Source organism: Gouania willdenowi, chromosome 18 (genome assembly GCF_900634775.1).
Source record: "Gouania willdenowi chromosome 18, fGouWil2.1, whole genome shotgun sequence".
NCBI classification, from domain to species: Eukaryota; Metazoa; Chordata; class Actinopteri; order Blenniiformes; family Gobiesocidae; genus Gouania; species Gouania willdenowi.
In genome coordinates, this window is record NC_041061.1 from 10,071,095 (window position 1) to 10,359,452 (window position 288,358).

General features: G+C 37.4%; 9 protein-coding genes across 13 annotated transcripts; 3 read left to right on the top strand and 6 right to left on the bottom strand.

Moving 5' to 3' along the window:
- Positions 1 to 4,620: 4,620 nt before the first annotated feature.
- ntn5 (netrin 5) lies at positions 4,621 to 29,728 on the bottom strand. The gene is made up of 7 exons (XM_028475121.1): positions 29,546 to 29,728; positions 21,601 to 23,060; positions 17,939 to 18,127; positions 13,893 to 14,042; positions 8,327 to 8,377; positions 6,568 to 6,648; positions 4,621 to 5,401 (listed from the first exon to the last, which is right to left on the bottom strand). Exons 2-7 carry the CDS (start codon positions 23,048 to 23,050, stop codon positions 4,905 to 4,907), a joined length of 2,418 nt encoding a protein of 805 aa, XP_028330922.1. The 5' UTR covers positions 23,051 to 23,060; positions 29,546 to 29,728; the 3' UTR covers positions 4,621 to 4,904.
- Positions 29,729 to 41,370: 11,642 nt separating this feature from the next.
- On the bottom strand, positions 41,371 to 46,596 carry cnpy4 (canopy FGF signaling regulator 4). Its single transcript, XM_028474910.1, has 6 exons — positions 46,437 to 46,596; positions 44,502 to 44,628; positions 44,295 to 44,391; positions 42,772 to 42,894; positions 42,506 to 42,623; positions 41,371 to 41,579 (listed from the first exon to the last, which is right to left on the bottom strand). Exons 1-6 carry the CDS (start codon positions 46,522 to 46,524, stop codon positions 41,491 to 41,493), a joined length of 642 nt encoding a protein of 213 aa, XP_028330711.1. The 5' UTR covers positions 46,525 to 46,596; the 3' UTR covers positions 41,371 to 41,490.
- Positions 46,597 to 49,023: 2,427 nt separating this feature from the next.
- Positions 49,024 to 85,395, top strand: LOC114480438 (calpain-5). Of its 2 annotated transcripts, XM_028474566.1 has the most exons (15): positions 49,024 to 49,126; positions 50,620 to 50,884; positions 51,242 to 51,428; positions 54,407 to 54,594; positions 75,834 to 75,965; positions 76,398 to 76,609; positions 79,139 to 79,331; positions 79,408 to 79,586; positions 80,307 to 80,384; positions 81,089 to 81,518; positions 81,596 to 81,718; positions 82,284 to 82,480; positions 83,193 to 83,311; positions 83,385 to 83,521; positions 85,140 to 85,395. In XM_028474566.1, exons 4-15 carry the CDS (start codon positions 54,427 to 54,429, stop codon positions 85,314 to 85,316), a joined length of 2,145 nt encoding a protein of 714 aa, XP_028330367.1. In that variant the 5' UTR covers positions 49,024 to 49,126; positions 50,620 to 50,884; positions 51,242 to 51,428; positions 54,407 to 54,426; the 3' UTR covers positions 85,317 to 85,395. The 2 variants fall into 2 exon arrangements, with proteins under 2 accessions (XP_028330367.1, XP_028330368.1); XM_028474567.1 differs by lacking the exons at positions 83,193 to 83,311; positions 83,385 to 83,521 and having other exon boundaries at positions 85,140 to 85,358.
- Positions 85,396 to 86,972: 1,577 nt separating this feature from the next.
- Positions 86,973 to 94,868, top strand: LOC114480824 (uncharacterized). The gene is made up of 5 exons (XM_028475245.1): positions 86,973 to 87,110; positions 90,186 to 90,271; positions 92,358 to 92,408; positions 92,485 to 92,691; positions 94,076 to 94,868. Exons 2-5 carry the CDS (start codon positions 90,208 to 90,210, stop codon positions 94,279 to 94,281), a joined length of 528 nt encoding a protein of 175 aa, XP_028331046.1. The 5' UTR covers positions 86,973 to 87,110; positions 90,186 to 90,207; the 3' UTR covers positions 94,282 to 94,868.
- A 1,160-nt stretch (positions 94,869 to 96,028) lies between these two features.
- On the bottom strand, positions 96,029 to 108,344 carry pcolceb (procollagen C-endopeptidase enhancer b). The gene is made up of 9 exons (XM_028475244.1): positions 108,196 to 108,344; positions 106,019 to 106,127; positions 100,581 to 100,839; positions 99,559 to 99,683; positions 98,633 to 98,769; positions 97,818 to 98,539; positions 97,633 to 97,713; positions 97,375 to 97,545; positions 96,029 to 96,377 (listed from the first exon to the last, which is right to left on the bottom strand). Exons 1-9 carry the CDS (start codon positions 108,279 to 108,281, stop codon positions 96,247 to 96,249), a joined length of 1,821 nt encoding a protein of 606 aa, XP_028331045.1. The 5' UTR covers positions 108,282 to 108,344; the 3' UTR covers positions 96,029 to 96,246.
- A 2,052-nt stretch (positions 108,345 to 110,396) lies between these two features.
- Positions 110,397 to 131,520, bottom strand: per1b (period circadian clock 1b). Its single transcript, XM_028473851.1, is given in 27 exon segments — positions 110,397 to 111,754; positions 113,196 to 113,346; positions 114,310 to 114,523; positions 115,254 to 115,440; positions 115,526 to 116,032; positions 116,034 to 116,302; positions 117,215 to 117,518; positions 117,521 to 117,570; positions 119,271 to 119,408; positions 119,580 to 119,689; positions 119,782 to 119,941; positions 120,030 to 120,138; positions 120,616 to 120,886; positions 120,977 to 121,130; positions 121,214 to 121,320; positions 121,878 to 121,958; positions 122,395 to 122,477; positions 122,480 to 122,500; positions 122,503 to 122,736; positions 122,738 to 122,776; positions 122,778 to 122,792; positions 123,397 to 123,498; positions 123,500 to 123,519; positions 123,602 to 123,623; positions 123,625 to 123,856; positions 125,009 to 125,893; positions 131,323 to 131,520. Coding segments are annotated over 26 exon segments (4,239 nt in total). The 5' UTR covers positions 125,431 to 125,893; positions 131,323 to 131,520; the 3' UTR covers positions 110,397 to 111,517.
- Positions 131,521 to 136,271: 4,751 nt separating this feature from the next.
- On the top strand, positions 136,272 to 172,352 carry LOC114480867 (RELT-like protein 1). Its single transcript, XM_028475297.1, has 8 exons — positions 136,272 to 136,501; positions 146,526 to 146,753; positions 157,361 to 157,432; positions 162,416 to 162,470; positions 169,192 to 169,431; positions 170,544 to 170,670; positions 171,538 to 171,582; positions 171,644 to 172,352. Exons 1-7 carry the CDS (start codon positions 136,477 to 136,479, stop codon positions 171,571 to 171,573), a joined length of 783 nt encoding a protein of 260 aa, XP_028331098.1. The 5' UTR covers positions 136,272 to 136,476; the 3' UTR covers positions 171,574 to 171,582; positions 171,644 to 172,352.
- Positions 172,353 to 183,441: 11,089 nt separating this feature from the next.
- LOC114480436 (uncharacterized) lies at positions 183,442 to 207,897 on the bottom strand. Its single transcript, XM_028474562.1, has 3 exons — positions 207,637 to 207,897; positions 192,229 to 192,280; positions 183,442 to 184,441 (listed from the first exon to the last, which is right to left on the bottom strand). The coding sequence occupies exons 2-3, from the start codon at positions 192,258 to 192,260 to the stop codon at positions 183,706 to 183,708; spliced, it is 768 nt and encodes a 255-aa protein (XP_028330363.1). The 5' UTR covers positions 192,261 to 192,280; positions 207,637 to 207,897; the 3' UTR covers positions 183,442 to 183,705.
- A 7,398-nt stretch (positions 207,898 to 215,295) lies between these two features.
- nwd2 (NACHT and WD repeat domain containing 2) lies at positions 215,296 to 283,896 on the bottom strand. 4 transcript variants are annotated; one of them, XM_028474660.1, is made up of 8 exons: positions 283,771 to 283,896; positions 280,049 to 280,220; positions 261,133 to 261,221; positions 249,290 to 249,406; positions 226,894 to 227,097; positions 225,527 to 225,677; positions 223,408 to 223,997; positions 215,296 to 219,843 (listed from the first exon to the last, which is right to left on the bottom strand). In XM_028474660.1, exons 2-8 carry the CDS (start codon positions 280,197 to 280,199, stop codon positions 215,944 to 215,946), a joined length of 5,202 nt encoding a protein of 1,733 aa, XP_028330461.1. In that variant the 5' UTR covers positions 280,200 to 280,220; positions 283,771 to 283,896; the 3' UTR covers positions 215,296 to 215,943. The 4 variants fall into 4 exon arrangements, with proteins under 4 accessions (XP_028330461.1, XP_028330459.1, XP_028330462.1 ...); XM_028474658.1 differs by lacking the exon at positions 283,771 to 283,896 and adding an exon at positions 283,386 to 283,557; XM_028474661.1 differs by lacking the exon at positions 283,771 to 283,896 and adding an exon at positions 283,372 to 283,557.
- Positions 283,897 to 288,358: the final 4,462 nt, after the last annotated feature.

Sequence of the window (288,358 nt, forward strand, 5' to 3'; positions counted from 1 at the left end):
ACACACACACACACACACACACACACACACACACATGGAGTGTAAAAAAGTTCCCGCTCTTTTTATACATGCCCCCATCACAGGAGGCCATGGTTCTTTGTAAATAGTGTTGTCGGATTTAGCCGCAGATGATGGCGAGCTCTCAGTGTAGCATGGAGAACTAACGGCTTAAGTTGTCTGTTAGTGTCTGTGTAAGTGTGTGTGTGTGTGTGTGTAAGTGTGTGTGTGTGTGTGGGGTGGGTTTTGGGGGATCAAACCTTCATGTCGACAGAGGAGACGACCACTGACAGGTGCTTCCTGCAGCCATAGCAGCAGGTGCTTCACATTTGAACACACACACACACACACACACACACACACACACACACACACACACACACACTTAGCTGGCGGGACATGATTGTTCTTGTTCTGACACACAGTTAGGCAGACATTGTCGTACTCTCTCTGACACACACACACACACTGACCTCGTAAAGCTGCTAGGTTTTTATTTCTATGACGCAGCTGTTTTCAGCAAGTTTTCTTCATTTACTTGTAGTTCTTTGGAGAAATGTATCTATATTTATCTTTTTGTAGAAACAATTTGGAAACGCTAAATTATAAACCATTGTTGTTCCTGGAATCGTCCTTCTTCGGAATTGCTACCATTGCTACTTCCTCTGTGAAAGCAGGAGTAGCTAAGCTAACAAGTGACGAATCAGTAATGGTGGAGATTCTTTTAAGGCAGTGGCTATTCGTACGGTTGTCGTATCAATATACCGATATTCTATCCGTACGCACCGCCCCTATTTGGCCAGTTTATGTCACGTGACTAAGACTAAACCTAAGTCTAAAAATGGTTGATACTGGGTTCTAACCTAACACTAACCCTAAGACACTACGTACTTGTACTTTGGTAACCGTACCAATAGACACTTTCTTCTTTAAAAAACTAAGTTATTGGTAAGTCAATGTTTAAGTTGTTGTAACATTTTTTTTTTTGTGCTAATGTCTTACTGTTACGACCATGCTAACAGCTAAGAGAAATGTAGCCATTAGCATGGTAAACACTAAACACCATCTCTGGTTCATTAACAAAATACAACAGTAGTTATGTGAATAAGATGATGGTGATATTTTCATGCCACGTTCTGCTTTGTTTATTTTCAGAAAGTGTCTATTTGTACGGTTGCCGTACGGACAATCCCTGGTGCTATTGGTACGGTTACCAAGTACACGTACATGGCGTCTTAAGGTTTAGGGTTAGGTTATAACTCGATATCGCACCAATTTTTAGGGTTAGGTTTAGTCGTAGTCACACGACTTAAACTGACCAAAAGGGGCGCTGCATATAGAATGTCGGTATATTGATACGGCAAACGTACGGATAGCAACTGCCTTATTTTTTATCACCTCTTAAGGGAAATCAATACAGGAACACTGTAAATGTGCAGGTTAGCTTAAATTTGAGCATAGCTCGCTTCCCTCCGAAAATGGCGAGTAAGATTTTTCTTAGTGTTGATTATAGCGACTAAACATTTTTGTCAACTCCATTTTTAACTAGACAATGTGAAAGCAGGAGTAGCTAAGCTAACAGTAAGCTAACAAGTGACTAATCAACAATAGCGGCGATTCTTTAAAAAACAATGAAGTTATTGGTAAGTCGGTGTTATTTCAACATTTTATTCTAAGGCCAAGAACAAATTGTTGCCTGAAAACATTTAAAGGTTCTTTATTGAGCTTATACAAACTGCGAAATAAAATAATTTTAGGTCTGTTCGTGTGTAGACAACAAGGAAAAGCTTTTTTTATATCAGTGTGTGGAATAAGATTCTGGAAAGGAAATATCTTTACATTGTGTGACAGTTTTTAAAGGGTGTAACATGTTTTTTTGTGTGTGTATTTAATCAAAACTATGGGTTTGCAGTAATATATGTAATTGTTTTGTTTTTGTTTAGGTTTTTATCTGGAGGAAAACCATCTGCATCAAATCTTTTGTTTATTGTCATATTGTTTGTTTGAAATAAAAACAGTATAAAATAATAAAATAATATACTAATGTCCCACTTTTACAACCATGGAAGCACCATTTCTGGTTCATTAACACAATACAAAGTCATGCTAGAGATTAGAGTTAATGAAAGATGGTGTTATTTTGTTCCCACGTTCTGCTTTGGTTTTTTTTTTTTTTTTTTTTTTTTTATAGAGAAATAAGTACAGGAATAATGTAAATGTGCTTTATTTTTATTAGCTTAATTTTGAGCAATGCTCTTTTTCATTCCAAAAAAGGCAAGTGGGATTTTTCTTAGTGTTTGATAGAAACAGTGTTTTTGTCGACTACATTTTTTTTTCTAGGTGAAAATAACTAGACTAGAAATAATACTTAAAAAAAAAAATTCTATCTCTTACGCATTGATTACGTCAAATCTGACTATGTATTTAAAAGCATCCAATATCAGGTTGATCAACTATAATTTCATCCTTAAAAAAACAAAAAAAACATAAACTCTTGTGCTTTATATTTTACTGTAACAGATCTATAGTTGACTAAAACCTTAATGTCATTCACTTGGACTAAAAATAAACTACAACTAAAATAGTCCCGATGACAAAATTTTGACTAAAGCTAAGTTGCATTTTAATCTAAAACTAAACAAAATGAACACTGGCTAGAAAGCAGATGTGTGTTTTTTTTTTTTACGTTGACATAGCATCTATAATTTTTTACGGTTACGAACATTTCACTAAAAAGCCAAGGTTCAAGCAGGATATTTTAGCTGCTTGAAAAGCAACATGAGAAACTATTAGAATCACAAAAGGCTTCTTTGGATGTGCAGAGGTCGGCGATGCGGCCTCGAAGCTAATTGACTGGTGTTGGGTTTCCAGTGTGTGTCGCTGTGGCTTTTCTGTGTGCGCGCTCTGGTTTCATGGTGAACTTCAAATACATGTGAGTGGAAGGTGGGAGAGTTCTACCCACAACATTGTTACATAGTCTTTGTTCCCTCCTAATAAACCCCAATAGTGGATACTTTTGAAGATATTTTGGGGGAATTATTTCCTGATTTATTTGTAGTTTTATGCCGACAACTTTAACCAAAAAGATGTTTATTCATAAAGGCACCAAATATAAGACTTTGTCGTCCAGTTTGGACCTCTTAAACGTGGGGAACCGAAACACTTCCAACCACGTTCCCGTTCAGTCCCAGTGCGAGGCCATCAGTCAACGAGGCTATTTTTCTCTCTTTATTTTCAATCACAGGCTTCAACGCAGCGTTTTCAGCCAATCGCGCGCAAGCACGGCCAAAACAACAGGGGCCCGCTCAACGAATAGGAGCCGGCCCATCTGTCTTTGCACGGCAGCACGTTCTCACCAAGGGCCGGGGCCAATGACGCCATGTCTCCCAAAAGGCAACGGGAACCATGACGACAGGTCTGACAGGAGCTTTGTAGATCTGTATCAAAGACTGTGGGACGGTTTAGAAATAAGAAGAATTTAGTTTGGTCTATGTGTCAGCTGTCGGACTGTACATGATGAAGATTCTCAATATTGGTACACTGTTTAACAAAAAAAAAAAAAAAAAAAAATAGAGCCTGGTCCAATTCTACTAAATAAGTTAAAAAAAAAAAAAAAAAAAAAAAAAAAAAAAAAGGTGGGGGGGGGAAGAAAATGCATTATAGTGACTAAAAATATCCAGAAGTTTTAGATTTACATAAAACAAAAAGTGTAAAATGAACATTAAATTAGCGTAGTATATTCTGGATTTTTTAACATAATACAATATAGAGTTGTCATTATTTTTCTAAAATGTACACACAAAATTAACACATTATTGGCTAATTTAATTTAATTTCAACAAATTTTCAGGACATCCCACGCACTTTGGTTTAAAAAAAAAATAATTCTGAATGTTCAACCAATTAATAATTCAATAGGCACACTGTTAATTTTTAGTTTGATTGGATGAATACTTTTGAAAATAAAATATATAGATTTTTTATGAGGTTAATTTGTTGAAATGACATGGAATGACCCTGTTGTATTATCAAAAATAATATTAGATGTATAAATAATATGGGAAAAAAGGTGCTTTTTTTACATTATTATTATGCTGGTTAATTTAATTTCTAAATAAAACTCCAAATATTAAAATGTCATGATTAATTGTTTTCAAGACAACATATTTATTCTACATCAGTGTTTCCCAAACTTTATTACCCCTTGATTTCTTATTGCAAATACCCCTTAGCTCATGTTATACATTATTTATTTGTGTCTGCAGGCTCGTCTAAACTCTTTCCTGTATCAAAACAATAACTAAAATTAAATTATCTTAATAATTAAAATGTTTGTCGTCTTAATTCATTTATTTCTGACGTTTTGCTAGTTTTAGAATATGAACTTAACCTTTTAAAGAGTTGTGCCACAAATTATTATTGATAGATGAGAAAAAAAAAAGTCTGTGTGTCTTTAAAAAAATAAATGACAGTGTTTCTGTGGTTTTCAAGTACCACTAAGGGTACACGTACCCCAGTTTGGAAACCACTGCTTTACATTGAGCGAAAGATGGAAGTTTTTAATCTATAAAAAGATTAAATTGTAAAGACAAAAATAGTGAGTAATATCAGTTAAGTCGAGGCTTTCATTTTGAAAATCACCTTTAATAGAAATTAATAAATTTGTGTTGCTTGAATTTTTGCAATTTCAGTGGACTTTTACATTCTCTTCCTTTTTGTTGTGTAACAACACTCAAAGAACAACACACACACGCACAACGTGTGTGTGTGTGTGTGCAGGAGTTTTTCTGAGCTTCCTTTTGACCGATCAGGAAAATCCAAAGTTTTTAAAGAACATGGTTCCTACTTTTCGGCCCATTGTGGGAAAACAAAGAGTCTTTCCTTGTAGTTCTTTTGGTGTGTAGCTTTTATTTGGAGCTTAGTGTGGAGCACAGCAGAGCGGGGGTGGCTTCAGTGTTGGTGGCGTGTGCACCGTGAGGCTCGGTGTGCGTCTCCGTCACCAGGTGTGGTGGGATGTACCCGCCCTGGGGCCGTGAGGTCTCCCTGTGGGGCTGCTGGGGGTCCTTTGGGGGGCAGCGGCCCCTCTTGTCCTGCCCCCTGAAACCCCTGAGTTTGGGGCTCCAGTGTTCCCGCCACTGGAGGGCCAGGGTGGAGCGGTCCGCCACCAGCCGTCTCTCCTCGGGACCCAACCCCCTCTCCCCTTCCTCTGCACCAATCAGAAGGAACGTCCGGCCCACGTTGAGGGCGGGGCAGCCGCAGCCCAGGTCCCGGTCGGGAACCCAGAGGGACTGGGGGCCCCTGCGAATGTGGGCGGTGGACCCTGTGCGGTAGACCGTCTGTATAGAGATGGAGAACTGCCACCAGGGACCAGAGCGCTCCATTCCTCGCACCTGCACCTTCAGCACTGATGAGGGGACGCACGTTTCAGTCACACTCTGACGTCATCACATAAATCCTATGTGACAAACTAATGCATTTTATTTTGCAAATAAGAAGTGTACCAATAAATGCACTTATAAAACGTAGTGTTTGTTTGATTGGTAGGTTTCTTTGCAATATTTCTTTACACTTATAAATCTTGAAGTATATGATTGGTATGTTTCTTATTTGCAATGTTTCTTTGCACATATGAATAATGTAGGATTTGTTTGATTGGTAGGTTTATTTGCAATGTTTATTTACACTTCATGTAGGATTGCAAAGAAATATTGCAAATAAGAAACATACCAATCAAATACTTCAAGATTTAGAAATGTAAAGAAACATTGCAAAAAACCTACCAGTCTAACAAATACAGGACATAAAAGTGCAAAGAAACATTGCAAATAAGAAATGTACCAAACAAATCCTACATGATTCATAAGTGAAAAGAAAAATTGCAAATAAACCTATTAATCAAACAAATCCTACATGATTCACAAGTGCAAAAAAACATTGCAAATAAGAAACATACCAATCAAATACTTCAAGATTTCTAAGTACAAAAAAACATTGCAATTAAGAAACGTACCAAACAAATCCTACAAGATTTATGCTGAGGTGGTGAATCGTCAAAGTTGTGGAAAGAGTGACCTTGTGCAAAATAATTATTTTCACCCTGATGTGCGTTACATAAATAATAAAATATAAGTATAGTATAAAATTATCAAATAAATCAGGCTTTTGTATATGTCGCCTAAATTGTCTCATAATTGTTTAAAATGAATGAATTAAAAAATAGATATTTTTTAAGTTTTTTATTTTTTTTCTCCAAATTAAGTAAAATATATTATACTGAAAATAACAAAATAAAATGACAAATTTATATACATTTTATGAAGAGAAAAAAAATGTCTCTGGGTTTGCCCGAAATTTTGTGATATCAAAATGGGGTCACGACCCAAAAAAGGTTGGGAACCACTGGGTTAAATAATCACGTGTTGAATAATTTTAGCTTTAAAATCACAGTTTACTGTATTTTCAACCTGCCTTTGATTTTTAAACTGAATAGCCATAAATGTTTTATCCTGTGTGTGTATGTTTTGTTTTTATTGGTTTTTTTTTTTTTGCATATTGAGTGCAAATACTCACCGTAGTCCTTGAGACAATATGTCTCTAAGTTCATCCTGACTTTAACTTGAGAAGGTTGGCAGTAGGACACACACTCCTCGGCTGCAGAGAGAGAGAGAGAGAGAGTTAGTGTGTGTGTGTGTGTGTGTGTGTCATATGTGAGGGTATATTTCATAGCAAGCATATCAGCACATGTCTTTCCCCCTAATTACAATATGGCTTCTCCTATTTGTCATCACAGTATCCACTGACTAACAGATGAGCCCAGCTGCACCATCGGGATGTTCCTCCATCCACCGCTAGGGGGCAGTGATCAGCTTTATCCATTCAGTAGAGCATCATTTAAACTGAGGTGAGATTATTTACTCACATCATCACACAATAAAATACACAGTCTGAGAATGTATTTAACATAGTGTAGCATCAACATGTAACATGTAACAAGAAGTGATTATTATTAAAAAAAACTATTAAAACATTTTTTATTTGACTAAATCAGGGGAAACTGCCATGATATAATATTAAATTCTCTCACAATAAATTAAACGCACACTCATATTTGTAGTAAATGACATATTGTGTGTGTGTGTGACTGCATCAACCTACAATATAAAAAAACAAGAAGTCCTCAAATTTTCTTTCTTATTATGAATATTATATTTTGTTAAGCGCATTGAGTTGACTTTGTTGTAATTTGCGCTATACAAATAAAGTTGAATTGAATTTGGGCAAAACCTAAAATTGGGTCGATGGCTTTAATGTGTTAAAATTGATTTATTAATTATTAATTTGTTGACAGTTGGAAGGAGTTATCTATGTCAGTGTTTTTCAACCTTGGGGTCGTGTTCCCGTGTGGGGTGGCCTGGAAATAAAATGGGGTTGCTCATAATAAAATTGAAAAAAAAAAAAATACTAATTAAAATTATGTAATTTTTAAAAAAACTGTTGTAATTTTCAATTTTTAGTCATTTATTTTTCACAATTAAAAAAAAAAAAAAAAAAACATGTCACAGATGCATTAAATACGTAATGTAGTATTCAAAGTTTGTACATTTGATTATAACATTTTTTGAAAAAAATAATTAGTTTTTTTTCTTAAACCTGCAGAATATTTTTTTTACACAATGTTATCAATGGTTACTTTTTTGTACATTGTTTCTCAAATGGGGGTACGTGACAGCACTACTTGAGAGAGAGAGAGAGAGAGAGAGAGAGAGAGGGAAATGAACAGATTAAAAATATGAGGCTTTATAATGTTTACTTTTAGTTAAAAATAATAATCATACTGAATATTATCAGCAACTCACAAAATTACACCAAAAACACACAAAAACGACAAAAAAAACACACACAAAATAAGAGAAAAAATATACTGAATAATAATAAATAAAATTAAAAAAAACACAAAATAATGAATGAAATTATCTTTATTAGAAATATATATATATAAGTCATCATTAGGAGAAGGATGACTGTAAATTATAAAAACTATTGAAATAAATCTATTCAGGAGGCACTAAATACTGTTTAATTCCACTTATTTACAAAATGATATTCTTTAAAATGTGTGTTTTCATGCAGTCATTCCATCGTTATATTCTATAGTTGTTTTTTCACTGAATTCTGAGCAAAATGCAGTAGTTGGTCATTTATTTGCATTGAAAAGGAATAGAAATGGGGCTAGAACCACTGATCTAAGAGACTTTCTGGGGACGTTGGTTTTATACCAGTTCAGCTTGTGGGGGTGAAAGCTCGTGGAGTGTGAGATGTAAAGTCTCACCTATGCTGTACTGTGGTTGATACCCTGGTGTCGGAGCGACCTCTTGGATTCCTGCAAACATAAACACATTATCATACACAACAGGTGAGGGGGAAACACAGCTGACTCTCCTGCGACGAGTTGACACTGTGTTGCACTTGTGTGTTTAATATGTGTTGTGTTAAAAAAAAAAAAAAAGGCCTCTCGGTGCGCGAGGCATTCCCCCGTACGGAAGATAAGCAAGTGTCAAAAACCACAGAGTGTGTGGTCCTTTTATGGCGAAAGGAAGACGCTAGCGCACACGCACACAAACTTTACTTTGGGTAATTTAATAAGGTCAGGCCTTTGCTGCTGCAATGTTAAACAGAGTGGAAAGTGAGCAACATTACATACATTACACAGGCCTCTTGTAAAACGCTGCCATATATTACTGCGCTCGTGCTGCCGTGTTCTCCTGTGAGCTGGGACCGTGACACCCTACACCCATAGCGACCCGCGTTTGAAGGTCCCGTGTGTTTAAAAGTACAGAAAGCAGTGCATGTTTGTACACGTCTCCACAACTATTTACTTTATCTGCTGGTTGTTCTTGTTTCTAAACATCGTTTTGTTTAAACGTGCCGTTTTACAGCCTGCACGTGGCATGAGAAACTCAATAAACCTAATCTGATAATAGTTTTTTTTTTTAAATGCATGTTAACAGTTTAGCTTTGTACTTGTAAATCATGTAGTCTTTGTTTGATTGGTATGTTTCTTATTTGCAAAACAAAATGCATTACTTTATGAATGATAAAACACACCAATCAAACACATACTGTGATTTATGTGTACAAAAAAACATTGCAAATAATCATACCAATAAACAAATACGTGATTTATAAGTTCAAAGAAATATTGCAAATAAGAAACATACCAATCAAGCAAATACTACATGATTTATAAGTGCAAAGAAACATTTTTTCAATTACCAAAAAAATAAATTATGTACAAAACAGGATATTTCTTAGAAAGTTTACAGGCATTCGTTTGTGACTCTGCAAGGATACACATTAACAGGTTATCTTTATCAGAAAGCTAACCTGTTAGCTTCAAACAAAACCTGTTTGAATCAAACAAAACCTGTTTTACTCACGCCCAGTGATTCACAAGTCAGTGTGGTTTGCAAATACAAAACATCATTCATGAACTAATGCATTTTGCTTTGCAAATAAGAACTAAACCAATCAAACAAATACTAAATGCTTAATAGGTGCAAACAAACATTGCAAATAAGAAACAAATCAATCTTGATTTACAAGTACAAAGAAATATTTCTACAATTTTAAAAAGTAATCATCACAAAACCTGTTTTACTCACGCCCAACGATTCACAAACTCAGTGTGGTTTGCAAATACAAAAGAAAATTCATAAACTAATGCATTTTGTTTTGCAAATAATAAAAATAATAAATGTCCAAATCAAACAAATACTACATCATTTATATGTACAAAAAAACCCCACTATAAATAAGAAACTTATCAATCAAACGTACAACACAATTTATAAGTGCAAAGAAACATTGGCAATAGCAAATGTACCAATCAAACAAATACTACGTGATTTAGAAGCGCAAATAAGTAATGTACCAATCAAACAAAGACTATGTGATTTATAAGTACAAAGAAACATTGCAACTAAGAAAGGTACCAATCAAACAAAAACTAAATCTGACATTTGAATAAATGTATATAATGTACATATAAATACAAACAAATATACACAAAAACAAGCATTTATAGTTATACCTACTTATATAACATCAATATGCCCCACCTACCCATAAGATTTTAGTCTTTGTATTATGTGATTCTCGTGTTTTTGCTGATATTGGATCGATTTCCGATGGTGTGGAAACACACTGACTGTGATATTGTGATATTAAGAAAACATGAATTGCATTAATAAATAATCATTATAATTATAAATTAAATCACTAAAAATGACTTTACGATGATGAATAGGAATCCATTGGGAGACATTTGCAGGAGAAAATTATTTTACATTCTTTTAACGTTGCTGAGTATGGGATGGATTTGGTATTCATCGCCAAATTGGCAATTTTCTGCCTTTTGGAAAAACTATTTCATTGGCAGGAAGAACTATTTTCAAAGCTTTGAGGCAGGAATAATCAGTTTTATTTGGAAACACAAGCCAGGAATTATGTGTGCTTGAAGCGTCTATTATGTCTACTGAGACAACTGAAATGCACTGGTGTGGATAAAAAGTTGGCTTTGGCAGGACCTTCACCTGTGTGACTTCTGTTTCTGTAAAGTCCTTTGACGCTGCGTAAATCCAGCTATTATGAAAGGATTCTGTGGGTTCATATCGGGGGACTGGCTCAGCTCGTAGCTTCTCTGATCCAGATCATCTGTGACAGATCTTTGTCTTTACGGCTGTGTGTGTGAAATCTTCCATTGGGAAATGTCATCTTTTCCACTTGACTTGATGCACATAGTGAGGAAAAGTACTCAAAGGAGGACGAATAAGTTAGTTTATGGCATCATAAATCCTGACAGATATTTGGGATTTATCTGTTTTCCTTTTAACTTCCCTATTATCCTCAAATATCGCACATTTTACCCTTTGGGGTCAATCTGACCCCCGGGACATTTTCCTCCAGAAAAGAATTTTCACAAAATTGTTGACCAAGTTTTTGTGTCAGGCACTTTATTTATTTGTTTAATACATAAATAACCCCTCGATAATGAAACCTTGACCTGTTCTCTAGCGCCACCATCAGGACAAACTTTTAAATTAGAATTAATTCATTTGTTTTCATCCAAATCTTCTCAAATTCACTGACAGCATGAACACAAGAGTATGAATTGGCAAATACACAACATTGTTAATACATTTTTGCATTTTGTTTTGCAAATAAGAAATCTACCAATCAAGCAAATACTACGTGATCTATAAGTGCAAAGAAACACTGCAAATAAGAAACGTATCAATCAAGCAAATACTACGCGATTTATAAATGCAAAGAAAAATTGCTAATAAGAAAGGTACCAATCAAACAAATACTACACGATTTATAAATGCAAAAAAAAACCACTGCCAATAAGAAACGTACCAATCAAACAAATACTTCATGATTTCTAAGTGCAAAGAATCAATGCAAATAAAAATATACCAATCAAACAAATACTACATGATTTATAAGTGCAAAGAAACATTGCCAATAAGAAACTTACCAATCAAAAAAATACTACGCAATTTATAAAAAAAAACATTGCAAATAAGGAATGTACCAATCAAAAAGAGTATGAACCCTATTGGTTGTGGTGAGGATATGACCTTTCATGCAGTGCCACCATCAGGTCAAACTTCCAGTTTTACAGTTGAAAATCCTGCATTTATCTATTATTTTTGAATGATAAACATTGAATGGGGTCAATTTGACCCCAAGGATAATAGGAAGATTACATTTAAGATAAAAAGGTTCAGAAGACATGAACTTTGACTTTAGTTGGCTGACTATGGGGAGAGTTGTCTCAAAAATATTCAAAAATATATCCACAATTTATACGTACAGTGTGTATATATATATATATATATATCTTTTTTCAGATTTTCACGTGTTTTTTTAGATTTTCATGTATTTTAAAATTTTTACGTGTTTTTCAGATTTTCACGTGTTTCAGATTTTGATGCATTTTTCTGAGATTTTCACGTAATTTTTTTTTTTCATGTTTTTTTCTAGATTTTTATGTTTTTGAGGGATTTTCACAATGTTTTTCAGATTTTCACAGTTTCTTCAGATTTTTTTTCAAATTTTCACATTTTTTTCCCAGATTTTCACATGTTTTTCAGAAACGTTGACACATTGCACATGTGAAAAATACATGTGAAAGTTGTGTATATATTTGTTAGATAAATCTCTACCCATCGTTGGGGGGGGGGGTGTCGGTGAGTTGCAGTGACAGAAACGGGTCGAGGCGGGTGGTAGAGAGAGATGCTAAACATAGCCTGAGATGGACTGGCAGTAAAAACAAACAAGGTTTTCTTTCACCCGCTCCTTTCACTGGGAGAGTTATGGGTCTGCGGCGCGCTCCGTGTGAGGGGGGCATTTTGAGCTCATAGCGACAGGTGTGAAGCTCTTCCCCCCCCCCATGGCTTCCTATGTCACCTGATTTGGACTTGCACGGTGCTCCGTTGTTGTCAGCTCTAGCGTTATTAAGCCTGGGAAGCAAAGCGGGATTAACACCGGAGGCTGAGCTTTGGATCACAGATATGTAACGCTGTGGATCCACTTAAAGTGAGGCTGATCCCTGAAGCACTGGGAGATGAAGTTTCTCTGTTTGTGGTCAGGACACAGTGGATGATCTGATGCATTAATAAGGACAACAGTCCCCTCTTTTAGATTAGACAGCTTTATACATTTCAGTCATTTTCACCTAAACTTTATGAAGTTAAAGGAGAACGAGTACAACTGATAACAAACTATTTAAAAACATCAAGGTAAAAATCTTAGGTAAAAAGGCCTTCTTCATTACATTTATTAAATTAAATTTTAAGCTATTAAAGCTATTCTATAAGTAATAATAAATCTTTTATGTTGTTTTTAAATACTATAAACCCATGTAAATAAAATAAAGTAACACAAAAGGTATTAAATAAAACAATAAATAGACAATAAATATTTTTTTTTAATGACAATGATGTTTATCTACAGCGTATTAGAGTACTGGAGTTTAAATGGGGGTATTTCTGAAAAATTCAAATGGATTTTCAACATTTTTTTTAATTATTTTTTAAATTAAAAAAAAAAAAAAAACACAATCTTAAACAACCGTATTTTATACTTTCACTTTCTCAAATATAAATGTAGCTCAATAAAAATCCAGTAAAAAAAAAAGAAAAGAAAATAATAATCTGAGCTGCCACAACTTGTCTCTAATCCTGGCTACTATATATTTGTAATACAGTACAACAAACATGATTAAAAACTAATTCTACTCAACAAAAAATGTCTTTGGGGTCACCAGAAATTCTTGTTATCAAAATGGAACCAACTACAAAGCGTTTGCAGACCGCACAGATACGCGTCACGCTTGTCGCACTTTTAAACAACATGGAAAAATGTTAATTTATGGAAAATTACCTGTCCAGAAAATGGTTTCCGCTTTTTACATGTGTGACGTATCTTACCTCTCTAACTAACGATGCTGCAGTTCTTATCACGCTCCATAATTGTTGGCTAGTTTTGTAGTCATCTTGTGTGTTTTTAAAGTGATTTTGATTATTTTAGTCTTTAGTTTTTGTGTATTTTACTGTCATTGTGTGTGTTTACTGTACACCAGTCGTACGTCTGCACTAGACACTGGGAAAAATGAACCCTAACCCTACGTAATTGATGAGGCGTTTTTTTTTCCCCCAGTTGCGTTTACTGTGAAGTTGGTCTTACATTTAATTTTAAATGGCAATAAAAAGTCTCAAAAAGTATTGAATTAAATTTGACTGAAGCTGTAGGAACCCTGAAAAAAAAATAAAAATAGCTACAATTCACCAGATATTAAAGCGTGTACAGTAAGTCATATTTAAACTTACGTATGCAGGGCCTCAGAGGAGACTTCCCCTGCTGGTAACCTGCTGCACAGCGGTTGCACCTGAGACCAGTCACTCCTTCCCTACACAGACACTGGCCTGAGGTCTGGTTACACCAGCGACCCACTGCTCCCAGAGGATGGCACTGACAGGCTGTGGAACAGATTCAACCAGGACATGAGTATTTATATCACCGCGATGTTTCATTCAAGCTGTATTTAGTTTGTTTGCTCCTACAAAACCAACTCACACGTGATGAGTTTTTAGAAATAATGGGATCAATGGGATATGTCATACACAACTGTGAAAGTTGCTCACTTAAATACCCAATATCAGTCTATACAGCTATAGTTTTCTTGGTCTTGTATCTCCAGTACTTTATACGTTCTAAACCTACATTATTGGACTTGGAAGTTGACCTTTTTAGTCCAAAATTGTCTTTCCCTTCATACAAAATATCTTCTTAGTTTAGGGTTAACAAAGCCACTAATATAACATTATCTGCCTATTAACAGAGCCAAATGCTAGGTGTCAAACTGGTCTCTCGGAGAGTTATTAGTTTAAAATTGCAACTGAAAGGGATTTTACTGCGTTATTAAAAGAAGCAAACATCTTACAAAACTGAATTTATGTGTGACTAAGAAGTGTATGATTCAGTGTAGAATTGGTTTATCCTAATCAAGTTAAACCCCACAGCTCAGTTTGTCTCTACCTACATATTAATGCTGGTTTGCTAACACCTACGTATAAGTCTGACTTTCTTGAATCAGACATAGGCAACTATCCACAAACGTCCACAAATCAAATACACAGAATGACTTCAAACACAAATAAAATGCCAAAAAAATTGACAGAAGTAGAGAAAATCTCACGAAAACACACAAAAAAGAACAAGTATACACAAAATAATAGAAAAATAGACCAAACCCTTTGTTCTTTCCTGTATTAGCGCTCTGATTGGTCATTATTCTAAATTCTGACACAAATGTTGATAATGTGAATCAGACAATCACATTTTTGTGGCCCTCGCTGTGATAAAAGGATTACAGGATGGTTTGAAAAAAGTTGATTCATCAATTTAAATCATTTTTTTTAAATATACACGTTGGGCACACTAGTCAATATTCAACTGCCCCATGATGCATTGCGAGCGGAAGTTTTTCTCGTTGTAGGTACGAAATGCATCTTGGGAAACTTGGAAGTACGCTTCAGTGGGAACGCTCATCATCCCAATCATCCTAACCATATTAATAGTATATAGTAGACAGTAGGGATGTAACGATTCACTCAACTCCCGATACGATTCGATTCACGATACTGGGTTCACGATACGATTCGATTCACGATACTGGGTTCACGATACAATTCTCTCACGATTTATTTTACAAAATGGGACTGTATAGAAATTACTGAAAAATATTCCTTTATTTTTTTTGGGGAAAATACTACACTATTTTTCATTGTCAAAAGAATCCCTTGATAAACTATTTAAAACAATGCAATTTAACTAAAAATAAATCTTGAATGAAATAAATAAAGGAATAATACAAATGAAGAAGAAGCTTATTATTTAAATTCTGGTTCTATAGTAAACAATACAAAACTGCATAATAGTTATTTTTCTTTTTAAAAGTGCAAATGAAAATGTATTTTGTGCCTTAACAATTGGACTAAAAAAACAAAACAAAAAAAAACAGTAATTTTACTGTATTTAGGTCAGATATTTGTTTAAACCAGCAGAGGGCGCTGGTAACCCAGTGGTCGGTTGGCATGCAGATATTTTGCAGTGAAGAAGAGATGCTATGCTAGCAGACAGAGCTAATAGAAAAACGTGACTTTTACAGATATTCACGTAATATTACAGATATTCTTTCGGTGCTAAAGGGGTAAGGAATCATTTATGAATATGTTTAAGAGTAGAAGGCGGCCAGAAAGAAAGTATTAGCAGATTTCGCTCGCCGCCAACACTTCTGTGTAGCACCCTCTGCTGGTTACAAAAAAGTACTGCGATTCAATTTTCACAGCATCGATGTGAATCGTTATACATATGAATCGATTTTTAACTGCCTTACGATTAATCGTTACATCCCTAGTAGACAGTATATACTCATTGAGTATGCCATTTCAAACACTTAAGTTTCAATCCTAAATGACAGTAGGCATCCGTTCTTGTGCAGGACAAAGGATTTTCACACACACAGTGATTTTAAGGCTGAACAAAAACTCATTAATAAGGGTTAAACAGGAAGTTACATCGTGGCAGTGAAACAGAGTTTCTAAGAGTTAAAAGTAAGTTTTTATCCAGATGGAGAACAATCCAGAACACTGATTTTCCCTCTGCATTCCCTCTACATTCCTTTGATAAAAGCTGGGCTTGAAGTGAGTGTTTGCATTCTGGCTTTGCCCTCACAAAGCTTTTTTTATTTGAAGCTTCTGTCACTGGATGAAACCCAGTGTGAGTGGACTTGGATAGATAGAGGAAGCTGCACTTTGGCTGCTCTGTTCGCGCTCGAATACTGTTTAGACAAATCCTCACAACGACTCTAAACAACCTGACAAGAGATACTGACTGATGGTATCACTTTTGGCCTCCGAATGGAGGCTTAAGGAGAAATATGGCTCCAATAAATTCAAACCAATACTGTGTGTGCACTAGAATTTGCATGTTACGGATGTTAATGTTGAGTGCTCTTTTTCTTTCTTTTTCTCCTCGTCCTGCACATGTGTCAAACTCAGCCCCATTAACTTTGGATATATTGGGCCAGTGGTCGAGGTTCCACTCAAGCATGCCAGAGTGTCACAGTCACTTAGGACATGTGACCAGTCAAAGGTCAGAGGTCGCAGCAGATGCCAGCCTGTGGTAACGATGGGGGGAATATACAGGTGGCTCGGCAGGAGTTTGGTCAGGGTTTTTTTTTTTTTTGTTTATCGATAACAGCAGAGATGGGCTGTTAAGTTGAGGTTTTGTTTATTCAAACAAGGTTTTTCAGGAGATTTTTATCTCCTGACATGTTTTGAAAACAAATTCCTGAAAAACCTCGTTCTGTTCAAAAAGAAGACGGAATTAATCTGGTTGGAGCTATTACATGGAAGTCAAGTGAAACTTCAAAGGAAACATCAAAGGCGATCCTCTGATGAAGACTGGCAGTTGACAGTGGAAACATGTCAGGAGATAAAACATTTCCTGAAAAACCGAGTCTGAATAAATGAAACCTCAACCAGTCTGAGCATTACTACAAGAAAGAACAATGGGTTTTGTCTTTGTCGTCCTTTTGTGTGGGTTTTCTTGGCATTTTTAGACATTTTATGTGCTTTTGATTTCATTTTGTCTATTTTCTTGTCAATTTGGTGAATATTTGTTGCCTCTTTGTGTGCTTTTGTCCTATTTTTTGTGTTATTGTTGTCATTTTGTGTTTAAATGGTTGTGTAGTGCAGCAATTCTCAACTGGTGGGTCGGAACCCAAATGTGGGTTGCAGACCTGTACTGGGTGGCTCGTGTACAGCTGGTGAAAAATATATACTTAATGTCTCTCATGTTAGATTTTTGAAATATGTTTTTCTTTACAGGAAAATGTATTGATTTATTTAAAAAAAAAAAAAAGATTGTGTTTTCAACAGCTTTTTCTGAAAAACTAAATTTTGTTTGCAATTTAAAGACCGTGGCAAAATGTGGGACCCAGGGTGAGACCAGTTAAGAACCCCTGGTGTAATGTGTCTGTGATCATTTTGTGCACTTTTTGTTGACATTTTGATGTTTTCTGTCTTCCTGGGGCTTTGTGTGTTATAATGGACTTCAAATAACTTCCAACTTCATGAATTACAATTTTTGATTTGGGTCGCCATTTGCCTATGTCTGAATAACAGGAATACCTTTCTCCTCTCACAATGTCACCACCTTGTAAACACGGCCCGGTCACACACAGACCAACACACAGGCAATCAGAGATAAACACCGTTATATGCTATAATTTCATCCTCTAAGAATCCACACACACACACACACACACACACACACACACACACACACACACACACACACAGTGACTGACGTTGACAGGCCTTGCGGTGGTCTAGCGTCTTGCTGTGGTCCCGGGTATATCCGTTCTGGCAATACTGGCAGTGACGCCCCGCTGTGTTATGGCGACACTTTTGGCACACCCCTCCGCTGCGCCGACCCGACTGCTGGAACACCTCCATGCTGAAGCGGCATTTATTGGTGTGGCTGTTACACTCACATTCTGGAGAGGGGGAAAGAAGAATAGTGGGCCCCCGTGTTTGATACCCAGATAATACAAACCTTGGTACATCTTGACAATGTTAACATAGTGTCAAAAAAGACTGAACAAGCTGTGGTTTGCACACTAAAGTCAGCTTTAGAACTGCAACACTACATAAATTGAAATCATTAATATCAACACATATAGGACATTCTAGCTTTTATTTTAATTTAGTTCTTTTGTTGTTGTTGTTTTTACCTTTTCTGCACATGTGGTCAAAGGTCAACACTGTGGCCCTGTACTACAAAGCTGGAAAAGTATATCCTGGATTTATCTCCGTTATCGGGCTTCGCCTAACCAAACATGCTCCATCAGCGAGCCCCTGTCCTACGAAGCAGGATATGAACACGTTCACTTAAGACAGGTGATTTCAGATGGGCTACGTGCGAGCTCCTGTGACAGGGGTGGAGACTGCAGCGTCAGACCAACCACAATTACGGAGTGTAGAGCAATTTATGTCACAATTAAGGAATAATTCTTTAAAAATAAGTAAACGCAGCTTTCAGATCTGCACCAACCAGGATCTTCTAACAATGGGCAGGTTATTTTCCAAGAGAACTGATTGGTCAGGAGGCGGGACTTTGGTACTCGCTCAGATCTTTTCCAAAACAAAACATAACCTCGACCATGTTAGGGGTTCAGCCTAAGTTACCACGGTGATTTAGCTCCGTAAGACGTTAGCCAGTGTCGTAGTATAGCAGACACCAAATAAATCCTGGAAGTTAGCGCGATAAGAGGAAATCCAGCCTTGTAGTACAGGCCCCTAGATGTAGTGCAATCTTTTTACTACAGCGATGCTCACATTTTCCTTTAGTACAGGGTTTTTCAACCTTGGTGTCATGACCTCATGTGGGCTCGCCTAAAATTTAAATGGGGTCGCCTGTAATGTATCAAAAAAAAAGAAAGTGTCTGTTTGTACGGTTGCCGTACAAACAACCCCCGGTGCTATTGGTATGGTTACCAAAACACAAGTACGTAGCGTCTTAGGGTTAGGTTATAACCCAATATCGCAACAATTTTTAGGGTTAGGATTAAGGTTAGGGTAAGGTTTAGTCTTCGTCACGCAACCTAAACTGATCAATGACTGACCTATCACGTGACCTAAACTGGCCAAATAGGGGCGCTGCGTATGGATAAAATGTCGGTATTTTGTTACTACAACCGTACGGCCACTGCCAAAAAAAAGTTCGGATTAAAAATATATATCAAAATGTTTTAATCATTATTCTTTTTCAAATTAAAACCCAACACAATCTTAAACAGCTGTATTCTATATGTTCTCCTTAAATATAAATGTAGTTGAAATAAAATGCAATATATACTGTATATTTGTATCAAAGTTCCATTAGTTCAGCTAATAGTCTCTGAATAAACTGTGTTCTACATCAAGATAACCTTTACTCATGTATTGTTTGCTAGCAGAAAGAGGCAAGCTAACCTGGTGTATCACTCCCGCTCTCAAACAAAACTAATAAACTGCACTTGTAATAAAAAGAAAAGAGTTGCAGTATCATATTACACAGGAGGAAATGAAAGTAGTGGTAGAGAAAGTTAAGTAGATGTGGGCTTTATAAACTTTGGCAGACAGAACTGGAGTTAAGCTAGCTCGACTGTGTAGCTAGCATGTCATGGTCACTCTGTTGCTCCTTTAAACGAACAAATTAGGGAGGAAAACTAACAAAGAATTTTTTTGAAAAAGTCTGCATGCAATATAAGTTAGAAAGCTTTTATTGCTCACTTTGGGAGTTAGCTAGCTCTAAAAACAAAAAAACAAATAGGAATCAGACCAGAAACCAGGTCCATTATCAGGGTCACAAAGTCCTGGATGCTTCTTTAATTCATTGCCAGTGTATAAATGCTAACAAAGATTTTCAAGTTTTATGGGTTTATCGTTAAGCACAGCAATCATCTTTTTATTTGCAGTTGGTGAACAAAATATAAAAGGTTTACACCTTAAATGGGTTAGAGTAATTATTAATGTAGCCAATAATTAAAATATGACTAAACTGCTGAAAACAAATGTATTTGAGTACTAAGTATTTCAATTTGACAAATTTCGTTGTAAAATGTAAGAGTGACCACTCTCTATAAATTCTGTGACGTCATTGGACCAAGCACTGTTAGCCCCGCCCCCCCTATAAAAACTTGCACCTGTGGAATCTGCAACCTGCGGTGAGTGGGTTGGATTGAGATAATTGTAAATAGAGAGGTGTAGTTAGTATTAAGTAGCTAGTTAGCATAGCAATGATTGTTCTTGGATTTGCCCCCTAGTGGCAGGTCAGCCAAAACCAGGGGTTTCGTTACTCTTTAATTAGGTTATGTAAATCTTATAGTTTCTTCTACCATTGCAGAAGTTGTGATTCGTCTGTGATCTGTAGTAACAGAAATTACATACCATGCATGTTTGTTGAAAGACTTCCAAGTAGCCAAGTTAAATTTGTTGGTTTTTTTTAGATCGTAGGCTTCCAAAGTGGGTTACATGATTAAAAATTCAGAACAGCCTGACAACATTGGAAACTAGAATATAAAAAGAGCAGCAGTCAGGAGCCTCCATGCATTGCCACAAATTACACATTGGCCTCTGTAAGACTAGCCTTTTGTGGTAAGCAAATTCATTACATTAAAGCTGTAGCAAGTTGTATTTTGCAGTTTCAGGCTAATGAGTATTTTGTATTACTGCTATATGTTCAATCAGCAAATGTTTGGTAGATTTCCTTTTTGTAAAAAAAACAAAAAAAATCAAGAGATTATAGTTTCTCACTGAAAATGCCAGTAGACTAATTAATTAAATACATCAAAAAAGTGATAATTTTGAACAAAGACGTTTTCTTGTGTGCTTACAGCATATTATTACTTTTTTATTATATATTATTCCTCAACAGGATTGGTAAAATTCAGAGACACATTTTACCGTATGGCTACATTGTATCTGACATTACATTATTGTGTTTTTTAAGTGTGCAGGAGTAGGGGGTACATGGCTTCTGGTTAAATGTCTGCAGGCGTATGGATCTGTGAAAAGTTTGGGAACCACTGTTTTAGACTAAATTTAGACTGTTTTTGTAAAGCAAATATACTGTAAGAGTGTAAGTTAAGCCTGACTGAAATTCTGTTGTTACAATCTCTCTCAGATATGGCCGTCCGAAGTTACCCCAAATATCAACTTTTAGACCGTGTTGTGTCTGATATGGAAAAATATCAATGTGTATGTAGAAAACAGATGTTCATCCATGAATGTATGGATGACTTTTTAGCATAATGGATTTAAGTTACAGTCAACATGTTCTTATGGCCAAGACTTTAGTGAGATTTAACTTAACTCTAAGGTTTTTATCACTAAAAGGGAAGAAAACAAAGGAACTGCATTGCACCCTAACATTTCCTTAGATTCTTAATATCACATAATTTGTTGAAACACGTTCATGTTAACTCACCAACACAGGGGTTTGGGTTTGTGGGTGTGGCCCTATGCCAAGGCCTGTCGAAATAGAAATCCTCACAAACGTCACAGTCCGGACCCGCTGTGTGGTGCTCGCACACGCACACCGCGCGGCCCGACTCGTCGCGTCGACACCTGGACGCGTGTCCGTTACATTTGCACCTGCCTCCGACTTGCAGGTCAGAGAGAGCCAGAGGAGGTCTGACAGGAGCTGGAACTGTAAGCGACGAAGCCACTTGCAGATCCCTGACTCCGTGTCTAGTGTTGACGTGGTTGTTCCTCCTCTTCCTCAGCTCTCGTGCCATGTTACTCCTGCTCCGCCCTTCGACTGTCCAGCTACAACCTCCATCAGCGCAAGACAACCATTGATTATTTTCCCTTTTACGTCCTCGTCCTTTACTTTTCTCGCCTTTTTTTGGAGGAGCAAGTCTGTTGATGTTGAACGTATCCACGGTTTCCTTGCTGGTCACATTGTGCCCATCCTCAACTTGATCTGAGCCTTTATGACCCTTTCGGCCATGCTTGTTTCCCCTCTCACCTTTGTCATTGGTCTCCCTATTAAAATATGCGAGTGTATTATCTGTGTGTAACTTGTCCATCTGTCCTCCAATGTGTCCCTTGTATTCTGGTCTCCACCTCACATCCCCAGTGCCTCTGCCATTATGTACTTTATCAAACAACAAAGTCTCTTCCCCTGCATCTAAGGGAACCACTTTCATGTCTTTGGACACTTGGTGGAAAACTACTTTGATGTCGGTGGCTGTCACCCAGTCTTGGAGGGTGTGGCTGTAGTCAAAGTCAGGGGACGATGGCCGTCCATCCAGGGTAGAGAAGGCCAGCACCATGCCGCCTCTCTGCTTTTGCAGCGGGCGAGGGTCTGAACACAGAGGCTCTGTCTCTTGGTGCCTTGTTTGGGCCATAGTCTGTGAGGGAAGCCTGAAGTTCCGGAGGCAGTCACTGGAGTAGTGCTGCATCGGCCTCCAGGTGCGCCCATGGTCCATGGACTTTAGGATGGAAATGGAGATGGGATCCGATGGCTGCCCTTGGTGGCAGAACTGCAAACTAATGTAGGTAATCTCAAAGCGGCGACCCAAGGCTAGCGTGAGGACCACCTCGCCAGTGTCAGGACCCGCGTGGGCCATCCAGCACGTGAGGTTGTGGGGGTTATGGAGGTCCGTCAAGGTGGTGACGTTGTCGTCATTATCGGCTACGTGTAACGAGTGGCTTGCGTTGACTGAGATCCCGTATGCAGCGTTGATGAACTCTGACAGGCAGTGTCGGGGACGGCCATCTGGGTGGTAGCAAGGGTCATGGGGTGAAGTCCAGCTCAATGGGGTGTGGGAAAAGGGAGAGGAGAAAAGGGAGGAAGGGAAGACGAGGATGAGTAGAAGGAAAACAGGAAAGGGAGAGGTGGATGGGGGAGGGGAAAAGGGTAGGAACATCATGTCATCGAGCCTGTGGGAGAAAAAAAACATAATTTTTAAAAAATCAACTGACGATGAAGCTGAATGCAGAGATCTAAGAAGGACCATCTGTTTCTGCATTGAAAACACATGAAAAGCAGCTAACCACAGCACTCACAGGCTTTCTGCACATGCCAAAATCCCTCACCCTGTAAGAATCTAATTTCCAATCTTAATAAGCCTGTCAGCCAATCTGAACTGGTGACCTTGAAAAGTTTTGGTAATATTTTAATCTAACTCTTTAAGGAGATCAGGAAGAAATGAGTCAGTTTAAATTTACAAAAAAACTAAAAAGAAACTCCCGACAGCTGGGACCAAACATTGAGCTGGACCACATTCATCACATTTATTGCTCTCCTTGCAAACAATTTGTCCGTTGGTTATTGCTGCGGTTTGGAGTGTCGGTATTCTGAAGAGGCCAACGTGTAGAAAGGAATAGGGGTGGAGATTAGAGTTTAAGATGGTAGCGAATGATTTATAGACAGAAATGTGTTGAGCTGCCGCTTGAGAACTTCCGTGGTAAAAACGGAGGATTGTGTTGGTCTAGAGCAAGAACAAATCCCTTCCAGTCTCTTCCAACTGGTGATGGTGGATATTTATTCTACTGTCAAGCCTTCATACTGTTGTCTTTTCATTTTACTAGGTGGACTATGCATCTGTTTTCTCTGAAACCACTAATTTATTAAGTTTTACTGCTCATACAATGCTCAAAGGCCCAAATCTCTTGGAACACTTAGTTTGCTTACAACAAAAGCAGAACATGATCTGGTTTTACTTTTCCAGAAAGTAGGTTGGGCTTCTTGTACAGTCCTCTAGCCCTCTTTCTGTCCATCTGTCACCTGCACCCTTCATTCTGTTCTGGGAATATTCCTAACTGCTGTGAGATTGATGATGCCCTAACAAGCGTTTGACACTGACAGCGAAGTCAGCAGGGCTGCACAAACCGAACCCGTCGGAAAGGACATGACCGAGATCCTCTCCGGCAGCGTCATCCCGCTCAATTAGTCAAAGACTGAAACATGAGGCAGTCCCAGGCGAGCGTAAAGAGTCTGCCTGTTAGTCCTGCTACTACTGCAGTAACTCCATCATAAAAAAACACGCAAAAATATGAACATTAACAAATAAAACAAGCCAGCAGGGATGGATTAGTGATAGTGTCTGCAATATTAGTCCTGTAGTGAAGCAGCTATAGCATTAATGATGCTACAAGATGATGGTTGGTTCTACTGAGACACATTCTTCAAGTCCAGAATGCCTCCGATGGTCATTCCTTACATGTTGAGACATGCCCCAAAGGAAGGTCTAATGATAGAAAGCAAATCTGGATCCGTGATTAATTAGTTGACTTATTTCACAGAGGGTAGATGGTAGCAAATTCCTCGATATTCCACTGAGGTGTTTCTGCATCATCTGTTTGCTTTTTAAACTTTATTCTAAATCATTCAACTAAATGTAGATGTGGGGTTCTTTATAGTTTCTACCTTAAACATATTTTCTTTGAGGTAAATAAAGCACAATGTGTTTGTCTGTTAGCAGGATTACGCCAAAAGTACTTAACAGATTTTGACAAAATCTTAACCAAAGATGGACCTTACGCCATTGGAAGATTCCTTTAAATTTTAGAGGGGATCCGGGAAAATATACTGATTCCAGATTAGTTTGAAAAATCAAAAAAATACCGATATTGCATCATTGGAGAAATGTAAAACATGTATATCTTGGTTTGTGATTGACTGGTCTTTATGAAATTTCAGTCATTTATGACGGGTTGGCTTCTCAAAAATTCCACTGGGTTTCATCCGGATTCGATCTTGACTGCACATTTAATCACAATTTTTTTACAAATATAAGGGGGTTCCAATACATTTGGATCTACTGTATTGTTATTAATGGCGAAATAAATTTCTTCCAAGCCTTTAAAGAGTGAATGATCACGATTCCAGCAAGTTCATTTTGTCTTCTTTTTTAATATTATGTTATATTTTCATTTATTCAGACAACTTTTTTTCAGGAAATGTACTTCAATCTCCTGACATGTTTCGACTGTCAACAGCCAGTCTTCTTCAGAGGTGTGCTGAGCTTCTGCTGATCGCTATGAACTTTTCTTTGACTTCCAGATAAGAAAAGAAGAATGTAGACAAAATGAACTTGCCGTAATTATTACGCTGAAGTTGAGAAGACATCAAAGCAATCAGCAGACGCCTCTAAAGAAGACTGGCAGTTGACAGTCGAAAAATGTCAGATTAAAGTAAATTTCCTGAAAAAAGTTGTCTGAATAAATGAAACTTTAATATTTCAAGAAAGAAAATGTGTGATGGAAGTTTATCCTAACACGTCTTTATAATAAAATACATTAAAATACCTGAACGAATTAGGGCTGCACCAATTAAATTTCGCGATGGAAGTAACCACTGAGTATTTACAAGAAACATTCTGTGATGTTGACAGAAAAATATACAAAAGTTTGGAAAAACACACAGACAACGATAAAAATACATAAAAAAAAGAGAAAAACATCCAAAACAAAAACACAGAGTGCCAACTATCCTCTGTAAAGGTTTGTCCTCTTGTTTTATCTTATAATTCCTTTAACCACCCATGCTTTTAAACAAATAAAAGCTTCAGTAACTTGTTGCAGATGAACGGACCAAAAAAATTCAATAAGGCATGAGGAGCACAAACAACAGGGCAACATTTTTCATTTGTTAAAAATAAAAGATGAAAAAATCCCCGTTGCCATATGCCAACAGCTTCGTTCATGTGAAGGATTGCGGCGGGTGGAAACACGAGGCTGACAGAGAACGGAGGTGGGGGTGGGGGGGAAAGGGGGTTTGGGGTTGTTTAACATTCCCATGACATGCTCTTGCTCTTGTCTTTGTCACATTACATGACTAATTAAACATTGGCCCATTACAAGCTCTTGGATAAATGGATGCTCATCTAAGAGAGACCCTTGAGGTTTGTAATGCCCTCCAGGACAAATCCTGACTGCGTCCTCTTCCGAAACCAGATCATCTGTCTAGCACCACCGGAGTAACCCACCGGATACGGTTTCAACAGTTTTTCTCTGACACTTTCCATAAATTCCCAGGGCCGGCGTGTCACAGGAAAATGTTGACGATGAGAGGAATTTACCACCTATGCATACTGACGAGCGTAACAAGCAACAGTGGTTTTAGATGTGGAAGAAAAGGCTTTACCTACAAGAAACCCATTTTTTTAATGTACTATATGGAGACGAAAGACATTAGCAACTTATTGCACAACTAACTACACAATCATTTTTGGACCCGACATGCAATCAAGACAGTTGAAGGAAGAAAAAAAAAAAGCAAGGCTGTAATTCATCTTCCTCAAAGCTCGCGCTGCCAAATAGAGGTATGATGAGATCGACTTCTTTTGCCGGCTGATCTTTAGAAGCAGCTATGCTCGGCTGGCAAGAGCCTAGAAAAATACTTGCTGACAACCTAAGGGCATGTTTGCACCATATTCCAACAGAGAGGGAGGAAAGCGAAGCTAGTGTTGTTGGCGCTCGGAAGAACAAGGTTGGTTTTCTGATGCAGGCGTCCTTTGATTAGATGAAACATTTGGAAATAACTTAAGTGGAACCGCAATAAGTTCCATAGATACGTTCAAGCTTATTATTGATCAAAGAAGGAAGAAAGATTGTCAGGTTCTTGACTTTTGTCTCTTTCTGCCAACCACAAGCATCTGCAAGTCTTCTCTTGTATTTATTGTCTGATAAAAACAAGAAGACTCAAAAGAAGCTCACCTCACAACTATTCAGTGATTAAGCATCACTTACATGCTTTCTTTTATTGCAAAATAACCCTTTATCGTGTCACAACGCATCAAATTAGGGCTCCGCCTTATTTATATTAGGGGTCACCAACTTTTCTGAAACAGCTACTTCACAGTAAGTGAATAATCTGAAGGCCTACCGGTTTGATACACACAGAAATACCACAGGAACTTCCCAGTTTCACTTTATAGTGAAGGAAGACGCAGCGTTAACTTATAAAAGGTAGGATATATTTAGGTTTCAACATGCAACACTTTATTTCTCTTAATTTATGCCATTGTTTCATTTTCAAATGACCACTTCTGAAACCTTTCATAGCGAATCATCATGTTCTTAATTTACTAGCCACTAACTACTCTTTATCTAATATAGAAACGTTCTAACAATTAGGTAAGATTTTATCGCCAAATCTGCAGCATCTTTATTAAAATCCTATTTGTGATACTTGAACGCATTTGTCTCATTGTTTTTAGGTAAAAAACATTTAAAGATGATTCATAGAAGTATTTGTTTTTATTGAGAAATAAAGGATGAAACAGTTATGGTTTCGCTATAGCTAATGCCTGTCGTTGTACACCTTGCAAAACTTTGAACACTGAACTAATTCTTCCCACTTTAACCTAAAAATAAACCTCAGAGAAGAACACATTTCTGAGTTTGCTCCCAGTTAAATCAATCAGTCGTGTTGCCAGTTCAGGGAGGTGAGATTGTCTGTGCTTCTGTCTGTTTTTCCTTGTGTGTGGGGCTTGTTCTGGTGAACAGATGAGCAGGATTTGAGCCTGTCTCACACATTTTAACATTCCTCGTCATGGGCATATAGCGAGAGCGGAAAGAAGGCAGTTCAAACTCCTCGACTTCTCTTTTTCCCTTGTTTTTGCGTGAAAATAAATTTTGGCTCGATAAATGTGTTCGTATCGGGCTTGATCAAGACTTCTTACTCGTGTTTGCACTCCAAGACGACCTTTAAATAAAGGCTGATCAATTATATAAGCTCTCTTATGAGTCAAAGTCAAACCAAAACACCTGTTGGGGTATGTTACCAAACTGACACCTTTGTTAATTTGCAATTGTCCTCAGCCGTCAGAAATACAAGCCTGGCGAGAAGAGAATGCCGTCTGTATTCCCAAACAACATTCCTGCCTGCACAGATGAAGCTCCGTATATATGTGTGTGTGTGTGTTATTCCACACGGTGCGGATTCCAGAAGTTCTGTTTTAAGTGTAATAATCTAATTTTAGTGGAGCAGCCTCGGTAGCTTAGAAGCAGCAGACAGCACAAAATGGATTATCGCTGCTTGTATCTTTAGCCGAGAGCCTCCGTTCTCCGCGTGAGATCCTCCTCCTCCTCGCCATGTTGGTGCACCACCACCACCCGCAAAAACACCTAGAAGGTGCTGCCGAACCGGAAGCTCGGCCCTTTCACCTCATTTCTGAATTCAAAAACACATGTCGGTGGTTTTTAAAAGGCCCGTTTCCGCTTTTAAAGCCTCACATGAGTTGGCTTCAGCTTCACATGACGATATTAAAAAACAGATGGAATTGAAATCAACTGAAAGTACAACAGAACGGGCCGGCCAAAGACAACTCCAGGCATGATGTGGTGGTGGGGGGTGGAACAATATAATAGTGACATAACTGTGGGGGGCAATGCCCAGGTTTTAATGAGAATCAGGCAACAGGAAAACCCCTGCATGGCAGCAAATAAAAAAACAGTCGAGATATGTTAGAAAAATGGTTTTAAAGCTCATTTAAAAAAATAAAATAAAAAAAAAAAGCTCCACAGCTTGATGTAATTACACAATGTTGGATTAAGGGGCTTTGACTGTGAAGTTCACATGCCTGTTTTCTGTTAGACAAAAAAAAAAAAAATGACGCACCAAGTTTAGACAAATATGGAGATTTTTTTCACTTGGGATCAAAGCGCTGCAGAAGGGATTTAAAGAAGAATTAATGAACTACTTTTAAGTACAAACATCATTCCTTCCTATGATATTCCTGCTGCCACGCTTCATTACACAGAAATGTTCATCTGGCTTTTGGCAAAGGTTTGCAGAGTGAACCAAAAAAAAAAAAGCCTGAAGACTAACTGCGTCAATTACGCACAGCTAATTGCTCTTGTTAGCCACAAATTTGCTGGAGCCAATTGGAGGAAACGATAATATTTACACAGTTTGCTCAGACAATTTAAATCAGGTGGTGAAACACGTGCTTCAAAATGAGCAGAAAGTCAAGGTAATTCGATTTTTTTTCATTTATTTATTAACACCATGTGAAATAATTTCCAACAAATATTTTTTTTTCTAAAAACAACAATAATGCAGCCTTAATAAAACGTTTTATGTGTACATTTTGCTTAATTTAGGCAAAAAAAAACAAAAAAAAACCCAACTAAATGTACTGTTTTTCAAAAATCATATTGTTTTTAAATCAACGCACTGTTTTGTCTCTTAATAGAAAATGCGGACACAATTTTGAGGAAATATATCCCAAACACGTGTTTAAAAGCCATGTTTTGTAATTAACGTTAGCTAAATTACACGCGCACTTTTTGCGCTTTTTAAGAAAACAAGACAAACCGGACTATTTCCAAAGAATTCTCCCCAAAACAAACCACAGACTCAAACACTTTATATTCAGCTCACTTAGTTAAAGATGTGGAATTTTAAAAAAACTCACCATGTGCCTCGCAGTTCTCCTCCGCGCCTCAGACCGTCTCCTGCATGTGATACCGAGCGGAGCGCAACAAGTGTCCGCACATCCAGTGCCGCCGCCTGACGGGGGTGCGCAGAGTGTGTGTGTGTGTGTGTGTGTGCGTGTGTGTGTGTGTGTGTTTCGGTCGTGCTGAGTTTGACTGGGGCAGAAAGTGAACAGGATCAGCTGGGAGGTGTCACACAGCTTTACGCACGACGCAGCGAAGTGTGTCCAACTCGGATCTGAGATCAACAGACGCGCAAAACTCTGAAGAAGTTTAAAAGTTTTAAACATCATGAAAAGGGAAAGATCAGGGCCGTGCATAGGCATTTAGGGGGACATGCAGAGTACACGTACCCCCTTTAATAAAGATATTTTATTATTCTCTGTTGATGCGTAAAACCTTCAGTTTTGGCTAAAATAGTTGTTCAATATTAAAACTTTCTTTCTTTCTTTCTTTCTTTCTTTCTTTCTTTCTTTCTTTCTTAATACATTCAGAATTGAATGGTCGGTTCGGTTTATTCTAGTGATCAGTGTCAATTTTAGGCAACTAATAATGTTGAAGCAAAACAATGAAAATACAATTTTGAAAAAAATCAATTGTTTACCTGTTGTTAATGAATATGAAGAAATCAAACTCTTGTTAAATGTATTTGTTAGATTTATTTTTTTTTTAAAAATGGACTGAATGGATTATTTACTGGAGAGTAATTTCCTTTAATAAATGGCTATTCTAATGTGAAATTTACTATGACAATTGTTTGTTATTGTTTTACAAAAAAAATAATTTGTACATTTATTTATATCATTTTTTTTAAAAAAACAGAAAACTTTTCAAGCATTTGAAACTAAACAATAACAAAACTGCATAAACAGTGTAATCATTAAAACATGCAGGTCCTGTAATCCAGTATTCTAAACTATTAGGTCTAGTTTGTTTGTTTTATTTACTAAAAAAAAAAGACCATCCATCCACATTGTGTAATCAATAATAAAGTCAAAATGTTGAGATTAAAGTTAAAATTTCGTGGATAAAGTTGAGATATAATTTTGAGATTAAAGTCCAAAAGACGAGATTGAAATTGAAAATTTGAAAATATACTCAAAATACAATATCGTGACAAAAGTATACGACAACAGTCTCCATTAAAACTGGCCCTAATCTGTTTCCGTAGCTCCTCAATAGTCACAGACGGACAGCTCCACCTCTTGGTTTTCCCTTCTGAACAGATTCAGTTTTTGGCAAATATCTCTTCAGAGAATCTCTTTGTTATTAAACCCAACTTTGAAGTGTAGTTTAACGCATACATGGCATTTTGTAGACGACTTGTCATATGGTGAATTGTCCCTCGTCAGTTTCCATAGATTTGATTTTATTCGCAAACCTTCGACTTTTATCACGATATTGTATTTTGAGTTAATTTTTCAAATTTCGACTTTAATCTTGTCTTTTCGTTTTTAATCTTGACATTTTGGCTTTGATCTCAACATTTCGACTTTGATCTCGACACTTCGACTTTGATCTCGACACTTCAACTTTGATCTCGACATTTCGACTTTATTCTTGATTTGCCCAAAATGATTTTCTCCATCAAAATTGGCCCTAATCCGCCTCCGTATGTATCACTTCATACTAAAGGTGGGGCACACCATTGGCAGTTCTCCAGTCCTTTATTGTGGCAGTGCAAACTCACTCTATACTTCCCATGAGCTAAAGCTCTCTCTCAGGTTATCTGGGACAGGTCTGCTTTCTGTTCTCCGACCTATCAGACCAAACACGGCAAAGCAGCTTCAGTTTTATGTTCATAACTGGAACTAAGTGCCAGACAGCTGGAGCTCTGCTGAGTCTCTGCATGCTTTGGATTCTATAGGAAAGATTCACCTTTTCACTGCGGCTTTTTAATGAGATTACAAATCACTCTAATGCTGAGTTAATGTCAGTGCCTATTAACCATGAATGGTAAATGTAGAACTGCTTTAAATTTCATGTATTTTCCTGCTTGTTTTGAAACCTCATCCACCACAATAGGTCAGATTTTGCTCCCTGTGTCCAAAGATTGTTTTTCCTTCATCTTTAACTGGACCAACTTTGATAGAAATGGATTGTTTTGCAATATTTCTGGTTCTTCACTTCATGGATGAAATAGATGATTGGACTGATGTCCCTCTGCTGATGAATTTTTGAATTATGTAGGATTAATGGATGCTTGGAAGAAGTACAGTGGAAGATACCACAGTTGAAAAACCTTTGTGTTAGGAGCGATTACAGTGAGTTGTTTTTATATTGTCTTGCATTTCTTTTGGGCATTTTTGTTATTATCTTCGCCAGTAAGGTTATTTTCCACTGTTTGTGTATTTGTTTGTTAGCAGGATTCTGTCAGAAGTACTTAACAGTTTTTGATTAAAAAAAAGACACATACATTTGGAAGATTCCAATAAATTTTGGGGTTTTTTTTCGGATCAATTTACTGATTTCTGGATCAGTTTCAAAAATGGAAAACTCCCTATATCTCGTCATTTTCAAAGTTTTCATTGTTCATAATTGACCAATCTTTATTAAAATTGGCTGAGTTATGTTTGGTTGTTCCAAAGTTTCATCTGGATTGGATCCGAATCGTGCATTTCATCATGATTTATCTAAAAAAAAAAAAAAAATGGGGTTACCCATACATTTGGACCATTTGTTATTAACGGGTATATAAGTTTCTTCTAAGCCTTTAAAGTGTGAATGATTACGGTACCATGATCAGGATCATTGATCCAGATAACTGCTGCCGCTCACATTTCTCTTGTTTTGTATAATTTTCTCTAATTTTTCTGTATTTTTGCAGTTGTCTGTGTGTTTTTGGCTGTAATTTAGTGTATTTTTGTAGTCATTTTATATATTTTTCTGCCATTTTGAGTTTTTTTTTGGAGCCACTTTGTGCGTTTACTTTTGGGGCCGTACAAAATTAGCATCACACATTTATCGATACACAGCATTATGTAGATGACTACGATCTGTTGTTTGTCGTCATATGGTGAATTGGCCCTCGTCAGCTTTCGTAGATGTGACTTTATTAGCAAACGGACAAAATTTCGACTTTAATCTTGTCTTTTTGACTCTAATCTTGACATTATATTAAAACGTTATCCTCAAAATTTCAACTTTATTCTTGAAATTTCAACCTTAATCTTGACATTTTGACATTATTCTCAAAAGTTCAACTTTAATCTTGACATTTCAACTTAATTCTTGAAATTTTAAACTTTAAGATTTACATTTCAACTTTATTCTCAAAATTTAAACTTTAATCTTGACATTTCAACTTTATTCTCAAAATTTCAACTTTATTATCGATATTTCAACTTTATTCTCAAAATTTTGACTTTATTCTCAAAATTTCAACCTTATTTTAAAAAAATCTCTACTTTAATCTCGACATTTCTACTTTATTTTCGAAATTTCAACATTAATCTCGACGTTTCTACTTTATTCTCGAAATTTAAATTTTAATCTTGACCTTTCAACTTTGTTCTCAAAATTTTAACTATATTCTTAAAATTTTGACTTTATTCTTGAAATTTCAACTTTATTCTCAAAATTTCTACTTAATTTGTGAAATTTCAACCTTCATCTCAACATTTCAACTTTATTCTTGATTGATTTGGCCCAAATTATTTTTTCCATCAAATGTGTCGCTAATCTTCTTCCGTAGATCCACAGGTTTGAAGATGATATCAGTATATATATATATATATATATATATGTGTGTTTTTATATTTTTGATTATTTTTTACATCTTCTTCTAGTTCGTCGTTGAAAACTTTCAGTCAACTCCTTCTCACAGAAACTCAAAGTTTTGTGGCTCACGTCATGGTTTCACGGTTAGTTTGACATGTTTAAGCACAGTTTATCTTTATGAGCGCCGCAGGGCAAACCGGGCTCTGCAGCTTATCTCATAATGCTCCGACTAAGTTCTCACTCGCCAAGTTTGCTTCAGTCATGCCTCGCTGGAATATAAAGGGGGAAAGAGGGTGGCTGAAGGTAATTGTCCACAGTGGATGGCTCTCAGATGTGAGACAAAACTGATGCAGATGGAAATATTAGTAAGAGATGCGATGGAGGGATGGAGGGAGGGAGGGAAGAGGCTTGATTGGAGAAGAGGAAGTGTTCCCAGAGAAAGGCATAAAACTGATTGATGACTTCCCTCGAGGAATGTTTCCCCAGGTGTGCTTGGTGTGTGTGTGTTTGTGTGTGTGTGTGTGTGTGTGTGTGCACGGTTACAGCACACTTAAGAAATGCTATCCTTGGAACCGAGACAAGTGCAATAAAGCAAATTGAGGGGTGAAATGTCACGTTTAAGCCTCGATATTGCCTTTCGGCTGCGTAAACACTGCAGCTTTTCTGTGGCTCGGGGTGCAGGTGGAGGTAAATTAGTTCATATCTTGTGAAATAATCAAACATAAACAATGGCTGATGACATAGGTGGCCATAAATTTGCGTTAATATGTTGAAAACTCCCACGGTGGTCCATGTGGCAGGTGTTGTGTGTAGGCCAGAGACAAACCAAATATCACTAATGTGTGATTATAGAACACAACACCATAAACGCTGCATCGATACACACAAATATTGCCATAATAATACTGTAAGTGTGAAGATGATTTTCTTTTATAGCTCTAAGTACAAAGCTTTAGAGATATAAAGCAATAGCTGATTACTAAAAATTACAATATGTTATTCTCCAAATGCGTCGCCTTGTTTTCTTTACATTTCTTTACAATCTTGAGCTGAGAATAGTTTGCAAATGAAACCAAACAAAGTATAAAATCAAACAATAACTTTATCAATTTGTGGCACAAAAACAAATCATGAATTAAACCAGAGTAAACGATGACAATAAGTAACAAAGAGGAAGAACTAAGGCAACTTTTACAAGACTTCAGGTCTCATGTTGAACATGTTGATCTTTCTCTTACTTATTGCAACCTTTAATGACATTTATTAAATAGATGTGTCTATCTGGAATTAACATGGAGACAGATTTTGTAAACATCATTTCCCTGAGTCAATATACCGACAATAAACAATATAAATATAGCCACATGCAGCCCTTGTTCTAATTTTGTGTGTGTCCCCCAGGTCAGAACAAATACAAAATTGCAAATGAAACAAACAAAATGACACATAACTTCTAGAAAAGCCCAAAATGACAATAAAAAAACAAAACTACAACGACATTACGAAAATTCTTCCAAAAATTCACAAAAAGACAGTTTAAGACATAAAGAACTTCCAGGAACACACAAAATGACAATAAAAAAAACCCTAAAACTACAAAAAAATGCACAAAACAACGATAGAAACACACAAAATTACAGAAAAATTTACAAAACAATACCCAAACTATAACGAAATGACCCAAATTCCCCCATAAACACACACATTTAAAACAAAAACACCAAAAAGACATGAAAATGCTCAAATCAACATAAAAAATATGCAAAATGACTCCAAAAACACACAAAATGACAATTTTGTGTGTTGGAAGTAAACACAGTGAACTTCCAGAATAACACAAAATGACGAAAACACCCAAACTACACTGAAAACACCCAAATTAAAAAAAAAAGCACCAAAAAGTCATGAAAATGTACAAACCAACATCCTGAAAATGTTCTTTACTTCCTCGTACAACATCACACCAACTATTAATTTCATGAACTTCACTATTATTTTCTTAGATATGAATTAATAAAGCTTTAGAAAATTATCTCCACACCATTAAACAACGGTGGATTTAAAAAAAAAAAAAAAACAATGAAAAGGGACAATGGGAGTTCCTCAAGGATTAGTCATGGGTCCCCTACAGATAATTACACATTGGGAACACACTTTCTACTGTAAAGAAAAGTAAAAACAAAACAAAAAAAACAACATTTTAAAACATACAAGTGATTTTAACAAGAATACAAGACAGTAGGTTTCATAGTCCAGTTTCATCACATTATGTGGGACTTTATAAAAATAAATCAGAGGACTTTATTAGCAGGTAAGTGCATCTGTAGAGCAGGGATTCTCAACCTTGTTGTTAGGACCCCATTTGGGGTCACAAGACACTGGGAGGGGGTTTCCAGATGCCTTCAAGAAACTAAGAATATATATTTTTTAACATTTTGAGCCCATTTTTGCTTTTACCCTTATTCTGCAATAATGCAAAAATTGCCATATTTGAACCTTTTTTCACCAGTTTTTCTTGCCATATTTTTGCTGTTTTAAATGCATTTTTGCTACATAACTCACATTTGTGCCACTTCTCCATCAAATTTCAATGCCCCTTTGCACATTTCTTTCTACTTTTAATACGATTTTGGCACTTTACAGCACTTTCAAACCTTTTTTCAACCACTTTTCCCACCTAATGTTGCATATGTTGACCCATTATTGTCACTTTTAACCTCTTTTCAACATATTTAACGCTTATTTTTCAAAATTTAACCACATCCATGATTTGTCCTGCCCATTATTTGCCAGTTTAAACTAATTGTTCCTACTTTTAAGCCAATAATGACACTTTGAACCCATCTTACGACTATTTCTGCCCATTTGTGGCCACTCTAATTTGCAACTTTTAACCAATTTATGTGGTTTTTTTAACAACCCATTTCACCACCTTTACCACCATTTTTGGTGACTTTTAAAACATTGTATTTCTGATTATAACAAGGAGTAGCATCTTTAAGATAACTGTGGACAAAATAATATTATTTCTGGATACCAGTGGATATTATTCAGATCAATAAATAAATGTGTTTATCACAGATTCATAGAACAATAGACCATCATTTTACTGACTTTATTGATGAGCCCCAAAAATCTCTCCCCTTTATTCCCCCTTATAGATGACCCTGTCTCCATATGACTATTCTTCAGTGTTCAGCTACAGTGGGGGTCTCCGGTCTCTAGAACCTTTATTTTGGGGGTTGCGGGCTGAAAAAGTTTGAGAACCACTGAATTAGAGTACTGTATCCATGTCTCCAGTAGTCACTGTAACATGTTAGAATGCTTTGGAGTGAAAGAGAAGAAAATAAACAATAAATCAGTGTAATTTACTGTCTTTTTTATGTAGAAACTAATGTTCGGAGCAGGAAACATGATCCTCTGATGGATCCTCCATCTTTCCTCTAAACCAAGTAGGATTTGGGACCAAATCGACATCCTGTTTCCTCCGACCCCCCACCTGATGCAGACCTGACAAAACCTCATAACTGCTCAGAGCACACATGAAAAATGGTTTAAATTCCACAGCTTTCCATCAATTTGTAATTGAATAATGGGTTTTTTTTTTTAATTATGAAAGATGTCTCGTAAAGAAAACCTGAGTTTTGACAGAAAGCTTTGGCTTCAGGAAGTCTCTGGCACGGAAAAGCAGAAAAGCAGAGCTGGAAAGTTACTGTTTTTTGCCAAAAACAACAACAAAGTCATGTTTTTCCCCAAGAGTTTTCCCTTCAACATGTTGCTGGCACACATGCCGACAGGTGCTGAACGATGACGGTGATGAGGAGCAGATTATTCAGGAAGGTCTGAGCCAACGCAGAAGAAGAGACATGAAGATCTTCTTCAGATGATGATGGGGATGATGATGTAATGGTGAGGGATCGGCTGCTAATCACTGCAGGACATCTTTATCAGGGTGAAGACGCTGAGCAGGAACAGCCCATGTTGTCCTCCTCCTGTTTCAAGTCAAAATAGCTTTGAGCTAATCAAGACTAAACACTGAAAAAACAAACATATGTCATTGCGGGTGTTTTAGGGAATACACAAGTCACTTAAAAAGCATCTGCTTGTCTTGATCTTCAGGGGAAGAAACTGAAAACATTTGTCGGGAAAGAGAAATATTACATTTCTTCAGGATCACATTAAGCAAAACATTTGTTGTTACAAAAACAACAAATATTCTAGAATAATGACTCATTGATGTTGATTTATAGACAGAGAAACACACAAAATGTCAATGAAAACAAACTACGGACAAATACACAGAACAATTGACACAAAATGACTCCAAAAATGCACAAAACCACAACAAAAACACACATGCTACAGGAAAATACCATAAACAATGACAAGAATTCCTCCAAAAACACACAAATTCACAACAAAATGACAGGAAAATGCTCAAAACTCACATTATTATTATGTTATTGTGGGTGTTTAGGAATACACAAGTGGGTTAAAAAGCATCTTCTTGTCTTGATATTCAGGGGAAGAAACTGAAAACATTTGCCAGGAAAGAAAACTATTAAATTTCTTTAGAAAATCATGTTATTAAAAAAAAAATAATAAATTCTAAACTAACAATTGGAGGAAAATATCTGAACTACATAATCATGATCATAAATTGAAGAATTGCATCACGCAATGTTTGGTAATGATGATGAATGGGGATTTATAGAAACAGAAAAACACAAAATGACAAAAAACTACAGAAAAATGCACAAAACAACAATTGAAAGTACACAGAATTACAAAAAAAATGACAAAACAAAAACAAAGACACAATATGACTCCAAAAATGCTCAAATCAACAATAGAAACACACAAACTTACAGAAAAATGCACAAGACAACAATTAAAAACACACATGCTACAGGAAAATACCACAAACAATGACAAAAAACACCAAAATTCCTCCAAAAACACACAAATTTACAACAAAAACACCAAAATGACAGGAAAATGGCCAAACTCACATTATTATTATGTCATTGCGGGTATTTTAGGGAATACACAAGTCAGTAAAAAAGCATCTGCTTGTCTTGATTTTCAGGGGAAGAAACTGAAAACATTTGCCAGGAAAGAAAACTATTAGATTTCATTTGGATCACATAAAGAAAATCATATTAAAAACAAATATTCTAAAATAACAATTGGAGGAAAATATCTGAACCAACTATATCGGTGGTTCCCAACATTCTTTGGATCGTGACCTCATTTTAATATCAAAATTCTTTTGGCGTCCCTAAAGACATTTCTTTCTAAAATGACTTTTTGGTTTAGTGTCAAGTTGTGTCAGCTCAGATATTTTTGAACTGCATTTTAATAAATTGATTTATATTTGACAAAGTGAAATTATAGTTATTTAAGATTGTCTGTTTTAATTTAAAAAGAAAAAAAAATAATAAAATAAATTGTTTACCAGGCGACCCCATTTAAACTTTAGGTGACCCCACATAGGGTCCCGACCCCAAGGCTGAAAAACATTGAACATCAACACACATTTTACCTTAACAAACATAAATTTAAGAATTGTGTCATGCAATGTTTGGTAATTATAATAAATCTTAAGTTTATAATATATAAAATAACGACAGCGTCTCAACCGTCTGACTCTTTGTGTTTTATTGTGAAAGTCATCCATGGAAACCAAAGGACATTTATAACAAGTCGTTTCTACCCTCTTGTGGCCAAACGTGGAACTGCTTTCAACAACGTTCTGCAGAAAGTTTTAGGTGAGATGTTCCTCTTTGAGGTGAAGATGGATGTTCAGTGGACTCCAGTCACCGCCTGCATAAAAACACATCATTTAAAACAGATTGTTTGTAAAGAAGTGACTAAAAACAGAAAATAATGGATCCAAGTCCTGCTTTTGTTTGGCCATTTTTATCATTGAATGTCTGCCTTTCATCGTGTTATAAACAGGCTGACTATAGGCACACCTGTGGATATGTACTGTATATATATATACATATATATGACCACTTGTATATACTTGATACCTTGTACGGCTACTTCCTGAAAATGGGTGCAACTTCCTGTGTGATAAACACGTGAAGTTAAAGAAAATGATTTGTAAGTTGTGAAATTGGCTCAAATTTCTTAAATGCTGTAGACAATAAAGTGCTGCAGACACTAAATAGGAACTTCTATCCTTTCACAATAAAACCCCTAGATTTTGTCTGTACACTAATATATACCTTAGGATTTTCTGCTTTGTTAATAAATAGCTTGGACTAAAAAAAAAAAAAAAAAAAAAATGAAGTATGATCATTAATAGTAAAATATTTAAGAAAAAGCTTTCCATCACATAAATTACATTTTTAAAGCTGTTGGTTACAAAAAATGTTAAGATAAAGACAATCATATAGACAATCATTGATGATTATGTGCTTGAAAAAAATTGCCACTCGAAAGTTTGTTTTGATCTTTACTGCAAACACCGTTATTGACATTGTTGAAAAAGTTTTGCACATTGCATTGTGGGATATGGAGTCCCGTAGATGAGCGTTTCTCAAATGGGGGTACCTGTACCAATAGGAGCACACAATGGCACTAGAGGGGTACTAGAGAGAGAGAGAGTGGAAAATTAACAAACGAAAGTTAAAATATAGGGTTTTTTAAAAGTTTATTTTTAATTACAAATATAGTAATAATGATGATGATAAAATTCCTGTGTTATCGCCTCAATCGAGACATTTAATTTCGTCCGGATTCGGATGTTTCCGTGCAAACCCCAGAATAAACACCCACCATTGTTTTTCCACAACTGTCAGTCTGAAAACACCAGAAATGTGTAGGGAAGTCACTTTGACAGAGTTTTTAGGGGCAAACACAAGAAATCTCAATGCATCCGTCTACAGGACTCCACATCCCACAATGCAATGCGCAAACATTTTCTGAGTGTGTTGACAGTGGAGATAAAAACAAACTTCTGAGTGGTAATTTAAACCATTTTACATCTTTTTTCCAGCAAATGCTTTTTGAATTAATGTACACGGAGGCCTACACTCTGAGATCTATGGACACAGGTCAGATAGTGGAGCCCAGAGCTCGCAGTGAACATGGTGATGCTGCTTTTAGTTGTTATGCTGCAAAGACGTGGAACAAACTGCCAGCAGAGCTGAAATCAGCATCTAACGTGAACATTTTTAAATCCAAGTTAAAGGCTCTTTTTCTCTACTGCCTATGACTGAGAGGGAGATTTTTAATCATATTATTGTTGATTTAATGTTTTTACTGCTGATTTTAAATGTTCTTGATTTTTAAACTGTTAAATGATTTCTTTTTCCACTTTATAATCATGTATAATCACGCTATACAAATAAATTAGCCTTGCGTATGGATTTGTCTGCTATATCATCATCTGAATGGAAGCATGTGTGCCTGCCAACCTTTAGATGCATCTTCTGTATTCACAGAAAACAGTAAAAGCATCTCCGTACGACTGAAAGCTTTCCCCGGGTGACGATGGAGGAGAAACCAGCAGCAGGTTGCTGAAAATCACCGAGCTTTGGGTCAACTAGAGCAGGCGGAGACAGAGAAACTTTACCAAACGGAACCACCAGGTGGCAGCAGCAGAGTGTAGAAATGTTGCATTTAACCATTAACCAACCATTGCTCTGGTTCCACACTCATACAGACCAGCTCTGATGACGTAGTCCCCGTTTGAGGACATCCGGCCGCTACAATCCGATCCCAGCGTCAGTCTGCGTCGATCCCCGGGACAGTCGCCATCAAATCTAACCCCCACCTCCATGCTGTCCTTAAAACACGTGACAACAATGGAGCTCACTGGACCCTCAGGGATGTGGTTGTGGTCCTGGTGTTGAGCTTCCAGTGCTTCCAGTTCAGCGTAAGACAGGAACAGAGGTTTGGTTTGGTACGTGTATGTGTGAACCATCAGCAGGTCACACACTAACCACAGACACATGAACACGTGCACAGGAGACATTCTGTGTAGCGTGGTGAGAGCTCAGAGGAAGGGTCTCATCAGGACTGAGTGGAAACACCTGCACCAGGTTGGTGTGAGAAACCAAACAACCCGACGTGTATTAAAAATATTTATTAGAATGAAAAACTGTGCATACTGCATAATATGAGGTAAAGATAGCAGGTAAACATGTTGTTTAAGAAGAGTTTTAACTTTTAAACTGTCATTCCTGTCATTTTAAAGTTCTCCAGCGTCATGAGTCTTTTCTTCCTGCTCTGCTCCTCCTTTGGTTCCCATGTCTCCTTTCCACACTTCCTTCAGGCATTCTGCAGAGACACCAAAGTAAAAACAAGCAAGTAAATAAAGTTTAGTGTGAAAGGTTGCATAGTGCATTGGTTCTCCACCTTTTAAAAATAAAAAAGTGCCAGAGACCGGGGATCCTCACTGTACTCGAAGGTGGTTGAATATTTTATTATTCATCGGAATATTATCCACTGTTATCCAGGAAGTTTATTATCATTTGTGCCATTGTATACAGTCAATTTAAAGATGTAAATCCTTGTTTTAATCAGAAATAAAATGGGTCAAAACTGACCTAAACTGGTGGAAATGTGGTGAAATGGGATTTTAAAAACCACAGAAATGGGTTAGAGTGGCCAAAACGGACAGAAAAAGTGGTAAAAAGGATTCAAAGTGTCACTATTTGAACAATTGGTTTAAACTGGCAAATAATGGGCGTAAAAGTTACAATAATGGTTCAACATATGCGACATTAAGTGGGGAAGTGGTGGAAAGGGTTTATAGGTGCCGGAAATGTCTTGAAAGTGGAAAAAATGTGCAGAAAAGGTATTGAAATGTGATGAAGAAGTGGCAGAAATGGGAGTAATGTAGCAAAAATTCACTAAAAGGAGACGGAGCATGGTTGGTGTAGTTGAGAAGTTTGGTGTAGCTGCAGAAAAAGGGTATAAATAAGCAAAAATAGGATCAAATTGTTCAGAAAATGTTCTGGTGTCCCCCTCCCAGTGTCTTGCAACCGCAAATGGGGTCCTGACCCCAAGGTTGAGAACCCCTGACATCGTGAGCCTTGTTTCTGAGCTCGTGTTTTTTTTTTTTAAGTTGGTGCTTTTAGCACCTCCTGTGGTTCTAATCAGGAACTGCTGCACTAAGGAGACTTGGTAAGTTTAACCCTCAAATACTGGTGCTTTTTTTTAATTCCAGTCTGCATTGTCTGCTCTTTCTTTATATTTATCACCTTGCTCTGACGTCTTCAGGATGTGCTTCTCACACAGGAAGTTCTCCAGCCTCTGGTCTTGGTGATGGAAGTACCAGTCCTCCACCACGTCCTCGTACTGCTCCAGCATGGTCTCACACTGAACACACACACACACACACACACATAACTGCATTAGTAAACACATATTATTTAAAACACAAAACTATGAATTACTCTCGTGTTGTTTCAACTTTTAGCAAAAAACAAATGAATGTCGTCTAAAAGTTTTAAATGATCAGGTGCACCTGTTTCTTCATGTCGGTGACTTCAGCGGACGGTTCGTCCCACAGCTCGTACGGCATTCCCAGGTCCACTTTCACTCCTTTACCCACCAGGTTCTTCAGCGTGGTCATGGTCTGACTGGTTCCCTGTTGTCACACCAACAAAACGTTGACTTCCTGCTCGGGTCACGTGATCAGCTTTAAAGAGATCCTCCACTTTTTTTTTTACATGTTCGGCCTAAAATCACTGAAATGTACTTATTGAGAAGATCTATGCCAAACAAAACGCATTATTATGCACCATATTCATTTTATTGACTTTTAAAAATGGGACTATTTTACCGTTTACCGCCATCTTGGAATCAGGTGATTGATGACGTAAATGTCCTCTTGGAGTGAAGCATTCAGCCTGCTTTTTAGATCATTTAGAAGCTTTTTTTTTTTTTTTTTTTAACTTTACACAAACCCACAGAGATAAATACAGGTAACAAACGTAGTTGGAGCTTTAATACATGCTGCACTTGATACGTTTTTGTATTAAATCATCCATCTTTAAATGTGTATTTTCACTGAGACATTGAGGTAAATTAGTTTTTAGGTGTTGCAGATGGGATTTTGTTAAAGACGCAGGAGATGTTTTAAAATGCAAAGTGGATTTTTCTAAAATATGAAGAAAAAAAATGTTAAGTTTGACATGTTTTGAAATGAGTTAAAAAGTTGTTGGTTAGTGGCTAGTTAATAGGAACATGAAGATTTCCCATAAAATGTAATGAAAATTAAACGAGTGTTGCATGTTGAAACATTTCTTGCCTTTTTTAAGTTACTGCTAGTTTTCCTTCTTATCTTACCCTTTATTTAAAATGAAACCGTGAAAATGTGCATCAGCGACGTAGCAACGTGGCGGCCATCTTACCTCAGACAGCTGGCCTCGCTCATTACGTCAATGTCAATGATACATGTACTATTTAAATAACCCTAACTTGCTCCATTTTCAACACGTACAAGCATCCTACGTCATACCTACAGTACATATAATAAGGTTTGTAAATCTGTCAGTATTTAATCGAGTTGAGGGTATTTTTGTTTAAGCTGATCACACACCTTCCAACACCTTGTAGAGCATCAGAATGTCAGAACGTCAGTTGTCTGAGGTAAGATGGCCGCCTTTGGGCTACGCTGGCGAATCCCGCTAGCGCCATCTAGTGTTTATATATATCTATGCTTTAGCCAGCGGCGTTTCCTGTTTTTGCCTCCAGCCGCCATTAAGTGGTCTATCAGGTTTGGTTTACAAGTAAGGATAAAGGTAAAGCTTTTTTTTGTACAACCCTATTTCAATACATTAATACAGACATATATATATATATATATTTATAAAAACAAATCCAACTATCAGTTTGTGCGTTCTAAACCTGCTGCCAAGATTTCCCAAATCATTGGAAATGTATGTACAATGGTTTGGTTAGGCATAGAACTTCTAATAATTCCATTTTAAAGATTTTAGGCCAAACTTGTAAAACCAGTGGAGGATCGTTTAAAGGTGGACTGACCTTGGCGTAGCGTAGACTTCCAGGCCTCTCTGCGTGAACGCTGTACTGCAGGATGCCTTCACAGATGTTGTCCACGGCCTCAGTCAAACGGGTCTCCCTACACATCAACACACAGATCGTCAACTACCCACGATGCAATGCTTTAAAACCCTAAGAATTCTAAAGCTATTTAAGGATACTTATGGTTGACGAGTGTGTTCTCCTTACGACGTGTTGTATTTGATCTTGCGTCTCCTCTTGCCCGTGTCCAGCACCTCCCCCACCTCCAGCACCTCCTTGGACCGACCCGTCCTCTCTAGCGCCTCCTGCAGCTCCACCGTCAGGAACTTACACACTAGAGGATGAAGAAGATCCATTAACAGCTGCTCTTCATTTAATACATTCTAACCACAGCACCAGCGACCTCTTTAAACACGGAATAATACACACAAACGTTGACACTTTTATTCCCAATCCCGTTAGATCTCGGAAGCTAAACAGGTCTGGGTCTGGTTAGTATGTGGATGGGAGACCACTGAGAATTCCAGGTGCCACAGTGGGATGTCAGTCACCCCGGTGGTATCTGTCATTGTGTCGTTGGGCAAGGCACTCCACCCACATTGCCTAGTATGAATGTGTTGTGTGTATGCACTGCAGCATTTCACTGTCTACCCCCCGTCATCACGCACAGACTAGAATGGCCAGGCTGAACCTTAAGCATGAAAAATAGTGTTTATTAATAAATAGCTTTATCATTACTGTTCTAAAATAACATTTGTGATGAGATTTTAAAAAAAGGTCAACATTTTTATTTTTCTTTAAAAAAGTTCACACTTTTTTTTTATTTCTATTTGTACCTACAACAATGGGGGCATTTTTTTCTTCATTATTTAAAGGGGGTTGTAGCAGAAATAGTTTGGGAACCAGTGGTCAAACAGAAATTAGGAGAGAGTAATTTATTCATCTTAATATAACTTCTTTTTAAATTTACAAGTCATCTGTTTATCACAGAAGAAGGCGTTACCATATGTTGGGAAGTTGCACTACCAGGAATAAGAGGAGTATACTTATATAAGTGTCATAATAACAAGAAATGACACACATGAAAAAAAGAGTAAAATATTAAGACTGTAATTTTTTTAAAAAAAGCATTATTTCTAAACAACAGTTTGCTAACTGCTAACTTCTCTCATAGTTTTCTAGAATAGTCTTCTCAACCTTGAGGTCAGGACCACATTTGGGGTCACGAGATGAAACTAAGAATATTTTTTTTAACAATTTATGTCAATTTTTTGCTTATTTTTACCCTTTTTCTGCAACTACACCTAACTTGCCATATTTTAACCTATTCTCGTCACTATTTCTTGCCATATTTTTTCTCCATTTAATGGATTTTTGCTACATTACTCCCATTTCTGCACATTTTTCCCCACTTTCAAGGCATTTTCAGCACTTATAAACCTTTTCCACCACTTTTCCAACCTAATGTCATATAAGTGGACCCATTATTGTCACCTTTAACCTCTTTTCACCATATTTCAAGCTTATTTTGACATTTTAACCACATTTGTCATGCCCATTATTTGCCAGTTTAAACTAAGTGTTCCAATATTGACAATTTTAACCCTTTTTCCATCCATTTTTGGCCACTCAATTTGCAACTCTTTTTCCCCAAATTTTTAATTTTCTTTTTTTTTTCTAATTTACAACTTTTAACCAATTTCTGTGTGTGTGTTTTTTTTTTTTTTTTAAAAAAAATCCCATTTCACCACCTTTTCTAACATTTTTATTTTTTTTTTGTGGTCAATTTTTAACTTATATTTCTGACTAAAACAAGGATTTACATTTTTAAGATGACTATATACTACGGTGCAAATAATAATACACTTCCTGGATAACAGTGGATATTATTTTGATAAATAAATAAATGTGATTATCACAAATTCATTAATTTTACAATTAACAAGAAAAAAAAAAAGTATATTTCCTATCAACATCTTGGTGGCAGATACCATAGCACACCTTCAGAGGTGTTGCTTGAGCAGTATAAATGGATTATGATCATTACGTTTGGATAAATATACACACTTTTTAAGCACGTAGTTACTCATTACTCTCTGGTTGATAAACAGTCGTAATAACGCCTGTTTAAAATAGTCCTACCTTCACATTTGTTGGGAAGTCTATCACCTTCCTCCGCACTGACTCCACTATAAAGACCAAAAAGCAGTAAAACGATAAAAAGCTTCATTATTTACACTAACTATTTAATCCTAAACTCTGGGTGACATCAGCCACGTCTGGAAGACAACGGCCACATCGGCGTGAACGGCGCATGCACAGTGAGTCGTTACAGGCATGGCTAGTCGAGGGCCGATCAGACTGAAGATGAAAGACAAATTAACAGGCAGCGAGAGAGGATAAACAACAGGTTTTAACTTAAACTTACACATTTAAAACATACATTTCGGTACGTATCTACGCTTATACAATTTTTATGTTGTTTAATATTCCCCGTTTTACTTTTTTGTTGTTGTCCTTTTAGCTTTTGACGGTGTATTGTTTTTTTTCCCGTCTCATTTTGTTGTTTTTTGTGTTTTTTTTTTTTTTTTTTTTTTTGGTGGTTAACATTATTTTTTTTGTCTTGTTCTGTAAATGTTTTTTTTGGCCTTGTTGGCGTTGTTTTTTGGATATGTATTTTTATATTTTTAATTATTTCTAATTTATTTCACATGTGGTGCTGCTTAATCACCTGAGTTTTCTCTTCATAATTAGCATAATTCATGTTTTCAAGAAGAAAAAAAAAACATAACAAAGCCTTGTTTGATTTTATATTTTCAACAATAATATTAATTAATTATAAATATATGATAAGATAATATTATTGCTGTCATCTCATTTGTTTTTAATTTACTCCGTTTTTCATCAGGAATTGAGGCCGTATTTTGTCCTCACATAATTCTAATAGTCTTTTAGTGTTTATTTTAATGTTTGTGTTTTTAGTTTTCTATATTTTACTTTAATTTATAAAGTTGATTTTTTTTTTTAAAGTGAAAATTCCAGCATATTAATTAAAAATCTATCATTATCAACTATCTATGCTTTTACTATTCCAGGCCACACGATGGCGCCAGAGCCCATTGCATTATTTTGATGATTTTAAAATGTTTTAAAGGTACACCACACATAGGTCGCCAGTCACTGCAGCACTGCAGCATTTCACTGTCTACCACAGTGGTTTCCAAACTGGGGGGCACGCCCCCCCGTCATCACGCACAGACTAGAATGGCCAGGCTGAACCTTAAGCATGAAAAATAGTGTTTATTAATAAATAGCTTTATCATTACTGTTCTAAAATAACATTTGTGATGAGATTTGAAAAAAAGGTCAACATTTTTATTTTTCTTTAAAAAAGTTTACACTTTTTTTTTATTTCTATTTGTACCTACAACAATAGGGGCATTTTTTTCTTCATTATTTAAAGGGGGTTGTAGCAGAAATAGTTTGGGAACCAGTGGTCAAACAGAAATTAGGAGTGAGTAATTTATTAATCTTAATATAACTTCTTTTTAAATTTACAATTCATCTGTTTATCACAGAAGAAGGCGTTACCATATGTTGGGAAGTTGCACTACCAGGAATAAGAGGAGACTACTTATATAAGTGTCATAATAACAAGAAATGACACACATGAAAAAAAGAGTAAAATATTAAGACTAATTTTTTTAAAAAAAACATTATTTCTAAACAACAGCTTGATAACTGCGAACTTCTCTCATAGTTTTCTAGAATAGTCTTCTCAACCTTGAGGTCAGGACCACATTTGGGGTCACGAGATGAAACTTAGAATATTTTTTTAACAATTTATGTAAATTTTTTGCTTATTTTTACCCTTTTTCTGCAACTACACCTAACTTGCCATATTTTAACCTATTCTCGTCACTATTTCTTGCCATATTTTTGCTCCATTTAATGGATTTTTGCTACATTACTCCCATTTCTGCCACTTCTCCATAGAATTTCAATGGCTTTTCTGCACATTTTTCCCCACTTTCAAGGCATTTTCAGCACTTATAAACCCTTTCCACCACTTTTCCAACCTAATGTCATATAAGTGGACCCATTATTGTCACCTTTAACCTCTTTTCACCATATTTCAAGCTTATTTTGACATTTTAACCACATTTATCATTTGTCATGCTCATTATTTGCCAGTTTAAACTAAGTGTTCCAATATTGATAATTTTAACCCTTTTTCCATCCATTTTTGGCCACTCAATTTGCAACTCTTTTTCCCCAACTTTTTAATTTTCTTTTTTTTTTTTTTTTTTTTTCTAATTTACAACTTTTAACCAATTTCTGTGTTTTTTTTTTTTTTTTTTTTTTTTAATCCCATTTCACCACCTTTTCTAACAGTTTTTTTTTTTAATGTGGTCAATTTTTAACTTATATTTCTGACTAAAACAAGGATTTACATTTTTAAAATGACTATATACTACGGTGCAAATAATAATACACTTCCTGGATAACAGTGGGTATTATTTTGATAAATAAATAAATGTGGTTATCACAAATTCATTAATTTTACAATTAACAAGAAAAAAAGAAAGTATATTTCCTATCAACATCTTGGTGGCAGATACCATAGCACACCTTCAGAGGTGAGAGCAGTCCCTGTTGCTTTAGCAGTATAAATGACACATCGGCGTGAACGGCGCATGCGCAGTGAGACGTTACAGACATGGCTAGTCGAGGGCCGATCAGACTGAAGATGAAAGACGAATTAACAGGCAGCGAGAGAGGATAAACAACAGGTTTTAACTTAAACTTACACATTTAAAACATACATTTCGGTACGTATCTACGCTTATACAATTTTTATGTTGTTTAATATTCCCCGTTTTACTTTTTTTTGTCGTCCTTTTAGCTTTTGACGGTGTATTTTTTTTTTTCCGTCTCATTTTGTTGTTTTTTGTGTTGATTGTTTTTTTTTTTGTTTTTTTTTTTTTTTTTTGTAGTTAACATTACTTTTATTGTCTTGTTCTGTAAATGTTTTTTTTGGCCTTGTTGGCGTTGTTTTTTGGATATGTATTTTTATATTTTTAATTATTTCTAATTTATTTCACATGTGGTGCTGCTTAATCACCTAAGTTTTCTCTTCATAATTAGCATAATTCATGTTTTCAAGAAGAAAAAAAAACATAACAAAGCCTGGTTTGATTTTATATTTTCAACAATAATATTAATTAATTATAAATATATGATAAGATAATATTATTGCTGTCATCTCATTTGTTTTTAATTTACTTACTAATTTACTGTTTTTAGTTTTCTATATTTTACTTTAATTTATAAAGTTGATTTTTCAAAAGTGAAAATTCCAGCATATTAATTAAAAATCTGTCATTATCAACTATCTATGCTTTTACTATTCCAGGCCACACGATGGCGCCAGAGCCCATTGCATTATTTTGATGATTTTAAAATGTTTTAAAGGTACACCACACATAGGTCGCCAGTCCACCTCAGGATTAATAACACACAGGGGAAATGTAGTTTTCCATACATGAACAAAAAGGAACAGAGGGAAGATAAATCTTGTATTATCTGTTCCTAATAACAACTTTAAAAATTTAATCAATTAGATTCCACAACATTCCACCCCAGCTCCTCACCTGGTCACAAATCACAACGAAAACAGCGTAATTTTCTCTTACAGTTCTGCATTTACTCAGAATTTTGTCTTTACAAAATTAAGAAAACGTACAAACACTTGTACATTTAAATTCCACAGTTTAACTCCATAAAGAGATTTCTGTTTCAATGATGTCCAATTAAATATTCCGGAAGTTATATTTTCTTCAAAATTACATTGAACATTATCTGGCAATTTGTTTAGCGTTCCACATAATAATCAGAATTCTTAATTCAACATGATCCTTGAATTTAAATGGTTTATTTTTTAATAAATATATGATTAGTGTGCTCTCTGTAACCTTTCTTACTGATAATTTTAATTGCTCTTTTTTGCAGCAGGAACAAGGGCTTAGTGGTACTGATATATGTTACACCAGACTTCAGTACACTAACTGAAATATGAGAGAATCATCAAGGAAGAAAGCATACTCAACAAGCTGCAATCAAACAAATCTCTAACTTTATATAAAATGCCAATACTTTTGCTGACCTTTTTTTTTTTACATAATCAATATGAGCTTTCCAATTTAATTTTTCGTCTAAAACAACACCGAGAAACTTAACTTCCTTAACTCTTAATGGAAAAATGTAATTGACCCCAACCCTGGAATGATTATATGTCATATATTGATTTTTACACCTTATACAGCAACGCCCAACAAACCATGGAAGGAGGTCGCCTTCTGTCGGGCACAAGCAGTATCACACACACACACACACACACACACACACACACACACACACACACACGCACACACACACACACACACACACACGCACACACACACACACACACACACACACCCTGAGTCCCATAGAGGAGAAGAGGAGACACATATAGAGCAGAGCAACGCTGAGACCATGACAGGATGAGGACGGAGAGAGAAGATGAACCACACAGACCCACAGCAGAGGTAAGTGATACACACACACACACACACACACACACAAGCACACACACACACTGGTGTCCCCCTGCTGCAGGTCAAACAGGTCACACTGAGTTTTGAAAGCACTACGTGTGAAGATATGAGCGTTGTGAGTCCTTCCAACACCATGATTTTGTGTTTATGTCGCAGTTTGGTGAGTGTCTACCTGTTGTCTGAGCTTGGGGAGATAGAGTTACACACACACACACACACACACACACACACACACACACACACACACACACACACAGAGTTGTACACTAACTACAACAGACAGTATAGTCAGTCGATATATCAAGCATTAGGCAGTGTAACAGTGTAACTCGTATTGTTTTCCTGCAGGTTTAGGACCACATGAGATGATCCAAACACAGGAATAACGGAGTGAACCTCAGATGCTTTGTGATAAAGAGGAAATGTACTGAGGAGTATGAACGATAAGAAGACTCCAAAATCCTGAATCGGCCGTCCTAGCTCTGTTATAGAAGCTCAGACCGAGGGAAGCCAGTGGATCTCGAGTGACTGAAAGGTAAAACCACGTCAGCCATGGCTGGGTAAACATCATCAGTAGGAGAGTGCTGGATTATTATTTCATAGCATGGATAGTGAATATAATGCAGATCAGATGTTATCGTATTTTACATTATTTATAGCATTTCCAGCAATGTTATTTTTGTCTTTGTTTTTAAATAGTATGTTAAGGTTTCATTAATTCAGACAACTGTTACTTAGGAAATCCACTTTGATCTCCTGACATGTTTTGACTGACAACTGCCAGTCAGAGGCATCTGCTGATCGCTTAGATTTTTTTTTTTTCCAAAGTTTCCTTGACTTTTGCGTCGTAATTCCATCAAGATTATTTTTGTCTTCTTTTTGAATATATGTTATGGTTTTGTTTAATCAGACAAATGTTCCTTAGGAAATCCACTTTGATCTCCTGACATGTTTCGACTGACAACTGCCAGTCTTCGTCAGTGGCGTCTGTTAAGGTTTCATTTATACAGACACAAGTGTTCCTTATAGGAAGTTGTCTGAATAAATAAAACCTTAACATATTATTGAAAAAGAAGACAAAAATAATCTTGCTGGAATTACTACACAGAAGTCAAGGAAACTTCAAAGAAATGATCAAAGCAATCAGACTCGTTCCAAACATGTCAGGAGATCAAAGCGGATTTCCTGAGGAACATTTGTCTGAATAAAAGAAACCTTAACATATGTATAGTATCTATCTATAAAGCAAGGAATCTCTGTCTTTGTGTGTTTGTTCCTCAAATATCTCTGCAAATCAGGCTCAAATTGACCTGAGACTTTCAACATGGATGCTGCTTGGTTCAAGGGTGTGCAACGTCAGATTTGTTTGGATCGCAATGATACCGTTCATAAATTATTTCATATAATTGTCTTAAATGTAGCTTTGCAGAACAGCTCAATGTTGACAGGTAGTCATGGTAACTCAGGATAAGTTGAAAGCTGCGTAGAATCTACATGAGTGACTGCACAAAGGGCTTTTACAAATTACTGAAGTAGGTCTAATATCGTAAAAATACACCTTGTAAATATTGACCAGCAGGCGTCCTCAGTGCGTAACGTTTGTAACTAAGGCGAGCAATAATAATAATAAAAGTGTGTGTGTGTGCGTGTATGTGTGTGTGTGTGTGTGTGTGTAAAATGATGCTGACTTGAATAGACTGACCATACGTTATTGGTTATTTCATGATGAAACACTATTTATTTGTGTGTGTGCGCAATGTATTCATTCTGAGCACTTCTTATTAAAATGGTGAATTCGACGCATCGTTAAAACGTATAGTTTAATTTGTCAAAGTTACACGACAACATGTCACATGCACGCAAAGTGATTATTGTCTTTTCTGCTTTAATGAAATATTAGCCCCCAAAATAACTTTTTAATAATAAAAGCAACAATAAACCCCCCGGTATAATACAATTAATAATACAATACAATTTATGCACCATGGAAAAGATTACAGCAAGACTGTGATCGAAGTTAGGAAAATCTGGGAGCCAATTTTGCAAAGAGTTACTAGAACTCCAAAAAATTAAGCAATCGATTACCTCAATTTAAAAAAAAAAAAAATTTTCCAGAGCTTAAAAGGTTGGATGACTGACTACTGGTACTTTTTGATAATAGTTAAATTAAAGTGCTGTATGGATGAAGTTGAACTTTCGGGCTTACAGTGTAGACTCTTCTATTTAGATATGTGTTATTTATTTATTCATTTATTTATTGTTTTTGCTTGATGTACTGTATGATTTTTTTTTTTAGTGTGTATGCTTTGATTAATTCAATTTATTTATATCTGTCCTTGTCTTTATGTAGGGTGAAATGATGAAGCAACAATTAAATGTGAAAAACAAACCCCTATTTTATGAAATTAAACATTTTTAAAAAGTTGCCACACACACACACACACACACGGAGTGCACCCTCTGTCCTCTCGCTGACCTGGGGTCACGATGCTTCTCATACTCACACACGCTGCTGAGTCAGTGACCCCCTGCAGTTCATATCACTGATGATTTAAACAGTGCCATTAACTTGGTGTACTATCACTATCACTCACACATACACACACACGCACACACACACACCAAACACGCTGAAATGCCGCCAACTTACCAAAGGACATACTCTCCTGCTGCAGGTTTTCTAAGACACTGATACAAATGTGGGTTTAGAACGTGTGAAACTCCAGGCCTGGGAGCCAAATCCAGCCCTTGAGAGCTTCCAATTCGACTCACAGGAGAAAGTAAAATGAATTGTGTAAATTACTAATTATTTCAGCTGTAAATGGTTCAACGAGTCTCTTGAAATATTCTGTTCAACTGCATTTCTTTTAGTAAAAAAAAAGGATTTAAATGCATAAAAATATACCAAATATGTAGTATCTTAGTACATATGCACTCACTTTAATTTTTTATTTTTTTCTTAATTTGTTCTGGAATTTCTTGTTATTCAAAGTGTCAAAATATCATGTGGTGCGACTGTCCGGTCATGATAAATCTTTAAATTGACTCTAAAACTATTCAAATTAATTTTCTGCCCTATTTTGGTTTTATTGTAGTCCTGTATAAAATTTCACACTATTTCTATTTTTATTTTCATCATAATATTCATGCAGACCTTGCCTGATGATGCCCATTTTATGAAATATCATGCGGTGAAAATCCTTAATATACGTCTCTACAAACTCATTGACACTCACACTATTTCCAGAAGCTTGCAATTTTCTCATGCTTTTATCACATGATTACAGTATTTTTTTTATCAATTAATTCCCAGAAAAAATTACATAAAAATTGGTCAGAAATTAGATATTGTATTGATATTGTATTTATACATGGAAGTGCAAATTAGGGCACATGAACGTTGAAATAGCTTTTTTCCCGCCAAAAATATGTTGCCCACTTGAGATCAAACTGGTATTTGACCCCTGAGCAAAAATTAGTTCATTTCTATTTTCTCACTCCGTGTTTCTCCAGCTTCTTACTGGTGCGATTACATGATGCCGGAGCAAGTGACGGCCTTTCAGGCTCAGAGTTTTCACAAGCTGAGGCGAGCATGCCTGCGTCGTGGGGCGCTCTTTAAGGACCCCCTGTTTCTTGCCACCGAGCAGTCACTGTTCTACAAAAGGAAACCTCCACCAGGGCTGATCTGGAAGAGGCCAAAGGTGAGCGGAAAACATAAAACTCTTTTTCCAGATATGTTTAGGTAGGTTTCAAACTTTTTTTAAGGAAATTTACTTGACTTAAATATCACCTTTTTACAGAAACTTATTTGAACAGTTAATATCTCTTTTTAGCCCTGTCTTTAAATATATGTTGTGTTATGTTGTTTTGAAAATGTATAGTTCATGATATATTTCATGAATTGTTCCAGGAAGTCCTGAAGTGATCCATAGATCACATTTTGATCACTTTTACGGTATTTGGAGGGAATTTTGGGGAAAAAAATGGCAAAATATTACATTTTTGGAAAATGCTCCCATTTGCAAATACAAACACCGATTTGCGTCACAATGTGAAATGGGAAAAACGGAAATTGGAGCGTTACCGCCTCCTACAGAGTGAAGACAATTTAATATGTGGAAAAAAAGAAACAAAAAATGTTTGAAATTTTTAATGAACTTCTGTTTTGGCCTCTCAATCAAAAAAGTCAATGAGACGCATGCTTTATTTTTTATCGGTTTTTTTGTTTGTGTTATTATGAAATTGGTCAAATCTTAAAAGTAGTGGAGCTACTACTACTACTACTACGACAACTCCAGCATTGTTTTTGAATGTGTTTATAGTAAAAAAAAACATATTTATGGTTTTTGTTGTTGTACTAAGTTTATATCTCAACAGTACATTTCTGTCTAAACAAATAAAAAATAATGCATCAATAGTATAAAATTCACTGTTATATTATGTCTTTATATGAACTTGAGGCGGCACAGCGAAGGCGGTGCAGCAAAGGCGGCACGGCAAACGCAAGGCAGATTGCCAAAGGCGGTGCAATTTGGTAAAGGCGGCGCGGCAAAGGCGGCACAGGAAGAGGTGGCGCGGCAAGGGTGGCGCGGCGAAGGCGAGGGCCATTTATTGCCTCTTGCGGCTATATTTATTATTACTTTGAGATTTACTTTGATCTCCTGACATGTTTTGACTGGCAATTGTTAGTCTTCCTCAGAGGCATCTACTGATTACTTTGATGTGTCCTGCAATTGTCTCTGGTCTTCGGAGAGAAAGGACTTGTGTTCACTCGCTCCGATAACACGACCTTGGGAGATTAACGCGCAGAGGAGCTGCTTGGAGTTTTTCTTCATGAGGAACCTTCCGGAGGAGCTGGATGGAATTTTACTTCACCGAGAAGTTGCATGGAGTTTTTATTCACGAGGATGGAGTTTTTCCTTCATGAGTACGCACGTAGGAGCTGCATGGTGTTTTACTTCACGCAAGAGTGCGCGGATTAGTTGCATGGAGTTTTTCTTCACGGAGGTGCGCGCGGAGGAGCTGCAATAAGTTTTTTTCCTTGGAAGAGCTGCACAGAGTTTTTCTTCATGAGGAACACGCGTAGGAGTTTCAAGGAGTTACTCTTCACGGAGGAGCTGCTTGTAGTTTTTCTTAACGGAGGAGTTGCGCAGAGTTTTTCTTCACGGAAGAGCTGAATGAAGTTTTTCTTCATGAAGAATGCGCGGAGCAGCTGCATTGAGTTATTTTTTACCGGCGGAGCACGCAGAGGAGCTGCATGGAGTTGTTCTTCACAGAGGAGCATGCGTAGGAGCTGCATGGAGTTTTTCTTCACTGAGGAGCTGCTTGGAGTTTTTCTTCATGAGGAATGCGCGGCGGAGCTTCAAGGAGTTTCTCTTCACAGAGGAGCGCACAGAGGAGCTGCATGGAGTTATTCTTCACAGAGGAGCGCACAGAGGAGCTGTATGGAGTTTTTCTTCACGGAAGAGCACGCGGAGGAGCTGCATGAAGTTTTTCTTCACTGAGGAGCTGCTTGGAATTTTTCTTCATGAGGAATGCGCGGCAGAGCTTCAAGGAGTTACTCTTCACGGAGGAGCTGCACAAGGTTTTTTTTACACGGAGGAGCTGCATCAATTTTTTCTTCATGGAAGAGTGCGCGGAGGAGCTGCATGGAGTTTTTCTTCATGAGGAATTCGCAGAGGAGCTTCAAGGAGTTACTCTTCACGGAGGAGCTGCATGGAGTTTTTCTTAATGGAGGAGTTGCACAGAGTTTTTCTTCACTGCATGGAGTTTTTATCCATTAGGAACGCGCAGAGGAGCTGTTTGGAGTTTTTATTCATGAGGATTGCGCGCAGCAGCTGCATGGAGTTATTCTTCACGGAGGAGCGCGCAGAGGAGCTGCATGGAGTTATTCTTCACTGAGGAGCTGCTTGGAGTTTTTCTTCATGAGGAATGCGCGGTGGAGCTTTAAGGAGTTACTATTCACGGAGGAGCTGCTTGGAGTTTTTCTTCACGGAGGAGCTGCATGGAGTTTTTTTTCACAGAGGAACGCACGGAGGAGCTGCATGGAATTTTACTTCACCGAGAAGTTGCATGGAGTTTTTATTTACGAGGATTGAGTTTTTCCTTCATGAGTACACGCGTAGGAGCTGCATGGTGTTTTACTTCACAGAAAAGTGCGCGGATTAGTTGCATTGAGTTTTTTTTCACGGAGCAGCGCGCAGAGGAGCTGCATGGAGTTATTCTTCACAGAGGAGCGCACGGAGGAGCTGCATGGAGTTTTTCTTCACTGAGGAGCTGCTTGGAGTTTTTCTTCATGAGGAGCTTCAAGGAGTTTTTCTTCACTGAGAAGCTCCACAAGGTTTTTTTACATGGAGGAGCTGCATCAATTTTTACTTCATGGAAGAGTGCGCGGAGGAGCTGCATGGAGTTTTTCTTCATGAGGAATTCGCGGAGGAGCTTTAAGGAGTTTTTCTTCACGGAGGAGCTGCATGGAGTTTTTTTTCACAGAGGAACGCACGGAGGAGCTGCATGGAATTTTACTTTACTGAGAAGTTGCATGGAGTTTTTATTTACGAGGATTGAGTTTTTCCTTCATGAATACGCGCGTAGGAGCTGCATGGTGTTTTACTTCACGGAAGAGTGCACGGATTAGTTGCGCAGAGTTTTTCTTCACAGAGGAGCTGCTTGGAGTTTTTCTTCACAGAGGAGCTGAATGAAGGTTTTCTTCATGAGGAATGCGCAGAGGAGCTGCATGGAGTTTTTCTTCACAGAGGAGCTGCATGGAGTTATTCTTCACGGAGGAGCACGCGGAGGAACTGCATGGAGTTTTTCTTCATAAGGAATTCGAGGCGGGGCTTCAAGGAGTTACTCTTCACTGAGGAGCTGCATGGAGTTTTTCTTCATAAGGAATTCGAGGCGGGGCTTCAAGGAGTTACTCTTCACGGAGGAGCTGCATGGAGTTTTTCTTCATGGAGGAGTGCGCGAAGGAGCTGCATGGAGTTTTTCTTCATGAGGAATTCGCGGGGGAGCTTCAAGGAGTTACTCTTCACAGAGGAGCTGCATGGAAGTTTTCTTCACTGAGGAGCTGCGTGGGGTTTTTATCCATTAGGAACGCGCAGAGGAGCTGCTTGGAGTTTTTCTTCATGAGGATTGCGCAGAGGAGCTGCATGGAGTTACTCTTCACGGAGGAGCGCACAGAGGAGCTTCATGGAGTTTTTTTTCACGGAGGAGCTGCACAAGGTTTTTTTACACGGAGGAGCTGCATTAATTTTTTCTTCATGGAAGAGTGCGCGGAGGAGCTGCATGGAGTTTTTCTTCATGAGGAATTCGCGGAGGAGCTTTAAGGAGTTTTTCTTCACGGAGGAGCTGCATGGAGTTTTTTTTCACAGAGGAACGCACGGAGGAGCTGGATGGAATTTTACTTTACCGAGAAGTTGCATGGAGTTTTTATTGACGAGGATTGAAGGTTTTCTTCATGAGGAATGCGCGGAGGAGCTGCATGGAGTTTTTCTTCACAGAGGAGCTGCATGGAGTTATTCTTCACGGAGGAGCACGCGGAGGAACTGCATGGAGTTTTTCTTCATAAGGAATTCGAGGCGGGGCTTCAAGGAGTTACTCTTCACGGAGGAGCTGCATGGAGTTTTTGTTCAAGGAGGAGCTGCACAAGGTGTTTTTACACGGAGGAACTGCATCAATTTTTTCTTCATGAAGGAGTGCGCAGAGGAGCTGCATGGAGTTTTTCTTCGTGAGGAATTCGCGGAGGAGCTTCAAGGAGTTACTCTTCACAGAGGAGCTGCATGGAAGTTTTCTTTACTGAGGAGCTGCGTGGAGTTTTTATCCATTAGGAACGCGCAGAGGAGCTGCTTGGAATTTTTCTTCATGAGGATTGCACAGAGGAGCTGCATGGAGTTACTCTTCACGGAGGAGCGCACAGAGGAGCTTCATGGAGTTTTTTTCACGGAGGAGCTGCACAAGGTTTTTTTACACGGAGGAGCTGCATTAATTTTTTCTTCATGGAAGAGTGCGCGGAGGAGCTGCATGGAGTTTTTCTTCATGAGGAATTCGCGGAGGAGCTTTAAGGAGTTTTTCTTCACGGAGGAGCTGCATGGAGTTTTTTTTCACAGAGGAACGCACGGAAGAGCTGCATGGAATTTTACTTTACTGAGAAGTTGCATAGAGTTTTTATTGACGAGGATTGAGTTTTTCCTTCATGAGTACGCGCGGAGGAGCTGCATGGTGTTTTACTTCACGGAAGAGTGCACGGATTAGTTGCGCAGAGTTTTTCTTCACAGAGGAGCTGGATGAAGTTTTTCTTCATGAGAAATGCGCGGAGGAGCTGCATTGAGTTATTTTTCACGGAGCAGCGCGCAGAGGAGCTGCATGGAGTTATTCTTCACAGAGGAGCGCACGGAGGAGCTGCATGGAGTTTTTCTTCACTGAGGAGCTGCTTGGAGTTTTTCTTCATGAGGATTGCGCGGAGGAGCTGCATGGAGTTATTTTTCACGGAGGAGCGCGTAGAGGAGCTGCATGGAGTTATTCTTCACAGAGCAGCGCACGGAGGAGCTGTAAGGAGTTTTTTTTCACAGAGGAGCACGCGGAGGAGCTGCATGGAGTTTTTCTTCACTGTGGAGCTGCTTGGAGGTTTTCTTCACAGAGGAGGGCACGGAGGAGCTGTATGGTTTTTCGTCATGGAGGAGCACGCGGAGGAGCTGCATGGAGTTTTTCGTCGCGGAGGAGCTGCATGGAGTTTTTCTTTATTGAGGAGCTGCTTGGAGTTTTTCTTCATGAGGAATTCGCGGAGGAGCTTTAAGGAGTTTTTCTTCACGGAGGAGCTGCATGGAGTTTTTTTTCACAGAGGAACGCACGGAGGAGCTGGATGGAATTTTACTTTACCGAGAAGTTGCATGGAGTTTTTATTGACGAGGATTGAAGGTTTTCTTCATGAGGAATGCGCGGAGGAGCTGCATGGAGTTTTTCTTCACAGAGGAGCTGCATGGAGTTATTCTTCACGGAGGAGCACGCGGAGGAACTGCATGGAGTTTTTCTTCATAAGGAATTCGAGGCGGGGCTTCAAGGAGTTACTCTTCACGGAGGAGCTGCATGGAGTTTTTGTTCACGGAGGAGCTGCACAAGGTGTTTTTACACGGAGGAACTGCATCAATTTTTTCTTCATGAAGGAGTGCGCAGAGGAGCTGCATGGAGTTTTTCTTCGTGAGGAATTCGCGGAGGAGCTTCAAGGAGTTACTCTTCACAGAGGAGCTGCATGGAAGTTTTCTTTACTGAGGAGCTGCGTGGAGTTTTTATCCATTAGGAACGCGCAGAGGAGCTGCTTGCAATTTTTCTTCATGAGGATTGCACAGAGGAGCTGCATGGAGTTACTCTTCACGGAGGAGCGCACAGAGGAGCTTCATGGAGTTTTTTTCACGGAGGAGCTGCATGGAGTTTTTCTTTATTGAGGAGCTGCTTGGAGTTTTTCTTCATGAGTAATGCGCGGCGGAGCTTCAAGGAGTTACTCTTCACGGAGGAGCGCACAGAGGAGCTTCATGGAGTTTTTCTTCACTGAGGAGCTGCATTAATTTTTCTTCATGAGGAATTCGCGGAGGAGCTTCAAGGAGTTATTCTTCACAGAGGAGCGCACAGAGGAGCTGCATGGAGTTATTCTTCACAGAGGAGCGCACAGAGGAGCTGTATGGAGTTTTTCTTCACGGAGGAGCACGCGGATGAGCTGCATGGAGTTTTTCTTCACTGAGGAGCTGCTTGGAATTTTTCTTCATGAGGAATGCGCGGCGGAGCCTCAAGGAGTTGCTCTTCACGGAGGAGCTGCACAAGGTTTTTTTTACACGGAGGAGCTGCATCAATTTTTTCTTCATGGAAGAGTGCAAGGAGGAGCTGCATGGAGTTTTTCTTCATGAGGAATTCGTGGAGGAGCTTCAAGGAGTTACTCTTCACGGAGGAGCTGCATGGAGTTTTTCTTAATGGAGGAGTTGCACAGAGTTTTTCTTCACTGCATGGAGTTTTTATCCATTAGGAACGCGCGCAGCAGCTGCATGGAGTTATTCTTCACGGAGGAGCGCGCAGAGGAGCTGCATGAAGTTATTCTTCACTGAGGAGCTGCTTGGAGTTTTTCTTCATGAGGAATGCGCGGCGGAGCTTTAAGGAGTTACTATTCACGGAGGAGCTGCTTGGAGTTTTTCTTCACGGAGGAGCTGCATTGAGTTTTTTTTCACAGAGGAACGCACGGAGGAGCTGCATGGAATTTTACTTTACCGAGAAGTTGCATGGAGTTTTTATTGATGAGGATTGAGTTTTTCCTTCATGAGTACGCACGTAGGAGCTGCATGGTGTTTTACTTCACGGAAGAGTGCACGGATTAGTTGCGCAGAGTTTTTCTTCACAGAGGAGCTGCTTGGAGTTTTTCTTCACAGAGGAGCTGAATGAAGGTTTTCTTCACGGAGGAGCTGCACAAAGTTTTTTTTACACGGAGGAGCTGCATCAATTTTTTCTTCATGGAAGAGTGCAAGGAGGAGCTGCATGGAGTTTTTCTTCATGAGGAATTCGCGGAGGAGCTTCAAGGAGTTACTCTTCACGGAGGAGCTGCATGGAGTTTTTCTTAATGGAGGAGTTGCACAGAGTTTTTCTTCACTGCATGGAGTTTTTATCCATTAGGAATGCGCAGAGGAGCTGCTTGGAGTTTTTATTCATGAGGATTGCGCGCAGCAGCTGCATGGAGTTATTCTTCACAAAGGAGCGTGCAGAGGAGCTGCATGGAGTTATTCTTCACTGAGGAGCTGCTTGGAGTTTTTCTTCATGAGGAATGCGCGGCATAGCTTTAAGGAGTTACTATTCACGGAGGAGCTGCATGGAGTTTTTTTTCACAGAGGAACGCACGGAGGAGCTGCATGGAATTTTACTTTACTGAGAAGTTGCATGGACTTTTTTATTTACGAGGATTGAGTTTTTCCTTCATGAATACGCGCGTAGGAGCTGCATGGTGTTTTACTTCACGGAAGAGTGCACGGATTAGTTGCGCAGAGTTTTTCTTCACAGAGGAGCTGCTTGGAGTTTTTCTTCACAGAGGAGCTGAATGAAGGTTTTCTTCATGAGGAATGCGCGGAGGAGCTGCATGGAGTTTTTCTTCACAGAGGAGCTGCATGGAGTTATTCTTCACGGAGGAGCACGCGGAGGAACTGCATGGAGTTTTTCTTCATAAGGAATTCGAGGTGGGGCTTCAAGGAGTTACTCTTCACGGAGGAGCTGCTTGGAGTTTTTCTTCACGGAGGAGCTGCACAAGGTGTTTTTACACTGAGGAGCTGCATCAATTTTGTTTTCATGGAGGAGTGCGCGGAGGAGCTGCATGGAGTTTTTCTTCGTGAGGAATTCGCGGAGGAGCTTCAAGGAGTTACTCTTTACGGAGGAGCTGCATGGAGTTTTTCTTAATGGAGGAGTTCCACAGAGTTTTTCTTCACAGAGGAGCTGCATGGAAGTTTTCTTCACTGAGGAGCTACGTGGAGTTTTTAGGAACGCGCAGAGGAGCTGCTTGGAGTTTTTCTTCATGAGGATTGCGCAGAGGAGCTGCATGGAGTTACTCTTCACGGAGGAGCGCACAGAGGAGCTTCATGGAGTTTTTTTCACGTAGGAGCTGCACAAGGTTTTTTTACACGGAGGAGCTGCATTAATTTTTTCTTCATGGAAGAGTGCGCGGAGGAGCTGCATGGAGTTTTTCTTCATGAAGAATTCGCGGAGGAGCTTTAAGGAGTTTTTCTTCACAGAGGAGCTGCATGGAAGTTTTCTTCACTGAGGAGCTGCGTGGAGTTTTTATCCACGAGGAATGCGCAGAGGAGCTGCTTGGAGTTATTCTTCACGGAGGAGCACGCGGAGGAACTGCATGGAGTTTTTCTTCATAAGGAATTCGAGGCGGGGCTTCAAGGAGTTACTCTTCACGGAGGAGCTGCATGGAGTTTTTCTTCACGGAGGATCTGCACAAGGTGTTTTTACACGAAGGAGCTGCATCAATTTTTTCTTCATGGAGGAGTGCGCGGAGGAGCTGCATGGAGTTTTTCTTCGTGAGGAATTCGCAGAGGAGCTTCAAGGAGTTACTCTTCACGGAGGAGCTTCATCAATTTTTTCTTCATGAGTATTGCGCGGAGGAGCTGCATAGAGTTATTCTTCACGGAGGAGCGCGCAGAGGAGCTGCATGGAGTTACTCTTCACAAAGGAGCGCACGGAGGAGCTGTAAGGAGTTTTTCTTCACTGAGGAGCTGCTTGGAATTTTTCTTCATGAGGAATGCGCGGCGGAGCTTTAAGGAGTTACTATTCACGGAGGAGCTGCTTGGAGTTTTTCCTAACGGCGGAGCTGAATGAAGTTTTCCTTCATGAGGAATGCGCGGCGGAGCTTCAAGGAGCTTTTCTTCATCGAGAAGCTCCACAAGGTTTTTTTACATGGGGGAGCTGCATCAATTTTTACTTCATGGAAGAATGCGTGGAGGAGCTGCATGGAGTTTTTCTTCATGAGGAATTCACGGAGGAGCTTTAAGGAGTTTTTCTTCACGGAGGAGCTGCATGGAGTTTTTTTTCACAGAGGAACGCACGGAGGAGCTGCATGGTGTTTTACTTCACGGATGAGTGCACGGATTAGTTGCGCAGAGTTTTTCTTCACAAACGAGCTGCTTGGAGTTTTTCTTCACAGAGGAGCTGAATGAAGGTTTTCTTCATGAGGAATGCGCGGAGGAGCTGCATGGAGTTTTTCTTCACAGAGGAGCTGCATGGAGTTATTCTTCACGGAGGAGCACGTGGAGGAACTGCATGGAGTTTTTCTTCATAAGGAATTCGAGGCGGGGCTTCAAGGAGTTACTCTTCACGGAGGAGCTGCATGGAGTTTTTCTTCACGGAGGACCTGCACAAGGTGTTTTTACACGGAGGAGCTGCATCATTTTTTTCTTCATGGAGGAGTGCGCGGAGGAGCTGCATGGAGTTTTTCTTCGTGAGGAATTCGCGGAGGAGCTTCAAGGAGTTACTCTTCACGGAGGAGCTTCATCAATTTTTTCTTCATGAGTATTGCGCGGAGGAGCTGCATAGAGTTATTCTTCATGAGTATTGCGCGGAGGAGCTGCATAGAGTTATTCTTCACGGAGGAGCGCGCAGAGGAGCTGTAAGGAGTTTTTCTTCACTGAGGAGCTGCTTGGAATTTTTCTTCATGTGGAATGCGCGGCGGAGCTTTAAGGAGTTACTATTCACGGAGGAGCTGCTTGGAGTTTTTCCTAACGGCGGAGCTGAATGAAGTTTTTCTTCATGAGGAATGCGCGGCGGAGCTTCAAGGAGTTTTTCTTCATCGAGAAGCTCCACAAGGTTTTTTTACATGGAGGAGCTGCATCAATTTTTACTTCATGGAAGAGTGCGCGGAGGAGCTGCATGGAGTTTTTCTTCATGAGGAATTCGCGGAGGAGCTTTAAGGAGTTTTTTTTCACGGAGGAGCTGCATGGAGTTTTTTTTCACAGAGGAACGCACGGAGGAGCTGCATGGAATTTTACTTTACTGAGAAGTTGCATGGACTTTTTATTCATGAGGATTGAGTTTTTCCTTCATGAATACGCGCGCAGTAGCTGCATGGTGTTTTACTTCACGGAAGAGTGCACGGATTAGTTGCGCAGAGTTTTTCTTCACAGAGGAGCTGCTTGGAGTTTTTCTTCACAGAGGAGCTGAATGAAGGTTTTCTTCATGAGGAATGCGCGGAGGAGCTGCATGGAGTTTTTCTTCACAGAGGAGCTGCATGGAGTTATTCTTCACGGAGGAGCACGCGGAGGAACTGCATGGAGTTTTTCTTCATAAGGAATTCGAGGCGGGGCTTCAAGGAGTTACTCTTCACGGAGGAGCTGCATGGAGTTTTTCTTCACGGAAGAGCTGCACAAGGTGTTTTTACACGGAGGAGCTGCATCAATTTTTTCTTCATGGAGGAGTGTGCGGAGGAGCTGCATGGAGTTTTTCTTCGTGAGGAATTCGCGGAGGAGCTTCAAGGAGTTACTCTTCACGGAGGAGCTGCATGGAATTTTACTTTACCGAGAAGTTGCATGGAGTTCTTATTGACGAGGATTGAGTTTTTCCTTCATGAATACGCGCGTAGGAGCTGCATGGTGTTTAACTTCACGGAAGAGTGCACGGATTAGTTGCGCAGAGTTTTTCTTCACAGAGGAGCTGAATGAAGTTTTTCTTCATGAGGAATGCGCGGAGGAGCTGCATTGAGTTATTTTTCACGGAGCAGCGCGCAGAGGAGCTGCATGGAGTTATTCTTCACAGAGGAGCGCACGGAGGAGCTGCATGGAGTTTTTCTTCACTGAGGAGCTGCTTGGAGTTTTTATCCATGAGGAACGCGCAGAGGAGCTGCTTGGAGTTTTTCTTCATGAGGATTGCGCGGAGGAGCTGCATGGAGTTATTTTTCACGGAGGAGCGCGTAGAGGAGCTGCATGGAGTTATTCTTCACAGAGGAGCGCACGGAGGAGCTGCATGGAGTTTTTCTTCACTGAGGAGCTGCTTGGAGTTTTTATCCATGAGGAACGCGCAGAGGAGCTGCTTGGAATTTTTCTTCACGGAGGAGCACGCGGAGGAGCTGCATGGAGTTTTTCTTCACTGTGGAGCTGCTTGGAGTTTTTATCCATGAGGAACGCGCAGAGGAGCTGCTTGGAGTTTTTCTTCACAGAGGAGCTGCTTGGAGTTTTTCTTCACAGAGGAGCTGAATGAAGGTTTTCTTCATGAGGAATGCGCGGAGGAGCTGCATGGAGTTTTTCTTCACAGAGGAGCTGCATGGAGTTATTCTTCACAGAGGAGCACGCGGAGGAGCTGCATGGAGTTTTTCTTCACTGTGGAGCTGCTTGGAGGTTTTCTTCACAGAGGAGCGCACGGTGGAGCTGTATGGTTTTTCGTCATGGAGGAGCACGCGGAGGAGCTGCATGGAGTTTTTCGTCGCGGAGGAGCTGCATGGAGTTTTTCTTTATTGAGGAGCTGCTTGGAGTTTTTCTTCATGAGGAATGCGCGGCGGAGCTTCAAGGAGTTACTCTTCACGGAGGAGCGCACAGAGGAGCTTCATGGAGTTTTTCTTCACTGAGGAGCTGCATTATTTTTTCTTCATGAGGAATTCGCGGAGGAGCTTTAAGGAGTTACTCTTCACGGAGGAGCTGCATGGAGTTTTTCTTCACAGAGGAGCTGCATGGAAGTTTTCTTCACTGAGGAGCTGCGTGGAGTTTTTATCCACGAGGAATGCGCAGAGGAGCTGCTTGGAGTTTTTCTTCATGAGGATTGCGCGGAGGAGCTGCATGGATTTATTTTTCACGGAAGAGCGCGTAGAGGAGCTGCATGGAGTTATTCTTCATAGAGCATCGCACGGAGGAGCTGTAAGGAGTTTTTCTTCACGGAGGAGCACGCGGAAGAGCTGCATAGAGTTTTTCTTCACTGTGGAGCTGCTTGGAGTTTTTATCCATGAGGAACGCGCAGAGGAGCTGCTTGGAGTTTTTCTTCACAGAGGAGCTGAATGAAGGTTTTCTTCATGAGGAATGCGCGGAGGAGCTGCATGGAGTTTTTCTTCACAGAGGAGCTGCATGGAGTTATTCTTCACGGAGGAGCACGTGGAGGAACTGCATGGAGTTTTTCTTCATAAGGAATTCGAGGCGGGGCTTCAAGGAGTTACTCTTCACGGAGGAGCTGCATGGAGTTTTTCTTCACGGAGGACCTGCACAAGGTGTTTTTACACGGAGGAGCTGCATCAATTTTTTCTTCATGGAGGAGTGCGCGGAGGAGCTGCATGGAGTTTTTCTTCACTGAGGAGCTGCTTGGAGTTTTTCTTCATGAGGAACGTGCGGCGGAGCTTCAAGGAGTTTCTCTTCACAGAGGAGCTGTATGGAGTTTTTCTTCACGGAGGGGCTGCTTGGAGTTTTTCTTCAAGTGGAATGCGCGGCGGAGCTTCAAGGAGTTTCTCCTCACGGAGGAGCGCACAGAGGAGCTTCATGGAGTTTTTCTTCACGGAGGAGCTGCACAAGGTTTTTTTACACGGAGGAGCTGCATCAATTTTTACTTCATGGAAGAGTGCGCGGAGGAGCTGCATGGAGTTTTTCTTCACTGAGGAGCTGCTTGGAGTTTTTCTTCATGAGGAATGCGCGGCGGAGCTTCAAGGAGTTTCTCTTTACAGAGGAGCGCACAGAGGAGCTGCATGGAGTTATTCTTCACAGAGGAGCGCACAGAGGAGCTGTATGGAGTTTTTCTTCACGGAGGAGCACGCGGAGGAGCTGCATGGAGTTTTTCTTTCACTGAGGAGCTGCTTGGAATTTTTCTTCATGAGGAATGCGCGGCGGAGCTTCAAGGAGTTACTCTTCACGGAGGAGCTGCATGGAGTTTTTCTTAATGGAGGAGTTGCACAGAGTTTTTCTTCACTGCATGGAGTTTTTATCCATTAGGAACGCGCAGAGGAGCTGCTTGGAGTTTTTATTCATGAGGATTGCGCGGCGGAGCTTCAATGAGTTACTCTTCACGTTGGAGCTGCATGGAGTTTTTCTTCATGAGTAAATTGCGGAGGAGCTTCAAGGAGTTACTCTTCACGGAGGACCTGCATGGAGTTTTTCTTAACGGAGGAGTTACGCAGAGTTTTTCTTCACAGAGGAGCTGCATGGAAGTTTTTTTCACTGAGGAGCTGCGTGGAGTTTTTATCCATGAAGAACGCGCAGAGGAGTTTCTTGGAGTTTTTCTTCATGAGGTTTGCGCGGAGGAGCTGCATGGAGTTATTTTTCACAGAGGAGTGCGCAGAGGAGCTGCATGGAGTTTTTCTTCACGGAGGAGCTGCATGGAGTTTTTTTTCACAGAGGAACGCACGGAGAAGCTGCATGGAATTTTACTTTACCGAGAAGTTGCATGGAGTTTTTATTTACGAGGATTGAGTTTTTCCGTCATGAGTACGCGCGTAGAAGCTGCATGGTGTTTTACTTCACAGAGGTGCGCGCGGAGGAGCTGCAATAAGTTTTTTTCCACGGAAGAGCTGCACAGAGTTTCAAGGAGGAGCTTCAAGGAGTTACTCTTCACGTTGGAGCTGCATGGAGTTTTTCTTCATGAGTAAATTGCGGAGGAGCTTCAAGGAGTTACTCTTCACGGAGGACCTGCATGGAGTTTTTCTTAACGGAGGAGTTACGCAGAGTTTTTCTTCACAGAGGAGCTGCATGGAAGTTTTTTTCACTGAGGAGCTGCGTGGAGTTTTTATCCATGAAGAACGCGCAGAGGAGTTTCTTGGAGTTTTTCTTCATGAGGTTTGCGCGGAGGAGCTGCATGGAGTTATTTTTCACAGAGGAGTGCGCAGAGGAGCTGCATGGAGTTTTTCTTCACGGAGGAGCTGCATGGAGTTTTTCTTCACGGAGGAGCTGCATGGAGTTTTTCTTCACGGAGGAGCTGCATGGAGTTTTTTTTCACAGAGGAACACACGGAGAAGCTGCATGGAATTTTACTTTACCGAGAAGTTGCATGGAGTTTTTATTTACGAGGATTGAGTTTTTCCTTCATGAGTACGCGCGTAGAAGCTGCATGGTGTTTTACTTCACAGAGGTGCGCGCGGAGGAGCTGCAATAAGTTTTTTTCCACGGAAGAGCTGCACAGAGTTTCAAGGAGGAGCTTCAAGGAGTTACTCTTCATGGAGGAGCTGCTTGGAGTTTTTCTTAACGGAGGAGTTGCGCAGAGTTTTTCTTCACAGAGGAGCTGAATTAAGTTGTACTTCATGAGCAATGCGCGGAGGAGCTGCATTGAGTTATTTTTCACGGAGGAGCGCGCAGAGGAGCTGCATGGAGTTTTTCTTCACTGAGGAGCTGCGTGGAGTTTTTCTTCATAAGGAATGCGCGGCGGAGCTTCAAGGAGTTACTCTTCACGGCGGAGCTGCATAGAAGTTTTCTTAACTGAGGAGCTGCTTGGGGTTTTTATCCATGAGGAACACGCAGAGGAGCTGCTTGGAGTTTTTCTTCACGGAAGAGCACGCGGAGGAGCTGCTTGGAGTTTTTCTTCACGGAAGAGCACGCGGAGGAGCTGCATAAAGTTTTTGTTCACGGCGGATCGTACGGAGGAGCTGCAATACATTTTTTTCCACGATAGAGCTGCACGTAGTTTTTCCTCATGAGGAATGCACGGAGGAGCTTCAAGGAGTTACTCTTCACGGAGGAGCGCACAGAGGAGCTGCATGGAGTTTTTTTTCACGGAGGAGCTGCACAAGGTTTTTTTTTACAGAGGAGCTGCATCATTTTTTTCTTCATGGAGGAGTGCGCGGAACAGCTGCATGGAGTTTTTCTTTATGAGGAATTCGCGGAGGAGCTTAAAGGAGTAACTCTTCACGGCGGAGCTGCATAGAAGTTTTCTTCACTGAGGAGCTGCTTGGGGTATTTATCCATGAGGAACACGCAGAGGAGCTGCTTGGAGTTTTTCTTCACGGAAGAGCACGCGGAGGAGCTTCATAAAGTTTTTGTTCACGGCGGAGCGTACGGAGGAGCTGCAATACATTTTTTTCCACGATAGAGCTGCACGTAGTTTTTCCTCATGAGGAATGCACGGAGGAGCTTCAAGGAGTTTCTCTTCACTGAGGAGCGCACAGAGGAGCTCTATGGAGTTTTTTTTTCACGGATGAGCTGGATCAATTTTTTATTCACGGAGGAGCGCTGCATGGAGTTTTTCTCCACGGAGGAGCACGCGGCGGAGCTGCTTGGAGTTTTTATACATGAGGAACTTGCAGAGGAGCTGCTTGGAGTTTTTCTTCACGGAAGAGCATGCGGAGGAGTTGCATAAAGTTTTTCTTCAAGAGGAGCGCACAGAGGAGCTGCACTGAGTTTTTTTTTCACGGAGAAGCTGCGCAAGGTTTTTTTTCACGGAGGAGCTGCATCAATTTTTTTTTCACGGAGGACTCCGTGGAGAAGCTGCATGGAATTTTACTTCACCGTGAAGTTGCATGGGGTTTTTATTCATGAGGTTGAAGTTGTTCCTTCATGAGGTACGCGCGGAGGAGCTGCTTGGTGTTTTATTTCACGTAGGAGTGCGCGGATGAGCTCCAAGGAGTTTTTCTTCACGAAGGAGCGCACATAGGAGCTGCATGGAGGTTTTCTGCACTGTGGAGCTGCTTGGAGTTTTTATTCATAAGGAAAGCGCGGAGGAGCTGCTTGGAGTTTTTCTTCACGGAGGAGGAGCTGCATAAAGTTTTTGTTCACGGAGGAGCGCGCGTAGGAGCTTCAAGGAGTTACTCTTGACTGAGGAGCTGCTTGGAGTTTTTTTTAACGGAGGAGTTGCGCAGAGTTTTTCTTCAGGGAGGAGCTGAATGAAGTTTTTCTTCATGAGGAATGCGCGGAGGAGCTGCAATGAGTTATTTTTCACGGAGGATTGCGCAGAGGAGCTGCATGGAGTTTTTGTTCACGGAGGAGCTGCATGGAGTTATTCTTCACAGAGGAGCGTACGGAGGAGCTGTATGGAGTTTTTCTTAATGAGGAATTCGCGTAGGAGCTTCAAGGAGTTACTCTTCACGGAGGAGCTGCATGGAGGTTTTCTTTACTGAGGAGCTACTTGGAGTTTTTCTTCACGGAAGAGCACGCGGAGGAGCTGCATAAAGTTTTTGTTCATGAAGGAGCGTACGGAGGAGCTGCATGGAGTTTTTTTTTTCACGGAGGAGCTTCTTGGAGTTTTTATCATTGAGGAACGTGCACAGGAGCTGCATGTAGGTTTTCTTCATTGAGGAGCTGCTTGGAGTTTTTATACATGAGGAACTTGCAGAGGAGCTGCTTGGAGTTTTTCTTCACAGAGGAGCTGCATGGAGTTTTTATTCATAAGGAAAGCGCAGAGGAGCTGCTTGGAGTTTTTCTTCACGGAAGAGCACACGGAGGAGTTGCATAAAGTTTTTGTTCACGGAGGAACGCGCGGAGGACCTGCAATAAGTTTTTTTCCATTGAAGAGCTGCATGGAGTTTTTCTTCATGAGGAATGCGCGGAGGAGCTTCAAGGAGTTATTCTTCACGGAGGAGCTGCGTGGAATTTTACTTCACCGAGAAGTTGCATGGGGTTTTTATTCACGAGGATAGAGTTTTTCCTTCATGAGGTACGTGCGTAGGAGCTGCATGGTGTTTTATTTCACGAAGGAGTGCGCGAATTAGCTGCATGGAGTTTTTTTCACAGAGGAACGCACGGAGGCGCTGTCTGGAATTTTTCTTTGGGGAGGATTTTCCCTCAAGAAAGAACTCGTAGGAAACATTAGTAAATGCCTCTGAGGAAGACTGACAGTTGGCAGTCAAAACACATCCTCAAAATGAGATCAAAGAAATTGTAAATTCAGGCCTTAGCCTTTGTTCATTGCCATGTGAGGGTTTTATCACCTTAAGGGACAAATGTTGCTTCCTTTCTTTGTGTCCCAGAGAAGGGTCGTTAAGTAATCATGTGACATCTGAGAACTTTGTGAAAGATATAAGCTTCTCTCTCCTGTTCTTGCTTCAAAGTAAATCTGACCCCGGCTTCTCTCACAGGGCTTCTGCCTCAGCCCTGTTCTTTTGATTCTGCTTGTGTTAATAAACTTTGTATTATTATGCAAGCCAGTTTCATCTACGATCCCTTTTTTTTCCACACTACATCTTTTTCATCGTACACATCTCCACCTGGGGAATCCACGACAAAATCAAAGTACATTTCCAAGTGTATTTATTTTGAAGTACATTTCTTGAAAAAAGTTTGTTTGAATAAATGAAACCTTAACATATTATATAAACAAAACAGGACAAAATTAACTTGCCGGTATTGAATCCAGGGACTGCTTTTACATGCGACATGGCAACAGATGTGGTTAATTAAAGCCCTTTCTATTAAAGGAGATGTTTTGGCTCTCTGAATCTGAGCGATTGTGTGAGTACGGAGCTTAGACTCAAATAACCCAGATGTTATTTAGCTTGCTGTTGTTTTTAGTGCGGCTGTTGGTGGGTGCAGAGCATCAGGCAGGTGGACTTAAATAAACTGTGAGGTCACATTCACTGTTGAAGTTTACTTAAGGACAAATTTTTTCTCGTGAGCTTTGGACGGCTGATGGACTTTAACCTTGTTGGGGAGACAAGGTTTTTTAATTTTCGTCTAGTTTGCGAAGGATGTTTTTTATTAGAATGTAAAATAAGTTTTAATGGTTATATTATCCCAATTAAAATCACAAATCATCCATATAAACATGTAGAAAGTTAATAAGTGAAGTCTGGTAATCCACTCAGCCTTCAGCGCTCAACGTTTTGCTTTGGAAAACTCTGCCAGGGTTTTTCCCTAGTCTGGTTCTCCGAATTATGTAATATGTGTGCCAAGTCATCCGAGCTGTAAAAGGGAGGCCCTGCTGGCTGATCCACAGAAAGGGTTAATGCAGAGATTCTTCACCTTAGTGGAGGAACTCAACCCTGCAAACTTAATGCAGTGAATTCACCAAATTGTCCATAATTTGAAAATAAAATAGGATTTCTTTAGAACATTGGGTTATATTTTATTTGGTTTTGTTCAAATTGCTTTTAATTTAGATTTTTTTCAAATTTAGATTTTCCTTTGTTATTGTAATCTATCTTTTAATAAACTAGTTTATTAGTGTCACACATTTTTACTCATTTTCAGCCCTTGAGTTTCATGCCTCAGACCAGTCCAGGTGCTTTATAGTTACCCAGTGCGTCATAATATCAGCCCATTCACACACCAATTGGACAGACAGACTTTAGATCACAAACCATACATTATCAAAATTGTGTAATTACAAATTTACATGTTACATTTTCAATTACGCACTGTTGATTTTATTTTATTTATGTATTTATTTTTGAACATGTCACAAAACATGTCCAAAACACCAAGAATGTTTCAATAAAACCTTTACACATTCAAAAAAGGAGAAGGAAGAAGTCTGATTGATTTAATCTTACTCCTCTTATAACCAGTATAACCAATGTATCTATAAGCAGCTTAAAAATACATACACAAACACACATATGCACCGATATACAGATATTCACATGTACATACAGACCCGTAGCCAGACCTCGGTCTTTTGGGGGGTATGTAAAAAGCATGGGTGGGCACATTTATTATTAGTCTACTTTGTTTTTAGCATCACTGACACAGTTCCATACTCAGATATTTACGGAGGTATTTGATAATTGGCACCAAGTCGGTGTGCTTACACGTTTCTCTTTTTAGCAATGTGCTTTAAAAAAAAAAATGCTATACTACAATGGATCTTGCAGTTTATCCAAGATACACACACACACGTCTGTGTTCAACCACCTTCAGGTAAAGTGGGGGTCCCCGGTTTCTGGAACCTTTCATTTGGGGGTCGCGGGCTGAAAAGGTTGAGAACCACTGGGTTAGAGGTTTCCACAATCCAATGCTGCCTGGTTGAAATGAACATTACAGAACTAGAATGGCTGAACATGGAATCTTTAATGTTTGCGAAATGTAACTTTGAAAAATCATACCACAATTTTTGTTCATGCTGCTTGGAAAGAAAACATGCTTCAAATGGTATGAAGCATGTATTTTATCATAAGCATAGATGTATGCATTCATTTTTTGAACAAGATATATTTAAATCAGCTAAATTCATTTGGGATTCTTAATTTTTTTTTGAAAGTGTGATTGAGTAGGGGCTCAAGGCTGATAAATGATTATGAGAGACAGAGGCTAGCTACAAAGGATTTTCAATATCCTCGAGTAGTGAAATAACCTAAAGATGGGGTCCAAAATAAAAATGAAGAAGTTGCATAACGAAATATTGCTTTAAATCCCACGAAAGAGTTTTCATTATACTACAAATTAAAACAGTGTTTAGAATTTTTCTTATATTCTCACATGCAGTTATGGGCCAGAGAAAAAAGTTTAAAATAAAAAAAGTATTTTTTTCTGATTTCAAGAAACTTACTGAAAAACCAAGTGACTAATCATTAGCGATGTGAACAGTCTATGTACATAGCTCAAAGCTGATCACATTTCAGGGAGCTGAGGTATATACTAAGATATTTACTTACAAAAAGTAAGCTTCCCCAAAAAAACTTTTTTCCCAATTTTGAGGGGCTGACATGTCCACTAAATAAGATGTATAGCAGATATTTCTGTATATTATAACAGATTCACATATGCAGTCAGTTGAAAACAACTGACAGTTTCATTTTTGACTTCATTTGCCTATTAAACTTATCCATTTCTGCCTGTCTAATGCATTCTGCTTCCATTCATCCAGTTCTATATCTTTCCATTTCATATTTCTTTTAGGCACATCCTTAAATCTAAGCCTAGGTCTTCCTTGGTTTCTCATGCCTTCGCTCAACTGTGAGTAGAGCAGCTGTCATGACAAACGCTCATGATCCATTAGTTCTACATGGCCTAACCATCTGTAATGGAGCTGTACTACTTTACCAAGTTTCAGTTTGAAATGAAAATCTGCCTCACTAAATTGGCCATATCTCAAAAAGTGTTAATTCGATCAAACAAAAAATGTACAGTGGGCCTACTGAATAATCACAGAACAATTGGTAAAACTATGAGTTTCTAATGCTGCACCCAAACATCCTCCTGTCACACACACAAACAGATCCTCTAATTTACTACCATAACATGCACTATCCATGCTTTGTGCGACCTTATGATGAATATGATGACACTTTTAGAGAAGGGTGACATCCCGTGTACGGTTACAGCAGCTGACCGCCCTAGAGCAAAGGGTCTACAGGACCACACAGGCAGCAGGACCTGCCTGCTCAGCACAGCTCCAACACCGTCATAAAACTCTGGTGATGCCACCATCGTTCCCAGTGAGCTCAGTGACTGTAGCTGGGTTATGTAATCAAGTCGATCTTAACGCAGATGTATGTGGGACGTGAACCAGGTTTGGTGGAGGATTCTGGATGAACAGGGATCTTTGGATGTGTGGAAAAGCACCAAATTTGAAGAGAAAAACGGGAAAAAAAACAAACTTTTCATGGTATTTATTCATTTATTTAAATTAATTGTACAAATAATAGTATCATATCCAAAAATAAATTACAACATCTTTTCAAAATGATACATTGAAACATGACATTAAATTATGTTGCAAAATTTCAGGAATTTTCAAAGTTGGAAACTTTTCATGTGAATTAACGGAGAATTTTCAAAACTGAAGGTTGGTCCTGAACAGTGATGTTAAATATTGTTGGAAAAATACATTTTAGCATCATCTAAAACAGTGCTTCTCAACCATTTCACCCCGTGACCCCCAAAATACATGTGTCGGAGACCGGGGGCCCCCACTGTACCTGAAGGTGGTTGAACACATACATGAACATTCAAGAACAATCATAAATGTGGTTAAATTGGCCAAAAATAAGTATAATATAATAATATATATATAATAATAATATAAGTAATTTGAAGTATGGTGAAAAGAGGATAACAGTGACAATAATGAGATAACATATGCAACATTAGGTGGAAAAAGTGATGGAAAGAGGTAATAAGTGCCAAAATAGTCTTGAAAGTGGAAAAAATGTTCAGAAAAGGCATCAAAATTAATGTTGATGGAGAAGTGGCAGAAATGAGAATAATGTAGCCAAAATGCATTGAAATGAGCAAAAATATGGCAGGAAAAAGTGATGAAAATAAGTTAAAATAGAAAATGGTTAAAAAAAAAAAAAAGCAAAAATGGGCTCAAATGACATCTGGCAACCCCATCCTAGTGTCTTGCGACCCCAAACGGGGTCCTGACCCCAAGGTTGAGAACCTTGATCGAAAATATCGGCATCAGTTATTTAAAATTACTTACAATTTCCAGTTAAGCCCAATAAATAATTCCCATCAACAGTTGATAGTTTTGAATATTCCCAAAATTATTTAGCTTAAGTTCCTGTGGAAATTTCAGGGGAATTTTCCACCCTTTTTCAACCCTATAGTTCTGTTTAACTTTTCCTCTCATTTCTTCTGATCTATTCCAGGAGATCTGCAAGGATCCACGTCTGTTTGTGGACGGCATCAGCACACGAGACCTGCACCAAGGCAGTCTGGGTAACTGCTGGATGGTGGCGGCCATCTCCTGCCTGGCCTCTGAGCCGTCTTTGTGGAAAAAGGTTCCTTTACTTATTCTTCTTTGAACAACATCATAGTCCCGTTCTCCCAATACCTCCACATCTTCATCTCCTATTTCCAGCAAGTTCATTGTGTGTTCTTTTTTTTGAGTAATATGATATGGTTTAATTTCTTCAAACAACTTTTTTTGGGAAATTTACTTTGAAATTTAGTTTGAACTCCTGACGTGTTTCGCCTGCCAACTGTCAGTCTTCCTCAGAGGCATCTACTGATCACTTTCATGTGTCCTGATGGCTTCTTTCTGGGCGTGGCCAACTTGAGAGTTCAGCCAGCCTGAGAGAAAAGTGAAATGAAAGTGATCAGTAGATGCCTCTGAGGAAGACTGACACTTGGTAGTCGAAACATGTCACGAGATCAAAGTAAACTTCCTGGAAAAAGTTGTTTGAATAATCATCTCTCTCTTTATTCATCAGGTCATTCCTGACCACATGGATCAGGAGTGGAATCCAAAGCGTCCCGATCTGTACGCGGGAATTTTCCATTTCAGGTTTTGGCGGCTCGGTCAGTGGGTGGATGTGGTCGTGGACGATCGGCTGCCGGTCAGCAGTGATGGAGTTCTGCTGTTCTGCCGCTCGGCCACACCCAGAGAGTTTTGGAGCGCCCTGCTGGAGAAGGCTTACGCCAAGTAAGAACTTAAAGACTCCATTTATCAACTCCCTCTGCCGCCTCGCCTTTAGGTTTTTATATTTCAGTATCGGTTTATTTGTTTCAGTCTCTCATGTGTTTAATTTTTTCTTTATATTTCAATTGTGTGTGAACTATGATGTTTAAGTATTTTAGGAGGCTACCAGCCTCATATTTACATGTAAATACTGGGAAGAGAGACATACTTTGTTGCTTTCCAGGGTGTGCATTGCTATGGATCTGATGATACGATACAGTAGATCCCGATACTAAACAGTATGATATATATCGCGAAATCAATAATTACAAATTTCACCTTCACAAGTACAAAGTTGTATGAAATACAGTTTATTTTAATTTTTTCAACTTGCGAGAACAAGTAAATGGTAATTAATTGCAATTCAATTACCAATATAAAAAAAAACAAGTGGTATGTTAATTAAGTTTAACAAATTACATTTTTCAAAAAAGTTTAACTTTTGCTTCTACAACAGATTCTGATTCTGTTAACTTCTTAAAAAAAATTTTTTTTTTTTTTTATTAACCACATACATCTATAATAGTGTCCAGTGTATTTTATGAAAATAAAAGTGCAATCAACTTCCAAACTAAAATGCATTGAGTAGTGATGTAGTTTAACAAGGTCTGATGAGGTTCACTGACACCTCGTTACCAGGTGTTTACGTGCGATGCATATATTAGCTCAATGAATTGGGTTTTTTTTTTCATTAAAAATATGATAAAAAAAATCGATTTGGATATTTTTTGGATCGATACGATAACCACACAGTGAAATATTGTCATACATCGTCCAATTGATTGTTTCTTACACCCTTAGTTTCTTTGTTTATACGGGGGTTATTTTGCTTTAGCTCCATGCCTGGGTCAGCACACACACACACACACACACGCACACACACACACACACACACACACACACACACACACACTTACAATAGACACTGTTTTTAAATGACCCTTAACCTATTACGCCAAACGTATCATATTCCATACATGAGTTTTTCAGCCCTCCACATGAGCAGTGTGATATTTGTTTCCCTGAGTAACCTGATGTATACAATCATGTACATGCGGTGCACAGATAATCCAACAGGGGGTGTAATTCAGTCATTAGAGAGCCTTCCACTGGACGCTACAAGACTCAGGAGTTGGACACAGGTGTTTTTTGAAGAAGAACTAAGCCAAGTTTGAAAAGGTTAAGGTAAGAAAAAGATTTTTTTTTTTTTTACTGAAACATCAATAGGAACAGTTACTGGGTTGATGCAGTGAAAATACTTAAAATTTCATAATCTATGTTTTAGTAAAACCATGTTGAAAATGACGTATCAAATTTGATACAGCAGGTATAGAAGGTCATGTATCTCTAAATCAGTCAATTGTAATTTTATTGTATTTCATGCATTATATGTAACATCAAGCAACATACAGTCTTTTTATTTTTAAATTACATAATTTGGTACATTTAGAGTAAAAAACTAGATATGTAACTTGCTGTATCATGATGATTGATGTCTAGTTTGGTGTTGCTATGATACGATTGCTTGTAACTTCCTTTTCGATTACTGCTTTTCACTAAAAACTGACCAATTAAAAAAAAAAAAATCACAATATGTTTTTGTGTGCATGTGTGTTTTTAGATGGCAAAAAAAATACAGTGTTGAAGATGCTTTGAAAAGGATTATGGATGAGAATTCAAGTCCATGCATGGAGCAGCTAGAGGACGATGTTGATGATGATGAGGAGGAGGAGGAAGAGGAAAACCCAGATAGTAGTGATGATGATGAAAGCCCGATGTGAGAAAGGATGCCCTGGATCATTTCCCAACATGGGAAACCCGACAAAAATGCAAGCACTGCACAGGCCACTTTACCCATGTGTACAGAGTGCATCTTTGCCTGAACAAGGACAGAAACTTTTTCAAGCCTACCACCAAACTCATATATGGAAAATGATATTTTAAAATGTTTTTGTTTGTTCAGAGGGACCAATAAAGGCTCCAAGTTCAAAGAATTGGAATTTTCTGTCAATTGTTTAATGGTTTGGGCTTTACAGGGTTTTTAAAGCCACAGGGCAGCGGCTGAACTGTCTTTTGATTAAGTTGGCCAATCACGTTTGCTCACAGCGTCACTGTGTTTGGGGTCACCCAGCCCAAAAGACACATGTACTCCCCTTTCAGATTTAACACAGCAAGCCTGCTCAAAACTTTACTTGTGACTATAGCTAGATTAAACTACACTGAGGAAAAAGTCCAACTCTTGTCATCTGTCCTCAAGCTGTTCAATTAAAGATTGAAAAAAAGGCAGAGAAAAACCTCACAAATCTAGCAAAATATCTAGCATAAATCACAATTTATACACAACACATGTTACACACAATGAAGCATTCATATCAAACTCCATCCCTAAAATTGAAGCTGTGTCTCTCCTGTTGCTTCTTCCATCCAGTGTCTGGTGCTGATTTCTTCAGCTTTCAGGGATCTGAACCCTATCCTCCTGGTTCTTCCTTTCAGACTCAATGGTTGCTATGAAGCCCTAGAAGGTGGCAACACTGCAGAGGCTCTGATCGACTTCACTGGTGGAGTGTCGGAGCCTCTCAGCCTGGATCAGGAGACCCTCGCCCTAAACGCTGACCACAGGAAGGCCTTCTTTCAGACTCTAGCCAAAGACCACGAGCGTAAATCTCTGATCACCTGCTCCATCCGGGTAGGACGATCCGTTCTTTGGATCCCAACACACTTCCACTGGTGAAACAGTCTAAAGTATGTTTGACTTCTCCCAGCCTGCAGAGGGGGAGACTGTGGAGTCAGTGTTAGACTGTGGCCTTGTGCGAGGACATGCCTATGGCATTACTGCAGTGAAGAAGGTGAGGCTCGTGAAGACGGGGTCATCTCGTCACTTCATGGTCCGCATGAGGAACCCGTGGGGAACCACAGATTGGAAGGGAGCTTGGAGTCAGAGGTGGGGCTTCTTTCTCTCACCCAGTAGTTGACCAGGGAAGGTTTTGTAAGATTCAATGCTTGAGTTGAATCATTATTAGGGAACACAATCACACACACACTCAGCATCAAAAAAGGGGGTCAACAGAGAGGTGAGGACAATGATTCTTGAAACAGGAGACAGAAGAGAACAAAAGGCCTAGGTCATGCTTCTGGTTATCACTCAACAATCAAATGGTGTTGGTGATCACAAGACCAGCAACAGGTGAAGAAGTGGGGGGATTAAACCCTCGCCCCTGGACCCCCAGAAGAACAGAGAAGACAGATAAACAAGGGTGTCAGACAGAGTAACATGTCTTTACATCTGGAGCAGTCTGCTGCAAAGGAAGCTGAGAACCTCGATCGAGCTGTAACTTTGCATGTATCAGGGTGATTGATTACAACATGAATCAGGGTTATTGATTACAACATGTATCAGGGTGATTGATTACAACATGTATCAGGGTTATTGATTACAACATGTATCAGGGTTATTGATTACAACATGTATCAGGGTTATTGACTATGTTAATAAATCTAGTCATCTGTGTGAGGTGATGAAAGAAAGAAATTCACTGACGTCCAGGTCATTTGAAACATCAGCATTAAAATATCTACGCTGACGTTTCCACAAGTTGCAGCAAAACAATTTTCAATCAGTTTTTCAATCAGTGGTTTGAAAGACGTTGCTCGCCCCCTGCAGGTCAGAGCAGTGGAAGCAGATGAGTCGAGCAGAGAGAGAGAAGATGGGACTCGTCGTTCGTGACGTCGGCGAGTTCTGGTGAGTTTTTAAAACAACGTTATGACTAGGATATAGGTTATGTGTTGATGGAATGGTAACTTAGGGTGACCATACACCCAGATTTACCCAGTCATGTCCTCTTTTCACAGTACGAACCGTCTGGGCGGATTTGACAAACTCATGAAAATGTCCGTGTTTTCCCAGGAGCTCTGAACGCATCTAGGTTTTTTTTTTTTAAAAAAAAAAAAGCAACTCCAATTACATTTGCTCTATCTGAGAAATTTCAGCAGTTTCTGAAAGCTAAGAAGTTGCTCTTTACAGCCAGTGTCATGTTATTACGGTAGTTTTACCCACATGTGATGGAATCATTAAAGATGTCGCTTTGTTTTGACGAAATGGTCACACACGAGGAAAAGATTTAATTTCGAGGAGATGTTTCTCATTGTTTCAATGAATGAGAGATTTTAAGAAGGTATACATGAGATTTTTCAAGGACAGATTGTAATAAGTCATAATAAAGGAGATTGACTTCAGTCTTCATGTAGTTGTTCTAAAGAGATAAATGGAGTTTTAAACCTTATGGACAATAACAACTTATTTACCTACTATATTGTATTTTGCCGTTACAAGGTAGATTCACGAAAACGTCAAGTACTTTCAGTATGTTGACGTCAACCCAAGTGTCCTCTTTTTTAAAAGTCAAAATATGGTCACCCTAGATATCTGCTCTTGTTCTCTCTCAGGATGGACTTTCGGGACTTCTGTCACTTCTTCACGGACGTGGTGGTTTGCCGCCTGGTGGAAAAAACTCAGCTGTGGCCGCGCCGTCACTGGAAAGAATCCCAGTGCTTTGGAGAGTGGACTCCAGCTCCCAGAGACCCCGGAGCAGCTCCAGAGGCCACCCGTCACACTACCTGTGCACTCAGTGTGGATAGTAAAAGCACACCCACACCTGTGGGGTCACAGCGGCGAGGGAACAGGAAGGAAGCTCGCCTCGGAGAGAGTCAACTGGGAGGAGCTAAAAGTGGAGGATGCTATTCTAATGGGAGCACTGGGAAAGTGTCAGAGGAGGCTGGAGGAGAGAGGATGGGAGACTGGGAGGCTCAGATGGACAAAAGGAGTCGATGTGGGGGATGCATCAACCACAGGGACACTTTCCTGCACAATCCACAGGTAGTGATGATGTGGAAATCTGCCTTTGATGGAGCCGTGTACAGAATAATCTGTTTTTTTTTTTTGTTTGTTTTTAGTTCATGTTGGAGGTTCGAGGGAAAGAGGAGGAGTTGCTGATGTGTCTGCAGCAGGAAGACAGGAGGATGTGGAGGAAAACCGGAAGTGGAGAAAACCTGCCCATTGGATTTGAAGTGCTCAGGGTAAGAGAGTCGCATGTTGTTGTTCTGACTATAAGGGCAACATTTTAATTAGGGGCACATTTGGAACTTAAAGGTTGCAGGAACTCACTTAATTCTCCATGTTAGCAGTGCTGAATTCTTCCTAGTGTTTGTTTAACATGGGGTTGAATGATGAAGGTCTTTCCACTCTGGAAAGGACAACATAAAAGTGGATCACAGCTAAAGGTGTAAGAAAAGATTCAGCAATATATCACAATATATCACTGCGCGATGATGGTATTGATCATGCAACATTTTAGGGTTACATGAGCATTAATGTTGCTGCACTGCCTTAATATTCACAATTACATCATTTTGCCAGAAGCTTTTCCCAAAAAAGGGTGTTTTCTGGCCCTTGAGACCAAACGGGGCTGAGTTGGGGGTGGTCGTTATCAAATTGTGATGGACCAAGGTATAAAATAACAAGAAAAAAAGGTAGCAAAAAACATCCTGAGTAGTGGACCTGGCTCCTGGTCTTAAGGAGGAAGTAAATACAGAGTGTGTGTGTGTGTGTGTGCTGCTGCTGCTGCTGCTGCTTGTCCTTCAGGTGGAGGTGAACCGCTGCAACAGGGTGCAGTGTGTGGTGGAGCAGGCTGCTAGCTCCGTCTACATGGACTCCCGCAGTGTGACTCTGAGGTCAACCCTTCCTCCAGGACGATACGTGGTGCTGCCCACCACCTTCCTGCCTGGTTCCACCGGACACTTCCTGCTGCGTCTTTTCTCCCATTCCCATGTTAGACTCAGGTTAGTGATGAGATGCACCAAGTATAGCTAAATTTATGAACTCTAAAAAAGTGCCATGTGGGAAACAACATATTAGGTAGAAACCCCAACCTGAACCCAAGAAAGTGGCGTCGATCAGAAATGGCACGACAACGAACATATGGATTATGTTCAATGAGCCATGAAATGGTCATAAGAAAAATAAAAAATATTACAAAAAAAAAAGAATTTACTCAGTAACGATTAGGTGTAGAAATGGAACAAATTACTTTACGTCTTAAAACGTACTAAAGTATCAGTACCCATTAGTGGTGTGCATTGCCATGACACAATACAATATATATCTTGAAACTAAACAATACAATATACATTGTGATATATCGCAATATCAGTAATTACAAATTTTACCTTTACAAGTACAAAATGGTATGAAATAAATAACTTTTTTTAAAACTTGCGAGAACAAGTGAATGGCATTTACTGTAATTCAAGTTTCAATATAAATAACAAGTGGTATGTTTATCAAACGGTCAAATTACATTTTACCACAAAAAGGTAACAGAGTGGAAAGACCTTCATTATTTTACTCTAGTGTCCATAAAAGCAACTTATCTATAGTAATGTGAGTACTTGTAATCCATTACTTTCACCTCTGGATGCTTGTACTCTAAGGTTGGTTTTTTAAATATATATATACATGATGTTCATTGATGTACGTTACGTTTCCATGCAGGGAGCTGAGAGAGGACTTGCCCCCTCCCTCTGTGCTCCAGTGTCTCCTCCCTCAGCCCACAGTAGTGACCACCGTACACCTCTGCAGGGCGTCAGGACTCCACCCTCCTAAACACACAGGTGGCACCACAACCTATCTGGACGTTTAGGTTACAACCAAGTGTTTATGGTTCTTCTGTCTCGTTCCACACAGCTCCAGATGTTTACGCTGTGGTTCGCTGCGAGAGCGATAGCATCAGGACCCGAGTGTTTGAAAAGGAAGGAAACCCAGAGTTTAACCTCCGAACCATCTTCTACAGACGATACCCTGACACACACATCTCTATCAAGGTTAGACTCACTGTCTCACTCTGTACTATACACTACAAACTCAATGAGTATATACTGTCTACTATATAGTAAGAGTATGACCTGGAGCACACTGAGGATAAATATCTCTGTTGATTCTCCATCTTTGAAAGTTCTGAAAGAATTTTCAGTGAGAAAGTGACCAAGTAGAATATCAACATGTGCTCATTTGATCCATAAAACTCGTAAATACACATTTCATTGCGAGATTTCGGAGATTTTCAGAAACCTGCCATTGTGCTACTGACAAAACTTCCGGTTAACTTCAAAACAAGAGCCCTTTTTACAAAAGAGTTAAAAATGAATAGAAGACAAGAAGAAATGCTTTTGTTTTGAAAACGAGATGTTTGACTTTTAACTTGAAGCTGGTCCCATCACGATTTTACATTCCGCTCACAATGCATCATGGGACTGTTGAGTACGACTAGTGTGCCCAAAGTGCATACTTAAACAATGTCCTGATATAGTATACATCTGGGTATTTCTTGCATACTCAATCTTTTCATACCATCTAATGTAAACACACAACATACTCATTTTGATGTCAAACTTAATATGAGTAGTACGTTATGATGACATTTCGATCACAGCCACAGTCTAAGTCAAACTCAAGGCCCGGGGACCAAATCTGGCCCTTTAGGCCAGTTGTTCCCAAACTGGGGTACGTGTACCTCTAGGGGTATGTGAACACCTCTCGGGAGGTACACAGAAACATTTCTCATTTAAACGTTTTCGCATTATAGATTTTTTTTACATGCACATAGACTTTTTTTTCCATCCATCAACCATAATTTGTGGCACAATTCTTTAAAATACACCAAAAGGTGAAATTCAAATTCTAAAATGAGCAAAACATCAGAATAAATGACTAAAAAGGCCTAAATTCAAGGTTAATGTTGGACGAGACACAGAAACGAGTTTAGATGAGCCTGCAGACACACATAAATCATGTATAACATGAGCTAAGGGGTACATGTGATAAGAAATAAAGGCTAAGGGGTTCATGTGATAAGAAATAAAGGCTAAGGGGTACATGTGATAAGAAATAAAGGCTAAGGGGTACATGTGATTAGAAATAAAGGCTAAGGGGTTCATGGGGCAATACAGTTTTGGAAACACTGCTTCAGACCATCCAATTCAGCGCGCAGGAGAAAGTAAAGAAAGAAAAAACATGAATTATTGTGTAAATTACCAAATAACTCAGTTGTAGATATCTGAATACACTAATTCAATGAAACGTCACAATATTTGGAGGGTTGCGATTTTTCCACGCTTTTTTATCACATGACTGCATTCATTTTACGTCTCAACTTGTTCAAAGGACTCAATTTCCCTGAAATTATTTCTCATAATTTCTCTAAATGAAATAAAAATTTGTCACAAAATCCGTTAAAATTTAAATAAAAAATGTAATTATTGCTTGGGTATTGTTGACGCCTTACATACGTTATGTATCGTTTATACGTCGAAGTGCAAACTGGGGAAATTAGTGTTGAAATTGCTCGTCTTCCTGCCTAAAATCTGCAGCTCACCTTAGGTCAAACTACTTAATGTCCTTCCTTGTGTGTGTGTGTGTGTGTGTGTGTGTGTGTGTGTGTAGCTGTGGAGCAGAGGAATGCTGTGGGATTCTCTCCTCGGTGAGGCTCGACTCCAGACGTCCGAGTCTGAGAAGAACCAGAACCACGTGATGGACCTGAGAGGAGAACGACGTCCATCGGGATCCAGAGCGTGTGTGTACGTGGAGACGTCCTCCAGCGTCTGCCTCCAGGACCTCTGACCACAGAGGTGGAGCACACGTTTCAATGAACTAATGCACAATTTATTAGAAACAAATTGCGTTGAAGGGAAGTTAAACCATGACGAGGTCTTTAGCATTAACGTGTGTAAATCTGCAGGTCAGATTTACATGTTGTTTACTCCTTTGCTAAAACGTCACTCTTCTTCTCCATGCGTGTTTGGATGTGGTTTAATATATTCTGATTTTTTCCTATGAATACATTTTCAACGTTAGGTAAAAAATAAAAAATAAATTATCAATAACTGTCTGAATTGTGTGTTTTTGTGTCTCATTTCTTGCACAAATGAATTGTTATACTGATTTAAGAATTTTAGGTTTAGGGTAAATAAACACAAATGGAAAAAAATATTCTTAGGTTTTTCCACCTAAAACTAGCATCCAATAATATTCTTATTCAAAAACAATTTTTTCAGATTTATTTTGTGAATAATATATTTTAAAGTTATTAAATATTATTAAAAATGATTATTTCTTGCCATTTACTTCATGTCTTTCCTTTCTACTTTTACTTAGTTAATTTAGTTTATTTGGTTATTTATAAAATTGTGAAATAAAGATGTAAAATAAAAAAAAGATTTTAAATGTTCTTTATATTTCAATTTCAAAAATTTTAAATACATTTATTTATTTTATAATTAATTCGAAATTGTAATACATGAAAAAAGTAAATAAAAAAACATATTTTTGTATTAATATAAGTATTACAATAGGATAATGTATTATGTGTATTATGATGATAATGTGATCATTATTATGCTTATTTAAAAACTATTTAAAATGCTTATTTAAAAATAATCACATTTTATTTGTTTTCATGCAGCTTTGTTCTTTGGTTTTTCATTATTTTTTTTAACCATCTCTGACGTCACACCGCTTTTAAAGTGATGGTAATACTGGGTCAGTGCTGATATAGCTCCAGTTTGTTAGAACTGTGGGTCATTTTTGGGTTTTTGTGTACTTTTGTTTTCAATTTCTGTAATTTTGGATATTTTCTCGAGTCGTTTTGTGTATTTTTGTTGTCGTTTTGTGATGTTTGGTGTAATTTTGGTCGTTTTGTTAATTTTTGTCATAATTTTGTGTGTTTTTCTTGTCTTTTACTGGATTTACCTGCAATGCTGTAATTATTTGTATTTTTTTAATGTATTCTTGCTTTCCTTGTGGGTATTTTTTCTGTAAAATGTATGTTTTTTGGAGTCATATTGTGTATTTTGCTGTCATTGAGTGTTTTTTGTAGTGATTTTTGTGCATTGCTGTTGTCGTTTTTACCTGTTTGTTAGTACTGTGGGCTTGCCTAGTCATGTTTTGTGTTTTTCTTGTCTTTTTCTGTACTTTTGTTGTCATTTTCTGTCATTTAGTATATTTTTCTTGTCGTTTTGTGTTGATTGGTTTAATTTTGTGTATTATTGTTGTCGTTTTGTTGTTGTTTTTTTTTTTTTTGGTAGTAATTTTGTGTGTTTTGTGTGTTTTTCTTGTCTTTTACTGTGTTTTCCTGCTATGTTGTAATTCTTTGTGTGATCCCATGATCACAGCAGCTTTTATTCCACCTTGGAGTAAATATAACAGTGTTTGATAATTACCATGTGCAAATTTTTTTTTTTTTTTTTTTTTTTTTTAAAGTCAACAAACTTCCAAGCAGCTGACCGCGTGAACGCGCGTGCCTTTCCCCCGTGGCGGCGGCGGCGCGCCCCGCCCCAGTAGGAGCAGCAGGAGGTGCGTCAGTCACTGAGAGACAGACACACAGAGACAGACAGGAGGGAGACTGACAACATAAAGGTAAGAAGCTCACACTGAGCCCCTCGGACTGAAGGGTTTGATAAGCGGACACTCAGCAGCTGCTCTCAGCGCGTTGTTTACGCGCTGATTCCATGATCGGACAGTGGGTATCGGACGGTGTGAGCTGAAGGCGCGGCCGGAGGTTGAGAATCTTTACCTGGGCAGGTTTGACTGCATTCGTTCAACAGTCACTCAGAATAAGTTAGTCACCTCCATTCACGCTCTGCTTGCACGTACACGCATTAAAAATAACAACACACACACACACACACACACACTGTTTAACAGGTTTGCACCAAAAAGTCCAATTTAATTTCCCCAAACTTAAAAAAAAAGTAAAATAACTTAAGTTGTTGCAGCTGTTAAACATACTTGTAGACACGCCTTGTCTGATTCATCTGTTATTATTAATGTGTGCTGCTAAAACAGGTACGAAAGGTGTGCTGAGGTATCTGCTGCTGAGAGTTGGGGCTTTATTGGAAGTTCCAGAAACTGTGGCTGCATTCAAAATGTATGATACACTACAAACTCAATGAGTACATACTGTATACTATATACTATAAGTATGGTTAGGATGATGAGCGTTCCCACTGAAGCGTACTTCAAAGTTTCCCAAGATGCATTTCAAACCTACAACGACAAAAAACCTGAATCGCGCTGATGCTAAATATCTCTGTTGATTCTCCACCTTTGAAAGTTGTGAAAACATTTTAAGTGAGAAAAGAAACCACGTAGAATATCAACATGTGATCATTTGATCCATAAAACTTGCAGAAAACACATTTCACGCCGACATTTCGGAGTCTCACCATTGTTCGACTGACAAAACATCTGGTTGACTTCAAAACAAGAGCGCTATTTACAAAAGCGTTAAAAAAAAAAAAAAAACTAATGGAAGACAAGAAGAGATGGTTTTATTTTGAAAAGCGGATGTTTGACCTTTAGCTTGAAGCCGTTTCAGCCAGGACGATTTCATGTTACGCTCGCAATGCATCATGGGGCGGTTGAGTATGACTAGTGTGCCCGCCGTGCATACTTAAAAAATGTCCCCATATACTGTAATATACATCTGGTCATTTCTCGCGTACTCAGTCTTTTCATATGATCTAATGTGATTCACTACATACTACGTTAGTATCAACACAGCCTGTTTGTGTCGTTTATCAAACTTTCTCTGCTCTAAAAGACGGACGCCCATCTTTCCCACTTTTCAACCCACAATGCATCGTTGTAAATGGTTTCAAATCTACAGCTGTTGTTTTAGGCAAGGGTTCTCAACCTTGGGGTCAGCACCCCGTTTGGGGTCGCCAGATGCCTTCAAGAAAGGAAAAGAAAAGAATGTTTTAGAACAATTTGAGCTCTTTTTTGCTTATTTTTACACTTTTTATGCCACTAAACAAAACTTGCCATTTTTTTTTTGCTTCTCTTAAAGCATTTTTTTTCCTACATTACTTCCATTTCTGCCACTTCTCCATCATATTTCAATGCCTTTTCTACACATTTTTTCCACTTTCAAGATATTTTCAGCACTTTTTTCCCTCCTTATGTTGCATATGTTGACCCATTGTTTTTTTTTACCATTGTTTTGACCTTTTTTCACCATATTTTGTGTTTTTTTTTTTTGTTTTTTTTGCCATTTTAACCACATTCACGGTTTGTCATGCATTATTTGCCCATTTAAACTAATTCCTACTTTAATTGACACTTTGAACCCTTTTTTTTCTACTTTTTCTGCAATTTTCCAAACCCACTTTGTATGTTTGTGTTTGAAAAAGGCACTATTTGCTCTGCAAGGTGGAATTGACATGTTCTCCTAGTCTGTGTCCAAATAGTCCCTCCTATTTCCTTTCCTATCCACTATTCTTTAACCCCCTGAAGGGTTTAAGTGGTGGCCATGATAAAGGGGTGTTCAAATGTTCTTTAAGCTGAGGAAAGGAGACGCGGCTGTCGGATTATTACGTCACTTAGTGGAAGGGCGTCTGATCGACAAAACAAGCGTGATCACCTTTTCCTAACTCCTTTCCTTAACCCCGTGACGTCATCCACAGGGTTATGGAAAAGTGGATAGGAAAGGAGATAGGAGGGACTATTCGGACGCAGCCCTATGGAGTGTGCATGGGTAACATTAGGTTGTTAATGCAGGTCAGCTGGAGATTTGTAGAGAAATACCATTATTTTCCCGTCAACGTTTGTTAAATTTGAACCTTAGAGCTGTCTGTTTGTCATGAAGGTGGTTTGGGATGTTTTCCAAAGTAAATTGAATATTCAAACAAGCCACGTGGTTTGTGTAAGTTAGAGGGTTTAGATGTCATGGTGCATTGTGGGAAATGTAGTGTTGTCTTCTTTTGAAAATGAAAACCAACTTGCTGGAATTACTACGCGGAAATCAAAGAAACATTAAAGCGATCAGCACACGCCCATGAAGAAGACTAGCAGATTTCCAAATTTCTTGAAAAAAGTTTGTCTGTATAAATGAAACCTTAACATAGTAATGTAGTATTTTTACTGTCATTTTGTGTATTGTTGTTGTTGCTCTGTTTTTACAGTACTTTTGTGTATATTTGTTGGTGTTTTTACAGTGATTGTGTGTTTTCTTGTTTTACAGTCATATTGTTTATTTTTGTTGTCAGTTTGTGTTTTTGCTGTAATTTTGTTGTCATTTTGCAGTTTTTTCACTTGAATTTTCTGTATCTTTGCTGTATTTTTGTGTTTTTAACAGTAATTTGTTGTATTTATGTTGTCTCTGTTGTGTTTTTTACAGTCATTTGATGTCTTTTTTGATATTTTACAGTAATTTTGTGTATTTTTCTTGTTGCTCATTTTTTTTTTTTTAACAGTACTTTTGTGTGATTTTGTTGGTGTTTTGTTTGTCTTCATGGTGTCATTTTAGTGACTTTTTGAATCATTACAACCAATCAGAGGGCTGGGTTTGGTTTGCTACTTCATTTCCTTAGGTCTACTAGTTTGTTATCACTGACATCAGATTTCCAAACTGGTTCCTCGTGTTATGAATGTTCAACGTTCACATATTTTGGAGCATAGTTGGTGGAATAAACGTGCATTCTTGTGCTACAGGTTAGAGTCCTCAGCACTGATCATGTCGGGCCCTCGGCTTATGCAACACATCCGACATCCTCCTCAGCTCCCAGTGCCAGTGCTAGGTGAGACCAGCTGTTGTGGCCATGCATTGTTTTGGAGATTTTATCCTCACTATTGTTGTCCATAAACTTTATTAGTGAGGATGCTTATGCTAGGTTAATGTTAATGCTAGGTTAATGTTAATGCTAGGTTATTGCTATTCTTAGGCTCATGCTTGGTTAATGCTAATGCTAGGTTATTGCTATTCTCAGGCTAATGCTTGGTTAATGCTAGTGCTAGGTTATTGCTATTTTTAGGCTCATGCTTGGTTATTGCTAATGCTAGGTTATTGCTATTCTTAGGCTAATGCTTGGTTAATGCTAATGCTAGGTTATTGCTATTCTTAGGCTAGTGCTTGGTTAATGCTAATGCTAGGTTATTCCTATTCTTAGGCTCATGCTTGGTTAATGCTAATGCTAGGTTATTGCTATTCTTAGGCTAATGCTTGGTTAATGCTAATGCTATGTTATTGCTATTCTTAGGCTAATGCTTGGTTAATGCTAATGCTAGGTTATTGCTATTCTTAGGCTAATGCTAGGTTATTGCTATTTTTAGGCTAATGTTTGGTTAATATTAATGCTAGGTTATTGCTAATGCTAATTATTCTAATGCTAGTTGATGTTAATGTTTATGCTAATACTAGCTAATGCTAATTTATTCCAATGCTATTTCATTTTAATGCTAATGCTAGGTTATTGCTAATCTTAGGTTAATGCTAATGCTAATTATTCTAATGCTAGTTGATGTTAATGTTTATGCTAATACTAGCTAATGATAATTTTTTCCAATGCTAGTTCATTTTAATGCTAATGCTAGGTTATTGCTATTCTTAGGCTAATGCTTGGTTAATGCTATTGCTAGGTTATTGTTAATCTTAGGTTAATGCTAATGCTAATTATTCTAATACTAGTTGATGTTAAAGCTAATGTTATTGTTAATGCTAATGTTTATGCTAATACTAGCTAATGCTAATTTATTCCAATGCTAGTTCATTTTAATGCTAATGCTAGTTAATGCAAATGTTTATGTTAATATAAATTTATGCTAATGCAAACCAATCCTTGTTAATGCTAATGCTCGCTAATGTTAATGATAATGCGAAAGCTAGCTAATGCACGTTAATGCTATAGATTATTGTTATTGCGAGGTTAATGCTAATGTTCAGTTAGTGTTAATGCTAGGTTAATGTTCTTGCTAGGTTAATGTTAATGCCTGTTAATGCTAGTTAATGCTAATTTATGCTAATGTTAATGCTATTGCAATAGGTTAGCTAATGCTAGTGTCAATGCTAACTTATGTTAATGTTAATGCTATTGCAATAGGTTAGCTAATGCTAGTGTTAATGCTAACTTATGCTAATGTTCATGCTATTGCAATAGGTTAGTTAATGCTAGTGTTAATGCTAACTTATTATAATGCTAGTTAATATTAATGCAAATGCTAGCTAATGCTAATATTATTGCTAGCTAATGCTAATATTATTGCTAGCTTATTTAATGCTAGTTGATGTTAATGCTAGCTAATGCTATTGCTAGCTAGTACAATTTAATGCTAATGCTAGCTAATGCTAGTTAATGTCAATGCTAGATAATGCTAATGTTTATGTTAATGCTAGTTAATGCTAGTTAATTTTAATGCTAGTTAATTTTAATCTGCTACAAATGCTAATGCAAATGATAGCTAATTCTCATGTTCATGCTACAGGTTATTGCTATTGCTAGGCTAAGGCTAATGTTAATGCAAGATTAATGTTCTTGCTCGGTTAATGTTATTTAATGCTAGTGCTTGCTAATGCTAGTTAATGCTAACTAATGATAATGTTAATGCTAACATATTTTAATGCGTGTTATTATTAATGCCAACTAATGCTATTGTTAATGCTAACTTATTTTAATGCTAGTTAATTTTAATGCTAGGCTAATTCAGAGCTAATGTTTTGAGCGAGCGGGTCGGAAAATGGAGAGATGGATCTTCTGAATTCCCTCACGCAGCGTACTGCGACGTGGGTCAGCACCTGCATCGTTACTTGCATTTATTTAGCAGGAAATGTAAATGTTCTGATATCACTTCTTATCAGTACAAACAACCCAACTGTGTGTTTTCTTGCAGCTTCTGTGAAGGTGGTTTTCAGCGCGATTCCCATCGCTCAGATTGCAATCGGTGAGTGCTGCTGCAGTAGTGATATTAGTCAGTGTGTGGTCAGTGGTCTGAAAAAGGTCTCCTCTGTGCTCCACAGGGTCTCTGTACCTGGGAGACTGTCCCAGGAACCAGCACATCCCAATCTACCTGATCGTGGTGGGAGTGTTTGGTTTGCTGCTCAATGCTCTGTCCTGTCTGCCCTGCACACGGGAGTCCAAAGAGGCTAATCCTAGTCCTCTGAGCCGAGTGTGCAGGGTGTGGAACACGCTCACGTCCTTCTTCCTCTTCTGCTGGTTCATCACAGGTGAGGGACGTGTAGCCCAGAAACGTCTATATTTTCACCTGCATTAGAAGCACTAGTCTTATCTAAACATCCACAAAAGTACAGTTTCTGTAATGAAGTGGGATTCTTTAGGGTTCACATCAGACATGAGCAACTTTTATCACAGCGGGGGGAACATAAATGTGATTGTATGATCCAAGCACCACATTATTAACATTCATGTCAGCATTTCAAATAATGACCAATGTGAGCATTAATACAGGAAAGAACAAAGTCTGGTGTGTTTGTGTTGTTATCTTGTGTATTTTTGTTGTCCTTTTTGTGTTTGTGTCAGTATTTTAGTTTATTCTTGTTGTCCTTTTATGTTTCTACTGTAATTCAGTGTTTTTGTTGTTATTTTGTATTTTGCACACTAATTTTATGTACGTTTCCTGTCTTTTTGTGTTTTTAACAGTACATATGTGTATTTTTATTTTCTTTTTTGAGTTTTCTACAGTAGTTTGATGAATTTTTGAATATTTTAAAGTACGTTTGTGTGTTCTTGTTGTCCCTTTGTGTTTTTTCTGTGAGTTTGTTGTCATTTTGTGGGGTTTTTTCATACTAATTGTATGTATGTCTGCTGTCTTTTTGTGTTTTTAATAGTAAATTTGTGTATTTTTGTTGTCTCTTTTGTGTTTATTGTCTTTTAGAATAATTTACTGTAATTTTGTGTATTTTTGTTGTCCTTTTGTGTTTTCACTGTAAATTTTATGTATTTTTCTTGTTGCTCTGTATTTTTACAGTGTATTATTGTTGCCCTTTTGGGGTTTGATTTTTTTAAGTCTTTTTTGCATTTTTTACAGTACATTTGTGTATTTTTGTTGTCTCTGTGTGTTTTCTACAGCAATTTCATGTCTTTTGGTTTTCTTTTTGTGTTTTTCTCAGTGATTTTGTGTATTTTCATTGTCGTTCTGTGTTTTTGCGAATTGTCTTATCCTTTTGTGTTTTACTGTCAGGCTTTGTTGGTGTGTCTTTCTCTGCAATTTTGTTGTCTTCTTGTAATGTTTTTATTTTTTTGTTGTTGTTGTCCATTTGTGTGTTTTTTGGAGTCATTTGATGTATTACACCAAAAAATATTATTTGTTTTATGATCACACTATTTGATGGAAAGGAAAAAAACAAAACAAATGTATTATCCTTTTAAAAAATCTGAAGTAATGCATTACAGCCACTAGATGGCGACCTCAATCAAACTTCTTGATACTACTACTTGAGATCTTTTTCTATTTCTAGGTTGATATAAACAAAGGTAAATGCAAACTGACTGAAAACACACATTCTTAACCTTCACAAAAACTGATAAATGCATGTAAGAAATACTGTTTTGCTGTATTATCTAATAATACTGGTGTTTTTTTTCCTTTAGGTAATGTGTGGATCTACTCCATTTATCAGCCTGAATACAACAGGAACACAACGGACATCAGTCTTTACTGCAATAAGACACTGTATCTGTTTGCGTTCTGGATCACCACCCTGATCTACATTCTGCTGGCCTTGGCCATGGTCGGCGCCTGCTGCGTCGTCATCTGCAAATTCCTGCTGGGAATCGCCGACCCCGACGACGTCTAGCAGAGAGACTTGCTGACTCAGCGCGGCGAGGAAAGGATCCCATTGGGGGCTGTTGGTTCTGGCATTGCTCCAGTCCACACGTACAATGCAAGACACGTGCACAGGTTGATGTGTAATCCGACACTTGTCATGACTCGCATTTCTGATTTATGTTTGCTTATGATTTTTTTTTTTTTTTTTTTTAAACCTGCGCAAAGACTGATGCATGACATGCCGTGTCACACATTGAGGGCAAACCTGATAGATTTATAGATTCCTCAACTCACTACAAAATAAGTGTAAGCTTTGACTTTCTTAAATAAGTAAAGAAAGTGCAGATTCCTTTGTTTTTTTTCTTGCATCTCTCCATGTTTGCCTTCAATCAGGCTCAGTGTCAAATCACCATAAAACACTACATTGTTGTACTTTCAAAAAGTTAAATATAAATTAAAATATTAATTTTCTTTTCTTCTTTGGATTGAAACAAACGTCGTACTGTAATCCAATATATGGTGTACTGTATATGATCAAAATAAAGATATCCAATAAAAAAAGGTCAGAATTGCAGATATTTGTTAGTTCTTCAGTGCCCCAGCAAGTTAATTTAGTCTTTTTTTTAATTATCAGTTAAGGTTTCATTTATTCAGACAACTTTTTCAGGAAATTGACTTTGATCTCCAGGCATGTTTCGACTGTCAAATGCCAGTCATCTTCAGAGGCTTCTGCTGATCGCTTTGATGTTTTCTTGACGTCCGCGGAAGACAAAAACATGAGGAGATCAAAGTCAATTTCCCAAAAGAATTTAAAAAAAAAAGAAACCTTAGCATATTATTCAAATAAAAACTTGCTGGTATTTTTACGCGGAAGTCAAAGAAACAACAAAGCGATCAGCAGACGCAGTCGAAACATGTCAGGAGATCAACATATTAGTTCTTAAGTGCTTCGCTCATTTATACGCGACTGAGCTGTGATGAGTTTGCCAGTTTTCATCAAGTTTGTTGAATTTCTCTCGTTAAATTTGACACTGTCAGTCTATATTTTTACTTAAACGGAACCTAAAAAAAATATGTCTGGGTGTGAATTGGTTCCATTTTGAGTTGTTAGGTACGTTTTTAGAACCTTCGATTTTCCATTCCTTTTCATAGTTTACACATCAGTGTACACATTTCTTTTTCATTTTATTGGTTGTTTCTAACCCATTATACTTCCGTAAACCATGCCATATGGGCTTAATACTGCCAGTGGAATAAAGTATTGTTATTTTCATATTTTTACAAAATGGAAATGCACCGCAACAAGCTGAGATCACGTGAGATTTTTTTTGCGAGATTTGATGTCCAGCCGTTTGCTATACTTGCTAAAGCTAAACATTAGAAACACCCGTTAACATGATGAGAATGTGTGATGTCGTCTTAAAACATGTTGATAGATAGTTGAAATGGTGAAATCCGTCCTATTGCGTCAGATTTGGTTCCAGAATTGACATTTCTGTCTCTGATTGAGTGTAAATTTCTATTTTGTTTAAAAAAAACCAATATTGCCTTTCCCAATTCTGTTTCAGGATGTGAATGCCGTATTTTTCATCTGTTTTCCGTGATCAAAAAGCCCTACATATATTTTATATATCATTTTACAGTACAAACTAATGGAGCATTTGCCTGTAAACGACCTTCAGTTATAAAGCTGACTCATCCCTTTCTTTTCCAGCCTTCCTTGAGTTTTTCTTTTTCTTCGATTGTGTTCGAGTCCATTAGAGTAGATGCTGCACTTACCCACAAAACTGTTTATTATGAATCTTGTGTAAAAGAAAGAAAGAAAAAAAACATCCAATAACATATAATTTACATACAGATTGTATCATTTGACAAGATATCTTTACATCATGTTTGCTTTTCACAGGCACACTTTATGTTAATAAAAAGAAATGTGCCTATGATAGACTCACTGTTTAAAAACTCAGGGCTGGTAAATTGGTGGTGGGTGATGTTAACAGGATTTCCGGGCGATGGCAGCCAGTGCTTTGCTGTGAACAGGCTTATAGAGGAGGGTGAAGCTGGATGGGCTGAGCTGACCGTTGCCCTGAGCGTCGACCGTTCCCGTCAGCACGTAGTTCAGCCCTGGCGATGATAAACAGAAAAAAAGGAAAGAGTCAAAATAAAAAATATCAGCGTTGTCGCCGACTATGACTTCCAGTGCTTTGTTAATGGTGTTAAAAAACGTTACACGTTGATTTTTCTTTTTTTAGTCTGGTCTGTTCGAGGTAGAATTGTGCAAATTTGGCACACTTACAGTTTTTGACCTGCTGAATATAAATTCTCAATAGGGTCGCCATACTGGACAATCCAAAATGGCAGTCACCCATAAACAGCTTTTTCTGTTACTAGCCAACCAAAAGTCACATAATTAAAATAAAAAAAATAAAAATGAAAAAACATTTTTCTAAGGTTTTGGACCTCAGGGATTCTAAATACGGTGCCTGTTTGACCGTATCCTTGACTGGCATTGCCATTTTGGAAAATCCAATATGGCCACCTGTGAATATTAAACATTGAAGAATTACGACCAAAAATGTCTTTATTGTACAACATAAAAGCCTGACATCAGGAACATGTTTAATGATAAATATTGTTCCCTGACATCCCAGATCAAAGATACTATGTTGTAAAACAAAGAAATTTTCTGTCATAAATATTCGCAGGTGGCCGTATTGATCTTACAATAAAGCGATTCCAGTCAAGGCTACTGTCAAATAGGCATCATATACGTATTTAGAATTCCTAAGGTCTGAAACAATGTTTTTAATTTTAATTATGTGAGTTTCTGTTGACTAGTAAAAGACAAAAACTGTTTATTGGTGGCCACCATTTTGAATCGTCCAATATGGCAACCCCCATTGAGAATTGGCTCTGGCTTCCGACAGATTTGAATCCAGCAGGTCAAAAACTATGTGTGCCAAATGTCATGCTTGGAGACAAATTTGCACCATCCTTCCTTAAAATCCCCCCAACAGATCAGACAATTTGGCATTTTCCATTAGGCAATTGCAAACAAACTTTCATCTCAAAACAAACTTTTTAAACAGCCGTACATATACATAGAAGACCAGTGTATTACCTTTGGTTAACCCGGGACATCTCTTGCAGGAGGACATCAGTGTGACCCACTTAACGGGTCCTGATTTATTGACATTAAGGCTTCCTGTCTTGTAGGCTTTTATCAGGTGAACCTCGAATGTTGCTGAGCCTCTTGGTCCAGGGGTCACAGATGTGATCTTACCCGTAATAACTGAGAAGACAAACCAGAAGGTAAAAAAAACATCAACAGCTTGAATGAAATGGTGAGCACTTGTATTGGTTTGCACTGGTTTATTACCAAAATCACTGGGGCAGAAGCTGGTTTGTAGAGTTCCAGTCCTCTTACAGGGTTGTGTACACAGCGGGTTCAGTGGTAGAGCTGTACACACACACACAATTACAGACACACACACCAACACAACAACCACATTAGAAAACAACAAGTGCAGATAGTGTTTTCCTTAATGTCTAAACTCTACTTACGTTTGGTGCTCACGGAAGGCGTCTTTGTCACCGTCTTGCTCGGTCCTGGTTTTGGTGCTGGGCTAGGCTTTGTCTTGGGTTTGGCAGTTGGTTTTACTGGCTTCACTGGTTTAGTGATAGGTTTTTTAGTGGGTTTAGTCTTTGGTGCAGGTTTGCGTGTTGGTTTGGCCCTGATGTTTGGTTTGCGTGTTGGTTTGATCACTTTAGGTTTGGATGAAGGTCTAGTTCGGGGCTTGGGTGTTGGTTTTTTCACCAGTATCTTTGGTGCTGATTTGGACGGCTTGGGTTTAGGCGTGGCCTTGATCGTGGGTCTGACAATTGGCCTACGTATTGGAGGTTTCTTTACCAGCGATGGCCTCACAAATGGTTTTTTGGCTGGTTTTGGGGTCGGTCTAAGGCCAGGTCGAGGTTTGGGACCAGGTTTGGAGGTCGGTTTAGCCGTTGGTTTAACTGTTGGTTTAGCTGTTGGTTTAGCTGTTGGTTTAGCTGTTGGTTTAGCCGTTGGTTTTACTTTTAGTTTAGTGGTTGCTTTGGTAGGTTTGCTTGGCTTGGTTTTTTGTGGTTCCGATGTAGTCTGAGGACTGTGGATAAAGTCGCCCCCAGCAGTTGGTGTCCGAGATCCCCGAGGTACACTCGTGTAGTAGGCCATGAATCCATCGGCGGTCACGCTCAGGTCGGACACAAACTGGACAAGAAGCTCATTTCCATTCGTTACAACAGTTCTAATAGAAAGATGAAGAAAAAGAAGAAGAAGCGGAATAAAGAAGATAAGTCGTAACTTTGGTGATTTGATGGTTTCTCCGCTGGTATCTCACCCTGGTGCTCTGTCTCCACAAAACTTGCCAATCCGTCTTGAGTCATCCGTCTCCCCTCCATTAAACAACGCCACATAGTCATATCGACAGTACGTATCAGGCTCCAAATCCAGCTTCTCAAACTTCACCTCAATCACCTGCAAAAAAAAAAAAAAAAAGTTGGCAACATACTGTACACCCTTAAGGCAGCCGCTTCATGTTTATTCCTGACAAACTTTGAACCGCGTCAGCTGATGACATGAGCAGGAGGTGGTGGGAGTAAAAAAATACAGAACGACCATTTACTACCTCTCTCAGCCTCACTTACATTAGTTCAACCTTTAGGTACACACAAACACGCCTGCAGACACTCAATAACGTCTTTCATTGGAATTTTGTCACAATATTAGCGACCTGATGTAGAATATTTCCTTTTTCTGGGCCCCACTCTATGTTCCCTTATTGCATGGGTTCTCAACCTTGGGTTTGTGAGACACTGGGAGCGGGTCGCCACATGTCTTTAAGAAACTAAGAATATTTTTTTTAACAATTTAAGCCCCTTTTTGCTTATTTTTACTCTTTTTCTGCAACTAACTTGCCATATTTTTGATCCTTTTAATGCATTTTTGCTACATTTCTCCCATTTCTGCCACTCCTCCATCAAATTTCAATGCCTTTTCTGCAAATGTTTTCCACTTTCAAGATATTTTTGGCACTTATAAACCATTTCCACCACTATTCCCACCTAATGTCACCTAATATGTTGACCCATTATTGTCACTTTTAACCTCTTTTCACCATATTTCATGCTTATTTTTGCTAAAGGTGAAAGCTGAAAAGGTTGAGAACCACTTCCTTACTGGACTAGAACACACTATAGCCAACCCACCTTGATGGCAAAATCTTATCACAGCAAAAAACTATGAAATGTAATAGTATCGTCTTACGTTGCTTGGTTCTACAGAGATGTACCAGGAGCAGCTGATGCCTGCTGGGTAGTTAGAATTGGGCCAATTGGGAGTCTGGACTGAACCTTGTTCCTTGACCAACCGTCCACCACAAAACTGGTGCTCTGAGGGAAACAAAGGAAAATAGATCAAATGTGACTTTTCTTTGATGTTTTACATCAATGAAGTTATATCTGTGCCATAGACCTCTGAAAACACCTAACAAAAACCTTTATGATGTCATTGTTCAATCCTCTGGAGAAGATGCAAAAGTGTTTGTGAACTGGCACTTTTTTCAATATATGCTACAATTCTATTTTCAAAAGAAAGCAAAAAAAAAAAAAAAAACAAAAAAAATGGACTTTATTCATAAGGTATTGTGTAGGACAGACATAGGCAACAGGTGGAAGAAGTTATAAAGCCTAACATATTATACAAAATAACTCCCAAAACACACAAATTGACAGCAAAATGCACAAAGTACACAAAAATAAAACAAAAGAAGTAGTTCCAAAAATACACAAAATGACAAAAACACACAGTCACAAGAACCACTTAAACAGACAAAATGTCTCAGAAAACACAAAAAACAACAACACATTACAGAATAGCTCCAAAGACACACAAAATGTCAACAAAATTACAGAAAATGACAGGAAAATACAGAAAACAACAATAAAAATACAGAAAGTGACCCCAGAAATACAGAAAATGACAGAAAAATATGCACAATTACAACAAGAACACAACAAATAACAAAAACACACAAAATGACAGAAAACTGAGAAAACAACAAAGACAAAAATAAATCACAAAACCAATTCCCCCTGTATTAATGCTCTGATCAATCATTTTTCTAATGCTGACATAAATGTTGATAATGTGGATCAGATACAATCACATTTTTGTGGCCCGTGCTGTGATGTTGTTGCCCATCCCTGGTGTAGTACGTCCGGATAAAATGATTATATAGATGCCCAATCTGTGCAGCTGAACCCTTTTGGTGAACTGCACTTCCACACCTTCCATGTGGGGCTTTCCAGCGTTGAAAGAAGCCAGAAAGCCTCTTCCTCCTGTGGCCCCATCAGTCACCATGTCCAGCATCATGGTGTTAGTGGTGGAAATGACCGCTCCGGGCCTGAACGTCCCACAGAAGCGTCCCAGCTTCTGCACCAGGCGCGTGTGGCCGTTGTACACGTCCAGGTAGTCGTAGCGACAGGTGGGGTCGGCCTCAAGGTCGAAGAGGCGGAAGGAGAGCATGACCACATGACCCTCTGGAACCTGGAGGTCAAACAAAGCATGATGGGTTTGTGAAAGTGAATATGACAAGAAGGTGTTTGTTGATGATAGCAGTTATTAGTGAGGAGGTTGTGGGTTCAAAAGGCCTCTGGTTGTTTGTTTCGCAGTGTGCATGTTCTCTTTTATAGAGTCCTCCCACATTCTAGAAACATGTTAGATTGATGGGCTTCCCTATTTAGATAAAATAACCATGATTAATGATGATAACCATGTTTGTGAAATGACTTTTATTGCGAATTCTTGAAAAGAAAAAAAACTCAATATATCGCTAGTCGTCAAAACTACTGTGTGATCTCATAAATGCAGGGGAAAATTGTGTGTGATTAAAAAAACAGAAGAAAAATGTCAGTTATTATTATTACATATGATTGTAGAAATCAAAAACACACAGGCACTTTTTGTAGGCTATAAAATATAGATGTATGTGCCTCTGTGTATAATGTTAAAATTATAACGCAATAAAACCAAATGGTCCATTGTGATACAAATTCAATAATTTAATTAAAAGACAAAACAAAACAAAAAAAAAAACCTCGAGAAGGCTCTTAAATATATTATTACAAGTGCCGTGATATGATTGTATTGCATCTGACACTATATGAATAAATAAATGAAATTAAAATTTAAAAATGTAAGTGCAAATCTCTATATTTTCATTTATTTATTATTTCTAAAAACGTAGATGTTCAAAAAACGGTTTATTTTAGTTTGATTTTATTTTTAGGTTACTTTTGTTGTTGTTGTTTTGTTTTTTTTTGCAGTAATTGTAAATAAAACACAATAAAAAAGTCCTCATTTTTATATAATTATTTTTCTGTAGATGTTGAGTCAGGTGTAGTAATCAGACATCTTTAAATCAGGTGTGGATCATTAGATGGTAAAACGGCAGTGTGTGGACTATACCACTCTGCAAAAAAAACCCAACCCAAATTAGTCAATCACACCGTATAAATATCATTTTCAATGCCAAACATAAGCAGAACTAAAGCAATCCAAGTGAATAGCTTTTTTTTTTTGGGTTTATTTTTTTAAATGTTGCATTTTAAATATCCATTTAACGTGCAATGTAGTTTAGAGCACCCCCTGTTTACATCTGACTCAATAGTACGTTCCAGGTTAGTCAGAGAAGAAGAAATGCAACAACTTCACTTCAAACTGTGAGTAAAAACTATTTATGGGTTTTAACTTTTGTGGGTTCACAGTTTGACAAATGTATATTTTCTTGTGTAGTTTTGACCATCATTATTCTAATTATGTGCATTTTATAAATATTAAAACCTGGTATTTGCTGAACTGAACTCTCAATTGTTGTTCTATGCAGAATTGCCACGGCTGAAAGGTTGATATTGACATTGTTCTGATTAGCTAATATATATATATATATTAAAAGCCCAGCAGATATGAAGATATGAACTACTTTTAATATTCTGTGACAGGGGTGTCCAATTCATTTTAGTTCAGGGGCCAAATAAGGACCAATTTGACACACTCACAGATTTTATGGGGAAAATGAGCATTTTTAACATTATTGGGACATAGTTTTCAGTGTCAGTCCCTGCAGGATTTTCACTTCAGAACTTGTTGATTTTGTGACCAATTTTAGTGTAATTCAGAGGAATTTTGTGGAGTTGTTTGACAGAAATTGCAAGACTTATGGATAACTTTAGAGTTCTTGTCAATTAAAAATAATTGCGTTCTTGTGATATGTGCAAGGGAAAACTGCTCGTCCCGAAAAAATATTGTGAAGTTTCACTATAATTGTCATTTTGAGATATCTACTACTGAATTATTTGGTAAATTACACTATAATTTTCTACTTTTTTTTTTTTTTTTTTTTTACTGCCTCCTGCGGGCCGAATTGGATACACTAAAGAGCCAAATTTGGCCCCCGGGCCTTGAGTTTGACTCAGGTACTTTGATTACTGTACATCACAAGCCTCAAAATAGGGTTAGGGTTAAAAATACATACACAAGGGTATTAGGGTGTTTCGTGGTTTAGGGCTAAAATAAAAGGGTTAGCGAGGTAGCTAAAAATAAATATGAGCTAAAATAAAACGTACACGTAAAATGACCAATGACGGGACGCTCCGTACGGATAGAGGGAGTCAATTGATACGTTTACGTATGAAGAGCCACGGCCTTTAATTATTGATGTTCTTTGCAAAAAAATGGACTTTATGCATGTTTGACTTTTTTCGTTCCATTATTGAGTTTTGCTTCATAAAGCCTGACGCACAAGATTTTCTGAAAAGTAGTTTGAAACCATACATAACTCTTTAGCAAACTGCAGCTAAGATTAAACGCACAAACTGGGTGTAATGTGTTTCAGTGGTGGAGCCCGTTTTCACCAGGGTGGCACAGAAACTTGTAAAATACTGAGAATTATTTCCGATACAGCAAATCACAGTGATTGTTGTGAGTGGGTGAAAGATTGACCTCCTCCTTTGTGTAATTGGCACCTTTACTCGTATTGAAACCACAGCTATTGCTCTGTATTTGGTGCTACCGCCCGCCGTTCTGGTGGGAAGGAACGTGTACGTTTGGTGCAACGTTGAGTCGTTTTCCTGTGGAAACTTTCAAATACGACGACAAAGTTAGCGAGGGGGCGAAGATTGACTTGTTTGTGGTTTCGCCACCCAAGATCTGCCTTTTCAAATACATTTGTTGGACAACAGCTTGGGTTAAGACAGAAATGTAATCAATTTAATGGGATTAACCAAACTATACAGGACAACTATTTAATTTCCCCAGTGAATAAATAAATAAAACCGTGTAGGAGGTAATCCTCAGAGGAAGTAGAAGTACTGTTACTTGATTGAAATTCTACTCAAGTACAAGTAATTCATACATAAAATACTTAAGTACAAGTAAAAAGCAGCTCATTTATGTTTATTTTTGGTTCCCTTGCGTCCAGTAAACATCTCATCATGTATGAACTTAAAAAGAAAGAGACCAAATATTGCACAATTGGAACCTTATTTGTTTTCCACAAAATCATCTGTAAAAATTAAAAAGTTTGTCAAAATGTACAATATATATATAAAAAAAATGACCAATGAATTTGATTACAATTTTTTTTTAATTTTAATTCTCAGGCTGAATCATTTAATCTGATTGGTCGTCTATGATGTGTCGCATTTGATTATTGTCTGGTCATTTCATTTTTTGTAGTTTCAGAATGTCCGTCGATCATTTTAAAACAGAAATATATATAATTTACTCAGTAACTATTGGGTGTAAAAAAAAAAAAGAACCGGACTAATTCACTTCTTTTTAAAACATACCTATTGTATGTACACGTAAAATGACTGATATAGAAATATACTCAAAAAAGTACAAGTACCTGTAAAAGCAACTCAGTTACAGTAACATGAGTACTTGTAATCCTACACTTGAATTAAACCAGTGGTTCCCGACCGTTATTGGGTCGTGACCCAATTTTAATATCAAAAAGCCCCAAATTTTTCTTCTTTTGAAGAATTAAGCTTTTGAATTAAGCGTTTGTTTACTGAGTTAAAAATACTGAGTAGGTCAAACTTGGTTCAAAAAGTGAAAAATTATATAATTATAACATAAGAAAATGAAAGTCTAGAACAGTGTTTTCGAATCCTGTGTACCCCCTTTGTATTTTGTTTTTTTTTTATCGTATTATGTGTACCCTCTCTTCATATCATAAATACCCTCTTCATAATTTCATACACTGGCTCTCCTAAACTCCTAACTGTCTCTCTAACGTTGATTCCCTAAGGCTTGATCTACAAATTCAAAACAATCAGTAAAATTTAAAGTAGAATCTATTTTTTTTATTTTTTTTGTTAAATGCCATGCAACTTTTACTTCAATAGTAAATGCAGCTAATTATTGTCTCCTATTGTCAGACGTGTGGTAAAATGGCCTCTACAGCATAAAATAATCCTGTTTTAATGAATTACAAGAAAATATAATATATTATTAAGCAATCGTATTGTTAGTTTGTGGTGAATTTGTCACAAAAAATAGCCTTAAAAAGGAACTGGGAACATTTCTCAGTTATTTTTAAATGAGTTGGTAAATGTAACCCGTACCCCTGTTTGTGAACCACTGGAAATAATTGGTTTGAGAAAGAAATGTGAAAATATGATTTGATTTTATTTTACCCCTTTTGAATTCCAGAAGACCCCATATGGGGTCATGACCCCAACAAAAACACTGAATTAGGCTGTGTTCAGAATGGCACACTCTGTACTATACACTACAAATGTAATAATTATATACTGTCGAGTACTATATACTATTACTATGATTAGGATGATGAGCGTTCCCACTGTTGATTCTCCACCTTTGAAAGTTCTGAAAATATTTTGAGAGAAAATGACCAAGTAGAATATCAACATGTGCTCATTTGATCCATAAAACTCAAGGAAACGCATTTCGGAGATTTTCGGAGACCCGCCATTTAATACTGACAAAACTTCAAAACAAGAGCCTATTTACAAAAGCATTAAAAAACTAATGGAAGACACAAAGAGATGCTTTTATTTTGAAAAGGGAATGTTTGATTTTTAGCTTCAAGCTAATGGTCCCAGGATTATTTTACATTCCGCTCGCTGTCAAACTTATTTTATTTCAGGGGCCAAATACAGATTAGTTTGATCTGAAGTGGGCCACAGATTTTAGGCAAGAAAAAGAGGAATGTATTTTCAACATTAATGTGCCCGAGTTTGCACTTCCAGGTACAAATTACATACAGTATATGAGACAAAATCCAAGAATTAAGTGACCTTAAATTTAGATTAACTTACATTTCCTTGATATTATAAACAATTGTTATTTATTTTAGTAGAATAATTATGCAGGATTTTGAAAAATTAAGTTGTTTTTTCATTAATTTGACTGCCATCATGTGATATAAACGTGGGACATTTGTGATTTATTTTGTAATTTACGCAATTATTAATGTTTTTTCTGTCATTTTTTTAACTTTTTCCTGTGGGCTGAATTAGATGGTCTAAAGGGTGGGATTTGGCCCCCGGGCCTTGAGTTTGACACATATGCCATATATCTAGGTATTTTCATACGATCTAATGTGAATGCAATACTTACTCATACTTAGTATGAGTAGTAAAATAGTACGACATTTACAAGCACTTAGAGTGTAAAAATGAGCTTTTTAGTGACTCACTGTGATGAACCAGGTGCATTTACTGTTGGGTTTGTAGTAACTGGGGAATCCTTCACTGGCCACGATGCCAGAGTCAGTGACTAGATGGCCCCCACAGTTGAAAATTGGCCTGAAACAGAAAAGGAAATGCTGCAGCCCACTGCGGTTCAAGTAAACGCAGCCATACTGAAGAGTATTGAGTTAAAAAAGTGGCGCGCACACACACACGTACACACTTTTATACACACGCTGCAGTGCAAACCACTGTGGCACAGTCTGTCTCTGTTCTCCTGGCCCATGGCAGCTCCTCATGAAGAATTTTATTTGATTTTTTTTTTTTTTTTAATGGAATTTCATGAAAACAAGCCGTATAGTGATTATCCAGTAGGTTTGGACCTTACTGTACCATAAGAAAGTCCTTTCCTTTAACGGGTGGCCTCTTTGAAAACACCCTGCGTACACATGGGGTTTTTGGTGACACACGCCCACTGATTCACACTTAGATAAACACACATCAGAGCAGCAGCAGCAGCAGCTTTAACGTCTAATTTGGCTGCCCGTGCTTGGTGGTGCCTGGTTAATTTAGATGTTGACTCTCTCCCCATCTACCAGTCACCAATGAACTGGATTTAATGGGCTGAACATGATCGTTATGAGACATAATCATGCAGTCTTGAAGGTATTTAGTAAAGCATGTTTATGTTTATTTAGTACAATAGGGCCAGGTTTGGGTAAAGTATTTCAGTGGTGGAGTCCCTCCCTTCCTAAAGTCTGGAGCTAAAAAGCCCACAGGCATTTGTTTGTCCTTCTGTGCACAATCAGTGCATGAGAAAGTCCAAAAGTCTCAAGAAAATCAAATGAAAATGATCGGATTTACTGCAAAGGAATCATTTTACTTGTTTATTTACATTACTTGACAATTTAACCTTTCCTGATTTAAAAAAAATAAAAATATAAAAAAATTAATAGAATCATCCCTTTAGGTTCTACACGAGACATGGGCAACTGGTGGCCCAGGGGCTAAAAGTAAATGTACAAAATGATAGAAAAATACACAAAACAAAAAGGAAGAATACATTAGAAATACAAAGAATAACAACATTGCAGGAAAATACAGTAAAAGACCAGAATAACAAATAAAATACTTAATAAAACACAGAAAACTTCGACAAAAACAGACAAAACTTCTACAAAAACAGACAAAACTTCTACAAAAACGAACAAAAGGACAATAAAAAAAATCCAAAATTACAGAAAATGAGAACAAATGCACACAAAAAGGGCAAGAAATCCACAAAAATCACTCCAAAAAATGCAAAATGACAACAAAATACACAATAAGCCTCCAAAAAACATAATTTTTTATAGGAAAAATACAAAAAAGGAAAGCGAGAATACATTTAAAAAATTCCAAAGAATTACAACATTGCAGGAAAATCCAGTGAAAGACAAGAAAATCCCAGAAAATACTCCAAAAACACGCAAAACTACAACAAAAATGAACAAAACGATGACAGTACACAAAATGATTCAAGAAGAAATACACAATTACAGAAAACGACAACAAAAGTACACAAAAAGACAAGAAAAACACAAATGGCTAAAAATAAAAGCAAAATTATGACAAAATACACAATATGAATCTAAAAACATACATTTTATAGGAAAAATACACAATCACCCAAAAAAATATACTGTTACAGAAAAATTATGACAAAACTACACAAAAATGACTCTGCAAACCCACAGTATTAACAAACAAGCAAAATGACAGCAGAAATACACAAAAACTACTCCAAAAAATGCAAAATGTCAACAAAACACACAATATGACTCCAGAAAAGATACATTTTGTCAGGACAAATACGCAACAGCGCAACAGAAATGCAATCATAACAAGCAAGACCACAACAAACATACACAGAATGACAGAAAAACACATAAAATTACTAGAAAAACTCTTTCTTTCCTGTGTTAACGCTCAGATTGCTGATTATTCTAAATGCTGACATGACTGTTGATCATGTGACCCTTCGACAAAACAAGCTGGTCTTTTCCATACCCTTAGATTTCTGTCACACACTCAGTTCTTACAGATGTGAGCTTGAATCAGTCGTGCCACATGTTCACGTACACGCAGGAAGATGAAACCCATTCACAGAGGAAACACCACACAGCACGTGTATAAGATGTGTTACCTGAGGTTAGTGGTGTTAGTCTGAGCATCGGTCCATCCCAGTGTGAAGATGATCAGAAGGTAAAACGTCCACCCCCTGTCCTCCATCCTGTCCTGATGTTGTCCAGGATTAGGAAAGAAGGGAGAGGAGGAGGAGGAGGAGGAGAAGATTAGAAAAAGGGGAGCGGAAAGGGAAAGAGGAGGGAATTGATGGATTCAAAGTGGAGTGGAGTGAAAAAAAAGGTGGAGGTTTGAGGAGGAGGCACTTGGACACTGGAGTAGATCCGTTTTAGGCTTGTTGGAATACTGCTCAGTGTTGAAGTTAAGTAAAGGTTCAAGTTATAATAAAAAATAAATACAATTTCCTGTTGGTGATGTAAGGCTTAGGCTGTGTTGGAAATGGCACATTAACGTACTATTCATCACCAGGGGTTCTCAACCTTAGGGTCAGGACCACATTTGGGGTCACGACTCAGACACTGGGAGGGGCGTCACCAGATGCCTTCAAGAAACTAAGAATATTTTTGGAACAGTTTAAGCCTGTTTTAGCTTATTTTTTTTGCCATATTTGAACCTATTTTCATCACTTTTTCTTTTTCTTACAACTCCATTACGATTACAATGACCAGCATTTTTTTCCAATTAAAATTACAATTATAATGTTTTCCCTGAAAGCCAATTACAATTACTCTCATTTACAATTAATCACAATTCCTGAGCTTGAAATAAATAACCTTGTAAAACGTAACATTCCTCTTGTGTTAGCTTTCTGTTAGCATCTCTTATGTCAGTTTTGTCCCATGTCTTAAATCAGCTGTAAAATATACTAAACAAACATTATCTATTATCCAATTTGTTTTTCATCTCTTGGTTACCTTGTTATGCTTCCTAATCAATGAAAATATTGGTATTAATATTTTTGGTGTAGGTGTCTGAGCCTTTTTCCTGTCAGTATAATTACTAGATTTCAATTATTTTTTAAATGGTAAAATGATCCTCAGGAGACGGGTAGTGGGAGAAGTTGATATGAAACATATTTTATTGATTATTAACTACGTATGTGTAAGGTTTTGGTTAGTTTTTATAGAATTTCCATGCTAATTACAATTACAAAGTCAATTCTCTGAACTTAATTACAATTCAATTATGATTACAGCAACATATTTTTATTTTATATGTCATAATAATTGTAATTAATGATCAATTACATGATTACAATTACAATTGACCCCATCTCTGGCGCTAACTATATGCATATTCATGAGTGGGCGTGTCTGTAGACGAAGACGTCATGCCTCGATCTTGCGAGTTAGATCAGTGATCACCAAAGCGATTTTCTTTTTGCTATCCACACACTTGTTTTTGTTTTCAGCCAAAAAACTATACATTACAGTAAAACATATAGGATATTTAAGCTGCTATTGTGATTGTGAGTCCGTCTCAGCGCTTCAGGGTCTGTGTTTATCGCGGCAGCGGAGTCATTCGGCTGCTTCAAACACTCACCGGAGTGTTAAGCTGCTAAGTCACTTTCTTCTCCTTCTCATCTTACTTAACTACAGAAATAGTGCATTCAAGGTAATAATCATTTGTTTTGTGATACGAGGTGATATAACGGATACTAAAAATGGAACTGCTCCAGGTGCAACGCCGTTGCTGCCAGCTGCTCTTCTGGGAGGGGGTTAAATGCATGTAGACCTAAGCTGAAACCCCAATTGTGCTAAAAAAACAAACTGATTTAAAATTTGTGTTAAGCTCACAAGCAGGATTCTAGGTTTTTTCTTTTCTTTGAAACTTTAAAACACCAATTTAAAAAAACAAAAACAAAAAAACCAAGGATGGATGATTTGGTGTAGTTTGTAAAGCTTTCAAACCCAACCTGTGCTAAAATGAACGCTAACACTCATAATGAGGTGATTGCCATTCACACGTTGGGACTTTAAATCATCTTTTTGGTCCCCACAATGCAACCCACATGATTATAAAATAGTTGCTGTCAAGTCAAACATTTGTGTTTGTGCAAAGGAGGAGATGCCTTTATCTTTTTTTGGCTGTGGTCAGCACTATGAATAGAAACCACATTTCTCGCTGCATCCAGTTCTTTCTGGTCACTGGTTTGTCCCCAGGCCAGTTCCTCTAAAACACCCATCAACAAAAATACACTGCAAAGGGACGTAATAATAACACTGTGACATGCACAAAAATACACCGCTCAGACTGCTTGGGTTAAAGGCATTTCAAGTTGTTTTATTGACTTTTTTTGTACAAAGAGTTTCACAAAAATATTAAGAAAACTATCGCAGACACCCACTGACGCCATAAAGCATAAGATAACACATCATGAGCAGAACAGTGCCACAGAGAGGAGAGTTAAGGTTGGAAAAACGATAGTAAACACCCTCTAAACTCTCTCAAAGATCACTTTTTCACAGTCTGCCACCAGAATGTACAGTCGCTCCCCGTTTGCACTCACAGCTTTGAGCTCCTTTTATAGTAGAAGAAGAAAACATCTGATTTATTAACAGAGTGAAATCACAGAGGAGGAACTTTATGAAGTCACTGAGGCAGCTGCACTCAAATGTCATCACTTTAAAGCGCATTTCTGATTATGTTTTTTTTTTTTTATATATATTTTTGTGCAGAAAATCCATCATAAATAAATTTAAATCTAAATTATTTCGATGCCCTGTTTTTTTGTACAAATTCTATCTGTTAAATTTACTCTTTTCTCGACCTGCGGTAAAGAAACTTATTAAAAAAAAATATACACAATTAATTACAAAAATAAGCAAAATTCACAAAGTAGTGGATTTTTTTAATTTAGGGGGAAGGTGGCTTTTTATTTTTGTAAACAAAAAAATGTTTAGCCTTTTTCTTTTTCCTTTTTTTTGCGATATAGGTTTATAGTGGAATTTCATTCCTGGAAACATTCAATATGAAGTAAAAGTGACAGAATAAACTCCCGTCGTTCCTCTGGGGATAAATGGGAGAACAACTGTGGTGAAAAAGCACATGGTATCACATTCACCTCAGTCCCTCTGTTATTATTTTACACCTTCCATAAACGAGCTGATGGGTACGACAACAGCTGTAGTGAGGGAGGGAAAGATGGTAAAATGTAGTGTCTGTGTGTGCGGTGGTGGTTTCCAAGGCAACGTGCCTAACATTGTGCGTTCGTCGTCAGCTATGGAGTGCGACCCACCGGGTGTCCATCTTTTCTCAGCCCGTTTTGACGAGCATCTGTGAGGACAGACCAGGTTCAGCACCGTAAAGTTCCAGCTGAGCCCATATTAGAGCCTCCTAGAAGGGTTTTTTAGAGTTGCCACGTTGACTAAAGTCTCTGCCTTTTAAGTCACAGTTTCTGACGTGGCCCTCTCAACCTCTTGGCTCCTGTCATCTGCTTCGGTGCATTTCTCCTCGTCGTCTTCGTCCTCTGGGTGAGCCTCGTCCATGGCCGTCTCTGGGTTTTTCTCCAACTTGCCCTCAGTCTCCTTCAGCACGCTGCACAGCTCCATCTCGTGGATCTCCACGTCAAAGGGAGCAGCCGCAGGAATGGAGGTCGGAGACTTGCAGCCCATGCAGCCCTGGAAACCACAGAAGGAAGGATTTTTTTCATTCAAATGGCTTTATTGTAACATTTGGAGCTTTTTTTGTCACTCTTGTCACACCTGAAGATAATTAGTGATTCCAGCAAGATTCTTTTTTGAATAATTTATTCATACATTCACCTACAGATTAGTTAATGTGGTAAAATAATACAGTATGTTAAGGTTTCATTTATTCAGACAACAGTTCCTCAGGAAATCCACTTTGATTTTCTGACATGTTTCGGCGGACAACTGCCAGTCTTCGTCAGAGGCGTCTGTGGATCGCTTTGATGTTTCCTTTGAAGTTTCAAAGGAAACATCAAAGCGATCAGCATGTCAGGAAATCAAAGCAGATTTCCTGAGGAACGGTTGTCTGAATAAATGAAACCTTAACACAGGGATGTCAAACTCCTTTTAGGCCCAGTTGGATCTAAAGTGGGCCACAGGTTTTAGATGGGGAAAAAATATATTTTAGATCATTGTGCCCTAGTTTTCAATATCCGTTAAATTCACTTGATTTTGTTACCAATTTTTGAGGAATTTTGTGGAATTGTTTGTGAGAAATTGCAAGGTTTGTGGAAAAAAGGAAAGTTATTTCCACAATTTGCAGTTAAAAATGACTGCATTCACGATATATAAACAAAGGAAAAATGCAAGCCTCTAAAAATGTTGCAGAGTTTCATTAAATTGGTTAATTTGAGATATCTACAACTGCATTTTTTGGTAATTTACACAATAGTTCATGTTTTCTTTGTCATTTTTACTTCTGTGGGCTGAATTGGACACTTTAAAGGGCCGGGTTTGGCCCCCGTGCCTTGAGCTTGACACGTATGCCTTGACATATTAAAGATAGTCATGCTGTTTTTGTCCCTATTTTCCCACTTCCTGACCAAACACGCCAAATGCCAGATTATTTTATACTTTACAATATTATTCTAGAAGATTATCCTGTGGTCTGAGGTGTGTTGAGAGTGAATTTGTCCCAATAATCGCCTCTGAGACAAAAAATCATCTGATATGCAGGCAAAGTCGACGACTCCCAACTCATGACCCTGTGATTTGTTATGTGGAACAGAATGTAGCAAATAAAGAGGCGAGCTGACTGAGAAACACGTAACGCTGTGTTCCAGGCAACTCGAAACTTGGCATTTCCCAATTGACAACTCCAATCTAATATTAGATGTTTTTTTTTTTTTTTACCAATGACTTTAGGTGGCGTTTCAAGTCGAAGGTTCGAAAATCCCGAGTTCTGATTTGATTAAACGCAGCGTTAGGTCTGGGATGTTGCGACTAAGTCGTTATGTGTGTGGCGTGCAATCAAATCTGTTCTACACCTGATTTACCTTCACGTGTGAGGTCTGTAACAGATAACACACGTCTTCACACACAGAAAATGTGAGGTGTGTGTGCCCCACTTTAGATGATCTGCATTACTCACCGTTATGTTGATGGCACGTGGCAGGCGCCCCGTGCGGGTCCAAGGATGCACCTGGCTCAGCTCCTTCTTTTGCCCCTCGGTGAAGCGTGGCTGGTGTTTCTGCATGCCCCTCAGGGCCTCGCGGTCCTCGCGCAGCACAGTTTCCAGGTCCCTATTTATGAACACAAGGCTGGGGGGTCAGTTGCTGCCAATTGAGTCCCACAATCAATTACAGAATATCAAAGATGATCTTTATTTTGTATCGTTATAGGATGTATGGAATACTGTTTAGGTTTTGTCGTCTAACGTCAACCTTAGGATCACGAGACACTGGGAGGGGGTCGCCGGATGCCTTTAAGAAACTAAGAATATTTTTTTGAACAGATTGAGCCCATTTTTGCTTGTTTTTACTCTTTTTCTGCAACTACACCAAACTTGCCATATTGTAACCTATTTTAATAACTTTTTCTTGCCATATTTTTGCTCCTTTTCATGCATTTTTGCCACTTCTCCATCAAATTTCAATGCCTTTTCTGCACATTTTTTCAACTTTCAAGACGTTCGGCATATATAAACCCTTTCCACCACTCTCCCCACCTAATGTCGCACGTGTTGACATATTATTGTCACTTTTAACCTCTTTTCATCACATTTCATGCTTATTTTTGACAATTTAACCACATTCACGATTTGTCATGGCCATTCTTTGCCAGTTTAAACTAATTGTTGCTACTTTTAAGCCAATATTGAAACTTTGTTTTTGCCCACTCTAATTTGCAACTTTTAATCAATTTCTGTGGTTTATCAAATTCCATTTCAACACCTTTTCCACCATTTTTGGTCACTTTTAACCCATTTTATTTATGATTAAAACAAGGATTCACATCTTTAAGATGACTATATACTAGGGCATAAATAATAAACTTCCTGTATATCAGTGGATATTATTCAGATAAATAAATGAATGTGGTTATCACAGATTCATAGAATCATGGACCATCATTTTGCTGACTTAATGGATGGGTCCCAAAAAGCTCTCCCCTTTATTCCCCCTTATAGAGGGCCCTATTTTCTCCACATGACTGTTCTTCAGTGTTCATGTCTGTGTTCCCTGCTCCAGCAGATCTTTAGTTACCTGACAGGCAGCTGGTAGGTCATCATGATCTTGTCGTCTGTGTTTGCCATCAGGAGCCAGATGGGGTCCTGCAGGACACACTTGATGAACTGCTCCTCGCCCCCGTCCCCACCACCACTGCTGCTGCCCCCTGTCGGCTGCTTGCGTGAGTGGTCATTCTCCGATGAATCGATGCTGCCAAAGTATTTGCTGGTGTGGCTGCCCTGGCTGCTGCCTGAACAGAAACAGGAGAGATCGAGAAATTAGTAGTTGTGTCGACGTGGTTATTGTTGAGTTCATGTTTGATGTGTGTCTGATCGGGACACGGAGGGATGATTTTCCTACGAGAGGCAGGGTTGGGGTCAATTATAATTGTGTAATGGTAATTAATTACAATTATGATGTAATTATAATTGTAATTGGGCAAAAATTTGTTGCCATTATAGTAAATTAACTGTAATTGGCATGAAAATTCTATGAAAAAATGTAATTTACAATTTCATTAAATGCAAAACTGGGGAACCATGTTACAGTTCTATGGCTTACACATATGTAGGTAACAGTTTTAAAAATGTTTCATATGAAGTTCACCTGTCATTCTCTTGAGGATCATTTTACCATTTCTTTACAAATTGAAGTCAAAAAAGACACAAAAAAGGCTTCGACATCCACACCAGAAATATTAAAACCAATATTTGAATGGATAAGGAAGCCGAACAAGGTAACCAATAGATGAGAAACAGATTAGATGATGGATTATATTGTGTATTTTACAGCTGATTTAAAGACATGGGTCAAATCAACTTTTTATCATAAGAGATGTTAACACGAGGAAGGTTGAGTTTTACGGGGTTACTTATGAAAGGCTCAGTAATTGTGATTAATTGAACTTCAGTAATTCAGAACGTAATTGACTTTCAGGATAAAATAATAATTGTAATCATACTTCAGTTGTGGGTACTTACTGGTGCCGCTGGTCCCAGATAGGCTACAGCCATTGGAGCCGGAGCCTGAGCCAGAGGATCTGGTTCCAGAGGAGCCAGAACCAGAGGCAGCAGAGCTGGTGCCTGAGCGAGCGTCCTCCTGCAGCAGCAGGTCCAGCAGGTCGCTGGACGTGGACATGGCATCCTGGTTGGACTCGTTGTTTTCACCCTAAGGAGGAGAATATACAGCAGAATGTAAATTAAGGCTCTTTTCAATTAGTTTGACTTAATTTCTAGTGCGTCCGCGGCCTTACGTTCTCGTTCTCCTTAGAGGCGTCATCAGCGCTTCTCTGATTGGCTGAAGTCTGTCCTGTCACATCAGGCGTGGCTTGCGCTGTGGCGACCTCTAGCCGGTTACTCGGCGTTTCCTCCAGCTGCAGCAGGTTGAGGGGGGAGGAGCTGCGTGAATGGAAGAAAGGAGACTCCGCCCCCTCCCGCTCTGCAGGTAACTGATTGCAGGACTGCGGTGTGCTACTGCGAGACGCCCCTAGGGTGGCGGGGATGGGAACGGCGTTGGAAATGACTGGTGTGACATTGGCTGATGGGATGCCAGGGTAGCTGAAGTTGGGATTGTAGAAGCTTCCAGGGGTGGGCCCTGGCTGGGAGAGGGGCGCCCCCATCTGGGGGAACATGTAGTTGGGTAGCACCAGAGCCATCATAGGAGGAACCATGGGGGGAACCATGGGGGGCACCATGGGGGGCACCATGGGAGTCTGCGGCGGTGGTAGACGGGGGTTAGGGAGTGGCGGGGGTAGTGGGTTAGAGTGGAAGCATACCAGGTGCAAAGGGAGCAGAGGGAATGCTGGCCTGGGAGCCGACAGAGGGCCAGGAGGAAGAGTTGGTGGGGGGCCCGAGAGGCACGTTGAGGGGGAGTGGAAGTGGAGCCGTGCTGGTTCTGAGGTCCTGACAACTCCTGTTCAGACCCAGAGGGCTGTGTTGATCGGACAACTCCTGGTGTCGGAGTCGTTTACCGCCGCGCCTGTGACCGCTGCTACTCCCCACGGACGGGTAGTCACGGGAACATCGGACTCCTACAGAACAAAAACAGACAAAGCATGTGTGTTAGTTAAGAACCAATCTTTCAGTCGAATCCTGTTCATAGAGTAAAATTCATTATTGATGAAGCTAGATCTGCAGCCAGTTTGATGGATGCGTATCTTCCAATTATTATTAATATATTAAGGTTTCATTTATTCAGACAATTGTCCCTTAGGAAATCAACTTTGATCTCCTGACGTTTTGACTGTCAACTGCCAGTCTTCGTCAGAGGCGTCTGCTGATTGCTTTGATGTTTCCTTTGAAGTTTCCTTGACTTCCGCCAAGTAATTCCAGCAAGGTTCTTTTTGAATAAAGACTGACAGTTGGCAGTCAAAGCATGTTGTGAGATCAAAGTAAATTTCCTGAAAAAAGTTTGTCTGAAAAAATGAAACGTTAACATATTTCCAAAAAAGAAGACAAAATGAACTTGCTGGAATTATAATGTGGTATACTGTGACTGTTTTCATCACGTGTTAAACTCAAGACCCGGGGGCCAAATCTGGCCCTTTGGAGCATCAAATTCAGCCCACAAGAGAAAGTAAAAATGACAGAAAACATGAACCATTGTGTAAAAGAAACTCAACAATATTTGCAGGAGCTCACAGTTTTCCTGGGGATTGTATCGAATGATTGCGGTCATTTTTAATGTTAAACTGTTGAAAAAAAAACAGTCACTAATCAAGGAAATTTCAAGTGACGATCCTGTTGGGACTGATATGTCATTTATTGCTTGGATATTGTCAGTTTATTTCCCACATAAAATCTGTGGCCCGCTTCAGATCAAACTGCTCCGTGTTTGGCCCCTGAACTAAAATGAGTTTGACACCCCTGGTTTAAATGATGGATACACTGTGTAACTGAGTCATATTTAGATGAATACGGTGTGGTGGTGTGAGCACCTTTACCTCGGGACAGTGGGTTGGCGGTGGGTGTGTTGCAGCGAACAGTCGACGACGTCGTCTGATCGAACACCCGCAGCTTACTGAGGTCCTTGAAGCGGTCGAGGAAGGCCTGCTCCTCCTGCTGGGTGTGTGCGGACAGAACTTCTTTGGTCAGACCAAATTGGCCCCCGCTTCTACGGCTCTCCCTCTCCGTCTGATTGGCTGATTGATGGACGGGAGGCAGAGGCGGAATGACATTTGGGGGAGTGGTTAAACTGCTCAGGGAGAGAGTTTGGGTGGTCATAGTAGGAGGAGGGGATGTAGAGGAGGAGGGGGAGGGGCCAGTGTAGGAGTGGGAGGAGCCTCTTCCATGATGATATCTGGGAGAGGGAAAGAGGAGGGAAATATGTGACTTCGACACAAACATAACGCTACACACACAGTCTTTGGACAATGAGGGACATAGAAACACACAGACAAGTTAAAAACTCTTCCTTCTTACCAACATGCGACTCATTTTCCCCACCAACAGATGAAAGACCCACCATTGGTGGGGAACTTGTCTTCCTCTTCCTTTCTTCTTTTGGACAGCTTAACAGCTAAATATTGCTAGCATTACTAACATCACAGGCAGCCCATTTCAGTTACTCGTTCTAGTTGCTGTTAGAACTTTTTAGAACTTTTCCAAACCTTAGAAAAGCCTCCCCTGACCCAAAAACATTAATAGAAAATTCAAGTCTCTAAATTACCAAAAAAGAGTGAGTGAGAGCGTGAGAAGGTGAGTGAATGTTGAAGAAAAATAGAGGAACCCTGGTTAATTCTGATTTGATCTTTTTTGTCAACTTTATCATTGACTTTTGGCAGAGATGGAATTGTCTAACCACTTTGTTTATTGGTTTGTTTTGGCAAAATTTAGGGCATAGCGTACTAAAGTCAGACACTCAACACTTATCAGTAGAAAGCTTAAAGAGTAACGAGACCTTGAGGTTTCGGCTGATGTGCGTCTAGACCAGTGGTTCTCAATCTTTTCAGCCCACGACACCCCAAAAATAAAGGTGCCAGAGACCAGAAAAGGTAGTGAAAAGGGATTTTAAAAACATGTAAAAAGTTGTACATTAGAGTGTTCAAAAAACAGACAGAAAAAGTGGTAAAAAGGGTTCAAAGTATCAATATTGGCTTAAAAGTGGCAGAAATTAAATGTAATTTATGAAGTAGGAACAATTACTTTAAACTGGCAATTCATGGGCATAACAAATTGTGAATATGGTTATTTTTGACAAATATAAGCATGAAATATGGTGAAAAGAAATAAAAGTGACAATGAGTCAACATGTGCAACATTAGGTGGGAAAAGTGGTGGAAAGGGTTTAAAAGTGCCAAAAATGTCAAAAAGGAATTGAAATTTGTGATGAAAGTGATGAAAATAGGTTAAAATGTGGCAAGTGTAGTTGCAGAAAAATATGCAAAAATGGGCTCAATGTTTAGAAAATATTCTTAGTTTCTTGAAGGCATCTGGAGACCCCTTCCCACTGTCCTGAACCCGAGGTTGAGAAGCCCTGGTCTAGACGAGAAATTTAAAAATTGTCTTCATTATGGCCGTTGATTAAGACACGCCAAATCTATACTATAACATCTTCAAAGAACAATCTATGCTATGCTAACTAGCTACTCAATACTCACTATACCTCTCTATTACAAACTAAATTGTAATAGCCAGGTTTCAACCCATACAGGGCATTCACTTACATTTTTACAACAAAATATGCTAAAGAATTTGACTAAAATATCAAAAGTTGGACAAGAAACAATCAACAACACTACTTTAGAAAAAAGTGGTGTTGGGCTTTAGTTACTCTTTGAAGCTTTCTTGTGTTTCACATACAAGCAGTAATGGCAAAGAATTGAAAAATATGTCATGACGCCAAAATATAACAGCTGATCAGCTGCTATTTACAAGCTCCTTGATCACTCATTTTATTCTTTGTCCAATAATTATTGGACAAAAAACAATATTAAATCGAGTATTGTACCGAAAACAGTGTCACAAATACAGAGTGTGGCACCCTAACCCCTAACCCACCTGACTCGGGAGGCTTCTTGTCTCCAACGTGGACGATTGTGCTGCTGAAGCTACACTGAGACGTGACCGAGGCAACACTCTCGGCCTTCGTCGCCATGGTCAGAGGAGGCAGGGGAGCCGGTTCACCTACGAGGTTAACTGAAGAATCGAGATCGACGTTATAGTTGTAAATTTTACGAAAATGCTGCTGAAGATTAGAATTAACGTAATAGTAAATTTTATTAAAAAAACAAAAACTTTAGGCTGTTTGTGAAGAGTAACATCCTCTTATCTATTAAAAATCCAATCTCTAAGACAAAGTTAAAGTACCTTTATTGCTGCCGCTGGCTTCCTGTTTGTCTTCGTCAGACGTGGAGGAAGCAGTGCAGGAGCCACATTTCCGTTTCACCGTATTGGGAATGTTGCAGCTCTCCAGGTACCTAAGAAATGAGTCAGTGGGTTAAATTGGGAACTTAACTGAAATTTGAAGCCAAAAGAAATTCAAAGTAGACATTAGACCTCCTGTGCCTACCTTATGATGCTGTCCAGACAGTTGATCTGCTGGTAGGAGTAACCAGTAGACGGTTCCTTTTGCACCAGCGGAGCAGGCAGCAGAGCCTTGGGTGGTTTGGTCAAGTCAGCGATTAGACCCTGGATGGGGTCGCTGTTCACGGCTCGTATGCTGGTTATGCCTGATGAAGATGAAAGAGAACCAGACCAGGGAGTGAGATTTCAAAGAATTTCTCCTGATGTATCCAGACCAAATGTTGTCAACTTTACCTGCGTTGGTGGTTTTTCTGGCTGGAGGGCGATTGCGAGACTCAATGAAAACCTGCTGCCCATTGGTCTTTACCATGTGGACGTCTTTACAGATCTGCTGGAATGTCATCTGGAAAAAACAACAGTAGTCAGCAACAAGTGAAATATATCATCTATGGCTGCGTTCGAAATCGCATATTAACGTGCTATGCATTTTATGATGATGCATTGCGAATACAACGTAAAATGTTTCTGAGACCGGCTTCAAGCTAAAAATCAAACATCCCCTTTTCAAAACAAAAGCATCTCTTCATGTCTTCCATTGGTTTTTTAACACTTTTGTGAATAGGACTCTTGTTTTGAAGCTAACCAGAAGTTTCATAAGTAGCACAATGGCAGGTCTCCGAAAATCTCCAAGATGTCGGCATGAAAAGTGTGTCTGCGAGTTTCATGGATAAAATAAGCACATGTTGATATTCTACTTGGTCACTTTCTTGCTTAAAATGTTTTCAGAACTTTCAAAGGTGACGTTTTTAATGGATATTTATATTGAAATACCAGCACTAGCTAAACATAGCGAGAGAACCATGAACTGGCTCAGACTCACAGGTTTATGCAGTGCCACTGCGGCTTTGTCCATTGCGGGGCCGTTGCTGTCACTGGACGACGTGGCGGAGGCACTGAGGCGCTGCTGGTGGGAGTGGCGGGACCCCCGAGACCCGCTGGAGCCCAGTGAGCTGTAGCCCTGGGAGCTGCCACTGTGCACTGGCTGCACCAGGAGCCGGTGGATCTTCTCGCTCAGCTGAACGACATCCTGCGTGGTGGTCAGATTCTTGTCGTCCTGCGACGTAGTGAACACGTCCTCGTTCAGGGGGCTCCTGAAAACGAGAGAGGTTTGAAACATTTGTACGTTTCACGCAAGAACAAATGGATCCTTTTTCTGCTTCTTTGATGACTCCTCTACTTACGTTCTGACTTTGTGCCGCCCCACGATGAACGCCACTTTTCGGCTCCACGGGTTGACGAAGGAAGACCAGCTGGTGTCGATGGTCAGGTATTCGCCGCTGCGGGCGCACATTCGCAGGGGCAAGTATTCGAAAGGCTGCCCAGCAAACTGAAAGACTGAAGACACAGAAACAGTTTAACACAGAGAGTAGAGACACTTAATAAGTGTGGATGGAGTATCGATCGGTGGATGGACTCACTCTTCTCATGTATGGCCACCATGATGGGCCGGTCCTCAGGGTGGATGTTGAGCAGGATGGGAGTTCCCACCAAGTCCTGAGGCAGGTAGCCCAACAGTGGCACCGCCCTGCAATAGCACAACAAATACACACTTTTAGGAAAGAAAAGTGCACTTTGTAAAATATAGGGTTGGCCATCATTTGAATTGGAACAATTCAGATTTCAATTCCTCATTTCGATTACGAACGATTCCCGATTTCGATTTTTTTAAGAGGACCGCTGATTTATGCAGCAACGCAAACACTTCCGGTGTATTCTTCTTCATTGTAATCGGCAGCTTCTTTTTCCGGTATTGAAAGTAGAAATCAAAATTTTAACAATTCTGAGAAAATCGGAACGTTAGTCCCGGACCGATCAATGCTTGATGCCCAACCCTAGTAAAATACCAGTCAAAAAACATCTGATCTTCAAACAGTTTACAACTGATTAATTTAGTTGAATTAAATGTGCTTTTTTTATTATTCCTTGGGAACATTTCTGTGTTGTATTTAACCACTGTGTCCCTTCTTGGAGTGGTTAAGATTCAAAACAGTGCAACAATTCAGTCTGTAGATAAGCAGTTCACAGCCGAGACCACACGCTACTAAGACGCCAAAGCATGTGAAAACAGTCCCAAACACTCACCTCTCATCCACTTCCTGGAAGAGGCAGCTGGGAGTGTGTCTGGTGGTGAAGATCCTTTTGTCTGGAGGAATACGAGGAGCTGAAAACACATGATAAAACCATAAGTGCCAAAGATCTATTGAAAGTGGGAAAAAATGTGCACAAAAAGGCATTGAAATTTGAGAAGTGGCAGAAATGGGGGTAATGAAGCAAAAAACGCATTAAAAGGAGCAAAAATATGGCAAGAAAAAGTGATAAAAATAGTTTAAAATATGACAAGTTTGGTGTAGTGGCAGAAGAAATGGGCTTATAATGTTTAAAAAATATTCCTAGTTTCTTGAAGGCATCTGGAAACCCCCTCCCAGTGTTTCGCAACCCCAAGGTTGAGAACCCCTGCCCTAAACAACACATCCAGCCGTCACAAACAGGGAACAACTTACAAACTGCTGTGAACATGAACCGTGCTCGTTGTAGTTGCATGGTGAAATCTAAATGATCAAACAGATTATGAGTTATTAATATATTCTTCCTTAGTACCTCGTATCCAGAGTGGACCCTCTCTGCGATGAGCAGGCAGCATAGCTGTGGCTCTGCAGCGTCCGAGTCCTTCAGGGTGAGAGCTGGTAGGGTGTGAGGCGGAGAGGGGGTGGTAGCGAATGGCGCCGGTGTGTGTTCGATCCGCGCTGAGCCTACAGAACATGGACTTTTCCTGGGTGCATTTGACTGGAGGAGAGACTGATCCGATGCAGGAAGCCCAGGACGGCAGGCGACAGGGAGCAGTGCTGCTGTAGAAAGTGCTGACGTCTTGTGGGGCCAAAAGCTCTGAGACATGGCCCTTGGACCACTCGGGCTTACAGCGCAGCAGCGACGAACCCTGGGGGCGAGACGTACACCACCTTCCCTGACAGGAATGACACGGTCCATGGAGAATGTGTCCTGAAATCAAAAAGGACAGAAATGATTTAAAACCACAAGTTCCTTTTGTAAATGCTCAATCAGCATTTTTTCAGTTCCTCCTTTGACCATAGGCAGAGTTTTAGATTCTTGCCTGGGGGGGGGAAGAAAACATTTAATTAAATATATAGACCATCTCGAGATTCGCGCCAACCACAATGTGCGTATACATATACATAATGCAAAAATGATTAGTACATCATTGATAATGTTGACTACAAAAGTTTGCGTAGACGAATCGTTAATGTTCATGATAAAATCAAGCCACTGGTCGCTTTCTGCTGCAGTACCATACATGAACTGCTGGGAGCAGTGTAGCTTCACCATTTACATTGTGAAGAAGAATTGCACAACAAAAGAAGAACCAACCTAAAGCCTCAAAAGCTTGGGACCACTTCACTGAAAACTTATACTACACACCTGAGGTAGAACTAACATCTGTGACATGAAACTAGCAGTAAGATGTTAGAATTACTGTATATTATTATTTATTTAAATTACATTAAGAATGTGGTTTTTTCAAATTAATTTGGGAAAAGTGTAATGAAAACCTTTGACCCCCCCAAAGCATTTAATGCCGACTCACAGTGTTTTTCAGGGTGTACTCTGAGGTAATGTTATCCAGCTCCTCGATTGTGAATGCGGACAGGTCCAGACTGCAGCCATGGCACTCCTCCACATTCCACTGGGTGATAGTACTCCTTGTTAGCTGCAATAAGGAGAATTAGGATCAGTTTGGTGATATTTAAATAATTATCTGATCAGGAGAATGTTGGATCAGGGGTGCTCACCTCGGACTTGTCTCACACACTTGCAGTGCGTACTTGAGTGCGTTCAGAGTTCTGGAGTGACCCTTGGACTTGCGTTCCGCGGGCAGGCGAAGCTTTAGCTCCTTGATAGCCTTCATCAGCTCCTTCTGCGTCTGCACCCGAGCTGATTGGTCGCTGCTGCACCCGGAGGTGGAGGGCGGGTCGTGCTCGGAGCTGGTGGACAGGAGGCTGTAGGCCAGAGAGCCGCTGGGTGGCGACGGGCTGTGAGAGTTCGTGCTGAAAAAGGAGGAAATAAACACAGTTAGTGGCCATTTTCATTACCAGAAGGTGTATTGGATTATTTTATTTCAGGGGTTCCAATTTGATATTGTTATCGAATATTTGCCCAAAATCATCAGATAAGAAAGGAAAAAGTGTCGGATTACATCGGCCTGCATTTCAAATCTCCGCTGTAATATATTATTAGATTTTTTATCTTTTTTTCCCAGGGCTCTTTATTTAAAAAATTAATATTTTTTTTTTACATTTAAGGTTAAAATGTATGTAAGTATTAATAAACATAGGTCAGCATAGCTACTGTTGTTCTCTGAGTAATAAGCCTTTTCTAACATTCCACACTACAAGATAAGTCATAAAAGTATGTGTGATCCGTGGTGATATCGTATTGGATCAATATTGGTATCGGTCAATACTCAAGGCAGCGAAATCGATATTGTGTCAGGAAATAAAATTAGGCTTGTCACGATACTTTTTCACTTCTATCACTCAAAAGATTGGAAAAACCTTCTGTAGCAGAGTTTTAAAGAACATCTAAAGCAGTGTTTTTCAAAGTTGGGGTCAGGACCTTGTGTCGAGTCGCCTGAAATGTCTAGTAATTATCTAAAAAATTATTTACTAAACAACTGTATTCCATACTTTCACTTTGCCAAATATAAATCTAGTTCAAATGGTGCAACTTGTCACTAATCCTGTCTACTCTGTGTTTGTAACAAACTATAACAAACAAGAAAAAAATGTCTTTGGCATCGCCAGAATTTCTTGATATCAAAATGGGGCTTAGATCCAAAAAAGGTTAGAAATCACTGCTCTAAAGCTTATAAATGTATCAGCTCGTATCAAAGCGAGATTGACAAAGTAACAAAAAAGGTCATAGGGAGGGATTAGGAGGAAATCATGCTGAAACAAACTGAACAACAGTCCAATTCCTAACTTTACTAAAATGAATATCTATAAAGCTTTAAAAGCCAATATCTTCAACTCTTCAGAAAGCAAAAAACAACAGTCTGAAAACAAATAAAAATCAGTGAAATGTAGACCTGAGGGATTTTCTATCATTATCTAGAGTTTGCACAACAAGCCTTGATCTAAGCAAGTATGAGCATGAATGTGTGATTTCAGTTCCAGGCGTGCACTCTGTGCGTCTCCTACCTCTTGTTGCTCTCGGTGGTCTCCAGCATCATTCCAGAATCCTTCCCATTGGACGAGCTGTGGCTGTGGGAGCTGCGTGTGGACTGGTGTCCACGAGACCTGTTCTTCCTCTCCATCCCGCCCTCGCTCTCCCTCTCCCCGGAATCGTTTCCACTTGAGAGTCCGTCCATGTAGTCTAGGTTTGAACCCCTCTGATCTCCACTGGACCCAGACCCCTCCCCGGATGAGGAGCCACCATCTCCTCCTCCGGCTTGGTTTTCCAGCTCCTGTGCTGAACCGTTTGCTCCTGACGGACTGCTGCCGCCCTGCAGGGAGTCCGTCTCCGGGGACTTGGCCCGTGGCCCCTTGTTGTCCTCATCCCCTCCCATGTGCCCCCTACTGCTGCTGCTGCTGGGCGTTGATTTAGGGTTGTCATAACTCATAATAGTTTAGGATGAGGCTGACACAGCTTGATTCAAACTTCTATTTAAGTCGGACTGCTATGTATCAACAGGTGAATCATATTTCTGGCTGCCAGGTAAAAAAATCTAAAGCAAGAATGTAATTGTTTCTGCAGCAAAGTGAGCAAAAAAAAGATTTAGGGTGCAAAACCCCGACAGAGAAGTTCCAAGGTGTCGCAAAAAAGTCCCGCAAATCACACACAAAAAACAAGAGCGTTCTTGCTTTCTGCGTTCAAGGAAAAAGTGTCACTCGCGAAAACTGCAGAAATGTGATGAATTTGCGGTTATACAACAACCTTGGCATGAGTCCCTCCAACAGATGGGATGAGAGATGGAGTCGGAGAGTGAGAAAAACAGCTCTGGGGTGAGCGCAGAAAAATATTCTTTCCAATGCCGTATCGGCTCTTCTCTCCTAAGATGTGTTGCACGAGGTGCGAAAGGCCACCTGGAAGAAGAGAGGTATGAAATTAGGATTCTACAACAAACACTCACCACCAGTATCTCTCAAGGACTGCAGCTTGTGTGGCCATGAAATATTTCTGTTCAGATGGAAGGAAACACTCTTTACCTTCTCCTGCCCAGACACAGAATGACTATAATCTGCTTCTATTTGCAAGGAGAAAGTACGTCTGTGTGTATCTGATAATAGACCAGGTAGAAGTGACAAATTACATGGATGAACATAGGTCAGCCGTCACAGCTCATGCCCCTTTTAACCCAAATGACGATCAAAACAAAGCGCTTGCCGGCAGGAGGGAACGAATCCCAACATCAATGGGTTGGGATAAATCAAGGTTTCTACTCTCTGCATTTATTTACAGACGCCTCCTACGCAAGTGAAAGTCTATACCTATTTATTCCCTGTGCCAACAGTGACTTCCACTAATCCTATAAGACCTACCGACGCAACTAGAAGACAACACATGTATTACCCAGTCGTCAATCCTCTCAAATGTGTGCGCTTCTCTGGCCCAGAGCCCTCGTTACCTGCCTAGGACAGGTGTGCGCGCGAACAGGGCTCAGTGTAGAGTTTGTACGAGACGGGTTTAAAGATGTTCTCCAGTCCTGACGCAAGAGCTAGATATGGACCAACAGGTAAATGGAGTTTAGCAGTCTATGTAAAGTGTTATCATCGGTTTAAGGTGGAGCTTGACAGTGGAACGTGGGAACACACATTTTCTAAGCTTTGTTGAATTAACCAGTTTATATGAAATGTAGAATCTAGAGCTCGACCGATATGGGATTTTTGGGGCCTAAAGAGCCGATATATGAAATAAGAACATTGACATACACGGGATACAATATACTGTACATGTACACAAATAGTAATTTGTTAAGGTTTCATTTATTCAGACAACTGTTTTACAGAAAATGTACTTTTATCTCCTGACATGTTTCAACTGCTTGTCTTCTTCAGGGGCGTCTGCTGATCCCTTTGATGTTTCCTTGACTTCCGCATACTAATTCCAGCAAGTTCTTCTCGTGTTCTTTTTGGAATAATATGTAAGGAAACAAGAAGAACCTTGACGCGCCCTAATGGCGTGTTTCCTTAAGAACGTTATGGTTATGGTGCACATAAGTAATCTTTATTTATAGAGCGCTTTTCACAGGTAAAAACCACAAAGTGCTTTACAGAAATTTGTAGGGTATTATTTTCAGGCAGATTTATCGGCACATGAATGTGTCATGAATGTTGAAGTTAGCTTCTTCCTCTTCCAGGAGGCTCCATTGTGCTGCTCAATTTGAAATAATTTCATTGTCTAATTAACCTATACTTACGCTGAATTATTGCACAATACTCTGTGACTTTCTAAAAGATCATCGGTGGGTATTTTAGTTGGACAGATCCTCTGATTGTTATGCATTAAATGGTAATAATTAAGCATGATGTTTGGTCAGATGGACAAGGCACATGTCAAACTGTGTGAGAGGGCTGGACTGGTTGGGTGCAGGCACAGTTATCATGTTGTGGGAATATGTAAGCAGGATGTGAGTAGGCGTTGGGACTGGCTGGCATGCATGTATGCTGCCCCAGAAGAAGACAGAAACACAGGAATTTGGTGGCAGGTGGTGAAACAGTGAATACCTATACACACCATGCCTGTAACTGATAATAACTAGTGATGAAAACATTTTCCGCCGAAAACCAAAGACGCACTTTTGGGCTATTTTTGGCCGAAAATGTAATAAATGCAATTGTACTAATAATTGGCATAATAATTTATTTCGGTGTTTTTGGTTTTAACACACACAGACACAACTAGATGATGTTAACTCAGTTTGTCCGACCTGAGTCAATGACGGTGCGTTACTAATAATGCCAAGCACTCCACTGCCCACTCTATCAAATGATATACAGGAAATGCCCAATGTAATACCAACAGCTGATTATGCAAGGTGTTTATGATGGTGAAGGCGAGAATATGTAACATTGTTCTGGTAGGGGCTGCTTTCTGCTACAGCCAATGTGTCACCGTCTGAAATATGGACTCGCTGCCATGTGTGAAATCATATGTCCACTTTGTTGTTTTGACCTCAATGCAAACAATTCCCAACAATTGTCGAAACCTTATTGCTTAAAAATGACAGTGTCAATACTAAAGGTGTCATTGATTATGTTTATTTAACTGAAATGTCTTAGTAATAACTGGAAATAATGAAAAACATTTGTTAAAATAACAATTAAGTCTGGGTAAAAAAAAAAAAAAATCAATTAATTGATTAAAATGTATTTTACCATGTGTAATGTAGTGCTGGGGGCTCTTTTCTTAACGCAAACATTAATATTTTTAATACTGTACAAGTTAGTTTCCACTATTTACAGCATTAGTTCCCTGAGAATCTGATTTAATGTAAGTGTTGTTGAATAATATATATTTCAAGAATTAAAAAAAAAATAGATTTTCAAATAGAAAAAGGCACCCTTAACTCACAAATACTTCCAAAATGCTGTACAATGGTGTGTTGTTTAGGTTTATGTTGAGTCATTCTGCAGCGATAACTTATTAACAACATGATCTACTGTTTGGCCTTGTAAGGTGCAACAACTACATGCTATAATAATAATAATTAGAAAACATAACCCTACACAAGGCACACCATGTGTCAGAGACACAGTCACCTCCATTAAACTAAAGTAACCAGAAATGATCCAAGTATGGCACTCAAGTCTGTACAAAGGTCACGTACACACACACACCCCTTAGTGTTCTCATTACATCAAACCTAAACGGGTGGGCGTCTGTTATCTCTCATACAGAGGTGACACATACACGCACAACTGCTACATCCAGCTTACACACGTGTCCGAGCCTCTTTTCCCTCAGCCTCTCTCAGGCTGCTGATTGGCTAACCTACTGCACCAATGGCAGCACTTGCAGACTAAGCTCCACCCACAGGCTGCATGCACTCACACATGGCTGGATTAAAAAAAAGGGAGGGGGGGGATAGTGATGGTCAGAAAGACCAAAATGTGGTCCGTGTCCCCCAGTCAGGCTACAGATAAGACTTGTAAATAAAAAAAGTTTCACATTTAATCACACGTGTCATCTGCGCTGTTCTTTTTAATGAACTTTATAAGTTAACTTCACACAATGTACTCACAAGTCACGACTCAAGTGTTTGTTTAACCTACAAACCTAAAGTAGGGACAACTTTTACTGAAAAATGAACACACCTTAAATAAATATTCATTATTCTATTCTAGTTGTTTATATTTCTTCTCTTATTTTTTTTAATTATGACATGATAATAAACCTTTAACTATGATGACACTGCCAATTGTTACGCATGATTTCAATATTAATATTTATTTTTTTTCTCTCTCTTATTTTTTGGGGTTTTAATACAAACATTTGCAATTTTACAAATGGCCACCAGAGTACTGGGAATTTCTAGTGAGTAACTAAAAGTAATGTTTCCTTTGTTTTCTGTGCTGTTGTTACAACATTGGGATGTATTTAACCTGTAATGTAACTTAATATGATTTTTCAACCACTTGTGCAGCAAATGGAATTAAAAACAGTCAACACGCATGTTCAAGGGTGTAAAATGATTGAATATGCAAACGAGACACAAATGTGACTTCCCATGAGTCTTTGGTGAGTTGCTATTCAAAGTAGGGGTGTACCGATATCGGTCTGATATCAGCCTGAAAACAAATATCGGATTCAAATTTCTGATTTTTTTCAATTCATTTTTCATTTATTTTATTCAATTGTAAAATAAATGTGTAGATATTATGTTGAAGGTTAAAATTCATGTAATCAGTTAATAATACATGGGTCAGTTTTTCTCATACCTACTGTTGTTGACTATTGTTCTCTGTTTGAGTAACATCACTTGATCAAGTCTTTTCTAACATTCCACACTACAAAATATGTTGTTTTATTAAAAAAAAGGGGGAAAAGTAATAAAAGTAAGTATGATTCATGCTGATATCGGATCAATATCGGTATTGGCCGATACTCAAGGCTGCAATATCTGTATCATATCGGAAATGAAAAAGTTGTATCCTCTATTATTAAGTCTTTACCTAAATCAGTTTTGTTGAATTTGAAACATAAAATGGCTTTGGGTATTTTGGGTGGCCATAAAAAGTACATAATCTGAAGCTATTGCATTAAGTAAACGCTTTGTGGTGAAAGTTAGCAAAAATAGGAGTTTTTGTCTTTTTTTGGGTATAGATTTACTAGTTTTGCATAGATATTTGTAATGTCCTCTGTGCTCAAATTAATTTTTGTACATCCCAATAGCACAGGTGTATGAAAAATACATTCTACAAACAATAGCTAAAGAATAATTTGCTTTAATGAGTGTAGAGTTTGATCGGTTGCTACTAAGTGGCGAATGCTAAATCCCGGAGCAGAGCGCTATGTTAAATAATGACCACTTTTTTTGTTTTTGCAGTTGAGCGTGGAGTGAAATTCCACTGAAAGGATGCAAGAGAACAGCATGTCCAGAATAAAGAGTTGTGAGGTGTGTCAGTGTTAGCGCTCAGAGAAGGAACATCGCAATCCTTTAGCATCACATGACATCGTGGACAATTTCATGCTCCCAACTTTGTGCATAGATTTTTCCAGGAAAACTCCTTTCATCTTAAAGCAACAACTTGATAAAAGATTACGCATTGTTTGGTGTCCAGAAAATTATTGAATCGCAGAAATTATATTCTCAAAGAATGATTCAAGAAATGTAGAAAATCATGTGCAATAATTTCCCATAAGTCATATTTATGGTCTCAGTCAATTTAAGGTTAAAAATTAACCAATTGTAAACAATGTTTTATTGATGGTTTATTTATAAAGGTGTAAAAGGAGTGACTGAAGTTGTTTATACTGCTACAGATTAGTCTCAGTTTACAAGCTGTTAAGCGATTAAAAACCCTACACTCACAACTTGAATCTATTCCCAAATGTTAATCTAATCTAGCATGACAATAAAAATTAGAAGCCTTTTATTTATTTTTTAATTATTAAAAATCTGGATGCATGATTTTGATTTTTGAATGCAGAAACAACATGATTATTTACAGGATGAAGGTATAAAATTAAAAAAACGAGATTACATTAATCATACATATTATGGTGGGGGAAGGACATGGTGCAATAACCACAAGTGACAACACAAACAAACCTAAATGTACATGTAGTAATTAGTAATAACATTTTATGTCATTAATTACACAGCCATTTTTTTTTTCAACCAAAGGTTTAACTGTATGCATACAGTGGATAATAATAGTATAATAACAGTATTATATCAAATAAATGTGTTTGGTTCTAGGCGTTTTATTGTGGCTCTAAGCTAAGCTGCAGCACTCGAAGGTAACGGTGAATACACCCACAACACAACAAAAACCGCAACACGGCTTACCTTTAAATGTGCATTAAAGCAGAAACCTTTACTTAATCGATGCACGATGAGGTCCAAAAACAAAAATCCGAAAGAGAAAAAGGCTGTAGAAAGTCCTGCGAACAGCGAATGTACGACGTGCTGCTCAGGATTGTGATCGCTAGACAGTTCTCGTTCGCCCTACACGCAGGCACACACGTGAACCTACGTTGTCTGGCAAGTGATGTCGAATACTGCGTTCTGATTGGACAAAGCGCTGAGAAAGGTCCGCCTCTCATTTGATTAGGCTCGTCGTGATTGGTCGCGAGGGGCGTGGTCGGGATACACGGGGCTCTCGCTCACGTTGCACAGTGTATGGCCCTGTGTTCATTTCCAAACATACTGAGGCATAGGGGGCGTGGCCAGTGAGGGAACATCGTACTACACCTAAAAGCAGCGCAAAGTCACATGTTGGCCACGCACTGACAGAAAAGCATTAGATAGAAACTGTTTTCGAGAGGTGGGGGCGATACACAGGTCTCAGAAAAAAAACATGATTCTATATTTATCTGTTATGTAATTCCTGAGGTGTATGGCAGACATGGGCAACTGGCGGCTCAGGGGCCACGTGGTTCTGAGTCAAATTTTTTTGCGACCCCAAAAGCAAATCCCCCAAATTTGTAATTTAAGAAGTTGGAAGGAATAAACATACACAAAACGACTCAAAACAACAACCACTTAAACAAAATGACTACAAAAACACACAACACAACACATTAAAGAATAGCTCCAAAGACACGTACAAATTGTTGACAAAATTACAGAAAACAAAAAAAAAAAATACAGAACAATCCCAAAAACGCACAAAGTGACAACAAAAATACAGAAAATGACAGAAAAATCAAAACAATTACACCAAGAAAGAACAAAAAAAAAATTACAAAAACACACAAAATTACTCAATGACAAAAAAAAAAAAATACACAAAAGGACAACAATAACAAAAATGCACAAATTGACAACAAAAATGCCGGAAATTACAGAAAAATACACACAAAAAATAACTCCAAAAAATGACTAAAAACTGACAAAATTTAAGAACCACAAAGACAAAAGTGAGATGAAAACCCTTTTATTCACCTGTGTTAATGCTCTGATTGGTCATTATTCTAAATGCTGACATGAATATCGATAATGTGGCCCTTGGATCAGATACGATCAGATGTTTGTGGTCTCGCTGGGATAGAGTTGCTCATCCCTGGTGTAAAGAATACTGATATAACCTACTGTAAGTCATACATAAAATACTCAAGTAAAAGACAAAAGTAGCTCAGTTAAATAGTACTCAAAGTTAAAATGTTACTACTTACTTTCACCCCCCCATGTTTATTTTTGGTAATAAATCTTGCCACAGTTCCCTTGCATACAGTAAACATCACATGTATAAACTTAAAAAGGAAGAGACCAATTGGAACTTAATTCATTTTTCCACAAAAGCATCTGTATAAAATAAAAGGTTTGTCAAAATATACAAATGTTTTTTTGTTTGTTTTTTAAAATAAAAGAACACCAATGAATTCAGCTCAAAAATATAAAAGATTCTCAGGCATTAGGTGTAGCTTTTTATCGACTCTAAAATTGAGAAAATAACCAGCATTCAATGCTGTTTTGGTGCATTACGTTTAATCTGATTGGTCGGCTATGATGTGATGCATTTGATTGTTGTCTGGTCATTTCATTTTTTTGTAGTTTCACATTGTAGTTTAATCATTTTAAAACAGAAATATTAAAATAATAATTGACTCAGTAATGGTTGGGTGTAGAAATGTAACAAATTACTTTGTTTTTTTTTTTAAAGTAATTTAGAAATATATTCCAAAAAAGTACAAGTACCCATAAAAGTTTTTTTTTTTTTGTAAAGTTTAAAGTCTGCAGTGAGTCAGCTTTATTTTGCCTTCACTAAAACATGAGTCAAAAAGGAAAATAAAACAAATACAAACTGAGCAGTTACCATGATCATTTTTTAAAAATATATAAAGACACAAAATGTACAATATTTATAAAAGTATGAACAATAAATGTAGTTCATTAAAATCCAATAATAAACAGCGTGAACTTACCTACTAATACATTTCTGCAACATACCCCACCCCCTTTTCTCCCAGCACAAGCTCACAATCTGTGCTGCGCCTCAACACCGTCCTTACGGTTGCTACAAACTCCTGCATGCACATCTCAACGTGCTCTGCTGTGACGTCATGTACTCTGGATGTCCCGCTTGGAGAGGCACGAGGCAACGGAGTGGTTTTTAGAGGGCGGTAAACACAGCCAATGTAGGGCACATGCATGAGTATCAGTGACTATCTACTATTTATACACTTATCTGTCTCATCTATCACACTAATATAAACAATCACAATAATATCATGCTTTTAATAGCCGGTTTGTCTTTTTTTAAACTGTTCCTAAAAAAAAAAAAAAAAAAAAAAAAAATAGTAGCATAACATTGTCAAAATTTGCATGTACCTCAATTAAAAATAAACAAATACAATACAAATAAAATGGTTTAAACACATGTTTTGCATTGCCACAACAAAGTAATTACTTATAATAAAATAATAAATATTTATATTCCGCTTGTGTTTAAAGACTAAAAAATAGGATTAGAAATAAAAACAGTCTTAAAAAAAGATAAATCACAATCCAAGGTTCAACCTATGCTTATGGTGGAAAGAAATATGACATTTATTGATACAACTGTAGAAATGTACAACTCCTTACTGCTGTTTATATTTGTATAACATTTGTACATTTGTATAGTATTATTATTATTATTATTATTATTATTATTATTATTATTCTGTAATGTGTGCATGTGTCTTTAATCCTTAACAGTCTTTTACTTAATTATCTACGTTTTCTTTTTCTTTTTCTTCTTTTCTTGTTTAGTATTACTTCTGCTTTTCATTTATAATATTTATCAAACCTTTGTAACAGAGTAATTTCCCCCTGAGATAAATAAAGTGTTTCTGATTCTAAATCCAAGATGCATTGGAGGAATTCGGGTGATTTAATAAAAAGGAGCAACAACAACAATCATCATCATCATCATCATCATCAACAGTTCTACAAACATTTACTTTCTCATGTTGAAATTTTTAATTAAATGCAGGTATGTTTGGTATTATTATTCCTCATTGTTTGTCAAACCGAAACTTGGTTAAATATGTTTATCATTATACCTGCTGATCCGGTTAGTAGAGTGCAGACCCCACATCGCCCCCTAGTGGTGGTATTATGTAAAATATGGTGGAGAATGAAGTCGGTTTTGCAAATTTAAAGAGGAATACAGTACCCATAACATCTAAACTCTTACAAACCTTAAAGACAAAAACATTTTCACATAAATTCCAGCAAGTTTTTCTTTCTTATTTTTTTTGTCTTCTTTTTTAAATAATATGTTAAGGTTTCAGTTATTTTGTGTCAGGAGATCAAAGTACATTTCCCTGAAAAACAGTTGTCTGACTAAATGAAACCTGAACATATTATTTAAGAAGAACTTGCTGGAATTATTACGTGGAAGTCAAGGAAACATCACAGCGATCAGCAGACACCGCTGAAGAAGACTGGCAGTTGAGAGTCAAAACATGGAGATCAAAGTACAATATCTAAAAAACAGTCGCCTGAATAAATGAAACAAATTGTCTTCTATTGTCCATTTTAGACATAAACAGTTTTTGCGCACAGTGTTTAGTGTTGGTTCTATTATTAGGCGTATTTTATTTAAATTGTGATTTATTGAGACTAAATATTATAATTAAATATTTTTTAAAAAAATGAAATGCTTGTGCAATCTAAACACGCTGATAAAATTTCCCAAAGTATTGGAAATTTGTCTTTTTCATTTATTTTCGAGCAAAACATATTATCGCAATTATAAGCGTACATGGATCGTATATATTATTTTGAACATATTTGATTGTTTTCTCTGTTAAGGTTTCCTTGTACACAAAGAGTTTTTTCTCTTTTGTTTCTTTCTGTTTTTCTGTCTTGTCCCTGCTCAAAACAAACAAATAAATGAAATTAAAATTTGGGTTTTATTTTTATTTTCAGTGTATTTTTTGATGGTGAATCTTGTGTTTTGGTCAGTCTTTGTATATTTTGTTAAAGTGGTTGTAATTTTGGGTGAAAGTATGTCTAAAATACGGTACTTTTAGTTGAAACTTTTTAGAAAATTTCAACTAAAACTTTTTTAACCATTGACTCGTCTCTGCCAGTGGTTCCCAACCTTTCTTGCCTTGTGTCCCCCTTGAGCCTTTTTGTCATACCATGAGTACCCCCTCACTCATACGTGTTCATGATTCTCCAAATGTAGAACAAAACACGACTGAATATTCAACGCAAGTCATTTTATTTCATCTTTTTTAAATTGAAAATTAATATCCAGGCATTATCTTCTTATTTAACTCAAATTAAACATCAAATTATGTTGCCTTCAAGGCAATAAAAATGATAAATAAAATAAATAATATTATAGAAAACGTTTGGATTATTAATATTGTAATATTAATACTAATTTATTATGATTATATTGTTATTAAAGAAAAATAATAAAGTTTAAATTAGAAAAAAATAAGATTAAATCAAAATGATAAGTAATATAAATAAATAAATACAAAACAAATAATTAACCTGCATTTTATGACATTTACCACAAAAGGAGCTACTTTGAATATGTCCCCTTTCAACAGGCATTTACATTTTAAAAACATGTACCATTTTATGGACGGACTTTTGAAATGACTGAGAATATTTTTTATTATCTTGGAAATAAATTCTTCATTTTTCCACGTACCCCCTGTAATGTGCTCACGTACCCCTAAGGGTGCGCGTACCCCTGGTGGGGAAACCCTCGTCTACGCCATTGACTGCTGAAGGCGGAAGTAACGCGAAGGAATTCATCTCACTCCACTTCCGGTTTGCTCCTCTTTGATTTATAGGCGGTACCATTTTAAACACTGGGCGGATCCGCGCATTGACAATCAGGAAATCAGCCTAAATGATTTGGACTCGTCCCTCCTCGTAGTTTGCCACCAGCATCCACGGTGGTGTCACACGTACAACTTCTGCCCGATACCCAGCGTTTCCTCCGGCTCCAGCTCCGCATGCTGCCTGCGGCCCCCATCCGGACCCTCCATGGCCGAGTCCACCGCTGCTGCCCGTAAGTTCTCCGGGGCTTCTTTTTCTCCTTCGTGTCGAGGCGGTGCTGTCCTTTACTTTACACCACTAATGCTTTTTTCTTCTGCCTGTGGAAAACATTTAGTAGAATTACGCGTGGGAAAAGTTTTCACACATTTAGAGCCGCTAATACATAATGCATAATGCATACAGTCAACCAAAACTGAGATTGACGCAGTTAGTTCTTTACCATCCTTGAATATGTAAACATTAACATCCCTAATGGAGAAACTCACTGTTTTAGACAAAAAAAAAATGTGTTTTGTTAAGGAAAAAAACCCTAAAACATTAAACAATATTTATATTAAAGATAAAAAAAACCCTTCTATTCATACTGTTTTCCATAACGAGGATTGATGAATATAAGAAAACAGATAAATGTTTGTCACTAGTTGATATGAAAAAAGGTTGTTGGTCCGTGTGAAAAATAAAGTAAAAATAGCAAAGCTTATATAAAATGTGTTTTTAGTGCCTTTAGTGTATGTTTTTAGTTATTATATTATTGTTTTTTTGCAACATAACTCTATTAATATTCATATCTAAATAAAAAAAAAGACAATTTCGTGCAATTAAAAAAATAAAAAATAAAATAAAGTCTACAATACTTGCTTAGAATATATTAACTTTATTTAAAGGAGTATAGCTTCATGATTTTGTGTACAGCTTCCAACGTGATAAACAGAAAAAAAAAAATTAAATAGATGCTCTTCAAAGCTGCAGTATGTATGTTGATTTTTTATTTTTGCTTAATTTGGTTAAAAATCGACAATAACCGACGCGTTCACAACTAACTTGCTCAATTTTCAACCAATTTTCAAATGGAAAGCTGCAATTTCAACATGTACAAGCATCCTATGTCATACCTACGTATAATCAGGATTGTAATAAGGCAAAACGTTTGTAAATCCGTCAATATTTCATCGAGTTAAGGATGTATTTGTTGAAATACCCTTAACTGCTAGCAACCGAAGAGCGCGTCAGAACGTCAGTTGTCTGAGGTAAGATGGCTGCTGCCGTTGAGCTACGCTGGCGAATCCCGCTTGTGTCATCTAGTGTTTATATATATCTATGCTTTAGCCAGCGGCTTTTCCTGTTTTTGCCTCAAGTGACGTGGAACATTAAGGGGTCTATACAAGTCTCATGATTCTACAGACTGCAGCTTTAAGTGCGCCTACTTCCACTTCTAGGCAGTTCCAGCCTTTAACAACAAAAGCTCTATAAAATGTCAATTTGTTTCAGCAGATATCTTTAACTCCAACATTTCACAAGTCGCCTTAAATACAAAACAAGCAATAATTGAAAAAAAGGAAAAGTTTTTGGTTTGTGACTCATTAGATTAATTCTTGGTTCTAAGGGCTGTTGTTCCAGGGATGGTCTGTGTGGAAACCTTGAAAAGGAAAGAGAAAGAGTTCCTTCAGCTGGAATTGGAAGTTTACTACTAAAACTCAACGTAACAATGAACGCATTGACAAAACGTTCACACTGAGAAATTATTCAATACATTGATTTATCTGAAACATTTCTATAAACGTAGAGTTTTAAAGACGTGTCATCTACCCAGCCTTAACTTTACATTCTGGTGATACTTTCACTAACCATTGCAGTATTGGCTTTATTTCCATTTTCCATCTGTCCGTTGGAATCCGTTGCTTTCTAAAGGCGGGCTCATTTAATTAGTGCCCGTCTGTGTGCCAGTTTTAAAATAGGAGAACAGTGTGTTTGAAAGCCTTAGTGTTAGTTCCAGCTGTCTTCACAGCTCCATGTAATCCTGAAGTATGTACTGTCATTACAAGCCTGGACACTCACTTGTGGGCGGTTGCCATGTCTGTCTGTGTTTTTAAAAGTCAGAGCTTGACTTTCCTACTTTCGCTATATCTATTCTGAGAACTTCCAAAGATGCTCACATTCAACACCTATAAAGGGTGTCCATCAGGGATGTGTGTTGCCATGAATTTGACGATACGATACACAATTTGCCTAGAATACGATGTACTTCGTGACATGTCACAATGTCAACTAGAAAAACACTCTGAGAGCTCAGACCTCCGCCAAACAGCTCAAGTTCAGCTAACACGCTCCAGTCACGGTAACATGGTAAACTCAGGATTACCATGACTACCCGTCAACTAGGGGTGGGAACCTCTGGGTACCTCACGATCCGATACGCGATACAAAGCTCACGGTAACGATTATCTCACGATATAACGATACTGCAATTATCGATATATTGGTCAGAAATCAATCTACGATAATCTATGACATAAGAAAAAAAAAGATTAAGTGAAAAAATACAATTTTTATTTTACATCTGAAAGACAATAAATTGAAAAAGTGTCCTATGAACAGTGACACTATTTTTGTGCAACATTTCTGTAAATAAGTGTCAACATATCAATGTAAATGAATAAGTATCTCCAATAGTGCTTTCTGTAAACAAACAATAGGGTCTTTCCTACCAGTGACACCAGTATAGTGAAATATTACAGTAAACAATATATTGGTTCCTTCAACAAACAGTGACAACATTTCTGTGAAGACCTACCTGCACATTTTTATGAAAAAGCAGAAAAGGTTTTGAAAAAAAAATCAAAAAAATTGATACTTAGTGGGAGCATATCGATAATCGATCGTGCGGAAAAGTATTGCGATATATCGGCGTATCAAGATATTGTCACACTCCTACCGTCAACATTGAGCTGTTGACTCTGAGAGAACCTATGACATCATCATCACAAATTCCACAGTGTGGACAGGAAAATGAATGATATATACAGGTAAAAGCCAGTAAATTAGAATATTTAGAAAAACTTGATTTATTTCAGTAATTGCATTCAAAAGGTGTAACTTGTACATTATATTTATTCATTGCACACAGACTGATGCATTCAAATGTTTATTTCATTTAATTTTGATGATTTGAAGTGGCAACAAATGAAAATCCAAAATTCCGTGTGTCACAAAATTAGAATATTACTTAAGGCTGATACAAAAAAGGGATTTTTAGAAATGTTGGCCAACTGAAAAGTATGAAAATGAAAAATATGAGCATGTACAATACTCAATACTTGGTTGGAGCTCCTTTTGCCTCAATTACTGCGTTAATGCGGCGTGGCATGGAGTCCATGAGTTTCTGGCACTGCTCAGGTGTTATGAGAGCCCAGGTTGCCCTGATAGTGGCCTTCAACTCTTCTGCGTTTTTGGGTCTGGCATTCTGCATCTTCCTTTTCACAATACCCCACAGATTTTCTATGGGGCTAAGGTCAGGGGAGTTGGCTGGCCAATTTAGAACAGAAATACCATGGTCCGTAAACCAGGCACGGGTAGATTTTGTGCTGTGTGCAGGCGCCAAGTCCTGTTGGAACTTGAAATCTCCATCTCCATAGAGCAGGTCAGCAGCAGGAAGCATGAAGTGCTCTAAAACTTGCTGGTATACGGCTGCGTTGACCCTGGATCTCAGGAAACAGAGTGGACCGACACCAGCAGATGACATGGCACCCCAAACCATCACTGATGGTGGAAACTTTACACTAGACTTCAGGCAACGTGGATCCTGTGCCTCTCCTGTCCTCCTCCAGACTCTGGGATATCTATATATGTATATAAAAAATCGATTTGGACATTTTTTTGCGTTTGCGTAATCGCACGGTGAAATATTGCGATATATCACGGAATCAATTATTTCTCTGACAATTATTGTACCAAGAAAATCTGCAATGGTGACAACCATAATGCTTACAAAACACTGAATAATTGTAAAGTTCTACTTGCAAATCTGTTGAAATCTTAGGTTTTTAATTGTTTTTGTTTTTTGCATGGATGCTAACATCTATCTTTAGATATGATAGTTATTTAAAATTATTTCCAATTTGCGATTCATTCCACTAAATAAAGGTTTCAATTTACAAATATTCCCAAAATTCTTAAGCTTATCTTTCCACGAAGACATTGAGAAGTGAACATAGTTTATACTGTAATTAAAGGCAGGCCTTCAATGGTTGATGTCTGGAAAAGTTCTTTGGAGGTAAAACTGATTTTCTAAACAGCACTTTATCTGTTTTAGCAGACAAAGTTAAAAACTACAAATCAAACTCTTTATTTATGTTCTTGCACTCCAAATAAATTCATTGAGTAAATATTTATCTTTGCCTCCTTCAGAGTTTGTTTGTTTTGGTACCATTAAGCTACTTAATAGGCTTGTGCTTGGGGCTGTCAGGATGAGTCAGTGGTGGTCTGTGGGAAACGTCTCCATTTGCAGTCCTCCTTTGGTAACAGAGTTATAGAGTTGGACTACATCTGTTGAAAGGTCGGGTTACTGCCTGATCGTGTTCTGAGTGGATAAGGTCTACCAGCCCTTTCTGACTGCTTGCGTTTTCTAACAAGTTACAGAAAAAAGACTCAACGGTCGGACGGAACCTTAGTGTGACAGATGACGCGTGTCCGGCTGCCTGAGAATGTTATTTTTCATCTTGTGTGGTTTTTCTGCTGAGGTCAGCGACAAGGGGGATGAAGAACTTCCTCTTTTTTTGGCTTTTTGTTATCTGGTGGTGATCTACTTCTCTGATTGGTTGGTAAGCTTGTTTCCACAACCGAGACCGACCGTCAACCACAAACAAAACCAGTAGGCAAGGCAAGGCAAGTTCATTTGTATAGTGCATTTTATACACAAGGCAACTCAATGTGCTTTACATCATCAAAAAGTACAACAGCTTAAAATCAATAAGAACATTTTAAATTATCAATTAAAATCATCAACAAACACATTACATCAGCAACATGACCAAAAGAAAAGACTAGTGGCAGAAACAGGTTTTTGAACATGGATTATGTGCTTTACAAGATCAGGATTTTTGGGCCGATCACCAAGCAGTGAGTTTAAAAAAAAAAAAAGATCACCGATTCGATCATATCAAATTGGCAGTGGCTATTGGTACTGTTGTCGTATCAATATACTGACCTTCTAGCCGTGCGCATCGCCCCTCATTGACCAGTTTAGGTCACGTGATAGGTCAGCCATTGGCCAGTTTAGATCACATGATGACTAAGACTAAACATAACCGTAAACCTAACCCTAAAATTTGTTGCGATATAGGGTTATAACCTAACCCTTTGACACTATGTACGTGTACTTTGGTAAACGTACCAATATCACCAAGGGTTGTCCGTATGGCAACCATACGAATAGACACTTTCTATCAAATTCCTTCGGTACTCCTTGATACAGATTCACGGGAAATCAAACAGTGACATTTTTCGGGACCTAAACGCAACCTTTTGACTGTGAGGGAGTGGAAGAGTTGATTGATTTCCATAATATTTGTTGTCAGAGTGTGTGTGTGTGTGGCCCATTAATTGTGAATGAATGCACTGCTTGCTCGACCAGTGTGCGGAGTGAGGGAGCGTGTGAGACGGTAGCAGATCGATTATAAGCTGTATGCGGTTTTTGAGTGATTGGCAAAATAAACGTTGCAGCTGTTGAATTAAAGCTGAGTCCCACGTCAGACTCAATGACTGCTGTGAAACAAGGGAGTTAACCCCAAAGCTGAGGATAGCTTCAGCTACAGAGAGTTGGAGAGGAAGCTGTGGAGGCAGACCACACCGGAACTACATGACGCCTCCGTCAGCATTAGCATTAAGAAGGAAATTGGTCGCGGATTCAAGTAATTTAGAAATCAATATCCTGGAGGTATCATTATCGGTAAGTTATTGATTTATATTTAGGATGTTGGAATACATTTTCTGCATGTGGAAGTGAAATAATGTATAAACTGATGGCGAAAATTCTGGATTTTTCTGGCACTTCTCACGTGAAATCAAACGGAGTCGCATGTGGCCATCTTTTGGATATCCATCCCTCTATACACCTGCATGGAACCTTTTGTTTGGGCTTTTCCAAATGAATGATTAACTACTACAATTATTAGCACAGCATAATCTGTGAGTCATGTTAGCCACACCTGTGTTGTGTATCAGAACACAGCCGCTGTTGTCAAACGAGCTCCGGCTTAACTTCCATAATGTCTTTCAACGACTTTGTTCAGCGTGTGTTTGTAAAGTCTGATCTGTGTTCTACGGCTAGTTGTTGTGAGTCAGTTGATAGTGGAAGTGGTACGCTGCCAGGGTGGTCGTCACTCTCGTCTGCTCTTCATATAAGCACATGGTTTGTTCAGACGGCTCAGTGACCACACAATGATGAGTGTGTTCAGCCGGATGCACGGGGATAATCCTGGACAATAGACCAACACATGTGTCTCAATGCATCGACGACCACATTGTTGTTGGTTTTTTTAAGACGGCCACTTTCTGACTTTTTAAGATTTACAGTTAGACGTTGTGGAGCTGTCAACACTAAGTTGTTACTACACATGTCCATGTTCGTATTATGGACTATCAATGACACACAGATGTGTACAGGACTCAGGAGGGCGGACAAAGACTCTGTTGTGAGTCGAGCAGGAATGTCTCACGTGGTCGATCAATGGCAGAGGTCACTAGGACTGAGACTGGGATTGTAGGTCTGTCCAGTCTTACTTGAAATATCCTGATGAGTTTACAGTCGTGCACCTCCAAAAATGAATGTATGCGCAGAGTGTCATGGCGTGGATTGTTGCAGGAGATAAGGTAGATGGTTAATATGATTAATTTACTGTTATAGTTCGATAAATAGTTAATAGTTATAATTAATTATTTCATCAAATTCTGCATCCGGTTACTTCTGAAATTTGCATCATGTTCAATTAATTTGTAAAGAATAATTCATTAGCTTGTGCTTTTTAAATGTTGAACGTAGTAAATTTACTTACTACTTTAAAGAAATTTATTATTTATTTAATTTTTTTTCGTTTCCCCTTTTTTCTTTATTTATTTATTTATTTATTTTTCAAAAACGTTCTTTTTTTTTCATTTAAAAAAATTAATAAAAATTACCACTATTAGTTTACTTATAAGCAGACTATATTAATTTTAATTTAGTGGAGTAAATTGAAAACTAAATTATGTAATAACTTATTAAATACTATTTTTACATTGTTTTAGAGATTTTTTTTTAAGTTAAAAAGTACTGTACTGTTGACTTTCTGGTCATTTGATTCAAAGCAGCTAAAACACATTTGCAGCTCATAATCCACATTGTAGGTTAAGTTTGTTTATTATCACGTGAATTTGTCCTTATTACAAAAAAAACAGAATTAAAAAAACAACTAAATTAGTTTCGATTAAATGTAGTTTTCGAGATAATTTTTGACCGTTTTTTTATTGTTTAAAAATGTCGTCATGCCTTTGTTTCAGGTTAGTCTTCATTGAGTTTTTGTTTTCAAACAAGATGAAGACGAGTCATAACAAAATAATCATAATATCAAGCATTCACCAATAACAACAAAAACAATGATGAAAAAAAATGTTTAATAAACATGTTTTTGGCGTCACAATTTTTGTTTCAAAATTTCCGTATTAGGATATACCTGTTTTCTTATTATTTCTGTTTTATCAGCGTACTGTTATTTGATATTGTTACTGACATACTAAATGTTCCTAAATCCTGGCCAATAGGGATGGGCGATATTGACAAAAAAAATGTATCCCGATAATTTCTGGTATTTATCACGATAACGATAAAAATCCCGCTAAATAAAAACTATAAATAAATAAATAAAATTCACAACTTAGTGAGAACAGGTTCCTTACAAACACAAATAAATCTTAATACATCAACACTAGACACATTTAAAAAGGCTACAATAGCTGCTGACTCAGAGTTCATCAGCTGATATTTCATGGAATATATTTGTGCATGCAGATTATTATTAATAATGTTATTGTATGTAATTCATTTATTTCCTCACTTGAAATAAAATTATTTAATAAAATAAAGCACAAAGGGCATAAAGAACATTTTACATTTTATTTAACATTTATTAATTTCACACAACGTGTGACATGTTTAGCTTTTATTCTTCCATACAAGTGTTAGATCTGACAATAAACAAATTGTCAAATCTGTGGCTTTATGACAGTGAGACTTGTTTTTTTTATTTGGTCTATTCCTTTTATGGAGTGGTTAGCGTTAGCTCTTAGCCCAGTTTGTGTGTCAGTGTGTTAGCTTAGCGTAGTTAGCTTTAGTTGAGTTTCCAGTTCATAATCGTTGCTACAGGTTCATCTCTGTCCCCGTGTTTGTGGAACTTTGGGTGGATCTGACGGAGGAACTTGGATTGGTTCCCTTTGTTGGGTGGTTGTCTGGTTTTAACCTAGTAGCGGTCCATGATGTATCGCAGCACGGCAGCTTCAGGTAGCTGAGACGAGCACCTCACACGCACACAGACGGCGGTGTGTGCGGGGGCGGTGGCTTCCTTAAACAGCGTTCCGCTCCAGAGAATAATAAGTTGTTAACAACAAATGGGCAGTTTTGGTCCGTGGAACACGTTTTTTGTGGGGGCATTCTTAGCTAAATTGAGGGACAAATGGTCCGTGGATGACGTATTCTTACCAGTGAGAATGTTTTTGACGATAAATCATAAAAGATAAAATATCGCACATTCCTACTGACCAAAATGCCTCATGGGGACTAATAGTTAAACTGTATAAATAGTTGTTTGGAGTTGAAACAATGCACTCAAATTGCGACAAATCTCGCCCGACTGCGCGGTCTTGCTTCATCTCGTTGCATAAGATTTTGAACTTTATGTTAAAAGTCCATTAGTTTGTGTCTTTCAAACAATTGTTACACGTTTCGCCACCAGATTATTAGAGAAAATATTAGTCCATTTCTGCTTAAATTTGAAATGAGGACAATCCTGGTGCTAACTTCAATGGTCGACTAATAAAAACCTGACATGAATGTTGGAATAGTTTAGTTCTAATGATTAACATGTGCTGTCTGCTCCATACCTAATGCATGAGGTTTATGAGCCCGGTAAAAAAAACACAGACCTTAACTTCTACAAACATTGATGAATGTGCACAAAGACACATTAATCAATAGATGGTAAACGCCCACATGTTTTTGTTCACCTCTGACCTTCTGTGTATGAAGCCCACATGCTGGACTTTAGACCCCTTTGTGGGGCAGATAGGATGTCAAAGCTGAAGTGGTAAAACTTTGAGGCGTGAGCTTCTGTCGTTGCTCAGAAAAGCGCAACGATGTGAGTCGTTACAGGCAGACGGAAGCTGAGGTCTGGTCTGATGTGATCTGAGAGATGGAAGAGAGCGACTGCTGCCGCTTTAGTGGTTGTTAACAGTTTCCTGGGCGCTTGTCAGCACTTCATCTGTTCTTTGTCATTGTGGCCATTGTTTTGTTTTCTTTAAACTGCTTTTAAAATATCCCTATAAATCAACCCCTTACACTAAATGGATCTCCTCAAACTCATCTGTGTTCAGATAAAAAGTTCACCTTTTTTTTTTTTTTGCATTAGTTTCTACTTCTACATATAAATGATATACACATTCTGTGTTTGTTATAAATCCAAGGTCGATGTTACTGGGAGATGAATCTGTTACTAGGGGTGTCCCGATCCGTTTCCAATATCGGTCCGATATCGGATTTTATCGGACCACATCTAAAATCTACAATATCATAACCGATAAAACCATTTATTTTGTATTTATTTTATTCAGTTGTAGAATACTGTAGATATTATGTTGAAGGTTAAAATGTATGTAACCAATTGGTTAATAATAAATGGGTCAGTTTTTCTCATACCTACTGTTGCTGACTATTTACAGTGTATTTTTTCACTATATTACACATTGTTACACTTTGTGGTGAAAATACCTTCAACTGCTAGTAATCACCTTGTTTATAATGTTCATTGAGTTGTAAATGCACTGAAAATTTAAATGTATTTTACTCCAGATATATATTTGCAAGTGGCAGCACATGTACAGTATATCGTCTTGATTTTAGATGATGATATTGTCGTTAAGTATGGATCAACCTCCATCAAAGTGCAAACAAGATAGCAGTGGGGCTTCCTCTGCAGTGATTTGTTGACATTTCTCCCCTCTCCCCCCTCCAGCGTCTCACACCACACTAACCAGCACTAAAGGTGGATCCAGCACACGGAACCCAGATTTCACCGCCTTCGTCCTGGTGCCCATCTTCTTCTTCCTGGGTCTGCTCGGGGTGGTCATTTGCCACATTCTGAAGAGGAAGGGCTACCGGTGCACCACGGCCCAGGAGGACGAGGAGTGTGCGAAGGAGGAGGAGGAGGAGGAGGAGTGCAGGGATGAAGAGCTAGGTACAGGTAAGGACTGAGGGAGGATCCGATGTGGGCCGAGTCAGACGTGTCACAGTGTGGCTCCATTGTTAGATTTACCTGCTGATTACGTCAGTGTTGTAAGGTTATCCATCATCTGTTGTGTACACAGAACACACCCAGGAGGCATCATTCACTGTACTGTCGGCTGGCACACACGTAAAATCTTTAGTTTGTCATTTTTAAATGTCAGGCTGCAGGTGTGTTTATTAATGCGTACAGTATGAGATTTAATGGGATCGATTCAATTACCCTGTAAACACATTGGCCTTTTATAACATAGGTAGGGCCCTATAAAATCAATGTAATTTTTTTTTAAATGATCTTTTTTTAGATATATTTCATAAATGTTTTCAGAAAATATTAGCTTTTAACTCGATCCGCGTCTCCACGATTCCCATAACGTGGAAATTATATGGCCCTACATATGTATTTATAAAACAAAGTGTCACAGTGCCAACAATTAGTTGAACTAAAACAAAAAACTCAAATGAACTTGAATTATTTTGCACTTTAAAAGTATAATTTCTTTGATTATTTTTCTTATGTTTAAGGTTAAAATTTCCGTTACCCATTGGTTAATAATAAGACGATTGTTCTCTGTTTGAGTAACATCACTGGATTAAGCCTTTTCTAACATTCCACACTACAAAATCAGTAATGAAAGCATATATGGTTCATGTCGTTATCACATTGTATTGATATTGGCATCAACCAATACGCAAGGCTGCAATATCAGCATCGTATTAGGGCTGAACTATTAATTACATATAGATATTCTCACATATCATAAAATGCAATTTTATTTATTTATTTATTGAATTTATTTTGTCTTGTCCTGTGCTGTTAAATTCAGAGTGTTAAAGAAGTGCAGTCCACATGTTTCATGAAACGTAAAGTTAGTTAGATCTCTTGAAGAGATAAAGCCTCAAATTTGTTTGCTTTATTGTATAATCTTTGCTTTAAAATTTACATTTATGTTTAAATAATCTGAAATTGTTTATTATAAAACAGATTGATTTATTGCTTGTGTTCATTGAAAAGTACATGACTAGAGGCCCTTAGAAAAAAAATCACATATTAAATCGCAGTATTGAGGGGAAAAAAAATCACAATTTGATTATTTTCCCAAATCGTTCAGACCTACATCTTATGGGAAGTGGAAAAGTTGATTGGACACGCCTACTTTTATTCATTATACTGACTGCAGACAAGAACGTTCAAACATAGAAATTCATCAGTTTTTGTTTTTTTAGCTTAAAGGTTCCACAGTTTAGCAAGTAAATCATGCCAAACTTGTCCAATAGGGTTTATCGAGGTAATTTTTGTAATTTAAATTTCTTTTCTTCAGATGGGTGAAGGTAACCGCACTTTCGGCATGTCCGTTTGCTACACTTGCGACCAGTTTAATAGGAGAAAAACACCTGTAAAATTCAGTTTCCCAAAACCTGCATGTGTATATTCTGTCATATTGCATAATGTATTATTATTATCATTGTTGTTGTTTTATTATTATTATTTTACTGTTAGCGTTTTTCACCAACCACCAAAGCAAATTCCTTGGATTGTGAAAATTCTACTTTATAATAAAACATTTTCTGATTCTGATTTAAAAAATAAAACTTAAAAAAATGTGTTAAAATAAATGAAAAATAGCCGAGATGGGCAATATTATCGGCCCACTGACATTATCAAACAATATTGTTCGTAAAATTTAATATGGGTTGACATCGGTTTCTGTTTTTCCACTGATATTGAGAACCTGTTATGCACTGTTGTTTCAGACGTTAAAATAAAAAAAAGTTTTCCTTTACTAAAGTTGAATAACTTATTCTCATGATGTTTATTTGTGGAATACATTCAATGGGGCATCACATTAAAAGTAGGCTTAACCTGTTATTTTCATGGAGACATTTATTATATTATTTAAAATTAGATTGAGGGGGAGGGGTTCTATGTATACATCAGTATCACTTGAGATCCGAAATTGAAAACTTAGTATTGGACATTAGCGAAAAGCTAATATCGATAAATATAATAAATAAATAATATTGCTATTTCTTTGATTTTCAGCCCTAGTTTCCTTTGCTCGTTCCCAATAAAAGCCAGTTTGTGTAACGCAAACAGAGGGACATGTTGACTTTGTAGTGTCTGAAATTTCCAAGTTGGATTAGATTTGAATCTAAACCCAGTTTCAAACTGAATCTTTCATTGTAGCTGTGATTTGTTAGTCTGCGACGTGACAGCTGCCACGTTTATTTACTTATAGAAATTAAAAGAGAAAACTCTGCTCAAACATACAGTTTGCAGAAAGCTTTTGTGCTGTTTTGTTTGTATTAAATGTCAGATCTGTTTAATTGTTACTGAGAAAAAAAACCAGTACGTGCAGAAAAACATTTGATTTTCACTTTCACAATAATTGGATTCTAAGTGTGGCTCTGGGACTGATTGTGTGTAATCATTTGTCTCTGTATATGAATTAAAGTAAACACAAAGTGTGGATGAAGTATGGTAAATTCAAAAAATGTTAGTGCACAGAATAGGGAGTGAAATGTATTCTTTATAGAGCGTAAGAATCATGTAATTCATTTATATTTGATCAGCTTGGTAAGAAAAACTGTGTTATTAAGGAACTACCCTAATTAAAGGTCAGGTTTGTTTTGCACACAACAGTGTTTGTGTAGTGTTCACACTGATATCACGCAATGAAAAAGTCTCTCTGGGTAAATGTTGTAATCTGGAATTGATAAACTATACGTCTAAACTTTTTTATGATGAAAACCGAGGGATGAGGAGATAATCATGAATATGCACATACTGCAAAGTCTGTAATTAAAGAGCTATGACGGTTTCTTTTGTTATAACGCACTCATTCATATCAATTAGGTTTTTTAAGGAGAAGTTTGATTACAGTGGTTTTAAAAGCCTATGACACATAACCTGTTAATATAGAGATGTATTAATCCAGTTCATCACATTAGTGCTAATTAGTGCTTTAAATAGTGGAGTTGGGATTGGAATTGGGATTGCTGGTAATTGTTAGAATTATCAGTAAAGAAATTGATGAAGTCGTCACTGCTCAGGTTGACAGGAATAGAGGGTTTAACAGAGCTGTGGCTTTTGGTGAGCCTGGATACAGTGTTGAATAGAAAGAGAGGATTATTCTTCTTTTTCTCTGTTTGAGTTGAATAATAACAGGTTAGCTTTGCGAAGCTAACAAACGTTCTCTCCAGGCAGTATGAACTTCCACCATGTTTGAGGAGAACCACTTCCTTTCTAATTTTTGCGATGCCTGTTTTAGAAGATGCGAATTAGATTTATACCAGGGGCGACCTTTTTATGACATATCGTCTTCTTTTTAAGCGGTGCATCATACCTGTTGAGGTATCATATGGGGCAGAGGTAAGCAGTGATGGAACTAAATCTTTAAATCTCACTACAGCTTTTTCGGACAGTGATCTACTATAGCGTACTCTTCTCTCAGAGTTTAAGCAGGCTGATATTCTGAATTTAAAGGATAACAAGAAGTGATCTGAAAGAATAGGATTTTGAGGATATATTGTCAGGTGCGAGGAAGTCTCTGTCCTAATGGTGCGGGGGTTGCTAATTTCTGTGAGGGATCATCATCTGGCATTGAAGCGGTGCAGCAGTAGGCGGATTGGAGCGTGCTTGTTGATGGCTGTGTGTGCGGAGCTAGCCTTTGGACTGCAGCTTTGAGGAGTTTTCGACGGGTTGGAATTTTATCCAAGTGGTGGTGGTGGCGTTTTCCTGGCGGTTGTTTCGGTCGGCTTAATTGGACTGAGTTGGTCTTTGTTTTCATATGAGAGGGCTTCACAACGATTGCGGAGAGTAAGCAGAGGGGGGTATTTTTTAAAAATTTTAACGGTTTCACGGTATATGACGGTATTTATTTTTTCACAGCATTTTCTACTGGTTGAGAGAGGAATTACTGCAGTAGATTGCCTCAGAATGGTCTATTTTACTGTCATGATGAGTGAATATTTTAGAATAATAGTAGTAATACAAGTTTGCAACAGCAGCCCAATGGCTGACACTGTCTTTTTCATACCATTTTGTATACTTTTTGTATACTGAAATTTCTAATTATTGACAAAGCAATGTATATTGTATTGTTTAGTATCGGGTAGGACTGCTCAATTAATTGAAATTTGATTACGATTTTGGTTATGACACCCAACAATTACAAAAATAACATAATTGAGAAAAAATGATCATTTAAAAAAAAAAAAAAAAACGCATGTTTTATTCGCTAAATAAAACAAATCCACTATTTCGGACATCTACGAATAATAAAGTTTGGCACACACGTTATTAATACTAACTTTTAGTTGGTTAATCCATGCACATGCAAGCTCCTCCCCTCCACCCCGCCCCTTTCATAGCCAAAGATTTTAGTGTTTGAAGGATTTTGTTTTTGTTTAAAGAATATATTTTATGTTTTTTTTTTTTTTTTTTGTACAAAAAGTAAATAACAATTTGTTGACAAATAATTGTTTGAATAATTGTGACTTCAATTATGACTAAAACAATCGTGATTATTATTTTTTCTATAATCGAGCAGCCCTAGTATCGGGATATATCGTATTGTGACATGCTAATCGTGAATCGTATTGTCTGATTCATGGCACACCACTTGTTGAAACCAGACGTCTGCTTTCAGATGACTGTTGGATTGACTTTTGATAAGCTTTGCAGATGATTCGTTGTGCCGAGACCACAAAAATGTCCTGCAAACTGTGTATTAAGAGTTTTATTAAGAAAAGAATAAGCTTTTTAACTGCATAGAATTCCTAGCTGTCTGTAAATAGATGGTTTATAGCTACCCAAAGAGCAGGAAACTGAACAATCTGGCAACACAACTTAGATCTCAGAGCCTTGTTCCATTGAAGACAGCAGTCATCTATTAAATTGATAGAGCAGCTAAAGTAAGGTCCATTAGTTGATCAAAGTGTAATGCGTCATCAATAGCTGTTGTATTACATAGAGCTTTTTTTTTATTTCCATCCCTGTCAGTATTTTCTCTACTAGTCAAAAACCAGGTTATAATAAATCAAAGACGAGAAGTTCCCTCCTCCTCGCTAGTATTTACGCTCTACTTCTACATTCCTGGACCACAACAGAGGCTCATGTGATTTTTATGACACCATGATGTAGACTCACAGTGAATGGTTAGAAAAACAGTGTGTGTGTGTGTGTGTGTGTGTGTTTTCTAAGGCTTGTGGTCTAATAGAAACCAGGAAGTCTATAGGTATTACCATCACTCGTGTTCTGACAAAGCAAAGGGGCGTGTCCAGTTCACTAAGGTGATGCCAAAAGGAAAGTATCTGTCATGACGGCACAATGAGTTCACTGCACCCTATCATTACTGCACGTGTCAAACTCATGGCCCGGGGGCCAAATCCGGCCCTTTGGATCAGTGCTTCTCAAACTATATTAGCTCAAGTACCCCCTTTCTCTAACTTCTGAATCCAAGTACCCCCTTTTTCCGATGACCACACTTTGCTCAGAATTTTCTGAAAAAAAACAACTATAGAGCATAATCTTGGAATGAATGAGTGAATACACTACAATTTTAAAGAATCTCATTTTGTTTAGAGAAACAGTATTTAGTGCCTCCTGAATAGATTTATTTCTATAGTTTTTATCTCCTCCTGATGTGGTACCAAGACTGACATTTGTATTTTCAGTTCATGCTCTAATCAAGATCATTTCTACCATCATTTTGTGTGTTTTTGGTGTCATTTTGTATATTTTGGTGTTGTTTGTTTCATTATTCAGTGTATTGTTCTTTTATTTTGTGTGTTGTTGTATTGTCTAAATTATTTTCTCTCTGTGTGTGTTTTTGGTGACGTTTGGTTGTTATTTTTGTGTTTTTTGTAGTAATCTTGTGTATTTTTCTCAATTATTGTCTTTGTTGCCGTTTCGTGTGTTGCTGGTAATAAAAATTAATTTTTCTCTCTTAATGCATTTGTTTTTGGTGTCATTTTTTTTATTCTTCGGGATATTTTTCTCTTGTTTTGTGTTTTTATTGCCGTTTTTGTGTTTTTATTTAAATTATTCTCTCAGTCTGTGTTTTTGGTGTCGTTTTTGTATATTTCTCTCTTATTTTTTGTGTATTTTGTAGTGATGTGTTTTTCTCTCATTTAGTGTTTGTTTTGTGAGTTGCTGGCAATATTTAGAATGATTATCATTTTTAACTAAAAATAAACATTATAAAACCATATATTTTTAAATGCTTTCATTTGTTAATTTTCTTCTCTCTTTCTCTCTCTAAAAAATGACAGAAAAAAACTAATTTATGTCTAAATTACCAAATATTTCAGTTGTAGATATCCAGCCCTTCTAAATACATTACACACATATTAATAAAACTCTACAATATTTGCAGGATTGAATTTTTCCCATGCTGATTGTAGTAATTTTAAATCTGATATTGTTGAAAGAACTAAATTTTCCTGAAATGATTACACATAATTTCCCTCAAAGTAAATAAAAATTTCTTGCAAAATCAATAAAATTTAAAAGTGAAAATCCCGCATGGACGATTATCTTCATGTATCATTTATACATTGTGTAAAAACTTGGACAATAATGTTGAAATTGCTCGTTTTCCCGCCTAAAATCTGTGGCCCACTTAAGATCAAACTACTTAGTATTTGGCCCCTGAACTAAAATGAGTTTGAAACCCCTGCTCTACTGGTTATGACTCCCACACCACAGCGGTGGGTGCCCTTTATGTATAAACTATATCCACTGTTTTCTGTACACCCCACTCCCCATAATCTAACAATTTAATGGCTTATGATTTACTTTATGTCCAAATAGGAAGATTTAAGGGCTTTTAGTATTCCCTTAGTAATTTATAGGCACAAGACAGGTTTTGGGAAGCATGAAGTTATTACACTAGACTTGTAATTTGTGTTCATACTGTATGTCCAATATCAAGGCTTCATAAGTGTTTACCTCCAGGTTTTTTTTGTCTTCTTCCTAAGAACACACTTCTAAACATATTAGTTAAATATATTATTATATTATATTAGTTTCTTTTTCTTTTGATCTTCCTGGGAGCTGTTTTAAGAGAGCGTTTTGGGGTTAACAGCCTTGCTTAAGGTGGTCATTAAAGTCGGCCTTTAACTTCCTGACTGTACTCATTCAAACTGGGAAGTGGGCTTTTCTACAGTAGAGTGACCATATTTTGATTTCTAAAATAGTGAACACTCGGACCGACCTCGGCATACTCAGTGTACTCAACGTTTTCTTGAATCTGCCTTGTAACGGCAAAATACAATATAATAAATGCATTATTGTCAAAAAGGTTTAAAAATACATTTCTCTTTTTATAACGAAGACTTAAAAAAAAAAAATCAATGGTCACTCAAGTCAGTCACCTTTATTATGCATTTTAACAATCTGTCCTTCAAAAATCTCATATATACCATCTTAAAATCTCTCAATCATTGCAACAATATCAGAAACATCCCCTCCTAGACATTAAAACTATAACACAAAACTTGAGGCTTTTAGAACAGTAAATAAGCATTAAATATACACTTCAATAAATAACATTTTCAATAAAATCTCTTTCAATCTCTCTCTTTCTTTTGGACTTTGACCCTCTTTTCCTCTTGTGTGATGATCCGTACCTTAATGAACCATATTAGCTTTAAAGAGCCACCCCTTAGCTTTCAGAACCTGGTGGAATTTCTCAGATGGAGCAAATTTTTAGCAGAGTTAGTCTTAAATTACCGTGTTCAAGTTCCCTGGGAAACCCAGGAAAGATGGGAAAAGAGGACATGTTTGGGTGAAAGTGGATGTATGGTCATTCTAACCTACAGGCCACCTTTGTCTATGTGGTAGCCAATTCTACAGAGCTAGCATGATAAGTCTGTAGAACTAACATCCAAGTGGTAGAGTAACACGACAAATCCAGATTTGTTACAATTTCCTAAATTTTTCTCACACAAACCCGCTTTTTTAACTAAATTACTCCAAATTATTAACATTTTTGAGGCAGGTGTGTGTTGGAGTTCAGCAGAGGGATGTGATTATTAGCATGCTAAAGCTAATGTGGTTTTAATGAGCTCCAGGGCCTATTTTTACCATTATGAACCAAAAGCCTCTTTGTTTATCGCTAAACCTAACCCTTAGAATAGTGTTTAATCACCATGGACATACTTTAAACAAGGTTTTCTCAACTGAAATCAATGCACATTTATTGGGATGAAAGTACCATACACCAAAACTGATTAAAATGAAAACTACTGACAGAATTAAGATGCAGGAAATTAAACTTGTCTTGCCCCATGAGAGAGGTTGAAGAGGACTTGTCATTGCTCACCTGTACACCACCTTAGTACTTATCTTAGTACTTTCTGTTAATCATTTGGGGTTTTCCATCATAACCACACTCTGTGTTATTTCTCATTTGGCTCCACACCCATTCTGTAACGTCAAAGCAAAAACACAACCTTGCAATTGTTGTCTTCATTTTCACGTGGATTAGATTTAATCAAGATGGGATGATAGACGATAGGAAGTGAGGAAATGCCTCTCTAGGGTGTGTGCTGAGGGGAAACCATTGAATGTGCAATCTTATACACAAATATACAAGGAAATGCATAATGACTAATGTCTTTTACTAGTGTTGTGGCACAAGTCACGGCATTATACAAGACCATAACTTAGCAGTGGAATAAAAGCTTTAAAGGGATACTCAACCCATGTTACAAAGAACGCTCAACTGAGAGACTGAAAGACTAAAACGCATAATTCTGACCTCCGATGGTTACTAGGGATGTAACGATTCACTCAACTCTCGATACAATTCGATTCACGATACTGGGTTCACGATACGATTCTCTCACGATTTATTTTACAAAATGGGACTGTAGACAAATGATGAGTGAAAAATATTCCTTTTTTTGGGGGGGGGGGAAGAAACTAGAAAATACTGTACTATTTTCCTTTTATTTTTCATTGTCAAAAGAATCCCTTGATAAACTGTTCAAAACAATGCAATTTAACTAAAAATAAATCTTGAATGAAATAAATAAAGGAATAATACAAATGAAGAAGAAGCCTATTAATTTAAATTCTGGTTCTATAGTAAACAATGCAAAACTGCATAATAGTTATTTTTCTTTTTAAAAGTGCAACTGAAAATGTATTTTGTGCCTTAACAATTGGACTTAAAAAAAAAAAATTGCACTGTATTTATGTCAGATATTTGTTGGGACCAGCAGAGGGCGCTGGTAACCCAGTGGTCGGTTGGCATGCAGATGTTCTTGCAGTGAAGAAGAGATGTTATGCTAGCAGACAGACCTAATAGAAAAACGTGACTTTTACAGATATTCACGTAATATTACAAATATTCTTTTGATGCTAAAGGGGTAAGGAATCATTTATGAACATGTTTAAGAGTAGAAGGCAGCCAGAAAGAAAGTAGTAGCCGATTCCACCCTCCGCGTACACTGCTGGACAAGAGAAGGATAAATATATAGCCCTCTGCTGTTTAAATAAAGTACTGCGATTCAATTTTCACAGTATCGATGTGAACCATGATACTTATGAATCGATTTTTAACTGCCTCACGATTAATTGTTTCATTTCTAATTGTTACGATAGTGGTGTAGACTTAACCCTTTTAAGGCGGTTTCCATGTTTCTTTGGAAATTCTATACCCACCAGCATTTTCAAAGTCTAATTTCTCTTTTCCTGGTAAGTGGTAAGAAATCTGTCCAACCGTAAAGTTCCCGTCATAACGTCCAAGGAACTGGATGACACGACTAGGCACTAAAACGACAGATTGAATTGTTATTGCGCGAGCTTAGTATTAGTTTAGCATTAACCTAGCACTAAGTATTAGCAATAGCGTAGCACTAACTTAGTATTAGCCTAGCATTAGCTTAATATTAGCCTCGCATTTGAATCGGTATTGGCACTAGCTTAGTATTAGCCTAGCATTGGCTAAGCACTAATTAAGTATTAACAATAGCCTAGCAATAACTTAATAATAGCCTAGCATTAGAATCAGTAATGGCACTAGCTTAGCTTTAGCCTAGCATTAACTTAGCACTAGCTTAGTATTAGCCTAACATTGGCTTTGCACAAACTAAGTATTAGCCTAGCATTAGCTTAACTATGAGGTAATAATGTACCTAGAGAAATCCCATGCAAGCACTGGGGAGAACATGCAAACTACACAGAAAGAACAGAAGGATTTGAACCCAGGACCCTCTTGCTGTGAGGCCGACGTGCTACGTCATTGTGTGCCTGAAACGGATAATACTTCCTTAGACAATGTGAAACCACTTGGTCACAAAATCTTTGTGCTCCCATTTATAACAGCATCAAAGCTGATGAGGCTGGTGTTAAATGACAGTGATTTGGTTATTCACATTGCCGTGGTATTAATAATAACGATAATATTAATAAAACATTTTATTTGTATTTTTCTTCACAAATGGGACAATTATGAAGTAGTGTTATTGATTGATCCAACTCTTTAGTCCATCTACGTGTTTCTACTGCGATACGACACAAGTATTAACACACGTTTTAATTGATCTTTCCAGATATGAACGACACCATCAGTGAAAACAACGACACTGTGGGTCAGATCGTGCGTTTCATCATGAAGAATGAAGGTACGTCAGTATTAATCAACTGGCCCCATGTGGGATTGATTGTTGTCCCTTGTTTACCCTCCTGTGAAACTCCATTGTTTTCTGTAGGTACAAACTACTCAGACACCTCACAGGAAGGAAGTCAGTATGTTGGTGGATTTTCCCACAGGTTTTTGGCTCAGGATGGAGGTTTTTCTCACACAGGTTCATCTCTGGGACAACGTTTAGAATCTAAGGAGGTGATTTAGAACGACAGCAGTTTGTGTAATCAGGCTGTTCGTTATGGTTTCCTGTCGCCTTTAATCTAGATACCGCTGAGCTTTTGAGGGACGAGGGAATGCTTTGAGAAAGCTTGGGCCACACGTGTAGCCCTTGATCTAAATATGTGTGGTCAAAGGAACAACAAAAGTACACAAAATGACTCCAAAAGGTTACATAATAACCTTAAAAGAAGAATGCAAAATTACACAAAATAGAATAGAATAGAGGGGAAATTCACTTTTGCAGCAACATAATAATACAAGAGCAGACGGGAGAAGCAAAAATCAATATTAACATAGATTATAGTGCAAAAATGTAGCGCTGTTGTTCCGACATAGATTCGAAAAGAAAAAAAACCCCAACAAAACAGAAATGACAAAAAAAACGCAACAATGTGCAAATGACACCCGAAGGAATTGGGTGAATTGACTCCAAAACTATTAAAAATGTCAACAATAATGACGGAAATATATAAGAAAATGACTCAAAGTTGCATAGTAACTTGTAAAACATAAAAATACACAACATGTCAGGAATGGGACAACAACTGATAGAAATGTACACAAAATAACAACTAACAATACACATGGCCACTTCAGAAATGTAAAACGACAACAAGAATATGCAGAAATGACACAAAAATGACACAATTATATTAAAAAGGTCTCCAAAAATTAGCATACTCACTTCAAAAACACAAAAAAACAACAGAAAATACACAAACTGTCAGGAATAGGACAAAAAATAACAATAACGATGCACATGACGACTTCAGAAACATAAAATGACGACACAGATATACAGAAATGACATGCTAATATAGTCTTATTACCACTTACTAACACTAATATAGACTTATTAATGCTTATATAGTCTTTATTATGATGAGAAGGAGAAAAACACATTTATATGGGATTGGAGGTCTACTAATAGCCATTTTTCCCCAAAAAAATTATCTTTAGTTCATCTTTCCTGGTGACGGTCATAATTATGCTCAATAAATGTATAATTTTTATTTATTTATTTTTTTATTTAGGAAAGAAAACCATTGCATAGTTGTCTTGAAAAGCTTTCCCTACATGTAGTCATTTAAAAAGGGAAAGAGGACAATTACAACTACATCCATAATATCTTCTTTTTTTAAGTGTTCTCTGCAGACTACATTAAAAACTCAGAGGATTATTGAATATTAGTGAATATATTTAGATATTTTATTTTTTTAAACTTCTTCAAAAAATTTTTAAAAAATCTGTTTTTTCAGTTAAGGTGGAAAAAGTCAAATCCTATGGAGGGAAACAGCTTCTCTGTTGAAAACGGCAGTCGTTCTTATTTATTGCTCTCTGTGTACCAGTGTTTCAGTCCACAAACATGCTTAATAGGCCCACGAGAGTCTCCATGAAGTCACCATCATGAAGGATCTCTGACTGTAGTCAAAACACTGTAAACACTGCCCTCTGCAGGACATTCACTGGTAACACATGACATATCTGATCATATGTGAAAAAATAAATAAATGTCTGCAGGAATGATGATTAAAAAAGGTTTCACCAACAGGTTTGTTCAAATGTTCTGCTGAGAACGTTTCTTTTTTTATAATGTGAGAGAATGTGAAAGTTGCTTTTCTGTCTCCAGATTTCTGAATAGAATAAATTAAAGAAGCACAAATATACGGAAGCAGATTAGGGATCATTTTGATGGAGAAAATAATTTTGGACAAATCAAGAATAAAGTCAAAATGTTGAGACTAAAGTTGAAACATAATGGTCGAGACTAAAGTTTAATTGTTGAGATTAAAGTTGAAATATAATGGTAGAGATTAAAGTCTAAATGCCGAGATTAAAATTGAAATATAATCATTGAGATTAAAACCTAAATGTTGAGAATAAAGTCTAAATGTTGAGATTAAAATCTAAATATTGAGAATAAAGTTAAAATATAATGGTCGAGATTAAAGTCTAAATGTAGATTAAAGTTAAAATACACTACCGGTCATAAATGTAAGAACACCACAGTCTCATATATACCGTCTTAAAATCTCTCAATCATTGCAACAATATCAGAAACATCCCCTCCTAGACATTAAAACTATAACACAAAACTTGAGGCTTTTAGAACAGTAAATAAGCATTAAATATACACTTCAATAAATAACATTTTCAATAAAATCTCTTTCAATCTCTCTCTTTCTCTTGGACTTTGACCCTCTTTTCCTCTTGTGTGACGATTTCATCAAAACAAAGCGGCATCTTTGATGATTCTGTCACATTTGAGTAAAATTACCTTAATGAACCATATTAGCTTTAAAGAGCAACACCTTAGCTTTCAGAACCTGGTGGAATTTCTCAGATGGAGCAAATTTTTAGCAGAGTTAGTCTTAAATTACCGCGTTCCCCGAGATGCGTTCAAGGTCAAGGTCATGTCTATGTGGTAGCCAATTCTACAGAGCTATCATGATAAGTCTGTAGAACTAGCATCCAAGTGGTAGAGTAACACGACAAATCCAGATTTGTCACAATTTACCATCTTTTTTAACTAAATGACTCCAAATGACTTACATTTTTGAGGCGTGTGATGGAGTTCAGGGATGTGATTATTAGCATGCTAAAGCTAATGTGGTTTTAATGAGCTCCAGGGCCGATTAAAGTCTAAATGTAGATTAAAGTTGGAATACACTACCGGTCATAAATTTAAGAACTTTTTCCAGTTTTCTTTTTACTGAATATTATTCAGTTTATTGTGTCATTGCACTTTGAAATGAAAACATTGAGCAAATAAGCAATTTGAGTTGAAAAAGAAACGATGGAATCCATGAACAATACTGTTCAGCTGGTGCTCAATAGGGTCTTGTACCACAGTGTGTTCCAACACTGCTTTTATGCAGACAGAGGGGGTTTCAAGGCTGATTCAACCTTCATTACTGCAGAACAGATTTAAATTTTTAACCCACTTCGCGTTCCCTGAAAAAGGCCTATTTTCTATAATTGTGAAATGAAAGTTTTGGGAAACCAAACCTCTTTTTATTATTATTATTTTTTTTTTTTACCTCTGGCTTTTCAGTTCTTACCTTTGTACCATTTCAAGCTAGTCATTGAACTTGCATGACTTGAATTGCAATAAATAAGTGGAAAAATTAAGGTGTTCTAAAAAGTTTGACCGGTAGTGGTAAAATGTCGACATTAAAGTCTAAATGTCGAGAAATAAAGTTGAAATGTTGAAATATAATGTCGAGATTAAAGTGGAAATGTCTGGATTAAAGTCGGAAAAACAAGAATAAAGTAGAAATTTCCGTTTCTGTAGATTTGAATTTAATAGCAAACCTTAGACTTTTATCACAATATTGTATTTCAAGTTTATTTTCAAAATTTTGACTTTAATCTAATTTTTCAACTTTAATCTCATCATTTAGACTTTATTCTTTATTTTCCCAAAATTATTATTTTCATCAAAATTGGCACTAATCCGATTCCAAACAAAAATGTGTGGAGTTTTAAAGATGTGTTTCTGTTCAGTGAGTATTTTCAAAGTAAAACTTGCTGGATGACCCCAGGGAGTAAAAAGTACTGGTATTGTAAAAGTAAACCTACTGGTACATAGATATAGTAATTGAGCATTTTTTAAGGGTCGAGAGTTCCTGCAGCGCATCCCTCGTCCAACTAGGGGCATGAGGCACGATTTTGGCGCCCGAAACGCGTTTGGTGTGAACGCGCCGCAAGTGATTTCATGCCAACATTTCGGATATTTTCGGAGACCTGCCATTATGCTAACTTCCGGTTTACTTTAAAACAACAGCGCTATTCACAAAAGGGTAGAAAAAAAAACTAATGGAAGACGAGAAGATATGCTTTTATTTTGAAAAGGGATGTTTGATTTTTTTTTTTAGCTTGAAGCAGGTCTCTGTACGATTTTATGTTCCACTTGCAAAGCATCATGGGGCGGTTGAGTATAACGAGTGTGCCCACCGTGCATAATTAAAAAATGTAAACGTACTACATACTAGTTTTGATGTTACATTTACGTTAGTCGTAGTATGATTTCCTGAGGCGATGTTTGGCTATATTACAGTGGTTCAATAAAGAAAAAAAAAACTTCAGAGTGCGTTGTTTTTTGTTGCTAAAAACTTGATCTAAACCAGCATCAAACAAGGACAACATTATTAAAACATACAGTAAATGTAGTCCAGAGGTCCTGGTGCAGCTAAAATCACAGAGGCAACTTTGACTTTCTAACTGAGCAGATGTTTAGGTAATTCATCATATGATGAGACTTTATTACATAAAGTCACCCCTCTGTGACTCTCCTGTGCTCTCCATCTTCTCCTGCGCGCTGTGAACCCATCACAGCAAGTCCCCAGAACAGAATTATGCTAAATTAAAGCATGAGCTGAAGGAGATTAATAGCATCACACAGGCAGATGGAGTAAACACACATTAATGATTCATAAAGAGGGATTTCTATCCAGCCAAAAATGCACGTTCAGCCTTTTGTTTGATGGACAGTCTACGTGGTTATGAAACGGTGCATTTATGTATGTAAATACGCCACACACATTTTTTAAAATATAAATTAAAGGCTAAATATGTAGAAGAAAATGAAGATAAACGTTTGCTATTATTTCTATTCCCCACAGGTGAGCGTGGCAGCCACCCTTCATTAAACACTGCTGTTAAAAGCACTGACGCGTTCTTTCTCTTTGTTAATTCCCAACATGACTCCAATTTTCTCTCTCTCTCTTTCTCTGCTCAGCAAACTCTGACGCCCTCAAAGCGATGGTCCATGAAAACAGCATCGACTCTGACGGGTGAGTGTTCTTCACTTTAAAATCTACTGAGCTGTAGTGGTAGTAGCCTGCAGTATTAACACTAATATAGTTTTATTAACACTAATATAGTCTTATTACTGCTTACTAATGCTACTATTGTCTTACTAACACTAATACGTCTTATTAACACTAATATAGTCTTATTACTGCTTACTAGGGATGTAACGATTAATCGTAAGGCAGTTAAAAATCGATTCATAGGTACCACGGTTCACATCGATGCTCTGAAAATTGAATCGCAGTACTTTTTTTCACCAGCAGAGGGCGCTATATATCAATCCTTCCAGAAGCGGACGTGACGGGCGGAATCTGCTACTATTTTCTTTCTGGCCGCCATTTACTGTTAAACATGCTCATAAATGATTCTTTACTCCTTTAGCACCGATAGAATATCTGAAATATTACGTGAATATCTGTAAAAGTCAGGTTTTTCTATTAACTCTGTCTGCTAGCATAGCATCTCTTCTTCACTGGTGGAATAACTGCATGCCAACCGACCACTGGGTTACCAGCGCCCTCTGCTGGTCTAAACGAATATCTGATGTAAATACAGTAAAATGACTGTTTTTTTTTTTTGCTTTTTTTTTAAAGTCCAATTGTTAAGGCACAAAATACATTTTCAGTTGCAGTTTTAAAAAGAAAAAGAACTATTGTGCAGTTTTGAATTGTTTATTATAGAACCAGAATTTAAATTAATAGGTTTCTTCATTTGTATTATTCCTTTATTTATTTCATTCAAGATTTATTTTTAGTTAAATTGCATCATTTTGAATAGTTTATCAAGGGATTCTTTTGACAATGAAAAACAAAAGGAAAATAGTACAGTATTTTCAAAAAAATAAAGGAATATTTTTCAGTCATTTGTCAACATTCCCATTTTGTAAAATAAATCGTGAGAAAATCGTATCGTGAACCCAGTATCGTGAATCGAATCGTATCGGGAGTTGAGTGAATCGTTACATCCCTACTGCTTACTAATGCTAATATTGTCTTACTAACACTAATATAGTCTTATTGCTACTTACTAATGCTACTATTGTCTTACTAACACTAATATGTCTTATTAACACTAATATAGTCTTACCACTTACTAAGAAGACTAATATTGTTGCATTAACGCTTACGAACACTAATATAGTCTATGAATGCTTAATAACACTAATATAGACTTATTAACATTAATAGTCTTTTTAACACTAATATAGTGGTATTAACACTAACATAGTCTTTTTTACCACTTATTAACACTAATATAGTTGTATTAACACTTACTAACACTTATATAGTCGTATTAACACTAATATAGTCGTATTAACACTTACTAACACTAATACAGTCTTATTAACACTTACTAACACTAATACAGTCTTACTAACACTAATACAGTCGTATTAACACTAATACAGTCGTATTAACACTAATATAGGCGTACTAAAGCTAATATAGTCTAACTAACAGTCTTACTAACACTATTGTAGTCATATTAACACTAATATAGTCTTACTAACACTAATATAGTCATATTAACACTAATACAGTCTTACTAACAGTCTTACTAACACTAATGTAGTCGTATTAACACTAATGTAGTCGTATTAACACTAATACAGTCTTACTAAAGCTAAAATAGTCGTATTAACACTAATATAGTCATATTAACACTAATATAGTCGTATTAACACTAATATAGTCTTACTAAAGCTAATATAGTCGTATTAACGCTAATATAGTCGTATTAACGCTAATATAGTCGTATTAACGCTAATACAGTCGTATTAACACTAATATAGTCTTACTAACAGTCTTACTAACACTAATATAGTCGTATTAACACTAATATAGTCTTACTAAAGCTAATATAGTTGTATTAACACTAATATAGTCTTACTAACAGTCTTACTAACACTAATATAGTCGTATTAACACTAATACAGTCTTAATATAGTCGTATTAACACTAATGTAGTCGTATTAACACTAATGTAGTTGTATTAACACTAATGTAGTCGTATTAACACTAATGTAGTCGTATTAACACTAATGTAGTTGTATTAACACTAATGTAGTCGTATTAACACTAATGTAGTTGTATTAACACTAATGTAGTCGTATTAACACTGATGTAGTCGTATTAACACTAATGTAGTCGTATTAACACTAATACAGTCCTACTAAAGCTAAAATAGTCGTATTAACACTAATATAGTCGTATTAACACTAATATAGTCTTACTAAAGCTAATATAGTCGTATTAACGCTAATATAGTCGTATTAACACTAATATAGTCTTACTAACAGTCTTACTAACACTAATATAGTCGTATTAACACTAATACAGTTTTAATATAGTCGTATTTACACTAATGTAGTCGTATTAACACTAATGTAGTCGTATTAACACTAATGTAGTTGTATTAACACTAATGTAGTTGTATTAACACTAATGTAGTCGTATTAACACTGATGTAGTCGTATTAACACTAATACAGTCCTACTAAAGCTAAAATAGTCGTATTAACACTAATATAGTCGTATTAACACTAATATAGTCGTATTAACACTAATATAGTCGTATTAACACTAATATAGTCTTACTAAAGCTAATATAGTCGTATTAACGCTAATATAGTTGTATTAACACTAATATAGTCTTACTAACACTAATATAGTCATATTAACACTAATATAGTCTTACTAAAGCTAATATAGTTGTATTAACACTAATATAGTCTTACTAACAGTCTTACTAACACTAATATAGTCGTACTAACACTAATACAGTCTTACTAACACTAATATAGTCGTATTAACACTAATACAGTCTTACTAAAGCTAAAATAGTCATATTAACACTAATATAGTCGTATTAACACTAAAATATAGTGAGTGTCCTTCAGGTTAGAATCCACTGAGTCAGTAGTAATACAACCTTCCCACCAGGTGGCGCCACCAGTGTTATCTTTCCTCAGCTCCTTGTGGTTGGTAAAGTTCCATCAGAACGACAGGAACAGTGGAGGCAATCAGGGCCGTTTTTCCTCTGATTCTGGTTTGATTGAGGCCACGCAGCTGGAGAACACTTCCCAGTGCATTATGGGATTGGTAAAGCTGCATGAGCGTTTACGTCTAGTATCCCTCAGTGGGGAGCAGAGTGCAACTGGGACCTTAGATTACAGAAGGAATCACTGGTTCTGCTGGATGATTTTTCTTGTCCTCACGAGGGGGGATGGATTAAGATTTAAGAGCAGCAAAAGTCTGCCCCCCCACCCACCCCCCCAACTCCACCTCCTCCCCCTGTTTTTCAAAACTTGAGTCACATTGTAATAAAGTTAAAAGTTTGATATTTAATTATAGCTAATGCGCAGCAATGGTTATTATTCATTTGTTATTAAGTCAAAGATCTGAAAATAAACTAATTGCATCGTGGTAATTTGACTCCATTAGTGGAAAAAAAAATAAGAGCGAAATTTACCAAACATCATCAACCACGACTCCAAACTTTTCTCAGTTTATAACACGTATACAGTCTTTGTAACAATAATTAACACTTATAAGGTCTTACTAACTCTAATGTATGCTTACTAACACTAATGTAGTCTTGTTTACAGTAATGTAGCATTTACTACAGCTTATTAAAACTAATGTAGTCTTATTACCACTAATGTTGTTTTATTACTGCCTATTTACACTAATGGAGTCTTATTACTTCTTATTTACACTAATGTAGTCTTATTACCACTTTTTAACACTAATCTAGCTTTATTACCATGTATTAACACTAATGTATCTTTATTACTGCATATTAAAACAGATATATCCTTATTACCGCTTATTAACTCTAATTAGACGTATTACCGCATATTAACACTAAAGTATCTTTATTATCACATATTAACACTAATATATCCTTATTACAGCTTATTAACACTAATTAGACGTATTACCACATATTAACACTAAAGTATCTTTATTACTGCATATTAGCACTAATATATCCTTATTACCGCTTATTAACACTAATCTAGCTTTGTTACCGTGTATTAACACTAATGTATCTTTATTACCACATATTAACACAGATATATCCTTATTACCGCTTATTAACACTAATTAGATGTATTACCGCATATTAACACTGAAGTATCTTTATTATCGCATATTAACACTAATATATCCTCATTACAGCTTATTAACATTAATTTAGCCATATTACTGCATATTAACACTAATGTATCTTTATTAGCGTTTATTAACACTAATGTATCTTTATTACTGCATATTAACACTAATATATCTTTATTACTGCATATTAACACTAATTTATCCTTATTACCGCTTATTAACACTAATTAGACGTATTACCGCATATTAACACTGAAGTATCTTTATTATCGCATATTAACACTAATATATCCTCATTACAGCTTATTAACATTAATTTAGCCATATTACTGCATATTAACACTAATGTATCTTTATTAGCGTTTATTAACACTAATGTATCTTTATTACTGCATATTAACACTAATTTATCCTTATTACCGCTTATTAACACTAATTAGATGTATTACCGCATAATAACACTAATATATCCTTATTACAGCTTATTAACTATAATTTAGCCTTATTACCGAATATTAGCACTAATGTATCTTTATTATCGCATATTAACACTAATATATCCTTATTACCGCTTATTAACACTAATTAGACGTATTACCGCATATTAGCACTAATGTATCTTTATTAGCGTTTATTAACACTAATATATCCTTATTAGAGCTTATTAACACTAATTAGACGTATTACCGCATATTAGCACTAATGTATCTTTATTAGCGTTTATTAACACTAATATATCCTTATTAGAGCTTATTAACACTAATTAGACGTATTACCGCATATTAGCACTAATGTATCTTTATTAGCATTTATTAACACTAATATATCCTTATTAGAGCTTATTAACACTAATTTAGCCTTATTACCTCATAATATCACTAATTTAATCTTATTACACTATATAGTCTTATTACAGCTTACCAACACTAATAAAGTTTTTTTTACTGCTTATTAACACTAATATGGTGTTATTAACACTTATTAGTGTTTATACAGTTTTATAAATGCTCATACACACAGGTAATGGTAATGGTGACACAATGTGTGTTAGGTCTTATTTTTATTCACATTAAAGGTGAAGTTTGTCCACCCATCGGTTCCTCTTTCTGCTTCATTGTTTTGCTGTAACTGTTGCAGACATAGTTTCATCCACAGTCTTGTTGATGTTATCGTTTCATTTTTAATTAACAAATTATTAATACATTTTCATAAAGTTTTAGTTTGCGTGCATTATTTATTCATTTATTTTTTTTACAATTTAGTCATTGTTGCGTTTTTGTCACGTGACAAAGTGCTTTCTGCAAAAACTATGTAAACTTTGCATCAAACAAAATCAACACTGATTAATATGTTTTTATCTTTATCGTCAACATCTTTATATGAAATTATAAAGTGTTCCCACTTCATTAAAAGTGATACATAATAACCCATCCCATGAATGCACTTTAGATGATTGGTCTTAAGCTGAATAATAGATCTTTGTTACTAATTAGTTTAAGAAGGTTAAAGAAGCTGCCCAAATTCTAAAGACGTTCAGAAAGTTCTTCTGTTTGCGTAGTTTTTGGTGTTGTTTCAGTCACGTCATCTAATGACTCAGGCTGACATCATATCAATGTCTCATGTGAAGCATCACGTTAGTCCTTGTGATACTTGTTGTCCTGGTGGGAATGGAGATAAAGAGAGGATGAGTGTTATCCTTAGCGAGGATTAGCTCTGGAGGTATTCTGCCGTCACAAACGAAACGACAATGTTCTCCGTTGTTCAAATATATATACAGCAGACCTACATATAATCCATGATCCTGCCTCTTTGGCACTGAGCCAGTTGATCACTTAGAGAGGCTGGAGCTGAGGTCAGGAGACACATCCATAGGCAGAATTTATTGAATGCTAATGTCAGAGGGAAGCTGTCCAAACAGGCATCCTAAACAACCTTTTTAAGCCAGTTTTAAGGCTTAAACATGGATAGATTGATTCCAGCAACATACTTTTTGTCTTCTTTTTGAATAATATGTTAAGGTCTTATTTATTCTTCGGAAATTCACTTTGATCTCCTGCGACATGTTTCGACTGTCAACTGCCAGTCTTCGCCAGAGGCGTATGTTGATCGCTTTGATGTTTCCTTGACTTCCCGCCTACCTATTCCAGCAAGATTCTTTTTGTTTTCTTTATAAATAATATTATATAAAAGAGTTGTTTTTGAATTCTATTTTACGAGTGCAGTGTCCGTAGGATGTATGTATTACTATGGAAAAGTGGGAGGTTCAGTAGCTTTAGTGTCATTAATCCACAACAGTCAGTTTAGATGCACACAGAGTTTGTAAAGCATTTATGACATCATTTATTAACAGTATCATTGCAGTCCCAAACAAATCCGACGTCGCACACCCTTCAACCAAGCAGCAGCCGTGTTTAAACTCTCAGGTCAGTCTGATCCTGATCTGCAGAGACGCACACAGACCTGATTTTCCACAACTTTTTAGTCATGTGACTAATCATTGTGATTACTCTCTCTCTCTCTCTCTCTCTCTCTCTCTCTCTCTCTCTCTCTCTCTCTCTCTCTCTCTCTCTGTCCGTCCTCAGTGCTCCAGTCACTCCTACGTCCCCCATGGCAAGCTCCCCTCCCATGACGCCCATCTCTCCGGGGGCACCCCCAGGGGCCCCCAAACACACGTGCAACCACCTGCACACCATCGGGGGCCTGGGAGGACACAAGAACATCTGCAACCGCTGCAACCTCAAGAAGTGGCCCCTGATGAGGAGGCCCTCGGCAGGACGCAGGACAGAGCCCAGCCGGGAGGTCACCGTGCTGGCTGTGGGCAGGTGGGCGGGGCCTGTGGGATAAAAGGGGGAGGTGGGGGGAGTGATTGTAGCAGCTTTAAAATGCAAAGGAGTGGACAGAGGAAAACAAAGAGCTTCATGTTGGTTCCAAGGTCAGCAGTTAAATATTAACTAGAAACATTCATCAGGAAAAAAACCAGCTGAACAAAAGCAGTGACGTGGAAAACACACCATTGCTTTCTTATGTTCTTGTTCCCCTTTACTTTTTAATTTTTATTTTTGCTTTATTCATTTAGTTTGATTTAATTAATTCTTTTTGAAAGAATCTATTCAGTTATATTTATTTTAGTTTTTATTTATTTATTTTATTTAGTTGGTTTGGTGTATTTAGTTTGATTTAGTTATTTAATTGATGTACAGTATGTATTCTTTTTATTTATTTAGTTTCATGTGTTTATTTAGTTCAACTGCATTATTCAGTTTGATTTATTTATTTATTTATTTATTCAGTGTGTATTTATTTGTTTTTATTCAAATAGTTTGGTTTATTAATTTATTCGTATTATATAAATATATTTATTAGTTTGATATATTCATTTATTTATTTACCTTTTTAAATAATTAGGTTAGTTAGTGAATTTTTTTAGTATGTATTTATTTTGTGTTATTTATTTAGTCTAATTTATTTATTTTTACTGAGTTTGATGCATTTTGTTTGTGTTTGTTTTTATTTGTTTATTTGGGTTTATTTATTGAGTCTGATTTATTTATTGTTATTTAGTTAGTATGACGTATTTATTTAGTTTGATTCATTTATTTATTGAATTTGATTTATTTAGATTAATGATGTTCCACTACATTTTTTTGTGATGACGTTCTCTGCTGCAGGTTGACTTCTGAACAAATTATTACTTATTTATTATCCTTGTTGTTTAATTTATAATTGTATTTAAATACATTTCCAGTATTTTTCATTTATATTTAAACATGCACAAAAATAGACAAACTTCTCTTCACAAATCAGAGGACAAACAAAACCTCCACTGTCATGTTTAGGGGGGGGGGGGTGTGTGTGTGTGTGTGTGTGTGTGTGTGTCTGACACACTGAACATCACTTATTTAGTTTAACTGCTTTGTGTATTTGATTCCTTCAGGTTTCGTGTGACAAAGTGTGAAAAAGTGTCCCGAGAGCGTCGCTCTCGGCTGGATTCCTACCGTAGCGGCCCCGTGTCACCCACTGAGGTGGAGCTGAAGAGCCGCAACACGTCAGAGTCCCAGCAGGTCAGTGTGGTGCTGACAGCTCTGTTTATATATACGCTACGGGAACAAAAAAACACCCAAACAGCAACCTGTGGAGGCAGTACAGCTGCTTAGTTATGCAGAAAAGTAAGTGAATGGAGTCATTAATCAACCTTCTTAAATTCCTGATAATAATATTCCTGATAATAAATTGTTGAATTATCCACTAACGTTAATTAGTATTACGGGTGTGCATTGCCATGAATCGGCAATACGATTCACGATTTTACATCTCACTACTAAACAATACGATTATACTGTATCTCAATACTAAACAATACGATATATGCCAATATTTCCTAATACTAAGCAATACTGTATATCCTGTTTTATATCCTGCAATACGAGCCAATGCAATTCAATTTCGTTCGTTCTCATCTGTACTGTAAAATTCAAGTGTGAATGACAATAAAGAAAGTCCAAGTCTATAAGCTGATATCACCCTATACTAAACAATACAATATATGCCAATTTTAAACGATACCATATATCCCAATAGCATATATCTCAAGACTTAAACATGATATATCCCAATACTAAACAATACAATATATCCCGATATATGCCAGTACTAAACCATATACGATATACATTGTGATATCAATAATTACAAAATTCACCTTTACTAAATAAGTACAAAATGGTATGAAATACAACTTGTATATTAAAAAAAATTAAAACTAGCGAGAACAAGTAAATGTGACCGGGCATTATGCATATGTTAGCGCAATACGAAAATTGCGTGGTGAAATAACGCAATATATATATATATATACACCCTTAATTTCCACCCACAGTCCCTCATTATAGAAAAGTGTTGGTGAAACTGTTCTGTTTTTTCCCCTCTAGGAGGAAATGAACAGTTCAGACAAAGAGAACCGGTAGAAAACCCAGGTAACGTCTGCACTCACCATGTTTTTCTTGACAACATTGTCTCTGATTGTTGCTTTTAAAGATTCCAGCCTTCCAAAGAGAGACGAGAACCAACATTAGACTCTATTAAACCCAAAAACTCATCTCAACATCAGCACGGGAGGAGTGGGCGGGACCAGGAATCACTCCTCCTCCACTTTGGACGAACTCTGCTGCTGCTGTTGCCGGTGCTCATTTCACACAAAGGAAAGGGACAGATGTCAGAACATCTGCTTCACGATGAGGCGGGGACATGAACCACAGCTTTACCACCATATGTTTTAGCCAAACATTGTGCACTTGTTTTTATACTTTAAAGTGTGAAAGTTGATATTTGGACGCCGTGCGTTGGGTGATTCATAGGAAACACTCCAAAACAGGTGCAGTTGGTACGGGAAGTTGCCTGCAAACCGGAAGTTGGACCAACAGGAAGTGTGCACTCGCCACAGGATGTGTGCAAGGTTCACGTTGCAAGTTATGGAGCATCACATTAAGATTTATTTTACTATTAAACGTCTTAGTTGCTTATAATAGACGATCTCTTGGAGAAAATACCAAGTGGGAACTAAGTGTCAACCATGAAAATATTACACACGCACAAAACTACGGTGGCCCTGAAGTGCAAAGCGGGAATGTAAAAGAGAGAACATTCGTGTTTTCTTTTTTTCTTTTGTGTTTGTTTTTTCTTTTTTGCATTTCTTTTTTGTGTTTGCGATTTCTTTTTTGTTTTCTTTTTGCGTTCGTCTTTTGTGTGTGCGATTTCTTTTTTGCATTTGCGTTTTCTTTATTGCGTTTGTATTTTGTCTTTTGTGTTTGCGATTTCTTTTATTGTGTTTGTGTTGAGAAATCGCAAACGCAAAAGACCTTCGTCTTTTGTGTTTGCGATTTCTTTTTTGCTTTCATATTTTGTCTTTTGTGCTTGCGTTTTCTTTTTTTGGGTTTGTTTTTTCTTTTTTGCATTCATCTTTTGTGCTTGCGATTTCTGATTTGAGTTTTCTATATTCGTATTTCGTTTTTGGTGTTTGTGTTTTTTTTTTTTTTTGCGTTTTTTGTTTATTCTTTTGTGTTTGTGTTTTCTCTTTTGCATTCGTGCTTTGCACTTCAGAGCCACCGTACAAAACACCTAAAACGTGCACCAGTAATTTAGTTTTTGTGCGAAACTTTACATTCCACGTCATTAGTTGTCCATTGTGACAATCATTGCTTGTTTTAACACTTTTGTGTAATTTAAACCAAAAAAGACACTATATTTACTAATATCAAAGCAGCAATATAATCAAAATATATCATTGGAACGGAACTTAAGCTATCGTAACCAAGGGGCCGTGTTAGTGTGTGCCTTTTGTGTCGTCAGTATACTGCATGTGTAAAAATATAAAATTTTTATTTTAATTCAGCCACATTTATCACTTTTTAGTACGGGTTCAGTTTATATTTGTCATTGTTGTGTGAAAGAGTCGCGAAAAAGACACTGTATAAAAGATTTTATCCTCCACAGATTAAATTATCTATCAGTTCCCCAAAGAGGACATTTCTCATTATTTTCTAATGAATTGTTTGTCTGTGTGTGTGTGTATGTGTGCGTGTGTGTGTGTGTGATCATCAAAATCTGTCGTGTATTTTCTGGTGTGAAAAACAATCGTAAATAATGTGTGAATAGAATTATCTGCGTGTGTGTGTGTGTGTGTGTATACGCACTGAAAATTGTGTTTTTGTCATTAAAATTGGCTTAAATTGTTGTCATTGGAGAAATAATTGTGTGTTTCAGCCTCAATACAATTTGAACAGAAGAAAAATGTTTTAAAAAAACTTCTATTTAACTGTTTTTTTCTCTGAAGAGTAAATAATACTGGGTAAAAAATAATCAGTTAGCATCATTCTACCTCCAAAAAAACTTGTTTGATCAAAAATTGTTTCATCAATTGTTATCAAAGACTTTCTTGATTTGGAAGCTAGTAGCTAATATCATGCTAGCCTCCATAAAAATATTCAAAAAGACTTAAATATAAACACCATTAGGAAAAGGTAATACTTGACTTAATTTGTTAGGGAACTAAAACATTGAGCCTAAATGGAAGTGTGATAAATTAGTGTAAATGTGACGCTTTTATGCTTTAACACAGTGATGAGCCGCAGACATGTGACACATTATCAATATTTATAGAATAATGATCAAACTGAGCATTAATACAGGGAAGATTAAAAGGTTTGTGTGTCTTGTCATTTTGTAAATTTGTGTTTTTATTCTTTTTTTTTTTTTTGGAGTAATTTTGTGTATGTTTTACAATTTGTGTTTTTGGTTATTTTGGGGGCTGCACAAAATTAAACCCCATGGCCGCTTGTGGCCCCTGTTTGTGGGAGGAATAGGCAAAATGAAACCTACTTACAGTAGGTACAAGCAAAATGACTGATTTAGAAATACACTCAGAAAAGTAGAAATTACACAACTCCGTTACAGTAACGTGAGTACTTGTAATCCGTTACTTTCACCTTCTGCTTTTTGTTTTCATGCATTTACTGTCGTGTAACTAATGATGTATTATCTACTTCTTTAAACATCTATTAAATAGTAAATTTAACTTTTTTTTTTTTTTTTTTTTTTTTTTTACAACTTTTCAGTCTTTGAATAGATTAATTTCACACCAGCGTAAATGGTTAATAAGTGAACATGCACACACAGACACACCCTCACAGATCAAACATCACTGTACACTATAAATAACCTGTTGCCCATGACGTCACATGAGCTAATCAAAGCAGCTGGGTCATTCAAACAGTGGGCGGGGCTTAAGTCCAGGCGTTGACAGGTCACCTTTAGAAGCAGCTGAAGGTGAGCAATCGGCAGGTGGAGCCATGCATGCATCCGTACCTTTTTTAAACACATGGAGGCTTTAGGGTGTTAAACCGGTCACAGAGGAGCTGAATGATTGACAATAGGAACCACACAAAAGCCGCGTGCTAATATTGACTCCTGTTGCGTGTTTACTTTAGCTCAGGATGAGAAAACAAAAGGGCGTGGCCTTTAATACAGGTTTTCTCACAGTGCTTTTAAATCCCATATATTAAAGCACACAAAGGGCTTAATAAAGCTCTATAGTTACGCCTATTTTCCATTAATTCATGTGCAGGAAACAAATACTAAAGCTAGGCTGAGGTAGCGTCACTGTATCAGGCTGTTAGCTAGTTGCTAGCATGACGCGGCAGTGTTTGGACTAAACCGGTTCATTTTCAAGTGATCTTAAATATTTCTAACCACCTATCTTTAGCTGTTATCTATGGAAGAGAATTAGGGCCCCCCAAAAAAACAGAGCCAGTAGTTAGAAAAAAAGAAGAAAAAACAGCGAGTAGTAGAAGTATTTTATTTCTTTTCTTTTTTCTTTTTTTTTAAATTCTGATTATTCATTAATTTTTTTAGTCTAGTTTTTTTTTTTTGTTTTTTTTTTTCGAGTCCTTTTTTTGGGATGCCTGCAAATCCTCCCACACAAAACACAGGTGGAGACAGGAAGTGAGTTTCTGAGTGGCTGGAGGAAGAAAACAAGTGAAAATGACAAAATGTTCAGATTTTCTCTGTGAGCGAGGGGTTTGTACAGTCCTCTGGAACCCCTCGCTCACGGAGAAAATCCGAAAATTATCATCATTATCATTTTCATTTGTGTTTTTTTTTCTCCAGCCACTCAGAAACTCACTTCCTGTCTCCACCTGTGTTTTGTGTGGGAGGAGCTTGCAGGCGCCCCCCCCCCCCCCCCCCCCCAAAAAACAAAAAAAAAAAACAAAAACATAGTAATTCAGACTTTAAAAAATCAAGGGGAATAAAAAATTATAATAATAATAAATTAAGATTAAAAAAAAAAAATATTACTTCCACTACTCGCTGTTTTTTTTTTTTTTTTTTTTACTATTGGCTCTGTTTATTTCTTCTTTTTAAGTGGCCCTAATCCTCTTTCGTAATTATCTGGCAATCATTTTGCTTGTGTTAAAACATCCTTCATAGCATTTTCAGTTTTGTTTTGGTTATAGCTTCAATCTTGAGAAAACACACCACAATGGGTTTTAGAGTAGATTTAATAATTAACTGATGAAGTAAAACATTAGCAAAGCTGTGTTTGGGGGTTTTCCAACCAAAGGGTGACTCTCACCAGGATGTTTTCTTCCATTTATTTATTTATTTTTAAAGTTAATAGTTACACAGACTGGTCCTGTTGGTGGAAAACTAAACTAAAGGCTGAACTTGTGTTATCATCAGCAAACATGTGGGTTTCTGTTTGTTATTAAGGTTTCATTCAAATCAAGGACAAAAATCCCAATGGACAATATTTCAGTTTTTATTTATTTATCCAATACCTAACCATAACTGTAATTAAAATAAAGTATTTCTCATAAAACAGGGGTGTCAAACTAGTTTTAGTTCAGGGGCCAAATACAGACCAGTTTGACTTTAATGGGGCCATTGAAAAAGAGCAATTTCAACATTAATGTGCCCTGGTTTGCACTTTTATGTAGAAATGATATATAAATGATAAAGTATATGAGTATATCAGTCCCTGCAGGATTTCCCTGATTTACGGAATATGGGGAAATTTGCCAGATTTTGGAAAAACAGTTCAAAATGACTGCTGTCATGTGATATAAGAAGTGGAAAACTTACCTCTGCAAATATTGTGGATTTTAATTGAATTTACAACTGAATTACTTGATTAGTGTTTCATTTTTTATATATATATATATATATATATATATATATATATATATAAATTTTGACTTTCTCGAGAGGGCCGAATTTGATGCCCTAAAGGGCAGGATTTGGGCCCCCGGGCCTTGGGTTTGAAACGGTCATAAAATATAGGTAATTATTTTATATTTATATATGAGACTGGGATTTTCTACAACAGGGTTGGGATTTTGCTCTGTTCCCTATTGTACCCCTATAATTAGGGGGTCTTTACCCTGGCATAGGAATAATTGTAAAACCATTTGGTCCAGTTTGCTTTCACACTGGGGCCTATGTTCAAAATCACATACTTTTCCCAAGATGCATTTCAAACCTACAACGACAAAAACCTGAAGCACTCTGAGGCTAAATATCTGTTTATTCTCCACTTTTGAAAGTTCTGAAAACATTTTAAGCGAGAAATTGAACAAGTAGTAAATAAGTTGTGCTACCGACAAAACTTCCTCTGAGCTTCAAAACAAGAGCCCTATTTACAAAAGCGCTAAAATGAATGGAAGACAAGAAGAGATGCTTTTACTTTGAAAAGAGAATGTCCAGATATAATATATTTGGGCATTTCTTGCGTACTCAATCTTTCCATGCTATCTAATGTGAACGCACTACATACTCATTTTGACGTCAGTAAGAGTAATATGTGATTTCGAACACAGCTTGGATGTTTAAAATTGGACTAAATTGGCAGAGTAACATATCTGCAGGTCTGTCAAGTTTTCTATTGTGGTTAAACGTGCATTAAAACCTTTTTTTCAAGGTCAATTTCATTAATTGTGCATAACTAAATATGCTGAATACTACACATTGCCTCACAGTAATGAGATGAGCTGCTTATTGTTTTTCTGTGCGTTCTTGTGGATCTGTAATATCATTGTCAGCGTGTTGAAATAAAAGGAAACGACTGGAACAAACGGCACTCTTGGCTGGCATGTTCTCTTTAAACACCAGTGCCTTGTTCCCTGTGAGACGTTGGTGTGTTTGTTGTGCCACCATTAAATATGACTCCAACAAAGCCTTGAGAAAAACAAACACGCAAAGGGAGCGCAGGCACCTTAGGGACTCTCGGTATCCGGCTGCCTAATGAAGCTAATAAAAACAACGTGAAGGAATCTGACACACACACACACACACACTCTTTATCCACTCACAGCAGGTTGTGTGTTAGATTAGCTTGTTGCTAAAGTGCAAGCTATCAGAAAGCGAAGGCTAACTAGTTCTGAAATGTTAATTAGTTAAACGGAGGTTTCAGAGGACGTGTAACGCTAAAGAAAACACTAGATTTCATCAGGGTATACGACGTGTATATTTGCCTGTTTGTGTCTTGGGAACTCATTAAGAGGAAACCTCAACGTAAACGAAGCGAGAAACAACAAAGACCTGTTAGCTTCCTGAGTATACTGTACAGTATATAGTTGTATAGTATATTTTATATATGAAATAATATAAAGTATATATTAAAAAAACAACAGTGTTATTGTGAATTGATTCTTCCAAAGGTAATACTGAGGCTTTATCAGCCTTTCACGGACCGAATCCTTTCAGATCCTTTGAACGCATGCGCGTAAACTAAGGCCGACCGGATGTAGATGTGTGTGTGTGTGTGTGTGTGTGTGTGTGTGTGTGTGTGTGTGTGTGTGCATGCATGTGTGTGCCTTAAATGGATCTGAAAGGATTCAGTCCATGAAAAGATTAGGTAGTGACAATAGCATTAGCCTAGCAATAGCATTAGCCTAACAATTGCATTAGCCTAGCTATATCATTAGCCTAACAATAGCATTAGTCTAGCCATATCATTAGCTTGGCAATAGAATTAGCCTGGCAATAGCATTAGCCTAGCGATGGCATTAGCCTAACAATAGCATTAACCTAGCCATATTATTAGCTTAGCAATAGCATTAACCTGGCAATAGCATTAGCCGAGCAATAGCATTAACCTAACAATCGCATTAATGTTGGCTATTGCTAATGCTCGGTTAATGCTAACTATTGTGTACCTGGTAAAGTTGAAACAGAGAAGCTGATTTTATTTTGCTTAAAATATATATTAATACTAAAATTATATAGTTTTATTTATTTATTTTTTTAAGGAAATAAGCCTTTTATTGGACAGTGTTTTTCAAATACATATAAAATGAAGAATAAGTACTCGATTAAATAGTAAAAATGTAAATATATTTGGGTCAATATTCATAAGTCTTTTATTTGATCATGTTATATATAATATAAAATAATTCATCCATTTCCTGGCTCTCCAGGTGAATCACATCATTCCTAATGAGCTCAGCTGTGCTGCTCCACGAGGAAGGAGATCCATGTCGTGAACCGCTGTGTGCGTGTGAGTCTTTACATTTATTATCAAAGACTGTTTTCAAAGATAAATGTGAAAAAAATTGTGGACTCTCAACTATTAGTCCTTCTTCTGTGATCTTTACCTTCTATTTCTGTAGCTTTAGTTTAAACTAGAAAAACAACATCATTTCCTAAGTTCCAGGTGTGCTCTGAACTATTTCTCTATGTGATGAATGGGCAAAAAATTGGGCAGGAAATGTAGATAAATATCACCATGTATGGGTTTATGTAAATTGTATCAAATAAAAACCAATCGATGAATAACTGACAAATCAGCCTTTTCTGAATCATGAGTAAACTTAAGTGTCAAACTTATTATAGTTCAGAGACCAAATACAGACTAGTTTAATACCAAGTGGGAGAGAAAACAACAGTAGTTTGCACTTCAACGTATAATTGATATAAAGTATGTTAGACACCAACAATATCCAAGCAATACGTGGCAGCAGCTGTCAGTGCCTACATCGTCTCAACTTCAAATTTCATTGGTTTTGTGACAATTTTTTTGCCTTTTTGTGGGATTAAAATTGCAGTGTTTTTAAAAAACGCAGCAGTTTTTTTTTCAACAATTTGATTGCAGTCATGTGATTTATGTGGGGGAAAACATATTGAATCTATGACATTTGAAGGGTTGTGATAGCTACAACTGAAATAGTTTGTAATTTACACCGTGACTCATGTTTTCTGTTATTTTTACTATTTCTGCGAGCTGAAATCATCTTGAGTCGCTTTCATGGGTACTTGTACTTTTTTGAGTATATTTCTGAATCAGTCATTTTACTTGTACTTTCGTACATTTTTAAAGAAGTAAAGAAATTGTTACATTTCTACACCCAACCATTACTGATTAAATTATGATCTATTGTTTTAAAGTGATCAACAGACATTGTGAAACTACAAAAAAATGAAATGACCAGACAACAATTAAATGCATCACATCATAGCCGACCAATCAGATTAAACGTAACATTAGGCACCAAAACAGCATTGATTGGAGTTATGTAGTTATACTTACAGCCTTACAATTTAATGGAATTTATCAATGTTCATTTATTTCAATAAGAATGATACATTTTGACAAACTTTTTTTTTTATACAGATGCCTTTGTGGAAAATAAATTAAGTTCTAATTGGGCAAAATTTGGTCTCTTTCTTTTTAAGTTCACACATGAGATGTTTACTGTACGCAAGGGAACCGTGGCAAGATTTATTAGCAAAAATAAAGGTGGGGTTATATAATAACTGATAAAAACTTTAAAATAAAGAGAGATCTGTTGCAGGATGAATGAGCTGTGAAACCTGTGAAGGGTTATAATTGTGCTAAAACACTCTTTTGGGATCAGAAACCAATGAAATTCTTATATTTCTGTTGCTTTTATCAAGCTATATTGTTTGTATCGTGATTATAAAAACTTTAATATTAAACTTTAATTTGTGCTCATGGAGAAACCGATTTCATCAGAAAAAGCCTTCGGAGCACTCTAGCGTTTAAAGCGTTTTTAGCCATGGTATAATACCACCATGGCGTCTTGTTCAGTCATATAAACCCAGTTTGAGTGTAGGAGGGGTTTTTGTAGATGTTAGGAACAGATCCACTAGAGTCATCACCAGGTCTCTGCTCTCGCTCTTATGTTGACTTCTAACAGCGTCTCCTGCCATCAGATTCCCAGCAGGAGTTTTTTTTTTTTTTTGGTTGAAGTTTCCATGGTTTGCGTTTGCGTGCTGTGTGCAAAGCCCAGAGGTCTTCATTAGTGGGGGGCCCCACGGGCCCTGGACGACACCTGCTGAGGCTCCGACTTCTGCCATGGTTGGCTTTCAAACAACCGTCCCTCGACGACCGCTCAGTGGAAGAAGTAGTAGAGAAACAGCCCTAGAAAGCACTGGACTGTTTGTGGGTTGATGATTGACATATTTTCAACATTTAGCTCACTTTCCTCACATTTGGGTAATTTTTCTTTCATTTGAAACAAATTCATGTAAAACAGCATGTTCTGCTAAAAATATGTAAAAGTTAAATCAAGTGTTTGATGTAAAAGTTAAATCTAAATGGTAAATGTCAATCTAAATGTTAAATTTTAATTAAATGTTAAATCTAAATCTAAAATATTAAATCTAAACGGTAAATGTCAATCTAAATGTTAAATTTGAATTAAATGTTAAATCTAAATCTAAAATATTAAATCTAAATGTGTAAATTTAAATCTATATGTTACATACTCAATCTAAATGTCAAATATTCAATCTAAATGTTAAAAGTTACGTATTGAATTTGAAAGTTAAATCTAAATCTGAAATGTTAAATTTAAATCTAAATGTTACATATTAAATTTGAATATTAAATCTAAATGTCAAATATTAAATCTAAATGTTAAATAATAAATCTAAATGTTAAATAGTAAATCTAAATCTAAATGTTAAATAGTAAATCTAAATGTTAAATCTAAGTGTTAAATCGGTTGCCAAGTGGAAAGCTAAATATTTAGAAATTATACAAAGTGGGCTGGTTGGCCTGTTAATCACGCGGCCTAAACGTGTGAATTTCTTTAGATTTACAGCAATATTTGTGATAATTACTTTTCTCGTAAAAAATAAAATTGTCAATCTAAATGTTAATTCTAAAATATGAAATCTAAATGTGTAAATTTAAATCTAAATGTTGCATATTAAATATAAATGTTGCATATTAAATCTAAATGTTAAAAATTAAACCTAAATATTATATCTAAATGTTAAGTAATAAATCTAAATGTTAAATTTAAATATGAATGTTAATAAATGTGGGCTGCAACAATATAATAAAACAAACCCAATCTTCAAGGCTTTTATTTTACAGTACAAATGTAACGAGTACAAATGATTTGGCAGGTAAAAGAAAAACGCTAAAACACATTCAGAACTTCATTGAAAAAAAAAACGAGAAAAGCTTTTTAGACTTTACAAGATTAGTCGTTATCAAATGAATATATTTGTGCACCACCCAGCCTCGCTTCGTTCATAATAAGGCACATCAGCTGTTTATTAATATTGATACGATACAGTGTATTTATGGGGGCTTTAGTGAATTCTACTTAAATGTGGTTAACATCGAGTACATTTTATTAAAAAAAATAAGGGGTTTAAGCGCATTCTGTGAGTGAAAGGTCACAAATAAATCCCCAAAAACCTAGCAGGAAATGTTAAAAGAACCACACTGCTAATATTACCCTGCTTTGTAAATTAAAAATAAATCCTTTAATAGCAATTGATTGATAAATTAATAATTCCAGCAGCGTTAGTCTTATCCTCAGCTTAACGTTTGAAGCTGCAACAGTTTGTAATTTGGCTCAAGATCCAAAAGCTGTAACAACTCTGCACAATATGTTTCTAATATTCATTCTGCAGGAACACAGTAAGAAAAAAAAAAAATAAAAATAACAGCTTGAAATGTACGTTACAATTCTTCACACTCATTTTTTGCGATTATTGGAAAGTTTACAGTTGATTGTGTTTAAATTCAGCCACCGTTTATATGATGGGAAGTCCTGAGTCATTTTAAAGTGAGAGACGTAACACGATACGAGTGAGTGTCTTTACAAATATCAAAGGATGCTGTTCGTACGTTGACTCGACGCTAAAGCATCTCTGACGTTAAGGCAGGTTGGAGTTACTGGGATAACTGGGACGGAGTGTTAACGTGACAACACCTCAGCTGCAGAGGGAATTCAGTCCGGTTCCATCCAAAGCCTGTAGCGTTAAAGTCGTAGCCTTCTTAAAGGGATCCTCCACTGTTTTTAGAAATGTGGCCTAAAAACCTTTGGAATGTACTTGTAAGAAGATCTATATCTAACAAAACACATTATATGCACCATATTTGTTTTATTAACTTTTAAAAAATGGGACTACTTTACCGTTTCAGAGCCTTCATTCCGCCATCTTGAAACCACGTGATTGATGACATCACACGGCCCAAACGCAAACCTTTACTCTCCATTAAACAGTGCACAGCTGACGAGTAATGGTGAGCGAGCAATCACGGACGATTGAAGACGCCGTTTACTCGCTAACTTCAGCCACCAGAGCGTGTCAGCGCACTGTTTAAGGGAGAGTAAAGGTCCCTTAGGAGAGCTCTTCTTCTCTGCTTCATTGCCTACAACCAAACCGCAGAGTTGGAACTGTCGCTCCCTGCGGCCATAGATTTTTTTTCGGGTCACAACTGTTTTCATCCTCTTTCGGTTTACATCGACATCTTTAAATATTCTTGATTATTTAGAGCACGTGTTAAAATCAAGGGGGGGGGGGGGCAAATCCGGCCCATAAGGGCATCTAAAACATGCATCATTGTGTAAATAATCTAGTTGTAAAAATCTCAAATTCACCAATTTAATGAAACTCTACAACATTTTCAGGCCCTTGCCTTTTTTCTTTGTGAAAATCACATGAATACAGTTATTTTTAACTCCACAATTTGTTGAAAGAACTCTCAATCTTTCCACAAATCTTGCAATTTCTCACAAACAATTCCACAAAATTCCTCTAAATTACGCAAAAATTGGTAACAAAATCAATTGAATTGAACTGATATTGAAAATTGGGGCACAATGATGTTAAAGTTATTTTTAAAACCTAAAATCTGCGGCCCACTTGAGATCAAACTTTAGCTGAAAAAGCTGCTAAATGATCTAAAACGCAGGCTGAATGTTTCACTCCAACAGAAAACAATGGGATGTTTACAGGCAGTGGGGCCATGTGACATCATCAATCACGTGATGTCGAGATGGCGGAACACAGGCTCTAGAACAGTAAAGTCGTCCCATTAATAAAAGTTAATAAAACGATAGGCATAGATCTTCTAATGAGGACGTTTCAAAGATTTTAAGCTACATTTGTAAAAACAGTGGAGGATCCCTTTGAAGAAGACTTTGATGTCCAATGTTGGAAAAGCTCCTTTTATTGTGTAAACAGTTTCTTCTCCGTTCATTCATTCATTCATTCCATGTGCTTAGATAGTCTTTAGACTGCGATAGAGATAGAGAGATAGAGCGTAAACCAAAGTGTCACTCGCTCTCTTCTCCAGCAGTAGCAGCTTCTAGCTCAGCCAGAGCCTCAGCCACCATGGAGTCCGTTACGCTCCTCAGCTCCACCTCTTCCTCCTCCTCCTCGCTCTTTGCCACTGAGATGCCACTCTCCAAGGTGGAAACATCTGGAGTCTTTATCTCGTCCTTAGTGTCAGCTGAAGACAAACTAGTGGTACTGGTGTGAATGTCCACAGACAGGACGCTGCCCTCGTCACCCGTGTCACACGGGTACTCCGGCGTCCCCCCGACGCCCTCGTCAATCTCGTCCACCGACAGACTCTTGGTGGTGATCTTACACTTGGTGATGGAGCCGTCCCAGTCAGGCGGGTCCACCGTGTGTCCATGGTACTGCTCTATGTTGGGGTAGATGGGCACCTGGCTGGGTCCTATGTCGTGTACCACCCATCGTGGCCCCACGTCCTGCGGTTGGATGATGTAGAGCCCAGGTTCTCCTGAGGGAGCGCTCGCCTGTCGGTGCGACTCCTTCACAGGCACCGATGCCGAGTGCAACTTGTGGTTCACCTGGTTTTTGTCGGCCTCCAGTTTCAGCGTGCTGTCGTTGGACTTGCTGTAGCCCAGGTTCTGGAGGCCTTCCTTCTGCTTGGGGGGGTCACTGTGGGACACCCCCCCTGGGTAGTGGTGGTGTTGGTAGAGAGAGTTCCCAGCAGAGTCGGTCTTTCTTCCATCCACGGCCACCGAGGGGTCGTAGATGTAGCTAGGAGAGAGAAGAAAAGGTTACCATGGCTACAACTTTAGGGCAACTCATCATTTAAATATCAAAGAAACCAGAGATTTGAGCATTAACACAGGAAAAAAGAAAGTGAAAGTGTTTTTTTTGGAGTCATTTTGCGTGTTTTGTTGGAGTTTCGTGTGTAATTTGAGCCATTTTCTGCATATTTAGAAGTTATGTTGTGTATTTTTATTGTAGTTTTGTGTGTGATTTGATTGTGTTTTTGTTGCCATTTTGTATTTTGGAGTCATTTTGTGCATTTTGTTTGGGGGTCGCACAGCAGTTGCCCATGTCTAAAATAAACGTGCCTAAAAGGGCAAAGTTTGAGGATGTATTCTTGCTGCTTAAGCATCTAGGGCCTCTGATTTTCCATGATCTCAAAAAACAGAAAATGGATGTTCCTTCCTGAAAACGGAAAAATCTATCTGACACAAAAAAGAAAAACTGACTCTCTTTTTTTCTCTGGCCGATAATGACACAGAAATGTGTCACATGAATGTTTTGGTTCAATATCACGCATTTACTTACTATTTCATAAGAATGGAAAAGTTATCGCTGAGTTACGCGGTAACGCAAACACATCCAGTGAATTCTTCTTCGTTGGTGTTAGGTGGTCTTTTCTTCTGTTCGGCTGACTGGCTATCGAAATTAGGAATCAAAATTTAAAAATTTTAATGATTCCGGAAGAATTGGAAAGTTAGTCCTGTGACCAATTGATGGTTGATGCCCAACCCTAGTGACTGTAGGGAAAGTGTTTCTGACATTCATCTACCCTTTCCCCCAAAGTTCATCACAGAGCCATGGGAGCAGCTGGTAACTTCAAATGCCTTTTAGTTTCTTCCAATATGTGTGTGCACAGCAGTAGAAGGTGAAAGGATTGCAGAATACAAGTCTTAGCGTCACGCTAACTTCTGACGCAAAGCACAAAATGCTGCATACGTGAAAGGAAAAGTTCAACTTAATGACTCCAGTTTTACATCATCTTCGTCTCCTGTCGACAGCAGCCAGGAATCGGATTTTCAGCATTTTTGCAGATTAAAATGCGGTGGAAGGAGAGGGTGAGGGTGTGCGTGCGCTCTTTGTTTACAGATCGGAGCCCGGGCTGTGGTGAAGCCCTCGCTGCTCTTGTCTAGTCAAATACATTATGCAGAGTGTTGGAGGAGAGACGGCCGCTCATGCATGGCTGCACAGTTCACTCGGCTTCAGACTGGAAAATATAAATACTGGCTTTTCTTTTCAGTCGTTGGTTTATGTTGGTTTATTTTCCCAGAATGTAAAAAGTAAACTCAGCTTTAAGAAAAAAATTGTGAAGGTTCAACTATTAAAAGTTTTTGAAGGGAAATGTATCAAATATGTTTGAAAATTCTACTGAATCTGCTAGCTAAGAGGCTAAAGCTAACTGATGCGAAAGTGGTTGATTCACCTCAAACTCTGACTTTAGATCATGGTGTCAAACTAATTTTAGTTCAAAGGCCACAAAACGATCCAGTTAACTCTTAAAAGGACCAAGCATATAGATTCAAAGGACAATTTTAACATTATTGTGCCCAAGATGTTTATAAAAATTGTAGGAATTTGTGGGATTATTTGCAAGCTGTTTGTAGAGTTTTCAGAAAAAAATAGTTTTGTGATTTTTTTTTTTAAAATTTTTTTATTTTTATAGCTTCAACAAATTTCTTTAATTTACATGATGCGAGTTCAGGATGGGTCGTGAGTGTTGGACATACACTGCCGTCCCAATCAACAACATAAATGAATTCCTGTAGGTTTCCAGTTGTTTAATATTCTGAGGCCACTTGGTATATGTACTCAATTTCAAGGTGAAGCTAATAGTTAGCATAGCCTCGCTGGATTTAAAGATTGGAATCATGGCAGTTTTACTCTTCTAACTCATTTACTTCTTCTTTTTTGCATAAAAAGTGTAGACACTTCACTATCAAGTATGCTTCTGTTCTTCCCTTCCCTACGGTTGTTCATTTATAGACTTTGCTCAAACTTGCTTTGCTTTAAGTTTTGCCAAAAATATGCAAATCTCCAGTTGGCGGCACACATGGTGGGAAAGCTGATTACTGCAGTCCCTTTCAATAAACAAAACAATGCACGACAATAAAAACACATTGTGCTATACTTGAAGACAAGCCCAAATCACAATGAACACTAATTACAGCGCAGGGTGGTAATCATCTCCTCAGAATGGGAGACAAACACTAAATACAACAGGAAAAACTTCTCTTACATGTTTCTATTCTCAATGAAATGATACAAATGCTATTTTAAATCGGTCTTATTGAGTAAATAGAAAACTCCTTTCAGAATTAATGTGCAAAAATTGAGGTGCAAGACTAGTTAAAGGGATCCTCCACTGCTTTTACAAATCTGGCCTAAAGTCTTTGAAATGTACTCAATAGATGATCTATGCCTTACAAAATGTATTGTTTTGCACCATATTCTTTGACTTCACCGTTTTGGAACCTGCGTTCCACTCATCTTGATATCATGTGATTGATAACATCCCATTGTTTCCTATTGGAGTGAAACATTCAGCCTGCTTTTTAGATCATTTAGCAGCTTTTTTTGGTCAAAATGGCAACTTGTGTTGCTTTTGGTTGCTCTAAAAAAAACAGGAAAAGTTAAAGATGTCGATGTAAATGTGTGACCCCAAAAAAATCTGTGTGTAATGAAGCAGAGAAGTAGGAGCTCTTTTAAGGTACCTTTACTTTCCCTTAAATAGTGCGCGGCTGACAATCTGATGGCTGAAGTTAAGCTAGAAATCAAGGACTGTCGAAGACATATAAACCCTGATGATAGAAGTGCTTTTTGGTGGGAGTCCTTAAACAGTCCGTGATTTACTGGCCAACTTCAGCCACCAGAGCATGTCAGCACACTGTTTTTCACTGAGATTAAAGGTCCCTTAGGAGAGCTCTTTTTCTCTGCTTCATTGTCTACTGTGAGATCACAGAGTTGGAACTGTCGCCCTCTGCGGGTCACAACGGTTTATCTTTCCAATAGGAAACAATGGGATGTTTACAGGCAAATGGGGCTCGTGATGTCATCAATCACATGATTTCAAGATGGGGAAACAGGCTCTAAAATGGTAAAATAGTCCCATTTTTAAAAGGCAATAAAATGCATTTTGTTAGGCATAGATTTTATAAAAAGTAAATTTCAAAGGGTTTAGGCCAAACGGCAAAAAAGACAATGTTTCAAAATATCTATATATCAAATTTTTTTTTCTGTCGCTTACAGGAGACAGACACAGAATACTGACTCTTCTTCCTATGCAGTCTGAATCCCTTATGTCTACCTTCACAGTGGAGAGCAGAGAAAATGATTGTTTCCTATTTATTTTGCTCCTGGCGTGTCCGAGCTGTCAAGGTGAAAGCAGAGCTACACACACACACACACACACACACACGCGCGTCATGGCATTTCTATTGGGAAGAAAGACTATTAATTCACAGACAGACATGGATAACAATTTTGTGGCTTTTTATCAACAACATTTAAATGTTTTTAGCTGAACAAACAGCTTCACTTTTAATGGAAATAACTCCTACACAAACACTATATCTTTAATTTCCATGTACAAAGTTAAAAAACAAGAATTCCAAGAACAGGAACAAAAAAAAACCAAACTTTCAGGCAATTACACACCAGAGGCAGTTGCTCCTAACTTTTCTCGACGAGTTTTCACAGAAAAACGACAGTTTAAAAATAGATAACTGTGTGTTTTCCTTTACTACAACTGAAGTTTGTTTATTCCACCATTTTAGATTTATTCATGGCTTTCTTATTTCCTATTCTTTCTGTTTATTCTCTGTTACGGCCCAGCCTTGGAGAACTGGAGTGTAAGATGAAGGTGTGCCACCTTTCCCTGGTCTCAAGCAGACACATCGACAAAACTAAGTTTACAATTATTTATTTACAATTTACAACACAAAAGAGAATCAACTAAAGGAGGGAGCTGTGGGCCAAAGTAAACACAAACAAAATACGGCCGCTCAAAAGTCTCTCACACTCGTCCCACACTCCTGACTGTTGTCTGCTCCGATGGTTGAGACCAGTGAAGAGTGACACGATGCGCCTCTCTCTGCCCCGCCGCGCCGTCAGGCAGCGTTGTCTCCTCCACTTTGACTGGTCGGCCTGTGGAGGCCCGACCAATCAGGAAGGGACCCGTCACGCCATCCCCTCCTCCGCAGGTGGAATGAATCCCGGATGAAAGGCTGACAAGACATACCCACTAAAGCACACACACACACACACACACACACACACACACACACACACAGCATAGACAGACACACTCACATATACGACCTCAGTCGTAACATCTCATTACCCGTGATCTAAGATACTACAATGACCTACCTCTCTGTGTTGAGTTTGCATGTTCTCCCCATTCCAATGGAAAAAGCAACGTAACTAAATTTCAATAGCTAAAGCCTGTTTTTGCATCACTTTCACATGGTGAAAGCCAAACCTCGCCACTGTGAAATTGTCCTTATGTAACAAGGAAAAATCAACTTCCAGAGGGTTAGGAAGTTAGCATTTGCATCACTGGATTAGTGGAATACTGGCCGTTCTTTCCTCAGTAGGAGAAAGTGGTGAAACTCATTTGTCTATCTTAACTTTTTGCGAAATTTCACCCATTTCTTTCAATATATAAACAACATTATTGTAAAGAAAAAACTAAATTTCTTGGTTCTGTTTCTACATCTCTCTGTCTACTTGTTCTTTGTGTTTTTTTTTTTTCATCAGCTGTGAGACCTAAAGCCAGTTCCAGCTCTTTGTGGAGTTTCCATGTTCTCCCCATGCTTTTCCTCCCCAGTTTTGTCCAGGTTCTATAGTTTCTCCCACAATCCAAAAATGCATGTTGGGCGATTTAATTGAGGTTGCCTAAAAATCATTGTCGTAGCGTAGTGGTGTGATCTGTAGAGGCTCCAATTTTCCGATACAAAATCCCATGAATTCTGTTTTAGAGTTTACCATTTCCACACCAGTTTATACTTTTCTGTTTTGTTTCCGTTTCATCGGCTTTCCCTTCATCAGATGTCATTACTGCCTTTTGAACTTTCTGAAACCATGCCAAACATGCTTAATATGGTTAATATAGTTAACAATTTTGAGTAATTCAAATTTCTTCGATGTGTTTGCACCAAAAGCATTCATTCTGATTAAATTATGCAAGATCTTGCTTACAAGCCGTACGAGTTAACCCCTGCTTTTGAACCTATGTCATATACCCTCACCATTCACAACAAACATTTTTTGGTTTATAACTGAACTGAATTACATTTTTAAGCTGGGACCAATAGTTATGCTCTATTTGACCAAATTTCCTGATAATCTGATTCACTTTAACGCTTACTTAGAGGTTTTGCTTGTTCAGTGTTTTTTTTCAGCCTAAAACTGAACAATTTAGGATCCAAAAGCTGTAGAAAATATAAAATCCAATAAGTTCCCTCAGTTTAAACCAAACCATGTAGTGCAACAACGAACACTCTGATTTTGGAAATGAATGCAGTTTAGCTGTAAAGAATCCATCTTTTGTTATTAAATTAATTAGGATTATCAGTGAATTAATGTCTTTTTTTTGTTTTGATTATCATTAACATTTTAATTTATATGTTGGGGAGAGTTTTGTACCTGCCAATCCTCTACGGCAGAAATAGACAACTGGCGGCCCTCGATCTAATTTGGTGCGGTCCCCAAAACAATGAAGTAGGAAGTCCAACATAACACACAAAACTCCAGAAACACAGAAAACGACAGCAAAATGTCAACAAAAGTACACAAAATGACTACAAAAACAACAACATATACAAAATGACTTCAAAGACGCACAAAAATGTCTAAAAACTCAATTAATTTAGTCTATTTTCGGGCCCAGCTCTGATAGAAGTTGCCCATCTCTGCTATTCTTGTATCTTTTGTTATTGTAACACAAATAAAAGTAGTTATGGTGTAAAGGAATAACTACATTATAAGCAGCTTTGTTTGACCTCCACCTGTTTCTGAGCTTTTACCGTTAACCCAATGACCCAAAGGCCAACCCAACATGGCTAATCCCAGCAATGTGACGCTCCAGTCAATTAGGAAGGTATGTACATGTGTGTGTTAGTTTAACTGAGAAGGGGAAAAAAAACAACCCTGGTATGTGAACTGCAGCGTGCCCTTTTATTAATCCACATTCTAACCCAGGGTCTACATTTGGTCCGACAACACGTTTTGGCCTTTTAATGGACACGCAATCGTGTGAAGAAATCTAGAAACCACAGGTGATGCCTATTGACGTTATCGACTCACAGGAAACACTAAGAGTCCACGTGAGGCTCAGAGACCATAGAGCAGACGTATAAACAAACCAAGTCTTTCACTATCAGCATGAAATCATAAAGCAGTCCCTGTTACAGAGCTGTGTTCTGAGGTTCTACCACCTGACGTGAACTATTAATAATCCAACATATGAATGTGATGAGTAAAGTAAACCCTTTATACCTCAGCCAATCCTTCTCCATTAAATGTCATTAAAGTCAATTAGAAATCAGTGAGTAATGGACACACAAAGAACTAATAAATGTGTTGCCTGTGTAAGTCAGAAGTTATAATATGCCTTAATTATATGTATCAAAGTTGTAAATAAAACCTATGAAAATAGCAATTATTCTGTATACATATAAAGAAAAATAAACAGAAAACCAAACCGAATATCAGTGAAAGAAAATGTGTGATAAAAACAATTTCTGTATTAATGTTTAAAAAATGTAATGAAAAATTAGATCTGTTTCAATAAATAGATTTTAGGGGTGAAACGATTCGTTTTAGCAACAATTTTTGATGCCGATTCAATTCATGGATGATATTATTTAATTTAGAACGATTCGATCCGAAATAATTTAGTGCCTTGAAATCAATTCAGTAACTTTAAAAAAAATAATAATTCAACCAGTGTGACTGAAATAAATACCTGGATACTGTACAGTACATGTGAGGTTTCATAGATTCCTGATGTTTCTTGTAAGGGAGTTGTCTATAAATGTATTATGGACATAAATAATGTTTACTTGTTTGTTTAATGTCAAATGTATTCATGTTTTATTTGACTAAAGTCCAACCAACATTTCAGTTTAAATCAACAGGATGTTCATCTTTTCTGCTCTCATTTTCAATACTAAATACATTTTCAATAAAAAACACAGATTAGCTTTACCTGACTCTTCTGCTTGTTTTTTCAACATAAAAATAATGGAATATTAATATAAAAAAACTTGATGATGAGCCTGAGGCTTTCTGCAGAGCTAATGCTAACGAGCTAACGCTACATGGGCCTGGTGGCGGACGTCACAGAGAGCTGACAGCATCAGCCGTAACGTCTTTATTATTAAAAGTGCTTTTAAAACACATCCATATAAAGTCTGCTGTGCTAAAATCCAATGCGTTATTTCCTTGTATTGATACAATCGATTAGTGTCATCCTGAAGGCCAACCTGCCAAACGCCGATCAATGTAGTTGGATCGCAGCAATATAAATCGATTCATCGATCTAATGGATGAATTGTTACACCCTTAATACATTTGAAATATTAATGAGGTAATGCTTGAAGAGTACGTACAATATAATCTGCTGAAAAGGTAGAAGAAATGTGACTTTTAGGCAAAGTGAAGAGTTAGATTTTATCATTAGAGTTCATTAAGTGGATTAGGAAGGTGCAGTGTGACAGAAAACTAGAGAAGGTTTGAAAGCAGAAGAAGGTTTTTTTTTTGCCTCTTACCTTTTGATCATCCTGCAGCATCGGCACCCCATTTGGCCGCTGTGTGGTGGAGCTGCATGGAGACAAAAACCACAACGGGCTCAAGTTTAATGACAGCAAACACGCTCCAAACTAAACCTCTGTGTGACATTTCCACTCATTAGGGAAAGGTTGCATGTAACACTGATTCTCGCTATTGATCGCACAGATCACCACCTCTGACGCGTGGAAGGGTTTTCAATGAGCCTCCCTTTTCTTTTTCTGTTTTTTTTTTTTTTTTGGTTAGACGAGGACTTTTTTTTCCCGTAGATTTCATCTCTTCATTTTGCTCTCCAAAGCCTTTTGACACGAGGGTGAAAACTGTGTGCACGCCCCAAGCACTGATATAGATGTTATTGTCATCCATCACTGGTGTGTGTGTGTGTGTGTGTGTTTCTATGTGTTGGAAGGGAGTGACCTTTCGTCTCCTGGTGCTGTGTGTCTCTAGGCTTTGGCATTTCATTGCTTGGGTAAATAATTAATCACCATCTCCTGAATGGGTTTGTCTAAAAGCAAAGAGGCAGCAGAGATGGACAGAGGTAGAGGACACGGTGTCTGAGGAAGGGAAAGGAAAGGATGTTAACCCGCAAGACAACACAGCTCCTCTGACCCAAAGAAATTCATTTTCCTCCTGGTTGAGTTTTTGATATAAATGAGACACGAGAAAAGTTGAGAAGTTCAGAGATGAAGAAGGGTTTACTGAGGTTCACACACTGTCAATATGAGATTCTTTACAGTCTAAGTGGGAAGACAAGTGTTGAACAAAACCAAATTTATTTTAGGACGTAGAGGAGTCTCTGGAATGGAAAATAAACAAAGGAGCCACTCAATCAAATATTATTAAAAATAGATTGACAGAATTAGCAAAGCCTTCACTTGATAGAAAACATCTAAAAAGTGAGGAAAGCAATTCATTTCCGTAAAATACCATTTCTATAATGCTTAACATTTCACGTAATTGTATAAAACGCATAAATTGTGGATAAATGGTTACATTAGGGCAGTGGTTTCCAAACTTTTTTTTTGATCATAACCTCATTCAAAGACACTTTTCTTCTAAAATTGGTTTTTAATCGTGTTTGTTTTACTGTGTTTTTATAAATACAGAACAACTAGGATTAGTAACAAGTTGCGCCAGCTTAGATCGTTTTTATAGTGCATTTTATTTGAAATTGATTTATATTTGAGAAAGTGAAAGTATAGAATGCAGTTAAGATTGTGCTGTTTTGAATTTAAAGAATATATTTTTAATCATTTTTTAATTTAATTTATTTTTTTTATCAATTACTATTTGACATTTGAAGCAACCCCATTTAAATTCCAGACGACCCAACATGGGGTCATGGCCCCAAGGTTGAAAAACACCGCATTAGGAGTCACCTAACTTGCACCCACACCAAAAACCAATTTTGTCATTGTGAACATTTTATTTCTAATGTCTTTTAATACTTAGATAAAAATGTCAGTTAAATTAATTATCTATTTGTGTTTGTCTTTTAATCTGGTGTTTTTAAATTAAAACTAAGCTAAAAAAAAAAAAAAAAATTTAAAATAGCACAATATCTGTTAATATATTTTACTCATATCTGACAATCCATTTTCTTGTTAGGCTAAAGGATAACAATACTGTATATATATCTATCTATATATATAGATATATCTAAAAGATAGAATAGATCTAGGAAACACACAAGGAAAACTTCTTGTACGTGCACCAATTTAATTACAGTTGTAAAACCTGTCAGAGAAGCTACCAAAACTAAAGTGTAATTAATGGGCAATCAGCACCTATGACTCCTGCATATTATCAAAGCTAAAGTGATGCTTAGCAACAATGATGAAAGGACCTTTTTGTAACGTGTTGACGTGTGTGCGTACATACATAATTATCTGCCACTGTCTTAGCCCTTCTATGATGCACTGGTGATGTGTTCAGGGTGTTAAACTTTAGTCATTGTTAGGAATGTGAATGCAAAATAAGTTCAATAAAAGTTTCAAGAACGTGTAGAAATTGGACCCTCTTGCTTCCCGTAGCTGCTTACACGTTGCAGTGTTTGTAAGATGGACGACAACGTGTATATATTTGTAAATAAAGGTGTTAAAGTGCAATAAAAATTTCATTCAGAGCAGTTTTTTTTAAAACTTTAACTAAAAAAAATAAGAAAGCCACAGAAAATTGTTGCCAACCTTTAAAATGTTTTAAGCTTTTTAAGGAAAGAACCAATTTACAAAACAAAGGAAAAACGTTTTGCACTCACACCAATTTAATTAACATTTCTGAGAATCTACCAAAACAAAAGTGTAATTAATGGGCCATCAGCACCAATGACTCCTGCACATGAACAAAGTTAAAGTGATGCTAAGCAACAATAATGGAAGGAGCTTTTGGTTGTTGTGATGTTTCATTCATCACTGTGTGTGAAGTCCTACAGGGATCAGGCCCAGAGGTCCAGGTAGGCTCTGTCTGGGGACCGTCATTTGGAAAACACATTGGATGCATTAGCTTCCTAACAGGAAGGGTAAATATTCAGGACTAAATAAACAAGCCCGTCAATGACTCTCCGTTTGAGCACAACCACAATGACCATGGGACTTTATTAGCTTCAAAGCTAGGAGATATGGAAAAGCTAGGAGGCATCACTCAGCACTCTTCAAAGCTTTAATTATCCTCCAACAAAGACATAAAGACTCAAGGACTAGAAGTGGTAGTAGTCACAGGATGAGGGAAAACCATGTTTCACTTTACCATTTCCATTTTGTTTCCATTTCATCGGCTTTTTCTGACTATAAGCCGTTACTGTCTTATAGTCAGGACTTACTATTAATTTCATACTTCTCTGCTGCAGAAGTGTGGCAAAATCTCTCTGCGAAATCAGGCAAGATTATGTAGCGCAAATGTTTCCATAACATTGTGCTTTTGTTTTTGCTACACTTGCCATACATTAGGCTACCCCTTTTACAGCAGAAAATACAGTAAAAATGCAAAATATTGTCCCAAAACATGAAGGTGAGGGTTTAGTCATCGTCATATAGCTATTTCCATTTCAGAAGATAACGTCGGTCATATCACAGAAATTTTGTAGCAAAATTTTGTCACTTCCGTACTTTGCCTACCCATTTGTAAGGAAAAACTGCGTGTGAATGCGAGATATTGTCCCAAAACATGCCTGTGAGGGTATATTCTGTCACATCGCAATTTCCTCTTGATTTTCTTAGAAAAATAAAAATAAACACCCACTTTTTCCCCCGAAATATCACAATGAAATGCGCAATCAGGATCCGATCCAGATGAAACTCGGTAGGGTAATCAAAGAACCAAACCGATAAAATTAAGTCAAATTTTGTAAAGATTTGTCAATTGCAAACTGGGAAAATAATTTCTTAACTTTGGAAATTATGCAAGATAGGGACTTTTGATTTTTCAAACTGATCCAGAATTAGTATATTGAACCGTACGCTCTCTAAACTTTAATGGAAGATTCAATGACGTAAGGTCTATCTTTGCTACATTTGGTCAATATCTGTTAAGCACTTTTGACGTAATCCTAAGACAATAAACGGCGGTGAAAATTTTACTTTATTGACAGAAGTTATAATAAATAATATTTCCATTTCTGTTTCAGGAAGTGAATTGTGTAATTTGCATCTATTGTCTGAGATCACTTAAAATCAGGAGCCCTACTCTAGTTTCAGGGGCTCTTCACATATAAAATCTCTTAACCCAGCGCTAACGATCGCTAACAAACACATCCACAGCCACTAATGGAGGAGGCTGAGAGCGGCCCATGCCCCATGCAGAGAGGACGAGTGTTTCCACACACTGAGCTTTAAATAGAAGACCCTGCTTCACACTCTTTAGCTTCAGTGAAGAGGAGAACCAGGAGAGGGGCTAATTTCCCACTGGACCACCAGCACATTATTGGAGTATAAGCCTCCAAGTCACTATTATCAGGTGACACAATTACTCGTCACATTCAGGGAGGTCAATAATTATGTGGAGAGCTTCAGCTCTAACCTCTCTGGTGGTTTCACAGTTTAAGCAGATTTCTTCCTCTGTGGTCATCAGCTTCCTCTTTGTTTCTGCTTTCTTGTTGTGTGATACATCTGCTTTTTTCTGCCATATACATTCCCTGGGTCTGTTTAATGTGACGACCACAGTAAGGTTCAGTTCAAAAGAATAATAGTTATATATATTTTTTTAAAAAACAAACGGTTACGCAGTACTATCTGTTTCTATGTAACGTAAAGAGATGAAAAGGTGTAGTAGTGTCACAGATGTGGTTGTGGTCACGTTGGCGCAGTCGCTTGGTTTTGTTTGTTGTGGCACGCTAAAATAGACTGTATAGCAGTAAATAATGTAGATGCTGCTTTAGTGTGTCTTCTTGACAAATTGTCATGAAGTTGTATTTAGCAAAAATCAGACCTTTTTTTCTGAAAAGCAGCATTTGGTTTTTGTGCTTTATTCTCTTAATGACAAATGACAAGTAAAGTCGACAATGCTTTTGATGTAGTTCCACTTTCTAGTGGCAGTAAGTTTAGAAAGTGTCTATTTGTATGGTTGCCGTACGAAGAACCCCTGGTGCTACTGGTACGGTTACCGAAGTACAAGTACGTAGCGTCTTAGGGTTAGGTTATAACCCAATATCTCAACAATTTTTAGGGTTAGGTTTAGGGAAAGGTTCCGTCTTAGTCACATGACCTCAACTAACTAATGACTGACCTATCATGTGACCTAAACTGGCCAAATAGGGGCGCTGTATACAAATAGAATGTCGGTATGTTGATACGGCAACCGTAAGGATAGCCACTGCCTTAAGTTTAAGAAGTTTGGTTTAATTTAGTGAGCTTAGGACTGGGAGAATGCTTTTGATTCAAATCTTTGGACTAAAGTACTGCGATTCGATTTAATTACCTATACAAAAACAAAAGTTGAATTATAAACTGAGTCAAAACCCAATGTATATTATTTTCAACATGTAGTGTTAATTTAATGACCACATGCGGGGAAAAAATAATAAAAATTATAAATTTTTGATGTACAGTATCATTAATTTTTCCTCCCCTATCAGCTTCTTTCCACAACACTGCTTTGAAACAGCGTCTGCTGATCGCTTTGAATATTTCTTGACTTCTGTGTAATAATTCCAGTAAGTTCTTCTTGACTTATTTTTCAATAATATGTTATGGTTTCATTTATTCAGACAAACAATTTTCAGGCAATGTACTTTGATGTTTCGACTTTTAACTGCCAGTCTTCTTCAGAGGCATCTGCAAATCACTTTGATGTTTCCTTGACTTCCACGCAATAATTCCAGCAAGTTATTTTAGTCTTCTTTTCAAATATTATGTTATGAAAGTGAAAGTGAATCCCCATAGCAACAGGAAAAGCTCCTACTTCCCACCAAAAGTCCAAACATTTACAATGAATTCTCAACTGGACTCTTTCCAGAAGAAGAATTATTTGAAGCCTTATCTTTGTGGATGAAGTTAAGTTCCCCCCCAGGCAGCAATCACTCTGGAGGTCTGCAGGTATTCCTGGGATTTCAATCCATTCCACATTTAGAGGACACTCTACAGCAATCCCACTTTTATTGCACCTGTAGCTGCGAGATGAAATGTTTCAATTTCCTCCGAAGAAAAGTCTGAAAGTGAAAAAGTAGGATGCCGGCCAAGCTGCCATGCTATGAAATATCTCTCCCATTCAAGTAATTGCCCTTCCATCTTCCCCCCCATCATAAGAAACACTGGCAATATATGAAATATTGAATTGCGCTGGGAGCAGATATGGCATCATTATGGCGTCGCCAACAATGGGCTGCATTCTGAATGAATGAGAGTCATTTGATGCACAGATTGAATCTTTGATCCCAATCACGAGTGTAGAAAGTCTCCAGGGGAGCAACGTGATTGGTCATTGGGATGCTCACATGTGTCTCTGCTGGTTAGTGTGAAGCATGCGGGAGGTTACAGAGGTTGAGTATACCGACAGGTACACTTTGTTCCAAACCCTGTGATTAACATCCACACCGATTTTATCCTGCGTATGGTGCGTAATGAATGGTTTAATTCTTTTATTCATGCTTTAAAAAGGCTGTTTGCTGCTGAAACAGCTTTAATAATGGTTATCGCGCCCTATAAGGGTGTAAGATTCTGCGATGTATCGCAATATTGAACTATATATTTCTCCAAATTGATTTCATTAATCATGTTTGTTTCATTGCGCTAACATATGCATAGAATGTAAATGCTCAGTTACATCAGACCTCGTTTAACATACCATTTTGTACTTTAAAAGGTGAAATTTGTAATTATTGATATTGCGATATATCGTGATGTATATCGTATTCTTTATTACTGGGATACAGTGAGAAACACTGTATCGTGACATGCAAATCGTGAATCGTATCGTCAGTGTCATGGCAACGCACACCCCTAGCACCCTGTACCTTCTGATGTCAACAATTATTAAATAATAGAAATAATGAATATTGCGTACAATCCATATGACAGCCAGCGTTTAGAACAGGGGTGTCTAACTCATTTTAGTTCAGTGGCCTAATACGGATTTTATGCAGGAAAACGAGCAATTTCAACATAATTGTGCCCTAGTTTGTACTACGTATACATAAAATACTAAATATGTAAGAAACCGACAATATCTAAGCAAAAAGTGACATTATCAGTATCGACAGGGTCTTCACTTTAAATTTCCTAGATTTGTGACCGATTTGTATTTAATTAAGGAAAATGTTATGTAATAATTTGAGGAAAATTAAAAGATTTTGTAAGAATTTAGACTTTTTTTCAACAGTTTAACATTAAAAATGATTATTATCCTGTGATATAAGCACTGGGAAAACAATTACTCCCTGGAAATATTGTTACATTTAATTTACACAATAATTCATGTCTTCTTTGTTATTTTTACTTTCTCCTGCGGGCCAAATTGGATGCTCCAAAGGGCCAGATTTTGCCCCCAGGCCTTAAGTTTGACACGTGGTTTAGATGTTCAAATGTTTCTTTAAATTTTTTTTTCTTTTAGAAAATATTTAAAAACTTATTTTGTTAAATAATGTAATTTTTTATTTCTTATTTCTTATTATTATAAGAAGTTAAATATTATGGTTTTCGTTACCAAAAAACAAAACAATTAATAAATAAAATGCATTATTTTTTTTTTAAAAATGTGATACATTTTTGTAATTTTTCATTTCTTTAATCAGCACATAAATCAATCAAACAATTGAAAATGAAGAAAAACAGAAAAGAATATGTGCAGGAAGTGGCATAAATAAATCTGATCAACACCAATGATTCCCTACCTTCCCAACATTGTCCTTTAATTAAACGTTTAGGTTTTACCATTTTGTGACTCAACTGGCTAAATGTAAAATTACAAAGAGACACTTTTTTTTGACAATTTTGTGGACATTGTTGTCTCGCGCACACATGCAACAAAGTGTTTTCCATTCGTTGTCCATGAGTCACATTGAGCTGCATCATCAAAGCCATAAACATATTATTACACAAAGAAAACACCAAACCCTGCCAGTAACCACTGAAGGTTATTTATAGACAGCAGGTAAATCCCATGTGTTAAAATTAGGTCACTCAGCTGGTTTTCTTCTTCTCAGAAATCAACAGAAGTTGATGTTTTATAGGAATGGTTAATCTTAAAATACACAGTGGGTGATGGGTGTCACTGCCCCAAAATAAAGGCTGCTGCCTTGTTTTCCACTTCTGTGTGTATCTATGAGTATTTACTCTGCAAACACAGCATGGCAAGATGACAGTTGTATGTAGACACTGGAGCTCTCATTAGCTATATTTGTTGAGTAGCTTTTTTTTTTTTTAAAAGCAGAGTCCTTGAGGATTATTCATCAGGTTTATGACAAACGTCACGTCATTAATCAGAACAGCATTGAGAGTGGTCGGTCAGTCATTGGTCGGGACCGTTCCTTCACCTCGGGGCCCGCAGGCATGGGTCCGCCTTCTGACAGTGAGCCGCTTCTGCTGACCATCAGCACAATGAGACGCCCTAGGCACTAGGCAGGAACCGCTGCGATCACAATGTCAGCACTCACACTCAACCCGGAGCCGGATTTTGCTTTGCAAATGGGAAACTCTACCCCATTCAGATGCAAACCAGCTTTTTCCATCCCAGTAAAGTTGTTAGCCACAACACACTGAGCAAACCTGAGCTCAATCGCTAATCTACAGCCAAAAACAATATCTATCTTTGCTCATTTTTAAAACTCTACAGCAGTGGTTCCCAACCTTCTTTTGGATTGTCATCCCATTTTATTATCACAAATTTCTGGAGACCCCAAAGACTTTATTTTTCCATCCAGAATCAGTTTTTGATCATGTTTGTTATACTATGTTACAGGATTAATGATTTCTATTACAAATTATTTATATGGTTTTATTTGTTTTTTATATTACATATATTATATTTTAGAAATTTAAGAAAGTGAAAGTATAGAATACAGTTGTTTAAGATTGATTAAATAAACTTTTTATTTAATCAATTACTAGACATTTCAGGCGAACCTACATGGGGTAACAAACTGAGGGTTAAATAACTGCTCTACAGGATCAGTTAAGAATTTAGTTTAGTACATTAAATATATGAAGCATGTGTTATAAATACTTAAACCTACAGGTCAGGTTTCAAACATACAGTTACAATAAATAGAATAATATTGTCCAATAAGGCTGGTTTAAAAAAATTAAAAAAAAAAAAATCGATATCTGATTATTTGCAATTTTATTATTCATTATGAATCAATTGTTGAAATTCCAAAATTTGATTATTAATTATTATTAAATTGTAAAGATTTTAGGCAACTTTCCTAATTTGGATATTTTAACGAAACGCCAAAATATTCAAGGTTCTGTGAGGTGTTATTTAAAAGAGAAGTCAAATAATTAGCAGCTGACTGATGTTAAATAGAAGATCAATTATCGTTGGTAATTAATAATTGTTTGTAATCCAATCGAGACTTTAATAATATGGAATGAATCGGGAACCCACCCACATTCAATAATGAAGGTCAATACGGTAACAACATTAAGATAAGATGAGATAAAACTTTATTGACGTGTACGTCAAAGCAACACAAGAAACAAGACTTCAAAAGTAAAGTAATACAATTTAGATAAATAATTGCACTATCACAATAAAAGTAATCGAACTATATATATGAAACTGTAAAAAAAAGTAACAAAAGATCAAATTGAACTAATGCTAAGCTAAGACCTGCTAATTAGTAAACTGCTTTGATCTAGTGCCATTTAAAAAAAAAAAAAAAAAAAAGAAGTGTGTTTAGTGGATCTAAGCAGTTTTAAAACTAGGCCCTATCAAACTAAGGTGTTTATTAACTATGAGTCCACTCAAAGTATTGGTTCTATCATAATGGCTAAAGCACTAATACTGATTCAAGATGGTTTCATTTAACCTGGAAAGAGGTTGTGCCAGATTGATGTGTAGCGCACGTGCGTCAACCTGCGCTAAATACTTAATAATTTGAAATTTGCATCACTGGTTTTTGACGTCTGTGAGTAATGGCACTTAGTCATGCTAAACAGTTAAGTTTTGATGACAAAATACTGAAACCTAGAACATAATCCATGATAAAAAGATAACACTGTGGTTTATGCTAGGGTAAACTTATTTTAGGTGAACAAACAATTGTTCTTTAGCCACACCAAGGTAAACTGTGGTGGATTTAAATCAGATAAATTTTTATTTATTTACACATATTAATAAAAATTAAAACAGAAATCTTTCCCCATCTTCAATATCAGATATCATTTGTTTTTGTTGTGTCCTTGGACAGCTGAATCTCACCTCATTGTTTACAAGTATGGGCTTGAGATGCTGGTCTAAATATTACACATACCAGAACTCCAACACCAAATACAGGTAGATAATATGAAACAGGGGTGTTGAACTCCTTTAAGTTGACGGGCCAATCACGTTTAATCTCTGCCGCAAAAACATGCAACCCGTGTTTGCCTATCCATCCTTCTTCTCTCTCTTGTCCTTCCTTCCTTCCCGAGAGACATAGGACGTGTTCGAAATGTCATATTAATGTAATAATCATACTAAGTTTAAGGTCAAAATGAGTATGTAGTGTGTTCACATTAAACAGTATGGAAAGAGTACGTGAGAATACCTGAAACTATGCTATATAAGGACATTTTTTAAGAATGCATGGTGGGCATACTACACAAAAATTTTTTTTTAAATTTTCCTGGGACCGGCTTGAAGCTAAAAGTCAAACATCCCCTTTTCAAAACAAAAGCATCTCTTCTTGTCTTCCATTTGTTTTTTTTAATGCTTTTGCAAATAGGGCTTTTGTTTTGAAGTTAAACCAGAAGTTTTGTCGGTAGCATCATGGCGGGAAATATGGAATCTCTGAAATCTCAGAATGAAATGTGTATATACCCAAGTCACTTTCTCGCTTAAAATGTTTTCAGAACTTTCAAAGGTGGAGAATCAACAGAGATATTTAGCCGCAGTGTGCTTCAGGATTTTGTCATTGTTGGTTAGAATGCATCTTGGGAAACTTGGAAGTATACTTCAGTTGGAACTCTCATTTCCATTTCCAACACAGCCATAGTCTCTACAACGTGTCCTGGGTCTTCCCCGGGGTCTCCTACCGATGAGACGTGCCCTGAACACCTCACCAGGGAGAAGTTCGGGCGGCATCTTAATCAGGTGCCAAGGAAATTATCTTGATTAAAACATGAACTCAAAATACAAGAGTAAGTCTTGGTCCCATGGATACCAGATTCCAGATGACCGTAAATGATAAAAACTATAGAAATAAATTTACTCGAGGAACTCATTCATTCCATCATTATGCTCTATTGTTGTTTAACACTATTCTGAGCAAAATGTCATCAGACAAAGGTAGTACTTGTATTCAGAAACAAGAGAAAGGGGTACTCAAGTCAAAATAGTTTGAGAACCACTGGTCTAAGCGGCTGGACTCAGGCCCTGGGCCTTGAGTTTGACACAGGTCATATACAGTAAAAAAACAAAACAAACCCAACAACTTTGATGTAAATATCTGTAATAGCTCTTGTGTAGACGTGGATCTTCTCCACTGCTGTAGTAATAAGGCTGTGCATTACGTGATGAACTCTTCATTTCCACCAACTGCTCGTATACATATATATGTGTGTGTGTTTGTGAAGGGAGATCAGGTTCATGCGGGTGACAGGAGGAAGGGTGCGGTGATGGAGAAGTAGGCTAACAGGTCTGACATCCATCTCACTGTGTGTTGTTTACGCACGTCCTTCATCGTTTTCAGACCAACAGTAGACTTTGTCACATCTGACAGTCCCAATTAGTCCAACTCATGCACCGTTTGTTTCCATCCTTTTGTTGGGAAACAATTGGACAATTGGGCTGCCTAGTAAGGCAGAAAAAAGAGCAAAACATGGAGGTAAGGCTGTAGTAAGCCATAAAAAAGCCAAAAAATGGGTAAGGCTGTAGTAAAGCGTGAAAAATGGAGGTAAGGCTATATAGTAAGGCATAAAAAGGACGAAAACATTTAAAATGCCAAAAAATGGAGGGCTATCGTCTCCATCTTTACACTGTAAAGATGACACTTTACAACTAAAGATCTACAATTGCCACTAACTAAAAGCTATTTTTAATGATTATTTCAGACCTGAGGAAAATAATTAAATTAACGAAAGCGTGAATAAATTCTAAGTTTCTACAAGGATTTCCATTAGTCTTAACAAAGGACAAACAGCTTCTTACAATTAGTGAAAATGGGCCTTTATAATTATCAAAGTGTCATTTTGTGTCTTACTAATGATTTCGTGTGGTGTAAATGTCAGTTTAGCTTTCTAGCCGTCATCCGTCACACAAAGCAACACAATCATGTTTGAATGACCACACACAGCTTGTGTTTTGCTTTACAGGTGCAACCTTTGTTAATGCTTGACGCTTCATCTTTGTCTTTGAAAAAGCAGCGCCCAGAAACACTAATTATTGTTGTTAATAGTCTGCACCAAAGCACAAGGTTTGAGAGAGAGGAGTTTATTTGATGTGTATCACGTTGTCTCATGACAATGGGCTGGTTGTGTTCTCCTCAACGGGTGTCACTTGTTTGTTGGATTTGGAAGCGACCAGGGTTAAAAAAAACAGAATGATCTCAGCTTAATTTTTAATCTTTGACCTTGAGACGAGTCCCAGAAGATAAAAAGAAGTCAAGAATTAAATTATGAGAAAATAAAAACCCTTAAGGTTTAGTTTGTGTACAGTGTTTTTATACTTGAGAATAAAAACATGTTTGTGCATTTTTGCAAATAAATGGGTCCTATTTGTTCAGACTATTTGACATCTGGTTTAAACAAGTTCAGATGAACTACGGACAGGCCTGCTATACGTCTCCGCGCCGAATAGCACGTACCACGTTCCCGAGAATTCAGTCAAATGACTCGGTTCCACCGAGTAAAACATATCAAATTGTGCAATGTAAAATCGTACTCTACGTTGAATTGCCTTTGAAACGATATATCACAAGACTATATTCCAATAAATTTAGAAATGACCCCCGTGACACGTACGGGTTAATGGGCTCCATTTATATGTATGTGCCAATGATTCGGTGCCACCAACAGTCATAATATTTGACTCGTTAATAAATGATAAATCGATTCGTTTTTTTTTTTCCTTTTGAAGCTCCAAATCAAAAATCGGGCTCCAAGCGTCGATGCGTACACATCCATAGATTATACCGACCAAATTTTAGCCCGGTCCGTTCACGAATAACAGAGTAGCAGTGATTTTTACTTCTGTACACAACAACAACAACAACAACAACAAGAACAAAGTGAGGCGTTTTTAGGCCGGTAGCCCGGCCTAAAAAGTTGTATTACATTTACATTTGATTGGCATATAAATAATAACAAATGCCCTGAATAAGAGGATATTATTCAGATAAATAAATAAATGTGGTTATCACAGATTCATAGAACAATGGACCATCATTTTGCTGACTTTATGGATGGGCTCCAGAAATCTCTCTCCTTTATTCCCCCTTATAGATGGTTCTGTCTCCACATGACTGTTTTTCAATGTTCATGTGTGCATTCAACCACCTTCAGATACAGTGGGGGGTCTCTGGAACCTTTATTTTGGGGGTTGCGGGCTGAAAAGTTTAAAAACCACTGCTCTACAAGTCATCTCCCCAGCACTGTGAATACTGACAATATTATATTTAAATCAGTCCGTAACACAAAAAGAAAACTCCCCTGAAATGAAATCCAAGATATCCATAATACACAAGCAAATGTGTTGTGTGCTGGCAATATTTATAAATCCTTCTTTTGATCCACCTCCCTACCTAATCATATGCTTGTTAGGTTGTTTATTCAACACAGGGTTAGAAATAACTAAAATAACTAAAGCACGCTGAGTCATGATGTAAACATCGGTTCTCATTGGTTCGTCCTGGTTTGGACGACGTGGTCATCATCCAGGAGCAGCTCAAAGAAAAGTAGACGATGTGCAAATACTATTTGCATACACTTTGTAATGGCTTGTTATTTGTCTAGCAAGCAGCCAATGGGAGAACCACAGCTTGCATACTACAGCTCAACTTAGTGATCATGTCATCGACCAATCCCAGCAGCCTTTAGATGGAACACAGTGATGCATGGGCCAATCACACGTAGCCATTAGCGTCACATAGCAAAGAGCAGAAAATGACAAATGACAGCAGAGACTGGTTTCCAGGTCCAAACTTTGGTGACCCAGGGGTGAGTCAGGTTGTGTGTGTGTGTGTGTCATGGGTAAGCAGCAGTAAGTACAGCCCAAGGCCACAGACATGAGTTACATAGATCAGGACCAATGGTAGTCGTCCTCCCAAACCACCCAGAGAGAGGACAAACATCCCCAATAGCACTCATTAACTACCATCCACTCTGTGTTTAAAGAGTTGTTAAAAACAAGCAGCACAATGGACCCATTAATTTACTGTATGTCACACACTTATAGATCTATACAATCTGAATAAAGTGGGTTTACATACCGTTTAAGGATTTATTTTAAAGTCTTTGAGGGAATTGTTCTTGTTCAGTGCTTATTTCTCCTCAGGTTTTAGACTTGCATAGATCAACACTTTATGTAACTTAAATAAAAGGACTTAGTTTTACAGCTTCATATTACAAACTTCCCGTTCCCGACTTCCTGTTTTTTTTTTTTTTTGGGTTTTTTGGGGTCAAGTCAAGTAATTGCACAAATATTTGATTATTTTATTTACTAAACATATCGTCACCCGCACAACAAAAGTGCATAAGTTATTTTTTGTCTTTTTTTTATACAAACAATAATACTCTTTTTCAATTAGTTTTAAAGGTTTAATATCAACCACAATAACAAAATTGTTATTGCTATTTTGAAATTTTATGCCTGATTCAGTTTTGGTTTAAAAAAAAAAAATCATATTAAATTGTATTTATTTTAAAGGTTTTATTCAAAATTTAAGATTTTTATAATAGGATTAAAATCTGGCAAGAGAGAAAAAAAAAAGACAATGGTGACGATATAAACATAAACCTAAAAAACGTAGCCATATTCCTGGAGGCTATGGCTACGTAATGTATCTCTAAGGTGCTGCCCTCAAGAATTCCTCCTTCCGCTAACGTGTGTTCAAATCCCACTTATGTCATATATATTTTTTCATTTTAACATATTTAACACTGCAAACTCCATCCTTTAAATATACATATACAAAAATAATAAATAAATAAACATTTTACGGTATTTCCTGGGTTAGGGCTAAAATAAAAAGGTTAGCGGGGTGGCTAAAAACTAAATGAGCTAAAAAAACGTCACGTGGGGTACCTATCACGTCACCTAAACTGGACAACAGCATCAATAGCCACAACCTTTGAAGTTTGTCATCAATCGTAGATTAGTAATAGACATTATCTATAACCATATCCTTAAAAAGCAGTTTTTAACAACTATAGGGGAAAATAATGGTCAACTAACCACAACATATAAAAAGTAGCAATTTAGGTATAATTTGTGGTCACTATAACAGATGTTTGGTCTCACATGACATATGGTTAACAGATAAACAGGAAATAACACTTTATCAATCACTAAATGAACTAATAGTTCAAAAATAGATCAATAAAATGATGTTATTACCATTGGTTTGGAGTAAAAAGCAGTTTTCTGATGAGGAAACTCACCTGTGATGTACATTTGTCCACCTGTTGTTGTCAATAACAGTTAAAGGTTTTAACCCCAGCCTTACAAACACTTTGTGGACTTATAAAGTCCCTTTTTTATGTAGTTTTTAATCCGTTTCTGTGGGTAATAAGGGGTTTAAGTGGTAGTTTTAGACCTACCTGTGTAGCTGAGTGAAGGTGTGGCTCTGTAGCCGCAGGTGTCACAAACACACGGATGTCATTGAAGCCTTTCAGTCCCTCTTCTGGGTTTAATGAGTAGCAATAAGAAGAAACGACGACATGTTGGGTTTAAAGAGACTTCCTTTCTTCCTTTCCTTTCCTCGGTGTGAGTTCATACAAAGTATTTTCCTCCCCCTGTGTGAGTCCTCAGAGCCATGACACCAGTCTGCTGATGGACTGGTTGGTTGCTGGTGAGTGTGGGAAACCTGCTGGACGACAGCGAAGCTAGCGTGACTCAGCAACAACTGAATCCTGCTTTAGCCTTCAAAATAAAACTCACAGCTAAACTTATATACACGATTCAAGCGGCGCACAACAAATACCCTTTTATTTTGGTGTTTCCTGTAGGTTTTCAGGACAAAGGTCAAAACCATTTTATGGAGGTAGATTTGTGTCTTTATTATTCAATAGAAAAGTATTTTCAATAGGAATAAAAGAACGTTTTCAGTCAAAAAAAAAAGTTTACTTCAATAAAAAGAAAAATCCCTTTCAATCAAAAGTTTATTTAAAAAAAAAATACAAAAAACTTTTCAATCAAAGAAAAAAGTGTTCAAATAAGATTATTTGGGTCTCAGATATTTGTTTTTGCATTCAAACATTTTTTTTCTTTGATTGAAAATATTTATTTTTGATGGAAATCACCTTTTTTGTAGTGTTTTTTTTAATATATATATATTATTGAATAATGAAGACACAAATCAACCTCCATAGGCCTGCATGTACTGCTAACTTTTTTTTTTACATTACATTTGGACCCACAAAAAAAAAAAAAAATCTCTTATCCGAAGGCCACATTATCCACATTTTTGAACAGGACAGAGGGTTTGTTATTTTTTTTTTGTCCTTTTTTGTCATTTGTCATAGTTTTACTGATTACTTTTGTCAAACTTTGTAAACTGTGTGTTTTTTTAATGTTGTTATGAAGTAATTTTGTGCACTAACCCCATTAATCTTTTTGTCATTCTATGTATTTTGTTGTTGATGTATTTTGTTTGAGTCATTTTGGAATCATTTTGTGTATGTTTCTGTATTTGTGTTGTTGGAGTCAAATGTTGCCTTTTTAGCCATAATTTAAAAAAAAAAAAAAAACCCAAAAAACTTAGGTCAGGTGATTATCAGTTATTATTTTTGGGTCAGTAGTTCCATTCCCAATCAAAGGGATCAGTTACTTAAACTATCGATAATATATATGTTTCCTTTGCAACGTCGCCAATACTCTTGACCAACAAAAATGTTCCATTTTTACCTCGACATTCAAACCATGCTGTTGATAACCAACATCATTGATACCAAAAACACCAGATGTGAACGCTGGTTTCAAACCCTTATAGTCGGTGCTTCGGAATCTATTTTCAAAAATTATTGGAGAATCAGAAAAATGTATTTGCTAAGTAGAGTTTAAACTATACAAGGAATGTGACTTAGTGGATGATTTGTTATTATTATAAATATAATTATAAAGGAACACTGAATACAAAGGAAAAATGTTTATAATGAAATCAATAACTTTGTTGGTAAATCAATACATTAGATCTTTCCTTCAAAGCGTATTGGTTGGCAACAAAAGGGCTTTTTAACTTAATGCAAATGTTTCAGTCAATCAAAGCTTTAAATTTGTATCACTTTTATACAACTCATGCTTCACACCCACAACCTCAGCACCTCTATTCTAAAAGCAACATCAACTGTCACGCTTTTAAAACCCAAGGCATGTTGGAGTAATAAAAAAATAATGCAGAAAAATAAATCAAATTGCTAAAGTTGATAAAACTTTTAAAACAAAATGTGGATCGAATGGTGGTTAGATGTTCAAGGACGTGTATGGAGGTGGACATAACCCCCTGAAGCTCGCCCGGTCACACCGAGCCTCAGGGGAAGACGGCATCCACTGCCTCGATAATAAGACCATAAGATGAATTAAATTTAGAGAGGTCGGATGTAACTGAGCTGTGGAGACGTTTAAAAACCATTAAATGGACCTTACCATCAATTTGGAAGCTCATTGAAATTTTGATACTGGAAAAACGTGAGCTCCTCAAACACAGTGATGCCTGAGGTTAAACTGTAAAAGAACGCTTTGGAATCTCAGTGAATTTGGTGGACTTTATTCTTAAAGTAATAAAATATGTGGAATAAAAGTCAGCTCAGAGTCTAAAGTAATGCCGAGATTTAAATGGACGCCTACTTTTGTTGTCGCTAAGCGATCAAGCAATTAGGAAGCACATGCTGTTACATCCAGTGATGACTAATTGTTTTATGATGTAATTTTATGATGCAGAAAACAAATGTGACTTCAACTACCGAGCAGCAGTTTATGATCAGCTCAGCACACGGCGTCCTGCACCTATACAAGACTTCCTGTGTCTACCGGCTTAAGCCAACTTTGCCTCCCCACAGCTACTGATCATATGACTTGGATGTGATTAGAGTAGGGGGAAACGAATTCTTTCAACACACACTCGGCTTTCTTCTTTTGTCAAATATTACCCCAGGCCCAAGAAGAAGAAGAAAAAGACAACCTTGAGATACATTAAATGTCCCCTCCCCCTGAATGACCTGGTGTAAATCAAGCTAATGGACTTTAAACACGTTAGGTATTGTATTAACAACTGTATTCTGTTAAGTTAACCTCTACTAATGGAAAATGTGGCTCTGTTTTGTGTAACTCGATACACAATCAATCACTCAGAGATGACACAACCTTAAACCGGTTTGAGTATTTATGAATACACAAAGTGAGCTTATGCTTGTGAGTATAATGTCCTGTATGCATAATATATGGTAAGTTGGTAATCTGTTAACTTTATATACAGTTTCCTGAATATAAAATACGTTTTCTTTTTTATTAGAAAGTTTCATTACAAGTGAGCTGATCATTGACTTTGTGATGCTCTCAAGGTAAAATATAGACAAAAACACCTGAAGGACCTTTTTAAATGCCACTTAGATTTAAAGAAAATGGGACCCAATGGGATTCTAGCAAGGTGTAATAAAGAGAGCAGTGGGTGAAACTGACTTTGACAAGAGTAGCTCTAGTCTTTTTGCTTTAACTGTGCACAAATGTCTACATTTTAGCGTTTTTTCTTCAGGTTCTGTTTGTTTTCATGATTTAGATGGTTAACCTTCAGGAATAAGAATTGGTTGTCTATCCATCTTTGAACAGAACTAGGGACAATTTTGATAGAGAAAATAATTTTGGCCAAATCAAGAATAAAGTCGAAATGTCGAGAACAAAGTTAAAATTTTTAGAACAAAGTTAAAATATAATGTCGAGATTAAAGTGGGTACACTAGTCATTCTCAACTGCCCCATGATGCTTTGCGAGTGGAATGAAAAAGGGTGTTGGGTCCGGCTTCAAGCTAAAAGTCAAACATCCCCTTTTCAAAACAAAAGGGAAATAGGGCTCATGTTTTGAAGTTAACCAGAAGTTTTGTCAGTAACACAATGACGGGTCTCCAAAAATCTCAGAAATGTCGGAATAAAATGGGTTTCTGCAAGTTTTTTGAATCAAATGACCACATGTTGATATTCTACTTGGTCACTTTCTCAGGCTTTTATCACTGTAGGTTAGAAATGCATCTTGGGAAAATTGGAAGTATACTTCAGTGGAAACGGTCATCATCCTACTCATATGTATATAGTTTGGAGTTTGTAGTGTATAGTATGGAGGGCACCATTTCAAACACAGCCTAAAGTTGACAACTGGAACAGTCACACCAGATGTCAACAATCAAGGCGAACAAGCCACTTTCAATATTTCAGCATCCAATACAAACGGGACACAGGTCCTGATGCCTGAGCTATCACATATGTATGAACTTGATAGATTAGTGAACAACTACGTGAAAATCTACCAATTATTTCCTTGCGGGACAGGATCTAGAACATGGCTTGTAGATGGTCCAAGCCTCTAAATCAGGGGTGTCAAACTCATTTTAGTTCAGGGGCAAAACACTGAGCAGAGTCCATCAGCCCCAATAGGATCTTCACTTTAAATATCCTAGATTGGTGACCATTTTTTATTTACATCAGGAAAATATTGTGTGATAATTTCAGGAAAATGAAAAGATTTTGTAAGAATTTTTAGTTCTTTTCAACAGTTTAAAAATGACTGCCATCATGCAATATTAGCACCGGGAAAACTGTGAGCCCCTGCAAATATTGTTGAGTTTCATTTACACAGTGATTCATGTTTTCACTGTCATTTTTATTTTCTCCTGCGGGCCAAATTAGATGCTCCAAAGGGCCGGATTTGTCCCCCGGGCATTGAGTTTGACACGTGCTTTAAACTTTAATTTTGGCATTGACATAACTGGAAAAATGTTGACAATGGGGATCACATTGGTGTTCATTGGTGTGGACAGAGATGTTATACAGTTTAGTTTTAAATGTAAAGAGGAGGGATGGTAAGATGGCAAAAGCATAGCAGGCCAGGGTTTATTCAGGGCTGAACAAACAACAGCCAATGTCATAACGTACATACTGTGAAATGAATATAGACTCACACACACAGAAAACACAGTGACCTGTGGGGACCTCCTGTTTGACAAACAAGTGGTGTAATTATACGCCTGTGCAGCCGCCGCCGCAGGTGGAATGTAGTAGATATAGTCGAGCCCTTGTTGTCCTAAGGACTGTAGAGCAAAGCAGCCCCAACAGCCAACAGACATGAGCTCACCGCTGTCACCATTAGAGGTGTGTCCAAAACCTCCCACTACTGTAGACCTCATGTTGCCACGGAGACAGGACATATACACACACACGCCACGCACATATTGGCTTAGAGTGACACCTTTGGGAAATTAAAAAGGTTGCCTGGATGCGTTTGTACTGCAAGTTTGTGGGTACGTGTGTAGGGTGTGTTGGTGTGGTGTCGTGTAGTGTGCAGGTGTTCCAGCTCATGCTTTGCCTAATTACAATGACAAAGTTCATCAGTGTTGGGGAAATATTCACCACGCTTGTCTGGCAACCCTCATCAAACGCAGGGAAGCAATTACTGGCCAATCAAATCATTTTACATCTCTGTTGAGTAGCATTTGTGGTTGATGGTATTTCCTTTGCTTTGAGAAAACAACTACCATCATGATTTACCTGTTTGGGGTTATGTTCATCAACCTAGCCTCCAGCTACTTGTTATCTGGCACCAGCATGATTGTGGTCAATTAGGGTAGGGGTTCCCAACCACTGGGAGGGGGTCTCCAGATTTTTATCCTTTTCCTGCAACTGCACCAAACTTGCCATCTTTGAACCTATTTTCATCACTTTTTCTTGCCTTTTCATCAAATTTTAATGCCATTTCTGCACAATTTTTCCATTAATTTTTTTTTTTTCAGCACTTATAAACCCTTTCACCAGTTTTCCCACCTAATGTCACATATGTTGACCCATTATTGTTACTTTTAACCTATTTTTACCATATTTTATGCTTATTTTTTTGCCAATTTAACGACATTCAACATATGTCATGCCCATTATTTGCCAGTTTAAATTAAGTTTTAATAAACTTTTTCTGTCTGTTTTTGGTCACCCTAATTTGCAACTTTTAACCAAATTCTGTGGTTTTTGAAATCCCATTTCAACACCTTTTCCACCATTTTTGGTCACTTTTATCCCATTTTTATTTCTGGCTAAAACAAGGATTTGCATCTTTAAGTATGTAAGTATGACTATACACTATGGTGCAAATAATAATAAACTTCCTGGATAACAGTCAATATTATTCAGATAAATAAATAAATGAACAATGGGCCACCATTTTGCTGACTTTATGGATGGGCCCCAAAAAATTTCCCCCTGAACCACTGAATTAGGGTATCCACATTTTCATTTGTCCTCATAAGACACAAAAAGATTAAACACAGCAAGACATAACCAGAGGAGGCAAAAAGTGAACCATTTTATTACACTAAAATGCTCCATACAAACAATGCATACACACTAATTTCATATTGCTTCAGACATTAGTTTCTTTTTCTGCTTGAACTCCAGTTAAACAACTCTGTAACAAAATGCTAAGTACAACATTTATGAAAATATATAAAATCTCTAAACAGATAAAGCCAGTCCGGACAATACAAAGAATACAATAGAAACATTCAGTACCAGTATTTTCAACTAGGAGTTGCAAACATGTAGGTTATTAAAAGTCATTCAAGTTACATAACATACAATAATACCGTTTAACTGGCTTCCATATGGGCACATTCAAATATACTCTTGAACTGGCATTCCGATATAATTCACAAGAGAACTCCTTAAAATGCTCTAGCAAAGATAGCACATTTTCTCTATCATAAACATACTCACAGTCAAACACTTGGACGATTTGGTAACAATATAATTACAGTACAAGCCTCCAAAAACGGTAAATCGTTATTGAACACAAACTGGTATAGGGACTTTGGCAATTACATCATAGAATACGTTTTTGCTTGATTCATAAAATGTTTCTGTAGGGAAAAAAATATTTTAAAGCTTGGTGTTGCTACCCAGTTTTAATACATTTTAGGGCTTTTATTTTAATAAACAAGCTAAAACCAGGAATAGCTATTTCAAAATAGAACATGAATTGAAAAAGTTTTTTTTTTTTCCGAATTATCCAGGTCATCGAACTTATCGAATTTCAAAACTATTTAAAACTAAAATATTCTTGTATATTGACAGCCGATGTAAGATCTTTTGAATTAACCTGCCAGCCAAGAATTTTCTATGAAAATGGGTCAGGCTCAGAAACTAAACCTGATTTTTAATTTTTTTAAGAACTGTGAATGTACAGTATCATACTGAACGTATCAGTAGATCTACACATAGAAAGTTGTTCAAAAACAAGCACAAATTAACATATTTTTCTTTAAAAGTGCAATATAAATGCAAGTTCTACATTTAGTCTGTGCTCAGATGTTCACAAAGCAACCAAAAATAATTACGGCACATTTGCAATAACTTAACTTTTCTTCAAAGAGAGAATAACACCCAGAGGCTTTGAAGTCAGATTTCATCTGACCCATAAAGAACCCTACAGATACAAAAAAAAATACTTTGTTTGATAAAGTGGGAGATTCTGTAATTGCAAGTATATTTTTGTCTATATAGAAGTAAAAAACAATACTCGTGCTTAGTATGAGAAAGCTGTTGCTTTCCAGTACTTAGATTACTTGGTTAGGCAAACCTAAACCTGTTTTAGGTTATTTCAAATTCACTTTAAACAATTTATACAATGTCTCATATGAATTTATATCATAGTTTTTCACAGACCACCAATAAAGTGCGTCCACATACTTTCCAAGCATTTAAATATATTCACAAGGCTGAGTAGTTTCAGTGAAACACAAGTCTAACCACTTTGTCCTTTTTATGTTTAAACATTTGAACAAACTCTACTACACCTAAAGCAAGCACACTGGTTAAGGCGAGGATGTGTATGGTGCTATGCTACACTGTACGCTCAATAGTGGTGTATTCCTTAAGACCCAACGGCACACGACTTGATGGAAACGCAGCTGTTTGCATCAAAATTCCTTAAATTGTTTTCACAACTATTACTAAAACTATTGATGCCCTCAAACTCGTGTTTGTTTTCGTACACACTCATCGGTTCGATTGTTGAACTCCAATGCCAGCACTCGGTGTGTATCGTGTGTTTACAAATTCCCTGCATTTTCAAAAACCTTGTAATCTGCACACAAAGATTTAAGTCGAGGCACTCACTTTGATTGCATTTAGCACAACATAACTTTTTTAAGGAGTTGCACAAATTGCAGCAGCCAAAAGGAGATATGTACATATGTGAATTTTTCTTCCTTTTTTTGTACAGTACAGCTTGAGGACAGTAGTCTTTTAAGAACAACAACATTATGGCTTAATGCAAACAATATAAATTAAGAAAAAAGTGAAAGTGGCTAAGATCACTAGAATGGCTTTAAAAATGTTAGACTATGACAAGAAAATTAAGTTTGTTCTTCAAATGCAAAAGGACACAATGGCAAACGATTACCTCTCAGAATTGACATGTTTTACTCTTTTTTAAGAACAGTGAATTCTAACAGTCTTAATGTGTAAAACTTGTTGGAAGTAACTAATACATCATTTGAGTGCAGTGTTTAAATGGTCTGCCCCCCAACTACCCAGAGGGCTGACATTTGCAGCTGAATCACGTGGCTGTAAACAAGAATCAACTGCAACCCCAGAGCTTCGAAAACTGTCCCTTTCCTCAACAGTCCTCCAAGCCCAACCACTCTTGTTGTCCACCTACGACTGCAATAGTTCAGTCTTTTTTGTAGGTGTTGTAGACTCACCTTCTCCTGAGTCGGACACATTAATAGGGCTGTCCCTCGAGAAGACCTCTGTTGATTCCCTCCATGTGCAGTCCGCGACAGTTTTAAAGGAATGGTTGCCACATTTGGGCCGTACCTTCTGTGAGGCGTTGTTGACAATTTGACGACTGTTTGAGGTGGCAATCTTGATTTTTAGCGCTGCGTCCACTCTATCGACAACTGTGTAAGTGCCAATGCTACCATCCTCAAATCCAATGATGATGTTCAGGGCTCGCTGAGAAACAGACAAGAAGGTGGGCGTCTTGTAAAGTGAGCATGTGCCAATGCTCTTACCATCAGCAAGGCGCATCACAATCAGATTGGACACAACGCCGGCATCGTCATCCTCGTCGCAGTTGCGAAAACAGATGTATACAAGATAACGCCCATCTCTTGATAATTTCTGACGCCAAATAATGCCAGCAGCATGGACAAGCCTCAGCTTTCCGCTGTGAAGATCCAGAACGTTGATGTTCTCGTCACCTTTAGAGACTATTCCTAATTTCCCATTTGGTGAGATCTGAAAGTCCTCAAGATTTTTTAGAAAGTTGGTTGGCAGCTGAACTCGCCTGCATACGGATTCATCAGCGACATTCCAAATAAAGACCGTCTCAGTGGATGTGATAAATACTGCACAGTCAGGGCAGTCGGGAATGAGCTTGAAGTTGACAATAGTTATCCCGTCATCGCAGACAAACTTTTTGGAAACGCTTCCTGACCACAGGCTGACGGCCAAAAGCTTGTTTTTGGACGTTCCAACAAGGAATGTGTTAGCTGTAGTGATAAGTGCATTCTGAAGAGTAACTAAGATGTTGCAAACTTTGTGCCCAGTAGCAAGCCTCCAGACTCTAGAGGCGTTTTGCTCACAAAGTGATACGACAAACTGGTCATTGTGGGTAATTAGTAGTTGTGATATTCTCTGTCCATTGATGCGAAAGATGTTTTCTCCAGTTGTGGTTTGCCAGATGTACTGACTAGACTTGTCGTCTGAAGTTACCATGAGGTCCCCTGAGGAGGTTAGGACACAGTTTTCTACTATGCCCTCGTGCTTGAAGACGGTTTCAATGAAGCCCGTGCTAAAGTTCCACTTGTGAACTGCCTCTGAGCCGTCCATGGTAAACACATAGTCCTCTCTGCCCGTCAGCTGCAAAGTCTGGATTTTTTTCCCAGTTTTGTCAATGTTGGACATAGCAGTGATTATATCAATGTCCCAAACAGAGAGAACTCCACTGCTTGCAACTGAGAGAAGGAGGTTGTGGTGGACTGATTTGATCAGTTTTACAATAGCCCCTGAGATCTCGATTAAACTAGCCATGCACTGTCCACTGTCCCTCCTCCAGACAAATATTGATGAAGTGTTTTCCATAGAGGCCACAATGCTTTGTCCATTCTTGGAGAGTACAGCAGCGACAAAACGTTCAGTACGTTTTGCTTTGAACTTCTCCACCATTTTCCACACTTTTGTGTCTAGAACCTCAATACTCCTGGCCTTACAAATTAGAATGGATCGTTGGTCCTCAGATAGTTCAATGCCGACCACTTCGCTATCATCCCCTCTGCAGTCATAGTCTTCCATCAGTCTCGGGTTGGTTATTTCTTTGGTGTTCCAGACGGACAAACTTCCTTCATTGTCAATCATCACCATTTGGTGGAGGGTGTCAAGCACAAGGATGGACTTGACAAATCCTCCTGAAAACTCAGAAGTCACTGTAGCTAACTTCTCTCCATTCCCCAGATGAAAGACGGATGCAGTGTTAAGGTATTGACCACAAAAGGCATACATTCCATCTGGTGAGCATTGGACACAAGTCACCTCATACCAACAATGAAACTGGTAGAGTGGCCAGCCATAGAGGAGGTCAATGACATTGACATCTTTGCTAGCTTCAAGCCAAGCCAAAGCATGGTGGGTAGACAAAGTGAAACCATTGATAAAGGCAACTCCACCGGTGATGCCACCTTGCTTGGAACCCTTGATTTCGACCTCAGATAAAAGGCAGGACTTGTGATTATCATAGATAAGCAGTGTGTTTTTTGTTGTAGCCACCACTAAATACTTTTCATCAGAGGTGAGCCTGATTCCCAGCACAACAGATCTGGCAGTGTCAATTTGACGTAGAAGTTGCCTGCTCTCTACATCCCAGGTGCTGACAGACCCATCTTCTAGTGCTACAAGGACTATGTTTGGGGCCAAAGTGGGTAAGACCTCCACAATCTGCATGTAACTGGAGCTTAAAGGGAGCCTCTCTGGACTGTAGGTAACATCCATCGAGGAGTGGAGAGGCACAATGGAGCAGTACTTTGGGCCATCTTTGTCACATTCTAGGAGGAGGTGTCTTAGTTTTGGCAGAGACGTGACAACTGGTAGAAGCCTTTGTTGGAGTTCTGCTGACAGCGATGCTGGGTTTTTTAGCACTTTGACCTTGATGCTACGCAGAGTGGTGGCCAGAAACTTGAGCTCTTTTTCTTGAGTGTAGCTGTAAGCTAGGTCAATGTCTGTTAGTGCCTTGTCAAACTGTCCAATCTTAATCATTGTGTACAGCCAACTAAAGTTCATAATGACCCCAAACATCAGGTCATCTGTGCGTCCACTCCTGGTAAGGTGGTAGACAAGCTCTATCATCTTTCTGTGATTCACAAAGAAAATGTCAGGCTCCAAAAGGTTGCACTGAAAAACCCAAGGCTGTTCTGGCGTCTGTCTGTCATATGAGTACTTGTCAGAGGAGGGTTTTTCGTGGGACTGCTGATTGTGAGGATTTTTGTGATGAGAGATATTAAGGGAGGTAAAATGGTTGTTATCATAGTTAAAGATTTTCTTCCTGCCACCTGACCATGCACCAAGGAAGTACTCTGCCAAAAGGCTGTGCATTTGATGCACATCCTCCTCATTGCTAAGATATAACTTTTGGGCAATGAGATGCAGGTGCCTGTTGGCCCAAACCATTAAGGTAACATTTCGTACCTGACGTTCCATGAGGTAACCCTCTAGCTCTTCTTTGAGCTTTGCAACTAAGTCATATGCAATTCTCAGGGGGTTTTTGAGATAAGTTGCAACAATTACATCCCCAAGAACAATGTTATCAAGGGACAAAATATCTTCTAGTTCAACCTCTGTGAGCCCAGCCTTGGCCATGGTTATATAACCTAAAGCTCTGAAGACAAATCGTTGGCCCAACTTGTTTTCCACAGAGTAGAAAAGTTGCTCTATACTCTCATGTACTGTGGAGCAAAGGGACTTATCGTCCACATCTTTGTGCGACCTCCAATGGACTACTTCTCTATAAATAAGGTTGACAAACATTGGCAACGTACACTTGGCTAGCGCCTCGTTGACATAGATCTGTTGGCCTGAAGTAACTTTCCTCTTCACCCCAAGCAGCTGCTGTTTTAAGGTTTGGCTGCAGAGTTTGCGGTCTCTCTGGATCAGTTCCACATAATAGTCATCGTCGTGAATGAGATGGCGGAGCTTCTGCAAGATGCCATGTTTATTGGGTAACGTAGATACGACAATTCTGACTGTCCTAGGCAGGTGAACGGGGAGCCACCACAGCTTGCGAGCCTCGTCGGCATCTGACAACTGCTCCAGGGCATCTAGAACGATGACCAGAGGCCTGTGAAATGAGGATTCCCCAAGGAGGTTTATTAGGAGCTCTCTCATCTCCTGAATCTTGTTAGGCAAAAAGTGAATCAGGCAGCGGTAGTTAATGGCAATCTGTTCACAGATGCTCTGGAGGAGGGTTCGTAGGTCAGAAGAGAGCTGGCTGGAGCCGATGAAACGAACAATGACTACTGGGTCAGTTTCAGGGCCCATCTCCTTCTGCAGCCAAGTATAAGCCTGAAAAACACCAAAGACATAATGCTGTGAAACGGATAAAACCAATATCTGAACTATTAAAAACATTAACGAGGTATAATATTGCCACACATATATAACACTTGATGAACTTACAAGTTCAAAGATATTCATATATTTTTTAGGGAGAAAAATATTTTAAAATCTGTCTGAAAACTAGATACTTTTTTTTTTATAGAACCAGAACAGACCAAATTTTGTAAATAAGTAAATAAAAACATATATATTTTCAAATACTTTTGGAAATATCAAAAAACATATTGCATTGGATACTGTTTCATCATCTAGCTCGAAAATGCATTGGCTGAAAAATAACAGGTTTGGTCTGTTTACCTCCGCAATTTAAAAACACACTCTTGTTTGATTGTAACTTGAAATACATTTGGAAGTCCAATATGACTTTAGGAGTGTGGTGAAATTGAATTCTATGTGTTTTGTCATTTGTCCAGCCCTAAATTAGCTGAAATATGCTCCACCACTTTAAAATCCTGATGTTCGTCCTTCCATCCATCCTAACTTCTTCATCCACATGGGGTTGTTGTGGCATTATTAAAAGCAATAATTCCTTGCTATCTTAGTTCTTTGCAACAATTCTCCAGATCATTTTGGGATTTCACAATGAGGTACCCAGCCTTGAGATAGCACTTTTTTTCTTCTTTTTTTTGGTATTATTGTTGATTTGATACATAATGAACAACACATTTAATATGAAACAGTTGACATATGGACTGACATGCACCTTAATAATAAAACTTAATGCATAATGCAGACTCTTCCTATCTTTAATTAACGTCAATCTTGCGCACAATAAAAGCCAGCCGATATCTAAGGTCTCACTAACGACTCAGTTCTGACGGCTGTTGAACAGTGCCGAGCAGCCATTGAACTGTTAAAAACCCATTACATACTCCACTATAATGTGCTATTACAGTCTCTGTAGTCACTTGCAGATACATTTAGTCTTTATCTGCAATTTTGTTTGTCTTGTTTAATGGCGCGAAAGGCTGTTTTATATCCTTGCATCACACAAACGCACCAAAAAACGGGGAACATAATCGAACATGATGAGCTGCTATACGAAGGCTTCAAGATATCTCTCCTAATTCCCTTTGACATTATCCCTGGCTTTCATTAGAGTACGTGGATTCACTAAGAAAATCTGTGGTATTAGGGCTGTAACTGGCTAAGAGGAGGTTTAAAATCTTTTGCACTGCTAAAGTCATTACAGAGTGGTAAAACCTAAGGCTTTCACATTAGAAATCGCAGTGATTTGGTGAACTAATTAAACTCCTCTCTGAAATTTCCAGGATTTATTTGTCAATGCTTTAAATAGTCCCTGCTGTTTTGCACTTCAGCCAATCAAAAAGATAGACACTGATAATTAGTGGCACATCCAGCTGTGGTCTGAGCAAGTGCTTTAGGGTTGGAATTAATCAAACCAAATGGAGCAGGTGTGAAACAAACACCCCCTGGATGTGAGAAATCGTCCAAGAAAGTTACCAGTACATGTCATTTATCATAATTTTCCCTTCCAGAACCCAAAAAAGGATATAAAGTCAGAGGGACCATTTAATTACTGTATATATAAATATATCAAACGCAGAGGTTGCAATCTTTCTTTTTCATCTGCCCTATAATAGATTGTAAGACCGGTCTTGGTCTCGAGACCTCATTTGGTATGAGGTCTCGGTCATCTTGTCTCGGTCTCAGACTGGCCGGACTCTGGATTTTCCTTCAAGACCAGTTGAGACCAGCACTTAACTGCTATTATTCTATTTCATTAATGTGATAATGAGAAGCACTTGGAATTGTTCCTGATTAATTAATATGGTAATTTGACTTAAAATATTCACTGTTCTGCCGCCTTGAAAATCTTTTCGAGTTCTTTGTGTCAGACACCTGCAAAAACTCGGACCTCATTTTCTAGTCAGAAATACCTCTGAACACTTACTTTAGGCCTCATTAAAAATAATGCTGTACTTTTAAATACACACAATAATTTATTTCTTGCAAGAATTTAGTTGAACAAATTGTCAAGATTTTTTCACATTTTCCTCTGAAAGTCTCTTGGCGGATACACAGATGGTCAAGCAAGTGTTTGATGAGAAGAGAGGAACAGTAGCAATCCCCCTCATTCTCTTTTGCGCAATGACTGACATATGCTTGAATCAGATAGGGAAACAGACGAGTGGACAAACGGCCGGAGCCAAAGTTAGAGGTTGAATGAAGTCTCGTACTGTCAAAATAGGAAATACATTGAAATTCCTTCATGATAAAAAATCCTTTGAAGAAAACAATAGTTTTTCAAGGCTTCACAACCTAAAGAGGTGTAACTGATTGTGTGATTTTCCCCCCAAAAAAATATTTGTGGGAGAGAGTTACTGAATGACCAAATCTATTCTAGTTTTCAAGTTCCAAAAACTCTAGTATTGTGTGTAACTTTATTTTAGTGAGAAGTTTGTATGAAGTATGATAAACTTGGATCCTCCACTTTATTTTAGTGAGAAGTTAGTATAAAGTATGATAATTCTACTGTATTAAGATGGGTTTGATGTTCATCTTCTCTAAGACACTAGGGGTGGATCCATACATCAAATACAATAGCTGATAACAGTATCGCAAAAACAATACAATACCACTTATACCCTCAATGATACATCTTGTGACATTTTAATATCGAGATATTTTGTCGCATGACATATCGTCCAACCTTTATTAGCTAACACATGTACAATTCTAAGTATGAGTATTCCGATTTGTGTACTCATTGATACCAAGTCCACGGTGAGGCAAACACATTCTATGATTAATTGGATAAAATGTTCTCACCTCACTCCACTGCTGACAAACTCTTGCTATGCGGCATTTTGGTCAACTAAGGTGCGGTCGAACTGAACGCGACTTCAGCAACGAGACACAGCATCAAGCGACCTCCCTTCAAGCGACTCAACTCGCACAATTCCACAATTTCAGACTCTGAGTGGCGCTGTGTTGCGACATACAATCTGCAAAGAGTTACTCGTTACGTCAGTCCCCCGGTCATCACGTCACTGGGGTAGATGATGTGATGAATTGGGCAAAAAGCGCGACTATGTTCAAGTGACTCATCACGGATGATTTAAGCAACTATAGCCACTGAAGTCGCGTTCAGTGTGAATGCACAATTACAATGTTTTATCAAGTTACTTTCGGCAAATAAACCTTTTTTCCACCTCTGGACAATTTTGCACTGAAGGTCTCCTTAGAAATGTCAATCTTACTAACCTTGAACTATTTTTGCACAGCAAATGCCAAAACCAATCTAATTGGTTGAGCTTACACTTACGACAGTGATATTGTACCATATTTTACAAATATGAGTAGACCTATACCGGCAATAGAATTGGTGCATATCTAGTAGCACAACTTACGAAAAGGTGAGGCCTCAATATTAAAAGTGCCAAACTTGAGCAAACCATGAACTGAATGGTTCCAAAGATTGATAAAAGGTCTTTCTGGGTCGTGGATAATTTTTTTGTCTGTGACTGACGTGTTGTCCGTTCTTACCTGTTTGGCCACCTCGGACAGCAGCAGCGTCTTCCCAGTACAGGGTCCTCCAAACACTACCATAGGGCTCATCCTGCTTCCCTTTGATGGCATAAGATACTCTTGAACGTAATCCAGAGTCTCGGCCTTGTACTCGTTGAGAGACGCGTAGGTTTTGCAGAGGGACAGGTGCTGCAGAATTTCATCATACAACGAGTCAGTCTCCGTGTCAAAGTTCTGCTGAACGGTCGCCTGGATGATATCCACCATGTCTTCGTAGAACTGCTTACAAAGTCCCTCCACATAGTGGCTCTCCACTTCTTGGGAGTAGCCCAGCTTCATGTCGCAGTGTGTGACGGAGGAGTAGACGCGGAGGTTGGAAGCGGCCACGACCGTTGGGATGAACTCATCGCGCACCTTCAGAAGGCGCTCGTAGGCTTCTTGGTTGCGCATAACGCGATCGCTGCTGACCACAATGTCCATGTACTTTCCCATCTCGGGTATTTTGGCGAAGCGGTCGAAGTTGGAGATCTTGCGTATGTAGCAGACACATTTCCTGAGAAAGGCAGGAGTTTGTTTCCCAAGGGCAAAGTCTAACTCATCTTCCAAGGCTGCAATAAGAGGAACAAACACAACACTCATGAGTTTTTGGATGAAAGAGAAATGCTGTAATTAGATTTCTTTCTGAAGAAATCTGGCTGTATTTTGGAGGATTTCACCCTCCAATTAGATTTCTTCAGAGGCTTTTTAAGATGAAACAGATTTGATAAAAATCACAAAAGCCAGCACTTTTGTCCTACACTGCCAGTACCATTTGGTAGTTTATCTCATACTGTAGCAGCTATTAATTAGGTGCAGGAAAAGCTTACAGAAAAGTGGAGGTTTGAAGACAAATGCAAACTTAACTGCTTTAAAATCCCGCATTTTCAATTTAGGTGCACAAAGAAAAGAAAGATCAAAAGATACGAGACACTTTTCTTAGAACACTGTTATCAAGCACGAATTGGCTTCATATTCTTCATGTCCACAAGTAGACTGGAAACAAGCAATTTCTAGCCTGTAAATCATAATCATGTCATTCCAGTGAGAGCGACGTTGCTCCATTTCTCTTAAATTACGGTTTAATTGAAGAGAAGGGCGGGTGTTTGAAGCGATAACTTCAGAGCTGTCCAAACATTTAGGAAATAACGGGGTAAGTCTCACTCAAACAAACCTAATGGAAGCACTAACTGAACCCACAAACCCTAACAAATGAAAAAAGGCCTGCTTTGCACAACCTTTTTAGGTCTGTAATGTCACTTTTTCGGTGTGCACGCAATAACTAATGTTAAAAACATCACATTTAATTAAAAAAAGGTCATTTATAAAGACCTATGAACTGTTTCATGTTTCTCCTCTCTGTGTAGAATTTACATCAGATGCAATTTAGTTAAAATGTTTTATAATATTTTAAATGAATGTATTCATATTTATGGCATTCAAATAGTTACACTCATAGAAGCAGTGGATCTTTAAAATATTTTAAGGTAAAAACATTTTTTTTAATTATTTTTGCTTATTTTTATTTACCTATTATTTATCTTTTTCTATTTGTATTTATTTTTCATTCCCTTTTTATTAGTTTATTGCCGTTTTAGCCTTTAAAAAAACAAAAAAAAAAACCTTTTTTATTGAATTGTTCATTCTTGTTTATTAGTCTTAACCTTTTTTGTTATTTAGACTTATTTATCTGTTTGTTTTCATACCTAATGTTTTTTTGATGTATATATTATTATAACTACCAATATTTTTATTGTTTGGACAAACATTTTTCAGTGTTTGCTTAAAATGGTTATAAGAAAAGTGTGGAAATCCAACTCAGTTAACTAACAACTAAGTTAATTTTGTTGTATTGTTTTTAAACTGTACTTGGAGGAAAAAAACTTTTCTGATTATGATTTGTAATAAAATACTAATATAATTATATGTAATACTGATATTTTTATATAGGTAAGTAAATAGTTGAGATAAATGTCACTTGATATCCTTTTAAAGTGAAATACAGTCTCTACAGCGTTCAAGTAGAAAGGGTCCGACTTCACTGGACCATGACGTGTACAGAGAGTTTAAAAAAAAACGAATGAGTCAATCTGAGACTTACCAGAGCAAAGAAATTTCTTGGCCTCAGTGCTTTTCATGGTCCCTTTCTCCTGAAGCTGCAGCACGGCCGTACGGAATATCCTTTTGATCTCCTCCGACACGTTCCTCCAGGCCTTGTCGTTCTTTGTCTTTGCTGCGCTGCTCGACTCCATCTGAGAGGGAGAGTGCAGAGTCGGACTACTAATTTCATGTGATTACTTCCATAGTGAGTAAATTATTGTAATCTAATTATTGTCTCCTATTGTCAAAGTGTGATTAAATGGCCTCTACATCATGAATGAATCCTGGTTCAATAGACCATATGTTATTTTGCAAATATTATTGTTACAGTAGATTTTTGGAAAATTTGTCCATAAAATAAACTCAAAAGGAACAAGGAACGTTTCCCTTTTATTCTGAAATTGATTGATAAATGTTTCCGAGTACCCCCTGCAATGTGCTCATGTACCTCTAGGGGTATGCGTACCCCTGGTTGGGAATCACAGTCTCAGCGGGTGATGGTCAGTGCAGATGTAGTCGATGTAGTTAGTTCTTAATCTGTTATTTCTAGTTGAATATCTCTCTACTGGACGCTCTAAACTCTTACCAGTCGATGCAGATGGTCTGTTGTCTTTTACACTTGTTCATGTTGGCTTATTATTTTAAATATAACCTTTTAAAAATGTGCAAAATGCAAAAGGGTTTTAAAATATGTATTTTAGGTATTTTTGTTCTATTTGTGCACAAATTGACTCTTCCCACACATGATTTGTGCCCGAGTATATAGTCATCTTAAAGATGTTAATCCTTGTTTTAATCAGAAATGAAATGGGTTAAAAGTGACCAAAAATAGTGGAAAGGCTGCAGAAATTGGTTAAAAGTTGCAAATTAGAGTGGCCACAAACAGAAAAGTAGTAAAAAAGATTCAGTGTCAATATTGGAACAATTAGTTTAAACTGGTAAATGATGGGCACGACAAATCGTGATAGTGATTATGTTGGCAAAAATATGCATGAAAAATGGTGAAAAGAGGTTAAAAGTGACAACAATGGTCAATATATGTGACATTAGGTGGAAAAAGTGGTGGAAAGGGTTTATAAGTGCCGGACATGTCTTGAAAATGGAAAAAAATGTGCAGAAAAGGCAGTGAAATTTGTTGGAGAAGTGGCAGAAATGGGAGTAATGTAGCAAAAATGCATTAAAGGAACAAAAATATGGTAAGAAAAAGTTAGGTTAAAATATGGCAAGTTGTAGTTGCAGAAAAAGGGATAAACAAGCAAAAATGGGCTCAAATTGTTCAAAAAATATTCTTAGTTTCTTAAAGGCATCTGGCGACCCCCTCCCAGTGTCTCGTGACCCCAAGGTTGAGAACCTTGGTCTGGGACTTACAGAGTTCTGGTAGTTCTTGAGCATCTGGGCTTTTGGTTTGAGGTAGTATGCGGGTGGCACTGAGTTCTCGTCCCTGCAGTACCACTCCTCCAAGATGTGCGTGTCGAGCCCCGCTTCCACCGCTGCGTCCAAGATCATCTCAAACTCCGCTGACTCCACCTCCCCCGGCACTCGGATGCTGCCGTACTTTTCTCCCACCAGGCCCTGAGGGCAAAGGACAGACGGCCACAGACGGGCGAGAGGGTAGAGTGAGAGATTAGGACAGGAAGTGAGAATCATCACCATTGTTCAGCTTGTTTTAAGGCTCTATTTTTTGGATCAGTGGCCCTGGCTCAATGCTTTGGTTGATGATGCACGCAGCATGACTTATTCAGGCCAATTTCAGAGCCGTGGGCGCCCAGGCAGTCGTGCAGTTTGGGATTCCTACACCAGCCAGTTTGTGACATCAGGCACAAGCTTGATACCACATTTTCTGCTCTGCGTGCACCGCGCTCCACGCTGATGGCTCTCCCAGGGATGGGAATTGCTTGGTTGCCGTGGCCACATGCGAAGGGTTTACAATTTAGATTAGAGAAGGGCCTTCACTTCAATTCCCACCACGCTGAAGCTGCGTCTGTTTGCTGTGAGTAATGAAAATAAGATCTGTAGGGAAACCCCGCGGTTGTTCTTCTGCTCAGTTTCAAACAACAATCTCTGACATAAAACATACAAAGATTGTGTGCTGAAAGAAACACTTGGCTTGAAATATCTAGAAATGGTGTTTGTCTAAAGTGTCATACGTATAACAATCATCCGCAGAAGTATGCATTAAAATAATGCACAGGAAGCACTCAAATGAAATCTGTATATGGGTCATAACATGTCATTTCAACAAATGTCCCACGCAGTTCGGTCTCAAAAAATTCTGAATATTTTGACCAATTTTAACTACATTTTTGTATAAAAATGACTCTTTCTTGGGATATGAAACAATTTTTATTTATGCGACTTACCTAACTTTGGGTTATTTTGCCATTCACCAAAATCTTCTAAATAAAGCCATTGTAGCTTGCCTCTGTGTCTCATAACCATTTGTTGTTTATTAGTTTTTCACTTGTAACATCAAAAATATAAAAACCATCGCCTCAGAAAAACTTTTAATTTTGAAAACAATATAAAGTATGAACACATTTTCCTATATATTTCTAAGTTTCCTATATGATGTAATTCCTGAAATATTGAAAGCTGAAAATGGAAGAAAAATAAGGACGCACGACACATACTGTACACCCCTCACTAATGTGGCCTGATCTCAAAAAGTGTTAATTGGATCAAACTCAAAATGTACAGTGTGTCTATTGATTAATAACAGAACAATTGGTAAAAAATTCTGAAATTTCTGCGTGGGATGTCCTGAAAATTTGTTGAAATGACATGGAATGACCCATATCTGATAGTCCACGTGATACGTTCTCGACTTTCTGTGTGACTGTGTTTTGCTTTTGGTGCATATACGCCGAGGAGGTTTTTTCCCTAGTTTTATACTGTCCTCCCCAATATGGAGGTCAGTTTAAAACCTGCCTTTTCCCCTCACCTCTCCTCCTGTTGTTCTCCCACTTTTCATCTAAATACGGGGCGCCGCCCTTGTGGCGACCCACGGTTTTCCCGTTCTTGTCCTCCCATGTTATATGTGATTGTCTTTTCATGTTTCTTTGGACGGGATGAAACTGAAATGAAATTTCGTTGCTCTGTAACATGTGCAATGAAAAACAAAGCTGATTCTGATTCTGAAAATACTTTTTATGCCGACATTTTGGAGGTTTCTGGAGACTCGCCATTTTACGACTAACTTCAAAACAAGAGCCTTATTGACAAAAGCGTTAAAAAATCATGGGACGGTTGAGTATGACAAGTGTGCTCACCGTGCATACTTAAAAAATGTCCCGATATAGTATACATCCGGGTATTGCTGGAATATTCAGTCTTTTCACATTATCTAAATGAGAACGCACTACATAATCATTTTGAAGTCAGACTTAGTATGAGTAGTACGTTAGTATGAAATTAAGAACACAACCTTAGTGTTTTAGATAACCATCAAATTAACGTCTTCACGCACTGCAGTTCCAGCTTTAACCTGAGAGGCAGTAATGGGCCAAAAATGTGGTTTGCATTGCCAAATGCCTAAGGTGCTATTAATGTGCATTCAGCAACAAAAAAAAAAAAAAAACCCTTAATTGTTTAAAGGTCTGCAATTAGTAAAAAATAGATAAAATAAACAGTGCACGGACTAATTTCCAGAATTGCTTCTTGTGCATCACAACATAGGACTCAAACAATTGTCCAAATGACACTTTTATTTTGATGAATAGTGAGAAAAACAGATTATCTCTGCTGCTGCACAGCAAAGGTTTGAATGACACAGACTTGGCTCACTTTCCTGAGTTGAAGCACTCATTGGTATTAAGAAAATAAGCAGATTTCCTCCTTGAATGCAACAGATGGGGTTCCGCTTTAATTAAAGACAACGAATGAAAGAAGCCCAGTGTGTGGATAATATTTTTTTTGTAGCTGTTTGTTAAAGTCAACAATCACCTTCTTTATCCTCGTGTTTTATACATCGTCGATGTTTCTCTTTCTACAATCATCAGAAATAAGAGGAATTAAAACAGTGGCTGTATAATGAGTTTTAACTCCTCTTCCACTCTCACACACCAATAAGGCTCATCATCAATGACCTACGGAAACAGCAGATTTGATCACATTGGGGGCCACATGACCACAATTCATATCAGCATTTAGAATAATGACCAATCTCAGCATACAGGAAAGAAGAAAGGGTTTTGTCTGTTTTTCTGTAATTTAGTTGATTTTTAATATTGTTTAGTGGGTTTTTTGGTTGTAATTGTATGTATTTGTGTTACCTTGTGTGGTTTTGTATTTTGTATGATTTGGGGGCTTTTTTTTATGTATTTTTGTGCCATTTTTTGTCAATTTGTGGATATTTGGGTTGTTTTGTGTGTTTTTTTTTTGTTGGTATTTTATTGATTTATTTACAACCTTCATTTATACAGTTAATTTCAATTGAGACAACACAGTCTCGCTTACGAGAGAGACCTGCTTTGGACAACATATGAATTATTTAAAACTCAAGTTCTTTTATGTATTTCTGTCATAATTTTGTGTGTTTTTGGAGTCGTTTTATGCATTAGTTGTTGTTTTGTGGGTTTTTGTATTTGCTGTTTTGTGGGTTTTTGGAGCCCTTTTATGTATTTTCCTGTCATTTTGTGTAACTCTGTTGGGCTTTTGCGTGTTCATTTGGAGTGCCTCACATACTGCAATTAGAGCGAGGGCTGCATGTGGCTCATGGGCTGCCAGTTGGCCATGCATGCATGTCTGCTTTATCAGAAATGATCCCGTCGTAGCAGAAATATCTGTAGAAAGCCATGCGTTACAGGAGCAGCTGCTCACGTTATCTGTTCACCTACAGCCTTGGTGTAAAGACTCCGGGACGAGGCAGATGACTTTGAGCGGCGATGAGATAGAAAGCAGCGTGACGGCGGCGTTGGGACATGGGTTTGGACGGCGATGCCTCAAAGCCGTTCCATGTTGGACTCCTTGTTCTCTTGGCAAAGGCAGTGGGAACAGATGCAGAATAAGACGATGGCATGTGGCACGGACTGTAGGACGGCTGGAAACGCAACGAGCGCCTGCGGTAAATGCATGTTTGGTAGCCATGGAACACAAATCTGGCACTAAAGGTTAATTTGAATCTGGAGGATGAATCACGTGTGTAGGCTCAGTTTGGTTTTGGAGAAGGTGGTTCACAATTACGTTTTCAATAATTCATGTTCAATTACAATTCTATTACGATTACAGTGACTAGCATTTGTTCCAATTAACTCAAAAGCAATGAAAATGCAATGGAATGACCTGTCACAGTGAATCGAATGCACTTCAGAAAAAAACAAGAAGATCTACATCCCCGGCCAAATTGGTTGTCATTATAACGCACAACCTTTTCCTAAATGTCCTAAATCTAAGAACTTGGATGTATACATAAGAAAATATTATCACATCAGAATATAAAATTACTAACCATCTTAAACGGTTTCTAAGAAAAGCTCTCCCCTTTGAAGATACCTTGAACAGAGTAAAAAAAACGGAACAAATGCAATAACTCTGGAAAAAATAAAAAATGCGAGCTTCTCATTTTCAAACTCCATCAAGGTATTGATACCCTGAAGCCACACACCAAATTTGATTATCATATCTTAAACGGCTTTAAAGAAAAGCTGTCCCCTTCGAAGATGCCTCGAACGGAGTTAAAAAACAGAACAAGAGCAATAACTCCAGAAAAAATAATTGCGCGCTTCTCATTTTCAAAAATGAGAAGCACGCAATTATTTTTTCCAAACTCCATCAAGGTATTGATACCCTGAAGCCACACACTGATTTTGATTTGCCTATTTTAAACAGTTTCTGAGAAAATCTGTCCCCTTTAACTCGGACGGACTGACGGAGCACAAACCTAAATCCCCCTTCCACACTTTGTGGCGGGGGAAAATAAAAGAGTCAGGAACTCTCCTAAAATTTTAATTAACACATCAAATCTACAATGTTAAATAAGTATAAAAATCAGATTTGAATATAAATTAAATGAGATATTTGATTTGAGCAAACTAGAAAATGATGGTTTGGTTTTTCAAATTGTATTTTTATCCATTTTTTTTTTTCTCTAATTGCATTTTTTCTTCTTTCTTTTTGTGATAATTGTAAGCATGGCACATAAAATGCTTAAAAATATCTATAAATCTGTAATTATTTAGAAGGTTGAATATTAATAGACTGATCCAAAGGTATTGAAAGGCAACAAAAGGGCAGATACGATAAGAGTCATTTTCTTTTCTGCTCCTTTTAATTCAAAATGTGTTGATTTGTAAGTTTGTGTTGATTTTTTAATCTTTTTTATTCTCAGAAAGTCAATTACAAAAACATTCTCAATTACTAAAGTTCATTTACTATTAATCACAATTACTGAGCCTGAAATAAATAACCTAATAAAAATTAACCTTTCTCTTGTGTTAGCATCAGCTGTAAAATACACTAAAAACAAATATCTAGCATCTAATTTCTTTCCTATGTATTTATTACCTTATTCGACTTCCTAATCAATAAACAAATTATAGGTTTTGATATTTTTGTTGTGGGCCTCTGAGCCTTTTTTGTCAGTATACCCCGATATTTCTTTTTTTTTTTTTAAACGGCAAATTGTGGGAATATTTTAATAATTGTTACCTGTGTAAAAGTGGACATAGAACCATAACAGGGTTCCCCGATTTTCTGTTAAATTATAATTGACATTTTTTTAGTAGAATTTTCATGGCAATTACAATTGCAAAGTAATTTATCTTAACTCAATTACAATTTCAGCAGATTTTTAAAATTGCAATTATAAATACACCATAATTGTAATGAATTATCAATTACACAATTGCAATTATAATTGACCAACATTTTCAATTACAATTACATCGTCAATTATCCATGTTAAATTAAAATTCAATGATCATTACAGTGGCCAGCATTTTTTTTTCCACATACAATTAAATCTACAATTATTATTTTGCTCATTCTCAATTACTAAAGTTCAATTAAAATTAATTACAATTACTTAGACCTCAATAAATAACCCTATAAAATGTAACATTCCTTTTGTGTTAGCTTTCTGTTAGCATCTATTATGATAACGGGCCAGTTTTGACCCATGATTTAAATCAGCTGTAAAATACACTAAAAAATATGATATTTCATCTAATTTGTTTCTCATCTATTGGTTAGCTTATATAATATTAGTATTCATATTTTTGATGTGGGCGTCTGAGCCTTTATTTTGTCAGTATACCCCTCAATTTACTTTTTTTTTTTTTAATGAAAAGAGAACCGACAGATAGTGGGAAAAGAAATATGAAAATATTGATTTGAAATGTGTTTTAACAATTGTTAACTACGTATGTGTAATGCATAGAAATTTCCATGGAATTACAATTACAAAGTCAATTATCTAAATTCAGTAACAGATTTTTACAATTACAATTTCAATTATAGTTGCGCCATAATTAATTAATTACAATTATAATTAACCCCAACCCTGGTGTTCACTGCAGCTTGTGTCCATAAAAGACCATAAATGTAAAGGATCTCTAGGGAAATAGTGAAGTGTGTCAAACAAATATGAAGTCAGAGAAGAGAGAAATGCTAATGGCATGTTTAAAAAGAAAGCGAGAGAGAGAGAAATGAGGGAAAGCTGGGATTCCCCCTGTGTGTAACTCTCTGAGCTCTCCTCCTGCCAAAATAAAGAGTTTATTGGGTAAGTAGGGCAGACGGCTCGCTATCTTCAGCCCTGATTGACAGAAAAGGTCACCGGTTGGATTCCTGCCCGGGAATGACTCACAGGTGGACGTTTGGGACTTAATGTGCTTCAAAGGGAAGTCATGATGAAGGGACGGACGGCTAGGAAAGTTCTGGTTTGAGTCATTGTAGGAATGGATTTCTAGCTAACGGAAATATCTATCTTGTTGGTCTTTGACAGTTATAAAGAAAGGTGTTGGCGTGGCTGTTAGTGTGAGAAGGACACAGATGTTTACAACCTTTAAAAGGGGAGTGCCCAGTGTCGGAAATTAGCGAGCGCCACGAGCCATGTGGTTCTACATTTAGCCAAGAAATGCTACCAAAAACCTTGTTCATGGGCCAAAATAGCCCCCAACTTATTATGAGCGCTGTGTGTTCAAATCTAAATAAACCCATATTTTCCTTACATCTGTTGTCCTCTTTCTGTTATCGCTACCATAATATTTGCGAACTTTTCTCTGAAAAAAAAGTGTACTTTTCATTTATTTGCGTTGGCAGAAGCTACTGTGCATTTTAATCTATAATAACTATGGGGGCCAAAATTGCCCCCATAATATTTTCTTAATGTCATTGCCATAAATCTGATGATACGATACTATTCACGGTTTGCATGTCACGATACGATATATCTCGATACGATATCTATCGCAATATCAATAATTGCACATTTAACCTTTACAAGTACAAAATAGTATGAAATTCAATGTATTATTTTTTTTTTTTAAACTTGCAAGAACAAGTAAATGGTAATTAACTGTAATTCAAGTACAAATATCAAAAACAAGTGGTATATTTATCATTTTTCAAAAAAATATTTTTTGCTTCTACAACAAATTCTGATTCTGTTATTTTCTTAAACTGAAACATGATCAATTTGGGCTTTTTTTTTTTTTTGGATCGATACAAAGGAGAAAAGGTCTTTTTTTGAGTCATTGTAGCTTTAGATTTCAAGATAACGGAAATATGTCTGCATTTTTGTATTTACACAACGCTAGTATTTAACAGTTATAAAGAAAGGTGTTTGTGTGGTTGTTGGTATGAGGAGGACTGAGATCATTGCAACCTTTAAGACTATTGTCCAATATTATTAAAACTGCTTGTGTTAGGGCTGAACAGACCTTTCACAGACTCATCAAATCTGCTAATTTCTCAAACAGAAGAGGCCAATAGCTAACGATAGCAAAGACGCAGCAGGTTTGTGTTTGTATCGTGAAACTCAGCTTCAAGTTTAGACTACGCAGCGTGTTAAGCAGTGGCGGCTGCTGGTCTTTCATGCAGGGGAAGCTCATTTTCTGCCTACTTCAGAAAATGTATCTGTTTATTTAAATGTGAATTCTAGTAGAATTCACATTTTGTTGTCAACAACTATTTGTAGATTATCGCACGCACGCGCGCAGCTGCTGCGCGCTGGAGTGTGAGTGTCACGCTGTCACTGTCAGTTTCCTGTTATAAGAAGCTGATTCTGAACTAAACATACATGTGTTCTGTCATATATTTAGTCAATGAAATGTACACACAACACTACATATTTGACCACTGATTTTAGGGGAAGCTGAGGTTCCCTTGTAGTCTTAAAGCATCCGCCACTGGTGTTAAGCTAATGTGCACATGTAGCTAAAAAAGGACGCTTCACTAAAAGTATCCAAAAAAAGATTCTGCCTTAAATCGGCAACTGTCTTCATTGAAGTGATGGACAGATTAAGAAAAAGAGAGTAAATGGTTCAAACGACAAATGGAAACTCAATTATTTCTTAAAGAGCTACAGCTGTTAGCATGCTAACCTACTTTCGTCATCACATCGTCAAACTCAGCCTAAGCAGCGTGTTTTCATTGAAGTGATGGATAGATTAAAAAAAGTGAGAGTAAAGGGTACGACAAATGACAAATGGAAACTCGATTGATTCTTCAACAGTTGCAGCTGTTAGCATGCTAACCTACAACATGCTAACATGCTCATCACTACGGCAGTACTCAAATTGTCATGTACTCATACTAAGTTTGACGTCAACGTAAGTATGTAGTGCGTTCAAATTAGTATGGAAAGATTGAATATGTGAGGAATACCCAGAATGGTACTAAATGGGGACATTTTTTAGGTGTGCACAGTGTGTGCACAGTGTGGGCACGCTAGTCATATTCAACTGCCCCATGATGCATTGTGAGCGGAACGTAAAATCGTCCAGGGACCGGCTTCAAGCTAAAAATCAAACATTCCCTTTTCAAAACAAATGCATCTCTTCTTGTCTTCCAATAGTTTTTTTTTTTAAAGCTTTTGTAAATAGGGCTCTTGTTTTGAAGTGCACCATAATTGAGGCAATGTGTAGTATTCAGCATATTTATTTATGCAGAATTAATGTAATTGACCTTGAAAAAAAGGCATGTTTTAATGTTAGTTTAACCACAATAGAAAGTTTGACAGACCTACAATTTTAAACATTCAAGCTGTGTTCGAAATCGCACATTACAGAGTTGTAAGTGCCGAAGTGCAAGTGGCAATTTTTCAAAATAAAATGACTAGAGCGTACATTAGAGCAACCATAAGCAGCACAAATTGTCACTTTGACTGCAAAAGCTGCTAAATGATCTAAAAAGCAGGTTGAATGTTTCACTCCAATAGAAAACAATAGGATGTTTACAGGCAAATGGGGCCGTGTGACATCATCAATCACGTGATTTCAAGATGGCGGAACACAGGCTCTGAAACTGTAAAGTAGTCCCATTTGTAAAAGGCAATTTAATGAATATGGTGCATAATTATGTTTTGTAATATGTAGATTTCAAAGACTTTAGGACAAATTTATAAAAACAGGGTAACAGTGCTGCACATTAAACACAAACACACACACACACTGTAATTCTATGTGAGTGTGTGTGTGAGAGTCAAAAGGAGCTGAGAGACAATCTGACTTTCTGTAAAAGTCACTGTCAGCTTGCCTGGCAGTAGAGTTGGTGCAGAGAGTGTGTGAGGATGGAGATAAGACACAACCAGCCAGTGTTTCCTATCCATTCCACACCAATCCACTCCTGTCTGTTATGTGTGCTTACCAAAATAAAACTGTTAAAAACATAGCGTATAAATATTGGCCTGTAATTTTTGACGCTCCCTTAGAGCCAAAGTGGAGCATTGGAACGAGGCCATGTTAAGTGGATTACCACACAGCAGCAGAAAGACTACAATCCTCCTTTCTGTCACTTTATTTTGGAAATCAGAAGTTCCTTTTTACATTTTCCAAGCAGCTGGTGCAGGAAACACAGGGCACTGATAGCAGAAACAAACCCATTTCCACTTTTGGCTGCACCCGTTCACCTGGCCCCGCCCCCTCCTCCCTCCTCGGCTTCCACTACCTTGGAAAGGGAGGTTTTATACTCGGGCTAAGTGCACTTTATCTGATGAAACAGCTGGGAGAGGCCGCGCAGATATTGTCCACAGCTACAGTATGAATTAACAAATCAATCACTCACGGCTCTGGTGAAACAATAAAGAAGAAGAACACATTCTGTTGTTTGGCAAAGCAATGGGAAATACGTTTTGGATAGAAACTTAATTATTACTTTTAGAATTTAAAAACAAATATTTATTCATGTTATACTTAGAAAATAAAGTGATTTTTAGTTCTAATTTACCTTTTTTCCTGGAGTTGCTACTTACTGAATATGGGTGCAAGTTAGGGATGTAACAATTCGATTCACGATACTGATTTCACGATACGATTCTCTCACGATTTATTTTATAAAATGGGACTGTAGACAAATGATGACTGAAAAATATTTCTTTACTTTTTTTTGGTAAAAAACTAGAAAATATTGTACTATTTTTCTTTTATTTTTCATTGTCAAAAGAATCCCTTGATAAACTATTCAAAACAATGCAATTTAACTAAAAATAAATCTTGAATGAAATAAATAATATAGTATTAATAATACAAAAGAAAAAGCATATTAATTTAAATTCTGGTTCTATAGTAAACAATGCAAAACTGCATAATAGTTATTTTTCTTTTTAAAAGTGAAATGAAAAATGTGTTTTGTGCCATAACAATTGGACATAAAAAAAAAAAAATCATTGCACTGTTTTTACGTCAGATATTTGTTTGGACCAGCAGAGGGCGCTGGTAACCCAGTGGTCGGTTGGCATGCAGTTATTCTTGCAGTGAAAAAGAGATGCTATGCTAGCAGACAGAGCTAATAGAAAAACGTGAATTTTACAGATATTCAAGTGATATTACAGATATTCTTTCAGTGCTTAAGGGGAAAGGAATCATTTATGAACATGTTTAAAAGTAGAAGGCGGCCAGAAAGAAAGTAGTAGCAGATTCCGCCCGCCGGCAACACTTCTGGACAAGAGAAGGATAAATATAGAAATATAACAGCCCTCTGTTGTTTAAAAAAAGTACTGCGATTCAATTTTCAGAGTATTGATGTGAACTATAATACCTATGAATCGATTTTTAACTGCCTTACGATTAAACATTACATCCCTATTGTTTTTACTCTTTTTCGTTGACAGAAGTTGACATATTGGACCAAGGGCAAGGTAGGGGCTAAGTTGCGTTGGGGGGCGTGTGCGCGACTATTACTCAAATGCAGTGTTGGAATCGGAGTACTAATGTACTATGCACTACAAACTCAATGAGTATATGCTGTTTACTATGTACTATAAGTATGATTAGGATGATGAACGTTTCCACTGAAGTATACTTCCAAGTTTCCCAAGATGCATTTGGAACCTACCACGACAAAAACCTGAATCACACTGAGGCTAAATATCTCTGTTGATTCTCCACCTTTTAAAGATCTGAAAATATTTTCAGTGAGAAAGTGACCAAGTAGAATATCAACATGTGCTCATTTGATCCATAAAACTCACAGAAACACATTCCGACATTTCAGAGAGTCCATATTGTCCGCCATTGTGCTACAGACAAAGCATCCAGTTCACTTCAAAACATGAGCCCTGTTTAAAAAAAAGTGATCAAAAACTAATGGAAGACAGGAAGAGATGCTTTTATTTTGAAAAGGGAATATTTGATTTTTAGCTTGAAGCTGGTCCCAGGACGATTTTACGTTCCACTCGCAATTCATCATAAGGAGGTTGAGTATGTCTAGTATGCCCTCTGTGCATACTAGACAATGTCCCGATATAGTACACATCCAGGTATTTCTCGTATACTCAATCTGTTCATACTATCTAATGTGAACGCACTACATACTAAATTTGACGTCAAACTTAGTATGTGTAGTATGTTAGTATGCCATTTCAAGCACGGAAGTTAACCGTAACTGTTGTCAGTAGCACAATGAAAAATCCCGAAATGTCGGCATGAAATGTGTTTCTGCACGTTTTATGGATCCAATAACCACATGTTAATATTCTACTTGGTATGCCATTTTGAACACGACCAAAGTCTAATCAAGTACAGTCAAGCTGTGAGCACTGAATGGGAAATGGCAATTTCTCAAAAATAAAGTTACTGAAACTAATATGAAATAAATTATATCTAATTGTTTAAAAAATGTAATTTGTATCGGCAGGCCTGGTACTAAATGTTCCACGGGCCTTTGGTTGGGTACCACCAATATGACAATATTAACCACTTGCTTCCTGATACTTGCGCTATCACACAGGAAGTTGTGTTAATTTCACACCACCTTTTTTCTTTTACTGCTTTTGGCTTTGCTATTTTCATCAACACAATTAGGCTGGTGTTAAAGGGCCCATGTTAAGTTAAATGGACTTTTCTGTGCTTTAAACATGATAAAAGTGCTATTAGGGCTTCAAGCACATGCCCCAAGTGTTTTTTTCATTGATTCCCTCAATCGTTAGTTAGAGGGTGATTTGCTCCTTTCTTACTACAGGGTGAGCCCAAACACCTCGCTCCAATTTGATGACGCGTTCCCACTTTGATGATGAATCTGATGAGGCACTAAGCTGGAGAAGCCACGCCTCCAGGAAGCTCTCTGCCGTAATTGACATGTAAACGGACACGCTCACAAAGGTGAGAATTTCAGCATCCTTCGTGCAGTGCTATGTACGTATTTTCTACAGTCTATGTATGTACAGGCGAACGCCCCACCCCCCACGCTCTGTCTTGTGTTTATAAAGCAGCATGAGCTCGGCTACGGAGTGGGGGGGAGGAGGGCGGGCCGTCCTCTGGCCCTACATTACCGTGAGGGGAGGAGGAAGTTAGTGTCTCGTCTATAGACACGCTCATTCATGAATATGCATAGGAAGGCCGCAAATCAATCTGTTTGTGTAGAGTTGCTCAGAAAGTGACTTTTCAGAGGCTAAAACTCTGGAAAACAGGCGAGTTTGGGTAAATAAACCTCAAATACTATGTTTTTGGGGTTCTTAGAACAAATGGAGAAAATAGCATGACATGTGACCTTTAAATTACTTGCACTTTTTTAATCCAGTTTCATATAAGAGCGATATATTTGACTGCCGTTACTTTTATAAAATGTCAAAGCTGAAACCCTGTTTGATAACTTATAAAAGTGCAGTTGATGGCACAATAATAAAAAATCAAAGCTTTCTTTTCTATAATACACTGACCCAAGATCTTCAAAAGTGAGAATAAACCCCGGAGACGGCCGATGACGCAACACATGGATAACTTCAAATAACGGGCAGACGTACTTTCCAACATGATTTCAGCTGGTCCGAGCCTTCGCGTTAATGGTTACATCATGTTGGAAGAATGTATCAAAGGAGCTACAGTATCGTCAGCTATCGTCTTACGCTGGGCGAGTAAAGCTACAAAGTGTTGCTCATACGCGTCCTCAAGGCATTTATCAAGTTTTACTGTTTTTCTCCACAAGGCAATTTGAGACTGTTGGAAAGCAGACGAGAAGAGGTGAGAGGAAAGGACAAAAAGAAAGGAGGGGGGAGAGATGTCATGGCTCATTGTCATGCTTAATCTTTGGGTCAATGACACCATCACCATGCCAACCTCCTGCTATCGCCATGGAAACCGGCTTTTATTGCATCGACAGATTAGAGGAAAGTGCCGTCTTAGGTGTGCTGAGTGTGTGTTTAACAGGTCTGTGCTGGGATCAGTGGGATTTCCAAAGAAAAACACGACATTTATAATCATATGCTGGGAACGTGGCAAAAAACTGTTTCAGGAAGTGACAAATAATTAAAAATGGTTTTCAGACAATGTCATATTCAGGATTATTTTCAACTTCATACCATGAAATCTCTGATTTTCTCTTTCCAAAGCACGTCACTTAATTATTTGTGAATTATTTGTAAACTGAGAGCGTCGTGTGCTTTCTCTGTGGAGCATTTTGCAAGACATAAAACTGTCTAAAATAGGCTAAATAAATAAATAAAGCTGTCTAAAAATAAACAAATGAAACTGTCTAAAATAAACAAAATGAATAAATAGAACGGCAAATAAATAAACAAAATAAATAAGTAAAACTGTCTGAAGTAAACAAAATAAATAAACAAAAATAAACAAATAAAACTGGATAAAATAAACAAAATGAATAAGTAAAACTGTCTTAAATCTACAAAAATAAATAGAGGATTAAAAAAACGCACAAAAAATGCCTCCAATCTCTCTATTAAAGCAAGGAATCTCTGTGTGTGTGTGTGCATACTTGCTCACACTTGCTACAACGCTGGTTCAACGCTGTCCAACGTGGGATTTGTTTGTACGGAAATAGTCCATTTAATGAATAATTTCATAAAATTGACTACCGCGAGCGTAGCAGGGCAACTAGAGTCACGAGTGCGCCCAGAGCCAATCACTGCCGTCGCATTGGCGCAAACTTTATCAATTTATCATGTCCCACTGAATTAAACCAGGGAAATTGCACACGCTATTTTACTTTGCACCCGCAAATAAACCTCTTTATAACACTATAGAGTACAGAGTATGTACACCTCTTTGTACATCCAACCTTCAAACACATACTCATTTGGCCATAATTGAAAACTCTACTTAAGCTCCTCCCACTATATGAATACATACTTCTGATGGGCACTGTACTAGTAAAATAAATAATTAATTCAAATTAATGTTTAAAATAAACAAAAAAAAAAAACTGTCTTAAACCTGTCTAAATAAGTAAAACTGTCTGAAGTAAACAAAATAAAGAACGAAAAATAAAACTGGATAAAATAAAGAAAATAAATAAATAAAACTGTCTAAAATAAATGATTAATTTAAATTAATAAAAAAAACTTTTGAAAATAAACATAAAAAACTCTCTTAAATAAACAAAATAAAAAATAAGTGTCTAAAATAAACAAAATAAATAAAACTGTCTAAAATAAATAATTAATTTAATGAATAAAACTGTCTAAAATAAACATAAAGAACTGTCTTAAATAAACAAAAATATAAAAATAAGCATCTAAAATAAACAAAATAAATAAAACTGTCTAAAATAACAAAATAAATAAATAAAACTGTCCAAAATAAATTAAACTCACTAATATAAGGAAGTGACATTAAATTAAAAATGTTTTTTTTAATTTTAGGATTATTTTTTCGAAGCATGTCGCTGAGTTATTTGAGGACTAAGAGCGTTGTGTGCTTTCTCTGAAGAGCATTTCGCAGGTTTCTCTGATTTTACACCAATCAGACTTTAACACCAGCACAGCCTTTAATTCAGCTTCACTGCAGCTGGCATCAGAATAAACCCCAACAAGAAAATCCTATAACACACACACACACACACACACACACACACACACACACACACACACACACACACACACACACACACACACACACACACACAGAATAATTTATAAGAAGAATAAGAATAAATTATACGAAGAAATCAAGTCGTCTCAAAGGAATAAATAACTGTCTGAAATAAACATAAATAAGTAAAACTGTCTGAAATAAACAAAATAAATAAAACTGTCTAAAATAAATAAAACTAAATAAATAAAATAAATAAATGTTTGAAAATGTCTACACTAAAACGAATATAACGTATTCAATTAAACAAATGAATGGAAGTTAAATAGGTGTCTAAAACAAACAAACTAAATAAATAAATACAACTGTCTAAAATAAACAACATAAATAAATAAAACTGTCTAAAATTAATAAAGGACTGAAAATGTCTAAAAAAATAGATTAAAAAATAGGTCTAAAATACATAAAACTAAAAATAATGATGATAATAATGGTTTGGATTTTTTATAGCGCTTTAGCATAGACACTCAAAAATAATAAATAGGTATCTAAAATGAAAAAAAAAAAACTGTAAAATAATTTAAAAAAGCCAATCTAAAACCATATAAAGATTCATAATTAATAAATAAAATCTAATATAAGTAGATAAATAAATAAAACTGTCTAATTTAAATAAAATAATCAATGAAACTGTCCCAAATAAAAATTGAAAAATAAAACTAAAATAAAATAAACTAATAGGACTGTCTGAAATAAAATACATTAAAAAAATTAAAAAAAAATGAAAATATATAAGCTTATCGACTGCGTTGTGTGGAAGGTTTAGAGAAGAAAGCACTAATTAAAGGGGCTGAGTTTGTTGGTAGCACTGAGGTGAATGGACCAGTTTACCCACACAGAGCAGTACCAGTAGTGACCAGTGGGGGCAGTGTGACTCACTAGCTGATGCTCGGTTCTCCTGAGATGTGAAGATGAAATATTCTGAAATATTCTGAGGTTTTAGAGGACGGGTCGTGTAAGCTACTACCAGTTAGTTTAGAAATGTGTATGTGTTGGTTCATGGAGTAGAAATGTAGTTTCTCACTCAGTAGACAGACCTGAGGTTAAATATGAATGTGTGTGTGTGTGTGTGTACAGTGTGCTGGGTTATAGGGGGGGGGGACAGTGGGCAGCCAGGCTGGAGAAAAGCAACAAAATGAGACACAGGCAGACATTATAACTCAGGTTTGGATCCACCAAAACGCAGCATTCAGAGCCAGATGTTCATCGGTTGCCTTGGTTACACGACACCATGTAGATCAGACACGATGCCACTTTTATCACAGCGGGGCGACACAAAAATGTGCTTGTCAATTTTTCATGTCAGCATTTAGAACGATTAATCTGAGCATTAATACATTATGTCTATGTTTTGCTTTTTGTATGTTTTTCTGTAAGTTTGTGTATTTTCTGTCATTTAATATGATTTTGTTGTCATGTTGTGTATTTTTGTTTTCATTTTGTGTATTTTCTGTCATTTAATATGTTTTTGTTGTCATTTGGTGTATTTTCCTGTAACTTGCATATTTTGTTGTGTATTGTTGTTGTCATTCTGTGAATCTTTCTTAAATTTGGATATTTTTGTAGTCATTTGTGTATTTTCTGTAATTTTGCATTGTTTTATGTTGTGTATATGTTTTTGGTAATTTTGTTATTTTTTTCCTTTTTGTGCGCTTCTGAAGTCATTTTGTGTATCTTTCTGTAACTGTTTTTCGTCCTTTTGTTTATTTTTGTTGTGATTTTATGTATTTTTCTGTCATTTAGTATGTTTTTGTTCTCAATGTGTGTATTTGTTGTAATTTTGTGTATTTTTGTTGTAATTTTGTGTATTTTTTGGTATTTATGTATTTTGTTTTCCATTTGTGTAATTTTTGTTGTGATTTTGTGTATTTTTCTGTCATTTAGTATGTTTTTGTTCTCAATGTGTGTGTATTTGTTGTAATTTTGTGTATTTTTTGGTAATTTATGTATTTTATTTTCCATTTATGTAATTTTTGTTGTGATTTTTCTGTCATTTCGTATGTTTTTGTTCTCAAAGTGCGTGTGTTTGTTGTAATTTTGTGTTTTTTTTTGTTGTAATTTTGTGGGTTTTTTTGTAATTTTGAGTGGTTTTTGTTGTAATTTTGTGTGTTTTTTTGGTAATTTTGTGTGTTTTTTGGTAATTTATGTATTTTATTTTCCATTTGTGTAATTTTTGTTGTGATTTTGTGTATTTTTCTGTCATTTAGTATGTTTTTTTTTTTTTCTCAATTTGTGTGTTTTTTGTTATTTTGTGTGATTTTTTTTTTTTTTTTTGTAATTTTGTGTGTTGTTCACATTTTGTGAATATTTCTGTAATTAGGGTATTTTGGGAGTCATTTTATGTGATTTCTGTCACTTTGCATAGTTTTATTTATTTTGGTAGCCACTGAAACATGAGGCTCTTGATCCACCACTTTCTCCTCTCTGCTCTTGTTGCAACATCACCCTCTGTGCTTGAAGACGTCTCCCACCACACTCATTAGCTGGCAGGTGTACAACCAGTGCAACCTTTGCTGTGAACTGGTTGATTCACACTTTGAGTTAGTTTCCAGTGTAATGGCCTTTACTCGTGATGAGCCACTGGTTTATGACGCTGAATATTAAGACAGAAAACAAAGCACAAAGGTAAGCTTTTGCTTGTTTTCCTAACGTTTCTCACACCTGTGATGATTTGCTACATGCCTGCCATCTGTTTTTGTCTCACTGTGGAAATAAACTCCTTACTTTCCGCATTGTGTTGTATTGTGTAGTCTCAGCAACTGTTGAGTCATGCTTTTCTTTAGGGACAATTCAATTATCTATAAAAGCTTTCACTCAGGATCCAATGACGCTATTCTTTTTTTGGGTCTTTTAATTGCAACACTTAGTGCTAATCTATGGAAGAGGCCGCGTTGGCCCAGGGCGTCTAAATGCTGAGCTGAAGGAATGACGAGGCAGGCATTCAGAGGCCAGAAAAAGGAAGATTAAAGGCAGGAAACGTGCATTACGTAGAGTGAGTTTAGCTGCAGCTGGAGAAAAGATGATTCAGGTCGCCTCAAATGACAGGACGACAGGATTAGAGACCCCAAAATCTAATTTTTATTTAGAAAATGTATTCAGACTTTATGTTCCTATTTGAAAGTATTCTACTAAAAATGAAAAAGGCTATTTGATTTTATTTATTCATAAATTGAAGTTTTTATTTTAAGTGCTTTTCGAAAAATGACTAAAATGAGCCAAAAAATGACTAAAGTAGATAAATGATGAAATGAAATGAGTAAAAAAAATAGGAAAATGACTAAAAAAAGAACAAAAATGAATAAGAAAACCCCCCCACAAAATGAATAAAAAGGATTCCAATGAATAAACGACCTAAATTATATAGAAATGACTAAAAAAATACTTAAAATTAATGTAAAAACACCCAAATTAAAAAAAAAGAACTAAAATAAATAAATAAAAAGAACTAGAATAATAAAAAAAATGATCAAAAAATATATAAAATTAATAAAATAAATACATTTTGAATTCACATTTAAGATAAAAAAAAATGGAAAAGGAAAGAAAAAACCCTCCATGGCCATTCAGATGCTGAGTTTTGTGAGCGACCCGAAAATCGAATGGTCTGAAGAATCTAAATAAAGTTTCAAAATAAAATGTTTAAATATTTCATTTAAAATGGAAAAAAATGTAATTTTATATAATCTATTAATAGATAATCTTTTTTTTTTTTTTTTTTTTTTAAAAAGGGTATAAAATTAATTTTAATAAAAGACATGATAAATTACTAGTGATTAAAAAAGAAAAAAAGCAATAGAATGAATATAAAAACTAAATGAAAAACAAACAAACCCGGATTATTTGTCTGTTGAAAATATTTTGATTGGTCAAATAAACTTAACTTCAAATTACTATTAGGTTGAATAGATCTAAGCGTAAGATAATATTTAAACTGCAAAAAAACGTTTTTATTGATCAGTCAACAGCACTACTTAAAGGTAGGGTAGGTAATTTTCTCCAGATACACTTTTTAAGGTTTTGGTTGAAAACGTCTTGACAGAAATTAAGATCTTATGTTCTCTGAAAAAGGAACAAAGAAAATCTGTCATTTGTAGCAGCTTTAAACCCGTAAAAACTTCGACCAATGAAAAAAGATGATTTGTTTTTTTTAACCAATCACGTCTCCCTGTCTCCCTGCTCGTTCTCGACCTCTTGCGTGCGCGAGCCCACACTCAAAGCGCGTCACCGGTGACAGAGATAAAACTGAGCTTTTAGTCACTTTTTTAACATTAATAATGATAAAGTTTAGTGTTTACTTACTGCTGAATGTGACATAAGACGACGTAGTTTTTACACAATATAAGCAATGAGCTTAGGACGACTAATGGAGCATGTGAGTGAGGGTCGTGGCTTTAGAGGGGCGGGGGCGGGTAAAAGCGCAGCACTCGGAGGATGCTACTCAAAATCATGCTGGCTTTCAAAAATTACCTCCCCTGCCTTTAATACCCAAATACATATAGTATTTTACTTTAAGGAGTGTCTTTAGTTTTTCCTGGGGAGGAGGAGCTCAAAGAAGAGCAGCTGCTCCTCAGCTGTAGTTTGGTGGCTCATGCTTCAGGTTTCACTCACACTATTCATTTGAAGAACACAGGTAAAAGTCAGCGGGGGCACGGAGCGCAGGAGCAAGAGTAGAAAGAGGAAAGGGGATTATCCTCCTCAGACAACAGTGCTCATCTTGTACCCAGAATGCATCACTTCCACCTGTGATCTCCAGCCTCATTTTCATCTGCTAGAAATAGATCAGTTCTTGTTTGAATTATTCACAATCAATTTTTCATTCTGATGTCTTTTTTACACCTTGCAGCTTCGTTTTCATCGTGTTCTTTTTGACGCCTTACTGCATCACTGACATGTCAGACCTGGATATGTTTAACACCTTTATTCAGACACAAAAACTGGGATTGTCAATATTTCATGTCAGCCTTTAGAATCATGATTAATCTGAGCTTTAATACAGGAAAGAACAAATATTTCTTTGTTTGTCTTGTCCTTATGTTTTGCGTTTTGTGTATTTTTCTGTAATAATGTGTAATTCTTTTGTCATTTAGTATGATTTGGTTGTCATTTTGTGTGTTTATGTTGCCATTTTGTTTATTTTTGTTTTCATTTTGTGTATTTTTCTGTAATAATGTGTATTTCTTTTGTCATTTAGTATGTTTCCACTGTCATCATTTTGTGTAATGTTTTGTAATTTATATATTTGGTTGTCCATTTGTGTATTTCTGTGGTCATTTTGGCTGTTGTTGCTCTTGTTCTGTGAATCTTTCTGCAATTTGGATATTTTGTGTAATTTCTGTCACTTTGCATAGTTTTCTTATATTGTGTATTTTTGCTTATTTTCTTTTCCTTTTTGTGTGCTTTTGGAGTCATTTTGTATATTTTTCTGTAACTTGTATATTCTGCTGCCTTTTTGTATTTTTTGTTATCATTTTGTCTATTTTTCTGTAATTTATGCACTTTAGTTGTCTATTTGTATATTTTTGTTGTTATTTTGTCTATTTTTATGTATTTTATGCACTCTTGTTTTCCATTTGTATATTTTTATTTTGTACATTTTTCTGTAATTTATGTACTTTAGTTGTCTATTTGTATATTTTTGTTTTTATTTTGTCTATTTTTCTGTAATTTATGCACTTTTGTTTTCATTTATATATTTTTATTTTGTCTATTTTCCTGTAATTTATGCACTTTAGTTGTCTGTGAATATGTTTTTTTGTCATTTTGTCTATTTTTCTGTAATTTGTGCGCTTTTGTTTTCCATTTGTGTATTTTTGTTGTCATTTTGTCTGTTGTTGCTCTTATTTTGTGAATCTTTCTGTATTTCAGGTATTTTGGGAGCCAGTTTCTGTTATTTCTGTCACTTTGCATAGTTTTCTGTGTATTTTTCTTTATTTTTTTCCTTTTTCTATATTTCTTTTGGTTGACATGTCAGACCTGGATGTGTTTTTAACACCTCTATTCAGGCGCTGTGCAGAGCTCACAAAGTGACACTTTCTGTGAGTTTTTTATTTGCTTTCTACCGATTATAAGACTCGCTGTAAAAACTGTTGTCCACCATCAAACAGAAAGACGGGTTCCATGATTTAAAACGTACAAAACGCCTGTTTCCTCTGCCACGTTTCATAGAAGGAAAAGAAAGAGATATTTTTGCTTGGATCCTCAAATGCACCTTGCGAATAAAAAAAGCAGGATTTTGAGCCGCGTTAGAAGAAAAGAGTGGAGCGAGGAATGCTGGCAGTTACTGATTTGACAGACTTTATTGTATTCTGTGTGTGTGAACCAGGACTGACTCGTTGATTTAAGCAGATGAGGATAGTCGCGTGTTAAAGCTGCACAAGGCCTGTATTTATTTGCTTGAATCTCAGTTGGACACTGATGCAACTAATGGCAAAAGGAAAGAAGATTTTCATACCGAACAAAAGCCAAAGTGACCTTCAGTATGAGTCGGAAATTTGCTGCTTCAGCATTTTTTTGTTGGCGTTGGCAAGTGGAATTGATGGCAGTGAATGAAGATAAGATGTGATGTTAACGTCAAACATCCGTGACAGAAATCCTGAACAATAACGTTAAACATAGGAAATCTCAGACTTTTAAAGCCAAATTAACTATAACTAATAATTTCTTCTTAGTCACAAAAAAGGGTCGACAATCACAGCCTTGCCTTTGGATGTAGGAGTACAGGTCAACATGTCTTTCTGGGCTTTTATTTTGAAAAGACAAACATTTGCATAAAATTTCCTGTTTAAAAACCTATATACATGTATATATATATAAACATTGAGGCTTTAAAGAAATGATTTATTCATACATTCCTACATTTCCGTGAAGTAATTCAAATGAAAATTACAAGTTGAGGGCGTTTCTCCAATTTTTAGGTGAGATTAAAAAAAAAAGATTCATTAGATTAATTAGTTACAGATCATAATTAATTAATCACTCAATTTTTTTAAACTCTCGACAGCACTAAGAATAATACTGGTTGACGTCAGAATCAGTCTTTATAATAGTTTTCTTGTTTTAAACAGACGTTTTATATGAAATATGTCCAGTGGGGCGGAAATCACTAAGTCATCGGCATATTAAATATTGGCAGAAAGCTAATATTGAACGTTTCTACTACTATTGAGAATTTTTTGGCATGATTTTGGGACGTTTATTTGGTTCAGTGATCAACAAAAAAAGAAAACAAAAAAAAAGTACAAAATACATATAGAAAATGCACAATGCATGCATTCGGTACTCACAACAAAACAGGGCCCAGCTGAGGTCTTCAGACATTCCTCCAGGAGCTTCATTCGAAGTCTCTGCAGCTCTGGACTGTCCCACTCCTCTGGATCCACGCCCCAGTACAAGTCCACCACCTAGACGGAAACACCAGTGCATTTTAACAAGAGGAGCCTAAATACAAGCTGATAACACTGACATTTGACAATCAGGTTTGGGCATCTTTATAAAATGGTCAGGGTCTCCTAAAAGAACGGAAAGCCTGGTAAATAAATAAATTCCAATCAGTCTGTAAAAAGAGCAACATGGAAATGATCCAGAACCTGTGGTGTTTTTATCAAACAGCAGTGGGACCTGATTGAACAGCCATGCATTTCCCTCAACATATTTGTCACAAGTTTGGTTTTTTTCGTTCTTTCTCCACCATTGAGATGATTCCAACTGGGACGACGCCACAGCGGGAATCTCTCACTGGAGGCGTAAATGGTGAGGGAACGCCTGTAAAATGTGTGCGAGGCTGATATCACAACGCCAATGAACCATCACTGCGTCGCCTTGACGTGAGACGCATGGTGTCTGATTTCAGACTAAGTATATAGGGAATGAATGGATGCTTGGCTCGTGGCCTTCTGGTCCCAAACACCTTCCCATCAGTGCATAATGTGCCACGATCAAATGGACTTGGTGGTTGTAGCTCGCCGTTGTGTTGGATGTGATTCAATGCTTGCCGTGCGTTCGTGTATAGGTTATTCAGGGAGATGAAGTGAAGCCAAAGTGATTCATCAGCAAGCACCGCGATCTGCCTTCATGCTCTGCTGCTCACCACGCTATAGCTAGTTCAAATGAGTTTAGCCTGGCACAATGACTGACACATCCGCAGCTTGGCAGCAAACAGCACTGAGTGGCAGGCTAGGCGAGCGGGCCAGCACTGAAACAAGGAGAGTGGGGCTTCACTTTGACAGTCTGGGAAACATCCTCCTCTCCCATTGTTGGTAGGAACAGCAGGGGAGGGGGGGGGGGGGGGGGGAACTCATCTGCTTGCTTGTTGCCTTGCACCTGCGAGCAGCTGTGTTGCTGTGGAGGAAGACAGCTGTCAACAACCTGCCTGTTTCCTTCGCAAACAAAGACTCCACGGCTTATTTTCTGAAAGGGAACATATTACAGTAATTCCCTTTCTTTTCACCATCTCCCCTTTTCAAAACAAAAGCATCTTTTCTTGTCTTCCATTAAGTTTTGAATGCTTTTGTAAAGAGGGCTCTTGTTTTGAGGTCAACTGGAAGGTTTGTCAGTAGCAGGCCGCTCTCCGGAAATCTCTGAAATGTTGAAATTAAATGTGTATACGTGAGTTTTATGGATCAAATGAGCACATGTTGACATTCTACTTGGTCACTTTCTCACTTAAAATGTTTTTTAGAACTTTCAAAGGTGGAGAATCAACAGAGATATTTAGCCTCAGTGTGCTTCAGGTTTTTGTCGTGGTAGGTTTGAGATGCATCTTGGGAAACTTGGAAGTATACTTCAGTGGGAACACTCATCACCCTAATCATGTATATAGTAGACAGTCTATACTCATGGAGTTTGCAGTGTATAAAACGTTAGTGTGCCATTTTGAACACAGTCACAGAGAACAAAACGGAAATCCCAGAGTTAATTTCCTGAAATGGAAATAGCTCTATGACACAGAGTGTATACCCTACTATATGTATACAGCTTTAGCTGTTGGTGTATTGGCTGAACTGGTTATAATTTGTTCTGGTGACTCGTTACGGCAGAAGCTTAACACCGCCAATCACATAAATTTCGTGCAAAACGTGAAGGGGATTCACTGGTTGGAAATTAAAGGTTTCACGAATAATGTTTTGGAACCATATCATGTATCCTGTGGTTTTTTTCTGTTAAACAGGTAGCTGAGGGTTGGAAATGGAGCAAATGCAATGTAATCTTGTATTTTTTTTAGCATGTTTGGTACGATTTTGGGAAGTAGCTAGTAAAAATCTGCTGAATTGGAAAAGATGAAATGGAAAAAAACGCAAAAGTAAAGTGACGCAGAAATGGGTAAACCCTGAAAGAGAATTAGGAAATGTTCGAAAAACTGGGGCCACTACCTACATATTTTTTGTGATATATTTCGCCATAAAACTAGTGGTTGAATGTGCAGCAAAGCATTTAGATTAGATACAGAGAGGAAATTGCTAACTCTCGCTTGAGATTTGGCGTGATTTCAGTTTGCGGTTATGTTCCACAATTCTGAAGCATAGAAAATAAAATTGTTAAGAGTCACTTCAATAAATCCTTACTAAGTATTTTTTGCCATATTTTGAGAAGTTTTAAGCTCGTAAAAATCTGCTTAACTGGGAAAGACAAAACGAAAAACAAACCAGAAAAGTGACGGAGAAACAGAAACCCTGAAACAGAATTGGGGAAATTTTGAAACAAAAAATTGGAGCCCTTACCTAACATATATTTTTGGGATATATTTCCCCATAAAACTGGTGGTTGGATATGTAGCAAGTGTAGAGGGTTTAGTAAGTTTTATTATGAATTGAGATGTTTAATATGAGGGGTGCCACCCAGGGCTTGAAATTAACTTTTTAGATCACCAGCCAGCATGACTAGTGGATTCTTAAAATTACCAGCAAACCAGATTTTCCACCAGCCACATTTTATTCCAGCGAAAATAAACTACATTATGAGTGCCACAGAATAGATTTAAGCGTTCATGTTCATTTGAATCATTTTTATTTTAGTTACTTGCAGAAATACGTTAAAATGGTAAAAATATAGACATTTAATTTAAAAACAATGTTGTAACAATGCCAAAAAGGTGCAATATGGAACTTTGGGTGTGTCGGAGAAGTGAGAAGTATATTCTCATAACTTAATAAACAAACTTAACTCAGATGAAAATTGGATCCCTGGAACACTGTTTGACGTTAGAACGAATAGAAATAATCAGTACTAAGAATTACATGTATTGTAGAGAAAAAATGTTTTACTAACATGCATGCTCTTCAAATATAAACAAGTCTCACTCCCAACAAACTGTATAGTGCACATTTTAAAGGTGAACAAATGGTGGAATACCAGCCACTCATGACCCGACATCCATTTAGTCATAAACTCTTCAATTTCTGAGGCAGCAGCTTTCCTTTTTTGCGGTTCAGGTTTTTCAACACCCGATAAATATCCCCACATATTTGTTTGTTTTTTCCTAACTAATTTTACAACTTAATTTCAGCTCCTATTGTTTGTTTTGTGCCGTTATGTTTGTCTTATCCGATACCAAACCATAACAATCACGCTAACGTAAGCATGCAGCAAATAGTTGTATGACACGTCACGACATAGTGTTCACGGGAAATGTAGGATTAGTGCAACCAGCAGGGTTGCCAGATATACATTACGTTTTAAAGTCTAAACACACACAAAAAACCTCAAATATCTTGGCCGAAAACAGCCCAACCTGGCAACAATGACTTGTCGCATTGTTTCTGCAGCCTGCCGATTCAAGCAGACGCAGTGGTATTTGTTTCGTTCTTCACCAAACAAAATGGCTAGTAACGCTACAAAGTTACGCGCCAAAGTAAATTTTTATCTGCAACTGGTGGGTTGGCGGGTGTTAATTTAAAGCCCTGGTGCCACCTCTTCAAAAGAGGAATAACACTGTTTAGCAGTTATTGATTGATAATAGCTCAGGGTGTGAATTCTTCTTAAACTATCTACTCTTCTATAGCAAAACAATATTGATACATGAACCACAGACAAAGAGTCAGGTTTAAACAAAGATTAGATACAGACGCGAACTTGTCAACTGTCGCGAGACATTTGCCGTGATTTTAGCCTACTGTTGCGTTTCACAATTCTGAAGACTGTCAACAACAGTCACTTCAATTAATCCCTACTAAGTATTTTTGGCACGAATTTGCCAAGTTTAGTACATCAGTTATGACATCAAATTAGGGAAAGCCAGGGAAAGGGAAATGAAACGGAATTGGGGAATGATGAAAGGTGATTGTCCTTTAAATGCTTGAATCTTTCCTCAACCCGCAAAGGAAAGTCCTTCAGAATCATTCACATGACAGATTCCTCATACTGTGTACATCAGTCCTTATGCATCAGTGTCAGTGATCTACATCCAAAGCACATGAAGAAGGGGGGGGGGGAATTGCTGACAAGGAGCAGAGGGGAAAGAAATGACGTGAGATGAGCGTCCCTGATTACGATGAGTTTCTACAGGTGATTGGGAGGATGCGCGGCAATTAAAAGCTAACTGAAGGCATTAGTCATATCTGTTCAGGCCGTGTGTGTGTGTGTGTTGAGAGGAAAGACTGATTGAATTTCCCCCGTCACTTGCCTCGCATCACTGAAATACAGACGAACAGGAAGATGGATGGGGAGGAAAAAGGGGAGTTGGAGGACAAGAACAGCTGAGGAATGTTTATCCCAAACAGGCAAGGACAAAGTTAAAACGGGAATATGTTTGGATCGGGATTAAACGAAGAGGTCTTTAAGCAAACGAGGCTCATTTAGATGCTTCCTCTGGGAGTGGACTTGGCAGCAGTTATTTCACTTTCCTTCTTTACTTTTCATTTCACCAAATGTTGTGTTTTTAGCTTCTTTCTCTGATTACCTTTCCTCCAATTCCTGTATATCAGTAGTACAGAGTGTTGGTGCTATCATTAGGGAGGAAGCAGCTTCTGCTAAGTAGCTTTTTAATACCTCCGAAGGCGTTTGCCCCGTGGCTGGTAAAAAGCAGGAAAATCTTATTGATTGAATGGTAGACTATTAAACTTTGGGATTATGTCCAAGATGCCCAGGAAGAAAGTGTGTGAAATCAGGCAGGAAAAGACAGTAAAGCCCCACCAACAGAATGACTTAAGGCAAGAAAAAAGAGTAAAAATAGATACAGTGCCAGCACAATAATCTTCCTACTGCAAGCTATTTTATTAAAAATATGTAGTAAAATCTCCAAGAATGTTCTGTGATTAATCTCCTTGTGCTGCCTGAGGAGAGTGAAGCTTTAAGAATCTAATCCAAAGCCACCAAAATAATGTTTTCCACAATATCAAATCAAATAGCATGAGCCAGGCAAGGGTGGCCACTGTAGGGTGATGTTTAACCTTCTAATGCTTTTCTTCCATCTGCGTTAACAGAAAAGTCTATTTTTTTTTAAATCTTATAAACTTATTTTGAAAAGAAATTTCACATAACATCAGTGTAACTTTGAGATAATTCTGGTTCACAATGCTCACAAACCGTAGCGAATTAGGATCAGTCTAAAAATGGAGGTGAGAAAACCTCTTTTTCTACTTTTCTCTAAGGACTAGTTTGTCCGACTCAGCAATCTTCTACTTAATGGAGCGCAAAAGAACAACTTGCTCAGTTTAGAGACATCTAAAAACAGGACAGTAAAGAGCAACTACAGGCCAAGCTTGTTTTCTTAAATGTGTCAAAGTACTCAAATGATTTCTAATGGTGCTAATCAGTCAACTAAATTACGCTTTGCTTGAAATAAAAACAACAGTCTTTAGTGAACAAGTCGTGCCAGGTTTTATTTTGAAAATGTTTATTTGTATCGTTGTATATTCTACTAAAGATTTCACACCAAGTTTGCGGGCCGTGCAAATATGCAATTCCATTCTGTTCCACATGGGGGAGAATTGATTGTCGCATGGAGCGATGTATGTGACTTTGTCTCTGCACAAAAGTCAATTATTACACGATTCGCTCTTAAAGCAGATACTTTGTAGGGAACTTAATATTACACAGAGCCCTAGGCTGTTTTAACATTTATTAGCTTATTAGCTATCGCTTTCATAGCGGTTAGAGGCCTTCTGTTGGGCACGTCATAGGATATACAGATATCAAACTTCATTGTGGCAATTCAGAATGAAAGGTACAGATGTCTTAAACATCATGTCGTCTAGTCTAGACTTTAGTTATAGAAAACTTTAACTCCCCTCAATTAAAAATATCTGTTGCATGTTTGTATAGCTATCGGGAATTATGTTTTGACAAGAAGAAATTATATCTTGAACTTTTATTGTTGTCAAAATGACGTTTGAGATCTGTGATGACGATCGTGCTCCATAGAAATCAATGGAAAAAGTAATGTAATTTTGCCAAGGCAGAATAATATTTGAGATATTTGCCAATTTGACTAGTAAAAATGATCTTGTAGATATCCGTAATTTTAAATTTGGATAGGCACATTTAGGCATTGAATGTTGTAATGTCTTGAGAATATGAAAGACTGAATCTAAACTAGTTAGAAGGAACCTGCAAAAGCTGACGATTGTAATTTGACACCAGCCTCCTAAATATTTCTTGAGTAACTTAATGTGTTCCAGCACTGTTAATTTGGTTGACTAAAATATTTTCATCATCGTTTTTGTTGAGTACATTTTTTAAGTGACAATAACAAAAAACCTGAGATTGAAGACTACAACAAAATATATTGATATTTTTGTTATAAACTCTTATTCTTTATATTTTAGTCAATATATATGTAAACAATTTAGTTGACCAAAAATAGAAAAAAAAACGTGAATGAAGATATATATATATATATATATATATATAGATTTTTTTGTCATAAACTCTTATTCTTCATATTTTAGTTGAGTATATCCGTAACCGGTTTAGTCGACTGAAATCTTAATGTCATTTATTTGACTAAAAATAGAATATCTAACTGAAATAGTTCTGACGACTAAATTTTGACGACAACTAAATCGGGTATTTTTGATCAAAAATCTATGACTAAAAGGAAATAAAAATGAATTGATTTACAGAAATCTGAAGCACAAGTATTCACCTACAATCCCATTTTTAACATCGGTTTGATGCTCAGAAATCCAAAAGAAAAACATAATTTGAGGTTTGCTCTGTTTACATATTTCATACTTTTTTCCCCCCCATATTATAATTTTCTCCTTGGGGTTTAATTTTCGTGCCTCATTTTCCCGAAATTGATACTTTCCGAAGTATTTAGAGAGAAACCAATTAAAATATGAATAAAACAAGCTTCGTATCAGTTATTTTTCCCCTAGGAGCTATACAACTCCTGGTATTCTCTCTGCTTTTTTTCCCTTTATTTGTGTTTATCGGTGTTGATTGGCTGCATCGTTCTGCTGAAGACAGTCGGCATGTTGTTGTGTTCATGTGGAGAATGAATAAAGAGAACAGCATCAGAGCTGGATAGTGAATGGAAACGCAGGAGAAAAAGAGTGAGACGTAGATGAGATACGAAACTTGAAATACAGAAGCCAGGTAAGCAGATGGAGGAGGTGAGTGAAATACAGACGCCTGCTGTTTTTACGCTTTGAAAAACTCAAATATTTGAAGTTTCACATCAGATGGCAAAAAAAAAAAGAAAGTTTTAGCTTCTACAGTAAGTTTGATGTTTTCAAACTCGTGCTTGCCGAAGGTAAACTTCCAAAATGCTGCCAAGATTAAAAAAGTTTTGTCAACATCTGTTCTGCCCCTCACACACTTTTCTCTTTTGTTTTTAAATTTAAAAAACTGCCTGAGTGACAGGCAACAACCACACTTTTATTAGAACAGCAACCTCTGAAAGACCAGGCCATTTTAAGCCGAGCTGCTCAGGCCTTAAGATTCAGTTGTACCGATGCCCGTGGGGAGCCAGGGACTGTATTGTGCCGTGATTTATGATTCCAAGGAGGGTAAGTTGGTTTAGAAGAATAGAAAGTGGGATTCTGGAGGAGATGAGAAAGCGACAAAGCTGCAATAAAAAGAGGACAAGGAGCGGATTTATGAAATAATCCCCCAACCATTGTGGAACGAGTCGATACTCCTGCTTTTGAATTCCTGCAATAACAGTGCAGTGCAAAGAATTTATCTTTGCGACTGCTTTTGTGCAGGTTTTTTGTAGTCGGCACGTCCATTGACTATAGTGTAGTACGCACTGTCACGTATGCGTTCCACAAGGTCTTCATTAATCGACCTGGTCGTATACTTTTACATTTAAACACATCTCACTAACTAGTCACACGCTTTTTAGATAATTTGCATCTAAATCTGAACTTAAATCCAATGAAAATCTGCTCTTTGGAGGTCAAATGGTCAATATTGAATTTGTAAACTATCTCTAAAGGCAAGACTGTTGATACAATGTTGGATTTTAGGCTATGTTGGAAATGTCACACTCCATACTATACACTACAAACTCAATGAGTTATAGTGTCTACTATATAATATAATGATTAGGATGGTGAGCGTTCACACTGAAGTATACTTCCAACTTTCCCAAGATACATTTTGAACCTACAACAAAAACCTGAAACACTGAGGCTAAATATCTCTATCGTTGATTCGCCTCCTTTGAAAGTTCTGAAAACATTTTAAGCAAGAAAGTGACCAAGTAGAATATCAACATGTAGTAATTTGATCTGTAAAACTCAGTTTCATGCCGACATTTCGGAGATTTCCGGAGTCCCGCCATTGTGCAACTGACAAAACTTGCATCTGCACATGCAACTTATTAGTCAGAGTTTTTCAAGAAAATAGTCAATTTCTTGGAACACGACCTATATAATGGTGTGACTTATATATGATAAGGTTTCATTTATTCAGACAACTTCTTTTTCTAGGAAATTTACTTTGAACTCCGGACATGTTTCGACTGCCACTCTTCTTCAGAGGCCTCTCCTGATCGCTTTGATGTTTTCTTGACTTCCGTGTAATCATTCCAACAAATTCATTTTCACGTCTTTTTGAATAATATGGTAAGGTTTCATTTATCCAGATATTTTTTTTTTCAGGAAATTGACTTTGATCTCCTGACATGTTTTTTCAGAGATCGCTATTAGTGCGACTTACACTCCAGAAAATACGTCGATTTAAGAGCTAAAAGTGAGTTCGAGTGTAGGAGTCCAATTAATATCGCCCAACATGTGCTTTTATGTTCCAGATAATATGATTTCCTCGAAACAAACATCTACAGATTATTGGACTGTTATTTTAAAGTGAGTGAACCAAGAAGAGGTGACAGTGAATACGACCTCTAGCCTGTGGGCAAGATTTGAGTGCCCGATTCCTCATTTTTAAATCCCCAGCGATCATTCTCTATATTCTAATAGGATTGTTGTGAATAGATAACATAATCAAGTGGAAAAGGACGAGAGAGTTTGAGTTTTTTTTTAATTTTTGCTTTGCATATGCGTATTAGCACGTGCCAGCGGGCGTGTGTGAGTCATACATAAATTACTTACAGCACAAAATATGAATGGAGCTAAAAATAAAACTATCCACAAGACGTTGCATGTAGAGATGTGTGTGATTTCACACGCAAACGTTCGACAGTAAACTGCTTCCAAGCAAGGTGCCAGGAGTCACATGTGCCTGTGGGAGTGGAGAAGGAGTAAGGCGGCTTTAGTAGACGAGGAAGAGGAGGAGGAGGATGGCAAGGCAAGTGTAAGTGAGTCACAGCATTAACTCCAAGCCTTCTGCATAATCATTTCTGCTCATGCTTCATCACAGCGAGCTGAATCATCAGACAGACACGTGGCCGCGGCTAGCCCAGCCAAAACGTCACTGCCTCTGTCTTTTTACTGATATCTTACACATCTACATCATCTCTGGCTCAATGAAAAACACCATGCTTTCCTTTGGACATCTACGTTCCAGATGTACGTTCTACATGGCCAAGTGTTACATAGAGCCTCTGATTTTCCATTCCCAAATGGCTAATATACTTAATGAAATCGCGCCGAATATACCTAGTACTATTTATTTATCTGAATAATATCCACTGTTATCCGGGAAGTTTATTATTATTTGCGCTATAGTATATAGTCATCTTAAAGATGTAAATCCTTAATCCTGTAATCCCAAAATTAGTTAAAAGTGATGAAAAATTATTGTAAAAATGCTGAAATGGGATTTTAAAAACCACAGAAATTGGCTAAAAGTTGCAAATTAGAGTGGCCAAAACCAGACAGAAAAAGTGGTAAAAAGGGTTTAAAGTGTCAACGGCCATGTTTACATGGAAGCTTTAATTCCTCTTTGAAGCAGAATAAAAGTTAATTCCTCTTCAAACTCACCTTGTAAACACTCAACTCCTAATGCTGATTTAATTACGGAATAATCTTAAATCCGAATTAGGTGGCTGGTTTATTCCGATTTTTATTCCGAATTTAATAATTCCTCTATCATGTAAACACTTAATATTAGGGCTTCATACACATGCCCAAAGTGTGTTTTTCATTGATTCCCTCAATTGTTAGTTAGAGGGTGATTTGGTCCTTTCCCACTGCAGGGTGAGCCCAAACACCTCGCTCCAATTTGATGACGCGTTCCCACTTTGATGACGAATTTGACACGGCACTGAGCTGGAGAAGCCACGCCTCCAGGAAGCTCTCTGCCGTGATTGACATGTAAACAGACACACCCACAAAGGTGAGCATTTGCCACTTCATGCACCTCAAATTCAGGGTCCGATTCTGGAACAAGGACATACGGCTCTACGTGACGGATTGCCATTGTTGAAAAAGCTTATTGTCAGAGTACCGCTATATACCGGCAAAAACATAAAAATTAAATCAACAAAAAACAAATGGACTCCTTCCCCTTCCCAGGCACACATTCCATCAATAATGTAGGGAAAACAGGGTTGACAAAAAGTTAGCGGTTCAAATTAAGATCAGTTTGTGCTTTTCAAATTGGACAAAAAGGGGTATTAGCTGCCTGTTAATGGTGGAAAATTATGTGTAAATACATGATGTTGTCCCAAAACATGCATGTGAAGTTAATAGTCCATGTCACATTGCCATTTCTGCTTGATTTTGTAAAAAACACAACAAACAATAAAAATAATAACTAAATATAAAATACTAACAATATTGCCATTTATATGAATTGAAGTGAATTCTGTAATTTTCGTCTGTTTTCCATGATCATGGACAATCTGAGGCACTCACTGCTCAAGGAATGGATGCGTTTAATATGTTGACCCTAGCGCTTAAATGTCCTGATTTTCATCAAGCAAATGATTTCATCTGTCTTAACAGCCCAGCATAAAGATAAAGCTTAAGTGACAAATCAAAGGTTATTAAGTACTTGGATGCAGATCAAAACAAAATATGCATAATGAGTTGAAGTTAATGGTATAAATTTGCTTTAAGCAGACTATCAGAATTTTAAAAGATGCAAATGCGAGATTCGATCCCAAAAGTAGCCAACAACGGTTGACACCTCTTCGTGCGCACAAACTTAACACCGTGTTCAGAGTTGTTTTTGATCCAAATATCCTCAGTGTGAAATAACAAATAGCTGCCAACACCTTGGTGATTGCAGTTTGATGAAACAATTCAAGGTTCACCAGTCCCTTTCATCGGAAACAAATCTGTACAAATCCTTTTCAGGAACAATCTGTGTCAGAAATCTCCCTCCTGACTTGAGGGCTCTCCTGGATTTGTTAAACAAACACGGTCCTGATAGCAATCTTCCCCGTGTACGCGCACTTCTCATTTGCATTGCAAATGATGGCGATCAGTGGACACCATGGGGGGAAAAATGCAGCACTCTGCTGACAACAAAAGGAAAGCCCCGACACCATACTGCCTTATCCACGCTTTGATTGGTGCCAGCCTCCACTGATTGAAGCCTTATCTCTCCTGGCCTTCTGTCTGCTTAAAGGGACAGGGATCTCTAAAAAAAAAAAAAAAGCAGCTCCAAGGACCCCTCACAGCACCATTCCAGCCGTGATGTAGATTTACATGCACCTTGGAGTCAAACTCCAGCGATAGAAGTCGACAGCCTCCAAAGCGTTGGATGGATAAGACATGGGAAATCAAAAAGACCAGATCAAGGTGGGGGAGAAAGAAAGGATGTAGGCAATTACCTGGAACTCAAGCCCATAGTTTTCCCTGCAGAAATCTCTAAGTTTGGGGTAGACGTGCTCTTTTAGTGCATTCCTCTCCGCCTCTGTGTCTGGGAACAAAAAGCAAAGGAAATGTCAAAGCAATCTGTAAAGCACATAGAAATCTTTAAGCAGCAAGTTCTATAGAGAGCGTATACAGATGTGTCAATTAGAGCAGAAGTCTAATCGCACGGCGTTCGTTTAAATAACGGATTCAAAGCCTCATTCTTACACAACTAAAGGCCAATTATCTTATAACTGTAATAGTGTGTGCTCTTGATAAAAACCAGTATTAAGTGCCTGGGCCAGACTTGGACCAATTGGTGATCCATGACCATTAACAAGTCATCATTTTTAAAAATTTTTTAATACCTTTTACAAATGTATGTAGTCGTTTTAGAGATGCTCATATCTCATCACTCCAATTTAGTAACCTTTCTTGTTTTATTTACAAGTTGTTAATGGCTTGAAAATGTCAACCTGTACGTTTAACTCACACTAAATATCAATTTTGTGCATTACATTTATTGTATAGCAGAGAATATATTTACCTCAGTGTTTTAGTAATGTGCATAACATGTTAGAAACAATTTAGTAGGATATTAAGGCCACAATATTGTTTATTTCATTAATGCAGTTTATTGTCAACGGATGGAAAAGATGTTGAATGAGCATTTACAGTGTCTGAAATAGGCTTAAAAATGACTCAGCATGTTGGAAATAAGATTAATCAATGTTTCCAAGTACCCCCTACAATGTGTTCAAGTACCCCTAGGAGTACACGTACCCCTGGTTGGGAACCACTGATCTAGATATCACAACGAGTCGATTCCTATGAAAACTATTCAATTCTTACGGTCCAAACATACCCGGGCACAACATACGCAGAGAGGACTCCACGTGGAATGTCCGCACTCATCAGAACTTTTATAGTCTAGCTCACACGTAGCGCACCCGCGTAGTGGCTTCCAGTGAAATCCTACATTTCCCACAATTCTTTGCCCTTCTCTGTAGTCCTTGGACTCTTTCTGGGAAGTGTTTTAAAGGTGTAGGGGCTTTCATAGCTCATCTACCAGTCTCTTCTCAAACTTTGTCTCCATCTGTCGCGCTCTGTTTTACCAGGCAGGTGAAATGCAGGTCGATGATGTATTTAATGCAGGTCGATGTAAAAAAATACCGTGTTTTGTGTGACACCAGGTCGACAGAGGTCGTAAAATTTTAGCTTTGCTCTCACTGGCGTTGCCGACGTCCATGCAGACCTCCACGGAGTCCGTTCCACGTCCGTTCCGCCCGAGTATGTTTGGGCCTTTACACCTGATTATCTTCTTTCTAAAAGTTACTTTCACAGTGATTTCAAACCCCTGTGCTGCTGTTCAATATGACGTGGTCTGACCAAAAACATGTAAGTTTTACCACTATTACTGCAACTTTTCCATCAGAATACGAATGCTTCAACAACATCCATAAGCAGAATTATTCAAACATTCCTCCAAGTCATTAGGTGGCTGCAGGTAGCAAAAAAATACATTTTTGAAAAGGTTGTGCCTTAGCTCACTTTAAAAAAAAAATAAAAAATTCAGAGTAGTCTTTATCTTTTTTCATCACTTTTTTCTGCTGAAACAAATGTATTTGGGTATGAAATAGTGTCATTGATTGATTCTTGTCTAACTCTTCACATTTTATTGGGCGTATTTTGTTGTAAAAATGTGAGAGTTGCTGCCATCTTAGAGTTGAAACCTGGCTAAGACAACCACATTTTGCTATTGGCTGAGAATGGTGGTTTTTGACATTTTTCAAAAGTTATAGTTTGTATTGTGTAGGTAGTTAGCGTAGCATAGATTATTCTTTGGAGATTTTATAGTATTGACTGGGCGTGTCTTAATTGCTTCAGGAGCTCCGCACATAATCAAGACAATTTCTGAATTTCCAGCCTAGACGCACGTCAATCAAAACCTTTTGCTTTCTGACTTCCGACTTGAAAAAGTGCATTGGACAGCCACAAATCACACAAACATTATTTATTGTCTTGATTTTGGTGCTGTTGAATAAATATTGCCCAATAGTGACTTGAATAAAACTGCAAGGAACTTTTCTTTCATATGCTACCCCACTTCAAGTCTTATTAATTATTTATTAAGATTTACTATTATTTACATGGACAGAAGCTTCTTAGTCTCGACAAAGATGGCGTCCATTTTGGATCAATCCGACATAGCCCGAATACTGAAGGTTTCCCGTCTCCCTTTAAATATTTATGATATTATGATTATTCAAAAGAAAAGTCCAGTTCATAAATGTAGCTCTTTTTTTGGTAGCAATTTATGAAGCCAAACATGAGCCAAAAATCTTTCTGTTCAGTATTTTTACGTCATAAAGCCTTTGTCAGCGAGCTGCAACCATATTTGTTGCTATGTTGCATAGTCTGCTAGGTAATTAGCTACCACATCTTTTTTTTGCTAGCTCAACTCTAGTTCTAAAAATACACATTAATGTAGCAAGAATTTACATTAAAAGTATTTTAATGTCCTTAATGCAATGTGCTATGTAGATGAATTAGCTTGTAGTGGCTAAATGTCCTTCTATGCTGTACTGGCTTTTATGTGATTTGCTATTTGTTTATGGGATAATTATTGGGGCATGTCTTACACATCTGATGCTATTTGGTATATAATCTACACATTTCAGTAAGTAAGGTGTGGTAAATTCCCCTTTCTGCTCGGCTAATCGTCTCCTGGTGCACTGCTCCAAACCACTCTTGGAAATAGGTGATATCGATCCACTAAATTACCTCGGCCTTGACCTTCACAGTCTTTCAAAAAGGTTGATGCTTACAGCTACATCTGATGATTACAGATCCCATTCAGCTCCACCATAAAATAGGCTGTAAAGATGAAAAATAACATCAATTTAGAACGATAAATGTAGTATAGTTACTAGTGATTGATGTGCGGGCAATTTATCATGTATCAAATATAGGCTTTTGAGCAAATACAAAGGAAATAAATGTATGAAAATGAATTAATGACATCCAAGCTGTGGAAATTCATATGAATAACAACATTATTTGCGATTATAATGACATTCTCTTAAATATTGTTTATCCAGTGTTACGCTGGCAGCAATCTGACAGAACAGTCAGTGTCACAGACCCAATGCCCACGGCTTCTTGTTGTGTCCCACTTTTTTTCTTTCTTTATTTTATGCATCCCCCACTTCTCTCTTTTTCCACTGTCTTCCTGTAATTTAATGAGACAGGCCAAGCCTCTTCCTCCCCCTTTTTTCTGAAGGGTGTGGATGGCTGGTTAAAAACAGAACATGCCCAACAGAGTAGACCCTACGTGACCAAAGTCGCTGCCTGGCACATGCACATATGTGCGTTCATATACACGCAGGAGGAACGTGGCAAATTTAGTCTGACGTCTCTAGCCTCCGTCCTACCTTTAGTGAGGCTTTGGGATGTGACTGTGCATGTATCTGCCCACAGCTACTTCAGCAAAATGTCAGAAACCAAACCAAAGCGCTCTAATAGTATGCCAATTGAATACATAATTGGCAGCTGCTGCATTAGCGGTGCTTTCATCGTCTTCCATTAGCGATACATTACTTTACGTTAAATTGTCCGGTGCCACAAGCAGCTACGAAAAAATGGAAGCAGTTATGAAATTTAAAGGGAACCTGCATAGTAATTCCAGCATAGGGATGTAACGATTCACTCAACTCCCGATACGATTCGATTCACGATACTGGGTTCACGATACGATTCTCTCACGATTTTTTCATTTACAAAATGGGACTGTAGACAAATATTTTTTTTGGGAAAAAAACTAGAAAATACTGTATTATTTTCCTTTTATTTTTCATTGTCAAAAGAATTCCTTGATAAACTATTCAAAACAATGCAATTTAACTAAAAATAAATCTTGAATTAAATAAATAAAGGAATAATACAATGAAAATGAAGCCTATTAATTTAAATTCTGGTTCTATAATAAACAATGCAAAACTGCATAATAGTTCTTTTTCTTTTAAAAGTGCAACTGAAAATGTATTTTGTGCCTTAACAATTGGACTTTAAAAAAAAAAAAAAAACCGTCATTGCACTGATTTACATCATATTTGTTTGGACCAGCAGAGGGCGCTGGTAACCCAGTGGTCGGTTGGCATGCAGATATCTTGCAGGGAAGAAGAGAAGCTATGCTAGCAGACAGAGCTAATAGAAAAACGTGACTTTTACAGATATTCAAGTAATATTACAGATATTCTTTCGGTGCTAAAGGGGTAATGAATCATTTATTAACATATTTAAGAGTAGAAGGTGGCCAGAAAGAAAGTATTAGCAGACTCCGCCCGCCGCCAACACTTCCGGATAGCGATTCAATTGTCAGAAAATTGATATCAACCGTGATACCTATGAATCGATTTTTAACTGCCTTACGATTAATCGTTACATCCCTATTCCAGCAAGATTCTTTTTGTTTTCTTTTTGAATAGTATGTTAAGGTTTCATTTATTCACACAACATTTTTTCAGGAAATCCACTTTGATCTCTTGGCATGTTTCGACCGACAACTGCCAGTCTTCGTCAGAGGTGTCTGCTGATCGCATTGATGTTTCCTGGCAACTGTCAGTTGTGTTCCTATGGAACAGTTGTCTGAATAAATGAAATCTTAACATACTATTCAAAAAGAAGACAAAAAGAATCTTGCTGGAATTACTACGAGGAAGTCAAGAAAACGTCAAAGGAGACATCAAAGCGATCAGCAGATGCCTCTGACAAAGACTGGCAGTTGTCAGAATAAATGAAACCTTAACATACTACTCAAAAAGAAGACACAATTAATTTTGCTGGAATTACTATGCAGAAGACAGGTAAACATCAAAGCGATCAGCAGATGCCTCTGACAATGACTGATCTTCTGACATTTTTGACTGATAACTGCCAAAGTGGATTTGCTATGAAAGTTTTCTGAGTAAATGAAACCTTAACATACTATTCAAAAAGAAGACAAAAAGAATCTTGCTGGAATTACTATGCGGAAGTCAAGGAAAGATAAAAGCGATCAGCAGATGCCTCTGACGAAGACTAGCAGTTGTCAGAATAAAAGAAACCTTACCATACTACTCAAAAAGAAGACAAAATGAATTCTTGCTGGAACTACTACGCGGAAGACAAAGAAACTTCAAAGGAAACATTATAGCTATCAGCAGATGCCTCTGACAAAGACTGGCAGTTGTCATTAAATAATGTCAGGAGATTAAAGTGGATTTCCTCAGAAACAGTTGTCTGAAGACCTTAACATACTACATAATATCAAAGGGAACCTGTTTGGGTGTGTTACAAGATAGAAAACGCATCTGATCTAAATCAGCATCTCGGCCTGTTTGGTTCAATGGGATGTGACCTGACAGACTTAACTGTTTTGTTTCTGTTGGGGCTGATAAGAGCAAGATGCCCCCACACACACCCCATCCCCCCTCCCTTTTCTCTCCGCTCCTCGCTCTTTTTTTTGTGAGACGATGATGAGTTATGGCAGCCCTGATGTATGTGTGTGTCTGTTCCCTACACACCCACATGCAAGGAACAAAGAGTGAATCCTGCGTTCACTCGCCCCTTTCTCTCTCACACTGCGTGTGTCTCCCTCCAATTTTCCAATCTGTTTATTTCCACAGTGCAGACGAACCTATCTTTCCTTTCAGATATTGTCCTGTCAGCTCCCTTTTATTTTCTCCCTGGTATCCTTCCTTCTCTTCTTCCTCTTTCGCTCCTTTTCGTTCTTTTCAGAAACAAAAGCGAGTCAGTTAAGCAGAGAAATGCTGCTAAATGACCCTTGAGCTTCTTTATCTAGTTTTGTTTTCAACCCTAAAAAAACACCAGAATAAGAATCTGATTGATGATTAAAAATGTATAGCTTTGCATAAAATGCTGCACCATAATTCCCATAATACCAGTGACTGAAGCCAATATCATTTAATAGTAAGTGAACACAAGTTTTCCCAAAAAATTACTTAATTTCATTATTTATGAATATTTGGCATGTTAATGGAAACAAGAAGACATATCCATCATCAACATCCCCCGCCAGATTGGTTCTCATTACAACCTTTTCCTAAATGTCCTAAATCTAACTTAGATGTTTACATAAGAAAATATTATCACATCAGAAGCACATGCTTCTCATTTTCGCACTCCATCCAGGTATTGATACCCTGAAGCCACCCACCCAATTTGGTTAGCCTATCTTAAACGTTTTTCTCAGAAAAGCTGTCCCCTTTGAAGATAACTTGAACAGAGTAAAAAAAATGGCACAAGTGAATTAAATCCGGAAGGAATAATTGCGCACTTCTCATTTTCGAACTCCATCCAGGTATTGAAAGCCTGAAGCCACTCACCAAATTTGGTTATCCTATCTTAATTGATTTCTAAGAAAAGCTGTCCCCTTTCAAGATAACTCGAACAGAGTAAAAAAAACTGCACAAGGGAAATAACTCCGGAAGAAATAATTTCGCACTTCTCATTTTCGAACTCCAGCAAGGTATTGATACCCTGCAGCCACACACCAAATTTTGTTATCCTATCTTAAACTGTTTCTAAGAAAAGCTAATAAATGGATAATAAACCAAATGGGTATGAATATTATGGGTGTAACACTGTGGTTTCCAACCTTTTTTGGATCATGGCCCCATTTTCTGGCGACATCAAATAATTATTTTTCGCGAGAATTAGGTTTTTTAATATGTTTGTTATACTGTGTTACAAATATAATTTAGTTTAGCTTAGTTTATTATTTTGTTGACAATCCCCTTTTACAATAAAAGGAACAGCTTTAGCCTTGACGGCTAATTTCCAGCTGTAGTCCCCGGCCAGTTGTGAATCGGCAACCTAAAGTGCATAATTAAAAAACTTAAATACAATAACATTTGTGAGGTATACAGTCAAATACATGTCACACACAATTGGAGCAAGCACAGTTTGAACAAAAATATCAAAGCAGTGAAAGCAACAAAGACAGCACAGAGGAGACATGAGAACAATCACAGAGGACACATTTTACATACAAGACATAACACGGAGGAAGGCAGCAGAGATGGAGCGGCAGCAGCAATGACCACGTCCCATCGAACATACATATCACATTTGACGGAGATTAATGTGTGCAGTTATAGTTGCCAGAAAACCACGTTTTTAAGGCGTGTTGTGAAGGTGGAGTATCTCTGTATATCTTTAATAGTGTAGTTTTATATTGCTCTAACAGAAAAAGATAGTTAACCAAATGTGCTTTTCCTAAACGGAATGAGAAGGTCACCTTGTGTGGTGCTTCTAGTGGACTGACTGCTGATGTTAAGTTGAGTTATGAATGAGTTGAAAACCAGGCAGATGTTTTTGTATTTGATTACATCTTCCCAGCTCAGAACTTTACAGTTATATTATAGTACAATGATGTGAACTGTTGGGCTTCTGGTCCAACACTTTGAGGGTTTTCTTGTAGACAGTTGCTCATCGTTTTAATGTTGAGCTGTTAGTTTGTCCCCAGCTTGTCATACAGTATGTTAGATGTGACATAATCATGTCATCCATAAACAGTAGGGATGTAACGATTCACTCAACTCCCGATACGATTCGATTCACTATACTGGGTTCACGATACGATTCTCTTACAATTTATTTTACAAAATGGGACTGTAGACAAATGTGTAGAAAATACTGTACTATTTTCCTTTTATTTTTCATTGCCAAAAGAATCCCTTGATAAACTATTCAAAACAATGTAATTTAACTAAAAATAAATCTCGAATGAAATAAATAAAGGAATACAAATGAAGAAGGCTATTAATTTAAATTCTGGTTCAATAGTAAACAATGCAAAACTGCAAATAGTTCTTTTTCTTTTTAAAAGTGCAACTGAAAATGTATTTTGTGCCTTAACAATTGGACTTTAAAAAAAAAAAAACAGTCTGCATTGTATTTACGTCAGATATTTGTTTGGACCTGCAGAGGGCGCTGGTAACCCAGTGGTCGGTTGGCATGCAGCTAATCTGTGCAGTGAAGAAGAGATGCTATGTTAGCAGACAGAGCTAATAGAAAAACGTGACTTTTACAGATATTCACGTAATATTACAAATATTCTTTGGGTGCTAAAGGGGTAAGGAATCATTCATGAACATGTTTAAGAGTATAAGGTGGCCAGAAAGAAAGTAGTAGCAGATTCCGCCCGCCGCCTACACTTCTGGATAGCTGTTTAAAAAAAGTACTGCGATTAAATTTTCAGAAAATCGATATCAACCGTGATACCTATGAATCGGTTTTTAACTGCCTTACGATTAATCGTTACATCCCTAGTTATGAATGAGTTGAAAACCAGGCAGATGTTTTTGTATTTGATTACATCTTCCCAGCTCAGAACTTTACAGTTATTTATTATAGTACAATGATGTGAACTGTTGGGCTTCTGGTCCAACACTTTGAGGGTTTTCTTGTAGACAGTTACTAATGGTTTTAATGACGAGCTGTTAGTTTGTCCCCAGCTTGTTATACGGTATGTTAAATGTGACATAATCATGGCATCCATAAACAGTTTGGCAGCATTAAAAGTTAGTGCATTTCTCATATATTTAAAATTGGCTAGGCTAAATTTGACCCTATTGGACATTTTCTCGATGTGTGCTTTGAAACAAAGAGGAGAATCAATAATGACACCCAGATACTTACATTGCGGCACAATACTAATGTTTTGACCAGAAATAGTTACATTCGAAACAATGTCACATTTTCTTTTTGTGAAAAACATTCCTAAAGTTGTATTTACATTAAGTTGAAGGCAGGAACGATACAGCAGGTTGGTTGTCTGATCCATGGCTGCGCTGAGTTTGGCAGCAGCCAGATGTTTTGTCTTGGCATGCACGTACACTACGGTGTCATCCGTCATAAAGTAGCCAGGATTAGTGCAAAAAGTGACAAGATGCACCAGCTCAGATATTTTAATGCATTTTATTTGTACGACATTACTGTCTGTGGTGTCATTGCCACGCACCAACTGACAACAAAACCTAGCATGGAGGAGAAGCCGTGTGGAAACACTTTGCTTTTTAAGACAGACGGTGATATTCTAAAGGAGCCACTTGCTATGTCCACCTTCAACCACCAGGCCCTTCTGGTAGCGTTCTTTGCAGGAGCAGCAGCGCATGTAGCGTTAGTTCGTTAGCATTAGCTCTGCAGAAAGCCACTGGATGTGTTTGAAATGCCACACTCCGTACTATACACTACAAACTCAATGAGAATATACTGACTACTACATACTATACATAAGTATGATTAGGATGATGAGCATTCCCACTGAAATATACTTCCAAGTTTCCCAAGATGCAATTGGAACCTACAACGACAAAAACCTGAAGCACACTGAGGCCAAATATCTCTGTTGATTCTCCATCTTTTGGAAGTTCCGAAAACATTTTAAGTGAGAAAGTGACCAAGTAGAATATCAACATGTGATCATTTGATCCATAAAACTCACGTATACACATTTCATGCCGACATTTTGGAAATTTTCAGAGACCCGCCATTGTGCTACTGACAAAACTTCCAGTTAACTTCAAAACAAGAGCCCTATTTACATAAGCATAAAAAACTAATGGAAGACGAGAAGAGATGGTTTTGTTTTGAAAAGGGGATGATTAACTTTAACCTCAACAGATCTCGGTTGCACTTCATTTTTTTTTTTTTTTTATATTAATATTGTATTACCTGATGTTTATTTTCTAATAAAAATGTATTGAGCATTGAAAATGAGAGCAGAAAAGGTTAACATCCTGTTAATTTAAACTGAAGTGTTTCAGTGACTTTATTCAAATATAATGTGAATACATTTGCCATAAAATGTTGTTTACTTGTTTATGTCCATAATTAATTTATAGATGATTACCTTACAAGAAAAGTTACTGAATCAATTTCAAATCGTTTTGGATGAAATTGTTCTAAACGAACCAATATCGTCCTTGAATCGAATTGGCAACAACGAATCGTGATTCAAATCGTATCGTTGTTAAGATGAGTCGTTACACCCCTAATTAATGGCAATAAACAAAGCAGGTATGAATATAATAATAAATATAACAGTTGTAGTTTTTTGCCATAAGCAATCTGGGAGCAATGACAGTGTGTTTTCCCAAAGAATGTGAATTATCTAGGTTAACATACTGTAACCACTTTGCTCCAGCAGTTTAACAAGTGACTCCAATTTACCTTATGTCATTTTCTTGTAATGTAATTTTCCCCAATTCGCGTGCTATTCGACAATTCTGTCACAAAGCTCTTGAGTGAACTTTGGCCGTATCGACATAAATGCAGAGTCGGCGAGCAAATTGATACCGAATGAAGCAGAAATTGCTGATGGCAAACGGAGGGCAGTGTAAATCCACCCACCCAGAAAGGCCAGATGTTGCTGAGAATAAAGAAACCCTACAGGTTATCGGTGAACCACAAGGGAAGAAAGTGAAGCACCAGCAGCCGCCGCTTTAGGTGAAGCACGTACAGTACATGCACAGCAACAGCAACAGCTTGTAAGAGAATGCAAGGGAAACCCTCTTCCCTCTGCCAGTGAGTCCATGTGTGCTTGATTCGATAAGCAGAGCATGAGCAGTGGCTGTGTGCACGAGCACTGTTGGTCCATCTAATGTTATGCACGTCCTATACGGAGTTCATTGGCTAACAGATGTGCAGGCAGATGTTGCACGTTGAGGGAAGAAAGCGCTCTGATTTAGATCAGAAGAATGATAAATCTGAACAGCTTGGTTTCAGGGCAAATTGTGCGATGAATCACAGGTAAGCATTAGCACAGCATTAGCACTGTCTTATTTTACGCTTTGATGTCCAGCCTATTGAAGCCCTGAATATATCATCAATATTATTACGAATGTCCCGATACAACTTTTTCACTTCCGATACGATACCGATATTGAGGCCTTGAGTATTGGCCGATACCGATATCAATCCGATGGGATATCAACATGAATCGTACATACTTTTATTACTTATTTTGTAGTGTGGAATATTAGAAAAGGTTTGATCAAGTGATGTTATTCAGAGAACAATAGTCAGCAACAGGAGGTAATGGCAAAACTGACTCATTTATTATTAACCAATTGGTTACATAAACTTTAACCTTCAACATAATATCTTCTACAGTATTCTACAATTGATTAAATATAATATATATTGGATATTTTAGATGCAGTCCGATAAAATCCAATATTCATTTTCTGGCTGATATCAGTCCCAATCCTAAATATTACAGTATAATTTGCGATTATTGGCTAATTTTTTTTAAAGCATGGGAACCTTAAAAAAACGTATAACAAATAAAAGAATGAAACGTGAAAATAACTAAAACACTAATCTGTGGTGAGTACAGTAGGTTGAATTGAGAGAATTGTGAATAGAGACCTGTAGTGAGTATTAAGTCGCGAGTTAGCATGGCATAGATTGTTCTTTTGAGAACTATTTTGTTGTGCTGAAAGTGTAATATGATTCTAATATTGTGCATATTGTGTTGTGGTGTGTCATCACATATTGAACAAGTACAGTGGCAAATGTGGAGAGATTGAAGATTTTGAAATAGAAAATGCAACTTACTGTTAATTTAAGTCGAAATTTAGTCATCAGAACTATACTACTTTAGTTATAGTCTAGTTTTAGTCAACTAAAGGACATTAGGAATTTAGTTAACTAAAACTGCTACTGATATAGTCGACTAAAATATCAACCATAAGATTTCAGGCTCTATTTTATTTTTTTTAAGCTTAATTTACCATTAATTAACCTGTAATGGGATGGTGTTAGGGTTTGTCCCACCTTCCACATAAAAAATTATTTCTTTTATAGTTTAGTTTTTATTAGTCGACAAAAAATATATATATTGTGATATAGTTTGAGTTCACATGTATTTAAAAAAAAAAAAGAATGGTCATAGTCTAGTTATTGTTACTTAAAAACAATAGTCAACTATAAAGTAAATAAGATGAACATTGGTCTCTGTGATTGACATCCACACTGTCTCTCTCTGTTAGAATATGGAGGAAAACGGAATTAAGATTTCTGCTGGAAATGCATGCAGAGAACATATAAACTCCACACGGACACAGCAGGGCCACCAACACTCAAGAAGTAAATGCGACAGTCATTGCAAACGGCGGTTTTCGGAGTCAATTAGCAGAAAAAGAAGAAAAAAGAGTCTGGTCTGGATGTGAACAGGGTCCTTTATGTGCACCTGAATTAAAATTCTGATTATTTACAAAAGCTCTTGCCATCCATGCTGGTTTTCTAGGTTAATTACAGGAATATAATCACTGTGTAATTCTGCTTAGGTGTATACCTGGCAGGCTGCTTAGGATTATTTTCTATCGTTCCCTGGTGAAATGTTTTTACAGTGAGTGCTATGAAAAGGCACAAACACCCTGGGAATTTGAGGAGCACGCCGGGGCAGCTGCTGAAAATCACAAGGACGTCCTACGGGGCGCAGAAATGTTCCGTGACTATCCATAAAAACTCTTGAGAGACAGATGTATGAGTGAGACATTTTTCATTCCCGCTTTTCCTTTTTGTTTTGCTAGCAGGTGTCACAAACCAAGTATTTTGTCAGAAAAAAAAAAAAACTTCTGCTTTCAGTCTTAATTCCAGCAAGTTCAGTTTTTTAAAAAAATAATATGTTTAGGTTTCATTTATTCAGACAACCTTTTTTGAGAAATTTACTTTGATCTCCTAGAAGATCAAAGTAAATTTCAAAGTAAAGATCATGAAAAACATTTGTCTGAATAAATGCTCTGTCTCGTTCTGTAATAATTCCAGCAAATTTATTTGGTCTTCTCCTTTTAAATAATATGTTATGGTTTAATTTATTCAGACAACATTTTTCAGGAAATTTACTTTGATATCTTGACATGTTTCGACTGCCAACTGTCAGTCTTCCTCAGCAGCGTCTACTGATCGCTCTCATGTGTCCTTGTGAGTTCTTTCTTTCTGGGCATTGCCAACTTGAGAGTTCTCTCTGGCTTACCACGTTAAAGTGATCAGTAGATGCCTCTGAGGAAGACTGACAATTGGTAGTCGAAACATGTCAGGAGATCAAAAAACTTTTTTTCAGGAAATTTACTTTGATCTCCTACATCTTCTACAGGAGATCACATTTACTTTGATCCCCTCGGAGATCAAATTAAATTCTTACTCTGATCTCCTCGGAGATCAAAGTACATTCCCTGAAAAAAGTTTGTTTGATCTCCTGAAATGTTTTGACTGATCAAATTTACTTTGATCTCCAGTAGGAGATGCTAGTAAATTTTATCCGAGGAAATCAAAGTAAATTTCAGTAGTAAATTTACTTCAAAAAATGTATTTGATCTCCTGACATGTTTCAACTGCCAAATGTCAGTCTTCCTCAGAGGCATCTACTAATTGCTTTACTTTGATCTCCTAGGACAATACAGTAAATTCCCTGAAATAGTTGTCTAAATAAATGAAACCTTAACATATGCTTCCAGTCTTACTGCCTCCCATCAACATTTCTATCTCTACTGTTTTGTTTACCACCAAAGTCAAGGCAAAAAAAGTGGAGATTTATGAAGAAAATGGGATAAATTGGTAAAAACAGACAATACAAGGTGAACCGAGTCGATCAGATTGATGGCATTAATGGCAGGGTACAGCTAAATGTAATTAATAGTCTCTGTGGTAACACGATAAAGCTTTGATGGTGCTGCTTGGATGATTTTGATCCCTCAGGCTTCTTCAAGCTTTTATCAACTTTAACCAGCCAAAGTGATAAGCTTGCATACAAATAGCTGCCTGTAGCAAACAGCCGTTACCGGAGCCCCCTAGGTATAGCTACAGCGAGGTAATGGAGTTGTCTGGGATATGCTTATATGGATCTATGGAAATGCTCAGACATGCTGGTATCGAGCGGTGACTCAGGGCTGCTTTATGCACCACAGAAATAGGAATGAGAATAAACCTCGTAGGGTTAGTTTTTTTCTGGTTCTCGGGCAAAGGGTAAAAAGAGAAATTGAACTTTTAAAGTGATCAGTTCAGCCGGAAACTGAGGAAAGTTTTGTCGATTTAGATTGCTGATGTTACAGCAGAGGTGTGTACACTACACACACTTAATTTGAACTTTTCCTTCTTATTTGTTGACATTACTGCTTCTTTGTTTACACAAACTATGTATTTCTATTCTAAGTATTATGCAAATCATGCAAAATTTCCAATAAGCCGTTTAAAACGATACCAACCAGTGGGCGTGCACAGTAGCTGGTCCCACTCAACGTTCTTGAAGCCAAAATATGGCACTTAGGGGCGCTCCCATCTTGCAAATTTGACGTCATTTGGAGCCAGAGTCTGCGCAGTAGGGTCCGGCGGGAACAGCCCTGGTAACATGCCCCACCCATATAGCATACTGCCCTGATGACTTACGCAGCCCGGCTACGCCAAGAACATAAGTATCTTTCCCATTTGGAAGTTCTACTAACGGCTTGTTCAGATCATAGAGGTTAGTACAAAACCACAATATAGTTCAACTCAAATATCTAGTTAAATGATGTCTTGGCTTTCGTTCACGACATAACTGCTCTTCACAAAGAGAGCTACGCAAGATCCGCGGCTGTCAATCATCGTCATATATGACGGAAAATCTTGTTTTTCAACCTGAAATAACTCACTAAAAATGAGCACTTGAACACATTGTAGGGTGAAAACTAATAACCACAGCAGAGTTTAGGTTTGGAAAAAAATGATGTGACGAGTGTTATAACTTTACAGTTTGACCCACATCCCATCTGTTAATGTTATCATTGAGGAGGCGGGGTTTATGACCTATACTGCAGCCAGTCAGCAGGAGGAGCTCTAAAAATAAAAGCTTCACTCGACCAGGGAGCTCGTCCTGTCCATTCTTTTTACAGTCTACGATACCAACCCATCACATGAATGCACTTTTGATAATTGCTCTAAAGCTAAATAATAATGTTTTTGTTACTAATTTGTGTTACTAAATGTCACAAATTCAAAATCATTAACGGGTGATGGGGGAAAAGAATAAAAGAAAGAAGAAAATGAGAAAAAATAACGATGGGATCCCTATTGTGGGAAACACTGGATTTCATTTTATGCTTCTTTTTTTTATACAAACCATGAATTTCCATTCTAAATATTATGTAACACAGTGTTTAAAATGATACCAACCCATCACATGAATGCACTTAGATAGTCGCTCTAAAGCTAAATAATGATAACTTTGTTACTATTTTGTGTCAGAAATACAAATGTGCTTTACCTAATAAATCTACATAAATACAAAATAAATGTAACAAATTCAAAATCATTAACAGGCAATGGGATAAAGAGAAAAAAAAGAGTGAGAGAATAAAAAAACAGATTATTGAGACAAACATTGGATTTAATGGTTTAGTTTTTTACTTACTTTACTTTACTTATTTAATTCAAATATTAAAGTTAAACAATACAATCAAATTGCCAACAATTGATCAATAAACACTTATTTAGTGTCTTTTACATAAACGTCAGAGCACCTAAGATTGGAAATGATAAACAAATGATAAACAAAAACAGTATTGATTCACTGACTCCAACTATCAACTCTTTTGTTCATACAGTATATGACCCGCTTCATGCTCCCGCTTCACTACATGTGACTTTTGTTCACATGTTTTGTTTGTTTCAGACTTAAAAAGTCACTTTTTGAGTGAATCAAAAGAAGAACTTGTGGCACGTTCCTGACTCTCCTGTGAAATTTTTAAACTCTTGCAAAGTTGGTTTAATAAAGCAGAATACATGTCTACAAGTGCCAATAAGTGCTAATGAAATATTAATGTTTTCTCTATGGGTCACTAAATAAAGCCTGGAGTGTACAGAGTGCATAGATAGCCCCATCTAGTGAACATGGACAAACAGGATGTGCAGAAGGACTTTGGCCAGACCCGGGTCAAACTATCATTACCTATTAGGCGTGTCCTGACGTTTTCACTTCCGATAAAACACCAAAATTGCCGACTTGAGTATTTGTAGTTTCTGATCCGATACAATATCAGCATGAATCATACATGCTTTTATTACTTATTTTGTAGTGTTAAATGTTAGAAAAAATCTTGATCAAGTGATATCTCTCTATAAAAGCAAGGATAGTCTGTGTGTGTGTGTGTGTGTGTGTGTGTGTGTGTGTGTGTGTGTGTGTGTGTGGAGCGCATACCTCCCTGATGCGGTGTCTGATCGATCAGAAACTTTTTAACAGCTTCCACAAAGCCCGAGTGTGTGCATCTATTATTTTGGACTTACTTGGTGTTGCAAAACGTTTACTTTTATTTCATTTTTAGAACGCGGGTCAGAAAGAACATGAGAGGGAGAGGGGCATCTGGATAATCCGTGTACACATGCACATTTCTCTGCCAACACTGCATTATAAATGCCACGTGTTCATAAACTAATGAGCACCTTGGATTGTCGTACATTGCGACAACGGAAGTTCGAAATAGACTCAAATAGTTCCTGGAAGTTATTGCCGGGCAAAGGCAGCGGCTGTGTTAAAGCGAACATCAAAACATGCACATTCCTCCGCGAACACGGCATTATAAATGCTGATATTTTCATCATGTGTTCATAACCCAATGCGCATCATGGATGTACATGCCGTACGCACACAGAGCCGTTTAGAGAGAGAGTTGCGACAGCAGAAGTTTGAAATAAACTCAAATAGTTCCTGGAAGTTATTGCTGGTGTAGGTACCAAATGTGTCCGGGGTCCGGCGCGCATGCGCGAAACGCGTCTCCATCCGGTTGGTAGTTTGCGTACTATTTAAAAGGTTGAAACCCTGCTATTTAAAAAGAATTGGAAATATGTTTTCAGTGAATTCTGATTTTTATCCTACTTTCTGTTTGGTTTTTGATTGTCATAAGGATGGGAGCCTAACCCTACGTCACTTCCTTCACTCGCAATCTTTACGACAGAGCTGCTGTTACATGAATTCAACCTTTAAACACAAGAATATTCTACAATTGAATAAAATAAATGAAAATAATAATAATCAGAAGACGCTGAAAAATAACCTTACTAAAGACTTATTGATAAAAGTATAGACGGTTTGTATCAGAGATTTTAGATGCAGCAGATATGATCTGTTTATTTTGTTTTCTTTCGTTTTTTATTATTTATATAGCACAAATTACCTTCACCTCCATTCTTCCTTTTACCACTGATTCCAAACTAGCAAAGCAACAAGGTTCAACAAGTCTTTAAACAAAGCCTATCCTGGTCCTGTCCACTGAAGGTCTGAAGCCCACATTAATGCAGACCATGTGAGATGCTCCTCCTGTATCTTTCAGAGGCATCTCCTCTCCTCCTCCTGCTGTGTTTACTCCACTTTTCCTGTGCCTATTTTTAACCCTCTTTACCCACAGGGCATATTCAAATACTCAGCTACAGTTTGGATGACACCATCCCCAGAGTTTCCTACTTTGGGCTCACCTTCCACTTGAATCTGATCAGCCTCTTTGCACATTTGGAATAGGGATGTGCTTGTTTGCCTGACCTTTGTCACCTTTTGAACTTTAATTATAATTTGGGTCAAAAGGTCCAAGAGGACTCCCGTACGGTGGCCCTGAAGTTCAAAGCACGAATGCAAAAGAGAGAACACACAAAAAAAGAAAACGCAAACACAAGACAAATGGTAAAAGACAAAATACATACACACAAAGAAGAAACCGTCTTCAGTGTACGCATACTAATTAAAACTTTGTGATTATTCCGGAGCATATCCAGTTTCACTTCGTATGTATATCCTTTAGTGTTTGCGTTTTTCTTTTTTGCGTGCGTGTTTTGTCTTTTGTTTGCATTTTCTTTTATGCGTTTGTGTTTTGTTTTTAGCGTTTGCGTTTTGTTTTTTGTGTTTTGCGTTTTCTTTTTGCGTTCCTGTTTTGTTTTTTGTGTTAGCGTTTTCTGTTTTCGCATTCGTGTCTTGTCTTTTGTATTAGCGTTTTTTTTCGCGTTTGTGTTTTGTCTTGTGTTCGAGTTTTTCTGTTTTTGCATTCGTGTTTTGTCTTTTGTGTTTGCATTTTCTTTTTTACATTTGTGATTAGTCCTGAGCATATCCAGTTTCACTTCGTATGTATATCCTTTAGTCTTTGTGTTTTGTGTTTGCGTTTTTGTTTTTCGCGTTCACGTTTTGTTTTTTGTCTTTTGTGTTTTGTTTTTTGCGTGCGTATTTTGTCTTTTGTTTGCATTTTCTTTTTTGCGTTTGTGTTTTGTTTTTTGCGTTCGTGTTTGCGTTTTCTTTTTGCTTTCCTGTTTTGTCTTTTGTATTTGTTTTCTTTTTTGCGTTCGTGTTTTGTCTTTTTTATTTGTTTTCTTTTTGCGCTTGTGTTTTCTTTTTTGGTTTCGTGTTTTGTCTTTTGTTTTAGCGTTTTATTTATTCTTTTGTGTATTGTCTTTTGTTTTTGCGTTTTTTTGTCTTGCTTGTGTTTTCTTTTTTGTGTTAGTGTTTTGAATTTTGTGTTTTTGCGTTCGTGTTTTGTCTTTTGTGTTAACTTTTTTTTGCATTCGTGTTTGTCTTGTGTTTGCGTTTTCTTTTTTGCGTTCATGTTTGTCTTTTGTGTTTTTGCATCCGTGTTTTGTCTTCTGTGTTTGCGTTTTATTTATTCTTTTGTGTATTGTCTTTTGTTTTTGCGTTTTTTTGTCTTGTGTTTGCGTTTTCTTTTTTGTGTTAGTGTTTTGTCTTTTGTGTTGATGTTTTTTCTTTTGTGTGTGTTCTCTCTTTTGCATTCGTGCTTTGCACTTCAGGGCCACCGTACTCCCAAAATAAAATAGGAAAAATAACAGTGGGTGTAATTTATTTGCGTGGAATCTTACCGTCAGGGTTGGAACAGATGAAGACCCGCACGCTGCGGCCGGTGGGGACGTGGTGCGGTGGGAGGGCGTTGATGTGCCCGCTGATGGCAGCCCTGCGCAACGCCGACTCCCTCGGGCAGGGCTGCCTGCTCCCCACACCCGATGGCCACATGGGAGGCGACTTCCAGCGTGGCTACACACACACACGCACATAAAATACAGAAGATGGGGAAGAACATGAGGCCATAGGGTGCAGAAAGAGCCAATAAAATGTCAGCAGATCCAATCATGCATGTAGGGTGATGATGATCGTGGCAAAGACACAGACGTGCAATCACAAAGAGTCCTGAATCAGGTTTTCCTACTTTCAATCATCCCACTGTCTCTACGAATTAATATCAGTGTAATAATGAAGCTGCAGAACACCTACAAAGCCCTATATCATGTGTCAAACTCAAGGCCTGGGGGCCAAATCTGGCCCTTCAGAGCATCTAATTTAGCCCGCAGAAATAAGTGAAAATGACAGAGAAAACATGAATCACCATTTTTTTTTTTTTTTCCCCAAATCCTGCAATTTTTCTCAAATTATTCCATCAAATTAAATACAAATTGGTCATTTAAGTATCTGTCACGTATTGCTTAGACATTGTTGATGCCTTCCATACTTGGAAGTGCAAACTTGGGCAGATTAATGTTTAAATTGTTACGTTTTTTTCTGCTTAAAATGTGTGGCCCACTTGTGATCGAACTGGTCCGTATTTGGCCCTTGAACCAAAATGAGTTTGACACCCCTTTGCTCTAAATGTTCCAAATAGAACGTGTCGATTAATCAATGTAAGTGTGATGTTAAAAAACCCAAACAGATTAGGTGTGCTCTCACTCATTAACCTCATTTTTAGCTTATTTTGCATCTTTTTGGTTGTTTTTTGTTTTAGTGGCAGAATTACATTCACTTGTGTAGATGTAAATGTGTAAATGAACTCAGTCAATTGGTATCAAACTAATGTAAATCCAGTGGTAATTTATGGCTCGATTTATTCTCAGATTAGAATAATCCCATCAAGAGCTTTAGCCACCTACTACAGCTAATGAACGCTCCATATAAAAATGATCATCCAAGCGCTATGATGTGTTTCCTGTCATTTTTCCCCCGTTAAGTCATTCTGCATGTTTGCTAACAAAGTGGTCCCCAACCACTGGGCAGTGGACCATTTGGTCTTGGTTAAGTTTGAAAAAAAAAAAAAAAACTTTATAATAATGTGCGTTCTGGTAATTTTATTTTGTAAAATTACTGCAAGTGGCTGGATTGGCACCATGTCCCTTGAGTTTGACACGTGTGAACTCGTTAATTGTGTAGCCCTTTTGTTATTAGTAAGGTAGTAGTTAGACTGTCCCCTATCTGTGGCTACAGACATAGCTTACCATTGATATTCCTGACTGTTTAATGTGACGATATTATGACCGACTATAGATTCCAAAAAACCCTTGTTTTATAATATATATATCGTGCGACAAGATATCGCGATATTAAATTATCACAATATATATTGTCAATGGTACGGGTAGTCAGCAAAAAAAATAATAATAATAATCCACACAATTTAACACATTTTTTTTTTTTTTATAGTCCTATTGAGTTGAAAAGGTCATACTTAAGGTCATTTCTAGTCAAATAATTTCAGCTTAAATTTTATTTGGTCTTTTTTCCTTTAAAAAAAATAAAAAATAAAACTCTGTAATTATTATCGTGTACCCATTCCCAGCACTAGATTATGTAATATTGCATGACAATATTGTGAATGTGTCAAAGTAAAATGTAGAAGAGTAAAGGTGGCACAAAGATCATTATAACATGATGCTATTCGTAATACAATATCTGCATTCGGAATACGGTTTATTAAATAACAATACAGCATGCTTTATTCATATATTAATGTAATAAATCCTCGACAGAGTCAGGTGGCTAAACATTTGTAGATCCATTTAAACGAAGCTCAATTAAAATCAAAATATGACATATGTCATAATTATCCCAGTTGGGGAGATGGAAGATGAATAAAGGATGTATCAGAATTTCCTTTATCGGGAAAACGCATCTACAAATACATTTCTTTTTGAATTTGAGATTTTATTTTGAAAAATGTGCTAAATTCGGACTTGTAGCCATAATTATCCCATTTGGAGAGATGGAAGCCAAAATAAAGGATGTATCAGAATTCCCTCGTGAAAAACGTGTCTATGAACACATTCTTTTACAATTGGGGATTTTATTTTGAAAAATTTGCTAAATTGGGACTTGCTGTCATAATTATCCCAGTTGGAGAGATGGAAGCGAAACCAGATGATGCATCAGAATTTCTTTATCAAAGAAACGTGTCTATGAACACATTTCTTTTTGAATTTGAGATTTTATTTTGAAAAATTTTCTAAATTGGGACTTGCAGTCATAATTACCCAGTTGGAGAGATGGAAGCGAAACTAAAGGATGCATCAGAATTCCCTCATGAAAAACGTGTCTATGAACACATTCTTTTACAATTGGAGATTTTATTTTGAAAAATGTTCTAAATTAGGACTTGCTGCCATAATTACGCCAGTTGGAGAGATGGAAGCGAAACTAGATGATGCATCAGAATTCCCTCATTGGAGAAACATGTCTACGAACACATTTCATTTTGAATTAGTGAGAAACCTGTATGTAATGTAGGAATAATGACAATAAAATCCCACTTTACCATAGCTTCACTCACACACACACACACACACACCTAAGTTATAGAAATGATGTAATAAACCATTATCACCAACATAAATGATCCACTACTGCACTCACGAGTGGGGATTATGAAAATGATGATAAAAGATGTGAATAATGGGATTTTACGCACAGACTAGTGCCGTCACGGTGCATGCGTAATTTCTCTATACGTCCTTGGACGCTTTCAGACCGTTTTCATGCCACATTGGGACAAAAAAAAAAAAACACAAGACAAACACAACAAAAACGACACAAGAAGTCGGAAGGACGAGGCAAGCATCCGCCGTGATCCCCACCCCAGAGAAGGAAGATGCTTGGAAAAGGCGAATAACCGCTAAGTGTTATTCCAGATGTCAAGTTGCTCTTATCCTGAAACCTTTGTTTCAAAGTCGGAAAACCTCAAAAAAAGACAACGACAGAAAAATCAGCAGTAAGGGGTTGGATGCAGTTTGGTCCACTGCATCACAACAGAGCAACCAAAAAGTGAAAAAAAGGGTATTTTTCATCCACAGAGAAGGACTTGACTACTACTATAGTAGTGATGATGACGCTGGAGAACAGGCACAACAACCCCAAGAGCTTTTACTTGTTGGTGCTCACATTCATTCGCTTCATTTCGAGGCTTCCGGGAATATCCAAGTGGGGAAAATGAAGATAAAAGCGTCCATTAGAGCCGCTGTGACCGAGGGACGACGACGGCGGGAGGCGGTGAGAGGGACGCCGCGGTTCGGAGCGCTTTCCCGGGCATCGCTGATGTCTGTGAGCCGAGAGAGCTCTGACGCACGGTGGTAGGGGTCAAGCTGCGACACTCACCCAGAAAAGAGCTGGACGAGATTTCAAAATAAAACACCAACACGCGATATATGCCTTCATCTTCTATTCTATGTTTTCTAAATTCAACAATAAACATGAGTATAATTTTATCTATATTTACTTTACACAATACTGATGCACAGTCTACTCCATAACGCTCTATTTTTAATACCTGGAGCTTTTACGCTGAAATACTACCGGTGTGCTGTGCCGGTGTTTGTGGAGCTTGATGCAGGTGCACCTGGATGCGTCTTCTCTCTGCTGCTCTTCAATGGAGCCGCTTGTCCTCTGAGTCCTCGTTTAAAACTAAACTGGGGCGCGAAGTCAGCAGCAATGTGTTCTATCTAGTCCAGTGTTTCTCAATTAGGGGTACGTGTACCTCTAGGGGCACTACAGGGGGTACTTGAGTGAGAGAAAGTGGCAAATTAACCAATGAAAACATAAAAATATGGGGTTTTATGATGTTTGTTTTTAGTTTAAAATGATGATCACAATAATTATAATGGAAATAATCTGATTAGAATATGAACTGAAAAATCCAAAGGTCAGTCTTGGTCCCACATCAGGAGGGAGATGACCAGAAATGATAAAAAAAAACAAAAAAATAAAACTATAGAAATAAATCTATTCAGGATCGAGCCACTAAATGCTGTTTCATTCCATTTATTTACAATTTGATTCTTTCAAGTGTGTATTATCACTCATTCATTCCATAATTATGCTCTGTAGGTGGTGTTGTTTTGTTTTTTTCCCCCAAATAGAATTCTGAGCAAAATGTTGAATGTGCTTGCATTAAAAAGTAAAAAGAAGAAGAGATACTTAAGCCAAAAAAAAAAAAAAAAAAGTTTGAAAATCACTGTCCTAGTCACAAACGTTCACGATTTCCTTTCATGACACTCAAAAAACAACAAGAAAAACAAACGAAAAAAAAATAAATCTGTAGTTGGACTTCCCATGTGAAAAAGAAGAAGAAGCACATTTTATTAGCAGAGATATGTGATTCATTATGGTTTAAATGTTTGTTTGATTACTTAATTTCAAGTGTATTTATTAGGCTGCAATGCTTTAAGTTTAATTACCTGTAATTTGCTATTCTGCTTAATTTGAAAGTGACATCCATGACACTGAGTATTTTAATGCAATATTTAGCCCCTACAACCAGTGGTTGTGATGAATAATAAGATATAAAGAAGATTATTATTATTATTATTATTATTATTATTATTATTATTATTATTATTGTTATTGTTTTAATTAATCTATTTGAAGGGCTTCAAAAATAACTTGAATTTGATAACACATGATCAGGTTGGTCAACACATGCTAATTTCTTGCAACATATCAAGCATGCATGTTTAGCCGGCACGTTGGCAGTTAAATGAATCAGTCTCCCACACAGATAAAATCTTTGTTGTCTTCCAGAATAGTCTTTTAGTTGATTTAGTTATCTTACAAGGATTTAAAACTCAAGGTTAGCCACAGGTGCAAGGAAAGTTGATGGTCTGTAGATGTTGCAGGAGGTGAAGTATAGGAAGGTGTCAGAGTTATTGCACAGTTTGATTTATTTTTAGGTTGAAAAATTGTTATAACGTGATTTATAGCTGGGATTCCATTACAGATTTTTGCAAAATAAAAGCGATAATTCTAAATGTTCCGCTTTGAATGCGTTTCCATTAAACGTTGTTTTTGGGCTAGAGCCTCGCACCGTGAAATCTCATCCTGCGAGACTTCAACGCAGGAAGACGGACGCTCCAAACCTCCTTATAACTTTCTGTATTTCTTTATTGTTTCACGCCTAATGTGGCACTAATCATCTTTCAAGTATAATGCTCAGGAATGTCCCTGTCTCCTCTTCTGTCCACACGTCCCACGTCATGTTTACTCGGAGAGAAGGGGTCATGTGACCAGGTACGTCGCGCCCTGTGACGTGTATTTGCGGAAAAAGTCTTTCCTTGGCGCTTTTGCGACACATTTCAAAATTGAAACATCTGAAATACGTCTTCACGAAAGCGTCAATTATTTTTCGTGATATTTGAGTGTTTTTTTGTTTTGTTTTTTAATTTGGGAGTTTTCAGTATTGTTTTTTATTGTGCTATTTAGATTTTGTGCATTTCAGAGGGCAATGGAAATGCAGCGTAAGTCATTAATCATTAACATCCTCTGTCAGAAAAAAACTTTTCTTTATTTTAATATTCTTCTTGAAGCTATAGGGAGCCATTGCAAAAGAGTCAAAGAGCCACATGAGGCTCCAGAGCCGCAGGTTGCAGACCCCTGCTATAGGCGAACAATGCATTTGCATTAGGACCCATAAGCCTGTGGTGGAAAGCAGAGAAGAAAAAAGATTTATTGGATTTATTCATTTAATTAAAAAATGGAGGAAAAAAAGGTAGTTGTGATAACGAGAAAGTCCTCAGAAAGCACAGACCTCTGCCACCCCATAGCAGTCCTCCATATCCCATTTGGAACATTGATCAGGATCATCCTTAAAATCACTTGTTCTTTATCCCATTTTGGATATTTCCTGAAATTTTCATCAAAATCTTTCCATTAATTTTTTATTACAATGTTCGAAGACAAAAAAACAACAACAAAAAAAAAAAACATCAGCATAAACATAACCTCCTTAGTGAAGGTAATAATAATAATAATAATAATAATAATAATAATAATAAATTAAAAAAAAACCTCTACACCTTAACCATGACATGTGGAGTGGGCGGGGACATAATTAATGAGAGCACACCTGTGAGGAGGGAAGAATCAAACCAAACACAGCATGAAGGGCAGGCAGTTTGAACTGAAACTGAAGCAGAAATTGATGAGTTTAAAGGATATATTGGTGCTAATAAATACAGCATTATAATAATAATAATAATAATAATAATAATAATAATAACAATAAAAAAAATCAACTTGCTGCTGATAAAGTTCTAAGAACCACTGCATGAGAGGAACTCTTCAAAGTAAAATCATTGCTGGATGATGAGTGCGAATGTTAAGAGTGACCTGAAGTGGAAACTTCATCTACAGAAGAATTGAAGACCTCAAGAACTAAGTTTTAAACCTGCTGCTCTACTCTCACCTGGCTTCTTCTTCTTCTTCTACACCATGCTGGTTCTCTCCCTCTGCCTACTTAGACATGTAAGTCATCCACACACATACACACACCTCAAAACACGCCCTCACCACACATAAGGTATTTATAATAAAAATATACTAAATGAGTAAAATAAAACAAAAAACTATACAATATTTATGCAAAAAGTACGCAAAACGACAACTGAAATGCACAAAAATATACAAAATGACTTCAAAAAACATATATTACACACACACACCTCTCACCTTAACTATACACAACCACAAACCAAACACGCACTCATGAACAAAGCAAAATTGAACTACAAAAAATAAACATGATACACATTTTTGATTATTGAACACATCACGCTCACATACATATTCATACAACATATTTAAACATTTCAAACAACTCTTACCCATTTCATACAATTGAGCCGAAATTTTTGGCCGAAACACTTTTCTCACCGAAACAACCCGACCAAAACAGGATGTGGTAAAGCTGCTCTTCATCAATAACTTATAAGTGCACTTTGTATTTTAATGAGGGAACATATTTAGTTTGACTGTTTTTCAGCAGCTCAGTCAGTTATAGGCCTGTACAATATTATTTAATGTATACATAAGTGAGGTAAAGTTAAAGATTATAATTTTTCTTATTTCTATTTTATTGTTGGAATGTCAGTGCAAAATAAATATGTTCATATTTTGAATTGATTTGTTCTTGAGGCATTAATGTTAATTTATACAATTCCATTGTTTTAATTTTTGTAAGGTTCATCTGCATTTATACCCATAAATGCAATGGTATGATATTTAGCATAATAATTTCTTCCAGTGTTTTGGTATTCAATCTTTGTTTTCTCATTTTCGGTTTCGGCCAAGAATTTTCATTTCGGAGCATCCTTAGTTTTTGTTGGTGTACCTTTTGTTATCTGCTAACTGGATTATTTAAATAAAGGTTTGATTTCAAACTGACAGGGTGGACTATTGTTTGATACGAGCATCTATGTAGCTAACACATGCTACAGTATATGGGGGCTCTCCAGGCCCTTGGATAATGTTCCAGTTGTCATTAGTCAAGCCATTTCTAGCTTGGTGGGAGCTCCATGGAAGATCCTGTTTAGTGATGATGATGAGTTTGTCATTGCACATGAGCAACGAAATTGCATTTCATTTCCATCCCGTCCAAGAAAACCTGAAAAAACAATTACACATAACATTTATAACATGGGAGTACAGGAGCAGGAGAACTGCGGTTCGCCACAAGGGCGGCGCCCCATATTTAGATGAGAAATGGGATAACAACAATGGGTAAGAAGAAGAGGTAAAAAAGGTCAAAATCCAAACTAGGTCCTTGTAGAGAGGGGCAGAGTTTGGGATCATGAAAAAACTCTTCAGCAACATTGCGACAAGAACCAACAAACACAACAATATTCAAATTCAATACAGCTGCACGTTAGCACAGGGAATGGGTCTTTAGGATGGGAAGTTCACAGGTCAACCACAGTATGGCGCTGCCCTTACGGCGCGCCTCCTACTGCCAACCGCTGGGAGGGAGGAGGGGGTGGAGCCAGAGGAGACGGTGACAAGGACGGGATATGTAGTGATGTAGGAGGAGTGAAAGTGTTGGTTGAGATCAGCCTGTTTACTCAGACTCAGCTGCTGACTCTCACACA

Excerpts from the sequence above, each read along its gene's own strand:
- ntn5 (XM_028475121.1), bottom strand. The coding sequence starts at position 23,050 with ATGATGTTCCTACCCTTTTCCCCTCCCCCATCCACCTCTCCCTTTCCT. Across the intron at positions 14,043-17,938 it reads CCACCGCAAGGCCTGTCAAC|CCTGTCAGTGCCATCCTCTG; the intron begins GTCAGTCACTGT and ends TCTGTTCCACAG. Across the intron at positions 8,378-13,892 it reads TCCTCTGAGGCCCTGCATAC|GAATCCAAGAGGTCGCTCCG; the intron begins GTAAGTTTAAAT and ends TTATGTTTGCAG.
- cnpy4 (XM_028474910.1), bottom strand. The coding sequence starts at position 46,524 with ATGAAGCTTTTTATCGTTTTACTGCTTTTTGGTCTTTATAGTGGAGTC. Across the intron at positions 42,895-44,294 it reads GAAGTCTACGCTACGCCAAG|GGAACCAGTCAGACCATGAC; the intron begins GTCAGTCCACCT and ends GTGTGACAACAG. Across the intron at positions 42,624-42,771 it reads TCACCGACATGAAGAAACAG|TGTGAGACCATGCTGGAGCA; the intron begins GTGCACCTGATC and ends GTGTGTGTTCAG.
- LOC114480438 (XM_028474566.1), top strand. The coding sequence starts at position 54,427 with ATGATGCCGGAGCAAGTGACGGCCTTTCAGGCTCAGAGTTTTCACAAG. Across the intron at positions 79,332-79,407 it reads TGATCACCTGCTCCATCCGG|CCTGCAGAGGGGGAGACTGT; the intron begins GTAGGACGATCC and ends GACTTCTCCCAG. Across the intron at positions 81,719-82,283 it reads TTGGATTTGAAGTGCTCAGG|GTGGAGGTGAACCGCTGCAA; the intron begins GTAAGAGAGTCG and ends CTTGTCCTTCAG.
- LOC114480824 (XM_028475245.1), top strand. The coding sequence starts at position 90,208 with ATGTCGGGCCCTCGGCTTATGCAACACATCCGACATCCTCCTCAGCTC. Across the intron at positions 90,272-92,357 it reads GCTCCCAGTGCCAGTGCTAG|CTTCTGTGAAGGTGGTTTTC; the intron begins GTGAGACCAGCT and ends GTTTTCTTGCAG. Across the intron at positions 92,409-92,484 it reads CATCGCTCAGATTGCAATCG|GGTCTCTGTACCTGGGAGAC; the intron begins GTGAGTGCTGCT and ends TGTGCTCCACAG.
- pcolceb (XM_028475244.1), bottom strand. The coding sequence starts at position 108,281 with ATGGAGGACAGGGGGTGGACGTTTTACCTTCTGATCATCTTCACACTG. Across the intron at positions 100,840-106,018 it reads AATGCACCTGGTTCATCACA|GTTCCAGAGGGTCATGTGGT; the intron begins GTGAGTCACTAA and ends TTTGACCTCCAG. Across the intron at positions 96,378-97,374 it reads ATGTCCCGGGTTAACCAAAG|GGCTGAACTACGTGCTGACG; the intron begins GTAATACACTGG and ends TATCATCGCCAG.
- LOC114480867 (XM_028475297.1), top strand. The coding sequence starts at position 136,477 with ATGGCCGAGTCCACCGCTGCTGCCC. Across the intron at positions 136,502-146,525 it reads CGAGTCCACCGCTGCTGCCC|CGTCTCACACCACACTAACC; the intron begins GTAAGTTCTCCG and ends TCCCCCCTCCAG. Across the intron at positions 162,471-169,191 it reads AACAGCATCGACTCTGACGG|TGCTCCAGTCACTCCTACGT; the intron begins GTGAGTGTTCTT and ends GTCCGTCCTCAG.
- LOC114480436 (XM_028474562.1), bottom strand. The coding sequence starts at position 192,260 with ATGGGGTGCCGATGCTGCAGGATGATCAAAAG. Across the intron at positions 184,442-192,228 it reads TGCTGCAGGATGATCAAAAG|CTACATCTACGACCCCTCGG; the intron begins GTAAGAGGCAAA and ends TCTCTCTCCTAG.
- nwd2 (XM_028474658.1), bottom strand. Across the intron at positions 225,678-226,893 it reads TCAAGAACTACCAGAACTCT|ATGGAGTCGAGCAGCGCAGC; the intron begins GTAAGTCCCAGA and ends TCTCCCTCTCAG. Across the intron at positions 223,998-225,526 it reads CAAGAAATTTCTTTGCTCTG|CCTTGGAAGATGAGTTAGAC; the intron begins GTAAGTCTCAGA and ends CTCTTATTGCAG.